Source organism: Gorilla gorilla, chromosome 9, assembly GCF_029281585.2.
Source record: "Gorilla gorilla gorilla isolate KB3781 chromosome 9, NHGRI_mGorGor1-v2.1_pri, whole genome shotgun sequence".
NCBI classification, from domain to species: Eukaryota; Metazoa; Chordata; class Mammalia; order Primates; family Hominidae; genus Gorilla; species Gorilla gorilla.
Genome location: NC_073233.2, coordinates 50,026,073 through 50,239,424, shown reverse-complemented (window position 1 = coordinate 50,239,424; position 213,352 = coordinate 50,026,073). Strand labels below are relative to the sequence as shown.

The 213,352-nt window shown below is 38.7% G+C and overlaps 2 protein-coding genes, 2 long non-coding RNA genes and 1 pseudogene across 5 annotated transcripts; 2 read left to right on the top strand and 3 right to left on the bottom strand.

Moving 5' to 3' along the window:
* Positions 1-17,781: 17,781 nt before the first annotated feature.
* Positions 17,782-190,653, bottom strand: HSD17B12 (hydroxysteroid 17-beta dehydrogenase 12). Of its 2 annotated transcripts, XM_063711083.1 has the most exons (12): positions 190,148-190,533; positions 120,566-120,612; positions 117,398-117,473; positions 111,503-111,610; positions 75,639-75,746; positions 58,566-58,630; positions 57,676-57,720; positions 43,413-43,447; positions 36,017-36,098; positions 34,351-34,416; positions 19,533-19,682; positions 17,782-19,253 (listed from the first exon to the last, which is right to left on the bottom strand). In XM_063711083.1, exons 1-12 carry the CDS (start codon positions 190,305-190,307, stop codon positions 19,149-19,151), a joined length of 1,047 nt encoding a protein of 348 aa, XP_063567153.1. In that variant the 5' UTR covers positions 190,308-190,533; the 3' UTR covers positions 17,782-19,148. The 2 variants fall into 2 exon arrangements, with proteins under 2 accessions (XP_063567153.1, XP_004051019.2); XM_004050971.3 differs by lacking the exon at positions 111,503-111,610 and having other exon boundaries at positions 190,148-190,653.
* On the top strand, positions 40,466-46,324 carry LOC109028886 (uncharacterized). The gene is made up of 3 exons (XR_002007881.4): positions 40,466-40,811; positions 40,995-41,072; positions 42,833-46,324. It is a non-coding gene; the product is annotated as an uncharacterized lncRNA (long non-coding RNA).
* Positions 120,621-142,559, bottom strand: LOC129525275 (prohibitin 1-like; annotated as a pseudogene).
* Positions 151,798-154,762, bottom strand: LOC129525277 (large ribosomal subunit protein uL23-like). The gene has a single exon (XM_063711084.1). The coding sequence runs from the start codon at positions 152,798-152,800 to the stop codon at positions 152,330-152,332; it is 471 nt and encodes a 156-aa protein (XP_063567154.1). The 5' UTR covers positions 152,801-154,762; the 3' UTR covers positions 151,798-152,329.
* Positions 190,654-201,316: 10,663 nt separating the features above from the next.
* On the top strand, positions 201,317-204,204 carry LOC129525279 (uncharacterized). The gene is made up of 3 exons (XR_008669448.1): positions 201,317-201,559; positions 202,594-202,692; positions 204,072-204,204. It is a non-coding gene; the product is annotated as an uncharacterized lncRNA (long non-coding RNA).
* Positions 204,205-213,352: the final 9,148 nt, after the last annotated feature.

Below are 213,352 nucleotides of genomic sequence, written 5' to 3'. Positions count from 1 at the left end.
GCAGAATGATGAATAACTTGGATTAAGAATGAAGATTTGTGTCGTACCGTCAGGTAAAGAAGTCAGTGAACTGAGGTTCTGGCTAAGGGCAAGGGAAATATGGAAGAAGCCACCTGTGATGTTATAACCAATAACAGAAACAAAGACTGTATGAGCTTTGTATGTTTTCTCTTTGCTAGCTATATGTATGTGTTTTGTACATGAAAATCATGTTCTTCTCTCTCCATTATTTTATATGCATGTAGTTGGAGGTTACATTTACAATTTAGTTTCTATGTAGCAGAACATTCAGTAGGATTATGATTGAATTTGAAGACTATTTAATATGGTCAGTAGTAGATATGGTGACTGTTAGAAGTTCATTTGGGGGGAAACAATGAGAATGCCTTCACTTCTATGAAGGATAGCTGTATCTTGGTAGGTGGAAACAGATGTTGTGTTGATCCTACAGAAGTTGAAATGTGTGTAGAAGGGTGGTGCATATGGAAACTGAGTAGCTGAAGGAGTGGACTCTGAATCATCAATCCTTATTAACTCTCAGCTCCAAATCCATCCTTTATTGCCTACTTGTTATACTGGAACATTTTTCCCTTGCTAGCTGATTCAGTAGTAAGCTTCATTAGTTGATAGTCCTGAAGAGACCCTGAAGGAGGAAGGGGCTCTTTAAAAAAATTTTTTGATTAGCCCTTATAAAAGAGGAAGAGGCTCTTTTTCTTCTAATCTCTCTCTCTCTCTCTCTTTCTGACAGTCTCGCTGTCACTCAGGCTGCAGTGCAGTGATGCAATTTCTGCTCACTGCAACCTCCACCTCTCGGGTTCAAGTGATTCTTCTGCCTCAGCCTCCCAAGTAGCTGGGACTACAGGCGTGCACCACCACACCTGGCTAATTTTTGTATTTTTAGTAGAGACGGGGTTTCACCATATTGGCCAGGCTGGTCTCAAACTCCTGACCAGAAGAGGCTCTTTTCCATGGTTCCCGTGTGTTCCTCTGTACTAGGTTGAATAATATCCACCCTCAAATTTATGTCCACTCAAAACCTGTGAACATGACCTTATTTGGAAGTAGGGTCTTTCCAGATGCAATCAAGTTAAGACGAGGGCAGAGTGAATTAGGGCAGGTCTGAATCCAATGACTGCTGTCCTTATAAGGAGAGGGAGATTTGGAGACAGAGGGACAGAGAAAGACAGGCAAGGACGCCATGGGAAGGTGGAAGCAGAGCTTGGAGGGATGTTGCCACAAGCCAAGGAGTGTCTGGAGCCACCAGAAGCTGGAAAAGGTGGGGAAGGATCCTCCCTCAGAGCCTGTAGAGTGCACATTCCTGCCAATACCTTGATTTGGGACTTCAGGTCTCCAGAACTTTGAGAGGATGAATTTTCGTTCCTTTAAGCCACCCCATTTGTGGTAATTTGTTATGGCAGGCCTAAGACATGAACACATCTTTTCAGCCAGCTCTGCCATGCACCATGGCCAGCAGAGCTTGGTGCCTCCCCTTGGCAACTTCCCAGTACCACAGTGAGTTCTCTTGGTGCAGCTTGCTAGCAAACTTCGCCGTCCAGCAAAACACCACCATGTCTCCTCCAGCGAGGTCTGGATCCTTAACCCTGGCAGATGGGAGCTGTTTCAGAGTTGTTTCTTCCTCGCTGTTCTGCCTCAAACTAGAGGTAGAGGCTGCTCCCTGCATCTGTTACACCCGTGTGAAAGGAAAATAAAATCTCGGGACCCTAATTCACTCTGCCAAAAGGAAAAATTAAGCTCAAAGCTGAGTCATGCAAGAAGCTGCCTTTCCTTTTGTTCCCCAACAGAGAGCTACCGATCAAGGTTAAATATCTCCATGGGTAGCTCCTCTATGTTCACCCTATCTAATGTAAAATGCCAATTTACTGGGTGTGAGATGAATACATAATTGACTATTCCCCTACCTGCTCCTTTTCTCTAGTATCGTGGATCACCAGACCCTCTCTCTTTCCCCTCCAGCACACTTTTCCCCTTTAATTATTAAAGCCCTCAAAATCATCTTTGGAGAAAGGCACAGACCACAGACTTTCTGTTATTCCATGTTCTTTTCTTCCAGATGTGTTCTTAACCTTGGCAAAAATAAACCTCTAAATTGATGGAGACCTGTTTCGGATACTTTTTGGCTTACACTTGTGTTCTTAGAGTTCTCTTTTTCCCTTTGTCAGTAACCCTCTATTATGGTTAATAATTCTTTCTTTCTTTTCTTCTTTTCTTTTCAACAGAGTCTCGCTCTTTTACCCAGGCTGGCAGGCTGGAGTGTGGCGGTGCAATCTCAGCTCACTGCAACCTCCATCACTTGGGTTCAAGTGATTCTCCTGCCTCAGCCCTCCGAGTAGCTGGGATTACAGATGTGCACCACAACGCCCAGCTAATTTTTTTTTAATTTTTAGTAGAGACAGGATTTTGCTATGTTGGCCAGGCTGGTCTTGAATTCCTGACCTCAAGTGATCCACCCGCCTCGGCCTCTCATGGTGCTAGGATTATAGGCATGAGCCACCACGCCCGACCTATTTCTTTCCTGTCCAAATGATTATGTAGCTTCGGTCTCCTGACTGAGTCCTGATGGTTGCAGTGGGAATGCGGCATCAGGAGTTGAAAGCAAAGGCTAACTGCCTGGGCCCCGGGTTGGCCTCTGTACATCACTGATTTGCCTCTGAGTTGGGTCCTTGCTCTCCTAGCCCATCACTTATGTATTGCTTGCTCCTTCTAGTTTGTCCTCATCCAAGACTGCCTTCCTAAAGTAGATGTTGCTGGTTGCTTTGCTACTTTGAAGCCAGCATTTCTCAGCATGTGGTTGGAAGGGTAACTGCATGAGAATCACTAGGGGATGCTGTAAAAATGCACATTCTGGGAGCCCATCAGGATTCTCAGTTAGTAGGTCTGGGGCACGGCCCAGCAATGTGCATTTTTTTTTTTTGAAACGTAGTCTCGCTTCGTCGCCCAGGCTGGAGTGCAGTGGCATGGTCTTGGCTCACTGCAACCTCCGCCTCCTGGGTTCAAGCAATTCTCCTGCCTCAGCCTCCTGGCTGCCACACCTGGCTAATTTTTTGTATTTTAGTAGAGACAGGGTTTCACTGTGTCTTGAACTCCTGACCTCAGGTGATCTGCCCGCCTCAGCCTCCCAAAATGTTAGGATTACAGGCGTGAGCCACCCGCACCTGGCAGTAATTTGCATTTTTAACAATGCTTTGTTCCATTTTGCAGGTACCTGCACCATATTCTGTATCCTTTCCCTATGTCTGTTTTCCAGAGGTGATCACTTCCCACTCAACAGTTATCTCATACCCTGGATGGCAAAGCTGATAGATGCTTTAAGTGCTGGTAGCTCTTAACAGTGATTCTGAGTGAGCTACACCCTGTAGCCTATTTTCAGTTGCCGATTTTCACACCAGTCTCTTGCCAAGCATTCCCTGTTTCAATCATGTGCAGCCTGTGGAGCACCTGCTGCTGTATTCCTGAGAAAATCCAACCCAAGGAAAATAATGGCACATCGTGCTAATAGCTCTCAGTGAAGGTGTTGCATAGAGAAATTCCCAGCCTATGTCTCACTGCCAAAGGTTTAGCAGCTCCCAGCTTGAGCGAGGAGGGTGGGAAGGGAATCTGCCAACCCTGCAGCATGTTTGCTATGAGGCTTTCAGCTCTCTGCCAACTTTCAACAACATTGAAGGGTAGAGGACATTTCCCCAGACTCCAGACAGGAACACCTTCTGTTCAATGCCCAGCACGATTGTAGATGCTGCAGGAGGTAAAATCTCCATCCAGTGAACCACAGGGTAAACTGTGTGAGATACAATTAAAAAACAGTGTAATTGGATGTGAAATTATGGAGGGCAGACAAAAATCTGGGGAACAAGAGATCACTAGAGGTTATACTCATTAGCAAAGTCATTATGGAGTATAGGGAATTATGTCAAGGTTTTAAATTATGTAGCATTCAGACAGCTTGAAGATATTCTGATAGTTACATTATCCCTAAAAAGAGTAGGCAACATTTACACATTCTTATTTCTAAATAATAGCAAATAATAACATTAGTTAACATTTCATGCGCACTTCTTACATGCCAAGTGCTGTTCCAATCACTTACATGCCTACACTGATCTAATTTTAAGAACGCAGTTACACAGGCATTATTATTATTAGACCCATTTTACAAAGAAGACTGAACCACAATGCCACATGATGTCACCGTGCCACATCTCTGCAAATACATGCCAGAATGAAAGCCAAATTAGGAAAGATAGGACTGTTCCTAAAATGACATGAACCATTTCTTGGGACCTCATTGCTGGTGTCTTTCAGTGACTTCAAAAAAGAAGCGTTGGTAGCAGTGTAATCCAGCAGCCCCTGAGTTATTAAGCATTCTTGATGGTTTTATCTAGATGGCTTAGCAGATTCCTCTGTAGAGCTACTGAGTCCTCAGAACCATGGGAATGGCATCATTTTGAGTCTGTGAACTATGATGTCAAACGAGACTTGGTTCAGATCTCAGCTTCACTACTCCATTGGTGGGTAACTTCAAACAAGTTACTTAGTTCTCATCTGTTGGACTCTATGAAGATTTACCCATACATTCATTCATTCATTTAATCTGCAAATACTGAGTACTGACTGCAGCTAGCAGTGTGCCGGATACTAGGGACAAAGCAGTGTTCAAGACAGACTTGGTTCCTGCCCTCATGGAGGTAATAGTCTAGCAGAGGAGATAGACATTTTTAAAATAAGCAAATATTACAGTTGCCATATTTCCTATGAGGCTGTATCATGGGGGACCTAACCTAGTGGAGTAATATCCCCAGTGTGTGCTGAGTCCTAGGCTGGCTGGGAGTTTTACTGATATAGGTCAGGCTCAGCTGGGAGGTCAGCAGCTAAGGGCTGGCTGGTCTAGACTAGCCTTGACTCCATGTGGTCCCTCAGCTTTGAACAAGCTCACCAGGCATGTTCTAATAGCAGTAGCAGAGAGAGAGAATGGGGTAGAGGAGGGGGTCACGAATGCAAGCACACAAGAACTTTTGAAGCCCAGGTGTGGAAGTTGTATGAAATCACTTCCACTTCATTTATTGGCCAAAGCAAGCCAGCTCAGGTTCAAGGAGTGGGGAAATTGACTTTATCTCTTGCTTGCAGTTGTTGCAACATCACATCACAGAGGGCACAAATACTGGGAAGAGCAGAGTAGAGTAGAGAGAGTCATTTTTGCAATCAATCTACCACAGTCAGTGAGAAACTGAAAGTGGGTTCTGTGGGAGTAGAGAGTGAGGAAATGAGTCATGAGATGGGGTAAAAAGAAGCGACATCATGCAGGCGTTAAGAGGCACTAAACAGTAAAAGTTAATTTAATTGCTTCTTGGCCTTTTGACTGAGACCAAGTGTAGTAAATGTTAATTCACATAGGGCAGGAAGCATATGGTAAACATTAAACACTCACTCTCCCCGCTCCCTCTTATTTTCCATCTCATAGAATGATGTCACTTGGACATCATTGTCAAGTTCATTTGTTTTAGGTGTGTACCTTAGGCAGGGATTGTACTTTCCAGTGCTCAGGATGCTTGTCAGCAAATATTCAATAAAAGCTTCTTACTGAATAAATAACAGAGTACCTGAAATTATTAAGTTAATGACTAGTAGACCATTGCCTCCTGTGTCTTAGGAGTAAATTATCCACTTTCTTGAAGCAAATTCATTATGTTGAGAAGCATGAAAACGAAACTGATGTGCCTAGGTTGTCTTTTGCACTGAAAGAACCAAAGACAGCATGGCTGTGAAATACAATATTCATCTGAGTTTCCATTTACAGCTTTTCCATAGGCTGTGTGGTGCTTGGCAGTAATGACCATTGGTTTGTCCAATTTTTTTTTTTTCTTTGAGACGGAGTTTTGCTCTTGTTGCCCAGGCTGGAGTGCAATGGTGCAATCTTGGCTCACCACACCCTCCATCTCCCAGGTTCAAGCAATTCTCCTGCCTCAGCCTCCTGAGTAGCTGGAATTACAGGCATGTGCCACCACGTCTGGCTAATTTTTTTGTATTTTTAGTAGAGATGGGGTTTCACCATGTTGGCCAGGATGGTCTCGAACTCATGACCTCATGATCTGCCTGCCTTGGCCTCCCAAAATGCTGGGATTACAATCGTGAGCCACCACGCCCAGACTGGTTTGTCCAATTGTTAAATGCAGCCAACATCTGCCCTAAGCGGGGGTGCGTGAATAAGAAACACAGTAAGCCCAAATTATTCCCATACACTCTGGATAAACTGAGCATTTTAAAAAGTGGCCTTGTAGCTTTCAGAAGATTTCTAGTACCATTAGCTGGGCAGAAACCACATTTATAAGATGTGAGTCTGAAAAAATTCTTCCAGATCTTGTACCATTGTCTTCCCAGGGACAGAACCATGGCTTTGCAATGATGAACTAGTCGGTAATACATTAGATTAAAAGGTAGGAGAATCTGAACTGATGTATTGAAGCACACAGAGCTTCTACTTCTAGAAATGAGGTAAGTTGGAGATCTTGAAGGTTGTCTTCTACAAAACACCTCCAGATGAAAGATAAAATACCCCTTTAAATGAATTAGCCTGTGCAAAAGATATTTCTTCTGATATCAGGACAATGTAGGAACATGAGCCCAGAGAGATGAATAAGCTGGGACGTGTACTGCTCCTCGGTGGCCTAATTGCTTGGATATTCCTGGGTATAGACAGAAGTAAATGGATTGGGACAGAACAGGAGACAAAGCCCATGAAGGGGAATCATAGCAGAGACCTTCTACATAAAGCTGGGACCCAGGAAGGGCTACACGTGCAAAGGATGAACCGAGGCAAAATTAAACAAACAGAAAACAAAACAAAGGAAAAGAAAAAGAAAGAAAAAACCCAGAGGCAAACAGAAAAAAACAAAACAAAACAAAAAACCCTTTTCTCTCTTGAGCTTAACTCACAGTGAGGGGAAAAAGTCTCCCCCAGGAATTCATGGTGACCCACATCTTTACGTAGGTGCAGGGACTGAACTAACTCCATTTGCCCAATGCTCTTCCCCATCCATCAAAATATAAATAAATAAACAAATATCCAACACACAACAAAAACCCAACAACTGTATAAGCTGAGAATTTTAATTTAAAGAAGATCAAAATCGGTAGTGTCCCCATGTCTGATGCAAACAAACACAAATTCTCCCATGAAGAATTTACATTTAGGGCCTTGAATAATTTGCATATAGTTGTAATGAGCATAAAGTCACACACATACATAAACATCATGAAAAATATAGGAGAATAAAGCACCATTAGCAAGAGTCAGCAGAAACAATAGAAATATTTATAAAGATTATTAGATTACTGGAACTATCAGATACAGAATATAAAGCTGTTTGATATGTTTACATAAATAAATGAAAAAAATTTTAAACATAATTATAATTCATAACCACCAAATGACAATGCATTTTTGAAAAACAACAAAATATAATAATTAAAATTGAAAACTTAATGGAGCTTTTGCTTTTTGGACATAGCAATAGCAAGCCATTACTCCACCATAACTTAGGAAGTAAGAACATTATATATATTTTTTTCTTTGAAGACACTGGAGACCGATGTAAGCAATGACTTCGATGTAAGCAATGACTTAGCTTAACTAAAATTCTTAAGAAGGAAAAACATTTCCTGAGTGAGCTGGCCTTATTCTTCTCTGAGGACATTTCTCAAACATGAGAGCTGAGGACTGGGCTTGCTAAAGGTACTGGCATCTCTACTAGAGGAAAGAGAATCCAACAGACATTTTGACAGCCATTGGGATGGCATGACGGATTGGAATCTAGAAAAACCCCCAAATGCATGGCCAGTTTGCCCTATGGGGCATTTGCTGAGTACTAGGGCAGCATGGAAGGGTGGAAGGTGGGGCTGGGAAGACGAGAAAGACAAGGTTAAACCTTTCATAGTCTTTTTTTTTTTTTCAAGACAGGGTCTCACTCTGTCACCCAGGCTGGAGTGCTGTGGTGCAATCACAACTCACTGCAGTCTCGACCTCCTGGGATTAAGTGATCCTCCAGGCTCAGCCTCCTAAGTAGCTGGGATCACAGGCATGCACCACTACGCCTGGTTAATTTTTGTATTTTTACAAGAGACAGGGTTTCACCATATTGCCCAGGCTGGCTTCTAACTTCTGGGCTCAAACGGTTGGTCCACCTCAGCCTCCCAAAGTGCTGAGGTTACAGGTGTGAGCCACAGAGTCTGGCCCCTTTCATAGTCTTGATATGCTTGGAAACAAAATTCTGAGAAAGACAAGTCCACAATAAACATATGGCAGGCCTCATTCTGTAGACATTTGAAACTACAGGGCACTGAATCTAATCAAGGTGGCTTCCTAGCCCTAGCCCAGTTCAATTCCTAATAAAGTGATGAGTTCTCACCCTACTCAGCAGGGAAAGGGCAAACTCTCTATGGAGGAAAATATGACCAACTTCAGTCTTTATGGTTCTTTAAAAATAGAATGTCTGCCATACACTTAAAAAAATTATGGAACATGCAAGGAAGCAGAAAAATGTAACTGATCAAGAGAAAAAAAAACACAGAAGCAGACCCCACAGATTATTCAAATGTAAAAGTAATCAGACAAGGATTTTAAAACAACTATCATGAAAATTTATGAAAGTAGAGGAAAAGAATAAAATGTGTGAAAAGGGAGAATTTTAATAGAGAATTGGAATTTACTCATCTGTTTTTGAGATGGAGTCTTGCTCTGTCGCCCAGGCTGGAGTGCAGTGGTGCCATCTCAGCTCACTGTGACTTCCGCCTCCTGGGTTCAAGTGAACCTCCTGCCTTAGCCTCATGAGTAGCTGGGGCTACAGGTGTGTACCACCACACCCAGATAATTTTTGTATTTTTAGTAGAGACGGTGTTTTGCCATGTTGGCCAGGCTGGTCTCGAACTCCTGACCTCAGATGATCCGCCTGCCTCAGCCTCCAAGAATTGGAAATTATGTAAAAGAAACAAATGAACATTCCAGACACAAAAAGTACAATACCTGAAATTAAGAGCTCATTTGATGGATTTAACAGCAGACTATACCCTAAATATAGTAGGATTTGTGAATTTGCAAGATACATAGTAGAAAATAAGGTAAACTAAGCTAAGCTAAACCGTTCTTACCATATGATCCAGTAATCATACTCCTTAGTCTTTACGCAAATGAGTTAAAAAAAACTTTTGTCCACAAAAATATGCACAAATGTTTATAGCTGCTTTGTTTATAATTGCCAAAACTGGAAGCAACTAAGATGTCCTTCCAAAACTGGAAGCAACCAAGATGTGAATGAACAAAGTGTGATACATCTGTACAATGGAGTATTATTTAGTGATAAAAGGAAATGAGCTATCAAACCTTAAAAAGACATGAATCTTAAATGCATACTGCTAAGTGAAAGCTGCTTGTCTGAAAAGGCTACATACTGTGTGATTCCAAGTATCTAAGACTCTGGAAAAAGCAAAGCAGTAGAGACAGTCAGAAGATCAGTGGCTGCCAGAGGATTGGGGATGGAGGAAAAGAGAGGGATGAATGGGTGGAGCACAGGGGAGTAAAACTATTCTGACATTAAAATGGCAGATATATAAATGCATTTGCTAAAACCCATAGAAAAGCATGGCACCTAATGTAAACTGTACTCAGTTGTTAACAGTGTAACCATATGAGTTCATCAGTGGTAACAAATACAAGATAATAGTGAAAACTCTACGGATAGGGAATTCTGTACTTGCTGCTCAATTTTTTCTGTAAACCTAAAACTGCTCTAAAATGCAGTAAAATTTATTAATTTGTTTTAAAAAACAGTTAATAGAAACTATCTAAACCAAAGCACAGAGAGGAAAAAAGAAAACCATGGAGGCTTCTGGCAATATAGCTAAAAAATCCTAGATTCCAGCTAAATTAGAATAAGTATGAAGAGCGGCCACAAATACCCTAGGTATGCTAGTGAGAAATTATCTGTATTTCTCCTCTGTCCTCTGTAGAAATTTAAATTTTCCCCATGCTGTTTTATCATCTACCTCATATCATACTGAATCCCTACCTAGAAAAATGTAAAACAAATAATTAGCTCAGGAGCCAAACTCCTGCATAATTAATCTGTTACCACCCTATACATTTTAATGCAAGGCTGAATTCACAAGATATAAATGAAATTCTCCAAGGACAAGAAATCAAAACAAAAGGGAAAAAACCCTGAAGTCAGAACTAGAGGCAGTGAGCAGTAAAAGAATAGGAAATCAGGGGTTGCCCCTTGGGGATAATGGCAAAACCCACTGAAATCACTAGAAGGTAAGAGAACCAAGCCTGAGATTCCTGCACTGGGGTTAGAGCAGTGCCAGCCTGGTAGCAGCTCCAGGTTGGTGAAAGCAACAAAAGAAAGTCAATATCTGAAGAAGAGCATCCCAGTTTAGCCCTCAGAATTAGCTTCCCCAGATTAAAATTAAACAAACAGGACTCCAAAATAAAAACGCCAGCCTGGTGCAGTGGCTCACACTTATAATCCCAGCACTTTGGGAGGCCAAGGCAGGCGGATTGCTTGAGCCCAGAAGCTCGAAACCAGCCATGGGCAACATAACAAGACCCCGTCTCAAAGGAAATACAAAAATTAGTCAGGCATGGTGACACCCACCTGTAGTCCCAGCTACTTAGGAGGCTGAGGTGGAAGGACTGCTTGAGCCCAAAAGGTCAAGGCTGCAGTGAGCCATGATTGTGCCACTGCACTCAGGCCTGGGCAACATAGCATGACCCTGTCTCAAAAAATAGAAATACCAAACAAAGAAGAAAAGTAAAGCACTTTGAGTGAGAAAGTGCCACCAGAAATACAAACAATGGGTTTAGACTCCTAAGAATTTAAGATATTGGTATTATCAGATATGGACCATAAAATACCAGTGTAGTACATAGTTACATAAACTTTTAGCACTGAATTTTAAAAATGAGCAAGTAATAAAAAACTATTAGGACTGACCAGGCAGGTTTAAATGAGAGCCAAACAGATTCTTTCCCCCGGGCTCCCAAAAGACAGGGTCTTGCTCTGTTGCCCAGGCTGGAATGCAGTGGTGCGATCATAGCTCACTGCAGCCTCAACCTCCTGGGTTCAAGTGATCCTCCTGCCTTAGCCTCCCAAGTAGCTATGACTATAGGTGAGCGCCACTATAGGTGGTCAATTTTTAAATTTTTTTGAAGAGATGGGGGTCTTACTTTGTTGCCCAGGCTGGTCTTGAACACCTAGCCCCAAGGAATCTTCCCACCTTGGCCTCTCAAAGAGCTGTGATTACAGGCATGAGCCATTGTGCCTGGCCCCAAATAGAACTTTTTAAAATGAAAAACATTTTAAATTAAAATTATAGTGAATGGTTTTAACAGCAGAAAAGACATGAAAAATTAGAGAAATGGAATATAGATGTGAAGAAATGATGCAGCATGCAGCTCAGGGAGACAAGGGTGGAAAGTATAAATGTGAGATTAAAAGGGAATGGGCCAGGCTCAGTGGCTGACGCCTGTAATCCCAGCATGATTTTGGAGGCCGAGGTGGGTGGATCATTTGAGGTCAGGAGTTTGAGACCAGCCTGGCCAACATGGTGAAACCCCACCTCTACTAAAAAAAAAATACAAAAATTAGCCAGGCATGGTGGCAGGCGCTTGTTGTCCCAGCACTTGGGAGGCTGAGGCAGGAGAATTGCTTGAACCCAGGAGGCGGAGGTTGCAGTGAGCCAAGATTGCGCCACTGCACTCCAGCCTGGGTGACAGAGTAAGACACTGTCTCAAAACAAACAAACAAACAGAAAAACAGAATGAAGACTTGGCACTTGTAACTTGAGTCTCAGATAGATACAATGAGATAATGCCTGATAAATTTTCAGAAATGACAAAAGGCATGAATTCATAGATACAGGAAGCATACTGTAAACCAGGTAGAATAAATAAAGAGTTCCACACTTAGACACCTTGGCATTAAACTGAGGAACACCAAGTCAAAAGGTATTGCCAAAGAGGCCAGAGATATATCACCTACAACAAAAGGCGCCACGCCGATTTCTGAAAAACAACAATGGAAGCCAGAAGTCAGTAATATGATCCAGTATTTCATTAACTTTAAGATGCCATCAATGCTAAATCACACCACTATTTTATACAGCACCAGCAAAGAAAAAAAGTAATGTCAAATTATGATATGCACCAGAATATCTCAAATGTAGGAAGTAAAGGTATACAAGGAACTTGATAAACAGGTGGTAATTTATTTTATACAAAAATGTGTGTATAAGATAATAAAAATGTCTAACTTATGGGGTTCTAAAAATCAGAGGTTAGGCCGGGCACGGTGGCTCACGCCTGTAATCCCAGCACTTGGGAGGCAGGATTACAGGCAGGTGAAGCGGGTGGATCACCTGAGGTCAGGAGTTTGAGACCAGCCTGGCCAACATGGCGAAACCCCGTCTCTACTAAAAGTACAACAAAGCCCGGCATGGTGGCACACATCTGTAATCCCAGCTACTCGGGAGGCTGAGGCAGCAGAATCGCTTGAACCCGGGAGGTGGAGGTTGCAGTGAGCCGAGATTGCGCCACTGCACTCCAGCCTCGGTGACAGAGTGAGACTCCATCTCAAAATAATAATAATAATAATAAAATCAGAGGTTAGAATATTGGCCTACAATAGCATGTAAGTAGGGAAGGGGTTGATCAGACTTATGATGTTCCAAAGTCCATTATAATTAAAGAACGGGTTATGATACCAGATAACTTTAGATTGTATTGAGTATGCATTGAAAAAGTTCAGGAGTAAACACAAGAAAAATATAAATAGAATGTAAAACTTTAAACCTAGTACAGAGGGAGAAATGGAATAATAACAATAATAAAACCAAACAGCCAATCAATAAGTAATGGAAAAAACGCATAAAAGAGAAACAAATAGTACAAAATAACATGATAGAAGTCTTCATGTTTTAAGAATTATAATAAATGTAAATGGAATAAAGTTGTCTACTAAAGGGTAGAGATGGCCAAACGAAAAGCCAAAATCCAGGTTTATTTAACTTACAAGAGACAAAACTAAACCATCAACACGTAGGAGGTAAAAGGATTTAAAGATATACACTAAATACCAACCAAAGCTATATTGAGATCACAGAAAACAGATTTTTATTTGCTAAGGCAAAAAGCATTAGCAATAAGGAAGTCACTACATAACAAGAAGAGTTCAACTCACCAGGACAACACAAGAATTCTACACTTTATTCACTCAATAGAATGTATAAAGTTAAAACTGATAAAAGAGGGGAAATTGTCAAATCTACCATTACATTAGGAGAATTCAAAATACCTTTATCAATTATTAATAGGTCAGACAAAAGTTAGTAAAGATATGAAAGATTTGAACAACACAATTAACAAGCAGTGCCACATATGTAGAAAACAATCAGAGGCCAGGTGCCTTGGCTTACGCCTGTAATCCCAACACTTCGGGAGGCCAAGGACAGAGGATCATTTAAGCCCAGGAGTTCCAGACCAGCTTGGGCAACATACCCAGCTACTCATGAGGCTGAGGTGGGAGGACTGCTTAAGCCCAGGATGTTGAGGCTGCAGTGAGCCAAGATCATGCCATCGTACATGCCTAGGGGACACAGTGAGACCAGTTTCCAAAAAAAAAAAAAAAAAGGAAAAATAATTAGGAAGCACATGTGAAACACTTAAAAAACTGGCCATACTGTGGCTGGGTGCAGTGGTTCACGCCTGTACTCCCAGCACTTTGGGAGGCCGAGGTGGGAGAATCACGAGGTCAGGAGTTTGAAACCAGCCTGGCCAACATGGTGAAACCCCATCTCTACTAAAAATATAAAAAATTAGCTGGGAGTAGTGGCGGACGCTTGTAATCCCAGCTACTCGGGAGGCTGAGGCAGGAGAATCGCTTGAACCCGGGAGGTGGAGGTTGCAGTGAGCTGAGATCGTGCCACTGCACTCCAGCCTGGCGACAGAGCAAGACCCTGTCTCAAAAAAAAAAAAAAAAAAAAAGGAAAAAAAAGTGGCTACACCTGGACGTAAAACAAGTCTCAAAAATTTTCTAGCTAGGTGTGATGACTCATGCCTAGAATCCTAGCTACTTGGGAGGCTGAGGCAGGATTGCAGGAGGCCAGGTGTTCAAGACCAGCCTGGGCAACATACTGAGACCCCCATCTTTAAAAATAAAAATTATAAAGCCAGTGCCTATAGTCCTAGCTATTCAGGAGGCTGAAGAGGGAGGATCACTTGCAAGAGCCCAGGAGTTTGAGGCTGCAGTGAGCCATGGTCACGCCACTGCACTCCAGTCTGGGCAACAGAGGGAGACCCTGACACTAAACAAACAAACAAAACCTCTAATAGGTAATACAATTTACATTTGTGTTTCCTAGGGCTGCTGGAACAAATTTATCACAAACTCAGTGGTTTAAAACAACAGAAATTTATTCTCACAGTTCCCTGGAGACCAGAAGTCCAAAATGAGTATTACTACACCAAAATCAAATTGTTGGTGGGATGCTTCATCCTCCAGAATTTCTAGGAGAGAATCTGTTCCTTGACTCTTGACTCTTCCTTTTTTTTTTTTTTTTTTTTTTGTGGCTACTGATATTCCTTGGTTTGTGGCTGCATCACTCCAGTCCCCACCTTCATGATCACACTGCCTTCTCCTCTTCTGTCTGCAATCTCCCTGCCTCTGATTAAAGACACTTGTGATTGCATTTAGGACCTACCTAGATAATCCAAGAAAATCTCCCCATCTCAAGATCTCCAATTTAATCACATCTGCAAAGACCTCATTTCCACCTAAGGTAACATAGGGTTCATGGATTAGGACCTGAAGTCTTGGGGGCCATTATTCAGCCTACTACAACGTATATTTATATACTTGTGCCTTGATGAGTTCTCAGTACTTTAAGTGTCTTAACTTCCTCTCAAACAATATATGACATAGGTGCTATTATTTCCATTTTTCAGATGGTAAAGCTGAGGCAGAGAAAGGCTATAAAAATTTGCCCAAGCTTTATCATACTCGCATGTTCTTTGACCACATGCAATTAGTTAGAACCAACAACAAAAGCTATTTTTAAACTTTCTATTCTGAAATGATTCCAGATTTACAGTAAATCTGCAAAACAGTACAAAGTATCCATATACCTCCACATAGATTTTCCAAAGGTTAACATCTTACCCCATTTACTCTACCATTTTCTCTCTATAATTTTTCCTAAACCTTTTGTGATTCAGTTGCATATCAATATTCTGTTAACCCTAAATGCTCCAGTGTCTATTTCCTAAAAAACAAGGACTTTTTCAAGGAACCATGACATTATTATCAAAATCAGGAAGTCACACTGATATAATGCTATTAATAATTTACAGACCTTACTCAAATTTTACCGAATGTCTCAAAAATGTCTGAAAGAACAAAAGTTTAAAAAATGCTTTCTTGACCAAGATCCAATCCAGAAACACGTGCTGCAGGTACTTGTCACGTCACTTTAGTCAACTTTAACTTGAAATTTTTGACAAGTATAGGCTGGTGACTTTGTAGGATATTCCTCATTTTATCTTTTTCTGATATTTCTCTCTACTATGTTCATGTTATGCATTTTTGGCAGGAATATCACATAATTAATGTTGTGTCTTCAGCACATTTTATCAGGATTCACAAAATATAAAATTGTCTTATTAATAGTGATATTAACATTACAAAATTTTTTTGAAAAGGAAATACATTTATAAAACTCTTAAGTCTGTGCATTTAAAAATACTGTAAAATAATTAACAGGTCAAATAAATCATAATGTAAAGATATAAATGGAAAAGCAATAACAATGTGTATATATACATGTTTGTATACATGCATACACTCAATCATGGGGTGAATCAAAGGAGGTAATTCAAATAAACTCAGAAACTTACTAAAAATAGAAAAAACCTTGAACATGAATGAGTTAAATGTCCAATTTATGAAATGAGAAAACAACAGAACAAACCATCAGAAAGCAGAACATAAAAGAGAAGGGCAGAGAGAATGAATAAAGCTAAGATTGGTTCTTTAAAAAAATAAAATAGACAAACTTCTGGTAAAACGGCCAAGGAAAAGAAAGTGAGAAGATACAAACAGTATCGGAAAAGGAAGTATGCATATCCAAGAGAGGTTTAGAAATAAGAAAATTCCTTAAGCTACTTTATGCTAGTAAATTGTAAAATGGGTAAATGCTTAGATTTTTTTTCAAAATTGACTCAAGAAAAAAATAGAATTCCTGAATAGTCTAATTATAGTAGTTAAAGTCTTCCCACCAATAAATACTAAGGCCAGACAGCTTTATAAACTTTTAACAAACAGATCATTCCAATCTTTTGCAAATTCTTATGGAGAACAGGAAAATAGGCAACACTTTCCAATTCATTTAATGGAGTTATAATCTTGACACCATAAACTGACCAAAAAAGTGTAAGAAAGACAGACTGCAGGCCAATTTCATGTAGATGCAAGAATCCCAGGTAAAATACTTGAAACAAACTGATTTCAGTAGTGTATGAAGATAAGGAAATATAACCAAGAATGGAGAAGTGATTCTTGTCTACTCTAGTCTTTCTGTGTTCAAACCTTTTTTTCTTTTCTTTTTTTTTTTTTCTTTTTGAGATGGTGTCTCACTCTGTCGCCTAGGTTGAAGTGCAGTGGCACAATCTCGGCTCACTGCAACCTCCACTTCCCAGATTCAAGGGATTCTCCCACCTCAGCCTCCTGAGTAGCTGGGACTACAGGCGTGCACCACTGCACCCAGCTAATTTTTGTATTTTTTTTAGAGGCAGGGTTTCACCATGTTGGCCAGGCTGGTCTTGAACTCCTGACCTCATGATCAGCCGGCCTCAGCCTCCCCAAAGTGCTGGGATTACAGGCATGAGCCACTGCGCCTGGCCCGTCTGTGTTCAAATCTTATCTAGTATGCATTAGAACATAAAATCAAGTCAACATGAAGTTAAGTCTGAAATTTTTACTTCACTATTTTGAAGGTTTAGAGTATACTGTTTTCTCTTTTAACATAATTTTTCTTTTCATGTGCCTAGAAAAATACATTTTTACGTCATCACCTTCACCCTGGAGTGTCAAATACAAGTGGATGCTTGCCAAGTTGAAGCAATCAAAGCCACAGCTCAGAAGTTTTGAAATTCTTAAGGGATTTTTTAGCCAGAATTACAACTGTTTTCTTTTTTTGAGACAGGGTCTTACTATGTCACTCAGACTGGAGTGCAGTAGTTCAATCATAGCTCACGGTAGCTTCTAATCCCTGGGCTCAGGCAATCCCCTGCCTCAGCCTTCCAAGTAGCTAGGACTACAGGTGCGTGCCACCACACCTGGCTAATTTTTTATTTTTTAATTTTTTTGTAGAGACAAGAGCTTGCTATGTTGCCCGGGCTGGGCTTGAACTCCCGGGCTCAAGCAATCCTCCTGTCTCAGCCTCCCAAAGCATTGAGTTTACAGGTGTAAGCCACTGTGCTTAGCCTACAACTATTTTCTAACTGGGATAAAAGAAAAAGAGAGTATTTTGTATACTTGCAAGAGAATCCCTCCTCTATCTACCACCACTACACCAAAACCAACTCACCAACCAACCAACCAACCAACCAACCAACCAACCAACCAACCAACCAATGTGTGAAAGCAGATAAAATATTGCCCAGGTCATTGTGGTGTCACCAGTTCTACAATGAAATGAGAGGAAAAAAGGGCAAACAATGTGTTTTTCATAAAGCTATATATTTATTCAACTTAAATGACAACCTTTATTCTGAGATTACATTCTTCCTAATTTTAGGGGCTAAAATATATTTTCTTTTACATAATGATGCTGATAGCAGATGGCTATTTGTTTTTGTTTGTTTATTTTTATTTTATGTCCTTAGCTGGCAAAATTAAAAGCCAGAAGCTAAGGCCCCATTTTTTTTTCTTTTAATACAAATCTACTGGTGCTTAAAACTCAGAGCTTAGGAAACACAGCCTAGGTAAAGACCAATCTTCTTGCTGCATATTTCACAGTATTGAATTCTTTCTTGGTGAGTTCCCCATACAAGTTATGAAGCAGGATAAAAGTCAGTCTTATATTAAGTCATTGTAAATACGGCCTTAATTTCAATCACCAAAGAAATGTATTTTTGTTGTATACCATGGTTGCAGCATGTTTTATTAAAACTAATTATATCAGTAGCTACCTGTAGAGTATCAACTTAAAAATTATAATGCCATTTCTATGAAGTCATTACTTTTATAGGACTAGCCTGTGTCATATGTGTGATCAATATTGGTTTAATGCAGAAACAAAGGCAGCTGGGTGTCCAAGCAAGCCACTTTTCTGGGTCAGGGTTTCAGTGGTACCATAGATGGCTGCCAGTCTCAATGTACACTTTGGCCCATTTATCTTTATAAATCATACCATATAGCTTTGATATTTACATACATTTAAACTGAGAAGAAATATGCATTATAAGAAAGCATAGTTTAGTGGGCTTCATGTGTCAGAAATAATTCCATATTTCACAATTATTTTCATGTCATTAGCTACCCTTGATAAACAACAATTCCATATAAATGTACAAACTGGAAGATAATTTTATAAAACCTTAAAGAGATCTTTGTAAATTGCAGTGTGTCTGCTTATAAACAAATCTAATCAATCTCCATTTCTTCAAGTGTCAAAAACAAAAGAGGAGCTGGACATTGGTTTTTATAATCCGTTTCAGAGAAAATACAGGAATAATGATCAATGGCATTTTGAAGCAGATAAAACTGCCAAGTTTTATGCTTGAGTCTATCATTCTGTGATTTGCTATAATAGTATTCCTTTCTATTAGCTGTTCCTGACAATATTAGTTCTATATTCATTTAATATGAGCATTTATATTAAACTTCAAAATTACCTCGGATAGTATCCAGAATATATGTCAGAAACCCCTAAAAGCAACTTCTATTTTCCTCTTAATTAAGATAATATTTAGTCATGTTAATAACTATTGAAATGACAATGTCAGATTTTCAAAACCAGTAGGGTGCTTTGCAGTGAACGTGCATATGCTGGAGCATCTGGCCAAGTTACAATGCAGTTATCAATGCTTAGTTCTTCTTGGTTTTCTTCAGATAGTGAGCCCGTGTAGACTTGTTCATATTCATGACTATTTTCAAATAAATCCAAGAAGGCAGGTTTGAGATTATCGAGCCCTAGGGAAACAGAATGCGAGAGATATGTAATTATAGCCTACAATTTGGGCTAAATTGAAGCATATGATTTAATGTTTTATTATAGTGTTGTTTTTATTTATAGGTAGATTTTAAAGTTCTTGGGTATATGACCATTATAATCATAACAAGATATAGATGTCTTGTTACTATGGCTGGACAATGTATATGTGCTAATCTATTACATACTATCCTGTAACTCAATGGGAAAGAAAGCCCAAGCCAGAAAGTACTGATTTGCGATTCAAAAAATCTACCTACCATAAGAGCATGGATCAGGTATCCATTGGTTCGGGATTGCAGGCCGACTGTTTTAATTGCAGACTTCACAAACATCTCCGGAGAGGGCTTATCCAAAGTTGGCTTCCGGATTTTAGCCAGTTTTGTAGCTACGAAGTATGGCAGGACACTCTAGAAAGGTAACACCCACCCCAGAAAACATGCCATTGATTAGTAAGGCCACAAACTCAGAACGTACAGTGGTGCTTGACTGCTCTTAGTGGTAGAAACATCTGTATCTTTACAGAGAGAGAAGAAAAGAGAAGTGGCTATCTAGAGCCAACTTGATAGAACACATGATACCATAAAACAAATTGTAACAAATCAATCTCTCAATAAAACAGAGTTTGAGACCAGAGAAAGTATTTAAAAATAAGCAGAAATCTACCTTTTTGAACCTTTAAAAAGGAAAGCATTAAATAATCCAGAGAGCACAGATTCAGGATAGGATATTTTTCACACTTAGTAAACTCAACATTGAGACAGAACCACCAAGTAGGAGATCTCTGATACTTTATTCTTCTAATGGGATAATGCCAACTTTCTCCATAATTTATGGCTGATTAAGCTTGTTCTATCAGCTTTGATCCTTCTAAAATAGACATTTTATTTCTCAGACTTGCATTACTACTTTTCTTCCCTAGTTTCTCACCATTCTACTTCTGAGTTTTATAAACAATTTTATTGATAAGATAGAACCACCTCCCTTTTTTTCTTTTTTAGAGGGAACACAGTCTAACAATATGGAAACTGGGTAACTAAAAGACACCTGACTGGATGGGTGTAGGGTGACAAATCTGGACGTGACCTTTAGAGGAACTTCAATAATGTTAGGTTTTTTATTGCTTAAGCTTGCTGCATTTTGGATGTGATTCAACACAGAGTATAAGGAAACCCTATTGTAACAAGTCCTGAGTCATGATACAAGAGGTCCTTCTGTAGTTTGAAATAACCTGGGCATGGTAGTTCAACAAAGAGTGAATGTATTGTTTATCTCACATGTGTGAAGTATCACTGCAATGATACTTCTTTTTTTCTTTTTCTTCTTTTTTTTTTTGAGGCAGGGTTTTGCTTGTTGCTTAGGCTGGAGTGCGGTGGCACGATCATAGCTCACTGCAGCCTTGAGCTCTTGGGCTCAAGTGATCCTCCTGTCTCAGCCTTCTGAGTAGTTGGAACCACAGGCGTGCACCACCATGCCCAGCTAATTTAAAATTTTTTTTGTAGAGACAAGGGTTCAACATGCTGCCCAGGCTGGTCTCAAACTTATGGGCTCATGTGATCCTCCCACTTCAGCCTCCCCAAGTGTCGGGATGACAGGTGTGAGCTACCACGCTTGGCCCAATGACATTTCCATTAAAGAAAAGGAATGGTTCTAACACATGGTGGTCAAAATCTTAAAATTTCAATCAAATTGAGATCTGTTCCATTCTATGGATTTCCTTCCTGCTGAGACCTAGAAGGAGTGGTCCCATGTCTCTGGGGTTTTTTTTTTTTTTTTTTTTTTGAGACAGAGTCTCAGCGAGACTCCCCAAGCTGGAGTGCAGTGGCGTGATCTCTGCTCACCGCAAGTTCCGCCTCCTGGGTTCACGCCATTCTCCTGCCTCAGCCTCCCCAGTAGCTGGGACTACAGGTGCCCGCCACCACACCTGGCTAATTTTTTGTATTTTTAGTAGAGACGGGGTTTCACCATGTTAGCCAGGATGGTCTCGATCTCCTGACCTTGTGATGCACCCACCTCGGCCTCCAAAGTGCTGGGATTACAGGCGTGAGCCACCGCGCCCGGCCGTCTCTGGGTTTTTATGTACGTGTGTGCTTTGCATTTTTCCCACTCCGAAGTCTAAGTCAAGGAATGCAACCCACTCTCCTTGACAGGTTAGATGAAACCTCAGCCTCTTCATTAGAACCAAGAACCCCAGATGGAGTGCTGTCACTCTCCATCTTCCTCTTTCCTTGTTGCTGCAGCCACAAACTCATACTAAGTATGAAGTACTTCAATATTTGAGCCAACTTTGATTAGGTAACTTTTGATTTCTGAGAATTTGTTTATTGGGATTTATCCCTCACTTAGAAAAAAATTTTTTTTGTCACATCTTTTAAGAACCATTTTGCCACAAGGATATAGTCTATGAGAGCACACACTAGGGTGAGATCTCAGACTCAGACTGAGTAGGAAATGCAGAGTTCAGTGAGGCTCTCACAATGGGTCAGTAAAGAAAAGGTTATTTCCCAGAGCAAAGTTGAGCAGTAAGGAAAGAAAGAGTATATGTAAATACTCTGATCTCACATAATGAAGGAACATAAGCAAACCATTTCTCATTTCTATGCATTAGGTTTAAAGGTCACAAAATAGTGAAGATTAAAAAAAAAACCCAAATATAGATCACAAGCCTGGTAAAGGTATTGTAAGATTTTGAGCTTCTAGAGGTAGAGATCGTCTAATCATTATACCTCTCAACTGCATTATAATTTTTTGTTCCTTTCGTCCATCCTTTTTGCCATCTTCTTCCCTCCCTTCGTATGTAACATGGTATAAATTGGACTACTTTGATCTTGTAGGAGAATTAAGTTGCACTGCCTGACTGAACCACTTGGTGGTGCCACAAGTTAACTCTTCATGCAGCTAAACCATAGAGCTAGTCTAGAGAACCCCCAGATCAAGGGGTGGGGACAAGAGATGCATACTCAGGAATTCCAAGTTGGGTTATGTTTTTCCAGCTAAGAAATGTAAATTCTTTTCTAGAAAGTATATTTATTTCCACGATGGTTTAAAATCAAGGCAGTTAACATGGCCTAGTGGAGGGTTCAAAGACGAAACAGCGTTTGAGCTGTCTTAAATGAAGTGCAAGAATTTCCCTAATTGTAAACAAATAAGGGAACAGCAGGAGCCAAGAAAAGGAGCCACAGAAGAGCATGATGTTTTTCAGGGAACTGCATAGCTCAGGATGGTTCAAATGTTGGAAATGTGTGAAGAGTGGCAGGAGGGAGGCAAAACGGTACAGAAAACTGAATCCAATCACTGGGCGATATCCATTTCTAGAACACAAGCTCCATGAAGACTTGGTCATATTCATATATTTTAATGCTTTAGAACAGTACTTGGTACATAGCAGGGGTACAATTAATATCTATTGAATGAATTGGTGAAAGACACTTCATTACGGACAGCACTGAAGAAGAGTACTGGGGTCTCTTTCCACTGCTATGATCCAGAAAATTAATTACACCAAGAAGTTGATAATATGAATGTTTAAGCCAAAATTTTAGAAATTCTGAAACATATATAAGACCACCTATCTAAACAGGCATACTTATAGCTACTTGCCAATGATTTAAAAATAAATATTCCAAGTTATGTGAAAGTAAAGAAATATCTTAGATATCAAAAAGCCATCTAGGTACACCCTTCAACTGTTAAATAAAAACCCAACAAGGGATAATTAGTTGATTTCTCCTGCTTACTCAGGAAAACATTATGGGAAACAGGTCAAGAAGATACTCATACTTTTATAGGAAATTGTGGGCAGAACAGATTTTTCAAGTTGCTCAAGCTCAACAAGTTCCCATTACAAATATTGCCAGCTCAGAAACAACCTGACCTTGAGAGCTGCAGATGTGGGCAAGTATCCTGGTCTTCAAATTTAGAATTCCCACATGGCAAATAATTAATTAGGCCATAAAGCAAAGCCGTTGGTGCTTCCTTGCTCAGCCTATTTTAAAACAGTAAAAATATAAAAAATAAAATCACTGGAGACAACTTGGTATCTTGAGATGGAGCCTCGCTCTGTCACCCAGCCTGGAGTGCAGTGGTGCCATCTCGGCTCACTGCAACCTCCACCTCCCTGGTTCAAGCAATTCCCCTGCCTCAGCCTCCTGAGTAGCTGCGATTACAGGCGCCTGCCACCACGCCCGGCTAATTTTGTATTTTTAGTAGAGACGGAGTTTCTCCATGTTGGCCAGGCTGGTCTTGAACTCCCGACCTCAGGTGATCCGCCTGCCTCAGCCTCCCAAGTGCTGGGATTATAGGCATGAACCACCGCACTAGGCCCGACAACTTGGTATCTTTTTTCTCACCCACTGGAGCAGCTTGCTTAGATAACTGGACTTCACAGTACAATTCAGGGGGCTTGATTCAGAAGAGGAAGGCTTATGGCCATGGAGTAGTGGAAAGAAAGTTGCCTGAAACTGCATGGCAGATATTCAAGAATCAGGGATTGAACCTTGGAACTTAACATGGTAGGGCATCTTTCAGGTGTCATCATCTGTGTACTAAACATGCTTTTCAATTGAAAAATGACCAGAACATCAGATGACAATGACCTGGGAAAATGAAGACCCAGAAGACACTAGGGTCTAGTGTATTTGCACAGTATGAGATTTCAGACATGGTGTCACATCTGCCTTTACCGAGCATTAAATTCAACTGTGTAGCCAGCACACACTCTTAAGGCAGAAGCTGGGGCTCCTATGAAGAATATTAGGAAAACTCCATTTCCTGAAATCCGTGTATTCATCTAAGATTTCAGGATCTGGTATACAAAAACTTAAATAATTATACACCTATATTATAGTTTTGGAGTGTGTATTACTTTACTTGCAGACCACGAAATTAGTTTTCCATATAAAGGCCCTTGATTATCTACTTGGCAGAAACCCTTAGACTTTCTAGAAATTTTAGGAAAAAGGAGTTGTTCTGATGGTGCAGAGATCCCTGGTTATATAGCAATGAAAAAAGGCCCTGTAATAACAATACATATAAATCTTAGCATCTAAATCCAAAATGAAGGAGTTCAAAATATTGTGCTCTACACAAAGATCCTTGATAAATGTTGGCTGATAATCTTGTAAATAACCTACCTCCAAAGAGGTAGGTTATTACCACATATGTTATATGTGGAATTTGTATGTTAACATTCAAGGAACAAAAAGAAAAATAGTGTAATCTCACAAAAGACATTCACTTAACACTAAACTATTTCCTGAGCACCTACTAGAACAATGTTTTAGGCATGGGAACTTAATGAATAAAATTCATTGTGAATAAAAACACAGTCCCTAATCTTACACAGCTTACATTTCAGTAGGAGGATATAGACCACAAACAAATAATAATTAAAACAAAGGTGTACAGTATTGGCAGGCAATGATAAAAAAGGAAGATGAAAAAAATACCTAGGTAAAAGAGCTGATAGAGGCTGAGCCTGCAGGTGAGTTCTCAAGAAAGGCCCCTTTGATGTGGTGACTTATAACCAAAGATCTGAACAAAGAGACGGAGTTGGCCAAAAGAATATCTGGGTGAAGAGCCTTTGAGACTGAAGGAACAAGTGCAAAGGCCCTGAGGTGAAGGCATCCTCAAAGTGTTTCCAGAATTGGAAGGAGGCCACAGAAGTAGGAAGGTGGGGAGGGGACATGATAACGTGGAAATTTGAAATCAGAACATTGAGGGTCATAAAAACTCATGGTTTCATTGTGAAAGAGATGAGAAGCCAAGGAAGAATTTTTAGCATAGCAGTGAAGTAACTGGATTTTTTTGTTTTGTTTTGTTTTGTTTGAGATAGTCTCGCTCTGTCACCCAGGCTGGAGTGCAGTGGTGCGATCTCAGCTCACTGCAACCTCCACCTCCCGGGCTCAAGCCATCCTCCCACCTCAGCCTCCCAAGTATCAAGGACCACAGGTGCACACCACCATGCCTGGCTAATTTTTTAATTTTTTTGTAGACAGGGTTTCACCATGTTGCCCAGACTGGTCTTGAACTCAATGAGCCCAAGCAATCCATACATCTCAGCCTCCCAAAGTGTTGGGATTACATGTGTGAATCACTGTGCCCAGCTGGATTTTATTTTAAAGAGATCATTCTGTCTGCTATGAGTAGGCTATAGGGGCTGTTAAACCACGATGGGTGTAGGAAGGCCAGATAGTAAGATACTGCAAAATGTCCAGGACAAACTATGATGGTGGCTCAGATAGAGTGGTAGTAGTGGAGGTCATGAGAAGTAGTCAAATAGTGGGTATGCTGCAAGGATTTCCTAAAGGATTAAGTTTGGGATGTGAAAATAGAGGTGGTAGGGTAACAGGAAAAAAAAACCAGCACTGGTTATAATCAGACCAACTTGGATTCAAATTCCAGCTTGACCACTTACTAGTTGTGTGATCTTGAGCAAAACACTCAATGACTGAGCCTTAGTTTCTTCCTCTGTAATTTGAGGCTATAGAATCTTCCTTATTATACTATCATGAGAATTAAATAAAACATTATCAGTTAAAGAGTGTGGGATTTGAAACTTTAGTATGTATTAGCAACTATTTTCTAAGTTTTCCAAAATCTATATTTTTAGAATGAATTTGGAAAGAAGAACTTGGCTGACTTTTTATATCCAATAAGACACGTAAGAATGCCATTTTCCATGGAGAATATCTGACTGTTGAGGTAACCAACTGAATATCTTAGTTCTCCTGGACACACATGTAATGGTTTGGAGGGACCTCTTAAGCTTGTAGGTCTTGTGGTACAACACTGTTGTAAATGGCCAAGAAAAAAGGACATCACTGAAAAAATCGAGATTCAGCTGGTTGGAAGGGATCTGAGTCCAATGAGCCCAAAAGGACTAATTTTACTATTCTTAAGCCATTTTTCAAAATTGGTATAGTTGGCCATACATGAACATTTCCAGTGAGAATCTTTATATTGCTTTATAACTCTCCCTATTTAGACTCCATATGCACAAAAGACACACTCTATTAACTTCTTTCATAGTCACTGGCAATTAACAGGAAGAAAGGATGGAGACTTATATTTGTAATCCCGGTAGCCGTTTCTCAATATTTAGCTTTCTAGTTCTTTGAAGCCCAATAGAACTATATGAATACCCTAAGCAATAAAATACTGTAACAAAAATACAAAGAAGGAATATCTTCTTTCATTAAAAAATTCTTAAATTGTGTTTTCTCTCATCTCAATTTGTCCTATTTGTTTTCTAAATTTCATGGATTAACCCAAATCAAGTCTATTCTGATTAAAAACTACACTTTTACCTGAACTAACAAAACCACCAACTCTCATCACTAAGACAAAGGCACTGGAAAGTAGTAACAAGGGAGGGAATGGAGCCCAGAGGATTTCTCTCTCTTTTTTTTTTTTTTTGTGAGGCAGAGTCTTGCTCTGCCACCCATCACCGAGGCTGGAGTGCAGTGACACCATCACAGCTCACTGCACCTTCAACCTCCTGGGCTCAAGTGATTCTCCTGTCTCAGCTTCCTGAGTGGCTGGGACAACAGGCATGCACCACCACGCCCAGCTAATTTTTTTCTATTTTTTGTAGAGACAGCGTCTCACTATGTTACCCAGGCTGGTGTTAAACTCCTGAGCTCAAGCGACCCTCCTGCCTTGGCCTCCCAAAATGCTGGGATTACAGGCATGAGCCACCGTGCATGGTGCCCAGAGGATTTCTTCAGGACAATAAGTTCAAATGTAAATGGAGTATTCTTTTGTAATCTCCTACTAAGAATGAAAAAGTCCACTTCATTTTCAGGGCAGCTGAAAGTTCTCTGGGTTTAGATGGCCTCTATCTGCATCCCCACCTTTCTTCTGGTAAAGAAAACCTCAGGGGATGGTGTCCCTTGGCAGATGATCTCCTTGTTAAGAGCATTTCCAGACACCCGGCCTCCCAGGTCAAAGGAAGGAAACTGCGTGACGGAGAGCAACACCTCTTTGAGAAACAGGATGGCACTGCAGACGGAGTTACTCACACCAAGATCGGTATCTTCTCTACACTTCCCTATGTTCTTGAACATATCACTCTTTTTTAGTTTCTTCTCGAGAACGTATCACTCTATACAATTGTCTTATTCGTGGATTTGTTTAATGTCTGTCTCCCTCCCAATAAATGTAAATTCAACCACAGCAGAGGCTCTGTGTGCCTTTTGCCAGACTATTAGGTGCTTTCTAAATATTTCTTGACTGAAGACATGTGGAACATGATATATACCTCCAGTTTTGGACTTACTGTGGGTGTAATGTGTTTAAATATTTGTCTTTTCTGTGTGTGTGCCTTCAGGACAGGGACTGGGTCTTATTTACCTTTGTTTCCTAGATGTCTAGCCAAGGGTCTGATAAATAGCAGGCAGGAGCTGTTTGATAAACTAAATTGACTTTAAGCAAGTTTCAGGACTCCTCTTTATTTTTATTTTTTTGAGACAAAGTCTTGTTCTGTTGCCCAGGCTAGTGTGCAGGGGTGTGATCTCGGCTCACAGCAACCTCTGCCTCCCAGGTTAAAACCATTTTCATGCCTCAGACCCCTACAGTAGCTGGGTTTATAGGCATGCACCACCACACCTGGCTAATTTTTGTATTTTTAGGAGAGATGGGATTTCGCCATGTTGGCCAGGCTGGCCTTGAACTCCTGACCTCAAGTGATCTGCCTGCCTCAGCCTCCCAAAGTGCTGGGATTACAGGTGTGAGCCACCGTGCCCAGCACAGGGCTCCTGTTGATCCTGTTTCCTATTTGTAAAATGGGACTAGGTTAATATCTATGTAAAATGAGTTGACAAAGGAGGTGAAAACTTGGGCATAATGTAGATATCCAATGAATATAAGTCTCTTTCCTCTCTTCTTCACCCTTATATATCATTTCCCAGCTTGGAGTATTTTTATCTCACATCACTTATCCCACTTGCCAGAAGGGGAGACTAAGGCGTAAAGTAATGAAGCAACTTTCTGTAGGTCAGATGATCACCGGATGTTGAAGGCAGAACTCAAACCTTGGTCTGCTGACTCCAAGCTCAGTGTCCTTTCCTCTCTGCCTCAAGGCACACCGATGACCAATGCAGTCTTCATAAAACCACAGCCTGGACTGAGGACACTGTGACCATGCTTTAGCTGTGACTTTTCATTTTGAAATGACAAAATATCCAGGCAGGGCTTCAGGAATTCTTTAGCATCAAAAATCTCTTTATGAGGCAGGTTTGTGAAGAAACATCACTGATGCTACATCTAGGGGAAATTTTGATAAGGGCCAAAATATTTGCACAGTTTTAGGGTCTCCCCACAGTTGCTTGTTAGTGCAAGGGAAATTATAGTAATTATACGGCAGAGAAGTTGGGTAACACCTAGAGTGGGGGATCAGAAACATCGCCACCAACAAAGAGCAGATGGATCTTCTGTGTCTCCCCACGTGAGGCCCTGACGACACAACATCACATACGTATGTGATATTTTGGCCCGGAAAGCATAATCCGAATCTCACTTTTGGGTTTCTCTAAGGAAGCATCAAAGAAACCCCAAATGAGGAATGTATAATTAAAAAGGAGGAATACTGTACTCTTAAAAAATGTCACTGTCATGAAACACAAAGGTTTTGATATATCCCAGGTTAAAGGAAATAAAAGAGACAGGACAACTAAATATGACACCTGATCCTAGATTGCATTCTTTAGTGGAGGAAGAGGAGAGGATAAAGAATATTGTAAGATCAAAAATTGGGCACAAATAATACATTAGATAAAATTATTGTATCACTGTTAAATCTGAGTTGATACGGGTATTGTGGTTACATACGAGAATATCCTTATTCTGGTTGGGTGTGGTGGCTCACGCCTGTAATCTCAGCACTTTGGGAAGCCAACGCAGGAGAATTACTTGAGCTCAGGAGTTTGAGACCAGCCTAGGTGACAAAGTGAGACCCTGTCTCAACAAAAAATGCTAGGCTTGGTGGCATGTGCCTGCGGTCCTAGCCACACAGGAGGCTGAGGTGGGAGGATCACTTGAGCCTGGGAGGTCAAGGCTCTAGTGAGCCATGATAGCTCCACTACACTCCAGCCTGGGTGACAGAGTGAGAACCTATCTTCAAACAACAAACAAACAAACAAACAACCCCTTATTTTTCAGAAGTACACACTCAAGAATTTAGAATTGAAGGACCATAATGTTTGCACTTACTCTCCAATGATAAGACAAATGTGGTAAAATGTTAACAGTAAGAAATCTAAGCAAAGGGTATCAGAGTATTGTCTGCACTATTTTTATTCTTGTAACTTTTCTGTAGACTTGAAATTATTTCCAAATAATTTTTTTAAAAACCAGAAGGCTTATGAAAATTTTGCAGAATAAGAGTTCAAGAGGTATAGTTTTAGGATTTAGTCTTAGTCTTAGCTACTTCCTGCTTGCTCAGTATTAACTGCTAGTCAGTACAGGGTAGACAGAAGGAGCCCAGGGCTAGGGCCCACTACCTAGCCAGTCAAATTACTTATAATAATTTTGCCTTTTGAAAGACACAAGTGTCTTTTTTTTTTTTGACTGGACTTTAATTATAAGGTAATGAGAACAAACAGTCCTCATCAACAGACTACACTTATGATAAGGTTTCCTTGAGAATGTGCTTCTCATCCTCTGTTCAAAATCAAATAGTCTCTCAGGCCCATCATTCACCTCCAGGGCATTTACATCACTTGTTGTTGTTACTGTGTTTTTGCATTTCCAGGAAATGATTATATAATGGCAAATCTGAATTCTTGAAGGCAATTTTAAATGATCTTATAAAATTATAGGAAAGAAGTTAAGAAGTTGAGGGAAAGATGGGGAGAGAAATGCAAAAGAAAAATATTAAGAAGTAATCTGAAACAATCTAGAATTTGAACAATATACCCTCTTCCTTCCCCAAAAGAGCAATCTGATGTACATTCACACAGAGGTAGACCTAAAAAGATAGCATTCTTTGCAAGGCTTAGAAAAAAATGGAAACATGGCCACATAGCATTAGTCTAGAAGCCATTCAGATAAAGAGGCTGAAAATTCAAGGCCAGGAGCATATGGGAGCAATAGAAGAAGCTCAAAAAGCCATCAAAACAGATGCCTGTGTACCACAAAGCTTGACCATGCACAACCAGAGTTTTCTGTGATGCCATGAAAAGGTGGGTCTCCCGTTTACCACAAACAACAAGTGCCGCCAGCAACACAGAGACAAATAAGATAAAAAGCCCTGTTCTCGAGAATACATGGAAGTGGGGAGACAGGGAAGGGCCAGACAGTAGCAGGCAGAGGTATACAAGGAGCTCCAATGAGAGCCCAAAGAAAGGCCTAACCAAATGTGCCAAGGAGCTGAGATAAGGCTTTCCAGGGCAGGGGAACTGTGGCCCAAGCCTTGAGAGAGGGACAGCAGCCATAGGGTTCAGGTGCAAATAGGGCTGGGAGGAGATACGGTGAGAAGAACTGGAGAGGAGTTGGGGAAAGGATGCCAACAGAGGAGCCAGTCATGGGCACTTCAGAGGGCAGAGCATGTACTAGACACTGCGATGTCCACTCTGGCCTGAACGTCAGGGAGGACAATGGAATGGCAAGAAAGGAGATGGCCTTGTGGAGTTCGAATTTAATCCTAAACCTTATGGGCAGCCACTTGAGGACTAGGAAGGAAAGCAACATTATCTGATTTGTATTTTAATAAGATCACCCAGGAAACATGTGTGGGCTGGAGTACGAGGCAGAATCAGCTGATAAATACTCCTAGTGCAAAAAATTTGCGGGCATAAACACCGCCAAAGAAAAACCAATCATTTTTAACTCTGAGCTTCATTTAGACTACATTTTTTTTGCCCCTTTGATCAGAATTAATAAGAGGTTCTCTTTCTATTCTACTTCAACATTCTGATGTATTCACACAGAATGACGACTGTGCTTTCCCTCACAAACATTTGAGTCTTTATTTTTTCATCAAATTCATTCAAAGTTTAAACCTTGAATGAATTCATATGACAAAACACAATGACGGATGAAATTACAGTTTATACTTCATTATTAGGGAAAAACAAAAGTTTATCGAAATAAAATATTTCAGAAGACAAATGCTAATGTGTTTTTACAGTAGCTTCTAGTCACACCAGATTACTAGGTGGAAAATCTGGAGAAAAGATCTTTGAGGGAAACAAGTTGTGAGAATGAGAGAGGAGACAGTCTTGCTTATTAACGGAATTTTAGAAATTGATTGTCTGCGTTCACAAGGCCTAATGCTACCTTCTGTCACTGAGACACTTACAGCTTCTGGTCACTCTGCTTATAGTCAATCACCAATGGACCTTTTTAGGATTCCTGCCTAGTCGCAATAGGTGTTTACAAACTATTCAGTTAATAGTGTGATTACAATTAGATTCATCAGAAAGAAAATGGTATACCATTGCCTGGCATGTGATACCTTCCCACGAATACCTTCTCATGGAATGTAATAGCTTCTCAAGAACATCTTACTGGTGTCCTTGTTACTAAAATACAACATATTCTACCTAGAACATTTGCATTACTAACATTAAAATGACTGGCATCAAGGAAAGGGGAAAAAAAGAGTACAGTAATTTAGTATAAAATCCAGGATTCTAGAACACACGTCCTTCCGAATGAAACCTATACATATGGGAAGCTGCAAGTCAGAAATAACACCAAGTGGCTATGACATCTAAGCTTCCCTTGGATGAAAGCTCAGGTCGGGGTTTAGAGGAAGCAGGCTCTTAGATGATCCTGGAAGATGAGGAAACAGTCATCCCCACTTCCTTTCATTACCATTCTATCTCACAGTAGGTGACTTAGCTCCCACCAGTATCTACTCAATAAAAAGGTTTAGAAGCTACATCTACATGACATTTACGCCCATCTTGATGCTCTACAGGCATAAAGGAGGAAATGGAACTAACCAACCACCTTCTGGTTCCATCACTCCCTGAGCACAGACAGATCCAGTAAGTGTTCAATGTTGACTTACAGGCCTGGAGCAAGTAGCCTAGTGGTTAAGAACAAAGGCTTTAGTGCCAAACAGACCCAGATTTGAGTCCCAGTTCAACATGGGCAAGTGGCTTACCCTCTCTAAGCCCCAATTTCTGCAATTAAAAACAATAATCGTCATCATCCCACCATTGTATGAGATTGTTATGAGATGCAGTGAAATGATACATATTAAAGTGTTTAGCACTGTACCTGAAAAGTATCCACTCAAATATTCACTATTATTATTTTGGTCGATCATTTGTGGCTTCAGGATACAAAAAGTGAAATACTTGCCTCACAGGAATGAAAGCCACAGTGAACACCAGACGTGCACAGAGGTGGGGTAGCTGATAGGCAGGAGCAGGAAAGAGGTACAAATTGCAACTTCTCCCAAGACATTTTTTAAAAGTGCCTGAGCATGGAAATACTATTTCTTTCAATTGAAGAATGGTTAATTTGAAATTGCCAACCATCAAAACTCCTATATTTGCTTTCTCTCATATTTTGTGTTTTCACAGCATTATATCTGCTAGCTACATAATAAACTCAAAGGTATATAAAAGTTAACTCAAAATGAATCAAAGAGCTAGAACTAGAAAACTCTTACAGGAAAACAGGGGAAAAGCTTCATGACACTGGATTTGGCAAGCGTTTCTTGGATTTGACACCAAAAGCACCAGCAACAAAATAAAAAATAGATAAACTGGACTACATCAAAATTAAAAACTTTTGTGAATAAAAAGATATTATGCAGACTAAAGACAGAATAAAATGGCAACTCATGAAGTGGGAGAAAATCTTTGCAAATCATGTATCTAAAATGGGACAACATCCAGAATATATAGATCATTCCTACAACCCAATGACAAGAAAACAAACAACACGACTTTATTAAACATACGCAAAGGACTGGAATAGACATTTCTTCAAAGGTGATATGCAAATGACCAAATAAACTCATGAAAAAATGCTCAATATCACTAATCATCAGGGAAAAGCAAATCAAAACCATAATGAGACACCACTTCATACCCGTTATGATGGCTATTATAAAAAACAAACAAAATAGAAAATAACAAGTGTTGGTGAAGATGTGGAGAAACTGGAACTCTGCACACTGCCAGTGGAAGTGTAAATTGGTGTAGCTGACATGGAAAATAGCTAAGTTCTTCAAAAAATTTAAAACAGAATTACCATATGACCCAGCAATTCCACTTCTGTATACATATACAAAAGAATTGAAAACAGAGTTTGCAAGAGATATTTGTACACTCGTACACTCATGCTCATATTAGCATTATTTACAATACCCAACAGGTGGAAACAACCCAGATGCCCGCTGACATGTAAATGGATAAGCAAAATGTGGTCTATATACAATGGCATTTTATTCAGCCTTGAAAAGGAAGAAAATTCCGACACATACTTCAACATGGATAAACTCTGAAGACATGCTAAGTGAAATAATCCAGTCACAAAAGATCAAATACTGTATGATTCCACCCATATGAAGTACTAAGAGTAGTCAAATTCATAGAGATAGAAAATCAACTAGTGGTTGCCAGGGGCTGGAGGGAAGGGGAAATGGGGAGTTCATGTTTGATGGGTACAGAGTTTCAGTTTTGGAAGATGAAACAAGTTCTGGAGATGGATGGTGACAATGGTTGCATGATATGTGAATGTACTTAATGCCATTGAACTGCATATTAAAAATGATGAAAATGGTAAATTTTATGTTTATTTTACCACAATTAAAAAAGAGGGAGATGCCGATAGTCTCGGTCTCTCAAAATAAAACCCTAAGAACTTAAAAAGTATGCTTCAGCTATTTACACTGCATTTAGTTCCACTTTAGGTATCCCTACTTGAAAATTCTAGGGGATAATTTTTTAAAAATCTAGACAAGTGCATTAAGGAAAAAGAAACCATGTTTTTAATGGTGTGCTAATGTCACGTTCACTTACTTAGGAATATGATTTTTTTGTTGTTGCCAAGACAGCAACAGTTGCTCTGGAAACCACACAAAAACAGGGATACTTAAGTGAAACAAACTCCACTCACCTGCACAAAGACGCCCTTGCTCCTATACTCCTCATGGAGGCACCGAGAGAAGAAATCTACAAAAGTCTGGGAGGGGAGTGGGAGTGAGAAGAAAACACACACATTACATCAATTTGCCTGATTTGTAGCCATGGAAACAAAATAATAAACTAATCATTTAATGCTATAATTTCTCATCATTTTTTTCATTTCAAACGCAGAAGAGAACTTAGAAAAACACCTGAAAACCTCAAGCTTTTTTTATCTGCTACTAAATGAAGTATTATATTACCAAATATAATATCCAGATCAAAGTTTGATTTAACTGGAAAAGGCTTTTCTTATCTTTTTCTCCCCTCAGAAAATTACTTTCCAAGAAAAAATATTTTTCTCTCATATAACAAAGGACTCATTTCATCTCTCCACTTGCCACTCAAATAGAAACACAACATGAAGTCCATTCAACTCTGTTCTATGGGGATTTTGTTGTTGCTAAAAAGAACAGAACAAGCATCCTCTTGGTGCTTTGGGATGACAAGATCCAAGAAGTATAGAGGTGAATGTGACAGCCCATCTTCTTCTGATAATACAACCTTAAATCTATTTGTAAAATACAATGTGCCATTTTTCAAATGTGGACGCAACCTCAGACTAGAAATGCAAAGAATCAAGTGACTTTTCAAGGGTCCTAATTAGTCATAGTTTTGTAGCCATGGAGTAGAACAGATAAGTTGAAGTTCACGAATCCCTTCAAGAAACATGGCATTCATTTTAAATTTGCCTACAGTATGTTCCCAGATACAGAAAGTAGATTGCAGGGGTTGGGAGGTGGTACCAAGCTTTTCAAAAGACAGTAGTGACTGTTTTTTCACATGAAAAAGAAGTCGGAGTTTTGCTCTTTTCCTTCCCTGAAATGTTTCAAGTTCTTACTGCACATATTTTTGTTTATTTTTCCCTAAAAGCCTGCTTAATTTCAACATCTAAGTGATCATTTTCCCTTCAGAGACGTATTCGATGCCTCAACAATGTATCTGAAGATGACGCCATTGACTTGCAGGCAGTAGGAGACGTATTCTAAATTACTTTCCTAGCAGTAATGTGAAGAGGTTAATGGTGATATTGTATGAAATTATGACATTGTCCAGAGAGTTCTGGAAAATTCTTGTCTCACCCCAAAAGTGACAAAGAATATCTATGAATCCTGGACAACATGGCAAAATACACTCTCGCCCAGTCTATCTTGTGCCTGCTATGTACATTTACACGTTGACTAGATGCATTTCTTCTATGCTGTGTGAAGTGGACTCATTCATGTATCAAATCTCTAATCTTAGACTCATTAACATCATGTTCTAATTAACTAAGCTATCTGCCTAGGTCACCTGTCTATGGAAGGCACAAGTATCACTTTCAAAATCAGTAGAGTGCGGGGGTGAGAAAAACAGCATCTGTGAATCTGATATCCTGGTGTCCCATTTGTAAGTTTACATTAAGTTTATTGTAAGTATATAGTATGTCTCCAACTCTGGTTCTTTTGAAACTCAAGTAGGGTATTTTCCTTTTCTTCTCAGTCTATTGGAAAACTGCCAAGAACAGAACTTCAGGAAAGTTAAATCTACGTTAATTTCTCAGACTAAAAATTACCCCTTATTACTATATTGACATGATTTAAGAAAATATTGTTTACCTTGGTTGCAGAATAGATGGTCAACAGTGGGACAGGGAGCATGCCACTGCCAGATGAAATGTTCAGAATAGCCCCTTTGGATCTAAAAAGGAAAATGTACCATGTAAAAGGAGTGAAGCCACAGTATGCAGTTGTTTGTGAATTACAGATTGAGATATATAATTATTTGAAACAGAATAATGTAGCTGTTTTTCTAACACATATCTCTCCCTGCCTTTCATCAGTATGTGCTATGCTTGGTCAGTAAATGAGACATAATTCAATCAACTAAAAATAGCTCTTCTTCATGATTAGCTCATTTCCCAGTCTTAGTAACCCAGGGCATAACCAGATCAGAGCTCCAGTCTCCTCGAGTTGATCTCTACCCTCTGAGGTCTTCTCTAGCCACAGTGCTGAGAATTTTTACTTACAGATCTTTTATATTCCCTGCATACACCTTTATTTTAGCATATCGTCACATACTACTTTACTGTAGGATTTAATCATTCTATGTATATAAACATTCTCTCCTCCCCCCAACAAAACCATAAGCTTCTGGATATAATAGCCCACTTTCCCTCAAAATATTCCACACAGTACTGAGCACATAACCAACAGGTACTTAATAAAACTTTCTGGCAATGAGTGAATGGCTATGTCCTTTCCTTGGGTTGTAGATTCTACTTCTACTTTCTACTTCTACTTTCCCTGGGTTGTAGATACTTGGGCACCAACAAAGAGTTGACTCTAAAATTATGTGACTCTAGTTCATCAAACTGTGTCTTTTGCCAAAAGGCAAAGCTCAATTGTTACTGTAACTTTTAGAGACTACTGAAAGTTAAAAATCAAAGTTACCAGGAATTTCTAATTCTACAAAAAAGTGAAAATTAGCTTGAGAAAAGCAATGCTATAAAGATACCAGTTGTTAAAACGTATGTATAGGTTAGGTAAAGTGTAGAATTATGGTTTAGGAGTGTCACAGCTACCATATCTTCCCCTCAAATCCATTCTTCTCAGAGGATTCCCCTTTTTCAGCCACTGCAACCTGATCCCACGCACCTCCTATCTCCCATACTAGGTTCCTTTCCTTAACCGACTTTCTCATTGTTCTTTGTCTGAATTTACTTCCCAACACCTATTTTTTTTAGCTTAAAAAAGGGACTATAAAGACCCCCTTTATGCAAAATAATAAAGGATACATGATTAAATGGCATTTAAGTTATTTTAGGCATAAATCTGAAATGAAATAATCCCCAAAAGTCACCCGCTCCATCTGCCAGCCTCTAGGCAAGATGCCACTTCAACCATCAAAGGGAAGTGGGAGTCCTCAGCTTAGTCTGTGTCACTGGAAAGAAGTTGTTGTTGTTGTTTAACAGAAGTCCTTATTAGTATTATGTGCCTTCCTAAACTGTGAAATCCATTAAGATTTTGATGATAAAAATTACATTTCAAATTTAAAAATATTAGGAGGGTTTTGAATAAAGTTGGAACTAAGTAGTCAATGGGTTAATTATATCATTCTGGTATTTTTTGTCTGTGTCTTCCTCAGAAGCAGAAAAGTCTTTTCTTTTTGAATTTTAAGGTAAGAATTTGTATCAGGAGTTAGAACCCAACAATTCGAACATAAAAACTGGTAAATTAGCAATGAATATCTAGTCCTTTCATTTTATCTATATTTCTGAGAAATTCCTTTGATGAAAATAGAAAAACCACTTTTGTCACAGGAGATTTTTAATTTAGTATTAATTTGTAATATTTAAAATATCTTTGTCTTTTTTGGGGTATTGATAATGTTCAAAAATTAGACTGTGGTGATAGTTGCACAGCTCTGTGAATACCCTAAAAACCATTAAAGTGTACACTTTAATGGGTAGATTGTTCGGTATGTGAAATTTATCTCAACAAATCTGTGAAAAGAGAGAGAAAAATATTTATGACATATTGGAATGTATCACTTTTAAACTGGGAGCAGATCCCAATCAAGTGAAAACTAAGAGAGCTATTGTATCGTATGCAACACAATATGCTTTCTAAGAAGTAACCCTCAATCTTGACAAGTCAACCCTTCTCCTGCATCCTAAGCATCCTTGTAGGTATGGGTAGTGTTTTATTTTAACCTTTTCTCACATAACTGGGAACAGCTATGTCCAAACTCATTCACAGCAAGTGAAGACACAACTAGTTTGAAGTAGATGCAGAAAAATGAGGCTTTCCACTGAAGCTGCAGCCTATCACTGCTTGGCCTAACAGCTGGATTAAATGCTCCATTATACTCAAGTTAGCTGGGGTTGTTATATGTGCCCTTGAACAGAAACCTTACATTTTAAATTTCATTTCTCGCTAACAAAATGCAATTTAAAAATCTGTAAAAGGTAAAATTTGACATTATCAAGTGCACTTTAAAAATTAAATCTTGACCTGATCAAAACAGACCCTTAAAACTTCACTCACCAAAGCAATGATCTAAGTACAGGAAAAGTCATTTAAAGATAATAAAAGTTCCTTTCCCATATCGAAATACAATACAGATCAATTATCCAATGTCACATTCATGCAGTCATGCTCCCTTACTTGTTTGCTCCTTAAGGCAACTAAGATTTTGTTTCTCAAGTATTCTAATCCTATTGAAAACTTCTAGGAGGTGGAGTTGCTTTGAATTAGTTAAAAGTCAGAGTTTGAGGGTACTTCATACAAAATACAGTATTTGCATGCTAAAACACATGAAAACAAATCTAAGACTAATAAATGATAAAGCAAGAATGCACTCCACCTAAGTAAATAAAAGAGTAGCATTTAAAATTGTACCAAAGTGACAGTAGAGAAAATAGCCCTTCTACAAATCTCTGTCCTACCATTAAGCTCACATATTTGTCTAACAAAAACCTTCCTCCCACACCCACACACACAACAGTGTAAAACTCTCTAGCTCTTTCTTTCCAAAGGCAATAATATTCAACTTAGTCCTGTCTGAATCACAGCTAATATACTGGTATAGCCTGCCTTAATCTTTGTACTGTATACAGTATCTGTTCTCTATGTAGAAACGGGGCTGAGCATTTGGGACTGCAAGGCACAAAAGACTCGCCCTTAAAATCAACCGTGTTGTCTAGCTCTAATCCTCCATCTAAGCAGAATTAGTGACGTCAAACCAGTTTCCATGGCACAGCCAGACTCATGACAACTCTGTTATATCAAGCAGAAGGACAAAATGGGCTGTGCTTAATTGCACACAGAAACAAACATGAAACTAAACCCTGGTTAATCTCTCATTTTCTGGGGACTCGGGAACAATTCTAAGATTGGAAGGTACATTAAGAATTTTTGCTGAAGTTCTGCAATGAAGACTCATGTTGCTCATACTTCAGCGCATTTTCTAGTTTGTTATGACAAATATCCAAATAAACAAGTCAAGCAATGTTTTCTGTAATGCAACATTCTTAATTCATTATACTGCTTACTTGCTAACAGCCACACAATGCTGTCTCAGTGGTACAAATTACTGAGGATCTACTAGAACTAAAATGTTGCGAAAAAACCCAAAGCAGAAAACACCAATTGCTGACAGGAAAGTACCTTTTCATATAAACATATTCTCTTTAATTACTAGTCCTCCCACAAGCCAGACATCAAATTCGCCCAACTCTATAAAACTCAGTCCCTCGCACTTATAGCTTCCTATAGATATGCTCTCTCATGGAATTCCCTCAGACCTGGGAAATTCCCAATAAGACTCCCTTAATTGTCACCTGGATTTAAAAAAAAATTGCCAAGCCTTTATTTTATAAGTGCTTTAATATTCTATCAGACTGACTGTTGTGGTATCCTTGTCCACACCTCTATAAAAATACTACTGTCATAGAGGACGTAATAGGTCTCCTTTGAAGTAAGTCACTGTTTTCTACCTTCCTTAGAAACCTCATCACTGTCCCACAGTGCAGGTGGAAAGAGAGACCTGCTGCTATGAGGAACCGGAACTGCAGGGTTAATCCTAGTGGGGACTGCTAACTGCATACAGAATTTGACTGTAGCCAAGGAAGAATGTACAAAAAAAAAAATTCCATCCCAATTCTTCACATTTCCACTTCATATCAAGGAGTACAAAAGCAGGCTCTTGAGGGGGAGGGTTGTCATTATATATATATATTTTAAAGCTTAAATATAATACTGAAACTGGCACAGACAGTTCTGTAACAGACGCTCATGAAGACTGAGAAACCTATAAAAATAGAGATCTATGTCAAAAAGAATCTTGGAACACAGGGGTCAGGTGTATAATTAGAACCAGCAATCCAAATACTTACATTGTACAAATATTGCTTTGTGGAAGAAAGTTTGCAAACATTCAGCACATGAAAGAGAATTACCTGCCCTAAAACAACATAACATGTCATAATTCCACCTTAAGCAATACAGTTATGAAAGGGGCTATTTTTAGCTTTCCCATGGTTGTTATGGCAACCACCTCCTGGCTCCAGCTGTACACAATGTTTATAATTCCAGGGAAGTGAAAAGAGCAACTTTCCTCTATAATGTAATTATGTACTTTCTACATCTATGGTAACAATACCTTAGTTTGATTATAGGTACTTGTTTAGTGATAGTCAGTTGGCCCTAGGCTATAGTTCTAGAGGGTTTGGAAAATCTCATACATCAGAGATGGAAGCAGTGGAAGGAAAACAACAACAAAGGATCATGATAAAGGACTCTGCTGTTACTCAATGGAGATACTAATGCTATGGAAACCAGCCATAGGAAATAAGCCATTTGGGGATGGTGTAAAGAGCAGGCTATAATGAAACCACTTATAATATGTAAGGTAAGAATGCTTTCAATATGATCTGCTAACTTGGAATTTTTCTCTCCTCTTTGGGCATACAGTAATATTTCTGGCCTTCTGTGAAGTAGTTGTAGCCTGTGACTGAGTTCTGCACAATGAAATGTGGGCAGAAGTGAAACTTCCCTTAAAACCATCTTTACTCTCTTGTCTTTCATCTGTCAGCTGGATGCAGAGAACTCCAAGACCCTAGAAAATGATGATGCCCCTAGATGGAAGGAGCCTCAGATCCCTGAATGACAGGTAGAGAGGGGAGGGAAAAGTAAACCTTTATGTGTTAAGCCACTGAGATTTGGGAGTGCCATGTTTCAGCAGGTAGCTTACCTTGACTGACATATCTAGTAACTAAGTTCTTTAATTCAAGTAGACATAGACGTTCCTTTTCCTAACCAAAAGTATTAATTCATAAAATCCACATATATTTCTCACTAGTTCTTACCCTTAAGAAGTATCAAAATGGTAATGTGGTGTCAGGTTCAGTCATAGCTTCTGAAAACTTCCCACCATTTCTCAACCTCAGTTTAAAATCAACTTCATCTTTCCTTTTTTTTTTTTTTTTTTTTGAGACAGGGTCTCGCTCTGTTGCCCAGGCTGGAGTGCAGTGGCACTATCTTGGCTCACTGCGACCAATGCCTCCCAGGGTTCAAGTGATTCTTGTGCCTAAGCCACCTGAGTAGCTGGGATTATAGCTGTGTGCCATCACATCCAGCTAATGTTTTTGTACTTTTAGTAGAGATGAGGTCTTGCCACGTTGACCAGGCTGGTCTTGAATTCCTGGCCTCAAGTGATTCACCCACCTCAGCCTCCCAAAGTGCTGGGATTATAGGCATGAACCACTGCACCCAGCTTCAACTTGATTTCTTAAAAGGCAAGGATCCAACTCATCCATGATATGCTTGACTCAATGAATGCCTATTGAATGGATGGACTCTCCTTTTTTGCATTGCCTTTATGTAATGCTCCAGCTGTGATCATGGCTGTCAGGTCTACAGAGATAGCAGTGAAGTTCCCAGCTTCTTGGTTTTGTATTATTTACTAACTGTGTAGTTTCATAGCACTCCATCTCTTTGGGCCTCTTTTTTCATCTGTCAAAGGAGGGAGGTTACTGTCAATTAATTTAATGCACTGGATTTCTGTGACTCTTTGACTCTAAGACTTTATGCTGTAAAATGATTCTGCAACCATTATCTCTTTTGATATGGTTTTCACCAACATAATTAAAAATTCCTTTTACAATACCTCTGTGGTTTATAAGTGTTTCTTTTTTAATGGATAGATTTACTATTCTGAACTAATACCATGTTACCTGCAGATGTCAAAACTAGGATTAAGGTGATGGCCCAAATTTAATCCCTCCTGGGTTCTACTTTGCCCCAACTCTACCATCTTCTAGGGTTCTGGTCTGGTCTAACCACTGCCATTTATATATCTGACCATCAGGGGTCCACTCCCACTGGCACCTAACAATAGGCAGTTTGAAGATTTTAAAGGGAAGTGTTACTAAAATAAAACAATTAAAATACACAAAATAGTGTATATAAAATGGGATTACAAGGAGCTTTGCTGAGAAACCGTTTCTTAACTAGTCCCTGTAGATGCTCAACAAATGGATTCCTAACCTCAGTTTCCTCATCTGTACAATGGTGGGAGGCTATCAAAGTTAAATGAGTTAACACTTACTAAGTTCCTGGCACTTACTACATACTCAATAAACGTAAGCTGTAATCCCTGCCTGGAGTAGGTCATAGAGGTTTCCTAACAGAAGTAGGGTCCTTGGGTCTTCCCTTTTCAAAGCTGTGATTCCTCTGGGTCTCTTCCAAACTCATAGTTATTTTGCAGAAAAAAAGATGACTACGATGCCCTAAATTCAGCAAATGATCGAGCTAGCTCAGGATGCAAGCCCAAATCTTTTTAGCAGCTTTTCTTTGAAGGCCTAGACATCATTCAGATTTTTCCAAGGAAGAAACAGCTTAATTACAATTTTACGCTTCATGCTATTTCAGATAACAGAAATCTACAACATATTTCTCAATCAAAATGAAGACATTCGGCATGTACTAGCAGAACCAATTCAAACTGGAACAAAGATGGGGCGAGTGGACATTGCCTTTTCCTCCAAGGATTGGTTTGACATCTTATAATCACTTTATATAACAGCCATTCTCCCAGTAAAAAGTGAAAAACCAGAGGAAGAGGTCTTGCTTCATCCAACTCCACTGATTTTGGCTTTGAGAGAATATAGCTTTAAGAAGGTATTCCCGGGAATATCCCAGGAACTCTATCCACCCCCTCAGAATAGTAGGCAATTGAGTTAGTGATGGTGACTCAGGCAGGCTTTTTCATCCTGATCTAAAGGAACCACTACAACCCTAGAGAGAGAAATAAAAAGGGAATCGAGTGGAAAAGGCCTCCACCACCGATGACTCATGCTCTACTGTGACTCGCCTGGCACATCACTCTGTGGCTAAGACATGGAGGCTTGGTTCATTAGTCACTTCAGTGATTTTTTCAAAGCAAGGATTCTCCCTCTAAATAATCATGAGCTCTGCTTCCACAGTGTTTGTATGTGAGCTTGTGACTCACCTTTCCACCATGCCAGGCAGTACCAATTGTGTCATCTGCAAGAGAGAAAGCAAAACATTCATGATGGCCGAGGATGCAGGCAACAGAAAAAGAGTGAAGAAAACTCACCCACACTAAAAAGAAGGGAATCATGAAACCATTCACCACTTCTACAGACAGCAGGTTATTTTCTGTACACTGTAGAATGTGACTGTGTCAAGAGGGCATAAAAAGGAACCAGCTGAAATTACTGGAGAGAACACAGGGAATACTTTAATGAACTTGGCTAAAATTAGTCTTGCCTGAAATGTAATACTGGCACAGAGTTCTTCAAACAATGAAGGATTTACAGTGAAAATCTACATTTCCCAAAATGCATTCTCAGAAAAGAATATATGTTATCAGAAGAAATATCCTGCCTACCAAGATGACTTAAGCTTTCTAACCTCAAGAGCTCACATAAACTTTTCCAGCCAAAAAAAGTCTTTAAAAGAATACCATAAAGTGGTAGGTTGGCAAAGAGTAAGTGTAACTTCACATTCATTTCTCTTGTTGGTCTAGTTAGCTGTAAGTAAAACTCATCCTTAAAGAGAGTTAAGATGTGATCTCTAGTAACTAACATGAAAAGGTGACATCTGCATTTTTTAAGGACTCCATAATTGTTGACTAAATACATATAATGAGAGGGCTATTTTTAAACTGTTTTGATATATTATTAACCAAGAAAAGTTCAGAAGTCCAATGGTTTAGTCAAAATCACCTCACAGTTAAATACTGAGGCTGTAACGTGAATTTCTGACTCCTGGATATCATCAATTCTCTGAGAAACAGATGCTGTTTTGTAATAATAAGGTTTCAATGCATGCTAAGCATAGAAATTTCATTGTTTCTATCTTGAATAATACTTCATATTAATTAAAGTAGACAGCATTCTGATGAGAAGGGAATTTTGTTTTCCTAGAAATATTCTGAAGAAATAAAATGCCAGCCAGATTTAACAAGGTAAATTCTGCTATGTGGACATCCAATCCAGATGTATCATGAACAGCTTTGTATGGTAGTACAGATGTACATCAGGCATATTAACAGTGGTGGGTATTTTATTGTAAAGGATAGATTATACAAAACCCTAACAGTATTTGAAAACTTTTTTTTTTTATTTAGCACATTTCATCAGGGACCATAATGCTTAGCTAAAGTATTATAAAGAGTTCCCCCAGCATTTTGTGAAGGGAAGCTATAATTCAGTTCTCCAAAGTCCTGAGATCACCAGAAACAGAATAAGGAAGGAGACTGGTAATAAAAATGTCTTTACCCAGGTGTGTGTGTGTCTGTGTGTGTGTCTGTGTGTGTGCGTGCGCATTTGTATTAAGGAAATGAGATCTGTTAACTATAAAGCAGCTAAGTGGAGTCCAGAAGAGGTAGCCACTGCCTGTTTGGCTCTCTTAAACAGTCCCTCTTCTATTTCCAGTTGGAATATTGGGGGCAGGGAGATGGGGGAATATCAGGAGCTATTTTTTCCCTTATACCATATGCATGTCACGTATATATTAAATGTCTGCTTTCTGAATGGCAAAAATTATCTAGAAAATCATGAGACAAAACAAAACCCCATAACATAAAACCATACTTACAAAATTATATCATGGCATGCTAAACATTAAATGTTCCCTTCATCAAGAGGCCTTTTATGTAGGGACATGTTCAAAATATATTTTTTATATATATGAATTAAAACTCAAGAAGTTTTAATAACTTGACATAAACACTGATTTCAATGCCTGGCTATTAAAGGCCAGAAATATTTGCTGAATGCTCAGTGACTAGAGGATTCATCAGCAAAGACACAAGTTCTTCCCTGCAAAAGTTAATTTGTTTCTCATAGCTCATGAGCTCCTCCTTTTACATTCTGACTCTAAATTCTCTGTCCTTGTCATAAAATGTAACATCTTTTTTTAATCTGTCAAATAATAACAATGAAAAGCCTGAGAAAACTTAACCTGAAATCTGCATGCTTTTATCAAATTGATTAATGCCTTCATCTATAATGAAATTATCTTTCCTTCTAATCAGATTATAAGTCACAATAAATTCAATTTCAAGCCTTCTTTATATGAGTATGTATATACAAATTGTTAATATTCCACGCATTAGTTAAGAGGCTTCGTTATATTCAGATCAAATTAAATTTTCTTTAACACCAAATTTTTATAGGATTTTTAGCTAAGTTATTAGTAGAGTTATCTGTAAGCATCAGCTGGTATCTTGATATTTGGTTATTTATACGAATATACCAGGCATTTCTGTGAATTCTCACTATCTATCTGAACTCCATTTCAGAGCTCACAGGCTGTTTCTGGAGTTAACTCAATGCTAATTTTAGGCCATCTGCAGGTGATAATTGCTGTACCAGAAAAATTTTTGTTCCTCTTAACACACTTCTAAAAAAAGGTTACCATAACTTGCAAGTTCAGTGGTTAAGAATATTAGACAAGTAGTAGTAAACATGATTTCCAGACCCATTTTCTTCCCCATTGGGACTGTTTCCAAAAGTGTATAGCGAACAATTTTAATTCTTTCCTAAGAAGTAGACAAAAGTTTCTACAATTGTGCTTCTACAACAGTGAGAGTGTGAAATCCTTGTCCTTGCAGGGAAAGTGTTTCCTCTTTATATACATATATATTTTCAGTGACAGTATCATTAATCCTCACCACAAGAAAATCCTAGATGCCTAGAATCTAAAGGGGATAGTTTAATATATATGTTATATCACACTTAAGGTATTGTTATCACTTTATATGCAAGCTAGCCAAAAAGTATACAAATATATGAGGAAAAATGAATGTCTTGATGACAGCTAAATTTAGAATTTGATTCAATGTCAAGAGTAAAATATTTACTAGTATTTACTGGTATAGCAATGTATATTCTGGCTGGGAAATAAATAAGAGGCTTATTTAGCTTATACAAAATCAAAATCAATGCTATTAGATTAAGATTATTTAGATGATTAGATTATTCAGCAAAAATGCATTGGCTGGCCTAGAAAATCCTTGAAAATGTTATATTAAAATGTAACCATCTGCAGTTATGACTAAAAGTGACTTAATTTCTTCTTAGTGTTTGTATATATTTCTCATACTTTTGGCAACAATCTTGCATTGTTTTTACAATTAGAAAAGCCTCCACAATCTTATTTCCAAAAGAAACCTAATATGAATAAAACTTTTTCTGTTTTACTCCTGTAGTGTCAGTAATCAACAGTTTGTAGAAGGAACTTTATTTTATACCCAGGAGCCAATGTAGATTTTCCCACTCATTAATTTAGTATGAAAAATGATACAATATAAGCAAATTATTCTCATATCATGTAATCTTTGGCATTTGGTCATTTTTTAGAGAGAACAGTACAAAGAAAACATGATTGCATAATGTTCAAAAAGACAATCAAAAGCTCAAATTAAAAGATTACATTAAAATTCAAGATGCTTTAATCACCTGTATTATCATAATACACATGTAAAGAATAAAGTATAACAACTCACCCTAGAATCCAGGCAAAGCCCCTGGAATCCAGGATATTCATACCCAGAATTAGGATACCACAAATAGCCACTTTGTCCACATCTGCCCTCCCTCTACTCCAAAGAAACCTGCTTACCATAAATAGGATCTGAATCCAAGTAACTAAAAACGTACCCACACAATTTGTAAGTAAACAATTTCTTACATGCAAATACCTTAAACAAGTTTTCAACTGTAATCATTAACAATAATTTTTCAAAATCACAGTATAACAGTGAAAATAATTACAGAAAGTGACAACAGTGTTACACAATGCCTGGTTTGGAGAAATTAGATGGTAACTCCATTGAAAATCATGCTACAATGACACAGCACACATTTCCTTTGGCAAACTGTGTAATTTGAGCACCGCGGTAAAAAAGAACACAACTTAATTAGAAATTCTTAGAATCTCACCTGTATAGCTAACAGAATATTTATTGCACAGTGGGTGGAAAGCTTAATTAGACAACGTTTCTAAGAGTGCTTTGAGATCTCGAAGTATTATTTGATTTCCCTTTTTATTAATGTTAAGTTTTTGTGAAAGTTAAGAGCCCCGCCTTGCCATTTTCCCAGCTCCATATTACTTAACCTTAAATTCAATCCCATATCATTCAAAATAAAATTTTTCCTTTTGTAATAAATTTGGTTTGATCTACATTAATTTATCAAAAGAAAAAGAACTTTTCAGAACAAAGAGCTCCATGCCAATTAATAATGATTCCAAAGCCATAATTCATAAACTCTAAACAAAATTTTAAAAAAGAATGCATATACCAGCCGGGCACAGTGGCTCATGCCTGTAATCCCAGCTCTTTGGGAGGTCGAGGCGGGCAGATCACGAGGTCAGGAGATCGAGACCATCCTGGCTAACACGGTGAAACCCCGTCTCTACTAAAAATACAAAAAAATTAGCCGGGCGTGGTGGTGGGCGCCTGTAGTCCCAGCTACTCGGGAGGCTGAGGCAGGAGAATGGCGTGAACCCGGGAGGCGGAGCTTGCAGTGAGCGGAGATCACGCCACTGCACTCCAGCCTTCGCGACAGAGTGAGACTCCGTCTCAAAAAAAAAGAAAAAGAAAAAAAAAGACTGCATATACAATCATACACAGTTTTTTAAGTTTCACATACTATAGTATGCTAAGAGTTTCCAATACCTAAATTTTTCCAGAATAAGCTAACTTCTCAAAAGTGACAGGTTTGGGGAGGAGAAAATAATTTCTAAAGTTCTCAGAGATTTTTCATTTTCACTCGTATATAAGGCATTTATCCTATAACCTAGCTTCATCTGGAGGTGAAAAGAACATCAGTACCAATCTATAACTACTCTCTCATTTTTGGAAGACGAAAACAATGCAGAGTGGTTATCATGCCGTTTGGCAAAACCATCATTTTGTAGTTATGCCTGAAGCAGGCCATTACTATGACACTCTAAGGACTAAATGTATCCAATAATTTGGAATTTTTTAGGAGCATAATGATAACTAATTTCAAAATGAATTAAAAGACTAGCTATTAACTTGGAATGCCTTCATCTAGAAAAGCCATGGATGGGGATCAGTGGTAAGGGTTTTACTCTCCTTCCCATAATTTATCATATTCCTAATGCTGTTAAATTCTTGAAGCAGGGTGCCGGGATGCATTCTTAACATAATTCCTAAATTAAATACAATTAGACTGCTGAACGGAGACTGTTCTCATGGATTTTCAAATTAATAGAGGGCTCCCCCTACTGGCATTGTGTCACATGCCAGAGGCAAATCCAGGTGAGAAAAACAAATGTTTCTGTGCTTTTCACCCATCTGTCCATTCATCTAAACTTTTATCATCTACTCCATGGGCAGGGCATCGCATAAGGCACTTCTGGCTAAGTGACACACAATGAATACACTGTGGTATAAAAAGGAAAAAATAGATTTTCAAAAAGCATGCAAAGGGCCTCATACTCTGATTTCAGAGAATCATGGGGTGGAAGACGCCATAGTCTAAATGTTTGTGTCCCCCAACTCCAAATTTTTTTTTTTTTTTGAGACAGGGTCTCACTCTGCCAGCCAGGCTGGAGTCCAGTGGCACGATCTTGGCCCACTGCAACCTCTGCCTCCTGGGTTCAAGCAATCCTCCTGCCTCAGCCTCCTGAGCAGCTGGGACCACAGGTGTGAGCCACCATGCCTGGCTAATTTTTTTATTTTTGATAGAGACGGGGTCTCGCCATGTTGGCCAGGCTGGTCTCAAACTCCTGGGTTCAAGTGATCCTCCTGCCTCAGCCTCCTGAGTAGCTGGGATTACAGGCGCGTGCCACCATGCCCAGCTAATTTTTGTATTTTTGGTAGAGATGGGGTTTCACTATGTTGGCCAGGCTGGTCTTGAACTCCTGGGCTCAAGTGATCCACCCATCTCAGCCTCCCAAAATGCTGGGATTACAGGCGTGAGCTGCTGCGCCCAACCTCCACCCCTCCAAAACTTGTATGTTCAAACCTAATCCCCAATATGGTGACATTAAGAGGAGGGTGGGGCCTTTGAGAAACGATTACATCATGAGGGTTCCACCCTCACACGTGGTATTGGTGCCCTTATAAAAGAGGCCTGAGGGAGCTTGTTTGCCTCTTCTGCCACATGAGGACATGGCAAGAAGGCTCCATCTATGAAGAATGGGGTCCTCACTCGACACCAAATCAGGTGGGGCACTGATCTTAGACTTCCCAGCCTCCAGAACTCTGAGAAGTTTATGCTCTTTATAAACTACCCAATCTAAGGTATTTTGTTAGAGCAGCCCAGAGGGACTAAGACAGAAGAGATTAATTTAGTCGATGTCATTCTAGTCCTTCAATTTCTCCAAGCAGTTATTCTGTTTGAGTAGATTGAACACTTGGAGTCACCTGGAACAGAAGAACCCAAACTCAAGTGCCTGAAAGGTCAGAGAGGTAATGTAAATGAGTGAGAGAAGTCAAACAATAGGGACTGGTGGGGACTGTGGCAATCTAGAGAGCTGCAGGCCTAACTTACTGCATATATCCGGAAGCTACTCAGCTCTAGTCACTTGCTGCCATGTAGTAATTCAGGTCTGTGTTACCCAATTTTCAGATTTTTCCCAAGAGAAGTTAGAAATCTCGGTGTAAAATTTCCTAATTTTGAAAACTGAGCCAATCAAAATGTGTTCGTCAGCCACCTCTGGCCCACAGACCAACAGTTTACAATCTCTGACCCAGGATACTCACCTTCCGCCTCTTCCACTTCTGGCAGATTCAAAGATTATGAAATTCTCACAATTTACTTCAGTATAAATAGCGATTGATTCAAGTTCAACCTTCTAGGGCCACATACAATCAGTGTGACCCTTATTCCCAAAGAACTTGAACTAAAATTTCAGTTCAGTTTTTTCAGTTCAGAATTTCCTATTTTAAAAAAATCATTCATTTATTATTATTTCTTAGAATAAAAAAAAATGTGTTGTGCACCTTACGTATGCGAGGCCCAGGTAGGATTCAGCAGGAAAGGAAAAGGACATGATACCAACCCTCATGATGCTTACAATCTGTAGAGAGGCTCTAAACTGAAAGAGAGACTCAATCTAAGAAAAACTCTAGTCCAGACATGGTGACTCACACTGGTAATCCCAGCACTTAGGGACGCTGAGGCAGGAGGATCGCTTGAGGCCAGGAATTCCAGTCCAGCCTGAGCAACATAGCAACACTCCATCTCTATAAAAAATTTAAAAATTAGCTAGGCATGGTGGTGCATGCCTGTAGTCCTAGCTACTCAGGAGGCTAAGGCAGGAGGATCGCTTGAGCCCAGTAGTTCGACGTTGCAGTGAGCTATGATAGTGTCACTGCACTCCATCCTGGGTGACAGAGTGACACCCTGTCTCAAAAAAAGAAAAACACACACAAAAGAAAGAAAGAAAGAGTCTAAAAATGAAATGCTCAGTGAAGGGAAGACATGCAGTGGGCGCGTGACACTCTGGAGGGTTCAGAAAGGTGCCCTACCCACACCCACCCCTAATAAGAAATGGTTTCAAGCCCCCACCTTGGTTGAATGTCTGATGAAGGAAGAACTAAATTATAAGCCCCTGCTTTAAGTCTTATACTGACCCCCCCCCAAAAAAGTAAAAAATTAAATTAATATAAAAATATTAAATTTCAAATTGACTTAAAAAGAGTAAAAAGAAATTAATATATAATCCCCTGCTTGAGATGCTCTTCCACACTGTTGGTGGGACTGTAAACTAGTTCAACCATTGTGGAAGTCAGTGTGGTGATTTCCCAGAGATATAGAACTAGAAATACCATTTGACCCAACCATCTCATTACTGGGTATGTACCCAAAGGAGTATAAATCATGCTGCTATAAAGACACATGCACACGTATGTTTATTGTGGCACTATTCACAATAGCAAAGACTTGGAACCAACCCAAATGTCCAACAATGATAGACTGGATTAAGAAAATGTGGCACATATATGCCATGGAATACTATGCAGCCATAAAAAGGATGAGTTCATATCCTTTGTAGGGACATGGATGAAGGTGGAAACCATCATTCTCAGCAAACTATCGCAAGGCCAAAAAACCAAACACCGCATGTTCTCACTCACAGGTGGGAATTGAACAATGAGAACACTTGGACACAGGGAAGGGAACATCACACCCCAGGGCCTGTTGTGGGGTGGGGAAAGGGGGGAGGGATAGCATTAGGAGATATACCTAATGTAAATGACGAGTTAATGGGTGCAGCACACCAACATGGCACATGTATACATATGTAACAAACCTGCAAGTTGTGCACATGTACCCTAAAACTTAAAGTATAATAAAAAAATATATTAAATCTCAAATTGACTTAAAAAAAGTAAAAAGAAATTACTATATAACCCCCTGCTTGAGATGCTCTTCCCCATTCCCAAATAAAGCAAACAACAAAACAGAACAGTATTTTGCAATATGTGGAGGCTGATAATATATTTCACTTTGGGCCGCACACCCATCCATTTCCTTCTCTGCTCTAAGAAAAAGGTAATAAAGAAGGTCAGAACATCCTGTCTACTTGTCAGAATGGTGGCCTGGACATTTCCTAAGAGATTCAGCTGTAGGCAGGGCCATTGTCTAGCTTCCACCTCATTCACTAAGTGCAGCAGCAGTTTTAGGATTCAGTATCACCTGAAGGAATGGTTTTCCCACCTTTCCATAGGCACCACAGGCAGTTCAGGTAATACTGTTTGGGCAGTGCTTATCTGGAAAGGAGTGAAGAGTCTAGGGTCTCTTGAAGTCTGAAAATTGTGAATAAAAAAGAATAATCTGGCCCAGAAAAGCAAGGCAACCCCAAATTTGGTAGCTGTTAAAACAAGTGCTCTCAAATCAGAAACAAACGGCACAGCAATATTTGTTTTAGAATCTGTCTTTGGACTGATGTGAACCTCAGTGTACACCCTGTTTGAAATGAAATCTACATTTGTCTGCCTCTGGAGACGCGGCACTTCTCCCATTCTCCACGATTTCTCTAATAGCAATCAATAGCAGTTCAATAATTTCATTTGCAAACTCTCTCAGTATTCTGGGATGGAAATCCCTCCAGGTATAAAACTAGAACTATTTTTAGAGAAGTGTGGTTCAATGTCTTGAGGTTCAATTGTCTCTAAACTCCACTGTTTCTGGGATAAAGGTCATTGTTCTTGATGAGAAATAAGATGTATCTTAGATTTTAGTCACAGAGCATCTGCAATCAGAAGAAAGCTCTGTCTGGTAAGACTTCTCTTACAGTTTGAGACTGATCTAACTGCCATATTGGTTACCTACATATAGAGTTTCTACATCACTTAACTGTATGCAGGCAGGGAACAGGAGCAAGACTAAATTTATTCCTGAAGGATTTAAGAGTAAAACTGGAAAAGCAGGCAACAAGGCTTTGAAACATCCCTTGTAAAGGGAGAGCCCATTGAAGTGAGCCACTGAGAGGGAAGAAAGGAATAAACTCAAAATGCTGGATAAGATTAAAAAGTAAAACCATCGGATGAAACTGGAGAACTAAGTGGCCTGGAAGAACTGCTTATGATTAAACATCATGGGTCTATAGCCAAAACTTTCTGATTAATATTTCTTCCCCAATATTTTTCTGGCCACATCACTACCATTTTATCTGGTGGTGACCTACAATTTCTTTGGTCTCAGGATATTTGACTTCTGTCATTCCTTTATTGAAACATGGAACTTATGTGATTTTTACAATCATCTGACTTACTGATCCAGAACATAAATAGGTGGATCTAAAGGAATGTAAAGCCAGGTCATTCAATGTTCATGGCACAGTACAGGCCTTACAATAAGATGCTGGGGTCCTTCTCAGCAAACATCTCCAAAGTAGGGGGCACAAGCCCAAAGTCACAAGGCCAAGCTGATTTTACCAATCTCTCCTGGAACACTTCTCAGCCAGTTATTCCCTGTCATGTAGTTTAGTGAGGAGATAAAACTTGGCCCAACATTGATGGTGAGAAGAGGTTGTTCTCTTCCTTATACAGGCCTTTTCTGAGAAATTCATTGTGGCATTAGGCTGCAGACATCCATGCCCCAGTTCCCCTGATGTCCAGCCACAATAAAACCTTTGGAGATTCTGTAGCTGCACCAATTTTCATCTTCTTTTAAGTTACCCCAGGGCTCCAAACAGCCATTGCTACTGAAAATGTGGCCCTGGCCCTGGCAACGTAACACAGTCAACTAAAGAACAATAGGTGCAATTCATCCAAATATATTATAGGGCAAATCACAGCAGCACCAAAGAGTCCTAAACCTGGGAGCGTCACACAAATTTCGTCAAGGTGAATGCCTTTCTCTCATTATAAGTAAGAAAAACACATGCATCATAAAATACGTATTACCATGTCACTCTGCCAATAGAACTGCCTTTCTAAAACATAGGTCAGATCACACCTTACATCTACTTGAAGGCTTTCTGTAGCTCTCTAGCCTGTTGAGCACAGCACTCAAGGTCTTGCCCAGTCATGCTCTAACTTCCTCTTCTTACCGGCTGGTTAGCCACTGCACATCACTCACCTCCCACTGCTCCAGTCAAGCCATTTTCTATCTGAATGGTCACTAGTCAACTGTGATCAGAAGCAATGTTAACTACATTGCTTCTGCATGTAGTACAACAAAAACTAATTGGCTAAGCCTCCAGATGGTATTAATTCCATGATCCATTGATTCCATATGTTGAGAGTTTTGATTTGTTTTTCTATTAGAAGTACACATCACAAAGGTACAGGAAAATTCAGATTCATATTAAAGATAAATGAAGGAATGCTTATTTGGCTCCATGAAGAAGTGCTTTAAATAGCAAACTCCCTTAGTGCTTTTTAAATGGGATTAGGTTTGCAAAAGAAAGCTTATGTATAAAAATTGTAAGTTGATATCCAGTTCTGCCAATGACACTTACCATCAATATGGCATGCAAGTGTTTAATAAATTAGCATTTGTCTCCACTAACTCATTTCACGGGAACAAGTATATATGCCAATGTCAATGAAGAATGAGGAAGAGGAAGGATGAAGAGGTGGGAGAAGCATTTTATAATTTGTCAAGATATTAAAAATGATATCTCATTTTTATTTCATCATTATATTTAAAACACTGAAAGTTACTTCATGGTGCTCTTCGATTTGTGCTGTTTTATCCATACTTTCCCCCATTTGGTCTTTAAGCAGAGACTCACCGTAATGACCACTGAATATGCTGATCTGTGCTCAGATCCTGCATGAAGGATAAAGTCTGTGACCATGAAGCACAGCAGGATGGCTAATTCTCACAGATTAAGGCCAGGACCTTGGCTTTCTATCATTAGTTTTCTGCAGACTGCAAGCCAAGGGATGGCATGTTCATGGAGACAGAAGAGGCCAGGGTTTTACACCATAAGAGTATACAAACATGTAAGTGTAGACAAGCAGGAGGTTATAAGAGAAAATACTAATGGATCTAAAGTAAATGGCTTACACAGTTTATCTGAGAGAGGAGTTAAAATTATCAGAAGACTAATCTGAAATTAGTATTAACAATTCTAGAAAATAAAATTAAAACAAACATATTTTATCATTAACTCAGCACAAGATATTATGAAACACATGTACATTGTTTTTAACACCTATTATTTTCAAGCACTTGGCCAAATGTACCAGAAAAGGTATATCAAAATAATAGTACACATTGGTCATTTCAAAAGGCAAAAATAAAATATATACGTTGTAGACTAAAAGTGATATTTTTGATCAAAAACCTTTGCTTGCTAAAAAATAAAGTCATAGTTCTACATATTATTAAAATCTGTATCAGCTCTGAGTTTAAGAACAACAATAACATTTTGAGAGCCCTTATAATGATCTTGGGACTATTAGATATATTCCTATTAGCCATGTTTTAAATGCATCAATTTTGTGCATGAGAGTCTTGCTCCAGACTCACTCACAGGTCCACTTGTAATTAGTTTACCTCACTTAAACTGAATCTTATATGAGAAAAAACTTGGCTAATAACAACAAAGTTAAACATTGAGTTAAACATGCTTTGAATTTCCTTAAACTAGTATATATGAGTTACTGAAAATGGATTTGGCTTTCTATGAGTATGTTCAAATTTCAAGTATCTGACACTGCCCATGAGAATTCTGCCTCAGGCAATTATTTTTCACTGCTCTGGTATGTATAATCAAAGTACAGTACATTTTTGTAGTTACTAATACAATATAAGAAAAAGTGGTGTTGAGATGCTCATACTTGCTAAGTATTCCTTCTTTTGGCAGGTATTGGCTTGTTGTCTTTTGTTGGCACATACATGTGACATGACTATAACACATGCTTAGCAACTAGCAACCAGACTAGTTATTATGAGTGACTACTAAAAATCACACCCATTGCTTTATACTTCCATATTCCCCATACAATGCTTTATCACAACATTTAAGTTCCTCAACTGAAAAGAATCATGGGGAAGACAAAATGGAAACAATTTATCAGTGACAAATAGCGTGTGGATGAAATCTTTGTAAAAATAAGTCTCCAGCCTAAGTTTTTGTAGTCCCAGTACCTACCACAGTGCTTGCATATAGAAGGCATTTAATAAACAAAAAGCATTAATAAACTAAAAAACACTGCTGAAAGGAATCATAGATGACATAAACAAATGGAAATACATCCCATGATCATGGATGGGTAGAATCAATATTGTGAAAATGACCATACTGCCAAAAGCAATCTACAAATTCAATGCAATTCCCATCAAAATACCACTGCCATTCTTCACAGAACTAGAAAAAACAATCCTAAAATTCATATGGAACCAAAAGAAAGTCCACATAGCCAAAAAAAAGACTAAGCAAAAAGAACAAATCTGGAGGCATCACAGTACCTGATTTCAAACTACACTATAACGCCATAGTCACCAAACAGCATGGGACTGGTATAAAAATAGGCACGTAGACCAACTGAACAGAATAGAGAACCCAGAAATAAAGCCAAACACAGCCCACTGATCTTCAATAAAACAAACAAAAACATAAAGTGGAGAAAGGACACCCTATTCAACAAATGGTGCTGGGATAATTGGCAAGCCACATGTAGCAGAATGAAACTGGATCCCCATCTATCACCTTATACAAAAATCAACTCAAGATGGATCAAGGACTTAAATTTAGGACCTGAAACTATAAAAATTCTAAAAGATATCATTGGAAAAACCCTTCTAGACATTGGTTTAGGCAAGGATTTCATGACCAACAACCCAAAAGCGAATGCAATAAAAACAAAGATAAAAAGCTAGGACTCATTCATTAAACTAAAGAACTTCTGCACGGCTAAAGGAACATCAGCAGAGTAAACAGACAACCCACAGAGTGGGAGAAAATCTTCACAATCTATGCATCTGACAAAGGACTAATATCCAGAATGTACAATGAACTCAAACAAATTAGCAAGAAAAAAACAAATAATCCCATGAAAAAGTGGGCTAAGGACATGAATAGACAATTCTCAAAAGACAATATGCAAATGGCCAACAAACATATGAAAAAATGCTCAGCATCACTAATGATTAGGGAAATGCAAACCAAAACCACGAGATATATATATATATATATATATATATATCTCGTGGTTATATATGATGGAATACTACTCAGTCATAAAAAGGAATTAATTAATGGTATTTGTAGCAACCTGGATGAGACTGGAGACTATTATTCTAAGTGACGTAACTCAGGAATGGAAAACCAACATCCTGTGTTCTCACTCATAAGTGGGAACTAAGCTACGAGGATGCAAAGGCATAAGAATGATACAATGGACTTCGGGGACTCGGGAAAAGGGTGGAAGGGGGTAAGGGATAAAAGACTACAAATTGTGTGCAGAGTATACTGCTTGAGTGATGGGTGCACCAAAATCTCACAAATCACAACTAAAGAACTTACTCATGTAACCAAACACCACCTGTTCCCCAATAACCTACGGAAATAAAAAATTAAATAATAAAATAAAATAAAAATAAATGAAAAGTCAAATAATACAGGCACCTGCCTGGTCTTCAGTTCTTTATATTTTCTGAAGAAATAAGTTAATAGACCACTTGTATCTGGAATACATGTATCTGCATCTAAACAAGAGTAGACTCAGGTGAACAAGCTGATTATGTCAGTGTTTTTAAACAGAAAGAACCAAAAAAGGATGACATCTTTATAATAAGGATGCTTACCTTACAAACAGAAAGAATATTAATATTTATCATTTTCTTGATCACCTGCAAAAAAATATTGAGAATTTTATATACACTTGATCATGAAAGTGACCCTATTAGATATCTACTTAGGTAATCTAGAGAAGCATTGAACATTTCCCCAGATATTGCAGAGATTTTGGAAAAATGACAAGAGTTGGGGTAGAGAGGCAGATTTCATTTTACTCTCAGTGTTATATTTTCCTAACTAAGGTGATAATTGATGCTAACATGCAGAATCCAAAGTGTATGTGCAAGTAAAATCTGGAAGTAAAAAGACACATTAAATCTAAAATAAATAGAATACTTTGCAATTTCCTTTCTGCTAGTATGGAGCATAGAAATTACTGAACCTAGGATTTTCAATAATTTTAAAAATTTTACATAGTCCTTCAATGATATGCTTTTCTCATTTTCAGTAAAGGATTATGCATGCATCAAGGATGTCACTTTCATTTTGGTAGAGCTGGTTTACCTGAATCAACCATGTTGCTGTATATTAACATACTTACAATTTTTAAGTTGATGTTTAGAATCATAAAACTTACAACAGAGCTATTTTGATATAACACAAACAAAAATAAGAGTAATAACAAAACCAGAGCTATTATTGAATCTGGCACTATATAAGTGGGGTTATAAATATTTTCTCATTCTATCTTTCTCATACCCCTATGAAGCTGCCCATTTTATGAGCAAGGAAACTGAGACTAAGTATGGCTAGGCCCATAACCAGGGAACTCAGGTAGTAAACAGAAGAGCCAGCGTGTGAACCACAGGCAGCTGGACTCCAGTGTCATAGTGTGAATCGTTATACCAATACCTGCATGCATTATTTTTGTTACCATAATACACAAAGAAAGACTTACATTGTCCAAGTCAGGAACATCCAAAAAGTATTCAGGATACTCATACGACATTCCCACGTTGTTCACTGAAATAGAACAAGATCATTAGCTGAGTAACATATGCATATTTTAAAGATTTGTTAAAATAATGACATTAAAGATATCAAGACTAATATGATATATATAATTATATAAAATACTGTTTATGGCTAGCGTAACCTTTTCCACATCTTTCTGTCCAAAATCCATCCTTAAAAGTTCAACTTAAATGTCTCTTCCTTCATTAAACCTTCCTGTACCTACCATCCAGCAACTGACAGAACTTATACTTGCCTCTCACTTTCCATAGCCCTTTGGGATATGTATATTCTGCCTCTATCATACTGTTATTTGCAGATATTACTTAACTCTTCTCTAGACCTTAAATTTTCATAGTGTAGTAGAAAGAGTGGAGAGTACCGTGGTCCAGGATACTGGAAACTTGAGTTCTAGTTATAACAGTTTTCAGAAAACATGTGATTTGGGATAAGTCATGTACAATATGCATCGCATTTTGTTCCGCTCCAGAATGAGAGCTCATTTAATAACTCAAAAAATATGTGCCATACCCTTTTGAGTAAGACATGTGCTAGGAACTTTAAAAAGTGGGGAAAAAATGTTGGTATCACGGAGCATACAATCTAGTAGGAAAAGAAAGAAACAAACAATTATTTCATGACAGAACAGAGTGCCATGGGAGCCTTTCCTGCAGAGCCTGACTTCAACTGGAAAGTGAGGGAAGGCTTCTTTCTGGTGGCCAAGGGAGTGGGTGAGACTAAATGTCTCCAATAAACCATCTATCAAAAGTTGAGGTCATGTCTTAATTTTCCTTATACCACACCCCCTTACCTTCCCAATCACCTAACTTAAAGTTGGGGCTACAAGACAATTGACAAGATATGAATAAACCTATATATATTTAGATATAAGATTTTAATACTCAAATATCCTATGGTTTTCCCCAGCCCTGGAAAGACAAAGACAATCCCAGAACAAAGAACATTTGCAGGAATCAATCAATGAATAAAATATCTTAGAATTTATTTTAACTAAATAAATAACTCATGAGATAGATGATCTATCTATCTGCCTATCTACACTTAATCATCACAACAACCCTATTAGGTAGTTCCTATTATTATTTTCCTCTTACATATTAGGAAACTGAAGTTCACAGCAGTTAAATAAATTGCCCGGTGATAGAGCAAAGTATGCCAGGATTCAAACTCATGAAATTTGACTTCAGAGACTAGGCTTTTAACCACTATGTTAAAACCTTCATACACCTTTATCCAGTATTCAACTCAGAAAAAAAAAATCATAATAACTGAATAATAAACATCTCATAACAATGTTTAATAAAATTATGAAGTATTTAAAAAAGAGAAGTTTCAGTTGCAAGAAGATGATGACATTATGATCAGTCTGCTACAGCTTATAAGGAATTATGCCAGATAAACCTGATATTAGTAATAATAACTTTTCAATAGTCTAACAAAATTAATAGTTCAAAGGAACTCAGTAAGGGTTTTATATTTAATTATAAGCCAATCACTTGAGGCTGTAAGTCGCAAGATTTTACAACAATACCACTGAAACCTGTCAGAAGAAATGTAAGCAAAAGACAATGACAAAGCAAACTTTATTTAATTAGGATTCATACTCATCTGAATAGGGATAGTATCTAAACATAATTAATAACAGCAGGTCCAAATCCATTTTTATTTTATTCAATAGGTTCTCCACCCACCAGGCATCCCAAGAGTCAAGTCTATAAAAGATCTGTAAACAATTAGGCCAAAACTAGTTGAAGGTAAGGCTTTATGTTCACTTGACTTTGCTTTAACCACCTACAGAATTACAAAGGATGAATAATTTAGAATATGACTAAAAGAAACAGCAAAACCCAAAATATCTGTTAAAATATTGCACATAAACAAAATATTCTTTATATCAGTTTAAGATAACAGAATCTTCCAGGAAAGCCTTTGCCAAGTTGTAATATTCATCAGAATTAAAAAAAATTTCATGAAGTACAGTGAACTATCTCCCTTCACTCTTCATATCAAGAAAACTTTCTTCAGATTTCCCTCTAGCCTATGGGAATATTAATGCTATATTTCAAAATGCAAAGGAAAATTGAACAGTGTAATTGTAAATCTTTTAAAATCCAGATTTCATTTTTTTAAAAAAATATCTGGGAACTTTGCAAGCAGCACAGTTGACTTTGTAATCTTTACATGTACTATAAGTACAAAGTTAAGCAAAGGAAGTCCCTGAATAACTAAGCAAGCAGAGAAGTGTTATTCTGGTTATGACTGTATTAACAATAGAGAGTTGCCAGGCGTGGTGGCTCACGCCTGTAATCCCAGCACTTTGGGAGACTGAGGCGGGCGGATCACGAGGTCAGGAGATCTAGACCATCCTGGCTAACACGGTGAAACCCCATCTCTACTAAAAATACAAAAAATTAGCCAGGCACGATGGCACGTGCCTGTAGTCCCAGCTACTCCGGAGGCTGAGGCAGGAGAATTGCTTGAACCCAGGAGGCGAAGGTTGCAGTGAGCCGAGATCACGCCACTGCACTCCAGCACGGGTGACAGAGGGAGACTCTGTCTCAAACAAAAACAAAAACAAAAACAAACAATAGAGAGTCTTCAGCTGTGTCTCTGATAATTGAGCAAAGGAAAGCTATCAAAGCTATTTATTCACACAATGAAAATGTGAACATCTATTTAACATAGCTCTATAAGAAAACATATTCAACCAAAAAGCATCTGCACAGCAAAGGAAATAATCAACAGAGTGAAGAGACTACCTGTTGAATGGAAGAATATATTTGCAAACTATCCATCTGACAAGGGACTAATATCTAGAATATACAAAGAACTCAAACAACTGAATAGTTTAAAAAACAAGAAAACTTATTAAAAAGTGGGCTGAGGATATGGATAGATATTTCTCAAAAGAAGACATACAAATGGCCAGCAGATAAAAGAAAAAATGCTCATCACCAATCATCACAGAAATCTGAATCAAAATGACAATGAGATATCATCTTACCCCAGTTAGAGTAGCTGTTATTAAAAAGCCAAAAAATAACAGATGCTGGCAAGGATGCAGAGAAAGCAGAATTCTTATCCACTGTTGGTGGGAATGTAAATTAGTATAGCCACTGTGGAAAACAGTATGGAGGTTTCTCAAAATATTAAAAATAGAACTATCACATGATCCAACAATCCCACTACTAGTATTTATCCGAAGGAAAATAAATCAGTATATCAAATAGATACCTGCACCCCCGTGTTTATTGCAGCACCATTCACAATAGCAAAGATAAGGAATTGACTTAAGTGTCCATCAACAAATAAATAGATAAAGAAAAATTTAGTATATATACACAATAAAATACTATTTGGCCATGAAAAGAATAAAATCCTGTAATTTATAGCAACATGGATGGAACTGGAGGTCACTGTGTTAAGTGAGATAAGCCAGACACAGAAAGACAAATATTGCATGTTCTCATTCATATGTGGGAGCTAAAAAAAGTTGGTCTCACGGAGGTAGAGAGTAGAATAATAGATACCAGAAGGTAGGGCAGGTGTGTGTGGGTGGGTGAGGGATGAAGAGAGGATGGTTAGTGGGTACATATAGTTAGATAGAAGGAATAAGTTCCAACGTTCAATAGCAGAGTAGGGTGACTATAGTTAACAACAATGTATTGTATATTTCAAAATGGCTAGAAGAGAGGTCTTTTAATGTTCCCAACACATAGAAATGATACTCAAAGTGAAAGATACTTCAGCCGCCCTGACATGATCATTACACATCCTATGCATGTAATAAAATATCACATGTATCCTATAAATATGTAGAAATATTATGTATCAGTTAAAAAAAAGAGAGAAAACCTGTTCAACACTGAGAACTTTAGTCCAAAAAAGTAAATAGTATCATGGAGAAGGGCTATGTTTTCATAAATAAAAGTACACACAATAAAACAATGTTAAAGCTGGAATAAGGCTGTTAAGAGCACTGAGTCCAATTTTATGAGGTGAAGTACACACCAAGGTCACAATGGCGATTTGTCCTATTCTAGGGATTAGGACTCCTACATTCCCTCCTGTACTATTAGTTCCACCTTTTGCTTGTGGAATGAATGATACCCATAATCTCCCCACCATAAGTAATCACTTCAGAATGCTCTTATTTAGGAGTATAGAGAAAAAACTGTTGCTCTCAAATAGTTATTTCCATAAAATGCAGAATAGTGCGAATCTTTTGGAAAAGCAAACCCACGGCAATTTTATTTTGAGACGTCAGGTGGCAGCAATAACCTAACAGCAGGCAGAAAGCTTTCAGGGAATTGCAAAAGGAAGAGAAAGAACAGGCTTTGAGTAGGAGTGAAGGATGGAAATACTCCCATTATAATTTAATCTCATTAAGAATGGGTGCACGCAATGCCATCTTTACATATTACAGGATTCATTATAGGATTCGCCAAACCAAACAATGGCACATGTTGCTCCAACATTATTCAGATAGTTGAAGATCCCTTCTAAATGGTCGCATCTTAAATTAGCATTAAACATGTTTATTAGTGAGTTTTCTTGAATTCTTGAAGTGAGGCACTAGAGACAGATTTAAACATTTTTTTCAGTGAAAAACCTTTTTATTGTGTAACAACACATGATGTCTCTCAGGAAACAACAGATATCTATGTCATGATGGAATTCCCACCACCATCCCAGTCACTGTAGGGCGCTGGACAGTAACAAAATCTTTCCCATTGGTTTCTGACTAGAGGTCTAAGACTGGGAAGCGCTCAATAAAAGAGATGAGGCAGGCAGAGAACAGAGGTGAAAACAGACCAAGAATAATGCCAAAGGAAGTGGAAAGAAAAGGTGGTGGAGGGCAGAGGAGCCACCCTCTTAAGAGCTGATCCTTGCAGAGAAGAACTGACATAGGCCATGCTTAGCTACGCTCTCCTCGGCCCCCATCCAGAACCTCAGAAAACACTAATATCATTATGTGTTGCATTTTAAAGACACAGAAAATCCACGGAATAATTCTGAATTATATATATATATATATAATTTCTAAATTATACTGCTTTAAAATCATTTCCAAATTTTATGTTCTTAAAAAAAAGAATATTTACAAGATTTCTGTTTCTTCTAAGTTCGTTTGCTGCTGATCTCACTGAACTTAGAATCCTCTCTCAAAGCCAGCTGCTATAGAGATATAATGATGTCATCAGAAAATTAGATTTTTGGTATCTGGGTTAGGCGTGAGAGAGGAGCAAACAACAATAAATTATTAGAAATTAAAAATCCATTTGAACAAACAATTCTAACAGATACGGGTAACCCCCTACAGATCACCTTCAACCTGCTTCTTTTTCCAGATTAATCAGAGATATAGGAAATTAAGGTGGTTTAAAAATATGTTGCCTAATGGCCGGGCTTCCCGACATACATCAAATAATGCAAAGTATCCCCTCCTGTTTCCTTCTCATTGTATCAAAGGAGAAAAAGTTTATATTTCACTAACATTTGTGGTTATATATAAATGGTAATCCAGTTCCAGCACTTAGAGTTAATAAAAAGACATCTTATTTATTTATTTACTTATTTATTTACTTATTTTGAGACAGAGTTTCGCTCTTGTTGCCCAGGCTGGAGTGCAATGGCTCGATCTCAGCTCACTGCAATCCATCTCCCAGGTTCAAGCGATTCTCCTGCCTCAGCCTACTGAGTACCTGGGATTACAGGCATGTGCCACCACGACCGGCTAATTTTTTGTAGTTTTAGTAGAGACGGGGTTTCTCCATGTTGGTCAGGCTGGTCTTGAACTCCTGACCTCAGGTGATCCGCCTGCCTTGGCCTCCCAAAGTGCTGGGATTACAGGTGTGAGCCACCACGCCTGGCCAATAAAAAGAGATTTAAAAAAATGCTGCTACCTCACTATATTTCAAAATAAACTGAATTTTTAAAATGTACACTTTAGTAACAGTGTATATACCAAAAGTGGGGGAAACTTCCTGTCTTAAATTTTTGAGCTAAAAGAGTACAGACCCCAGAGTCCTAACAGAACCAGGTTTCAGTCCCAGCTCCACTACTACCAGCTCCTAACAAGGAACTAGTGATTGCCTCATTGTCCTTAGACATAAAATGGGGATAGTAATTTAAGAATTAAATGAGATCATACACATAAAATCTTTAACCCGATGCCTGGGACGTAGTAATATGTTAATAAATGGAAGAGGAAGAGTTGTTATTGTTGTATGGTCATTTATTCAACAAAAATTTATCAAACTCCTGTTTTGTGCCTAAGCCCAAAGTACCCTACTTTTATTATGTATGACCAGAATCAAAGTGGAGAGATCCTTCTGAGAGAGTGGACTCTGGGCATCCGTTAACCAGAGCTGCTGCTATTTATACTGATTAAATTTCTCCTAATTGCTCCTCTACCCTCTTTATTTCATTCAATTAGATCCACTCTTACAGCCTATAGAGAGAGTCTGGAAAGTGATGTAAAGTAAATTCCATCTTTGCCTTATTTAACATATTGCTTTAGCTAGCACATGTTCATACTCTGACAGATGATATTTGGAACACCATGTAAAACATTTTGCAAACTTTACAGTTTTCATACATTTGTGAGTAGCAATTTCCAAATAAAAGAGAGTTTACAAGACTTTAAATTTGCAGTGCTTTAATCAGAAATTGAAAAATTAAGACTGAATCAGAAGCAACACAACAGAACATTTCACTTCCACTGTTTAATTATAAATTGCTATGTGATCTTCATTACAAAACTAGGTAAGATTTGCTATACATAAAATTGGAAGAGGGAATGAAGAAAGATGACATGAGGTTGGTAGTTAAATGTTAGCTGGTAGGAAGAACATTCATCAATTTCATGACTTACAGTTCTATTTACATTTCTGAAATAACAGAGCTAATTACCCAGTTTTAAGTAAAAGGTTCTGCTTTAATTAATACCATTAGTGAGTGGTTTTCAAGTAAATGGAAATAAACATGAATTCTAGAAGTCCTATGCTCACTTTACAAATCCAATCTCAGCCAACATACCTAATGGAACTACAAGGCACTATACTTAGTCTGATAATGTTCCTGATGAGTCTCCTAGTACATTAAAAAAAAAAAAATCCATGCACCTATTCTGTTTGCCATGATTGTCTATACCAGGCTTCTTCAACATTTAACACAAAGAAGGTTCCCTTCTAGCAAGGAAGGGCATGTGTGCCCAGCGACCCAACTACTTGAATTCCTACGTGGCTTTCTCACCACCCTCTTAAGCTTAATATATCCCAAAGTGAAATCATCATTTTTCTCAACAGACTTTGCTCCTGATCCAGGGTTTCTTGTCTTGGGGAAATGGTACCCTGTTGCTCATGTCAGAACCTGGAAGTTGCTAACTGCTAGTCGTCTAATTCTGGATGATGTCTAACTCTGTAACTGTTTCTTGTCTGTAAAATGGGCATAGAAATATCAATATCTACCTTATAGGGTGTAGAGGATTAAATGAAATTCATTAGCATGGTGGCTGGCATGAAAGAGTGCTCAATGCATGTTGGCAATAATGACCTAAAAAACACAAAACCATTCTTCTTCTTCTTTACTCAAGACCTCCGATGAGGACCCTCATCAGAAATTGGTCCTATTTCTATTTCCTAAACACCTCTCTTTGTCAGTTCACTTCTGCTATCCTCCTAATGTAAACATTCATCATCTTATGTCTCACTTCTGAAATAGTCTTACTGGCCTCCTCCTATCAATTCTTGTCTTACTCTATGTGGGAGTCAGAAAGATCTCTCTAAAATTCTAATATGTTGTCAAGTCACGCTTACAATTCTAAAATGGTTTCCCATTGTACTTCCAATGAAGTCTAAACTTATTGTCTTGGTTTTCTCAGACTTTCATGATCTGGGTCTGCTTAATCTCCAGAATCATCTTTTGCTACTGTCCCCTTTGAAACCCTTGCTCCAGATTCACAGGGCTTTTGAAAGTTCTACCGACACACTAAGAACATTCACTTCAGGCCTTTTGTACATGCCGTTTCCTCCACCTGGAAACCCTTCCCATGTCTATTCTCCCAGTATTATTCAGCCTTCAGGTTTCCACTTAAATGACTTTCTCAGGGATACTATCTGTGACACCCTTAGCTTTCCCAGTAACATATTCCTTCATTACATGCAACACGTTCCCACTACTTGTTCGATGGCTATCTTCCAGAAAAGCAGAAACAGTGTCTGTTTTGTCTACTGTTATAGCTCTGGAATTTTACTTGTTTAATGAATTAGTATATGGTTGATTGAATGAATCAATCAACAAAAAGGAAAGAAAAGGTACTGTACAGTTAACATTTTGTCTGATCTTTGTTAATAGGATGGAGGTTCTAAACCACTGGAATTTCCTGATAACAGTGATAACAGTGTCTTTCTTATTTATGGCAGGCCCTTGGATCACATCTGTGTTTTTATTTTTAAAACTGATACATATTAAATGTACAAGTTTTCAGGGTACACGTGATAATTTGGTACATTCATATAATCAAATCAGGGTAACTGGGATACTTATAACCTTAAATCTTTATCTTTTCTTTCGCTAGGAACATTTGAATTATTCTCTTCTAGCTATTTTGAAATATACAATTGATTATAGTCATCCAAATGATCTAACCCAGCTCTTATTTCTTCCATCTAATTATACATTTGTACCCATTAATAAACCTCTCTTTATTCCCATCCCACCATTCCTAGCCTTTGGTAACCACCAATCTACTCTCTATCTTCATGAGATCTACTTTTTAAGCTCACACATATGAGTGAGAACATGTGATATTTGCCTTTCTGGGCTTGGCTTATTTCAGTTAACATAATAACCTCCAGTTCCATCCATGTTGCTGCAAATGACAAGATTTCCAGGTTTTTTTTTTAATGGCTGAATAATATTCTATTGTGTACCTATACTATATTTTCTTTATCCATTCATCTGCTGATAGACTGTTAGGCTGATTCCATATTTTGGCTACTGTGAATAGTGCTGCAATAAACATAGAGTGCAGATATCTCTTCAATATATTGAGTTTCTTCGTTTTTGATATATACTCAGTAGTGGAATCAAGATGACCCAGGATGGGGGTTGGACACCAGAAAGACCAACTCTGTGACTAGAGGGCTGGGGCTTTAAGCCAGCCCAACCTAAAGAAAAGAGAGGAGGATTGGAGATCAAGTTAAACCACATGGCCAACGATTCCATCAATCATGCCTACTTGGGTAATGAAACCCCCAATAAAAACTCTGAAAACTGAAGCCCGGTAGAGCTTCCTTGTGGATGAACACAAGGATGCGCCTGGAAGGTAAGGTGTCCTGACTCCACCAGGACAGGGCTTAGAACCTCTGTGTTGGGGACCCCCCGCAGACCTTGCCCTATGGTGTCTCTTCATTTGACTAATCCTGACTTTTATCCATCATAATAAACTACAAGATCATGAGTATAGTGCTTTTCTGAGTTCCATGAATCGCTCTAGCTAATTATTGAACCCGAGGGTGTCATATGAACCCATGAATTTGTAGCCAGTTAGTCAAAAGTGTAGATGGTCTGAAGATCTCCAAACTTGCAGCTAGCATGTGAACTGAGGGCAGTTTTGTTGGGGGCTGTGTTCCTGAACCTGTGGAGTCTGCAGTAACTCTGGGTGGTTAGCAACAAAATGTGATTGCAGTATTACAAAAGGGAAGTTTTGGAAGTGTTTTATACCCTTAGCACAAAAGTTATATCCTGCCCTTTCCCCAAACAATCATCCCATGATCCTCTTATAACCCTTTCCTATATACCTAGAATAATAGCCTCTGCTCTTTCTTAAGCCTGATCCTCATATACTGGGCTACAGAGAAAAAGCGGGGATAGGGGATAATAATTCTAACTACATTAAGTTTACCTTTGGTGCTCTCTCAACATAATTTTATTTTGTCCTTCTGCGTGTCTGCATCTCTGCACCCCACTGATTATCAACCTACCACATAGTTTCCTTTTTTAAGACTATTGTTCTCTATTTTAAAATGACTTTTCCATGTCTTTCACTAACTAAAATAGCCAACTGACCCAGCAAGAAGTAGACAAGGAATAAACTGAATATACTAGTTCCAATAAGAATTAAATAACAGGTGCCATTAGCCCTTTAGAGGTATTTACACTTCAAATGAGAGCAACTTAAAACTATTTATAACATTGAGAACAGCAAGAAGAGAATCTGTAGCATTATGTATTTCTAAAGCCTCTGAAGAAATAAGACTCTTTTATTTGTGACTTCCTTAATCAACAGGGACCAGGAAGCTGCATAAACTCCTAGTATGCTCCATTTTCCTTCCTTCCAAGCAATCCTAGAAAAGTTTTCCTCAGCACTGTTCCTGTAGTGCCTTGGTTTTCTCTCCTAGGCCTACATCTATTGCTCTTCCTTTGCTTCTCTGGGGACTGAATTATAAGGAAGCCATCTCTGGATCCCAAACCAATTAACTAGGAGTTTGCCATTTGGAAGCTAACTAGTCCTTTCCCCAAGTAGCTAATAATACTCTTGGGTCTTTTGTTAAGAAACTTTGAAAATGTAAGTATACACAGAGACAGAGTTACTCTGATCTTAACTCTGATGGGTATCTTTGCTCAAACTATCTTTTAGTTTAGTAAATAAAATATTTATATTCAACTATTCTCTATCCTAGAACCTTCTGGGAAACACTAGGTTTTCGGGAGAAAAATGCAACACAATTGCTTCCCCAAATCCATAAGGTTTAATGAGGAAAGTGGTTGCACAGGCAAGGATAACAAAGAGTTTGCATTCAGCTGAAAAAGGAAGGACACCAATTAAAAAATAATTCACCAAGAACATTAGTGGAGCAAGTGCTCACTTACAAAGGGCACAGGAAGAAAAGAGAATAATAAGTTCCATTCCAGCTTTGGCAATCAGTGATTCTTTGCAATCAACTGACCTCTATTATCTACACATTTTGTTGTTGTTAAAATGAGGCTTCTTAAAATTATTAGCAATGCGTATGGAAAGAATAAAAAAAGTCGATGGATGACAAAAGTCCTGAATGCACTAAGCCAGTAGGGCAACACAGGTCACCTTGTACCAGCTGAGGATGCTACAACTTGTATACGCCATCAACACTATGGACAGAGAAGGCCTTGAGAGCATCTGGCATGGGGAAATTCTTGTCTAGAATGCAATAAAAGCTTAAATAAAGCTTTTATTTAAGCTATGGTTGATTTTTTAAATGAATCACAAACTAAGTATATTTTTCCAAGAGGACCTTTCTTTCTCCTTCTGTAATACAGAATCTCACAAAGTTAAAAAAGTCATAGTAGTAGAATTTGAAAAAAGTATTGTCTGTGGCATACTTAAAAGCCAAGCCTACTCTTTTGGCCTTGGTAAATTACGCCTCCCTGAGATGTATTGTGCAAAGTCCTCCAAACCAATCTGGAGCACACATGAGAGTCTCTCCTAAGGAATCAAGTAAGCATTACAGTAAGCACACTTTGTTAACCAATTGTTTGCTTATTCAAAGCAGTAAGGATGTCATTTTCTCTAAATAGCCAAAGTTTTATAAGCTTTCTGAAATCTGTATTTCTTGGCATTTGCCTGAAAGAAGACAGTAGATGCTTAGTTTTTTTTACATAATGGAGTTAAGAATCCAACTTCTCAACCTTAAGCATTTATAGTCTCATCAAGTTATGGTGACCTTTCAGGATAAATTCTCACAATTCATGGCTGTTTCCTTTCCACTTATCTTACTGAAAACTTAATGTTTCTTTCATGACTAAGGGCTTTAGCATTTTCCTTTGTAATTCTGAAAATATTAATTTTCTTTATTAAGCACTGACTGTTTGGTGCTTAACACTTCAAACAAATGGGGTGTACCCTGGTGATTTATTTTTCTTATTATCCTTACTAGTTTCATTAAAACTTGGTAGAAAAAAATTCCTTCGTATGACTTAATATGGATTCCTAGGTCTTACTAGAAATCAATCTATACATAGAATATTTTAGAGAATGTTATAAAAGTGAGAATTGCATAAGCAGAGGAAGGAGACTAAATTATTTTGCCCTCACTAGACAGAGGTGAGAGTATGTGGGATCTGGATGGGGATGCGGGAGAGAAGAAAGTTGATGGAGCTATAAATTCAGGTAATCATAAGAGAAAGAAAACATATACACATCAGACTTCCCCACAACAAGTTCTAGAGGGTTATACCCATACTAGTGAAGGAACCACAAGAATGGAGTTGAAATATGACCTAGTAATAAAATTTAACTCACAGAAGTATTTTAATAGTTCCATCGAAAATCTTGAGAAATTAAAATTACAATCCAAGTGTAAAATATGTGCTAATAAATGTCAATAATAATTACATAAATCTTACGATTAAGGAGACATTTGTGGTAGAGTAGGAAGAAAACTAAACTTACAGCTCAGCTAATGAGATAATGTATGCAAAAGTTCAGCTATACACTTTAAAGGATTATGTAAACATTAGCTATAATGATTTTTATTATTGATTTGCAACCAACTAGAAATCAAAATCAAAGCTGTGTATCTGAACTGTTTAAGGACAGTATAATTTTAAAGCAGGGTTTATCAACCTCAGCACTACTGACATTTTGGACGGATCATTCTTTGCTGTGGAAGGCTGTCCTATACACATTATAGGATGTTTAGTAGCATCCTTGAGCTTTACCCACTAGGGGACAGTAGAACTACCCTCCCCTAGCCAAGAAGGACAATCAGAAATGTTTCAGAACATTGCCATACACTGCAAAATTGTCCTTGGTTGAGAACTACTGCTTAAAAGCTAAGACAAATCAATAAATTATACTCATAATTCCCTCATACAAACTGAGGTTGAGAGATGGCCAAGGTGAACTAGAGTTGAGATGTCAAATACAGTAACCACTGGCCACATGTAGCTACTAAGCACTGAAAGTGTGGCTAGTCTGAATTGAGATATGCTATTAAGTGGAAAATATATACTAGATTTCAAAGACTTAGTATTAAAAAAGAATGCAAAATATTTTAAAATTTTTTTGTGTTGATTATATATTGAAATATTAATAATATTTTAGATATACTAGGCTAAAATAAAATACATTAAAATTAACTTCATCTGGGCTGGGCGTGGTGGCTCACTCCTGTAATCCCAGCACTTTGGGAGGCCGAGGCAGGCAGATCATGAGGTCAGGAGATCGAGACCATCCTGGCTAACACGGTGAAACCCCATCTCTACTAAAAAATACAAAAAATTAGCCAGGCATGGTGGCAGCCGCCTGTAGTCCCAGCTACTCAGGAGGCTGAGGCAGGAGAATGGTGTGAACCCAGGAGATGGAGCTTGCAGTGAGCAGAGATCGCGCCACTGCACTCCAGCCTGGGCGACAGAGTGAGACTCCGTCTCAAAAAAAAAAAAAAAAAAAAAAAAATTAACTTCATCTGTTTCTTTTTACTTTAAAAAAATGTGGCTATTAGAAAAGCTAAAATTACTGTGGCTTGTGTTACACTTCTATTGAACAGTACTGAGTTCATGCAGAAAACTATCCCCCACTTCATGCTATCTATTCCAGGCAGCCTTTGACAAGAAGGAAGGGAACTCAAAAGAGCTCTTTCTTCAGTTTTCTCTTTACATTCTCTCCATTCTCCTTGGATGATCTCCAGGCCCACTGCTTCAATGCAATTACTACTCATAGATGACTAATCTCCAAACTATATCTGTAGGACAGAGCTCTACTGAAATCTAGATATATATACACATATACATACATATATATATATATATATATATATATATATATATATATATATATCTCCAACTATCAACTAAACAAGCCAACTTAGACATCTTAGACGAGCCCCAGATTTCTAGTTTTAAATGATCTTCACTCCCCAAAAGGCTCCTCCTCAAGGATTCTCCATTTCGGCAAATGCAGTGTTAATGCAGATGTTCAAGCCAGAACCTGAAAGTCATCCATAAATTCTCTCTTCTCTGTCTTCCCACTTGGAATCTCTCACAAAGTCTTGCTTCGTCTACCTCCTTTATAAATGTTTCTGGAATCCTCCTTTTTCCTACCCCACTGGCTAGGACAAGTTACCATTATTTCTCCCTGTATCAACTCCCCTGTCCCCCACATACTCTGATTACACCCTGTCCTTCCCTACTCAAAACACTTATCCCATAGATAATTATTTTGTTTCATGTTATATTTCCTATTAGAACATTATACTACATAAATAATGCAGTATAGCTCTTTTTTTTTTTCTTTTTGAGACAGAGTCTCACTTCGTCACCCAGGCTGGAGTGTAATGGTGCAATCTCGGCTCACTGCAACCTCTGTCTCCCAGGTTCAAGCGATTCTCCTGCCTCAGCCTCCTGAGTAGCTGGGACTACAGGTGTGTGCCACCCTGCCCAGCTAATTTTTGTATTTTTAGTAGAGATGGGGTTTCGTCATGTTAGCCAGGCTGGTCTCAAACTCCTGACCTCAGGTGATCCTCTCACCTTGGCCTCCCAAAGTGCTCAGATTACAGGTGTGAGTCACCACGCCCAGCCCAGTACAGCTTTCTTGTTCATTGTTGTATCTCTAGTTCACTGATTGATGAATGAATGAATGAATGAATGAGGAGGGGCACAAATTGTTAACTCACAGCAACTTACTAAGGAACTAGGCTATCAAAACAATGGTTCATTAGTGTATAAGGCCTGGGAAAATATCAGTCCTTATGTCTAAATATCAGTATTTATGTATTGATACAAGTGCTAGGATTCTAGAAATGGGGAAAAAGTATTTAGAGAACATGTGTCCTGTATGCTTATCCTTAACAGATCTGTCACGCCTAAACTCATATTGAAGCCTTTCCATATAGGGGGCAGGAAAGAACAGCTGAAGAGTGCTTTGTACAATCCTCCAGCCCTGCAGCAACATGATGCCCAACATTTTCCAATGCCAATGCCATAGTCCCAGAGCATCTATAGTTTCCATGAAAAGCAACTAAAGTTTATGCAAAACTAAACACAACTGTGATGAATTTAACAATTTCTGAAAGTAAGTCATTCTCTAAGAGCACAAGCTCTAGAGAAGCAGTAAGATTTTCTCCCTCAGTCTTTTTTCATTAGGGATTCTCAATCTCCCTTCCAGCCTAAGCTAGCCTTTATCCCCTAGTCCATCTCTAGTTTGAAAGGAGGTTAAGATGAACCATGACAGCTTCCATACTAACTGTAAGTTATGATTGCTGATTTGGATTTTTACAGATGTCAGTGGTGACTTATGTATTCCAGATCTAGGTGAAGGAAGTCAAGATTTTTTTATAGATGTCAGTGGTGCTTTATGTATTTCAGATCTAGGCTAAGGAAGAGGAAACTGTGAAGGACTCCCAGCAATACATATATTTAAGAACATGCAAACACAAAGGCAAAAACCAGACCTGTGTTTGCATTCATTTTTACCTATTGGTCTTCCTATAAGTGAGGGAGTAGTGGTGTCGGTATATGGGGCATGGTGATGTGTGATATGGACCAGGCAGGAGCTGGGAAAGGATAGCATGTGAAAGCCAGGTGCAACAGTACTATGCAGGGCTATACTTGTTTAATTGATTTTTAACAACTGTCTTATCTATTATGGAAATCATGTAAAAGACCATTCTTTTATAGGATGAGAAAGAGAAGTGGGGTCTTTACAACTAAAGAAATGTTAGAAAATGTTTTTAAAAATTATCTTAATTTATCCAACTTTTATAGCCCAACTAAACAAACAATGGCAAGTAGTTGGTTCCCACCAATTTTGGCAGTGGGATAAACAGATTTAATGAGGAAGTTTAGTTTTTTTTGGAACTAGATGCCCTGTTTCTTTCTAGAAATGACCTCAAAGAGCGGTGGGAAAGTTAACAAAGCCAATTTTTTTTTTTCCTATACAATTTTCTGAATTGTTTCCATAACAAAGTTCAATATTCTGATTATCCAAATAAAAGTATCTGTTTCTGGTAATAAGAGCAAGGTAGCTGAGATGTAACAAAAGGGGTATAAGACTTAGAAAAAAAATACAAGACTGAACCCCAGCTGAATCACTCAATCTTTATGTGCCCTTCTAAACAATCCATTTTCAACTGGGGCAGAGCTCCACAGAGTAGATGAAATTTGGTCAGGGTGGGGTGGGAATCTTATTTGTATTCTTTTTTTATAAAGCAGAGATATACATATAGTACATAATCGGATCTATACAGTGTATTTGTGGTATTAAAATTTCATGAGAGTTAGATTAGGAAAAATCTCTAAAGTCTTCTCAGGGGGGTAATGGTGAACAAAAGGCTGAATAAATTATTCTAAGCCTTCATTTCCTCAACTGTATGTAAATGAGTCAGCACCATCCACCTTAAAGGATTATTACAATATAACTATCATCAGTCCTATTATCTGTGAGCTCCACATTCATGGATTCAACCAATGGCGGGTCAAAAATATTGGGGAGAAAAGAGATGAATCAAAAATATTGGGGGGATAAATTCCACAAAGTTCCAAAAACCAAAACTTGAGTTTACCAGTGTGTCTACACATTAAATCTGCACAAATGAAGTGATGTGTAGGCATTGTTTTAGGTAATATAAGTAATCTAGAGATGATTTAAAGTATACAGAAGGATGCGCATAAGCTATACACAAATACTAAGGCATTTTATATAAGGAACTTGAGCATATGCAGAGGTCCTGGAACCTATACCCATAGATACCCAGGGACAACTGTATATCTAAATATACACAGAGAATAAGAGAAATAACAAGGAAAATAACCAAAATTGTATGTTGTTAATATAGAACTAAAAACACAGATTCAAACGTATATATTAATGTCACCTAGTGATATTATTCACTGATAATGTCTTACACAATCATAAGACAATTTTCTCACTAGTCATTTTACCACTTAACATCCAAAGTCATAAAGTCAAATAATAAATACAAGAAGAACCTATAAATGTGGCAAAAATACAAACCTAAGATGCCGATTTCAAGATCAGCCAAGCCTGTTTTAATTTTATCATAAATATCTTCTGATGCAAAGTCAACAGCAATGGTTCTTGTCTCCACTTTGAATTTTTCTTCTAGGGAAAAAGAAAACACAAACGGGGAGAGATAGGGAAAATTAGTACATGGCAGTGAAGATTAAGGCATTTGATAGCATTATCCTTTCAGACGTTTCTCCCCACCCAATTTGATACAAAATTTACACCAGGATAATTTTAAGCAATCATGAGACCATCTAAGAGATGATACAGAGTCAACACATTAGTTCTGCAATAAAAATTCTAATGTCGTCACAGAGAGCTGGCTGAATGTTCCTTAATCAGTTCTTCTTTTGTAAATCAATAATGAAAACTACTTTTAGACCCTTAGGTACAAATAATAAAACATGATTCATATCATAAAGTTATATACTCTTTAAATATCACTGGCTTTGTGATTTTAATTGTAAATTGGTGCTTTGTAACTTCAGGAAGAAGTCTTCATGTTGTAAAATATTTTAAAGTGTGATACATTAAAACAAAAAGTCTGTCTTATCACAATGGAAATAAAATGAATGGGATCTTATAATTTGGGAGCTTGGTTAATAGTTAATAATCACTACATTTTAAAATCCACACAAAATGCACAGTAATAAAGGAATAAAGTAACACAAGAAACAACTCAGTATTCTACTTTACACAAGTCTATTAAGGTCCAAACAGTGCTGATGAAAATAATAGCTTCAGAAATGAGACCCTGGAGGAACAAAACTCATCTGAGTTAATGTACAGTATTTACTTTTGCCTTCAATAGACAGCGCCTGTGAAGAGATAGCACAGGCTCTGAGGTCACACAGACATGAGCACCAATTTCATTTCCACATATATTTGCAAAATGACTTTAAGCAAGTCACACATCCTCTTTGAGCCTCACCATCCTTTGGTGAAAATGAAGATAATTCTACCCAAATGATGATGTGAGGCTCACATGATACCTATGGTACGCAGAAGGCAGTCCATAAAGGCTAGATTCTCTTTCTCTCCTCAACCATCTCCACTCAGCTTACTTAGTCAAGTCCAGTGAGCTAGGAATGCTTATTCTTTAGAACTTGCTGAGAATTCAAAGAATTAATTTTAAAATCCTGCTTCCAAAAATAAATCTTTCTTCAGTCAAAGTCAATGTCAGCTCATCACAGAGCATGCAGGATTAATCCTTGTAGGAGGTATATATTCTTGACCTAAAAGGATTTCTGTCTAAAACTAAAGAGTTGGTTCATGAGAGATCTGATTCTTAGTTAGACTTAATGAAAAGTACTGACCCTAGGTAGAAATCCATGAATAAACTGAAAAGAAGAATTGACCTAGAAAATACCTTATTTGGTGTTAAAGGTATACTTACTGTGCTAATATAAATGAGTTATAGGTGTGCTCATGTAATGGGAAGTTAGAGACAGAGCTGTAATTTCACAATAGCTGGTCCAACATGTCTACTTTAACATTTCACAGAATTTATCACCAGTAAATAAAGAATGCTGACTTTATTATAGCCACAGATCCACAAGGGAAAAAAAAAAGCCCCAAAACAAAAGCTTAAAAATACCTTTGATTAAATGAAAAACTTCATTCAAGAATAACATAAGGTAAATTTATCTATTTATTTTGAAAAGCAAATTATTTTTCCATACTAGTATTAGGTATTGACATTCAGGAAATTTTCTATCAATAAAAGCCAACTCATAACCCCTGAACCAAATTCACTCTTCTGCATCTCACAGGATTTGCTGAATGTACATACTTACATTGTAGAGTTTTGTATAGATATGTTGCTAAAAAGATTCAATGACACTTTCACGAAGAATGTTATTTAGTAATGAACCAAAGCAAGCTCTTTGTATTTATATTAGGATAAGCAAATGGCTTCTGGTACAAGTTTTTCAGGTTAATTAAAATTTCTGAACTCATACCTAGATTTCCCAGAATCATGTTCTAATACAGTGACCACTGCCTTTTTTAAAAAACAACTTTTCTTCACTGCCTCTATTGTGAGCCTTTCCATTTTTTTTCTCTTTTAAGAGATGGAGTCTCAAGCCTGGGCTCAAGCCTCCTTAGTAGCTGGGACTATAGGCACACACCATCGTTCCCGGCTTTTCCTATTTAACGTAGGTCAGACCATGATACCCACCTCTTCACAAACCTACAGAGATTTCCCTCTCACTCAGAGTAAGAGCCAAAAGGCTTTGGCAACAGCCTAATAAACGGCGTGAGTTTATTGGCTGAACTCACCTCCAACTACTCTCCCCATTGCTCCTTAGTTCTAGCCATAGGGGATCCTAGCAGTTGTTTAGATACAGAATGTTGTCCACGTACACTCAGGACTTAAACTTACCATTCCCTATGTTTGGAATGCTCTTCCACATCCCTTGTCTCTGTTGGGTCCTTGAGCAAATGTTACCTTCTCAGAGAAGCCTGCCTTGCCCACCCTTTAATAAATGCAACCATCCCCCCCAGCACTCCTCATGCCCTTCCCTGCTTTATTTTATCCCATTGTACTTACCACCTTCTAATACACTAGGTAGTGTATTTTAATAATGTACATGCTTGTCTATATGTCTTGACTCAAATTAAGCTTCAAGAAGACAAGGACTTGGTTCTGTTTTGTTCAGTTGCTCAACAATGGCACAAATGATCTGGGATCTTCCCACCCTCCTCTCTTTTCCCTTAGGCTGGCTCCTTTCCTGGAGGGCCATTGGCATTCCATGCATCGCATGCAGACAACAATGTTCGGAGGCAGAGATCATATGTCTCTGTGATATGTCCCTTTTATAGAGAGAAAATTTCCCCAGAAGAATCCAGCAGACTCCCACCACGTTTCCTTTCCAAGGATTATGGTACATGCATGCTATTGACCAGGGACATGGGTCGGTGGACTTTCAGAATTCCATCAACTGCCTCCACCTCCACCATTGAGTTCTGTGAATCAAAAATAGATGTGCATATATAAGAATAGGACAGGAACTGTCTCTTTCTGGGCCAAGGCAATTGAATAAGAATTATAATGGGGTGTTCTAGAAGGCTAAGGTGGGAGCTAGCTGGCCTATGTTAAAAAAGAAAAGTCGAGAACGATGGTGTGTGCCTGTAGTCTCAGTTACTCAGGAGGCTTGAACTTGGGGCTTGGAGACCAGCCTAGAAGTAAATCTAGGCATCTTCCCCCTTCCCATAGCCTATTACCCTGCATGTGACCCTGCCAACAGAAGACAAGACAAATGGACAAGAATCCTCTAACTTTAAACATCAGTATGAGGGTGAATTAAGCACCTGGAACAGAAGTAGATACCAGATATACATAACACAGCCCTCATTTCCACCTTCACACCTCCCCAACCTGTTTTTTTCATAAAACCACCAGTCTACAACTCAGCAACAGCCTACTGCTAGGGAAGAATAAGCACTTTACCAAAGTTTTTGGAGTAGTACTTTTTCTGGGACTCTGATCCTTGCCTCATTACAAAGGTCTAAGAAATGACACAGCCTCTCTCTTTTTTCCAGAGTAAGAGTTGAAATAAATTAAAATCAATATCCTACAAGTGTATAGGATAAAGATGCACAAACAATTGGATTTGGAGGTTGCAATGAATATGAGATGAGCCACACAATTACCCCTTCAGTGAAACTCATGTTGCCCTAATTGTGGGAGTACCACCAGCAGACAGCTTTTGGGTGTCAGCCTCAGCTGCAGAGTTGCCTTGTCCAAGATCACGCCCTTTCCGTAGCATCCTCATCCAATGGCTGATCCCAGTGAATGTTTAAAGTGATTGGACAGCTTGTACCTACAAGATTCTGATTCCAGAAGTATAGTCTGTTTGTTATCTTATTTTTCTGTTCTTTCACAATGCCCTAGTTTTAGTTATGTTACATCTAAAATGGGTTTTAACGTTTCTAGTAGTGCAAGTCTACTTTGTTCTACTTTTTTAAAAACCTATTGCTTATCCTCACCTGTTTAGTCTCAGTTTTGATTGGGAATGCATTAAACATTTCAATTAAAGAATGACAATGTGGCATTCCCTCCGGGCTCTCCATTTATTCAAATGTTTCGTTTAAATATCTCACAGTAAAATCTTGTGGTTGTAAATTATTAAAGACTTAAAGAATTCCATGATATATACAGATACGCAATACTATTGATGCCTATTGACAAATCAGTCGGTATTTGAAATTGTATGAGCTAGCATCCCACTACTTACAGTTGTGGTTACATATAGTCATGGCCCATCCCAACTTTATTTTCAGATGAAAATAATCATCAGATGGTCTTGGCCAACTGCCTCTCAACCTAGTGGCTAAGACCAAACACCAAGAAGAAAAAAACTGGTATGAACTGCTCGAGGCAGTCAACTAACTAGAAATGGAGGCAGAAATGCAACTCTGGCATAAAAAGTGGGGAATGAAGCTAAGCTACACTGATACTATTCACTCCCTTTCTATCTACTGCTCCATTGAAAACCAGATAACTACAATTGTGGAAAAGCAGAAAGCAAATATTATTTATAACGATAGTGCTATAGAATAATGAATATCCTCATTGGCCTCAAGCCATTCCATCACCTGCAAGAGCACATGCCCCACTCCTACAGTGACACTGCTGTTTATGACACAGAGTATTCAGAATTCATTCAAGGTCAAGTCTGGAATTGACAGAAAACGAACTGAACCCTCAAATAGTCTCAAGATGCTGCTGAAACACCTCTCAATATTAAAACTCACACATTTTTAGGTGCAAGCCAAGAAAGGTGATAAATATATTCAGAATGGCTTTATGTTTACCATACTTCCAGCTCTGGCCATCATCATTTTCATTTTGCTCAACAAATTGGCATTTCCTTTTAAATTTCTCTTTCTATAAAAATAATTTTATAGATTTTAGAAGGACTTTCCTCAAGTTTTTCCCCTAGGTGGCTGGGGATATTAAGTCTGAGAATGTTACAAAAGAAGTCTAATTTACATAAACTTGTGTGTTATTAGTGTTTTTTCTATTAATAAAACCAAAATATATATGTTGACTCTCCTTTGTCCCCACATCTGCTCCAAATAAACAGCCTGCCTTCCCCTGTAAGTTTTAGGTACTATCCATTATGAAATTTCTGTCATATCACCCTTCCTCACTTTTTCCATATTATAACATTATTATAACATTCTTTCAGATTCAAGTCATGTTACTACATCCGTGGACATATTTTTCACTATTCCTATTTCCTCCAAGGTAAAGCTACTTCCACTCTCTGCTGTGCTCCTAGAGACCTTCTATATAACCCTACGAGGCACTTAATATATTAAGCAAAGCGTCTGTTTCTTAAACAGGGAGCATTATTTGTCATATTTGTATTCCCTACAGCTAGCACCATGTCTGGCATAAAGCAGAGGTCATTCTGCTCAATGTTTGTTAAATGAGTAAATAAAGCTAGGCCAACACAGCTGATTTATTAAAATCATCTTCTCAATACTTCTTGAATTCCTCCCTATAGAAATTACATTTCTTACATGCTGGTAAGAAATGTATGTATAAGACAGAACATTAGGCATATTAAAATATAAGCTAGAGTGGGGTGTGGTGGTGCACACCTGTAGTACCACCTACTCTGGAGGCTGAAGCAAGAGGATCACTTGAGCCCTGCAGTTTGAGACCAGCCAGGACAACATAGCAAGACTCCAGCTCTCAAAAAAAAAAAAAAAAAAGGTTACATTGAGAGACAATTCAGTTCCTCCATCTGTCATACACGGGTCTGGACTATCATTCTCATATAAATTCAAACATTTTAGAGTTATAAGAAACCTTAGAAACCATCCCATCTCATGAATAAAGTACTCTAAGCTTGGCTCAGGGGCACACATATGAAGGTTGAGGATATTTTAGTCATGTACCAATCTCCCTTATTCCAATCTTGGAAAAGATAATGAGTTGGGGAGAGGAGACTCTTAGAGAAACAGCACTATATTCAATGCGTACCAATTTTAGCATCTTAAAAATAAATTCATAAAATTCAGTTTGTAACCATAAAAATGTCTCGCACGTTTTTTAAAAAACCTCTCCATTTTCACTAAAATTATGTTTTACAGTATTTAGAGATTTAAAAGATGCAAGACAAGTCTTTTGTACTTTCTCTAATTTTAAGGGGAAAAGAAAAACAAAGTCCCCTAACCAATTTCTCTCCACTTCCCTTCTTTTCCTGTCTTCTTTCCCCCCCAACTCCTAGGCCTTACCGTATCCTTACATCCCTACTATCCCTTGGGGTGAGACATCCCCCAACAAAGAAAGCCTGCCTTACATGACTTTGGAAAAGGTGATTGTGTACTAGAAGGGAATAATTGATCTGACTCCATTTCTAAAGGCCCATTTAATTACAATGCGCAGAGATGCTACACAAATAATGGTCTATTTCCTTTTTTATGTTGCCCTTGGAAAAATATTCATGACAATTTTAATCTCATATGAAGAGACCCATTTTCAGTCAAGCCAAAAAATTAATCATAGCTCATCAGGATTCTACCTCAAACCAAGTATTTCTTTATTTTAAGCCAAGGTTATTATATTTTTTTCATTATAGGCTCTTTAACTAGAACAACCACTTGCAATAAATAAAAACCTTATGCTGCGTGAATCTGTTCTATTGATAGGACGTGAATAGGCTCCATCCTTTTGAAAGTTCTGGGTTCTACAGTTGGTCCAGGAATTGTAGACTCTTGTACAAACCACTCTTGAAGAAATTTTCATATAACAATGTTGATTTTTCTGCACTTGGTAAACAAAAGGTCAACAGAAGTACCTGAATTTTGTTTTTTGAGGGGAGAAAAAGGCAAAATATTCTTCTTCTTTTTTTTTTTTTTTTTTGAGACAGAGTCTCACTCTGTCACCCAGACTGGAGTGCAGTAGCGTGATCTCGGCTCACTGCAACCTCTGCCTGCCAGGTTCAAGCGATTCTCTTGCCTCAGCTTCCCAAGTAGCTGGGATTACAGGCACCCACCACCACGCCCAGCTAAGTTTTGTATTTTTAGTAGAGACAGGGTTTTGCCATGTTGGCCAGGCTGGTCTCGAACTCCTGACCTCAGGTGATCCGCCTGCCTTGACCTCCCAAAGTGCTAGGATTACAGGCATGAGCCACTGCTCCCGGCCCAAAACATCATTCTTAAGATTACTACACTTAAGATTCCAAGATGCTACTGCTAGCAGTATGAAAGCAGGGTTCACTGGAAGAGCCTGGGATGCAGTTAGAAGCCCTGCACTTGAGTGCCAACTCAACTGGTTGCTGGCCTAAGGCCCTTCACTCAAGCCTTTGAACTTTCAAGAATACCATTTCTTAGCCTAGAAAACCACAAAAAATAATACCCACCCTACACAGTTTTTTTTATTTTGTTTTTTGTTTTTTTGAGATGGAGTTCCGCTTTTGTTGCCCAGGCTGGAATGCAATGGTGCGATCTTGGCTCACTGCAACCTCCACCTCCTGGGTTCAAGCGATTCTCCTGCCTCAGCCTTCCGAATAGCTGGGATTACAGGCACCCACTACCATGCCCTGTTAATTTTTGTATTTTTTTATTAGAGATGGGGTTTCACCATGTTGGCCAGGCTGGTCTCAAACTCCTGACCTCAGGTGATCTGCCTGCCTCAGCCTCCCAAAGTGCTGGGATTACAGGAGTAAGCCACTGTGCCTGGCCCATAATAATTCATAAGTTTTAAATTGCACGCCATTCTAATTAGCATGATGAAATCTTGCACTGTCCCGCTCTCAGTGTGAATCATACCTTTGTCCAGCATATCCATGCTGTACACACCACCCACTCTTGAGTCACTTAGTATCTCTCTTGGTTATCACATCAGGAAAAGAGCACATATAGGTATATAGGGTTCAGCACTATCCACAGTTTCAAGTATTCACTGGGGATCTTGTGGCATATCCCCTGCAGACAAGGGGGGACTCCTCTATCTGCCAATATCTACAAAGATGGCTGCTTGACAAATAGTTGTTTTTTCCTTAATAGCATAGGCTGCTGTAGGTATAATCTGTATTGTTAACTCTTGCATCAGCTCCTCCTTGCATCAGCTGCATATTTTTTCAAGCTGACATGAACATCTGACTCTGCTTTAAAAAGTGATTCATTACCATATCATCCGTGGAATCAATGGTCATGATGTACTATTTTTAGCCTTGCCTTTAGCATCCAAGTATTTCCTTGACTCAATTTGCTTGTAATTAACCTTTAAATTATTGTATGTTATCTATTCCAAGGTGTACATTTTAATTCACTTTTCATCTCTGAAATTAAGGTGTTTTATAATTGATGGCAAGTCAGTTTAATTGGTGAATTTTCTTTCTTAGTGGTTATAAGCTGTATTGTTGCTTCATGATCAATGGTATCTCAGATTTGATGAAAGAAGCCTGGGAACCCTGCTGACAGTCACGCTTCTCTCTCTTTTTTTGGGGGGGAGGCAGTGGGCAGTGGGACAGGGTCTCACTCTGTCACCCAGGCTGGAGTGCAGTGGTGCAATCTTAGCTCACTGCAACCTCCACCTCCCAGGTTCAAGCAATTCTCCTGCCTCAGCCTCCCAAGAAGCTGGGATTACAGGCGCCTGCCACAATGCCTGGCTAATTTTTGTATTTTTAGTAGAGATGGAGTTTCACAACGTTGGCCAGGCTGGTCTTGAACTCCTGACCTCAGGTGATCTACCCGCTTCGGCCTCCCACAGTGTTGGGATTATAGGTGTCAGCCACCGTGCCCGGCCAAGTATTTACTTCATTGCCATTTATGCTTAGATCAAGATAGTTCAACAATATTTTGTCAAGAGTAGAATGATCTTTCTGTTCAACACAGAAAACAGCCTCTCTTCATTTACCAACAGAGCATAGTTTTTACATATTAATACAAAATAAAAGCAAAGGCAGTTGATACACAATCTGTTCTGCAATACTTTCAGAACAAAGAATAAGAATTTAAAGGCCAGGCAAGGTGGCTCACACCTGTTATCCCAGCACTTTGGGAGGTGGAGGCGGGTGGATCACCTGAGGTCAGTAGCTTGCGATCAGCCTGGCCAACATGCTGAAACCCAGTGTCTACTAAAAATACAAAAATTAGCCTGACATGGTGGTACATGCCTGTAATCCCAGCTATTCTGGAGGTTGAGGCATGAGAATCACTTGAACCCAGGAGGAGGAGGTTGAAGTGAGCCAAGATCACCACTGCCCTCCAGCCTGGGCAACAGAGCAAGACTCTGTCTCAAAAGCAAACAAACAAAGAACAAAGTCATTTTGACCCTAGGATTCCCTAAAGGTACCATATAAAATGTATAGAGATATAATTAATATTCTACCAACAAGACAGGAGTAATAATACAGTTATCAATTTCTGAGCATTGACTATACTCCAAGAATGCTACTAAATAACATTAAGTTATCCAATCTGTACAAGAACTTACTGGTATATTGCTGAAGTTTAAAATAATTATTCTCACAAATATCAGTTTTCAACATTTGAAAGGTCATGTTGTTTTTTAAATTTTGAAATAATCTCAAACCAGGAAAGCTGTATATATTCTACAAGTAACTTTTTTCCCCTGAATCATTTTAGATTAAATTGCTGACATGATGCCCAGCACCCAAAAATGCTTTGATGTAGTAGTTCTCAAAATGTGGTCCATGATCCCTGAGAGTCAAAAATACTGACATTCTCTGCCCTCTTCACTATATTGAGAAAAGCAATGGTGGGTAAAACTGCTAGAACCTAAACAAGAATCAAAGCAGTGGCACCTGGCTGTATTGGAAGTCATTGTATTCTTCACATACTTGTAGTAAAAAAGAAAAAAGTCAGTTTCATTTAAAAATATCCCTTGATGAAGCAGTGAAAATCATTAATTTTGTTAAATCTCTATTTGAGTACAAATCTTTTTAATGTTCTGTGTGACAAAATGGAAGGTATGCATGAAGCACTTTTTCTGTGTTCCTAATACAATGGCTGTCTTGAGGAAAAGCATTTGTGCAATTGAGTCGTGAGTTGAATTAGCCCCTTTTTTCACGCAACCCACTTTATATGAAAGAACAACTGACAGAAAAACGATGCTTATTTGAATTTGGCAGGCATATTATCAAAAATGAATGAGGTTAGTTTGTCACTTCAAGAAAAACAAGCAACAGTATTTGTTGTCCATGATAACATTTGAGTTTTCAAATGAAAATAAGGGTTTTGGAAAACTTGTATCCACCCCCATCAGCTTAAGAGAAAAAACTTTTCTGATAAGATTGGGGGTAATATTAACAATTGTGATTATCTTTGATACTGTGTCAACATTTGGAAGAGCTGCAAAATTCAGGAATGAATATTTTCCAAGATATCAATGCATAAAGTTACAAAGTCATGATGGATAAAAGACCTATTCAGACTATGAGGTAGAACAATGAACTTTAATATTTTAATGTCACTCAGTGTAAAAAATTGATATAATTTCAGATTCCATATTGCAACTAACTTTTAAGAAGCTTTCACTTAGAATGTTTTGATGGACCAAAAGAATATCCACAATCATCCAAAGAAGCTATTAAAATAGCTTTCTCTTCTCCAACTACGCATCCATGTAAAGCCAGATTTCCTTCTACTTCAACCAAAATAACAAATTGCAGCAGACTGAATGCAGAAGTAGATATGCAAATCTAACTATGTTTTAGACTAAACTGTTTGGACTAGAGCAAGCTCTGCTCTAGTCACATCCTGGAAGCTGACTAGTCTATGCACAGCCAAAGCTTGAGGACTCATCAAGCAAGTAAATGTAGTTAAAAATCTTAAGACTAATAGTTTTCATGAAATATTAACGGTTTTCCTATTGTTCTGTCACTGTATTCAACCTTTTTCCCAGGTAAGGACCTCTTTTGTCCTTGCTAGATATGAATATGCTGTATATTGTTTTGTTGTTGTTATCCCCCTTAACCATGCTAGAAGAAACACCTATAGAAAGGTGTCCCCACTGTACACACACTACTTGGTCAAGTAACCCGAACCTGTCTGGCCCAGCAACAATTCTGAGTCTTTAAGTCATTCTTTAAGCATATAAACCAGAAGTTACCAGAGCCTCCTCATTTAGCAAAAAAAAAAACCTGTTTACTTAGCTGGCTGAAAACACTGTCAGCAGCCTAAGCATTTCCTCATGTTATGTTTATAGAAAAGCTAACATGAGAGACCAATAGCCTTAAGAAGCAAAAAAGTTAATGCCTCAAGATAACTTTACTTTAACTGACTCTTTCCCCAAACAGATGCTCACAAGTTCCAGTGTCTGGCTCTTAAAAAGTTCTGTTATTAAGAAATACTATGCTGCTCACTAAATAAAGGCTTTTAAGACCCAGTAAAAGAACAAACCTGCTTAGAACATGATAAAGTTGGCACATGTGCCTGTACAGGTTTAGCACAGGTTTAATCCTAAGTCTTTATTTAGAAAAATAGTTTCCAGCTATGAGAAGATTTAAAACCCTCATTGTAAGTATACTGCTAGTAATAAGAACTTGCTTGCTGCTCCCCTGCGTATTACCCTTGCTCCTTCAAATGATAAAAGGTTTTGTTGCCACCTGGGTTCATCAGAAAACTTCAGCACAAGTGTATTACATGAATCACTATCACTCTGTCTCACAAAGAGACTCAGAAAGTAACAATAAAAGTGAGAACTTCAACTAATAAGTGAAATTCTCCAAGGGGGGAATAAGGAAGGAGACCACCATTTCTCCTGCTGCCCCCCACCCCCACCTGCCCTTGTCTAGTTTATAAGACAGGAGGAAAAGAAAAAAGCAAAAAGTTAAAAAGAAGATAAATACCAAGATTGCCTGGTGTCACCATCTGGCCCTGGCAGTTATAATAATAATAATACTAATAATAATAATATCAATCCCTGACCTAAACTACTTGTGTTATCTGTAAATTCCAGACATTGTATGAAAAAGCATTGCAAAACTTTCTGTTCTGTTAGCTTACGCATGTAGCCCCCAGTAACGTTTCCCATGCTTACTCGATCTATCATGACTCTTTCATGTGGACCCCTTAGGAGTCGTAAGCCCTTAAAAGGGCCAAGAATTTCTTTTTGAGGGAGCTCAGCTCTTAAGACGCAAGTCTGCTGATGCTCCTGGCCGAATAAATCCTCTTCCTTCTTTAATCCGGTGTCTGAGGAGTTTTGTCTGTGGCTCATCCTGCTACAATGCCAGATATTAAAGAGATTTTGTAAATGTAAAACGATGTGGTTGTTCTCACTATATTTTGTTTTGTTTCAGAATATATAGTTATTTTCCCTCAAAATGTGTAGTGTTAACATGTAAAGGGTTTACTGTTATTATTTTTAAGTGAGTTAAATAATTATTTTTTAAGTTTCTCAGTTTCAATTTATAATGTGATAAACATTGATAGTGGTATCCTATGTAAACAAATGCTCTTTGGGGATGTGTTCATGTCCTTTGCAGGGACATGGATGATGCTGGAAACCATCGTTCTCAGCAAACTAACACAAGAACAGAAAACCAAACACCGCATGCTCTCACTCATAAGTGGGAGTTGAACAATGAGAATGAGAACACATGGACACAGGGAAGGGCGCATCACACACCAGGGCCTGTTCAGGGTGTGGGTGGCAAGCAGAGGGATAGCGTTAGGAGAAATACCTAATGTAGATTACGAGTTGATGGGTGGAACAAACCACCATGGCACGTGTATACCTATGTAACAAACTTGCATGTTCTGCACGTGTATCCCAGAACTTAAAGTATAATTAAAAAAAAAATGTAAAAAAAAAAAAAGCTCTTTGGAGTCCTCAATAATATTTAAGAGTAAAAAGGGCTCTGAGACTAAAAAGTTTGAGAATGCTGCCTTAGTATGTACTTACTGCAGTCTCCTAAATGATGTAACCATCGAAATCAAGAAATTAACATTGAGGAATAATTACTATTGATGAATAATTACTATCTTCTAATCCTCAGAGCCTGTCAATTTTTACTAGTTGTCCCAACAATATCCTTTACTGCAAAAGGATCCAAGTCAGAATCACCCAACGCATTTAGCTACCATTCTGGTTAGCCTCCTTCAATCTGGAACAGTCTTTCTGCCTGTCCTTGACCTTCATATCCTTGATACATTGATTATTACAGGCCAATTACTTTGTAGAATGTCCCTCAACTTAGGTTTGTATGCTTCCTCATGATTAGATTCAGGATATGCACTTTTGGCCAGAATATCACAGAAGTGATGCTGTGTTTCTCACTGCATCCCATCAGGTGGCACATCATTTTGATTTGTCCCAGTACTGATGACAATAACTTTCGTCTCTTATTAAGGTAGTGTCTGCCAGTTTCCTCCACTATAAAAGTTACTATTATTTCCTTTTTAATTTGCAAGTTTTTGTATTCTGTAGGAAGATACTTTAAGACTACATTAAATCCCATTCCTTGTAAAAATTTCATTTCATTCATTTACTTATCATAATTACAATGGGCTCATGCTTTCCTATTTTTTTTTTTTTTTGAGATGGAGTCTCTCTCTGCCACCCAGGTTGGAGTGCAGTGGCACAATCTTGGCTCACTGCAACCTTTGCCTCCCGGTTCAAGCAATTCTCCTGCCTCAGCCTCACAAGTAGCTGGGACTACAGGCTCGTGCCACACCCAGCTAACTTTTGTAGTTTTAGTAAACGGGGTTACACTATGTTGACCAGGCTCATCTTGAACTCCTGACCTCAGGTAATCCTCCTGCCTTGGGCTCTCAAAGTGTTGGGATTACAGGAGTGAGCCACCGTACCCGGCCATGGTTTTCTATTTTAATTAACAGATTATAATTTGTTTCCATCCTTTTAATTTTAATGCTCAATTTATCCAGGTTTGGTTAGATAGCATCCCTTCAAGCTGGTTAGTGGAAATCCCTTCAAGTATCTTTGACATATATGCTGCATAATACAGGCTGATTAAATGCTGTAATTTAAGCCTTGATTTGAGAAGAGATAGCTTTATTTGCGACCTTCACTTGGTGGATAAAGGGTCTAAATAAATATGTGAGCTTTGTAGGGGCAAAACGAGTTCTCAGTTATTAATACTTACTAAGTTTCATGCTAATGATATATAAGCAACTCCACGCTTTGCCTAAAGCATTCCCAGAAAGTGTATCAAATGCATATTGAAAAGTAGATCATATGTGCCCACAGAAACAATTTTATAATTGGAATTTGTTATTAAATCAATCAGAGTTAAACCTAATAACCGTAACATACACACATATAATACCATTAGTCTCTGGAATAATTTTAAATAGTAAAATTATGTTTCCAAATACTGATTGTCTGAAGGATCCAATAACTATAAAGTACATATACAGCTTATAAATATGTGACTAACAGAACACAAATTTGGCCTTAAAAAGCATTAGTTAATTACACTTAATATACAATAAAATTTCATTTTTAAAATTCAGGGGAATGATTTGGACAGTAAGGAAACTTCCTAAATTCCCTAAAATTGTTGGCAAAATATTCTGTGTGTGTATATATATATATATGTATATATATATATTTTTGTAGGAATAAACGTTTTACCATTTGAATTCACAAGAAGGTCCATGACACTCAAATAATAAGCATTTTTGGTTTTCTTACTGCCCAGAGATAGCCACAGTGAAAGGTCTGGGCTGTTATCTTGCAGATCTTTTCTGATGTGTATCTACATGTTATCTACAAACAGAATTGGTTCATGAGTTTGGCATTTGTGTGAATGTGGTGTATTCTTTTTTTAAAACAAAAGACAGACCAGACTTTCTCTAAAAATGCTATTCTGCAACTTGCTTTTTTTTCACTAAAGATGACCTTCCACGTCAGCATATACAGACAAACATTTCTAATGATTTCATAGCATCCTTGCATAATATTACATAGAACAGCTATGCCATAATTTCTTTAATCAGGCATCAAAAACATAGCGTTAAGGGCACAAATCAAAGGAAGAATTCATTGTATTGGAGAAGGAGATTGTATCACGGAAAGTTAAGAGCAACAGAATAGGTGAAGCTGGTGAATTCAGAGGAAATTTTATAGGTCACCAAGACCTTATGAGGAGGCCTTGGGGGGAAGACAAGATAAGAACAGGGAAACTGCAGAATGCTTATATTTGTTACCACCAAAGCCAAAAACACAGTTTGAGGAGAAGGAGTTATAGGTGCGACTAGTCTGCATGCACCTATGCCCCAGATTCTGGGATTCCTTCTCATGCCAAAGATATGGCATTTTTATTATAAAATATACATATCTGTTATAATATATATAAAAAATAAAGTATGTAAAACAAATCATAATCCAAGGCAAGGCCACATATATTCTAGTTAAGGTCACCTTGGGGAAAGGTGCAGGAAGAATTTGACAAAAGATGTACCACAGGCAACAGCCAAAGGCACGAAGTCATAAAGAAAAGAATGTGAGTAATGCATTAAAGAACCATGCTGAGCCAGAGCATTCTGGAGTATTTGTGAACCCTGGTCACCTATTTTATCCCAGTGGCAATGGTAAAGACAGGTGATAACTCACATTCTAATAATCTTTATCTAGCTTCTAAACATTTTCCTTAGAAAGACTAAAAACAATACATATGAGATGATATCCTGAGCAGCCTAATTGATGTATGCTTATGTAACATATGTATGGTATGCACATATATTACATATGTAACATATGTATGATAAGAATATGATACACATAGGCCAGGGGCAGTGGCTCACACCTGTAATCCCAGCACTTTGGGAGGCTGAGGTGGGTGGATCACCTGAGGTCAGGAGTTTGAGATCAGCCTGGTCAACATGGTGAAACCCCGTCTGTACTAAAAATACAAAAAAAATTAGCCTGGCATGGTGGTGGGTGCCTGTAATCCCAGCTACTTGGGAGGCTGAGGCAGGAGAATCGCTTGAACTCAAGAGGCGGAGGTTGCAGTAAGCTGAGAACACGCCATTGCACTCTAGCCTGGGTGACAAGAGTGAAATTCTGTCTCAAAAAATAAAAGAATACCATACACATGAGATGATATCCTGAGCAGCAGGGAGTGTGTAAGGCAATATGATATGCAGCAACAGGGAGTGGAGAGGGCACTGGGGGATGAGAGGGAGCAGATCATCTGCATCCTGCTACCAATACTTCCCATGAAATCTCAGAGACTATCTCAAATATACAGGTCAGCAAAATTATTTTGCAAATGTCACTGGATTACCAATAATTCTGCAGCCAATTAGGATAAAAAATGAAAAAAGAAACCAAGTTTCCTTTATCAGTAGGTACTAGATACCAGGATGATAAACAGCAGTAAGATGAACGAAATTCAGTAACTCTCCTTGAACATCCTACCCAATGTGAAAGCGGTAATGCATCATGTGGAAGATATTTTGCCTACTGTTCAAGGCAGGTGGCAGTTTTATTTCTCATTTTGGCCCATTAAAGCAATGAACATATTATACCAGCAAAGGCAAAGACTGAAAGTTAAACTCGCCTTACATTCAAAATGTTCTCCAATACATTCTCATTTGATCCTTAAAACAATCTTCTCACTTATCTGGAACACAGAGTCTTCAATCACAGATGTCAATTCAGTCACACCTGTTTTACACAAAGTACAATAGACAGCCAGGTATCTCGGGCCACAAAGATTCACAGAGGAAGACAGATGAATCTGGGTCTCCTAATGACTAATCCATGGTCACAGCATCATGGTCCAGAAACAGCTCTTGGTATTTTAAAGAGCATGTTGCATAAAACCAACGTTGTAAGTTTATTTCCCATTCCAAAATAGAACACTGTTTTTAAGCCTGGATTTCACGCAATTTCAGAATCTTAGTAATCCTTAATAATTAGTAACTAGGATCAGTCAAATTAATGCCTATAAGAAGAATTGATAAATGCCTATTATGTTTTCCTTAGAATTTTTATTGCCCACTTGGTAGATTATACTCCACACCATGTCCTCTCCACTAATTTAAGCAGGTCTCATTTCACATCCACATATTTGAAACTAGATGAAGACAAAGTGAAAAAAGATAAATTCTATCTCATGATTTTGAAATGTAAGGCAAGCCATAAATTTTGAAGGTCAAAATATTTGAGATGAACCTCATTAATTAAACTGCCAAATTCTAAAATATTATATCATCTTTAAAAAATTTGAATCAAAGAAAATAAACTTTCTACAATACCACAAAAAGCTTTCAGTAAATACATATTCTAAAATGCTCAGTGTTTAACATTTTATTCCTAAGAGATTGTAAATATTAAAATTAGTTCACAATACAGAAGATATATTACTTTTTAATAAACTAATTTTTCATGGTATGTATACTTGTAAAGAGAAAAACTTGAAGAAATAAATTTGAGTTTATTGAGAGTTTTTAGCATGAAGGGTTGTTGAATTTTGTCAAAGGCCTTTTCTGCATCTATTGAGATAATCATGTGGTTTTTCTCTTTGGTTCTGTTTATATGCTGGATTACATTTATTGATTTGCATATATTGAACCAGCCTTGCATCCCAGGGATGAAGCCCACTTGATCATGGTGGATAAGCTTTTTGATGTGCTGCTGGATTTGGTTTGCCAGTATTTTATTGAGGATTTTTGCATCAATGTTCATCAAGGATATTGGTCTAAAATTCTCTTTTTTGGTTGTGTCTCTGCCCGGCTTTGGTATCAGGATGATGCTGGCCTCATAAAATGAGTTAGGGAGGATTCCCTCTTTTTCTATTGATTGGAATAGTTTCAGAAGGAATGGTACCAGTTCCTCCTTATACCTCTGGTAGAATTCGGCTGTGAATCCATCTGGTCCTGGACTCCTTTTGGTTGGTAAGCTATTGATTATTGCCACAATTTCAGATCCTGTTATTGGTCTGTTCAGAGATTCAACTTCTTCCTGGTTTAGTCTTGGGAGAGTGTATGTGTCGAGGAATTTATCCATTTCTTCTAGATTGTCTAGTTTATTTGCATAGAGGTGTTTGTAGTATTCTCTGATGATAGTTTGTATTTCTGTGAGATCGGTGATGATATCCCCTTTATCATTTTTTATTGTGTCTATTTGATTCTTCTCTCTTTTTTTCTTTATTAGTCTTGCCAGCGGTTTATCAATTTTGTTGATCCTTTCAAAAAACCAGCTCCTGGATTCATTAATTTTTTGAAGGGTTTTTCGTGTCTCTATTTCCTTCAGTTCTGCTCTGATTTTAATTATTTCTTACCTTCTGCTAGCTTTTGAATGTGTTTGCTCTTGCTTTTCTAGTTCTTTTAATTGTGATGTTAGGGTGTCAATTTTGGATCTTTCCTGCTTTCTCTTGTGGGCATTTAGTGCTATAAATTTCCCTCTACACAGTGCTTTGAATGTGTCCCAGAGATTCTGGTATGTTGTGTCTTTGTTCTCGTTGTGGGACGTATTTCAAAATAATAAGAGCTATCTATGACAAACCCACAGCCAATATCATACTGAATGGGCAAAAACTGGAAGCATTCCCTTTGAAAACTGGCACAAGACAGGGATGCCCTCTCTCACCACTCCTATTCAACATAGTGTTGGAAGTTCTGGCCAGGGCAATTAGGCAGGAGAAGGAAATAAAGGGTATTCAATTAGGAAAACAGGAAGTCAAATTGTACCTGTTTGCAGACAACATGATTGTATATCTAGAAAACCCCATTGTCTCAGCTCAAAATCTCCTTAAGCTGATAAGCAACTTCAGCAAAGTCTCAGGATACAAAATCAATGTACAAAAATCACAAGCATCCTTATACATCAACAACAGTCAAACAGAGAGCCAAATCATGAGTGAACTCCCATTCACAATTGCTTCAAAGAGAATAAAATACCTAGGAATCCAACTTACAAGGGATGTGAAGGACCTCTTCAAGGAGAACTACAAACCACTGCTCAACGAAATAAAAGAGGATACAAACAAATGGAAGAACATTCCATGCTCTTGGGTGGGAAGAATCAATATCGTGAAAATGGCCATACTGCCCAAGGCAATTTACAGATTCAATGCCATCCCCATCAAGCTACCAATGACTTTCTTCACAGAATTGGAAAAAACTACTTTAAAGTTCATATGGAACCAAAAAAGAGCCCACATTGCCAAGTCAATCCTAGGCCAAAAGAACAAAGCTGGAGGCATCACACTACCTCACTTCAAACTATACTAGAAGGCTACAGTAACCAAAACAGCATGGTACTGGTACCAAAACAGAGATATAGATCAACGGAACAGAACAGAGCCCTCAGAAATAATGCCGCATATCTACAACTATCTGATCGTTGACAAACCTGAGAAAAACAAGCATTGGGGAAAGGATTCCCTATTTAATAAATGGTGCTGGGAAAACTGGCTAGCCATATGTAGAAAGCTGAAACTGGATCCCTTCCTTACACCTTATACAAAAATCAATTCAAGATGGATTAAAGACTTAAACGTTAGACCTAAAACCGTAAAAACCATAGAAGAAAACCTAGGCATTACCATTCAGGACATAGACATGGGCAAGGACTTCATGTCTAAAACACCAAAAGCAATGGCAATAAAAGCCAAAATCAACAAATAGGATCTAATTAAACTAAAGAGCTTCTGCACAGCAAAAGAAACTACCATCAGAGTGAACAGGCAACCTACAAAACGGGAGAAAATTTTCGCAACATACTCATCTGACAAAGGGCTAATATCCAGAATCTACAATGAACTCAAACAAATTTACAAGAAAAAAACAAACAACCCCATCAAAAAGTGGGTGAAGGACATGAACAGACACTTCTCAAAAGAAGACATTTATGCAGCCAAAACACACATGAAAAAATGCTCACCATCACTGGCCATCAGAGAAATGCAAATCAAAACCACAATGAGATACCATCTCACACCAGTTAGAATGGCAATCATTAAAAAGTCAGGAAACAACAGGTGCTGGAGAGGATGTGGAGAAACAGGAACACTTTACACTGTTGGTGGAACTGTAAACTAGTTCAACCACTGTGGAAGTCAGTGTGGCGATTCCTCAGGGATCTAGAACTAGAAATACCATTTGACCCAGCCATCCCATTACTGTGTATATACCCAAAGGACTATAAATCATGCTGCTATAAAGACGCATGCACACGTATGTTTATTGCGTCATTATTCACAATGGCAAAGACTTGGAACCAACCCAAATGTCCAACAATAGACTGGATTAAGAAAATGTGGTACATATACACCATGGAATACTATGTAGGCATAAAAAATGATGAGTTCATGTCCTTCGTAGGGACATGGGTGAAATTGGAAATCATCATTCTCAGTAAACTATCACAAGAACAAAAAACCAAACACCGCATATTCTCACTCATAGGTGGGAATTGAACAATGAGAACATATGGACACAGGAAGGGGAACATCACACTCTGGGGACCGTTGTGGGATGCGGGGAGAGGGGAGGGATAGCATTGGGAGATATACCTAATGCTAGATGACGAGTTAGTGGGTGCAGCACACCAGCATGGCACATGTATACATATGTAACTAACTTGCACATTGTGCACATGTACCCTAAAACTTAAAGTATAATAATAATAAATAAATAAATAAATAAATAAAAAAGAAATAAATTTGAGTTGCAAATAAAAGTGGATTTAGAAAGCAGAACTTCATAGAATGGAATATAAACTTTGTGTTCACAAAAGAGTTGAAACTTAAAAAAAAAATTCTTAAAATTATTTGTTCAAAGAGTTCTCTGGATCAGGAGCCACCAAATGATCCCCGACAGCACGTTCTGTAGTTGGGCACCTGGATCCAAAACCTGCATCTGTCGCTCATCAGCAATGTGATCCTAGGAGTATGTATTACTTTTCCACTGCTGCATCACAATTACCACAGAACTTGGCTGTTTAGAACAATATATATGTATTATCTCTCAGTTTCTGTAATGTAATTGACTCCTCTGTTCATGATCTCATCAGGCTAGGATTTCATCTAAGGCTCAGGCGCCACTTTCAAGCTCACTGGTTGTTCACAACTCAGTTTCTTGCAGTTATAAGACTGGGGCCCTCTGCTCCTAGAGACCACCTGCCATTCCCCGTCACATAACCCTCCCCACAGGACGGCAGTTTACTTCTTCAAGGTCAAAAGATGAGGATTTCTTCTGCTTCAAGTCTCCACTTGGGCCCTCTTTTAGAGTGCTCACCTGATTGGGTGAGGCCCACCAGAGATAACCTCCTTCTTGGCTAACTCAAAGTCAACTGATTAGGGACCTTAATAATATCTATAAACTCCCATTGCCTTTGCCATATAATGTAACCAATCACAAGAATGGCATCCATGATGCTCACAGGTCCCACCTAAACTTAAGGGAAGGGAATCATATGGGGTGTATATACCTGAAGGTGAGTATCTTGGGGAACATCTTAGAATTCCACCTACCTTGGAATTCTTATCCCTCTGTATCTTACTTGGATCATGTCTCAAATGAGAATAATATAAGTACCAATCTCAAAGGGGTTTTCAAGGATTCAACGAGTTGATTTCTATAAACCTCTTCGAAGAGTCTCTAGCACATTTAATTGTTATAGAAATAATGACTTGATAAAGATAAATAAATGAAAATAGTGGTCCATGGGTTGTTGGACCCTCAGTTTTCTTTCATTCCAATTAGGGCTGATGTAAAATTACAAAGTCTTGGCCAGGCGCGGTGGCTCATGCCTGTAGTCCCAGCTCTTTGGAAGGCCGAGGTGGGCAGATCATGAGGTCAAGAGATCGAGACCATCCTGGCCAACATGGTAAAACCCTGCCTCTACTAAAAACACAAAAAATTAGCTGGGCGTGATGGCATGTGCCTGTAATCCCAGCTACTTGGGAGGCTGAGGCAGGAGTGTCGCTTGAACCTGGGAGGCAGAGGTTGCAGTGAACCGAGATTGTGCCACTGCACTCCAGCTGGGTGACAGAGCGAGACTCCATCTCAAAAAAAAAAAAAAATTACAAAGTCTTACATAAAACATCTTGGTTTTCTTTAAAAATTCTTTAAAAATAATTGGAAAATGTGGCACCCCTGAGCTTGCCCTATAGCGTAGTAACAGCTAGAGCTGACACCTTTACATGGGGCATGTGTTCAGTCTTGCCTCACCCCAGCCCACTTAGATCATTCCTATCACCTGCCTGGTTTCTATAAGCATACACATATGTGACCTAGGATCTACCTGGATCCCTTTCAGGCTATACCCGATGTACAACAGAAACAGAAAACAGAGGCATAGAGTAAAATATATTTTCCAAAGACATTCAATGTTAAACTTAAAAACATAAAAGGGCAAAAAGCAAAAAATATACTTTCTATTCCATTTTCAAAAAGTCAAAAGAGAAATAAGCTAAGGAATCAAAATGCAGACATCTAGGAAAAACATTTTGTAGGTGGTATATACAACAAAACTTGAGATTTAAATGTATTCCTTCCAAGGCCATGAAAACTTTACACTGCACTATGAACTTTAGGTGATAACGATGTGTCAGTATAGGTTCTAATCTAACACTCTGATGTGGGAATTTTATAGTCGGGGAGGCTGCATACATATGGGGACACGGAGTATTTGGGAAGTCTCTTTACCTTCTGTTCAATTTGCTGTGAACTCAAACTATTCTAAGAAACAAAGTCGATTTTAGGCCAGGTACAGTGGCTCACTCCTGTAATTCCAGCATATTGCGAGGCCAAGGTGGGAGGATCACTGAGGTCAGGAGTTTGAGAGCAGCCTGAGCAACAGAGCAAGATTCCAACTCTGTGAAAAATTTAAAGATTAGCTAGCATAGTGGTGTGCACCAGTAGTGCTAACTACTTGGGTGGCTGAGGCAGACCTGCTTGCGCCCAGGAGTTTAAAGTTACAGTGAGCTATGATCACACCACTACACTCCACCCTGGGTGACAAAGCAAGACCTTACCTCTGAAAAAAATTTTTTTAAATTCTATTTTAAAAATGAATAAATAAACCACAAAATATTTTTCAAATCTAGTAAGATAAAATGTTCTTAATAAAATATTCTTCAAGAAATTTCTGAACATTTTCAAAATGGCTTGAAAGTTTGTGGAGTTTTTTGTTTTGAGACAGGGTCTCACTGTTGCCCAGGATGGAGTGCAGTAGCGCGATCTCTGCTCACTGTAACCTCCGCCTCTCACGTTCAAGGGGTCCTCCTGCCTCAGCCTCCCAAGTAGCTGAAACTATAAGCACGTGCCACCACACCCAGCTATTTTTTTGTATTTTTGTAGAGATGGGGTCTCACTATATTGCCCAGGCTGGTCTCAAACTCCTGGGCTCAAGCGATCTACCTACCTCGGCCTCCCAAGGTGCTGAGACTACAGGCGTGAGCCACCATGACTGGCCGAAAGCTTTTTCTTTTCCCCCCAAATCAGATGAAAATCTGTTAATCTAAAGAAGACTCATTCACAAAAAAAGATTAGAAATAGCTCACATTCCCATGATACTCTGTTCTATTCAAGAAAAAGTAACCATTCCCATGGACTTATTTTCCATTCATACTGGATCACAAGCTAGTACATCGGCATTTTACTTGCTTTTTAAATATATTAATACTCCTAAAAGTCTGTGCAGCAGTACTTGATTTCTTTCATCTACCAAAGCAGTTGCATTGTATAAAAGTCCCAGAGGCAATGTTGCTATGTAAAATGATGATTTAAATAACATTAAGCCCTCCTTGCAAAAGTTATCTTGTAATTGTGCCAAGAGAAAATTCAATTAATAATGTTTTAGCACTGTGCATGAAGGGGTGATGGAAAGAAGGCAATGCCAAAAAAAAACCCAAAAATTTTTAACTCATCATTTGCTGAGATAGTACACACCAACTTAAATGAGCACACCTATTTGTTCTATGACATTTTCAAGAATGAACTTTTAAGAGAAAACAGGAGTAGAGGGATTTTATGATGGCTTATTTTCCAATTAATGCAGTAAGCTGCAGCATATTTACTCTCCATCAACAGGATCTTTAAAATGTACTTTATGTCTCCTCACTATTAACGACTCAACACTTGGAACCATGCTAAATGAAGGTAAACTTCCACATGAACCAACAGATAAAATTTTGTACATTGAAAACTTTAAAAAGCAGTTAAATAAAAAGGTTAGATGTTCAGCTTTCAAGAGAGAGAGAGAGATATATATGCAATTACTTGTAAAACTTATAAAAACTACCAAAATAAATGAAAATAGTTAGATTTGCAGGTCTCATTAAATGTTTTTGGTTTTGTCTTGTTTTGTTTTTAAGGTGACAGTTTATAGAAGAAACAAAGGTGCAAATTCTGAGTCTGCTACCATATTTGTAATATGATCTTGAGAAACGTACTCGGTATCTCAGTACCAAAGATCCTGAAAGAAACAGCAATGCCTTATACATGAGAAAGAGACTATCAAGAATGTGAGGCCAGGCGCAGTGGCTCACACCTGTAATCCCAGCACTTTGGGAGGCTGAGGTGGGTCGATCACTTGAGGTCAGGAGTCCTAGGCCAGTGTGGCCAACATGGTGAAGCCCTATCTCTACTAAAAATTACCAGGGCATAGTAGTGTGTGTCTTTAATCCCAGTTACTGGGGAGGTTGAGGCAGGAGAATCACTTGAGCCCGGGAGGTGGAGGTTGCAGTGAGCTGAGATTGCCCCACTGCACTCCAGCCTGGGTGACAGAGCGATAGTCTGTCTCAAAAAGAGAAAAAAGAATATGAGTCCACTCCTACATATATATCCAACAGAAATGAATGTATATAATGTATATATGTGCTCCAAAAGACATGTACAGTCTTGTTCATAGTCACGTTATTGATAATAGCCAGAAACTGGAAGCAACCCAAAAGTCCATCAACAATTGGATATACAACTAAATTGTAATACATTCATAAAGCGATTAAAAGGAGTGAATTATAGCTACATGTAAAAATATGGATGAATGTCACAAACATTAATGCTGAGCTGAAGAAGCCAAAACTCAAAAGAAACTATACTGTATCATACAATTTCTATAAAGTCCAAGAAGTCAAAATTAAGTGATAATGTTAGAAATTAAGATAGTGGCTCCCTCTGGGGAGAGAAAAAAAAAAAGTAGTAGGCAGCATGTGATTCTCTCCCTCTCTAATCACTCACTAACCTGTACATGCGTATTTTTGTGATTTTCCTATGTCCGAAGTTTACATTGTTTTAGTATTCATATTTATAGATATTTCTGTTATGTGACAAAAGCAAAATTAGTGGAGAATACTTATAAGTATACCATAATAGAAGAAATAAATTTCACTGAAAATAAGGCAAATCCTATTACTAAAATGTTCTACGTGTCTTACAAATATTCTGAAATGGCTTGCAAACAAAATAGAATTTCTCTTTAGATGTCCTGCAAGGCTAAGAGGCCTTAAAGGATAATAAAGACTGCAAACTTGTTTTTCTTTTTCTTTTGAGACAGGGTCTCACTCTGTTACCCAGGCTGGAGCGCAGTGACGAGACAGTGGCTCATTGCAGCCTCAACCTCCGAGGTTTAAGCAATCCTCCACCTCAGCCTCCCCAGTGGCTGGGACCACAGGTGCACACCACCAAGCCTGGCTGATTTTTGTATTTTTTATATTTGTAGAGACAGGGTCTCCCTATGTTGCCCAGGTTGGTCTTTTGAACTTCTGGGCTCAAGCCATCCTCCCACTTTGGCCTTCTCAAGCGCTGGAATTACAAGTGTGAACCACTGTGCCCGGCAGAGAGTTAAATGTCATCAGTGCCAAGTCCATTACTTAAGCAAGTGAAGAGGTCCTAATAAAAGCAAGCAGGTGCTGCACTGTATGAGTGGGCTGGGCTAACTTGACAGGAACATTCCCATCTAAAGGACAACTGGTTCACAGCTCCAGTGGATTGCTGCCCTGCAAGAATGCTGGGCCCAGGGTTAACAGATCCTTTAAATTTTCAGAAGAAAATATAAATTCAGATTTGAGTAAGTGAAATGTACTGATTTTTAAAACAAACAATCGGCTCAACAAAATTTGTCTATAGTGTAACTGTTTGAGACATATCAGATGGAGAAGAATGCTATGGGAACAAGTCCTAAGGAACCAGGAAGACACTGGGGATCAAGATACCAGGGAAAAGTTAGCTTTTAGAGAAGATGGCATTTCTTTCTCTGAGGATAGAAGGCGAGGCACGTAAAGACACATTTTGAGTAATCTAAGTCCTTTGTTGGAAGGAAGCAATAAGGATTGGTAGAGAAAATGTGGAGAATTTTCTGAGCAATGATTTTCACTTTATTGCAATAGGCCCTTCTATCGAAAGAATACAAAACGGAATTTACAAAACTGATCAAAGCAAAATAGCCAAACTGAAGCAGGAGGAAAGCTAGAGACTCACACATGAGGGTGGCCCCCACATTGCTGGTCTAACATCCAGGCACATAAACCACTAGTAAAAGGCACACAAAGACTGAATAAAGGCTTTCTAGAAATGGGTAGTGACAGCAGCATCCTCCATTCTATTTCTTCACTTCAGAAAATAGAAGCCAAAAACACTGATTTTAAGTGATTCATAATTGAAAAACAATGTCATACATTCAAAAGGCCTTGAGATTCTAGATTAATACCATAAAGGAAAACTGGAAGGGGGTGAACAGTTAGAAATATCAACATCACAATCTAGAAGTGGAATGAGAACTAGACCTGCAATTAGATGATGGGCAATTGAAGCTCAGCTTTACTGTGCACTGGGTGACCTTGCCAGGTCTCAGTGTCCTCATAATTGTTCTAAGAATCAACTATGGATGCTTATTTCATTACATTTTCAGGAAACATTTAAAATATTACTGTAAGACTATTTGTTTTTAATCAAAGCTTGTTTTAGAATATAAAAACAGTTTAGCTTTCTTTAGTTACTAATTGTACTGATTTAAAGCCATGCTTAAATACACAGTAGGGGCCAGCATATTTAAGGCAGTGAGGCAGTGGCTCACGCCTATAATGTCAGCACTTTGGGAGGCTGAGGCAGGCGGATCACTTGAGGTCAGGAGTTCAAGGCCAGCCTGGCCAATATGGTGAAACCCTGTGTCTCCTAAAAATACAAAAATCAGCCAGGAGTGGTGCAGGACCCTGTAATCCCAGCTTCTTGGGAGGCTGAGGCACCAGAATCACTTGAACCTGGTCAGAGGTGAAGCCAGCTGAGCTTCTGAGTCTGGTGGGGACTTGGTGAACTTTTCTGTCTAGCTAGAGGATTGTAAATGTATCAGTCAGCAGTCTGTGTCTAGCTAGAGGATTGTAAATGCACCAATCAGCATTCTGTAAAAATGGACCAATCAGCACTCTGTAAAATGGACCAATCAGCACTCTGTAAAATGGACCAATCAGCAGGACATGGGCGGGGCCAAATAAGGGAATAAAAACTGGCCACCAGAGCCAGCAGCGGCAACCCACTCTGGTCTCCTTCTGTGTTGTGGAATGTTTGTTCTTTCACTCTTCACAGTAAATCTTGCTGCTGCTCACTCTTTGGGTCCACACCACCTCTAAGAGCTGTAACACTCGAGGTGAGGTCTGTGGCTTCAATCTTGAAGTCAGCAAGACCATGAACCCACCAGAAGGAAGAAACTCTGGACCCATCTGAAGGAACAAATTCTGGACACACCATCTTTAAGCTCTATATAACACTCACGGGGAACGTCTGTGGCTTCATTCTTGAAGTCAGTGAGACCAAGAACCCACCAGAAGGAACCAACTGTGGACACACCAGGAGGCAGAGGCTGCAGTGAACCAAGATTGTGCTACTGTGCTGTAGCCTGGGGTACAGAGTGAGACTCTGTCTCTAAATAAATGAATACAGCATAAGGCATGGCTATGTCTTAAAAAGGAAAAATTATTGTACATATCAATTAAATGATACAATAATAATAACTCCAATAGGCAACTGCATTCAAACATAGTCATGCTGCAAATTTAATTTAGTTTGTGTTTTATCTGTTGATGTGACGTAATTCTGACATTATGTTTTGGGGATGCACCTTCCAAAAGTTATTCAGTTACCCACCTACAATACTTAAAGTACACTTAAGAGCATGGAGTCACGGAGAACACAGCACAAGAAGTCAAAGATTAGAACTCAGTTAGTTGTGCCATTCACTGGATGTGAGTTGGTCTCTCCCCAGACTTCGTTTTCATATTTATAAAATAAGAGTATTGATCCATCAGCAGTTCCTAAACAGAGATGCCTTTTAAATCATGTGAGGAGTATGTTTTCCAAACATGCCTGAACATGATTAAGTGTTCCACAAAAGTTAAATATATTTACATCTGTGATTTAATACTTTCATCAGGTATTGCAGAATGATTGCGTCTTAGATTTTGTACATCTCTACAGCATTAAACAGAATGAAAGCACATTAAAAGTTGATTCCATATCATTTTTTCTATTAGTGGCCTGGTGTCATTAAATATTAATTCTATTGGCTTTTAATAGCAAAGAAATGAAATAATTCAAATATGTGAAAATTCCTATTGGTGTTAATGAATTCCTCTTCTCTTTGATTCTAGTATTAGACATAACGCTAGGTCATTTAAATTACCTAATTGGTTTGTAGTTATTTTAAAAATTAGCATGTAACAAAAATATGCATTTAATAAATAATGGCAAAATAAGATGATCAAAACAACTGGTAACTGACAAGAAAATATTTAACTTCACTTGATGGAAAAATCAAGTTAAAGTGAATCTTTTCAATAAAAGTTTCAAAGTACTTTCTTTTCATGATAAGAAAGGAAGCAATCACCACATAAAACTACTAAATTTTATAAATGTTTCCAAGAATATGCCATTCTACAAATTCTTTTATAGCTGAAGGTTGTACCTCAAATTCCAATTATCCACTTAGAACAACAACCAAATTTTAAAAGTGGGAGGAGAAACATTCTCTACTTAAATGGTACTCATTTAATAACACCTTGGTCCCACATTTCTCAACCAAAAAAAGTGTTTTTTTTTTACACAAAAGTCACTGAACCATCAATAATCCAATTGGAAAGACCCCTTACTGTTTTAAAGAAACCATACAAACATAGGCAAATATGTTAATTGAGAGGTACAGCTAGTGTCTGGCCACGGTGGAGTACACTCCCACATCCCTAATGCCAGCTGTAGAACAGCAACATTCAAGCAGCTGCCTTAATTGGAGATGCAGACCAACACATGCTAATTTAGCTGGGCCAACTAATTGGTGGGTATGCTACATTTTTAACAAAATATCCACCCATATTACAGATGTTTTTCTCTATCAGAGTAAACGACTGGTAACAAACAGTAATGAAGTTGAAATAAGCTACACTTGGAGAAAACGTTTAGTTAGACAGTTTTACAACATGGTCTCATATTGGCTTAAAAAACCGTGTGTGCCAAAATTGGACCATAAGCTAAGTTTCAAAATATCTTTCTGTGCAAGAGTAAGAATATGAGGAAGTTTCACAGTAGTTCTTCAGTCACCAAAACAATACTTACTAAGCGCCCACACCCATTAAACCATGCTAGGCCTGGTACAACCAAATAGAAAAGAATTGTGTCCTTGTCTCTCTTTAAAAGTGTGATGTAGACCAAACATTTATGGACACATGCAATGATGGTAATATTTACCAGGAAATCTATGATGGTTAACAAAGGAGGGGAGAGGGACTTCTGCTTCTGGCCATGATGGTGTAACAGAGACTAGATTTATTCCTTGGCCTTAAACTAAAAAACTGGACATCACTTGACCAGCCTGAACAAAAATGGACAAAATATATGGAGCAATGGTTTCCAGACATTGGACAATAAAGAATGCATGACAGAAGTCCCTAAGAGAAAGAAAACAAATGAGGTGAGCCCTATGACCCTAGCTTATAGTCTGGAGAGATTTTCTAGGCCATTATGAGGAGAAGAGGAATTCAGATAGAGCGCAGAAGTCAAGTCTGTCTACCAATTAGCAGTCTACTAATTGAGGAACTCGTAGACAAAACACTAAACACATTAAAATAATTATGACAGATATATTCTATATGTTCAAGAAACTAGAGAGTGAGCATGTTAAGAAAAGGCGAGGCCAGGCGCGGTGGCTCACGCCTGTAATCCCAGCATTTTGGGAGGCCGAGGCGGGCAGATCACAAGGTCAGGAGATCGAGACCATCTTGGCTAACATGGTGAAACCCCGTCTCTACTAAAAATACAAAAATTAGCTGGGCGCAGTGGCCGGTGCCTGTAGTCCCAGCTACTCGGGAGGCTGAGGCAGGAGAATGGCGTGAACCCGGGAGGCAGAGCTTGCAGTGAGCTGAGATAGCGCCACTGCAGTCCGGTCTGGGCAAAAGAGCGAGACTCCGTCTCAAAAAAAGAAAAGGTGTAGAAGATATAAAATTGGCAGAAATTTTAATACAGAGAGAAAAAGGACAATGTCTGGATTAAAAATGCACTAACAGAATTAACAGCAGATTAGACACTGCAGAAAAAAACGTTGGTGAATGTGAAGGCATATAAATAAACACTGTCCAAAAATGAAACACAGAGAGAAAAGAAACTCAAATAAAAACTAAAGACAGCATCAGTGGGTTAAGACAACTTAATATATATGTAACTAAAGTCCCAGAAAAAGAGTGTGAGATGAAGAAACTATCCGAAAACTATGAACACTTAAATTTAAGCTTAACAAACTCCAAGTAGGGAAACTACAACAAGAGGCAAAATAATAATAATAATAATAAAAAGCTTAAGTGATAAAGAGAAAAATCTTAGAAGTAACCAGAAAAGAGAAAAACCTCACATTATGCATGGTGATAAAAAGGTAAGAATAACAGCTGACTTCTTATCAGAAACAATGCAAGCCAGAAGACAGTGAAGCAAAGTAGTTTAAGTACCAGAAAACAAAAAGAAACCATCTATCTATAATTTTATACCCAGAGAAAATACCTTTCAAATTTAAAGGGTTTTTTTCTCAGATATACAAAAAGAATGAATCATCAGCAGACCAGACTACAAGAAATGTTAAAGGAAGTCCTTCAGACAGGGGAAAAGGGAAATAAAAGATTCCTGATTGAAATCATTTACATAAAAGAATGAAGAGCATCAGAAATGTTAATATGTATGTAAATATAAGACTTTTAAAAGAAAGAAAAAAAAGATATACGGTCAGCAAACCGAGGATAGAAATAAAATTAGAATTATAAAAAGCATGCAATTAATCCAAAAGCAGGCAGAAAAAATGAAAAAGGGAACAAAGAACAGACAGAATAAATAGCAAACAAAAAGCAATTGGTAGGTTTTAGCTCAATCAATAATGACACTGAATGTAGATGGTCTGGGGACCCCAATTAAAAGGCAGAAACCATCAATTTAGATAAAAAAGTGAGATCAACTCTATGCTGTCCATAAGAAACCCATTTAAAATATAAAGCACTTATAGATTAAAGGAAAAAGAAATGCCACGCTAACACTAATCAAAAGAAAGCTAGACAAAGTAAATTTCCGTCAAAGTAGATTTCAGAGCAAAGATTATTACCAAGAATAAAGAGGGTCATTCCATAATGATAAAGAGTGAATTCATCAAGAGGACATACGACTCTAAATGTTAATACACCTAATAACAGATAAATAGAAAAATTGTGAAGGACAAATCCATAATTATAGTGGGTGATTTCATTTCCCCTCTCAAAATAATTGGAGAAAGTGGAAAGGAAACCAATAAGGATACAGAAGACGTGAACAATACTGCCCATCAATTATCTCTTACAAATTTGGAAAAGCCCCTGTTTTGGATAGCTTATAGAGACTTAATAAGTGCTTATTTAAATCTAAGAAGAAAAAAACTCAAAAATTATTAGACAAGGACAAAAATTCTGAGGCTTTAAATGTGCTGGCAATCTCAGACAAATCATTCCCCACAGAAATGGCCAGCTCAAACAGTGATAGTTTTTAAAATTCAGATCTTTGGCTAACAACTAGTCATTATTTTAAAATGTACTAACATAAACTTTTGAAACTTTTCTAATATTGGTAAATAAATGCAGAGTTATATAAGAATCCAAGTTTCACATTACACTCCTAATTAAGGTAAATCCCTAACCAAATTAAAACTGGTTTGATAACTTTAATTTTAAAAATAGCTATATATCTTCTGATATTATCACAGCATGAAATATAATGCCAAGGCTTGACACTTGTGAACTTCAGACATTCCCCAAATCATTTAAACTAAGTAACTCTTCACGCTGTCTGTGGAAAACTTTCAAATGTCACCTCTTGGACAAACGTGGTATCAGCAATGATCATGTTGCTCTGCAATGTCAACTTAAATATAATATCTATAATTCTTAACTGACCTTGAAATACTATACAAATATCACAGCGAGTGAAATAAAGAGAATCTTTGGTTGCCCTGGACAATTTCTAAAGATTAAAATTCATACAGAAAACTCCAGTTAGGATGGAGAACTCAATGTGGTATGTGCAACAACTTGAAGAATAATCACAGAATGTAAAGTTAACATATTTTAAGCTAGTTGAAAGTATTAACTTGTCATCTCTCTCTCTATATATATATATCTTATATATAGATAAGATATATATATAAGATAACCTTATATATATATATAAGGGTATAAAATATATTGAAATCAACAAAGAAAGCTTATGAGTTAAACTGTCTGGAACCAGTTGTGGAGAAGAAAATTGATCTTTGAGAATATAGTCTTCTCTTAATGATAAAGCTATCAAAATTACTATGTGCCTCAGTATCCAGCCTGGCTAGCAAAGGTTCCTTATCTCCTTCGAATACTCTCACTTCCTAAGAGCCTGTTAACTTTTTGAGCTTTTGTGTTGACTTTTGTCATGCTGTTGAATGATTTTCAAACAAAAGTTTCTTGTTTCTGTATATGCTAGATTTGCTAATAACTATTATTTCTTGTAGCTATGCTTTAATTGCTGTCATGCCAAATTAAGACTATAATCATTTCTTGTCTTGGGTACCTAAGACTTATGCTTATATGTCAGTATAACGATTAGTCTCTTCACAAATTTGGGCCTCAGATGAAGAAAAATAAAACTGTTAAGATATACTTTACACCCAAACTATCTTCAGTGCTTCTTGATTAACCGCTACACAGCACTATTGAGCAAGGAGGACATTAGGTGTAACTAGATACATAGCATATTCCACATCTTTAATTAGTTCAGCTCTCTTATGAGACCTGCTTTGTTTATCAAGCCCATGATATGGGAAGAACTATTAAATCAATAAGAGAAGCTCAACACCCTGATCAATTATGTGTAGGCAAGGTGTAACTAATAATAAATATGGCTCAACATGTACTACTTTTCAGGATGAATAGAAACATATTCCTGATTCTATGCAAAGACTGGCACAACTATGAACAAATTGATTGCTAAGATTACGTTATCAACAAGTACAAAATACTCTTAATAGTTGGCAATTTAAAAACACACATTATGAAAGTCTCTGGAGGTATCAATTCCTTTAATGTCCATGATAAGGCTCATACCCTCAGGATAATCACTGACTAAATCATATTAATTAGTTCCATATTATATCCCACTAGGGGATTCCATTCTGACAGTGGTAATTATTATAATAAATTAACCATCAGTCTTATTAACAGGTGGTTGCTACATTTCCTTCAAGCTTGTCTAAGGGCCCCAGCCATAAACTGAATGTCAGAAAATAGAGTCTTTAGGAAGATCATCAAAAGACTAATTAGCCTCAGCAAGGGCTGTTATCTGGACTCTTGGCTATTACTGATGCTGCAGAAAATCAACTCATTCTCAGTGTAAGTCAGGCTTCCTGCTCAGTGTAACCCAACATTGCCACAAAAGCAGACAATCTGACAAATTGTACCAGGAAATTGAGTTAGTATTTATAGGACTCTATATTCCAAAATTAAACATTTTATAAAAGCATGCTGCTGACCAATGGAACAAAAATTAATTTTGCAAGACTAAATAGAAGCAGAAAAAACTTAATATTTTGAGAAAACGTCTTTTTTTTCTTCTTAATTTTTCACTAACCCTCATGGTAGTTAGCCATACTTGGGCAAATTGCAATGAACGCTCTTGGAATTCTATGTTTTTCCTACTGATCCCACAGAATTCAGGAAAAATATTCCCTGGGAAACTTTAATATAGCTTGTAAACTGGCAGATTGTATTTTCCAAATCCAGATCGTATTTTCCAACAATATCTTCTATCCCATATGTTCTTTGCCAAAGTTACCATGCCACTCCCTTATCAAATGGTAGAGTCTATTCCTCTCCCCTTAAATCTGGGCAGATTCATGACTGCTTTGACCAACAGAGTATGGCAGTAATAATGCTACATGAATTCTGAGACCAGGCAACAAAGACATAAGCCTCTGCCTGGTTCTCTTGGAATGTTCACTCTGGGGGAATATAGTTACCATGTGAGAAGTCCAGTTACCCTGAGATGGCTATGCTAGAGAGGCTACATGTAGGTGTTCTAGTCAACAGTCCCAGCTAAGTCCAGCCTCTGGCCATCGCCTGCCAAGTCACTAGACCTGTTAAGAGAAGCCATCTTAGATCTTCCAGAGCAGACCATCTGTCAGCAAAATATCACTAAGTGACCTCAGTAATGCCATGAGGAGCAAAAGGATTGTCTAAGTCCTGACAAAATTCCTGACCAGAAAAACTTGTGAGCATCTAAAATGGTTGTTTCTTTACCACAATAAGTTTGGGGTGGTTTGTTACGCTGCAACAGTAGCTGGAATATAAACTGGTAAATCATTAGATAAATTTAAAGATGTTAATTATATAGAAAATACAACACATATTGATTGGCCTTGTCTGTAAAACTAATCAAAGCAATGGCCAAATATTCTACAACATGCCTTTATTGAGTTCTTTTATTTTACATGACAATGTAATTATTTGCATTGTCTCAGTAAGAATCTATCCTTCTCCCTATCAGGATATAATTAGATAAAACAATTTTGTAACCATGACCATGCCAGAAATGTTTCATTTAATGGTAAATTTCATTTAATTAAGCATGACAAGCCCACTAGTAAGGAACAAGGATTCTCTTATGTGGAAACAATGCTTCAAAGACCTTTCAGGAAACTATCCTGGGACTAGCTCACTGCCTTGTGGAGTCTGTCTTACAGGCAGTACAGAACGTCACTTTCTGGAAGGCCAGGAACATTGACAAAATTGTAGAATATCTCTACAGTTACAGGTACTATGGGCAAAACCAGTAGAGGCAAAATGGATGGGTTTTATTCCTGGCCCTGTAACATATAAACTCTATGAGCAACAAAGATATTTCTAGCATTAAAGAAGCAGTTTTAAAAACATGACTCATGGGGCTATATGAGATTAACTCTCTAACCCTAACATCATGTGGTTTTAGTTTTATTAGACATAAAACGAAAAGGTCTACAGGTGTTTACTAATGCCTCCTGTTGTACTTATGAAAACGAAACAAGCTAAATATAACAAGGCATCGTATTAATGGTATTATTACTGCATCAGAAAATTGCGGAACAAACTTATTTGGTCAAATTCATATCTTAACTATACAAATTTGATTCCAAGTAAGGCCTGAAAAAGTGAAATGGACATTTCTTACCTTATCCTACTCTTCTGTTCACTATAGACCAGTAAGATTTACATTTCTAAAAAAGCATTGCATTTCAAGAGATAAAGCCATGGAGTTACAGGACCATCCAAAAGCTTTACACCCTGAGATAAGTTACAAAAAAGAGAAATCTCATGGTTTGATTTTTTTAAATCCAAGAAAGAAATATGCAGTTTTAAAAATCAAAGTTTATTAAACTGCATCCAATCAGAAATACTGACCGTGGGCTGGGCGCAGTGGCTTACATGTATAAGCCCAGGACTTTGGGGGGCCAAGGTGGGAGCTCAGGAGCTGGAGACCAGCCTGGGTAACATGGCGAAACCCTGTTTCTGCGAAAAATACAAGAAAAAACAAACAAACAAAAAAATTAGGCTGGGAGCAGTGACTCAGGCCTGTAATCCCAGCACTTTGGCAGGCCGGGGTGGGTGGATCACATGAAGCCAGGAGTTCAAGACCAGCCTAGCCAATATGGTGAAACCCCCATCTCTACTAAAAATACAAAAATTAGCCAGGCATGGTGGCACATGCCTCTTATTCCCAGTTACTCAGGAGGCTGAGGCACAAGAATTGCTTGAACCTGGGAGGCGTAGGTTGCAGTGAGCCAAGATTGCGCCATTGAACTCCAGGCTGAATGACAGAGTGAGACCTTGTCTCAATTAAAAAAAAAAAAAAAAAAATCAGCCAAGTGTGGTGGTACAAGCCTGTAGTCCCAGCTACTTGGGAGGCTGAAGTGGGAGAACTGCTCGGGCCTGGGAGGTTGAGGCCACAATGAGCCATATTTGGGCCACTGCATTCCAGCCTGCGTGACAAAGTAAGACTCTGTCTCAAAAAAGAAAAAAAGAAAAGAAACGAAATGAAAAGAGAAGGAAGAAAGGACTGTAAAATAATAATATGAATTATAAATATCACCATCTCTACAGTCTGTGAACCAACAGGTTGTTCTGAAAGCTAGTCTCCTTTTTATTATGCTTTATTGCAAATAAAAACTCAGCTCAGTGTTAAAAAAATTTCTAGTTTTTTTCTTTGATGAATCAAAATTGGCAAAAATATTTAATATATGAATAATCCTGGCTAAGAATGATAATAAAATAAGCTTATTACATGTGTGATGGCTTTCAGCTTGTCTTAATTAAAAGGGTGACAGGTATCCTTACAAAGAACTGTAATTTCATCAAAGCAGTCAATCCTGACAAAGCACTTATCCATTGTTGGTGAAACATTTAGTGTCCTACTAACTACATATAATCCATTCAAAATTTTTCTTAAAAATTTTGACACTGATGAGCAGGCTACCCTCCACATTCATAAGGAATTACTTCTTGATATAAAGTGCCCAAGTTTATATGATGACAGATTTCGAAGGTGAGAGCAGCCAAAAAAAAAGTCCTTGATTTTTTTCACTTGTCAAGTAATTTCCTCATCAATCCCCCATTTCCTCTTTTTGTCTTTCAGTCACACAGGGAAGTAAGAACGATGAGTTCAACCCATTGGAGTGAGTTTAAATGTTGGACTAGAAGAGACAAGTTATCCTGGTTAAACTAAATTGTGTGACTTCTGTTTCCTGACTGGGCTCTGCCTGATCCAGGAATTAGTTTCAGGAGTAGGATCACAAGACAAACTTCAAAGGACTTTTGCACTGGTTTGATTGTGTCCTTGGGCTTAGACATAGTGTTAAGCCCCTTCCCAATGGGAAATGGGATACTAGCAATCCATTATGCAGTAAGTGGTATGACAGTTCATCAAATTAACCCTGGCTGTTAATTGTAATGAAGTACCCATTGGAGAAGTGCCTTGAGGGACCAAATGGTGGCTACATTTGAGTTTGGCAGAAATGATGAGTACAAAGACTGTGCTAAGCTGTGGCTCCTTCTGAATATACTGGAGCACTTATAGAATAAAAACGGCAAGTTCAGTTCACTAAACTGTCAGCTCACATTTACCATGAGAGAACCAGAGAACTTCCGTGGTAGCCCCAGTAAAAAATTTTATGTTTTATAGCCATGGAGTTCACCTTGCTAACATCAGATTTAAATGTGCCAGTTGCAGAATTACAACTTAAGTTGAATTCCACAGACACCTAGTCTCATTTGAAAGCACTGAATGAGAAAAAGTGTGACCCTGAGATTTGGGATGGGGATATTTGGTCAGACTCAACTGAAACTGAGAATCTTGGACTCCCAAGCTACTCTGAACCTCCCTTTCCAGTGGAAATAGTACTAGTCTGTTCTCCTGCCTGTGTCTGCCAAGATTGGTGTTCTCTGGCTTGAAGATTCTCTAATAACCCCACCACAACAGTAAGGGCAGTTTCCTAGCAAAAGAATTCCTCTTCTCCTCAAGACTTAACTCAAATATCCCTCACTGACACCCACAACAGAAAACAATATAATACCAGATTGGGCCAAATATTTTTATGATTCACTTACCAGAGATTTAGGATTTAATGTTTAGTTCATATAGTTGGTTGACTTGGTTGGCTGACTGAAACTTGGAACTTGGACTCCATAATAGGCTACAGTTTAATGAGACTGGGAGGCCATAAATTCCCTTGCATAACAAGGCTTAAGAAAATAGAAACGTTAGTGCATGTATCCTATGCAACTTGCACATACACAATCCCTCCACCATTATACCCCTAAATGGGCCCAGAGGATAGGTCTTTCAGTAAGGCTCCAGTTTCATTACTGGAGTCCTGTTATATGGGCAACAGGCCGTTATTCTAGCCCTTTTATCACCTTGCGAATCGCAAAACTCACAATGCTGCAACAAAGTAAGAACTTCTCTATTGTTATCTCTCTAGCCCTTTGTTTCCTTTGTGGCATTCAATATAGGCTGCAATTATTTATTTGTCTGTTTTTTTGTGTGCTTTTTTTGGTTTGGTTTATTTGTTTGTTTTTTACCTATTTGTTTTTACTGTCTCCTGCACTTAAGTTCTTTGAGAACAGGGACTGCATGCCACCTTGTTCACCATGGTATCTTCACTGCCTAGCACAGTACCTGGTACACAGGCATTCAATAAAGATGTGTTAAAGGTATAATCAAAGAAATGCAGAGTTAGTCTGTCTTTGACAATATTAAATGCTGGTCCTTCTTTCTCCTGGAATAAATATGTTCATGCAAACATTATCCTCCCAAAGAGGTGATTTACATCTCAGTTAAAAATCTATCTTAACTTATAAATCTCCTCTGTGTATTTTTTCAGCTTAGAACAGAAGACATAGTCTGCTGATATCACCTCTCCTATTAAATTCATATTATGCCCAGAAAAACATTTTTCAAAAATTTTAACAAGGATAAAAACCCATGCCTTTTAATAAAGGTCAATTCAGTGTCTTTACCATCTGTTCCTTCATGAAAATGTTTGAACAGAATCCTCTCTTTCTCCAGAATCACATTTCTGCCAACAGTCACGTGCCACCTCATATCATGAGTTAACCAAATTCTCAAATATCATTAAAGCATATCTTCTGAGTCACTGAGCAATTTTTGTACAGGCTGCAGTACTTGCTGAAAGTGTCATGAGGTAGCTTTTCTTGTTTCTGTATCGAGTAGAAGGTAGATTCATTCATATCATAGCATTTCAAAATGCAACATTCCATTTAGTCAAAAGCATCTACTTTCTGCCTATGAACCTTTATTTCTAGCAACTAGTAGATGCATTCATTGAGAGGCAATTTCTAGACACACCCACAAACACAACATTTTTTAAATCACTTTAAGAGTTATTATATACAAGACTACAAGAAGCTAAGAATGAAACAGTGCTAAGATCCAGGCAGTATGTTAAATTCACCTACTATCTCAGTAACTACCTCAGGCTCATTAGTGTCATGGCTTAATTCAGATTCAGACTTCAGCAAAACTGTAAAATACTGTATATCTTGGCCCTTTGGGGTTGCATTTACATAGCTGAAATCTTGAATGTTAAAAGCTTCAAATGCCAAAGATACATTGTATATCTATATACCACATGCTCAGCTTTGTAAAGATCTGTACTCTCAGCAAGGTTAAAATAATTTAAAAAAAAAAAGATGTAACATATTTAATATTGAGAATCCCCAATAAGGCGCTGTGAATGGTTTGGCTGTGTCCCCATCCAAATCTCATCTTTAATTGCATCTCCCATAATTCCCATGTGTTATGAGAGGGATCTGGTAAGAGACAATTGAACCATGGGGGCGGTTCCCCTCATACTGTTCTCATGGTAGTGAATAAGTCTCATGAGAGCTGATGGTTTTATAGGGGAAACCCCTTTCACTTGGTTCTCATTTTCTCTCTTGCCTGCCACCATGTAAGACGTGCCTTTCACCTTCCGCCATGATTGTGAGGCCTCCTCAGCCATGTGTATCTATTAAACTTCTTTTTCTTTACAAATTACCCAGTCTCAGGTATATCTTTATCAGCAGCATGAAAAACAGACGAATACACTCTGTTTTTTATCTAAAGATGAAGTGAAGCTGTCCAATAGGACCAGCTATGGTCTGGAAAGAAATAGTAACAAAATATACCTCATAAGTATGTTGGAAGAATCAAAGGAGACAATACATGTGAGAGAATGAATAAATAATAAAGCACTATATAAATGTTAGCAGTAGGTGGTAATGTTAGTAACAAAATATAGAAGAAATCCTCTCTCATCAATTCTCATTGAAAGAATTTGGACAATCTGTTAGCTGAGAAGTTAGTTTAAACAAGGACTCATAGAGATAAATACACATGGTAATCATTTTATTTTCACTTAAACCATGTATAAATGTAATTCATTCACCAATCCTCTGTGTAGGGCCAAGACCTTGTCTTTGAGATTGGATCTGCGGACTTGAATTCCAGTCTTTCTTGCATGCATCACACCCATATTCTATCATTTATGATTACAATTTCAGTTCTAGTAAAGTACAGCGCAAACTTCAACACATATGAAACAATCAGGAGAGCAGATTTCTTTTTTGTAAGTTCTTCCAATATTTTACATTTGTCTTTGTTCAACACTAAATTGACGGCCAATTTTTCAAAGAAGTAATTTTACTCACTTTTTTTAGAGCATTCAACTTAGTTTTTATAGAACTAACTCTAGCTTTTACACTAATAGTTCATCATTTTACAGAATATTTAATAAAAAATATACCCAACATAAGTCTGGAAACAAACACAATTGACTCTTAATAAGTAAACAATTTGATTTGTGAGGATAAAAGTATATAAGCATTATACACAGAAGCTTCCTGGCCACAAATGGTCAGCAAACTGGGGACATCAGTTAGTATGTTTTACCAAACAAATGAACAGCATTTGTTTATCCATCTGGTTGATTAAGTAGAAGTTAGTTAAGAGTCTTTGCCATATTGTAATTCAGGTCTCAAGTATAATTGCCTAAGAAGAAAGTTCAAAAGATTTTCCCTGTCACATGGGTATTGCTACCTTTTCTATTTTTCCTAACACATATGTGTTATACATTTAGAAACACTGAGATAAAAAGAGTAAAAAACATTCAGGAATACTGAAATGAAGTCACAGCAAACAAGTTTAGACATTTCAGCAGAATACGATAAAATAATCAGATAATTTGACTACTGACAAGACAAAAATAAATTAGTAAAAGACATTTTAAGCAAATTACAATCACCCTAAAACAATTTTTTAAAAACTTTTTTTGTTTGTTTGTTTTCTGAGATGGAGTCTCACTCTGTCACCCAGGCTGGAGTGCAGTGGGACTATCTTGGCTCACTGCAACTTCCACCACCCAGGTTCAAGAGATTCTCCTGCCTCAGCCTCCCGAGTAGCTGGGATTACAGGTGCCCGCCACCATACCCAGCTAATTTTTTTTTAATTTTTAGTAGAGACGGGGTTTCACCATGTTGGTCAGGCCAGTCTCAAACTCCTGACCTCAGGTAATCCACCTGCCTCAGCCTCCCAAAGTGCTGGGATTACAGGCGTGAGCCACCGCACCCAGCCTAAAATTGATGATCCATTTTTAAAGCATCCTGTGCTTTTTAATGCTCTTTCATGATATCTCTCCTTGAAAAAGAAGTTTCCTGAACCAGAAATAACTGTCAGTACCGGATAACTGCTTGAAAACATTAATTAGCTATGTATTCCTTTTGTTTGATGTGAGAACTTACTTATTTCACTGGAAACCTGGTCAAGTTTATCCTTTGATCTGCTGATAAGGACAACCTTCATTCCATGCTTTGCTAACTGAAACAGTAAAGGAGATTTGAATCACACCTGTGCATGTCACTGAAAAACATTAATGAGCTATAACCCCCATTTTAAGAAAACCTGTCCAGATGATAGTTCAAAACATAAACCCAAGTGTAATGAAGACACAATCCAAAATAGAGATTTTACCAAAAAAATGCCCCCAAAAGTTATCTTTCTAAGCCAAGCTAGTATTTAAATGTGAAAGGGTTTTAGAAGGAGGGAGACTTTTACTTTTTCATTTTATATCATCTATACTATTTGGGTTTTTTAAACCTTTAAGTGTCTACTACTTCTATAATTTAAAAATTAGCTTTAAAAAGTTTTTGTGCCAAGCACAGTGGTTCATGCCTGTAATCCCAGCAATTCAGAAGGCCGAAGTGGGAGAACTGCTTAAGCCCAGGAGTCCAAAACCATCCTGGGCAACATAGTAAAATCCCATCTCTACAAAAAATTTAAAAAAAAAATTTTTTTTTTTTTTTTTAATTATCTGAGTGTGGTGGCACATGCCTGTAGTTCCAGCTACTCAGGAGGCTGAGGTGGGAGGATCACCTGAGCCCAGGAAGTCTAGACTGCAGTGAGCTGTGATTGCACCCACCACTACACTCCAGCCTGGGCAACAGAGCAAGACTCCATCTCAAAAAAAAAAAAAAAAAAAAAGTTTTTGCTGCAGAATGGATATATAAAACAAACATCAGAGGACTGGCAAAGGAAACTACTACTAAAATTTTAAAAATTCCTAAAAACAATTATTTTTAAAATTTTAAGTTGAGCATTATACTTAATGGACCATGGCAAACTAAAGAAGTTAATTGAATAAATTAATAAAAAATTTCCTGAGGAACACCTTCTGTGTACATACCCAGCATATGTAAGTGTTGTACATAATGAAAAAGATTTACACAAATGTGGTTACTATCCCAGGACACATAAATATAGTAGTAGAGGAAAAAAAGCACTAATCTGCACAAAACTATTTAGTGAAATATTCTAGACAGAATATAAATGAGCAATAAATTAGGTGCTATGAACTAAAAGTGATTTAGCAAACTAATATTCCAGTCTTAAATCCTAAAGTCAGGGTTTATTAAGTAGTGAGTGATATTGCAAATGAAGCTATGGAAGAACATTTTTTATAAAAATAAAAAGGTTGGTGATGATTTGCAAAATTAATCTGTTATAACACCACTAAAAAAACCATTAGCCCATACTGATACTTTCTTTTAAAAAATTAATAGGGCAAGAAGGATAAGGAAAAGTTTTTATAGAAAAACACCATCTTAATAAATGTAGGAGATATAGCATTAGAAACAAATCACTTATTTTTTTTTTTGAGACGGAGTCTTGCTCTGTCACCCAGGCTGGAGTGCCACGGTGTGATCTCGGCTCACTGCAACCTCCACCTCCTGGGTTCAAGCGATTCTCCTGCCTCAGCCTCCTGAGTAGCTGGGATTACAAGCACCCACCACCATGTCCAGCTAATTTTTGTATTTTTAGTAGAGATAGGGTTTCACCATGTTGGCCAGGCTGGTCTTGAACTCCTGACCTCAGGTGATCCACCAACCTCGGCCTCCCAAAGTGCTGGGATTAAAGGTGTGAGCCACTGTACCTGGCCAAAAATCACCATTTTTTAACCACCATGGTAATAACCAATCTAGGCAAAAACTATCAATGAATCCTAACACCACTGGATAAAAGATTCTTGGGAAATAATATATTTATACAGCCTCAAAGTGTCATTCCACATATTCCTTATTAATTACGTTTATAATCAATAATGGGACAAATGAGACTTCTTTTGCCTCCTAATAAGATGAACTCAGAAGGATAAACCTGTGTAGCCTTCCTGATGAAAAAATGCTTTTCCTGAATCTAATGAGACAAAAATGAGACAAATCCAAGTTTGTCTGCAAAACAACTAAACTGGATTTTTCAAAAATGGCATTCTTATAAAAGAAAAATAAGGCTAACTTACTCTTTTAGATTAATGGAGACTAAGAGACATGACACCAAATGCAATGCGTAATCCTTACCTGGATCTTGAAAAAACAACGATTAAAAAAGAGCTTAAAAGGATGTATTGGGGCAACTGGAAACCTGCATAAGGGCTGTATGTTATGCAACAGTATTGTGTCACGTTAAACTTCCTATTGTGACCAATGTATCAAGGTTGTAAGGGTGAATGTTTTAGCTCTTAGAAGATTCATCCTGAAATATTTAGGGGTGAACTGTTATGTCTATAACTAACTTACAAATGGTCCAGCGAAATAATTAATAATAATAATAAAGTAAATTAAATGTGCCAAATATTAACAATTAGTGAATCCAGGTGAAGAGTATACAGGTGTTTGCTATATTCTTGCAACTTTTCTGTAGTTTTGATATTCTTCCAAATAAAAAGCTGGAAAAATTAAAATTAACAAAAAGACCTTTTGAGAATGATAAATGGAAGATCCAGTGAATCTGCTGGCATCTTTATTAGAATCACCCCACTGTTCCAGATCACTTCATCATAGGCTGTAGGTGCCTTCACAGGGACCAGAAGGCAGGGAGACTTGCCTAAAGAATACTGCCCCGGCTCCTGCTTTGTCCAATGGTCTTCAAACTATGATGCTCTCCTGTTCTTTAATTTCATTGCAGAGAATCTGAACCCTTTGCCTGTGTCTATCAATACCTTTCTGTTAATCACAGTCCTTCTTGTGAAAATGATGTCATGGACTAGCCTAGAAATGTAACCACCTATAATATTTTCATTTTTTGGAAAATAGTTCAAAATAATTGACTTTCAAATCTGAAGATTGTACACACTTACATGACATAAAATAAAATTACACTAAATTGTTCCCAGTTCCAACTACCCAGTACAACCAGAAAGTTTTATACTTATTTTACATGAAATTTGTTTCAAAAAATTGTGTCTGTTTAGGCAAATATGGTATTTCCAACAAGGTAGAAACAAAAAGCATCTATTGTACCATGCAACATTATATTTGTGTTTTTTACTTCAAAAATCAAAACTACTCTAAGAAATCGTCCCATATTTATTCTTATTTTTTATATTAAAAGGAAAGATCTTGAAAATCACCTACCTCTTCTGCATATGATTTTCCAATTCCATCAGTACTACCTGTGACAACTGGGAAAGGGAGAAAAGCAATAGTTTAGTTTAAGAATTACAATGAGGAATTGGTCATAGTTAGGACCCACCAATTACATGCAAGAGGACCAGTGTGATACTTTGATGTAAAAGACAGAACAATACCAGCGGTTCAAATCTAAGGTTGAATACACACCGCAATAGCTAAAATTTTAAAAAGACTTCAAAACCAAGTGTTAAAAAGAATGTGGAGCAACTAGACTCTCACACATTGCTGGTGGCACTGTAAATTGGTACAATTATTTTGGAAAATACTATTTGCCAATATGTCCAGAACTAAAAATATGCCTACCTTAACCCACCAATTCTCAAGAGACAGAAATGCATTAATGTCTACCCCAAAGAATGTTCACGGTAGCTTAGTTGATGCATAGTAGGTAAATACAACTAAATATTAATCGACAGAAGAATAAGTAAATTGAGATATAGACAAACAATGGAATACTAAACAGCAATAAAAGAGAAAACAAAAGAAGCAAAACTAAACAGCAATAAAAAAGAAAATAAAAAAAGAACTACTGATATATGCAAAACATGAATGAATCTCTAAGACATTACAAAAAGTCTGACATAAAAATGTAAGTTTAAGAAAAGGTAAAACTAATCTATGGTGACAGAAGTCAGAATACTGGTTATCTCTGGATAGTGGAGTAGATAACGGGGAAAGGCAATACGGGAATCTTCCAGGATATAGGAAATATTCTGTATCTTTTCAGGGTGGCAGTTACTACTGTGTGTGTGTAGACTCACTGAGCTGTACACTTAAGTACATACTTACTGTATATATCTTCATAAGCTACTTTTTAAAACAAAGGGTAGTAAAAGTAAATAGAAAATGGTCTTAATTATTCTATGAGAAACCATATTTACCTTATAACCTCAAAAACTTTATGTAGCAGAAACATTGAAATTTATATAGGGCAGGCTATACCATGATATCTTATCTCTGGAATACTAGAATCATGTTACAAGTTCAAAGCACAGATGTCTGCTTCAAAAAGGGATGCCTCCCCAAATTCTCTAAATACGAGTTTTTCCAAAACATTTACAGACTTTGAGAAACAAGTTATGGTGTAAAGTAGGATTTTCTTGTATTCACTTCTTTCCAATTATACAAGATGGTCCCTAATTTTACTATTCAGAAATATGGTAAACACATTCATAGTCTCCCTAGCCATATCTCTCATAATCTTGTAGACTTTCATCATGTTCTTGCTTAGCTGATATCTTTCCAGAATTAAAAAAAAAAAAAGAAAAAAAAGTTGAAATATCCAGAGAACAGTATAACAAACCCCTAGGTACCCATAACTCAGCTTCACCAATCAACAACTTGAGGTTAACCTTGCTTCATCTAATATTCCCTCCTGCTTCCTCTCACACTGGATTATTTTGAAGTAAAAACATTATTTCACTTCATTCATAACTATTACAGTATGTTTCTGCTATTAAAAATAGCCACAATACCATTATCTCATTCCTAAAATTATAAATAACAATTCCTTGACATCCAATATGTAATCACTATAAATTCTGCCAAATGTTTCAGAAGACTTTTAACAATTGTTCCAATCAGGATTCAAAAGGTTCCATAATAAAATTTGTTAATATGTCAATTAACCATGTCTATAACCCCTCTCCCCTTTCTTCCCTTCACCCTCTCAATTTATTGGTTTAAGATATTAGGTCATAGGTTTGTGCTTTCTCAGCCTGTCCTTGATACCATTTAACATGTTCCTCTGTCCCATGGTGGATGGATATAGATATTGATCAAATTCAGGTTTGATTTTTTTGGTAGGAGTACTTCATAAGGGATAATGCATTTTTACATCAGGAAGCATATGTCTGGTTATCTTTTGTTTTGTTATATTAGCAGCCACTGCTGGTCACCACTGAGATCCATTATTTCATTAGGGGTTGCGAAATGGTCATATTAGAGTTCAATCATTCATCTTCATCTATTAGCTGGAATATTTCCAGAGACAAATTATTCCTCATTAGTTAGTTACCATGATATATAGATTGCATAAGAACACAAGATAAATGTTTGAATTTTTTTTTTGCCTTTATTTATCAATTTTCAAAATAAATTGGTACTCTGGCATCTTCCAAAGGTAACCCATGTGTTTTTGTCACTATTGTCCTGTTTATAGGAAACATTAGTAACTAACAGATTTAAATGTTTGTGGGAGAACCTAACTACAGAAAACTGAGCATCTTATAAAATCTCCTCCAACCTCATGATCAATTCATAACTTTTGTTTTTTTTTTTTAATTTCAACTTTTATTTTAGATATAGAGGGTACATGTGGAGGTTTGTTACATGGGAATATTGCTTGATGCTGAGGTTTTGGGTATATATCCCACCACACAGGTAGTGAGGATAGTACCTGATAGGTAGTTTTTCAACTCACCCCCTTTCCCTCCACCCTCTAGTAGACCACAGTGTCTACTGTTTGCATATTTATTTCCACGTGTGCTCAATGTTTAGCTCCCACTTATAAGTAAGAACATGCAGTATTTGGTCTTCTGTTCCTGTGTTAATTTGCTTAAGATTATGGCCTCTAATTTCATCTATGTTGCTGCAAAGGACATGATTTTATTCTTTTTCATGGCTGTGTAGTATTCCATGGTGTATATGCACCACATTTTCTTTACCCAATCTACCATTGATGGGCACCTGGACTAATTCCATGTCTTTGGTATTGTGACTAGAGTAGCAATGAACATAATTTTCTGTAACTTTTCATCTCCCGACTGTTTTTAGAGGCACAGGAATCCAAATTTTATACTGTATTCTTGTTATTGATTCACTAACATTTCATAAGTGATGGATACACATATTCTAATTGTTTCCACTTTTCTCCTCTTCCTTTTCTCTGTGATAAACTTTTCTCCCCTCTCCAAGACCCCAGAACTGTTGGGGACCAGCCTCAACACCACCCGCAGGGTACTCAAAATCCAGTGGCAATGAAGGAATGAGACAGGTTAAGAATGCATAAAGAGTGGGGGCCAGAGAGCCAACTGCAAAATGGAGGCTGCAAAAGGCTCAGAGCTCTGGTCTCCACACTTTTTATTGAGTACAGTCATTTAGATCTAAGAAGCAGACGTTCAGGGCAAAATGGTGAACGCAGTGCGTCATACACGTAATCTATAGCAGTGGCGGTTTAAGTGAATCTCCTTTGTGTTCAAACAGCATATCTTTAACTTATCGAAGAGTAGCTGGTGGGAGTAGGCTTAACTAGGAGCCTGCATATCTGTCCACATTCCAATGCTTCAAAGGAGTGTCTTTCTCCTTGAACACAGTGTTTACAGATAAGAGAGCAGGTCTCACTCTGAGCATGGGAACATGATGGCAATTAGGAGGCTTTCCTCCTCAGAGGCCTCTTGTGGCTTTCCAAAACTTATTGTCCCCTATTTTTATGGGCAGTTTATGCAGGCACCCCACAAGCCCTGTTTCCAACACAGAACCTCCCCTCCTACCCTCTTCCATCAAAGCCTTATTGAAGATCCACCAACTTCACTGTTCTAGATCACTTTACGCGAAAGAAAACTTCCTCTTTCTAAACTCCCACAACACTTGGCACATCTTTACGTCTATGGCACTTTACCACTCTATTTTGAATTGTATTTCCTTACATCTACATGTCTTAATTCTTCTGTAAGATTCTAGTCTCCTTGCTAGGCAACATGCACAAGGTAGGTGTTCAGTAGACATTTGGTAAGTGTTTAAATGATGATCGGCATTTAGTTGGTCTAAAAAGTTGCAAAACACGCAAGACTTGGACACTTTTCCTGACAACCTGGTTTCTCAAAAGTCTTTATTTACAAGTATAGTATCTTACACTTTCCTACACTAACACCTATTAGCCACTGACCTATTTACAAATCATGTTGGTAACAGATTATTCTGCATTAAGCCTACAACTGTGGAGCAAGCAAACCACATACAGTCAGCAGCTGCATAACAATGTTTTGGTCAACAAAGGACCACATATACAGCTCCGGTCCCCTAAGATTACAATGGAGCTGAAAAATTCCTATCATCTAGTGACACTGTAGCTGTCATAACGTCATAACGTAATGCATTAATCACGTGTTTGTGGTCATGCTGGTGTAACAAACCTACAACTATGCCAGTAATAGAAAAGTAGAACACATACAATTATATATAACATATAGCGCTCGATAATGATAATCAACAACTATGCTACTGAGTTATGTATTTACTATAATACTATACTTTTTCACATTAGAGTATACTCATTCTGCTTTACAGAAAAAAAGTTAACTGTAAAACAGCCTCAGGCAGGTCCTTCAGGAGATACTCCAGAAGAAAGCACTGTTATCATAGGAGATGGCAGCTCTATGTGTGTGATTGTGTCTGAAGACCTTCCAATGGGACAAAATGTGGAGGTAAAAGACACTGATATTAAGGATCCTGACCTGGTGTAGGCCCAGGCCAGTGTGTATGTTTTATATCTTTGTTTTTAACAAAAAAAGCTTAAAAAGTAAAAAATAAAATTTCAAAACTTAAAAATGGAATAAGGATATAAAGAAGATATTTTTGTACAGTATACAATGTGTTTCTTTTTTAAGCTAAGTGTTATTACAGAAGTCCAAAAGATAAGCAAGATAAGTTTATAAAGTAAAAGGGTTACAGTAAGCTAGTTATTAAAGAAAAAAATTTTAAATAAATTCAGTATAGCCCAAGTATTAAATGTTTATAAAGTCTACAGTAATATCCTAGGCCTTCACATTCACTCACCACACACTCACTCACTTACCCAGAGAAACTCCAGTCCTGCAGGTTCCATTCACAGTAAGCGTCCTAGACAGATGTGCCATTTTTAATCTTTTGTTTGTTTATTTTTAAGAGTCAGGGTCTTGCTCTGTCACCCAGGCTAGAGTGCAATGGTGTGATCATAGCTCACTACAGCCTCTCACTCTTGGGCTCAAGTGATCCTCTTGTCTTAGCCCCCCGTGTAGCTACAGGCACATGCTACCATACCTGACCAACCTTTTTTTTTCCTGTAGAGACCAGGTCTTGCTATGTTGAACTCATAACCTCAAGCAATGCTCCCACCTCGGCCTTCCAAAAGCTGGGATTACAGGCATGAGACACCATCCTTGGCCCTTTTTAATCTTTTGTACCATATTTTTACTGTACTTTTTCTATGTTTGGATATATTTAGATACACAAATACCACTGTGTTACAACTGCCTATAGTATTCAGTATAGTAACATGCTATCATATATAGGTTTGTAGCCTAGGAGCTTTAGGCCATACCATATAACCTAGGTATGAACAGTAGGTTAAACCATCTAGATTTGTAGAAGTACAGGCTGTTGATGTTTGTACAACAACAAATGTGTTGTCTAGCAACACATTTCTCAGAATGTATCCCCACCATTAAGTGACATATGACTATGAATTGATGGCAGTATCACTAGATTTCTCAGATTAAGGGCTCAGAAATCTCTTAATGAAAATATGCTGAAGAATGAAACTACGTAAAGTCACTCAGTACTGTGCATCTAAACAGTTGACTGGAATCTCTTTCAAAAGAATACAGATAACTGTTGCATGTGTGTATCCATGTTTAAAATTGCCAACTTTGGGCTGATCTAAAAACCAGCATACCATAAAACTAAAAACAGTCTTAGAAAGGCCAGAATATGCCAGGTCTAGAGATTCTGAAATCTGCCTCATGTATATTGTTTTCCTTTTCCTGATTCTCCAGTTGTTGGAGTTTGTAACGGATACTGTTAGTGCACCAGCCAGATCCTCCCTTCCGGCAAAGTGGTACTCAATCAATCCTTTCTTGCCAGGAGTGTTACCTGCTGCCAGCTCAGGACTGAGTCTCTCCCAGTAACTGCTCTCAGCCAAAGGGGGGCTGCCTTGCTCCCCTGGGCAGTACATGTCTAACGGCGAGGCCACACTCAGGGACAAAGGTTGGGCTCCCTTACCTCATTTAGGCATCTCTCTAGAGCCATCCTATGTTCAGGGCCAATGGTATCAGCTACAACCTTTGCTATACCTGCATCACAGTTCAATTTCTCCCTCTGCTCAATTCTGCTTCTTTTGCTTCCTCACAGGTGTTATTCCTGAGAACATTCCTGAATGCACCTCACATACACATGAACCAATACTGATACGATTAATGAAAGTCCATATCTTATTCAGATTTCCTTACTTGTTACTGAATGTCCTTTTTCTGATCTAGGATCCCATCCAGGATATCCAGGATATACCACATTTAGTCATCATGTCTCCTTATATGACAGTTTAAAAGACAACATTTTTTAAATTGTGTATATCTTTTTGTAAAAAGTCTATTTTCTAACCACACATATAATAGCTTAACTGGGTATAGAATTCTAAGCAGGAAATCATTTTTAACAAAAAAATTTTAGACAACTCTCCGTTGTCTTCTAACGCAAGTATCATTTTAAAATGTTTCACCATTCTTAATTCCCACCATTTCTATGTAAACTGCTTTTTTTTTTTTTTTATCATTGGGGCTTTTACAATTATCACTTAGTCTGTAGAACTCCATCATGAAAATGCACCCAAATGAGTGGGTGTTTTTCCACTCACTGGTGCTAGGCATTTGTGGGTCTTAAAATTCATGATCTTCAGTTCGGAAAAGTTTCTTATGTTAATTGTTTAATAATATCTGCCTCACATTTTTCTCTTCCTAGAATCCCTATAAATTGGAATTTGGACTTAATAGTTTCTCTATTAATCTTACTTTTCTTTTTGCTCTACTTTCCTATAAATTTCTTCAACTTTATCTTCCAAATCATCTATGTACTTTTTAAATGTAGGTTGTCAATTTTTCTACTTTGAAGAATCTTCCGTATTCCGACTGCCCTTTCGCACACTCTCACTCTCCTTCTCGCTTTTAACAGCATCTTGTTCTTATTATAGATCCATTATCTAATCTCTGAGGATATTAATTATAGTTTGTTTACACATTTACATTTTCTTCTACTCTTTATATTTTGTTCCTCTAAGTTCCTTCTTGATTGTTTTGGTCACTCTCATCTTGGCTGCATTAAAATATCGATTAGAGTTCATAGGTGAGGTGATTACACTGTGGCCCTCAATACAATGCAATCAACGGGCCAATCAGCTTTGTCATTGGGCAATCCACAAAAGTCAGTATCTGTCTCTTCTCTGGGGCCCTTCAGTGTCTCTTAAAAAGCATTCCCTAATTTCCAGTCTTCTGGCTGCTGGGCAGTTATTAGTTTGCAGGTGTTTTACTCATCCTCTGTTCTCAGTCAGGTGTCTCATCTTAGGGCTTCTGCTGCTTAATTTCCCTGAGTCTCAAGCACATCTGCCCCACCCCTGTCTTTTGAGATACCTGATACTTCCAATTCCTGTGCTGTTCTGGGATCCAAGGGACAAAACTTGCTTGTTTCCCAATGGTGGCCCCACTATGAGGACTCAGGTGTCTGCTCTGGAAGTCAGTTACCACTCCACCACCTTCAATAGCTGTGACTGGGGATGAGGGATGACAGAAGTTCCCTAGCTGCATCAAAATGGAGCTTTCCATTTCTTATTCTTCCAACCTTTAGAAAACATTTCCAAGAGATGAAAGGCCAAAAGTATTGCTACTTCATCATTTTAAAACTAGAAGCACCCAAGGTTCCTCTTAAGCATATTATACCAAAGTACACTAACTTTAGTTGAGAATGATACTAAACATACTTAGAAAGATATATGCCCAGCAAGAACATTTTTTCCTATCTCCTGCTAGCAACTATCAAATTTAAGTGAAACTAACAGTCTTCAGAAACTATTATGTGTATGACTATCGAGAATACAATGGTCCACATTCGATATTAGATATTCTATAAATTACCCATTTCATGGTTAGGACTTTAAATATAAGCAGAAACAATATGACTTTACATTGTACAAATATTAAAAATTTAACCTCTGATATTTCAGGTAAAAATATCATTTTTCCATTTTCTCATACTTCTCAAAACCAAATCCAACACTGCCCAGTTACATGTAAGTCAAATATTACCTCACAAGTAAATATTTTTTCTGAGAAAACAGAGAAGTGCAAAAATTATTTACGGGCACACACACACACAAAAAAAACTGGAAATCCTGGGCCTCTCTTAGCCATCTCTATAGCACCACTGTAGTTCTACAACAATTAGTGTTATATACAGTGGTCAGGCAATGGGAGACCAAGTATCATTTCCCCAGCAAAGGAAATGACAAAGCCTTTAGATCTACAAGTTCTAAAGGGTAATGTATTATATTTGCAATAACATACAAACATACCCAAGTTTAAGTCAATTATGAAAGAAAAAGTCCTACTCAACAAACATGGAAAAAATTCAGATTTGTTTATTTAAGACAGTGGGAATAAGGGTTGTCCTGCTTTTGGTTTTAAAGGTATTTTCATGGGGCACAGTGGCTCATCCCAATACTTTGGGAGGCTGAGGTGGGAAGAACGCTTGAGCTCAGGAGTTCAAGACCAGCCTGGGCAACATAGCGAGACCCCAATCCTACAAAAAAAAACTCAAGAAAATTAGCCAATGTGGTAGCACACACCTATAGTCCCAGCTACTCGGGAAGCTGAGGCAGGAGGATCCTCTGAGCTCAGGAAGTTGAGGATGAAGTGAGTTATGATTGCGGCACTGTACTCCAACCTGGGTGACAGAGTGAGATCCTGTCTCAATTTAAAAAAAAAAAAAAATATATATATATATTTCCTTTGCCTTAAAGCTATATGTCTTCCAACAGTAGTAGCAGAGATAGCAGCTGTAGTTGGATAGAAAATCCCTCAGTTGCCGGGCGCGGTGGCTCACACCTGTAATCCCAGCACTTTGGGAGGCTGAGGCGGGTGGATCATGAGGTCAGGAGATCGAGACCATCCTGGCTAATGTGGTGAAACCCTGTCTCTACTAAAAACACAAAAAATTAGCCAGGCGTGGTGGCAGGCACATGTAGTCCCAGCTGCTTGGGAGGCTGAGGCAGGAGGATGGAGTGAACCCAGGAGGCGGAGGTTGCAGTGAGCCGAGGTCGTGCCACTGCATTCCAGCCTGGGCGACAAAGCGAGACTCTGTCTCAAAAAAAAAAAAAAAAAAAAGAAAAAGAAAAAGAAAATCCCTCAGTTAAGTTCAATAATTTTTTATTTTTATAAAATAATAGTGTGATTTTCACTATTTTAAAATTAAACTATATTGTCTGGGGAGTCAATTCTTCATCATAAATTTTAGAAAGGTAAACCAAAGTATAACATCTCAAATCAAAAGTCTATTGATAGTTGCTTCTGGGGGATTAGGGGAAGATGGGAAAGAGATTACTTTTTATCATTATTTTAACTCTTTGCATTTTTTAACCATGTGCATGTACTGCATTTTTTTTTTAAAGTCCTTTGCTACTATGAATAGAAAAATGGTGTAAACTGAGCCAGCAAACTCATCTACTCCAATTTCCCAAAATCAGGGTAGTCTTGTTTAAATCAGTGTTTCTCAAGGTCACTTAAGTTTTCTTAAAACTGAAATTTTTTCTTAACTAAAATTTAATAGAAAACTTGATTACTTGATTATTGTTTAATTGCTTCTTATAAAGGACCATCAGTTTCAATTAACATAGACTATTAGTGTAAAAAACATATGAATGTCAAAATTTAAAAATATTAATCAATGTGGTACCTAAGATAATCTCTTGGTTGATCTTTGGAAAACACTGATCTAAACACTCCCACCCTTATAATACCAATTTTCAATGAAAACCAAATAAAACAAAGACCAGCTTCCAAGTCATCCAATTCAGAAGTACTGCTTGTTTTTTGTGGTTTCTTAAAATGAAAAAACGAAGCATTCACAGCAACACTGAAATGATAAGATACAATGTGCAAAAACTACCCTGGGGATGCCATCCTTCATGTGTTAAATGCACATCTGGGCCAGAGCCTGCTGGTTGCCTTCCTTAATACCCATTCTTCCCTTCTTCCTTTGCAGGAGAATACTGATTTTTAACCCAGCATATTGTGGCCTGGAATAAGGACTTATATTCCAACCTCCCTACCAGCTAGCAGTGGCCATATGATTAATTTCAGGGAACAACATGAAGCAAGGTTGTGAAGGACTTTGAAAAAGGCTGCTTAATGGAAGCTGACTTGGCAGAGACAGGCCCCTTTTGCCCTTCATCTAGTCAATTCTAAAGTGATGGCTGTAGCTGCAGTAGTCTCTTGAACCATGAAGAAATCTTAGGGTTGAAGCCATGGGCTAAGATAATGGAACAGTATCATAGGAATCAAGGTCCCTCATAACACCACTGAATTACCACGCCATTTTAAAATCCCAATCATTTCTTCTTTTACTGTTTATCATAAGGAATCAAACATATACAAAAGTTCTAGTCTTTAAAGTGGGTGAAAAATAAACTTGTCTTATTAAAGCAACTATGATAGGCCCAGAAAAGTAAGCGTAAACGGTCAATAAAATAAATTATGAAGACAAAATAATATTCACATCATTATAAGAATATTTGCTCAAGGTATGTCACTGATATCATCCAGGTAATTCTCACAACTACTACCACAATCTACGCTATCATCCCAAACACAAGGACTTGTACGAGGAATCTTTCATCCCTCCTCACTCAATTCATGCTATACACAGTTAAAAATTATCTTTCTCAAACACCATTTTTTCTCTGCCAAGAAGTTACATTTCCCTTTTGCCAACTATATAAAAACTGAAACACAAATTCATTCACTTCTTCCCATTGCTACCACCTAGAGCTACCATCATTCATCTCCCACAAGAACTACTGTTAACAGCCTTCTAACGCAGTCGCCTGGTCCCGTTCTTACTCCTCTCCAATTCAATCTCTACATTGTAGCCAAAACAATCACTCCAAAGTGCAAATCTGAACTTCACTTCCCTGCCTAAAACCTGTCACTGGCTTCTCACTCCCCTTATTCTTTACAAGGTCTTCCATGAGCTGAACTTACTCCTACCACTTTCCTCCTTCCACTCAAGCATGCCCCAGTTGTGCTGAAATTTTTACAGTTCCTCCAAGGTAACATGCTTTCTCTTCAAAAATGTTCCCTACACCTCCAACGTACACTCTGCTATGGTTTTAATGTGTCCCTTCCAAGAGTCAGGTGTTGAAACTTAATGGCCAATGTGACAGTAGTAAGAAGTGGAGACATTAAGAGGTGATTAGGCCATGAAGTCTCCTCCCTCATGAGTGGAATTAAGGCCCTTATAAAAGAATCTTCATGAAGTGTTCCTTCAGCCAACTTTCTGCCTTCTGCTCTGTGAGGACACAGCATTCGAAGGATGCAGCAACAGGGTGCCATCCTGGAAACACACAGTATCCCTTTCCAGACAACTGAACCTACCAGCACCTTGGTCTTGGACTTCCTGGCATGCAAAACTGTGAGAAAATACATTTCTGTTCTTTATGTATTTTATTATAGCAGCACAAATGAACTAAGACACACTTCTAGCTGTGTTTCCCTCCCATCCTTGAGGTTTTTCAGTTAAACCGTCTCATCTCCCATTAAGCCTTCCTTGACCTGTAGACTAACTTAGAACCTCATACAGAATTCTCTGCCCCATAGTACTCCGTACTCCCCCTTTGTGAAAGCTGATCATGCCAGTTGGGTCACTCTTGTCACACCCGACTGAAACAGAGACAAGAAGCCGGGGGGAAAAGCCCTTAGGGTACAAAACATTGCTCCAAGAATGTAATTCTCTGCAAGCTTGACTGCTGAACCTGCTCGTTGTAACCTGACACCAGTTTTCTCTATGCTTGCTGCAACTCTGGAACTAATTTTGTCCACAGCAGTTGCTCACCAATCAGGACTTGCCAGTTCCCCAAACCCTTACCCAAAGCCAGTGAACTTTCTCAAAGAGCAATAGGTAACATTTCTTCTTTTTATAAAACCTCTAGTTTTTTTCTTTTTGTTTTGGAGAGTGCTTTCGGTTCATGCTGGAGACTCTCTGTTTTGCAAACTGATATTGCCAATAAAACTCTCTTTCCTACTATCTAGCCATCCTGGTCGTCCTTTGGACAATATCATCGTGACACTCATCACACAGGATTCTGTAAGAGCAGGGTCTGTCTGGATCATCACAGTCTAACTGCTAGCACAGAACCTGGCAAAAAGCAGGTGATTAATGAGGTTTTACTGTATGAATGGATGAGTGAATGAATGGAGATTATAAAAGGAAAACTAACCTTTTATGACCCTACCCACTGGTTTTTCCACACCTTATTTAGAAATAATTACACAACCCCTACACTCTTCAGCCTCCTCTCAACGTCAACAATCATCTAAAAGTGAGATTTTCAAGAACTTTAACAGAGAGAAGTTTAACTTTATGATAAACCTGTAGATTTGCACTTTCAAAGAATTCTGAGGCTGTCCTTGAAAGGTGATGATTTTCGGGGAACAACACACACTGGGACCTGTTGGAGGGGGTGGGGGTTGGGGGAGGGAGAGTATCAGGAAGAATAGCTAAGGGACTCTGGGCTTAATACCTAGGTGATGAGATGACCTGTGCAGCAAACCACCATAGCACATGTTTACCTCTGTAACAAACCTGCACATCCTGCACATGGACCCCTGAACTTAAAAGTCAAAGAAAAAAAAGAGACAAGTGATGATTTTCAGTGCTAGAGAGAACTACTTCACTCATAATGTGCCAGTGAAACATGCTAAAACATGTTTTACTAAAACATGCTTTACTAAACATGCTAAATTACCAAAGTAGTGAGAGTTCACTATTTTTTTTTTTTTTTTTTTTGGGGGGACAGAGTCTGGCTCTGTCGCCCAGGCAATCTCTGCTCACTGCAAGCTCCGTCTGCTGGGTTCACATCATTCTCCTGCCTCAGCCTCCCGAGTAGCTGGGACTACAGGCGCCCGCCACCACGCCTGGCTAATTTTTTGTATTTTTAGTAGAGATGGGGCTTCACCGTGTTAGCCAGGATGGTCTCCATCTCCTGACCTTGTGATCCACCTGCCTCGGCCTCCCAAAGTGCTGGGATTACAGGCGTGAGCCACTGCACCTGGCCGGACAGTTCACTATTCTTGTCTCTAAGATTTGCTTCTTCATTTAACACTGGTGTCCTCAGATTCCACTTTGCTATGAAATACGTGGATAAGTTAGGGTAGCTTTTAACAATACACAGAAAAAAGCTATATGGTATCACCCAGAACCCTGTGGGTTGGGACAGTACAGATGATGGTCACGGGTGGCACTATAAGGTAGAGGAAGAAAAGAAGGAAAGTGGAAAAAGGAAGATTTTTTAAAAAGGCTTATGTCTTCATACACAAATATAACACCAGAACCCAAATTTACAAGCCTTTGAGAAGATGGAAACCGACAACTATAAAGAATAGCCCAACTTGGCATCCAGAAGTGTCTAGCTTGCTACAGATTATATAAAATACTGGCAACTGACCAGGGCTCCACTTCCAGATTTTATACAGTCAACAAAAATACTTTAGTTTGTGTAGGTTAAAAATATTCTACTCTTTTTGTCCTCAACTTGCTAGGAACAGATATTTTTAGTAAGAACCCAATCAACCTTATCAAAATCAAACATCAAAAATAGACTAGAGCAACACTGGAAGCAAACTCACTATTTTTAGCTCTTCTGTCTATTCCCTGCCACTACCCACAAAATTCTGACTGTAAAGTCCATGCCTAAGAGCTTAGTTATTCCAAACAGGTTCCTTCTTGTGACCCTTTTTTCCCCCCGAACACCTGAATGCAGAAAACACTCGATTGATTAAAGATTAATACTGCCGCAAACCACGACAGCTGCCTTTCCTCTGAGGGCTTTGGGAGGAGGGTGGTAGGAATAGAAAATGATAGAGAGCTTGCATCAGTATTCCTCTTGGGAATCTATTACATGGAAAGAAAATTGCTATTTCAATTCCCTTTTGTTGCTAAAAATAGCAGTCTCAACTGATTCAGGCAAACAGTGTAGGAGCTTAGCAGTGCTGAATTTAGAAACCACAGAAGTCCCTGAGAGCAAATGCTAACGTAGTCTTAACACACGCCAGCTCATATTTAACAAAGAACAAAGAAGAGAAGCATGCAGGGTGCAAGTTAATAAAACAGCAGCAACTTCCTCCATTTTTATTAAAGACAAACAGTGAAAGTGATGCAATATAAGACCACTCTAACTTGTTCTCCTAATCATATTATAAAAATAATTTTACAGAAAAATATTAGTTTATGCATACACCCAGATATTGTGGGCATTTTCCACAATCCCATGGTATGAGGAAGCACACATCTTTCTTCAAGAACAGTAGATTATTATAGAAAGAAAATGCCCAGTTTACAAATGTCCTGTCTCAATACAGAGTCCCCTTTTTCCCACTCAGTCCTTTCAGGTTCCCCACTGAGCAGCCCTCTCTTCGACTCTTTACTCCCCTTCTTTTGACCCAACCAGAGACTGGAGACTGTTCTACTTGCCACTTAAAAAACTGGCAAACCCAAACAACAACAATAACAAAAATTCAAAGCATCTATAGGTCCAGAACAGAAAAACAAAAACAAAAACAAAAAACTGTGAAAAGCAGATTTGCTTAAAGGCAGTTACTCCCCTGGGCCGACTTCCAGGCAAGGCCCTGCGATTCCTTCTGGTGGCACCATAACCCAAAAATGCCTTCTGCCTGATTGTTTCACTTTATTTGGTTAACTAAAAACCCTTCCGAATAATGATTCATTTTGGTTAATGCCGCATCCTCTTTAAAAATGCAAACCCATGTATAAGAATTAAAAGGCTATCAATCTTTATGCCTCAGTGTGATCTGATTCAAACTACTTTGTGGCTTCCTTTGGGAATACCCAAAATGTGGGAGTAACACGGAAGGGGCCTCATGAGAATAGGAATTCTCATGCTGTTCTCGTGACAGTGAGTGGGTTATCAGGAGGTCTGATGGTTTAAAAGCGTGTGGCAGATCCCCCCCTCGATCTCTCTCTGCTGCCACCAGGTAAGATATGCCTTGCTTCCCCTTCACCTTCCACCATGATTATAAGTTTCCTGAGGCCTCCCCAGCCATGCAGAACTGTGAGTCAATTAAACCTCTTTTCTTTATAAATGACACAGTCTCAGGTAGTTCTTTACAGCAGTGTGAAAACATACTAATACAACAACCCACACATAGAATGAGAGAAAACATTTGCAAATCATCTATATAATAAAGGTTTAGTATCTAGAATATATAAAGAATTTGTACAACTCAGTAACAAAATGATGATCCAATTTTAAAATTGGGCAAAGGACTTGAATAGACATTTATCCAAAGAGGATATACAAATGGCCAACAGGCATAAGAAAAAAGCTCAACATTATTAGAGAAATGAAAATCAAAACTACAGTGACACACTAGGTTGACCGTAATTTTTTAAAATGTAAATTAAGTGTTGGTGAGGATGTGGGGAAATTAAAGCCCTTGTACATTGCTAGTAGAAATATAAAATGGTGCAGCCACTGAGGGAAACAGGTTGGGAGTTCCTCAAAAAGATCAACAGAAATACCACATGACCTGGCAATTCCACTCCTAGGTATATAGCCCCCAAAACTGAAAACCTACAGAAACTTGTATATGAATGTTCCTAACAGCACCACTGCCACTAGCCAAAAGGTAGAAACAACTCAAATGTCCAACAAATGATGGCTGAATAAACAAAGTGTAGTATATACATACAATGGAATATTATTCAGCCACAAAAAGGGATTAAGTACTGATACATGCTACAATGTGGATGAACCTTATATATGAACATCATGCTTAACGAAAGAAGCCAGACACAAAAGGTCATCACCGTATTCTATTTACACGAAACATCCAGAATAAATAGGTTAAGTCCATAGAGGAAGAAAGTAGATTAGTGGTTGCCAGGGACTGTGGAAGGGAGGATAGAGAGGGACTGCTTAGTGGATATGGTGTTTCCTTTTGGGGTGACAGAAATACCTTGAAACTAGATAGAGGTGAAAGTTGCACAACAGTGTGAATGTACTAAAGCCCCCTGAATCGTACACTGTGAATTCGTTAATGGTTAATTTTATGTAATGAGAATTTTACTTGAATTTCTTTTAACCCTGCCCCCCCATTTTTTGGGGGGATGGGGTTTCTGAAGTGATTTTACCTTTATTTCCTTCACTTTTTAAGCCAATCATGAAATTTCACAGTGATTTCTGGGGTGCGGGCAGAAGGAAGGCGGTGTTAAGAATCATCGGGGCTGTGGCCCAGTTGGCCCGTGAAGATGCAGGCAGGGTGGGCCCTCACTGGGGCAGCTGGAGGGGCACGGACTGCCCTGCTGGCAGGTAGGTGATGTTCCGAGAGCGAGAGTTGGTATGCAATGTCCTCCACGACTTCCAGCTTACACAGCTCGATCAGGCTGTCCCCTGCGGTGGCCAGTGAGTTGGTGATCAGCTCGGCTGCCTTAGAGTCACCCTCAGCAGAGATGATGGCCGCCTTTTTCCTCTGCTCAGCCTTTTCCACCACAAATCTGGCCCTCTCTGCTTCCTGCTGAGCCACCTTTTTGGCTTCCACGGCTTCTGTGAACTCCTTCCTGAAAGTCAGATGTGTCAAGGACACGTAGTCCAGGATGAACCCAAAGGTGGCTGCTCGCTCCGTAAGGTCGTCGCTCACCTGCCTGGAGACCAGCTCTCTCTGGGTGATTAGTTCTCCAGCATCAAAGCGTGCCACCACTGACTTGATTTGGTAGTGATGGACGGCAGCACACGCTCATCATAGTCCTCTCCGATGCTGGTGAAGATGTGAGGAAGTTGGCTAGCGATAGGCCGGAAGAGGATCCGCCGTGTGATATTGACAATCTATAAATCTTTGCTACCAGTGATGACTGGCGCATTACGTGGTCGAGAACAGCAAAGATAATTGGTTTCTGTACCCATGGGATGAGAAAGTGAGTCCCTTCGCCTACTACAATGTCCTGTACTCCATGGAACTGGTCAAAGATGGCAGTTCTGTGCCCAGCATCCACATTATATAAGGCAGAGTTTACCATACCTCCTGCAACGGCTAAGACCAGGGCAAACTTGCCAATGGACTCAAACACTTTGGCAGCCATGTTTTCTTCTGCTGGGCCCTCTCACACCTTCTTCCACTCTGACCTCCACATGAATTCCCCCTAAACCCCTTTTTTTAAAAGTTACTAAAGATTAGCTTTTTACCAAGGGCTAGATCAGGAAAGGGACAGAAATTGCTATTTTTCTTGGTGTATCATTCCTTGAATTTGGGAAGTAAAACTAATCAATATATCACTCAGTTTACACTACAGAACACAGAGAATCCTAAGTTCGGACTGCTCCTATGGGTGGAACAGCCTTTTAAAATTTAAATCTAAATGTATCAAGTGCCTAACATGTGCCAAACACAGTAGCAGATACTTTACAGACAATGTCTGTTTTAACAGATCCCAACACTCTATAAGGTACAATCAGTAGTTCCCCAAACAACCCTAGGAGGGTGGTAGATAATAAGACCTGATTAAAGCATCTAATTTAACAGATGAAGTGACAATCTCAGAGAGGTTAAATGACTTGTCACTCATCACATCATAATCTGATCGCCACAACATAAACCCAACGATACAATACAATATTGCTTTATAAACTAGGAACTACCTATAACAGACGCATTCAGCAATAATGCACTGTGCATACACAAATACTCCAAAGAGTGGATTCCTCATTAATCTGATAATGCTGAATCCAACTTTATTTTTCATTACCTTTAACCAACGTTTTAACTTCAAACAGTCCACCTGGTATTTCCCAAATACAACATGCCAGGGAATCAGTTTCATATTGTGCCCAAGTCACTCTTCACCACTGAGAATGACATTTTTCTTTATTCCTCATTCCCATCAGCCACTTTTTAAACAACCTGAGGCTAGGCATTGTGGCTCACATCTGTAATTCCAGCACTTTGAGAAGCCAAGGCAAGACGATTGCCTGAGCCAGGAGGTTGAGGTTGCAGTGAACCATGATCATGTTATTGCACTCCAGCCTGGGCAACAGAGACTGTCAATTAATTAATTAGTTAATTAATAACGTGAACTTCAACTGGGCACAGTGGCTCACATCTATAATCCCAAGCACTTTGAGAGGCCAACGCAGAAGGATCACTTGAGACCAGGAGTTCGAGACCAGCCTGGGCAACAGCAAGACCCTGTCTCTACAAAAAATAAAAAAGGTTAGCCAAGCATGCTGGCACCTGCCTGTAGTCCCAGCTACTCGAGAGGCTGAGGAAGGAGGATTCCTCGGGCCTAAGAGTTAAGAGGCAGCAGTGAGTTATGATTGGGCCACAGCACTTCATCCTAGATGACAGAGGCCCTGTCTCTAAAAAAAAAAAAGATCCACCACTGACTGCAACCAATAGCCTGACTGCTGCCCCTTCCTTTTGCAGTTTCAACAAAACAACTAACCAGCAGCATTTCTTCCTGATAACAGACCAACCATGGAGTGTGTATAGTCCACTCTCACGCTGCTGATAAAGACATACCCAAGACTGGGTAATTTATAAAGGAAAGAGATTTCATTGACTCATAGTTCAGCATGGCTGGGGAGGCCTCAGGAAACTTACAATCATGGCAGAAAGGGAAGCAAACACATCCTTCTTCACATGGTGGCAGCAAGGAGAAGTACAGAGTGAGGGCAGAGGAGAGCCCCTTATAAAACCATCAGATCTCATGAGAACTCACTATCAGGAGAACAGCATGGAGGTAACCACCCCAAGATTCAATTACCTCCCACCAGGTCCCTCCTACCACATTAAGGAGATTATGGGAACTACAATTCAAGATGAGACTTAGGTCGGGGGGGACACAGCCAAACCATATAGAGTGGTTCTGGCCAGTCTACAGAGGAAGCACAGTAAAGGTTTTTGTGTGCTCTGCTTCATCTTTTGATGTCAGAAGATCGAAAACTCCACCCCGAGATCATGCTAATGCTGCCATTTTTTGGACACGGGTTCCATGCCATGGAAAGGTCTGAAGCTCAATTGCACATGTGTACATTTTCTCCTTCCATGAATATTCATGATGCCTCCTAGAGCTTACTGAACATATATATTTGGCCACCCTGCCCAGCATAAATTCCTGTTCCCTTTGCCCCTCCCTGGAAGTATCTGTTTCCAACTTCTGGTGGGAGGCTTTGCTACCCAGCTTGTCAGGATGACCAACCTGCAGGCTGCAACCCTTTATGAGAAATAAAGCTCTCCTTTCCAAATTTATGACCCTTTTCGTTCTTCAGTCAACATGATTACATTAAACATCTCCTTAGTTATAAACAGTATGCAAACACACCAGTAGGACAATCGTGTCTACTACACAAGTGCCCTTGAAATACTGTATATAACTCAGGTCTAATAAAAGTGAAAGAGGTGTAATGAGATCTACCTGGTATAATTCCACTAGCTAACTTATCTTCAGTGGTCCACATTTATATCCACCAAGATAAACATAAGGGAAGGTCTAGTGTAGATTATTTGACTTATTTCAACCTAATTCATCCAGTTTATGATTTTAGGCTGGGCGCAGTGGCTCATGCCTGTAATCCCAGCACTTTGGGAGGCCGAGGCGGGCAGATCACCTGAGGTCAGGAGTTCAAGACCAGCCTGGTCAACATGGCGAAACCCCGTCTCAACTAAAAATACAAATATCAGCTGGGCAGGGTTGTGTGCACCTGTAATCTCAGCTACTTGGGAGGCTGAGGCAGGAGAATCACTTGAACCCGGGAGGCGGAGGTTGCAGTGAACCAAGATCGCGCCACTGTACCCCAGCCTGGGTGACAGAGTGAAACTCTGTCTCGAGAAAAAAAAAATTAATAATATTCTTCATATAAGAAGTGGGTAAATTCTCCAAAAACAGAGACCCTGGATTTTATTCACTCTGTCTCACCTCACTAAGAGATTTAGAAATGAGATTTAGAAAGCTATTCTCCTTTTAAGCCACCATGCTTATCACACTAACACTACAATAAAGTCCTATGTTTGGGCCAGAGTCTCCTGGTGAATAACTACCTTTTCTTTAAGGATTAAATATATCTTAAAGGCGTGTGTTTAAGCATACTGATGCTGAGGCCCAGCACACCCCTAGGTACTTTACACCTAGGAGAAATCAAGTAAATCTACTTGTCATGCCTGACTCACTCAGGCCTAGTCAAGAACTTCAAAACTGCCTCACCAAAAGATAGTTTAATAAACAGTTTATATATCTTGAAGACTGAAATAAATAATGGTAGTATCAACAACAAATGTGAGAAAAGAAAGGGAGAATGCTCATTTATTCTCAACTAATTTTTTTTTCTCATCCCTGAGAAGTCAAAACCATGGAAGCTCAACACAATTCCTTCTTGTTATACAACATCCTGCTGGATCCTCTTTCTACTTTTTGGTAAACCCCCAGACTGCCAATAAAATTATGTTAAACAACTTAACAACTAACAGACTTTTCAAAATGAACACTCAGTGAAATTCACTTCCAGATAAATCTTTTTAAAGGGGCTTCATATAATCCAGCACAATATTTCTCAGTTACAGGGATTATATTCTACATACAATAGTGGTGGATTGACCAATAGTCAGAAAAACTATTTTCTGGTCCTGGTTCTGCTAGCTAAATCAACCTGGACCAGTGGTTAATATTTCTGAGCCTTAGTTACAGCATCTTTACAATGTAGTTGCAAACTAAATGAACACCCAAGACCCTATGAGTCCATGACTATGATGAATATAAAATCAAAGTAATGACTTCTCTCATCTTTATCAAAAAAAAAAAAAAGCCACACATCCACAAGTTTTAAAAACAGTATGTCAAGTCAGAGCTGTGATTTAAAATAATAAACCTACAGCTAGCTCATCTTCAACAATTTAAAGTAGAAAGAACATGAATAACTGAATTAAAAGAAAAACGTTTTGATTATTTTTACCTTCTCTCCCACAGACCTTTAACAAGAAAAGAAGAAAACTTGAGGCTAGTCTCTATGACTTTTATTTCTTCTGTGAACCCTTAGGTGGAAGTGTTAAAGACTGATGAAATAACTTTCTGTTTATCATTTGAAGTTTGTTTTATTCAACTTCTTAGATAAGCTACCCTTTCAGATGCAGCAGATGGGCAGCAGGTACAGCATGACTGTGAGCTTCATGGAATCAAAGAAAGCATACTTTCCTCCCTTCAAGAAGCTACCTCTCACAAATAGAACTTTTAATACAAGTCTGATTTAAGCATCCTCTTATGTACTTTTCAGTGATTTCATTTATTTACTTACATGGCTTTTTATTCTACAAACGTACCATAGAAATTTCCTGGTCTCCAGCAAAAGTTTCAAATGTAAATTACTTAACGAAGTTTACTGTCTGGACTACAGCTCAAAGAGAGAAAAAACAACTTCTCTGATGCCTGAAGTTATAGTTGTGCTGTTACAGACCTACTCACCTACTTTGCAATTAATTAATTTAAAAATTAATACTATCTGCTATTTAACATTTTGAAAACACCTTCAATCCCTTCACAAGATTAGGACACTACTAAACATATAAACTTGGTATTTTATTAAATTCTATTAGAGGTACAATAGTCCTCGTTTTACTTAAATTGTCATTGATCCTTAAGATGCAAGGACATCTGAAACAATTCTTTAAATGTCATAACTTTCTATGCCATTTGCTGGCCGTTACTAAGTTACTACTCTATTGCCTTTCCCTTTTAGTTTGTCAGAATGAACAAGACCTTTAAGATGCTGGTATGTGGCAGCACTGTTTACAATACCAACATTGAAACCATAAGGGGCCACTAAATACATTATAATATGTAATTATAGAGCATGTATAGCACACATAATAGCATATAGATATAGTATATAATTATGGTGCATACTAATCTTTTATACCCATATTTATATCTATATTATATGTAGCATATCTATATTACACATTATAGCATATCAGTACAATAGAACACAATACAGTTATCAAAAATTATGGCACCAAAGAATGGTGACTGGCAGTGAAAACCTGTCTATGATACACAGCCAAGTGGAGAAAAAATGGATTATTTTTTAATTAACAAAAATTAACTATTTTTGTTTTAACAATGTTTATTTCTCCAGAAGATCTTTAATTGAAATTTCTAAGGATCATCACCTAATGATGAGTCAAAAGAAGTTTACCAATAATCTAGCTCATAAATAATCTGATTCCCAGATACAGTGGGAGGAGTAACAAGTACAGTAGCCATTTTTTGTTTTGGGAAAAAAATCTAAAGAATCTAAAAGAGCCACAGACCAAAAAGTTGATGGTAGTTACCTCTAGGTAGAGGAATATAAATAATTTTTCTTCTTTTTTTTTTTTACTTAGCTGGATTTTCTAATTTTTCTATAAGTAAATATATTTCTTGTGTAATGTTTTTATAGTTTAAAATTCAAATAAAATTATATTCTGTATATTAGTTAAACAGAATTGGGCCAGGTGCAATGGCTCATGCCTATAATCCCAGCACTTTGGGAGGCCAAGGCGGGCAGATCACCTGAGGTCAGGAGTTCAAGACCAGCCCGGCCAACATGGTGAAACCCCATCTCTACTAAAAATACAAAAATTAGCTGGGCGTGGTTGCAGGCACCTGTAATCCCAGCTACTTGGGAGGCTGAGGCAGGAGAATCGCTTGAACCCAGGAGGCGGAGGTTGCAGTGAGTGGAGATTGTGCCACTGCACTCCAGCCTGAGTGACAGAGCAAGATTCGGTCTCAAAAAACAAAAAAACAAAAAACAAACAAAAAAAAACAGAATCACACTATGCAAGCCCCCATGTGGTTACTGCCACAATTGAGATGTCTGCTTAATTCAGTTTGTATTTAAAGCCTCAGACAGAAAAACACATAAACTCAAGTTTTCCAGAAATGAAACAAACAAAAAAGCACCAAACCTACTCTACCACCTCTGGAGAGAGGGGAGTCCACTGCCCACTATACATTACTGCCATAGTTCATCTCTCCCAACCTGAGATCAAGAAGCACACTGGCAAAGTGGAGGAAAAAAGGTGTGATTAAAAACAAAAATGGATTAAAGGGTAGAAAGAGGGTGAATTGTTGTGTTTTTTTCCTACTGTTTTACCATAACACCAAATACTTGGAGAAGGAGTTGTAAAACTCAGCATTAAGAGATGGTGGTTTGTCCTATGACGGGAATTTATATCAACAAAATGCCTTATAAGCCAGGTAGGGTGGTGTGTGCCTGTAATCCCAGCTACTCAGGAGGCTGAGGCAGGAAAATCAGTTGAGACTAGGAATTCAAGACCAGCCTGGGCAATATAGCAAGACTCCCTATCAAAAAAAAAAAGTCTTATATTCATGAGTTATTTCTCTAGCATGATCAAGATTCAAACAGAATCAAAGTTCACACAAAGTTCCCTCTAAACTGGGACTCCCCTGAAACCTTCTAAACTCAAGATTTTATTTAAATAGAACACAGCCACCTTCGGTTAGTTAGCTGATCCCAATAATGTAAGAGTAGCTTGGGAAACACCTACTGAAAATCACAAGGACTGCTGTAATATTTTACATTGAACATTTTCTGATGGAATCTACCATTTCTTCTGACAAGGGCTACTCAGTCTAACAGCACCAGCAAGACCACATTCAGCTTCAGGGGGCCTCTTGGCCTGTGATGCCTCAGTCTTTTCTACCATATGCTATCTGAGTACACAATTGTCTTGTTCACTGAAAATGAGCATGGCATTGTACCATGACTGAATCCTTAATATAAAGTATATTTAAGTAAGTTCACCCTTTATGTAATAACTGTGGTCTCACATTTATACTACATAAATAAAATCTATTCTTTGAATTATTACGTAAAGCAAACTTTCCCAATTAATGGAAGCCTTAAAAATTTTTTTAGAATGCAAGTACTCTCCATGGCCCCCCACCCCCCAATTTTAACTATTTTTATACATTTATATTTTCTTACATCAGGTTTTAACAGTGGACCATACTTGTATTTTGACAAGGCTGGCAGCTTCTAATTAGAGATAGAATGTGTACATGAATACAGACAGAAATTTTAACAGGCAGCACATACCATAATATTTGTTCTATAAGAACTATTTAGACACAACCTAAATATGCTTGAGAATTTGGTCCATTTGAAAGCTCATGTTGAAATTGGAAAATTCTTCTTTCATTTAAGAGATAACCAAGTGAAGAAACAAACAACAAAAGACACTCTCCCTATGAGAAAAGGATTCTAATGGTCCCTGCTGGGTAAGGTATATGTGTCATGCTTTGCATTGGAAAGCCTCTCTCTGAAATATGATAAAGCTCTGGACCTAATCTCGTCTAATGGTAAATTTCTGCCAGAATTGTGGAAATTGTGGGTAACTGTTTAGATGAGCCATCTCAAGCCCTACTAATGCCCTCAATTTCTCCTTTCTTCCTTTGCTCGGGCTTTAGGGGTTAAACCTACTTATATTCCCTGAACATTTCCTCACCCACTCTACCCCCTGGATTATGGAATGAGAGGCTATCTCTCCAGTTACCTCTTTTCTTATCGCCCCTAGAGACAAATAAACCTGGGCCAAGTTACCAAACTACCTAACTTTACTTATCTGTAAAATGGGAATAGTATTAGTACTTAACACAGAGATTAGGATATCAATACCAAATCCTTAGACTAGTGTGATACCTAATTAGCATTATGTAAGTGTCAGCCATATGCTTTTATTATCATTAGTATTAAGTAGAACAACATTTGATTTATAAGCACTACATATTACTATCACTATTATTATTTGATTGTTAACTGTTATATAAAGTGAAAATAACAACATGAAATCTTTTACTTTAGAAATCTGAGAAAAATCTTGCGTTCATGGCTCCTGATTACTTGATGATTAACAAAGCACTGTTGCCAAAACTTCCATTTTGAGGTGGCTCAAAATGGCTCCTCCATTTTTCTCATATCTGTTCCTCTGTTGTGTCTTTCTCTCACCTAGCCTCATTTATTCAAACTCTGTTGTTCCCTTACGGCCTAACTTAAATGGGCCCTCCTTCACAAAGCTTTCTATGAAGCCCACCTTCTAACACAGTAATAACTTACCATTTTTATATTACATTGTTTTGTTTATTTTTGTCTCTCTCCCCAATTAGAATGTAAGCTTCATGAGGACAGGAATAACTGCATTTTGTTAATGGATGAATCCTTGTGCCTAGAATAGTAGCTGGCATATAGATTATTGATAAAAATTGTTGAATAATTAATATTCAATCTGGCCTATGTCAGACTTGTTAGATTCATAAATCCTTATTTGTTTAAGCCACCATAGTTGTGTATTCTGTTACTTACAGCTGAAGATATTCCTGATGTTAAAGCATTATAGAATATGCATAGAATATTTGTTGTTATCCCCATCATTGTTATTACTGTTATTATGAATTAACCAGCATTTATTATGTGCTTACTATGTGCTAGGCATGATGATCAGTATTTTTAGCACATTGCTAAATAAGCATCATCTTTTTTAACCTTTGCAATAATTTCTGAAGTACATACCAATTTTAGAGATGAAGAAACTGAGGCTCAGAAAAGCTGAACAGTTTGCTCAAGGTAACAAAACTAGGAAATGACTGGCACAAACTATAAATGCAAATTTCTGGCTCCAGTGCCTATACTCTTACCTAGTATGCTGTACTGCCATGTCTGTGAAATATACATAGAAGTATTTTCCTCTTAAAATAACTATAAGCTCCACAAGTCAGAAATCCTGTTCTCCAAGCCATGGTAGCCACTAAAGCAATTAATATATTGGGCCCTCAAGTAGCTACTCAGTAAATATTTGTTACAGAGATAAGTGAATACCAATCCTGCTCTGGGAATCTGAGTTTTTATAAAAATGAGACATGAATATACACTGTTAAAAAATTACTATATTCTCAAGTATGTGCCCCTAGTTTCTCTTGATTGCAGGAATTTTTCCTTCTGTTTTGGTTATATTTGTCACTCAGGCATCTGGAATCAAAACATCATCTCTGTTACGGTCTGAATGTTTGTGTTCCCCCAAAATTCATAGTCGAAACCCTAACCCGCAAGGTGATGGTACTAGCAGGGGGCATTTGTGGATGGTTGGATCACGAGGACAGAGCCCTCATGAATGGGATCAGTCCTCTTTTGGAGGTCTGAGAGAGCTCATTTGCCCCCTCTGCCATGAGAGGACACAGTGAGAAAGTACCATCTGTGAACCAGGAAACAGTCCCTCACCATATACCAAATCTTCCAGGACCTTGATCTTGGACTTCACAGTCTTCAAAACTGTGAGAAATAAATTTCTGTTGTTCATAAGCCACCTGGTTTATGGTATTTTGTTTTAGCAGCCCAAACAGGTTAAAACAGTCTCCTAACAAATTAAATAATTGGTGCTCTATGTATTTAAAGATAATGATGGATTTATTTTCAATACATGGCTTTCTGCCACATATGGTAACCCCTAGGCCCTTAGGCAGCTATTTTTTTATGCAAAATATTTTATGCCAGTCCCTTGTTGGGTAAGACAAGTAAATAAATGAAAACACACACACACACACACAGCATACACATAAATATATAAAAACATATATGGAGAAGGCAGTCAAAAACTGACTGGACCCATGAAGAGAATCCCCAATGCATGCAATTCTCTTTTCCTTGCCTTCAGCTTAGTGATCTATAACAGCTTCTCGTATCAGACAATAAGTAGAGATGTGTAAGCAGATGCAGATAGATGAATGAACTGGGTGATCTGAAAATCTGTTAGATCTTAGAATTGAAGCATCTAATACATGAATTGAAATTAAAAAAAAAAAATTCTCCTCCTCCAAACAGTTGTATGAACAAATCAAAAGGAAAAGAAGAGTTGGAGGGAAAATGAGACAAAGAACAAAATCTGGTCTATGTGACACATTTATGAAACTGATGGCCTGTCAGCAAGACACTGATGAATATTTTTGCAGGATAAAAATGGCAACGCAGGTCTAAAAATAAACTACTGCGTTGCAGACCTGTCTGGTTCAGCTACACCACTGGAATATAAACATCCTCACTAGTACATTTTGACTCAAGGTTTCACAAAGAAGGAAAAACTGAACGTTTTGTTAGTAAGACAAGATATTTTACATGGTTATAAATCAGTTATGTTCTCTATATAATATACATTGAATTTAAGTGTAATGATTTTCATTTTCTAAAAAAGGTAAAATAAATGCTAATGGCAATATGCCACTAACTAACCTTTTACAAAAGACTATTTCCTCCCAACCCAATTATAATAAAATTAGAGTGGTATTATCATTATCTCATGATAATATGGTAATATCCTAAAATAGGAATTTAAAAATAAAATTATAAATTATTTCTAAGCTGAATTGAATGACAGATCTAGTCAAAATGCTATCTCCAAATGGCTCTTGAAAAGGGGTAAAAACGCTATTATCTCATTTTGCATCCAAATTTACAATAAAAGCTACTATCTAAAATGCAAAAGTGAATTTACTATCCTTTACAAGTAGCACTTTAATTCATCAAATCCATTCACCTTATTCAATCTTGCCTTATGTTACGATTCTGGTCTTAGCTAAATAGTGATTTCAATTCTAAGAGTTACAAACCTCTGGAAGGTTCTCCTAGAACATTCTGATTACTAACATGCCACTTTTTTTTTAATAGTAAAAATGAATTAATTCTCCATAACAATAAAATGTGAGTAATAAATTACACTTGATCGTTTATGACCACACTGAATTGGAATAAATAGAAAATTTTAAATGACCATTCTGCTTCCACCCGTGGCCACTAGTCTATTCACGGCACAGCAACCAGGGGCATCTTTGCAAAAAGTAAATGACATCACATCACTACCCCTGTTCAATTCCTTCAGTGACTTCCCATTACTCAAAATAGCACACCACCATGGCAGGCGAATTCTTAATTTTTTTTTTCTTGTTGCCCAGGCTGGAGTGCAATGGTGTGGTCTCGGCTCACTGCAACCTCTGCCTCCTGGGTTCAAGCAATTCTCCTGCCTCAGCCTCCCAAGTAGCTGGGATTACAGGCACCTGACACCACTCCCAGCTAGTACTTTTGTATTTTTAGTAGAGATGGGGTTTCACCATGTTGGTTGGCCAGGCTGGTCTCTAACTCCTGGCCTCAAGTGATCCACCCATCTCGGCCTCCCAAAGTGCTGGGATTACAGGTGTGAGCCACCACACCTGGCCAATTCTTAAATTTTTTGTAGAGACAAGAGCTCACTATATTGGCCAGGCTGGTCTTGAATCCCTGGCCTAAAGCAATCCTTCCGCTTCAGCCTCCCAATGTGCTGGGATTACAGGTGTGAGCCAGAGTGACTAGTCTCCTTGCCTAATTCTTGACAGCAGATAGCTACACATTAAAATATAAATACATCCTCCAATATACATCTGTATACTTCCTCCATTGCAGCTGGTATGCCATCCAAGTAATGGCAAAGTCTTCTAATGAAGAGGAAAAGAAGAAAAAAACACATATAAAGAGCTGTAAGATAAAAACAATTTCACTTTAGGAGTTTTCATTTTCAACCTTATTTTTGCAGTAGGGTCACAAAGTTAATAATAGTCAAGAGAAAACTCTCAATTCCCACTTTGAGCTTGCTCCTCTGTCAGAACTCCCCATGGGACCACCCATTTATTCAGTTGCTCAAGCCAACAGCCTCAAAGTTGGCTTTAATTCCTCCCATTCCCATATCCCATATTCAATCATCCATAAGACCTGTCTAATACATACCACGTATGACCACTTCTCACTCCTAAAAGTACCATGCCCTGGTTCAAGGCCCCATCATTTATACCTCCCCTAGATGACTGCAAGCCTCCTTTACAACATCCTACTTCCACCCTTTGCCACTAGTCTATTTACCACACAGCAGCTACAGACATCTTTGCAAAAAGTAAATGACATCACAACCTTAGCCCTGTTCAATTCCTTCAATGACTTCCTATTACTCAGAATAAGAGCTCAAGGTTTTTTATGTCCTACAGGATATTTCACGACCTCGTTCATGCCCCTCTTCTACTACCATTTTCTCCTCTTATACTCTCGGCTTTGCCTTTCCTCAAACACCCCAAGCCCAGGCCCACCCATGGGTCATTTCACTTGCTTTTTCCTCTGCCTGGAACGTTCTTTTTCTTTTTTGAGATGGAGTCTCACTCTGTCACCCAGGCTGGAGTGCAGTGGTGCGATCTTAGCTCACTGCAACCTCTGCCTCCCAGGTTCAAGCGATTCTCCTGGCTTAGCCTCCCGAGTAGCTGGGACTACAGGCACGTGCTACCATGCCCAGCTAATGTTTTTGTATTTTTAGTAGAGATGGGGTTTCACCATGTTAGCCAGGATGGTCTCGATCTCCTGACCTGGTGATCTGCCCACCTCAGCCTCCAAATGTGCTGAGATTACAGGCGTCAGCCACAAGGCTCAGCCTGCCTGGAACACTCTTACCCCATGTTTGGCTCCTTCTCACACTAAGGCCACTCAACGTCATGTCTTCAGAGAGGGCTTCCTGACCACCCTATCTAAAATATCCCCACCCCAACTACCTATTTACTAGTTACTTTCTATCCCAGATTCTTGCTTTATTCCACTTCCATGTGCAATTACATTATTTATCTAGTATTATTGTCCATCTTCCCATACTTGAATGTAAGCTCTATGACTGTCTTGCTCATCACCATATTCCCTTAAAAAAAACTAACATATAAATTAGTAATCTGCAGCAGCAAAAACTGCAAAATCAAATACCTATAGGAGCCAAGAGGTCATGAAAGGGAGTAAATCAGGCAATTTCCAGCTAATATGGAAATGAAGGCCCAACACAAAAACAGCTTACTATTTTTCAAGAGAGACCTGATATACAACCTTCTAGATAAAATCTTCCAATTGTTTGATGATAAATTATGTTGGTTTTTTTTCATTAAAACTCTATCCAAGCCAAATATACCATATCTGTGAGACAGATACATACACAGGCTACCACTTGTTAACTTCTCACCTATAGTAAATCTTCCAAGTTTAAACTTACTAGGTGCAATAGATTATTCTATAGATGACTATAAGTCATCCCATTCCACATGCTCTTTTGCAATGTGAATTTGCCATTCCTCCCATCAAGAGATGGAATCTATCTTCCCTTCCTTGGATATGTGACTTGCTTTGATTGACTTGCTTAAGGGAAGTGTCAAACAGCCTAAAATATGCAGCATTGGTTTTGGGACCTGATGGCAGGCAGAGGCTGAAAAAGTGGAAAGTCAGTTGTTAGCGAAGGCCAGAAGAGCCATGAGAAAATTGCTATTAGATGCAGGAGAGAGAGTGCCTCATGTTACACAGTGGTGGAATGTTTGGCAAGACTGTTGTCTGCAATAATATTTACCTAATTTAACAATTACATAAGATAGAATATTTACCTAATTAACTTATCGACTGGCTAAAGATATTTCCAGGTAGAACACTGAAAGTAGTACCAATTGGCTTCTTTCAGCTGCATATGATAAAGTATGGGGAAGAGAGAAATTAACTAAAGAAGGACCTGTTTAATTTTTAAGCAGAATTTAGAGGAAGTAAAGAGGGCCCAAAACAGTCTCTAAAACTGGCGAAAGATCTGAAATTTAAAAATGGTCTCTGGGGAGATATCAAATCAGAGGTTTGTCCATAAGATCTTCTGTTGAGACCTTGAAAATATAGACCCTTCTCATCTATACAAAGGGACTTCTAAGAATCTTAATGACCTTTTCTTCAATAGGCAGACCCAAAGTAAAGACAGTTCTGTCCTGGAAAGGGATTATAAATGTGACTTTTGGGACACAGAATCAATCCCTAATAACATTCATAGAAAACTCTCAAAGTTTTAAAGAAAACTATAGTACTAAAAGTACCACCAGTTTGGACTAAAAGAGAAAGAAACAGTTCAAAATGTGAGAAATAAAATATCTGTGGGTTCCCAACTTCACAAAGGTAAGAAGTAGGTTGAAAAGCTACTCAGCTACAAATATGACCTATTTCTTATGAAAAAGAAAAAAGAAGGAGAAAGCCAAGAACCCAAAGGGTAGAGCTAATAGTCTTACAAAACAATGTACTAGGGAACAACTCTCAAAGAGCAGAACTGGGCACTATTCAAGGTATATATATATATATATATTTTTTTTTTTTTGAAGTCCTTGTTCTTTATTGCACAAGGAGTGAGGGAAGCAGACAGACCAGTTGGACCATAGTAGATGGGTGTATGAGGACAAAATGCTACATGAAAGCCAGCCAACCCACACTCGCCTGAAATGGATGCTAATACCCTTCAAACTCTGGGCATTGGTTTCACACACAGCCTCTTCCAGGGATAAAAGGGGTTCTTCTAAAGCTTCTTGTTACCCTCAACCATGGAGGCAAGTTCTGAGTTCTGGTTTTCCTATGATGCTAACTCTAGTCACATAGATCTCTGGAGTGATCAAACATGGTGGAGTGGCAGGGTGAGTATTCCAAAAGCATAAGTAAAACAAGAGTCTTGACCAAGCCCTGTTACAATGTCAATGCCTGTATATGGCCTCCCAGCCCAACCAGAAATTGACAGAGGCATGTATATGGTGAAAAGATATACATATATTTAGAATTAGCCATCTGGACTCAGTTTAGATGATCCCAATTTTGTTGGCAACATCCAAAGCATTGTAATCAGGAGCCAGTTGAACATATGCTTTCTTCTCTCCATCAGGCTGAATCAGGGTGTTGACCTTGGCCACATCAATGTCATAGAGCTTCTTCACAGCCTTTTTGATCTGGTGCTTGTTGGCTTTAACATCCACAATGAACACAAGTGTGTTGTTGTCTTCTGTCTTCTTCATGGCAGACTCAGTGGTCAATGGAAACTTGATGACAGCATAGTGGTCAAGCTTGTTTCTCCTGGGGGTGCTTTTCCGAGGATATTTGGGCTGCTTCCGGAGTCGTGGTGTCTTGGGCCACCAGAAGGCAGGTGACGTGCGGGTCTTCTTTTTTTTGTGGCGGTGAACGCCTTTCAACACTGCCTTCTTGGCCTTTAAAGCCTTTGCTTTGGCTTCAGCTTTAGGAGGGGCAGGAGCTTCCTTCTTTGCTTTCGGCGCCATCTTGTGAAAAGGCTATTCAAGGTATATTTTTGATACATGGGGTAAGAGACTTAGTAACATGTGCCCAGATGAATTTCAAAATTGCTATGGAACAGTGCTTCCAATCCTTCCTCTTTTTAAATGAGAGCATCTACTACAGTTTTCTTGCCCCTGTCTCACCACTGTATGTTGGATGGGGGATGGGAGACAGAGGCAGGTAACTTATATTTTCATTCACAGATTTCTAGATCTAAAGAAGCTGTACTGGAGCAGCTGTGCCTAAGAAATCTCATATGCATCTGGACTTTAGTTGGATGAAAAGATACGGGACTCCAGGTTGATGCCACAATGGGATAAGACTTCTAAGAGAGGAGTAAGTATATTCTGCACGTGGAAGAAATGTGAATTGTTATGTTCAGAGGGCAGACTGTAGCACACTATTTCCAAAGATAGCTGCAACAATACCTTCCATCTCATGCCACTTTGCTATAGGAACTTGACATTCTCCAATCAAAAAGTAGAATCTTTTCCCTTCCACTTAAATCTGAGCTGGTCCTGTGACTTGCTTTGACCAACATAATTTGGTAGAACTGGCCAGGTGCAGTGGCTCATGCCTGTAATCCCAACACTTCGGGAGGCCAAGGCGGGTGGATTGCTTGAGGCCAGGAGTTTGAGACCAGCCTGAGCAACATGGCGAAATTCCATCTCTACTAAAAATACAAAAATGAGCTGGGTATGGTGGCACATGCCTGTAATCCCAGCTTCTTGGGAGGCTGAGGTATGAGAATTGCTTAAACCCAGGATGTGGAGGTTGCAACGAGCCAAGATGGTGCCACTGCACTCCAGCCTGGGCGACAGAGCCAGACTCTGTCTCAAAAAAAAAAAAAAGAAGAAGAAGAAGAATGTGGCATAACTGACAGTGTATAACTTTCAGATCAAGGCCTTAAGATATCTTACAACTTCTGTTTTCACCTTGGAACAATCTCAGTACCATGTAAGGAAGCTCAACCTAGTCTAGTAAATAATGAGAGACCACATGGAAGAAAACTGAGGCTTCCTTGGTAACAGCTAGTATCAAGGCCCCAGACATGGAGGTGAGGCCATCGTGAACCCTCTACCCCCAGCCAATACCATGTGGAATAGAAAAAAGTTGTCTCCAATAAGCCCTGCCCAAACTCCAGATCCACAAAATCATAAGCAATAATTTTTTTTAATCACTAAGTTTTAGGATAGTTTGTTATATAGCAATAGGTATCTCAGACACTGGAGAAAAGGCTAGTCTGAATAACGGAAATGAATGAATTCTTGAATTTTTAAAAAATACATTTCTAATATGGTTTAAGCATTCACAGTGACTTTTAGCATAATAGCCTAGGATTCATTCCTTTATATACCAAATATTTACTGAGCTTCTAATATATGTCAGGTACTGTTCTAGGCCCTGAGAAAACAGTGAATTAAAGTCCTCATGGAATTGATATTCCAGTAAGAGGAACAAAAACAGGCCTCTAAGGATCTGCTTTAATAAGTAAGATGATTTCTTATTAGCACATCAATATTGTAAGTTAGTGTTTGCCAAATAACTAAATCTAGTCTTAACTTTCTCCTTGAAATCGTTACTTGGATGCTTTATCACTGTACCAGGAGCTATTTTTAGCCCAGCTTTTCTTCAGACTGAGCTAGAAAAAAAGCAAGGTCAAAATGATATAAGACTGCTAGTAAATTTTGTGCATGTGAATATTCAGGTACCTTCTATTTACTAAATTTATTCTGATTTAGAACACTAGCACCTTCACACCTTTACTCCTGACATATCCTCTTCTGGGGCACCTTTCCCCTGCCTCCTTCACCTGGGAAACTCCTGACTCCCTCAGGTCTCACCACCATGCCAGATGTTTCTCATTCTTCTTCCACTGCATCCTATGCACATATATATTATATATATAATATATAATACAATATATATATCTCATCCTGTTGAGTACAGTATAATTTATTGTTTCTTTGTTTAATTGTCCCAACTAGATTGTTAATTCCTCCAGGAGAGGAACTATTCTTTCATTCCTAACATAGAAATCTACATGAATAGCAAGGTGATCAATAGTAAGTGATCAATAAGTGTTTGCGAAATGAATGAGAACCTTGATTAAATCATGGTTCTCTTTTCGGTAGAATGGGGTTAATATTCCAAGGAGAAGATGAAATTGCAACTGCCTGGCAAATTATAAAGTATTACTCAAGTATTTTATCATTATTTACCAGACGTAAGCACAAATTGCCTCTTTATAATACCCAAGTTTACCCTCAGAGTAGGAAGACTTGTTATACTTAAGGACATTCAGAAAAGCACACCAACTTTCAAACAAAATTCCTACACAGTAGATACAAGTTCTGGTTTGTGGTTGCTTTTGTTTTGTTTTCATCAGTCCCTCCATTTTGCAGTCACCTGTTATATGCTATCTGCATTTTAACTCAAAAGCACAGAACAAAACCTTCAGGGTTTGAGACACATCCAAAGGGCAAATGCAATTTAATCTATGCGTTTGTTAAAAAGTCAGAGGATTTTTAAAATTAAGTTAAGTTTCAGGCTTAACCTAAACTTAACTTAGTTTTCAGAACACAATTCCTCTTCTTTTCACATAAATGTGGCTATTTGAAAACAAGATGCTTGCATGTTATAGTACCTCAGGCAGGATTATAAAAGTTCAAAGGACTAAACAGATACACATATGCACCATCAGAGTCATAATTCAATCCCAGATACACCTATCACCTAGCAGGAGGACTTAAAATCAATGCAGTCCAACAGGGTAGCCACTAGATACACATTGCTATTAATTTAATTTTTAATTAAAATGAAACAAAATAAAAAATTCAGTTCATCAGTCACACTGGCCACATTCCAAGCTCTCAATAGCTGGTGACTAGACGGATTCACAGCCAAATTCTACGAGAGGTACAAGGAGAAGCTGGTACCATTCCTTCTGAAACTATTCCAATCAATAGAAAAAGAGGGAATCCTCCCTAACTCATTTTATGAGGCCAGCATCATCCTGATACCAAAGCCTGCCAGAGACACAACAAAAAAAGAGAATTTTAGACCAATATCCCTGATGAACATTGATGCAAAAATCCTCAATAAAATACTGGCAAACCAAATCCAGCAGCACATCAAAAAGCTTATCCACCATGATCAAGTGGGCTTCATCCCTGGGATGCAAGGCTGATTCAACATACCCAAATCAATAAATGTAATCCAGCATATAAACAGAACCAAAGACAAAAACCACATGATTATCTCAATAGATGCAGAAAAGGCCTTTGACAAAATTCAACAGCCCTTAATGCTAAAAAACTCTCAATAAATTAGGTATTGATGGGACGTATCTCAAAATAATAAGAGCTATTTATGACAAACCCACAGCCAATATCATACTGAATGGGCAAAAACTGGAAGCATTCCCTTTGAAAACTGGCACAAGACAGGGATGCCCTCTCTCACCACTCCTATTCAACATAGTGTTGGAAGTTCTGGTGAGGCCAATCAAGCAGGAGAAAGAAATAAAGAGTATTCAATTAGGAAAAGAGGAAGTCAAATTGTCCCTGTTTGCAGATGACATGATTGTGTATCTAGAAAACCCCATCGTCTCAGCCCAAAATCTCCTTAAGCTGATAAGCAACTTCAGCAAAGTCTCAGGATACAAAATCAATGTGCAAAAATCACAAGCATTCTTATACACCAATAACAGACAAACAGACAGCCAAATCATGAGTGAACTCCCATTCACAATTGCTTCAAAGAGAATAAAATACCTAGGAATCCAACTTACAAGGGATGTGAAGGACCTCTTCAAGGAGAACTACAAACCACTGCTCAACGAAATAAAAGAGGATACAAACAAATGGAAGAACATTCCATGCTCATGGATAGGAAGAATCAATATCGTGAAAATGGCCATACAGCCAAGGTAATGTATAGATTAAATGCCATCCCCATCAAGCTACCAATGACTTTCTTCACAGAATTGGAAAAAACTACTTTAAATTTCATATGGAACCAAAAAAGAGCCCGCATTGCCAAGTGAATCCTAAGCCAAAAGAACAAAGCTGGAGGCATCACGCTACCTGACTTCAAACTATATTACAAGGCTACAGTAACCAAAACAGCATGATACTGGTACCAAAACAGAGATATAGACCAATGGAACAGAACAGAACCCTCAGAAATAATACCACACATCTACAACTATCTGATCTTTGACAAACCTGACAAAATCAAGAAATGGGGAAAGGATTTCCTATTTAATAAATGGTGCTGGGAAAACTGGCTAGCCATATGTAGAAAGCTGAAACTGGATCCCTTCCTTACACCTTATACAAAAATTAATTCAAGATGGATTAAGACTTACATGTTAGACCTAAAACTATAAAAACCCTAGAGGAAAACCTAGGCAATACCATTCAGGACATAGGCATGGGCAAGGACTTCATGTCTAAAACACCAAAAGCAATGGCAACAAAAGCCAAAATTGACAAATGGGATCTAATTAAACCAAAGAGCTTCTGCACAGCAAAAGAAACTACCATCAGAGTGAACAGGCAACCTACAGAATGGGAGAAAATTTTTGCAATCTACTCATCTGACAAAGGGCTAATGTCCAGAATCTACAAAGAACTCTAACAAATATAAAAGAAAAAAGCAACCCCATCAACAAGTGGGCGAAGGATATGAACAGACACTTCTCAAAAGAAGACATTTATGCAGCCAACAGGCACATGAAAAAATGCTCATCATCACAAGCCATCAGAGAAATGCAAATCAAAACCACAATGAGATACCATCTCACACCAGTTAGAATGGCGATCATTAAAAAGTCAGGAAACAACAGGTGCTGGAGAGGATGTGGAGAAATAGGAACACTTTTACACTGTTGGTGGGACTGTAAACTAGTTCAACCATTGTGGAAGACAGTGTGGCAATTCCTCAGGAATCTAGAACTAGAAATACCATTTGACCCAGCCATCCCATAACTGGATATACCCAAAGGATTACAAATCATGCTGCTATAAAGACACATGCACACGTATGTTTACTGCGGCACTATTCACAATAGCAAAGACTTGGAACCAACCCAAATGTCCAACAATGATAGACTGGATTAAGAAAATGTGGCACATATACACCATGGAATACTATGCAGCCATAAAAGAGGATGAGTTCATGTCCTTTGTAGGGACATGGATGAAGCTGGAAACCATCATTCTCAGCAAACTATCACAAGGACAAAAAACCAAACACCACATGTTCTCACTCATAGGTAGGAATTGAACAATGAGAACACTTGGACACAGGAAGGGGAACATCACACACTGGGGCCTGTTGTAGGGTGGGGGGAGGGGGAGGGATAGCATTAGGAGATATACCTAATGTAAATAACGAGTTAATGGGTGTAGCACACCAACATGGCACAGGTATACATATGCAACAAACCTGCACATTGTGCACATGTACCCTAGAACTTAAAGTATAACAAAAAAATTTTAAAAAGCTGGCGACTACCAAATTGTACAGTGTAGATACAGAATATTTCCATTATCATAAAAAGTTCTGTTGGATAACAGTGCCTTCAATGAGTAAAACATAGGTTTCACATCAAATTACTGAATTTTTCTAATATGATTCCCTGCCTGCAGTAATGAAAACAGTGTGATATTTCTGAAGAAATGTTAAACAAACGGGTAGTATGGAAACACATCACTTTTTCATAGGTTGACATCATGTAAAAGTTTACATTAACATTCATTCTTTGCAATGACTAATACTCCAATTAAGGATAACTCATTTTGTTTAGCAAAGTTTTCTCACTATAACACAGACCTTTTGTAAACGTTGTGAACTCAAAATCTGAGAGAGGTCTCAGTCAGTTTAGAAAGTTAATTTTGCCAACATTAAGGACGCACCTGTGACACAGCCTCAGAAGCTGTACCCCAAGATAGTTGGGGTACAGCTTGCTTTTATACATCTTAGGGAAGATATATACACCAATCAATACACGTAAGATTTACATTGGTTAGATCTGGAAGGGCAGGAAAACTCAGTGCAGGGGAGGGGCTTCTAGGTCATAGGTAGATTTAAACATATTCTGATTGGCAATTGGTTGAAAGTGTTATTATCAGTAGAAAAAAAAATCTCTGGGTTAAGATAAGGGGTTGTGGAGACCAAGCTTTTTGGTTGTTTCTTCATTTTTTGAGACAGAGTCTCACTCTGTCGCCAGGCTGGAGTGCAGTGGCAACATCTCAGCTCACTACAACCTCCGCCTCCCTGGTTCAAGCAATTCTCCTGCCTCAGCCTCCTGAGTAGCTGGGACTACAGGCACACGCCACCACGCCCAGCTAATTTTTGTATTTTTAGTAGAGACGGGGTTTCACCATGTTGGCCAGGATGGTCTTGATCTCCTGACCTCGTGATCTGCCCGCCTCCGCCTCCCAAAGTGCTGGGATTAGAGGCATGAGCCACTGCACCAGGCTGAGACCAAGGTTTTATCATACAGACAAAGCCTCCAAGTAGCAGGCTTCAGAGAAAATAGATTGTAAATGTTTCTTATCAGACTTAAGGTCTGTGTTGATGTTAATGCTGGAGGGGTATAATGAGGCATGTCCAACCCCTACTTCATGGCCTGAGTCAGTCTTTCAGGTTAAATTTTACGGTGCCCTTGCTGATGAGGGAGTCCATTCAGATGGCTGCAGGGGGCTGGGGGGCCCTTCAAATTTTATTTTTGCTTTACAATGTATATCTTTATCATCACCATCTTTGAAGTTTGGGTTAAGACAGAAATTTTCTAAAAGCTTTCCCATCTGAAAAGTCTGAAAATTTTCTTCAAATTAATACATCACACTGTAGGCCGGGTGTGGTGGCTCATGCCTGTAATCCTAGCACTTTGGGAGGCCAAGGTGTACAAATCAACTGGGCCCAGGAGTTTGAGACCAACCTGGGCAACAAGGCAAAAACCTGTCTCTACTCAAAATATAAAAATTAGTCAGGTGTGGTAGTACACATGTGTAGCTGCAGCTACTTGGGAGGCTGAGGTGGGAGGATCACTTAAGCCCGGGAGGCTGATTCTACAGTAAGCCGTGATTGTACCACTGCACTCTAGCCTGGGCAACAGAGCAAGACCCTGTCTCAAAAAAAAAAAAAAAACCAACCAACCAAGCAAACAAAAAAACACACTATAGTTTTAAAAGTACTCTACCTGCTAAAAATATAAGAAGCATACATTACTCTAAAACCTAAATGTTAGTTCTGTAAAATCTAACTTTAGAATGTGCTTTTTGAATAGCTTCTTTCTAAAGATAAAATAAATATCTGTGCAAACAACGAAATTTATAAAATGATACACTAATCCAGTACTAAGATTTATATTTTATATGCATGAAGTAGGTTCTTTTCTTTTGAAATATTAAACAAGCTTTCAAAAGCATGATTCAAAGGTAGTTTATAGAAATCCCACAATTCAATGGAATTTTCAGAGTTTCTAAGAACAATGTTAAATTATTTACCTACTTTAAAAAGAATGACAGCTAGGCCAGGTACGGTGGCTCACGCCTGTAATCCCAGCACTTTGGGAGGCTAAGGTGGGTGGATCACTTGAGGTCAGGAGTTCGAGACCAGCCTGGCCAACATAGTGAAACCCTGTCTCTACTAAAAATACAAAAATTAGCCAGGCGTGGTGGCGCATGCACCTGTTGTCCCACCTATTCAGGAGGCTGAGGCAGGAGAATCACTTGAACCCAGGAGGTGGAGGTTGCAGTGAGCTGAGATCGTGCCACTGTACTCCAGTCTGGGCAACAGAGCAAGACTCCGTCTCAAAAAAAAAAAAAAAAAATACTGACAACTAAGTATTTTTGCTCTAGGCTCTCTTGGGAGGGCAAAATATGGTTTATTTTCAAATACTGGATTAAAACCCCAAATAAACTTCATTTTAATAAAAATCATCTTCAATATAAATCTTTAGGAAGTCTTCAGTGCTCATTAAGCACCTTCTAGAGTCAGTTATAGTTCAGAATGAATCAGATCTTAAAATATAATTCATTATTTAAAATAATAATAAAATAAAGATAAATTATTTTTAAGGAACTTAAATCACATATCATTTCCCCTCAAGAATTTCAAAATTTATCACTAAAAGTTTACATATCCTGCTTTTTCTAAAAGTGAGTTCACTCTGGCAGTGTCTCTGAGATATTTATGTTACTTTGCAAAAGATGGTTCAAGTAAAAGATACTATCATTTTGAAAGTCTACCATGCAAGGATCCCTGCTTTAAAATCTGTAAGTCAAGTCTTTTTATGTCTAATTGTCCTGTATGTGCCTAAATTTTAAGAATCACTCTAACTGTAAAAAGGTTTGCAGAAGATACGCTCCATTAAAATAAGATAAAGAAGGAAACATATTTCTTGAGTATGTAGAAAACTTCAAATGACAACTCATTTTAAGGATAGTTGGCTCAGGGTTTTGTAAGAGTTAAGAAAAAGAAAGCCTCTGTTTACTGTTTCTCAACTATTACCCACTATATTCTTTTAGGGAAACGTATCTCCCAATTTCCACCAACACAAAACCATCAAGCCTCCTTTAACATTTCAGCTTCAACTTAGTTACCTAGTTCTCCCTCCCTGGAAGGGCAGAAACACAGGCAGTCTAGCATCCCCTAAACCTGGCTCCATTCCCCAGCCCAGAGTTGCACACGTACCAGCCCATGTTCTGAACACATGCCTCTGTAACCCTCACAGGTGCTCAGTCACACATAGTCACCATTCACACTGATGAAGCCCAGTGTTCACCAAGAGATCAAGTTCAGGCCAAGCCACAGAGGTCAGGTCAACTCTCTCCCTTTTCTATTCAAAAAAGGGGGAGTCATAGTCAATTCATAGTTTTCTGAATGCTTTGAATATACAAGTAGCAGCAAAATGTTTCTTGTTTATATCTACTTAATTTAAGGTTTTCTTTCGTCTGTTCAAAAAATTTAAAAAATTAAAAGTTATCATTTGAGTTCATTCTAGGGGAGAAAAAAATCCAATTACTCACCTCCTGTTACACTTGCCTAATGTTTCAAAAACTGAATACATCCTACCAGAGAGGACAAAAGGCTGAAAAGCATTGCATCAAAGACATTAAGTCAGAGAAATGATAATATATCCTTCTTTGATTCATCAACAAATTCATCAAGAGGAGGACTTATGCATAATAGTCTTGCTTATGGGCCAGGTGCAGTGGCTCACGCCTGTAATCCCAACACTTTGGGAGGCTGAGGCAGGCGGATCACCTGAGGTCAGGAGTTTGCAGCCAGCCTGGCCAACATGGCAAAACCCTGTCTCTACTAAAATTACAAAACTTAGCCAGGTGTGGTGGTGCGCGCCTGTAATCCCCGCTACTCGGGAGGCTGAGGCAGGAGAATCACTTGAACCTGGGAGGCAGAGGTTGCAGTGAGCCAAGATCATGCCACTGCACTCCAGCCTGGGCGACAGAGCAAGGCTCTGTCTCAAAAAAAGAAAAAAAAAAAAGTCTTGCTTATGAGGGGTGAAAACAATTTCTTTCTTTTATGTAGAAAACAGCTACGCAGCTTGAACTTTACCTGGCTGTGTTATATCCTCTCCTCTCTGCTGCTTCTTACCTGAGCTATTTCACTGCCCTGTGTTTTCTCCACTGGAGGGCACAGTTAGCTTAAAAACAAAAAAAAGGTGAAATCTCATTTGGTCTGTTCTATAGTTCCAGAAAAAGCATGGGCGAGAAGAAGGTTATAGTTGCTATTGGGAATGATGTTTCAGTAATATTTTGGAATTTAATTTATCTCTGTTATCCTTGAAAACCATTATAAAAGATAATCACTAATTGGCTAATAGCCAAATATGCTCCAAATATCATGATCTATGAAGTATAAATAAAAGATGAGGTAGAAAACAAGGAAGATAAAATACAATGGTAGAAATGATCCATTTTAGTTACAGAGTAACCTACATACAAATAGAAATTATCTTTTTCAACAATAGTACACCCAACTACCACGGTCCCAGTAAGACATCTCCATGAGAATGTGGTGTTGAACTATTCAGTTCTTTTGCAATGATAAAATTTATATGTTCAGCAAAAATGGGGTTATTCTTATTTTTTGCATAATTATTTTAGAGTTGATCCAATGGGGGATGCAATTCAGCATTTCATTCACAGCTGCCTTTTCTTTATAAACCTAATCAGTCCTAAGGGTGTACTGCAAAATATTTTCAGTATGTTTAGGAGAAAGATTAATAAAGAGATACATAGTTACTGCCCTTCTAGATAAAGTCAATAAATGTATAGTTTTCAGAGAGATGTGTAAAACAATAGCCTATTGTTGTTTTAAAAATTGCTTTAGAATAAAACTGTTATTCCTCTTCAGCTTACCAAAAAGCTTTCCAAGCTTTTATTTGTGTTAAAAGTAATGTGATTACCTCTATGCTGTTACCCAGGATACCATGTTTTATCAGGTCAACTGACAAAATATTATAACTTATGCTCTGGGACTGAATGTTTGCATCCCCCCAAATTCATATGTTGAAGCTTAAATCCCCAATGTGATGGTATCTGTGGGTGGGGCCTTTGGGAGGTAATTATTAATGGGATTAATGCCCTTACAAAAAAAGACACAAGCATGTGAAGATACAATGAAAGACAGCCATCTGCAAACCAGGAAAAATCCCTCACCTGACATCAGAAGCCTTGATCTTGGACTTCCCAGCCTCCAGAACTTTTAGAAATAAATTTGTTTTGTTTCAGCCATCTAGTCTATAGTATTCTGTTACAGCAGCCCAAACTGACCAAGACAACTTAGTTTTTTGTTAGATAGTCCACTTTAATTTTTGTAAAGTAACAAGTGGGGTAAAAATAACAGGTGAGATTAAGTCTTCAAAAAAATTATCCTAAACATCATGTATATTTAAACAAATTATGCATGTTATTTTAGAAGTGATTCACTAAAGAAACCATAATTCTACACATAATTCTACACAATGGTGCCAGACCCATCCTCTGCACTTCTAAGAGAAGAGGGAATTCCATCTGCCTGGTAACACAACTGATAACTCCCAATCCTTTTCCCTACTTATTTAAATTGTGACTATCTCTCAGAAGAGTATTCTAGGCAAAGGGATAAATTAGTACAAAGTTTGTGCTGTAAATACACAAGGAATGGCAAAGAGGCCAGTATGGTTGGAGTGGAGTAAAGAAATCCCATTCAGGTCTCAGTCTAAATGTCAACGTATCGAGAAAATCTTCCCTAACCATCATCCTATGCAAAGAAGCAGGGATACAAACTTCCTCTCTATCCTCCTCTATTATTCTATCATCTACTTTATTTTTCTTCTTAGTACATTTCACCACCAAACTTACCAAATGTCTGCTTATTGTCCATCTTTCCTCATTAAAATGCAGGCTCCATGAGAGCAAAGACTTTGCCCATTTTGTTCACTGCTACGCCCCTAGGCATTGCAAAGTGTCTGACATACCAGTGGTGATCAATTAATTTATTGAATCAGTTAAATAAAAGAATAACTATGGGGTATGGAGAGAACCTAAGAATAGATGATATAACTTCTCTGATGTTATATCTTACTCTTGATGATATATCTATGGTATATGTCATATCCCTGATATGAGGCATCAGTACCAAATAAGGGGCAGAAACGACAGTAATATAAAAATATAACAAAAAATAGAAAAAGAGGCATAAAATTTTCAAAATTAAACCCTGTAATAATAGCTTTCCTATTCATCTTGTACTTGCCTTTGGCCCATTATCAAAGAATTAAGATTATTTTACTAGTCAGCATAATACTGTACCTTAAAGATAGGAAGCGTCGTCTTTCCAAGTCCCAATGAGTATTTCTCCTATAAAACTAGAAGGCAGGAAAAGAATGCACACCCATCCGCGACAACACACACACACACACACACACACACACACACCTTCATTCACAGAGCAAAGCTTGACTAAGTTACTGAATCTCTTTTATCAGAAAGGATACCCCCAACCAAAAAGGCAGCTTCCCTTGAACCCCAAGCAATAGTGTATGACCAAAGTCTTCACAGACTGAGGTCTTTTTTCTGTTTTGATACAGAGTCTCACTCTGTTGCCCAGGCTGGAGTGCAGTGATGTGATCTTGGCTCACTGCAGCCTCCACCTTCCAGGTTCAAGCAATGCTTCTACCTCAGCCTCCCAAGTAGCTGGGATTAAAAGCGTGCATCCTCATGATGGCTAATTTTTGTATTTTTAATAGAGACGGGGTTTCACTATCTTGGCCAGGCTGGTCTCGAACTCCTGACCTCAAGTGATCTGCCCACCTCGGCCTCCCAAAGTGCTGAGATTAGAGGCATAAGCCATCATGCCAGCCTGAGGATTCATTTCTTATTATCCTAGAGTCCTTTTAGACTTCGGCCTTATATTACTGCTATTAAAGATAAACAATCTCTGTCTTGTTTTTTAAAGCCATATTTATACACACACATCAGGCTCTCCTGGTTCTTAAAGTCTACATCAGTAAGGACACACCCCCACCCCACCAGGGATGCAAAGTAGAGTCCATGTCCCTGAGTTCCATACATCTTTGCTCCAGCTTTTCAGTGACCCGGATGGTACATTTCCCCACCATTTCTATTTTAAAAATAAAGAAATCTTCCAGCCTAGGCAATATAGCGAAACCCTGTCTCTACAAAAAATACAAAAATTAACCAGGAGAGATGAAATACACCTGCAGTTCCAGCTACTAGAGAGGCTGAGGTGGGAAGGATTATTTGAGCCGGGGAGGTCAAGACTGCAGTGAGCATGCCACTGCATTCCAGCCTGGGTGACAGAGCAAGACCCTATCTCAAAAAAAAAAAAAGAGGAGAGAGGAAAAAAAGAAATTTAAATGCCATTGAATCTGTAACCTTATACTTCCCAAACCAGGAGCATCTGAAATGGATTTCACAACCTTTATACTTAATACATTAATATGGAAAAATGGCAGAGTTAAGATGATACCCCCAGGATGATGAATACAACTGACTTCTTATTGGATTTGGAACGTAATTAGAGAGAAATATGCACAAAGGACAGTAACGTATCCACATATAGATGTACCCACTCAGCCTCAGTTCATAGCCAGTCCTGATCCTTTTCAAATTCAGTTGAACTACTTTGGGCCACAGTCTCCCAGATTACCAGGTACTTGCTAAAAATATTTAGAGTAACTAAAAGCAGATCATCCCAAGAAACTTACTTCAAGTTAATTGAAAATCCAATATTCCTGAATCATTTGTTAATAGTTCTCAAAGAATAATGGTAATAAGACAATTCCCACATACCTCTACTCTTTGGTTTTAAAAACTATAAACCTGGGCACTAAAATAATTTAACTACCTGATATGGACAAGAACTCAATAACCAGCATAATCAGGAATGAGACTTTATTTATTCAGTAAGACTTGCAACCATATCCCATACAAAAGTCTTTTCCTTTCATCCATGTCTGTATTCAAATGAATAGCAATAAATTAAGTTCACCCAAAACCCATTGGACTTTAAATCAATTATAAAATTTCATTTGAAACAAGAAAATTTCCCTCCTTTTCTACTGAATCTGTAGCTTAGGATGCTTTCAGCTGAAACTGACAGAAATATCCTTAAAAAATGGAATTTTTATCTCAAAATAACAGGAAACATTCAGGTACTTCCAGAGTGGGCAAACTGAGTGGGTCAGGGATAGCATCAAGGTCCCAGAAGCTTTCCATCTTTCTTCTCTGTGATCCTCAGTGTGTTGGTTCTTTCCCCAGTTTATTCTGTCTGGTCTTCAAGGTGGCCACAGGTATCCATCCCATCCTCACATAATAACACCCTTTCTTCTACCTCTTCTTAAGGCTCGGAAAGCCTTCTCAGAATCTCTCCCTCCAGCAAATCTCCTCTCATATCTCATTGTCCAGAACTGCGATATGCATGCTCCTAAACCAACCACTAGCAAGAGGAAAGAAATCAAAATAAGCTTAAGCTAATCAAGATTGGTCAACTTTTCCTGAAGCATATGATTATACAGTACCTATACAAATGTGGGATTCTGTCAACAAGCAACTAACTGTGTCTGCCACATCTTCCCCAAGTGTTGCAGTCACCCTGTACTGAGGAGACCATGTGGAAATCATCTCCCATTCAGTAGATCAGAATTAAACTATAAACAAGAGATTAATTCATATTTTATCACAAACACAAACCTACAAGGTTCGTTCAGTATTTAGTCAGCAGTCATTTTCATTTACTGAAAATACCTAAAACAGGCTAATCCATCAACTACCCTGAGAGGTTGCAGAAACTTTACTCACAAAGAAAGTATACATCAACTACATCAACTTATGCCTCTAATCTACTATATTTTTAAAATTATCTCCTGGCATTAAGTCCTTTTCTACCTTTTCGTCAGGCTTACTTTGTTGCTTTGCTTAAAGAAAATGAAATCTAATGCAAATATTGTGATGGGAATTACAGCTAAGCTAGTGGTGCCTTGCCCATATCTCCTCTGACCATACCACTGGGGAGCACATTCCAAATGCATCTCTTTGCCCAAGGACTTTGTGCCAACATCAAAAATGAGGAAAAACTTCAAATAAACTATCTAACAATGCATCTTAAAGAACTAGAAAAGCAAGAGCAAACCAAACCCAAAATTAGTAGAAGAAAATAAATAATAAGGATCAGAGCAGAAATAAATGAAATGGAAATGGAAAAAAAATACAAAAGATCAATGAAACAAAAAGTTGTTATTTTTTTAAAGTTAAAACTGATAAACCTTTAGCCAGACTAATTAAGAAAAAAAAGAAAGATACAAATAAATAAAAAATGATAAAAGAAACATTACAAACGATACTGCAGAAATTCTAAGAATCATAAGTGGCTACTATGAGTAACTATATGCCAATAAATTGGAAGATCTAGAAGAAATGGACAAATTCCTAGACACATACAACCTACCAAGATAGAACCAGAAAGAAATCCAAAACCTAAACAGACCAATAACAAGAAATGACACAGAAGCTGTAATAAAAAGTCTCCCACTAAAGAAAAGCCCAGGATTGGATGGGTTCACTACTGAATTCTACTATTAGAATATTTAAAGAAGTTTAATTCTCATTCTACTATTAGAAATATTTAAAAATGACCTAGTACCAATCCTTCTCAAACTATTCTGAAAAATAGAGGAGGAGGGAATACTTCCAAACACTTTCTATGAGGCCAGTATTACTTTGATACCAAAACTAGACAGAGGCACATCAAACAAAAAAAAACAACAACAACAAAAAAAGAAAACTACAGGCCAATATCTCTGATGAATACTGATGCAAAAATTCTCTACAAAACACTAGCAGACAGAATTCAATGATACATTAGAACAGAGGTGTCCAATCTTTTGGCTTCCCTGGGCCAAACTGGAAAGAGAATTATCTTGGGCCACACATAAAATACACTAACATTAACAATAGCTGATGAGCTAAAAAAAAAAAAAGAAAAAAAAAGAAAAAAATTGCAAAAAAAATCTCATGTTTTAGAAAGTTCACAAATTTGTGTTGGGCCACAATTCAAAGCCATCCTGGGCCACATGTGGCCCATTGGCCGCAGATTGGACAAACTTGCATTAGAAAGATCATCCACTGTGACCAAGTGGGATTTATCCCTAGGATGCAAGGATGGTTCAACATACACAAATCAATGAATGCGATACATCATATCAACAGAATAAAGGATAAAAACCACATATTCATTTAATGAATTAAATGAATTAATGCTGAAAAAGCATTTGATAAAATTAAATATCCCTTCATGATAAAAACCTTCAAAAAACTGGGTATAGCAGGAACATACCTCAACAGCCCCTCAGCCAGCATCATACAGAATGGGGAAAAACTGAAAACCTTTCCTCTAAGATCTGGAACGTGATAAAGATGCTGACTTTCACCACTGTTATTCAACATAGTACTGGAAGTCCTATCTAGAGCAGTTGGATTAGAGAAAGATATAATGGGCATCCAAATTGGAAAGGAAGAAGTCAAATTATCCTTGTTTGGAGATGATGTAATCTTATATTTGGAAAAAGCAAAGGACTCCATGAGAAAACTATTAATATTAGAACTGATAGACAAATTCAGTAAAGTTGCAGACACAAAATCAAAATACGAAAATAAGTAGCATTTCTATATGCCAACAGTGAACAATGTGAAAAAGAAATTAAAAAGTAATCCCCTTTATAATAGCCACCCATGAAATTAAATGCCTAGGAATTAACCAAAGAAGTAAAAGATCTCTATAATAAAAACTATAAAACACTGATGAAAGAAATTAAAGAGGACACCAAAAAATTGGAAGATATTCCATGTTCATGGATTGGAAGAATTGATATTGTTAAAATGTCCATACTACCCAAAGCAATCTACAAATTCAATGTAATCCCTATCAAAATACCAATAATGTTCTACACAGAAATAGAAAAAACAATCCTAAAATTTATACAGAACCACAAAAGACCCAGAAAAGTCAAAGCTATCCTAAGCAAAAAGGACAAAACTGGAAGAATCACATTACCTGACATCAAATTATACTACAGAGGTATAATAACTAAAACACCATGGTATGGGCATAAAAGCAGACACACTGACCAATGCAACACAATAGAGAATCCAGAAACAAATCTGCAAACCTACAGTGAACTCATTTTCAACAAAGGTGCCAAGAATATACTGAAGACAGTCTCTTGAATAAATGGTGCTAGGAAAACTAGATAGTTATATGTAGAAAAATGAAACTAGACCCCCTATCTCTCGCCATATACAAAAATCAAATCAAAATGTATTAAAGACTTAAGTCTAAGACCTCAAACTATGAAACTACCACAAGAAAACATTAGAGAAAATCTCAAGGACATTAGTCTGGGCAAAAAGTTCTTAAGCAATACCCTACAAGCACAGGCAACTAAAGCAAAAATGGACAAATGGGATCACATCAACTTAAAAAGCTTCTGCACAGCAAAGGATACAATCAAAGTGAAGAGACAACCCACAGAATGGAAGAAAATATCTGCAAACTACCCATCTGATAAGGGATTAATAACCAGAATATATAAGGAGCCTAAACAACTCTACAGGAAAAAATCTAATAATCTGATCAAAAAATGGGCAGAATATGTGTATAGACATTTCTCAAAAGAAGACATACAAATGTCAAACAGGCATATGAAAAGGTGCTCAACATCACTGATCATCAGAGAAATGCAAATCAAAACTACAATGAGATATTATCTCATCCCAGTTAAAATGGCATATATCCCAAAAGACAGGCAATAACAAATGCTGGCAAAGATGTGGAGAAAAGGGAACCCCTGTACACCGTTGGTGGGAATGTAAATTAGTACAACCACTATGGAGAACAGTTTGGAGCTTTCTCAGAAAACTAAAAATTGAGCTACCATTTGATCCAGCAATCCCACTGCTGGGTATATACTCAAAATAAAGGAAATCAATATATCTAAGAGATATCTGCACTCTTATGTTTGCTGCAGCACTCTTTACAATAGCTAAGATTTGGAAGCAACCTAAGTGTCTGTCGACAGACGAATGGATAAAGAAAATGTGGTACATATACACAATGGAGTTCTATTCAGCCATAAAAAAGAATGAGATCCAGTCATTTACAACAACATGGATGGAACTGGAGATCATGTATCAAGTGAAATAAGTCAGGCATAGAAGACAAACATTGTGTGTTCTCTTACTTATGGGCTCTAAAACTCAAAACAATTGAACTCATGGACAGACAGTAGAAGGATGGTTACTAGAAGCTAGGAAGGGTAGTGGGGGGCTGGGAGGGAGGTGCGGATGGTTAATGGGTTAAAAAAAATAGAATGATTAAGACCTACCATTTGATAGCAGCACAATGTGGTGACTGTAGTCAATAATAACTTAATTGTATATTTTTGTTTGTAATTCAAAAGATAAAAGGTTGAGGGGATGAACACCCCATTCTTCATGATGTGATTATTTCGCATTGCATGCCTGTATCAAAATATCTCATGTACCCCAAAAATATATATACCTACTGTGTACCCACAAAAATTACAAATTAAAAATATATATATAAATAAATAAATTAGGACTTTTTCTGGTGGCTGAAGCCAGCAATGCCAAGTACACGGTAGACTAGAAGTCCTAGGGAATTCATGCTCCTCCCCATCAACAGCCCTCATCCAGTGACTAAGGCCACTGGTGTATAAATACCCAAACTTCCCAGCCCCTCAGATAAGATAACCCTGAAACTTGAGTTCTGCTCTAGCTCCAGAGTTATTGTGTGGGCTAAAGCTCCAGTGGGCCACAGTGCTTGATAATGTCCTGTGGATATAAGCCGTAACTGGGTAAGATGATATCTCACTGTGGTTTTGACTTGCATTTCTCTGATGATCAGTGATGTTGAGCACCTTTTTCATATGCCTGTTTGTCATTTGTATGTCCTGAGAAATGTCTATTCAAATCTTCTGCCCATTTTTTTATCGGATTATTAGATTTCTGGCCAAATTGGCTGAATTCCCTTCTCTATCTCCTCCCTACTGGTGTTTCTTGGGATCACCTTTCAAATAAACTGAACTTGAATCTGTGTCTCAACATCTGCTTTCGGGAGAACCCAAACTAAAATAGGAACACAAGAGAAGAGAAAAATAAATGTCTCCATTTGCAGTAACATTAACAAACAATTTGAAAAAAACAAAAAGTAATTCACAATTTTCAAATATACATATTTTGGAGCTAAAATTACTAGAAGATTTGGATATATACTCCTTAGTATTTTTTAAAAATTGATTCAAAGTATATTCTGGAAAATATTTCCTCATTTCAAAGATGATACTTTTGCTACAGATATCTAAAAGGTACTATTATCTCATTAACATCATAATTCATCAGAATCTAGCTTAAATAAAAATGAGAACATTCCTTTCTCACTTCCCCAGATGAAAAAATGAAAAAAGAGAATAATAAAAAGCCTTAAGCTAAAGAAAAAGAACTCTAAATATCTTTTAGCATGAGATGGGAACAGTGGGGTATTGAGTGAGAAATGACAGGAACTTATAATAATCTCTTATAATAATGCTTATAATAAAATAATGAGACTTTAAACAGTTATGTCAAGCTATGAAAGTCTTCCAATTATACCATCGTTGAAATGATACTTCACTAGCAATAATTTAACTATATCTTTAATCCACTGTAGTAACTAACCATACATACCTTTTGTATATGTTAAAAATAAAGTTGAAGCTTAAGGCACCTCTTTAAAATACAATTAGTGGTTACATTAGTTTAACTTTTAATTTAGAAACAAGCTTACATTAACAAAAATTGCTTTAAAAAATCTGTTTTAGGTATGTTCTAAAATTGATATATATTAGATAATCACATCAAGAGACTCAGGTGTTGATCACAACAAAGTTGCAACAGACCCCAAAATAAATCTTGAAGCAATGTGAACCTCACACAAGCTGATCAACTCACAGGGCAATTCTATTTCTAGGTTTCTAATTGAAAGGTGAAGAGGGGAAAAGGCCCAGTGCCTTGTATGTGCATAATGCTTTGTACTTTCTACCACGCTTCCAAAGACTCTTAATATCTTAGACAAAGTGGGGATTTTTGAACACATTTGATAGATGGAAAAAAACAGAATAGCTGATCAAAGATTCCACACTAATAAGTGCCAAAGGTGGGAAGATGAGATATGAACTCAGGTCCTGTGATAATCCTGTACCCGTTCTTTCCACTATACTTTCTGCCCAAAGAGAAAATAGCAAACGGATTGACCCAACTATAGCACAATGTGCTACATGGAATACACTCAACTTATTAAAAAATAACATTTTCCTTTTCCTAAACTATTACATTGCTGAGGCATCACACTTTTCTGTAGACTATAAAATATAGCATATAATTTAGAACAACTTAAATGATTGCTAGACCAAAGGACTTAGGCTCAGCTTGGTGCAAATCTACAGTAAGACTGCCTGATATCCACATAGAACCTGTCAGAAATCAACCTCATTATTTTCTTCCCAAAGCCTGATCTCTCTTAGTGTTTTATGTCAGTGCCCAGAGCTCAGACACCTCACAGTCCTTTTGGACTCTGCTGTCTCCCTCAGCCCCACAACCATAAGTTTATGACAAGGGCCCATAACTTTACCTCCTATCTCTTTCTTGTCTGACTCCCTCTCCCAGTCCCTGTCTCAGTTTCCTTAATCCAAGCCACTACCACCCAATGCCTGGTTTACCATCACCAGTCTCCTGCTGGTCTCCCAACCTCCTGAGTTGCTACCTCCACATCCATTCTCCAAAATGCCAGAGTAAACTGTCCTAAGTACAAACTTGATCATGACACTCTACTGCTTAAAATCTTTCAACGACTTCCCACTGTCCTTAGGATAAACAAACTCTTACTGCAGACTCAAGGGCCTGTAGGATCTGGCCCCCTGCCTACATTTCTCTAGTCTTATCTATTGCCTCTCTCCTCTCAGGATTCTCAGCCCCAGCTCTCCCAACCTTCTTTTAGAAAAACTTCCTGAAATGTTCTCAGTTTCCTCAAGGTCTTCACCCAAGGTGTTCTCACTGCTTGAAATAGTCCCCTGTCCTCCAACACCCCTCACCTGCCCATCTCTAATTTATCAATGCCGTTTAGCATAGTGGCTAAGAGAAGAAATTGAGGAGACAGACTTCAGTTCAAAGCCCAGGTGCTCCTCCACTTACTATGTGACTTTGGGAAAACTGCTTGACCTCTCTATATTTTAGCTCTCTTTTACTAAAACAGGGATATTAATAGGATCTACCTTATTACATTATGTGCAGATTAAATGAGTCAATTAAGATATTTAGAAAAGTACCTGGCACATGGTAAGCTTTTTAATAAACATTACATCTTATTACCATTATGAACATCATCATCTTCTACTTTTCTTCCACATCTTGGATTAAATGTTGCTTCTTCCAGAAAACCTCCCTTAAGCCCCTGAACCAGGTTAGTGCCCCCATAGCCAGCTCCTGTAACACTTTTTGGATCTGCTTATATAATGTCTGTGTCTTCTGCCAGACCAGCAGAGATAGAGACCATGGCTTTCTTTTTGTTTGTTTGTTTTATTTCAATTTCTGGGATATGTGTGCAGAATGTGAAAGTTTCTTACATAAGTATACATGTGCCATGGTAGTTTGCTGTACCTATCAACCCATCATCTAGGTTTTAAGCCACATATGCATTAGCTATTTGTCCTAATGCTTCCCCTCCCCCTTGCCTCCCACCCCCCCAACAAGTCCTGGCATGTGTTGTTCCCCTCTCTGTGTCCATGTGTTCTCATTGTTCAACTCTCACTTATGGGTGAGAACATGTGGTGTTTGGTCCTCTGTTCCTGTTAGTTTGCTGAGGATGATGACTTCCAGTTTCATCCATGTCCCTGTAAAGGACATGATCTCATTCCTTTTTTGGTTGCATAGTATTCCATGGTGTATATGTACCACATTTTCTTTATCCAGTCTGTCATTGATGGGCATTTGAGTTGGTTCCATGTCTTTGCTATTGTAAATAGTGCTGCATTCAACATATGTGTCCATGTGTCTTTATAGTAGAATGATTTATATTCCTTTGGGTATATACCTAGTAATGGGATTGCTCACATGGTATTTCTGGTTCTAGATCCTTGAGGAACTGCCACACTGTCTTCCACAATGGTTGAACTAATTTAGAGTCCCACTAACAGTGTAAAAGTGTTCCTATTTCTCCACAGCCTCACCAGCATCTATCATTTCTTGACTTTTTAATAATCGCCATTCTGGCTGGCATGAGATGATATTCCACTGTGGTTTTGATTTGCATTTCTCTAAAGATCAGTGATGTTGCGCTTTTTTCATATGTTTCTTGGCCACATAAATGTCTTTTTGAGAAATGTCTGTTCATATCCTTTGCCCACTTTTTGATGATTTTTTTTTCTTATAAATTTATTTAACTTGCTTGTAGATTCCGGATATCAGAACTTTGAGACCATGGCTTTCTTGCTCATCACTATATTCTCATACCCAGCACAGGGCCTAGCATATAATCACCACACGATGAATATTTATCTGCTCCATAAAAAAGAACAAGATCATGTCCTTTGCAGGAACATGGATGGAACTAGAGGCCATTATCTTTAACAAACTAATACAGGAGCAGAAAACCAAATACCACATGTTCTCACTTATAAGTGGGAACTATAATAGATGATGAGAACATGGACACATAGAGGGAAACAACATACACATGGGCCTTTCGGAGGGTGGAAGGTAGGAGGAGGGAGAGGATCAGGAAAAATAATGGGTACTAGGCTTAATACCTCGGTGATGAAATAATATGTAAAACAAAATTCCGTGACACAAATTTACCTATGTAACAAACGTTCACTTGCACCCCTGAACTTAAAATAAAAGTTAGAAATATATGTATTTATTTATTTATCTGCTGAAGGAATGACCCAATCTGACTGTTTAATTACTACAAAGGTCATCCAGATGGCCAACTAAAATCTAAATTTCTTCTGGTAGAACCTAAACCCATTTTCCTCCTTCCTCATCATTTAAAGGGCTTAAAAAAAAGAAGAAGAAGAAGACTAATTAGAACATCCTCTTCAGTCTATTGCCTCTTTAAGAATCATCATTAAAAGATATGATTTATATTAACTTCATAATAAAGATTTTTTTTTTTGAGACGAAGTTTTGCTCTTGTTGCCCAGGCGAGAGTGCAATGGTGCAATCTCAATTCATTGCAAACTCTGCCTCCCAGGTTCAAGTGATTCTCCTGCCTCATCCTCCCAAGTAGCTGGGATTACAGGCGTGCACCACCACGCCCAGCTAATTTTGTATTTTTAGTAGAGACCGGTTTTCACCGTGTTGGTCAGGCTGGTCTCAAACTCCTGACCTCAAGTGATCCACCTGCCTCGGCCTCCGAAAATGCTGGGATTACATGTACGAGCCACCACGCCCAGCCAATAAAGATAATTTTTAAAAATCCATCTGGGCCGGACACGGTGGCTCACTATTATAAACCAAGCCCTGGTATTCAGAAGATATTTGGTTAAAAATCCTGCATGGATAATCCACTGTTTTTTTCTAGGGCTAGTCCAGTGTTTCCCAAAATGCATGATCTTTTGAGAGAGAGTCTCACTCTGTCTCCCAGGCTCAAGCGATTCTCCTGCCTCGGCCTCCCAAATGGCTGGGATTACAGACATATGCCACCACTTGGGGCTAATTTTTGTATTTTCAGTAGAGATGGGGTTTCACCATCTCTACTAGACCAGGCCAGGCTGGTCTAGAGCTTCTTGACCTCAAGTGATCTGCCCACCTCAGCCACCCAAAGTGCTAAAGTTACAGGTGTCAGCCACCGTGCCTGGCCCCCAAAATGCATGACCTTAAGAATCATCTTATTTGTTAAAAATACATGGTCCCATGCTCTTTTCTTACAGATTTTTTTTCTGTAGGTCTGTAGTAAAGCCCTAGAATGTAACGTTAATGAGCACACTGGACTGATTCATATGATCCAGATGAATTTGAATACTGCCATGTTATAAACAGACCTTTAACTTTTGTTTCTTTTTTGAGACAGGGTCATGCTCTGTTACCCAGGCTGAAGTGCAGTGGTGCAATCATGGCTCACTGCACCCTCAATCTCCGGGGCTCAAACAATCCTCCCACCTCAGCCATCTGAGTAACTGGGACTACAGACATGTACCACCATGCCTGGCTCATTTTTTTTCTTTTTTCTTTTTTTTTGCCCTGGCTGATCTGGAACTCCTGGGCTCAAGCAATCCTCCCACCTCAGCTTCCCAACGTACTGGGATTACAGGCATGAGCCACCACACCTGGCCAACCTTTCACTTTCAAGCAACATTTGAGAAATTCTCCAACTTGTAAGCTCATGTGCAAGTATTCCAAATGGCCTTAAAATCACCCTTATTCAGCAGCTTTGGCAGTAAATTAGAAAGAACATGGAGCCTAGAGTCAGAAAACCTAGATTCAATTTCTTCTGCTACTTACTATCTGTGTAACCCTTATACCAGTCACTGCATCTCCATCTGGTCTTGGTATATTACATGGAAATAACAAAACCAACCCTAACCTGCCTCATAGGGTTGTTACAGAAATAATTCAAGAATACTTGAAAAGGGCTCTGTAAATTAAAATGTCACCATTACAGTAACATTTTATTAAATCAGCCTGATCTAATTCAGAATGTGTGAATGTTGTTGTCTAGCCCAATGTGGCTTTTGTTTTCACGTTATCTGTAAGGAGATCATCGCCTCCTTACACATGACAGACAGTGATAGGCATTGGAACACACAGATAAGCAGTAGCTTCCTGTTTCACGGCAAAATTATAAGATTGGATGTGCAAGATCAGGGGAACCTGTCTACTGTATGAGTACTGCTTCTACAGGACTAGAGTCTCAGCTATCAGTAAAGCAAAGCTGGCAATATTCCTACTGGAAGTTAGCTTGGTTATGAGCAGTTAATGCCAGTCATTACAGTAAAATCAATCTGAAGAAGTTTTCTCCAGACTAGGAATATTAAAGGATTTTTTTACACTGGTATTTAAATTTCTAAAAAATACTATTTCTTTTTTGGCTACCTTGAAGAACATATACACTAAATGCAGTATTTCCTTGCGAATTAAGTGTCATCAACATGATCAGTAGTGTGGGATATAAGCACAGCTGAGACTCTGGGTAGGAGATATTGGATCAACTAACTTAGCTTGCACCACTATATACAATGAACAAGTGCCTCCTGGTCTTAACATCTATGTAGGGTATACCAAGAGCATGGCATAATGGCATCCTTAAGGGCTAAAAAGGTACATATCATTTCTTTAAGAGTTTAGGCTCTTGTAGAGCTCTTGCCTCATACCAGTTTCAGGAATGTGTGATGATGTCCAGTTCTGCCAGCATCCTCATCACTATCACTAAATCACCTCTGCTTTTCCTCCTCACCACTTTCCTCTAATTCAACCCAGACAAATCTCTTCCACTTTGCTGTCAGAGCCTGCTGCTCATCGCTCCTATCGTTGCTTTTAATCAATCTACCACAGATGCATCCACCACTTCTGCCCTTTGCCACTGAACTGTCTGGCCTGGCCATTCTCTAACTGGAAGCATAATCTTGGGCAAGTCATTACCTTTTCCAGCATGTATTTCCCTAATAATTGAAGTGAAGAGGTTGCTAACATCCCTTCCAGTTCTGCTATTCTATCATGATTCTCTTCTGCCTCCTGATTTTTTTCATTTTCTCAAGTTTTTTCACAAAATGGCTGACTAAACTTGTGTGAAAATTGTTTCCATGAAGCAAATAAACTATACACTCAATGCTCTATGGTTAACTTTATAGCAGTTTCTGGTTCTATACGCTTACTATTCAATGTATTTACTATCAAAGAGATTTTCCAGGGAATTTGGTCCAGAGTCTTCAACAATTCAAAAAGAATGGTAGTTCCAGAAGGTATGGACTTATTTTATCACACTTTCAAAATTAAAAACTACATTTTGGTCAACACACCCTAGAATTTAATTTTTCATGAATTAGTCTTACCAATAAGCCTTACCAATTAGCAAGGTGTTACTAAAACTTTAATTGGAGAAATCTTTCTTACTAAAGGAAAATCTACTCACAACAATTTTGTAAAGATTTGGGAATGAATAATAAATATACTACCAAATTTATATTTAATGTTTATTAAATATGGCAGAGTGTTCAGTTCCCTGTAACTCCCTGTAATTTCCTGATACCACAGATGAAGAAAGGTTAGCCTGTTACCAATACTATTCAAGGACATCTTTTTTATCTCAGTGCACTATACATTTTCAAAACTAGTATGACAGCCCTGCTATCATAATTCTGTAACCAGCTTTGTCTAACCAGCCTTGGTTTATTTTCAATCTAGCATTTTTAGATGTATAGCACTTGAGGTTTCAGAAGAAAGAGAAAAAACAGTTTACAAATTATTTTGCAAAGTAGAACAAAAAATAGAAAACTAAAGCAAAACATCTGACCCCCAACTGAAATACACCAGAACCTCAAGGAAAAAAGTATTCACTCATGAAATATTATAGTGCAAATACACTTTTGAGCAAATGAAGTGATACATGCACACATATACATACACATGACTAATAAGGTAAACTGTGAAAAAGCCCACCAGAATGAATACAAGAAATACTATTAGAGTTCCAAAAGTGCACAATCACTATCATCTAGAAAGCTCTCAATGCAAAAAGTCACAATTGACACTCTGGAACATGAGTAGAATTTCACAAACAGGAAGAGTGAGGAAGAGTGTGGAATATGAGAAAGAGCACCTCAGGCAGAGTGAGGCCAACATGCAACAACCACCAAAACCTACTAAATGCCTCTGCACAAGCAAGGCCCTGGAGGCTGCAAGAAGCAGGAAAGCACAGGCATGTCTGGGACACAGGACGTCATCCAGGATGCATCCAAGGAAGGGTGCAAAGGAGGTGACATCAGAAACAGACACAAGGCCAAGATCAAAAGGGCCAAGGAGCCTGATGTTTGCATAGACATTATGAAACTTCTGACCTGTATGTGTAAGGTATAAGGAAGGGGTAACTTGATTAGAGGCTTCACTGGTAGATTAAACTTGCGCCAGATTGAGCGTAAGATTTGGTAGGGAGGCAATATATTAGGAGAACATAGAGGAAGGTATGGATTCGAGAGAGACTGTAGTGGTAGATTCAGCAAGATTTGGCAATTTCCTGTCTAGATGTGCAAAGGAAAGCATGATTCTAAGACTTAGAGATGAGGGAGCAAACTGGCTACTTGATGCATCTAGCCACTGACATAATTTATTTGGTCCACAGAGTAAACCTGAGAAATCTGCATCAACTCTAAACAATTAAGAAACTTTCTATATGAAAATCTAGATTTGGGCTGCTGGTGAAAATCTGAGAGGACTGTGCCAGTGTTGCTGAAGGCTGCTACTAGAGACCATGCCTGGTTACCTGGACAGTGTCTTGACATGCATTACACCTGGTCCACTTCACTCATTTTACTTGACCTGCCTGAGGCATCAGAATTTGCCATCTCTGATTTGGAGCTGCATGACTAGCAAGACGATGACATAATTAGCAAAAATAAGGAAGTCCAGAACATGCTGGGAAGAGTAGAAAAGCTAAATTTTAGACATACTAAAATTGACGACTTTGATAATCATCTAGAAGGGAATATGCAGTGTCTTTAGAAATTTGAGGGAAAGTCGGGAAAAGATGCATGTGGATAAAATCAGAATCATCCCATCAGATAATATCTGCTATCATTTCTATAGTATTTAACATTGAAATGTCAGGTAGTGTTCTCAGTAGTCTAAGTATTCCACACACATTAAATCAGTTAGCCCCATTTAATCAGTATTTCCAATCTATAATTATCCCAATTTTACAGATGAGGAAACTGAGGCACACAGATGTTAAGGTGATAACACTGTAACTAGCTGAGCTGGGATTCAAAAGTAGGTAATCTAGTTCCAGAGTCTGTATTAGGAGAACTTCGTCCTGAGGTTACTCTATATTTTTAGATTAAATAATTTCATTTTTGGAGGCTGGGAAACCGCTAATATTTGTTAGATTTGTAGCTGATAAGAGAATGTAAAAAAGAGAAGATAATTCACAAAAATCATTATCCCTTAATATTAAAAAGACTGGAAGCCAGACACAGCTGGGACACTTGCCTATAGTCCCAGCAACTCAGGAGGCTGAGGCAGGAGGATTGCTTGAGCCCAGGAGTTTGAGGCCAGCCTGGGCAATATAGTAAGACCCTGTCTCAGAAAAAAAAAAATAAATATATATATACATATATATATAATATATATGTATATATGTATGAATACCTTACTTAACAGATATTTCCATTAATTCAACAAATGTACATTGGCACTTACTGTGTACAGACATTGTTCTAGGTGCTTGAGATTCAAAAAAGACAAAGATCCTTGCCTTACAGTGCTCACATTCTAACAGAAACATCATAAATGAGCAAAGTATACAGTAGGGGAGATGGTGACAAGTGCTATGACAAAAAGGAAAAGTGGGGCAGGGTAATGGATAGGAGTGGGGGTGAGGGAGAAAGGACTGTGAGTTTATAGGTAGGAGGGGTGGTTCCATTGAAAAGGTGATATTTCTGCAAAGACTTGAAGGAGAGTAAGAAGGGTCAGTCACATGGATATCTGGGGGAAGAGCATTCCGTGAAGAGGAAAAAGCAAAGGCCCCAAAGCAACAATGCCAAGGTTGTTCAAGGAACAGCAAGAGGTGTATGTGGGTGGAACAGAGTAAGAGTAGTGGAGATGAGGTCAGAGGTCAATGGAAGCAGGAAGCAGGTGGTTTAAAGCCTTGTTCAGGCCAGGTGCGGTGGCTTACACCTGTAATCCCAGCACTTTGGGAGGCTGAGGCAGGTGGATCACCTGAGGTCAGGAGTTCAAAACCAGTCTGGTCAGTATGGTGAAACCCCGTCTCTAATAAAAATACAAAAATATTATCAGGGTGTGGTGGCACTCGCCTGTAGTCCCAGCTACTTGGGGGGCTGAGGCAGGAGAATCACTTGAACCTGAGAGGCAGAGGCTGCAGTGAGCTGAGATCACACCACAGTCCTCCAGCCTGGGCGACAGAGCAGGACCCAGCTTCAAAAAATAAAAATAAACATAAATATAAAATAGAATAAAATAAAATAAAGCCTTGTTCAAAGCCACGAGACAAATACTGAGTTTTAATCTGAGTGGGTGAGAAACCACTAGAGAGATCTAGGCAGAGCATCACATAATCTGACCAAAGCTTGTCAAGGATCACTGTGGCTGCTGTGTGAGAATCAACTGCAGGAGAGCCAAGGTGGAAGCAGAGAGATAAGAAACTTGTTATTAGAGAGACAAGAGTCTGTGGTGGCTTAGAACTCACTAGATTCTGGATATTTTGAAGTTCAGAGTCAACGGGATTTCCTAAAAGGCTGCATGTGGTGAAGACTTAAAGATAACTCTAAGGTTTTTACAAATGTAATTGAAAAATTATAAATAACCAAATTTTTTGAAGTCCTTCCTATCTTAGATTTACTCACTAAGGGGATCTATATATAAAGGAACTGCTTAGTAAATCTTTTACCCAAGCAAGGAATTCTTCTGCAGTAGCACTAGTCATCTCCTAATTGGTCTGTTCATAATTTTAGATTTTCAACTGTATGCCTGCTGAGTGAACTACAATTATTTCTTAGTTTCAACAATCCCTTTTCATCCAATAAGAGTAATCTATACAAACAAATGATGCTCTTAAATATATGTTACTTAATATTCATAAAAATACAGTAAGGACTATGCTAGAACCTCATTTACATCTCATTTAATTGTCATAATAATCCTGAAAAGTATCATCCCCCTAAAAAATGAAAGAAGTTATGCTCAGAGGTTAACTATTTTTGCCTAAGGTCAACCAGCTTAGTAACAGCACAGCTTGCCCACTGACTCCAAAGCCAATCTGTTTGTTAGCTATACTGTTTCCCAACGTAATACTCTTGAGAGGCACCAATTGTTCAAGTTCTTAAACTGTCTAGCCCTTCCTCTCTTCCACAATGACTAGGTTATTTAAATGGAAATAACTTCACTAAATGGTGGCAAAGATAACTTTCCAGAAACTGGATAGTTTTCCTGGAATTGCCAGTTAGAGATAGGGCAAATGCATTGTTTTGTAGACAAAAATCGACAAATAAAACAAAGCGTTCTTTCTGATACAGATTTGTGGCAAGCTTCTCAACTACCACACCATGGTATTATGGAGTTACCATGACAAAGCAATAACCTAGTTTCAGTGTTTCAATAACCCCATCACTCAGTCCCTGTAAGAGAAGAACTTCCCATACCACAGTGATCAGACATTTCCCCCAGACAGAAATGGTCTCTGAGAGATGATAACTAAGAAGTGCACAAAAGTAGCATCCCTTACAAAAAGCATAAATTCTCATTTTATTGTATTCATTAATTTTTTTTTTTTTTTTTGAGACAGAGTGTTGCTCAGTTGCCCACTCTGGAGTGCAGTGGTGCAATCTCGGCTCACTGCAACCTCCGCCTCCTGGGTTCAAGCTATTCTGGTGCCTCAGCCTCCCGAGTAGCGGGGACTACAGGTGCACACCACCACACTTGGCTAATTTTTGTATTTTTAGTAGAGATGTGGTTTTGCCATGTTGGCCAGGCTGGTCTGAAACTCCTGGCCTCAAGTGATCCGCCCACTTCAGCCTCCCAAAGTGTTGGAATTACAGGCATAAGCCACTGCGCCCAGCCAATTGACATTTTTAAAAAGGCAATTTTAACTGAGGTTATCTGAATACCTACACTGATCTATCTCTGTGTAACAATGTTTTCCCAAAGAGGGCTGGCAATAACTCTAGGGAAGTCATAGAAACAAGAAATTCTGCTTACAGTTGCAAACACAACAGTGTTACCCTTCTGCTTAAAATCACCTCAGCTGCTTTCCACTGCTCCAGGATAAAGACTGAAGGCCCTGCTCATTGCCCTTCTTACCTCTCCAGTTCCATGGCACTCATATCTGAGCTTTCCTGGCTCGTCACTCAGCCCTCGTTTCATGAGGGCCCTGTCCTTTCCTGCCCTAGGAATTTAGCAACTGCTATTCCTTCTGCCAAGAACATTCTTCCCTATGCCCTTCCTGTCACTCCAGCTTGCTCACTTACCGTCAGATCTCAGCTGAGGCATTGCTTCCCCAGGGCAGCTCTAGAACTTTCCCTCACAAATTCTCATAGGACCAAGTACCTCCTGTTCTCACCACTTACCATAGCACAGTTTATTCATTTTGTTACTGTTTGTCATCCCATTGGACTATTATAAGGTCTATAGTTAGCACTCAACAGTATTTGTGGTGGAGAAATGGGCAAATGAATAGTGTTATGTCATACTCTCCACCAAGCCCAGTGAGGGCTTTGCTCACCCTGCCTCCCTAACCTTAATCTCAATCCATCCCAGATGACATGCATATGAATTGCTACATGTTGTTTTGCTAAGAGTGACAAGAAGGGAAATGAAATAAAGGATGCACTATTTTTAAAATATACATTTAACTTATCCTTATCTACAAATAGCTTTTAATGGCACTGAAACTGATCTATTCAAATCCATTTACCCATGCATTCTAAACTTATAAATTTTGTTATGTAAATCTTCTGACAAATTTTTCTGAAACTGAAAGAAATAAATTATCCTCAATTCAACCAACCAAAACCAACAACAACAAAAAATTAGTTTTAAAGCTCAACACTCTCAGTTGCAAGTAGCAATGGTAATCTCAGTTATCTGACAATGTAGTCACCCAGATATCAACTCTTTCTTCTAAACCTTACCCTGGCAATTAGCTCAGGTAATCAGAGCACAGTGCTAAGGCTAATAATACTATAATAATAACAAGTTATCAAGCACTTATGTACTATCTGTTTTACAGAGAATAAGTATTCTCATTTACCCTTCACAATAAGCCTATGAAATCTGTAGGGAAGCTAGAATTCAAGTCTAGGTTTGGGTCTCCAAGTTCAAGTTTGACCTCTAAATAGGAAAGTTAGTGTTGCACAGAAAGAAAGAACAGGAAAAAAAAAAAAAAAACAGGGTGGGAGCAATGGGGGCTAGTCGGGAGCGGAGTGAGGGAAGAAGATATTCAGGGAATGTAGACTCAGGATCTGTAATCCCAGGAAACCTCCCTCTTTGGTTTTTCCACCAAATCAGATAAAGGTAGGCTTTTAGGTCCAATCTTCAGTTGCATCTGTTTCCTCTTATGTAGACTCCAGCACTAGTACTTGAAAGTTGCCCTGCCAACTTTAATCTGCAGAACTTTTTCCATTTAGGCACACGTACTCCCTTTCAGGAGCCAAAGGGCAGAATAAACAAATATTCAAAAACATTTATGACTAAGTTTGTTTCTCTGTCTTCCCTCACTTTCCCTGCCTCTGCGAAAAATATAACCCATGTAATGACTACTGCGATCAACATTGGCTCGCCAGTAAGAACAGGTATCTATACCCCAATACTAGAATGTCAACAGCAAGCATATGACATTTACCAAGCTGGACCTCCAGGGAGTCACTAAATCCATTCAAGAATGCCAGAGCGATAAACAGAAAATAGCATTCGAAGTCAAATCCCACCATTCTGATGACTGTCAAACCCTTTGCTTTGTTAAGTACCTTAGTAACTTTCAGTATTTTCTCATACAACAAGATTTATGGTTGCAAATCTGAAGAAAATCCCAAGCTACTTGATCCCAAAATGTGCCAACTATTCTGCAATCCTTCCAGAAAAATCATGAATGTGCAAATTTGAAACTGTGCCTTTTTTTGGTCTGAGATTGTTCTTAAAAATAAAACAAAAATTTAAATTTTAAAAAGTGAAAGTGTGTCTTCAATCAAAAAGCTTTTAATAAAGTTTGTAGGTATAAAGAAATCTACTCCCGAGTACTCATCCAGTCTGTAGGCCCATCACCAACATACAGTGTACGAATGTTGCAGAACGGATGACTTGGTTTCAAATCCTGACTCTGCAATTTAATAGCTATGAAACCATAGATAATGAAAGCAATTTACTAAACCCTCTGATTCTTCCTCTGTCCACTGGGGACAACGGAGCACAGCTCAAAGAGGTTAAAAATAATCTCAAGTTCCTGGCACATTTCAAGCACCCATTCAATAAATGATAGTTATTAATATTTCTTCTGCGTTGTCAATTTAAATAACTAACATTTCATATATAATTCTTCAAAACATGTGATATCACAAACTCTTGTTAAAGAAAGACACCTACTATTAATAAGCTCCAGTTACACAAGTATTCTTCAGTCATTTGAGGTTAACCCTGTGCAGTTAACCAATGTGAAAACAGAAATTGTGATTATACCTGTGATTTTGAGAATCCTTTGATTCTTGAGCATGGCTAAGCAAAGCATGTTTTCATGAATGGTTTTTCCAGAGGAGAACCACACCATTCCATGCCATTTTTAAGTCCTCACTATCTACTGAATTAGGAGAACCTTGGAATACTGCAAAGCCAAACGAGTTCCACCAGCAACCAGAAGCTACATCTTAGAGATTTGCTAATGTAAACATCCAGAGGGTAGAACAAAGGGTTGAAGACTTTTTTTGTGAAATCTGACCTCACTCCACAAAACAGAATATTATTCAGCAATACAAACAAAATGAAGTACAGATTTCATAGATGAAACTTGAAAACATTATGCAAAAATCAAAGAGCCACTAACAAAAAAGAACACCAATTGTATGATTCCATTTATATGAAATATCCAGAACAGGCAAACCTACGTAGACAGAAAGTAGATTGGTAGTTGACTAGGGCTGGAGCGGGTGGGGGTCAGGGAGTGAAGGGCCTAATGGGTACAGCATTTCTTTTAAGGAAGATGAAAATGTTCTGAAATTAGATTTGATGATGGTTGCACAACCCTGTGAACATAAGTAAAAACCTTGAATTGTACACTTTAAATGGGCAAATTGTATGGTATATTAATTATATCCCACTAAAGTTGTTTTAAAAAATCTAACTCACTAACTGATTAGTGGATCATTTATTCTTCACTGCGTGTAACAATATCCTCTTCATTAAAAACTAAAAATAAGTGCTCAGAGTGCTTATGTTTAAAGTTATAAAATATCTTGACATTGGAAGTCTACTTACCTTGCCTTTGCATCTGTCATCTCCACTTTATTTCAATAGCAATCATTTTAGATGAACTCCAGTAATGGAAACTACTCAAATACATGCAAAAAGTATTTATGGTCAAACCACATTCTACAGATTACATTTTTTATTGCTCTATAGCAGTGACTGTTCTTTCCTTTATTTAATACAAACTGACCACCTTTGTTATCAATCTTTTTTTGATTACTTGCTACACTGACGTTCAAACACCTGAAACTCCACATTCACAGGATCTCCTTTTGTTCTCCTAAGAAATACAGGAAGTATTCGGGTAACAATGACAGACAAAGAAGTCTTACTTACTAAATTGGCTAAACCCACCTTCTAGGGGTATAGGGAACACAGGGGATTCACCTGAGTGGGAATGTTACTGGTGAGAACTAGGAGAAAGAGATGGCCCAGCTCTTGACCAGGAGATGGAGATAAATTAGAGTGCGGGCCGGCCAAGTAATGGACAGTCTTGAAAGCCTAACAACACTAAGGAATCTGTTATCTAGAATATTTTACTGATTGTGAAGCATACCTGTATTTCAAGTTTTTCAAAGTTTTTGTTCTTAAATTTAGAAGAGCCAATTTGTGAGAAAAGACAAAAAGTGAGAATCCACACTTTCTGCCCCTCAGATCCTAAAATCTGAGGCAGACAGATTAAACATACTCACATGAAGATACTCACATGAAGAGACTAAGAGTAACAAGAATAAAAATATAGTATCAATTCAACATATACTAATAAAATACTTAAAATATATAATTGGTTATAAAGAGGAAAATATTAAATATTAGTACTAGAAAGTAGATTCAAAGGCTGCATAAGAACAGAGACTCTTGAGATTAAGATAGTAATTTCATAGGGAAAAAACTTACTAGTACTATTTACATACAACAATTCTAAAATCATAACTTTGGTGGAACAATATTTTTAATCACAACTCTAATTATTCAAGTGTCATCTCTGCTAGTTTGTTTTTCAAATTATTTCAGTTCACCCCTCCAACTCATGTGAAGAACCTGTTTAAGATGAGCTGCTCTTAATTTTGTTTTTGAAGAGTCCCAGAATTTGAAGATAAAGGGAGTATTTTCTTATAAGATCACTTCTTCTGCTTAAGCATTTAAAAAAAAAAATTCCAACAACCCAGGGTAAATTGAACCTGTCAGCATTTCACTTCAATTATGATACTATGATCCTCTGCTGTTCCAGTGTTCCAGTTCAAATTTCATATCTAAATCTTACACAAATACTTCCCTTAATTTATCAATTATCCTTCCTCTGGGGCCAAATCTTTTCAACACAAATGTTACTTATGGTGTTACATCACTTGCCTTTTACTATACACTCATATGTAGATGACTTGGACTTATCATTTGAATAATCAACCAATATGGTCAATTTTAAAGAGAAAAAAAAAAAAAAACAAAAAAACACATCCAGGCATGGTGGCTCACACATGTAATCCCAGCACTTTGGGAGGCTGAAGCAGGAGGATTGCTTGATCTCAGGTCTTCCAGACCAGCCTCTGAAACAGAGTGAGGCCTTGTCTCTACTAAAAACCAAAAAAATTAGCTGGTGTGGTGATGCACACCTGTAGTCCCAGCTACTCAGGAGGCTCACATGGGAGGATCACTTGAACCCAAGAGTTCGAGGCTGCAGTTGGCTATGATCACACCACCACACCACTGCCCTCCAGCCTGGGTGACAAAGTGAGACCCTGTCTCAAAAAAAAAAGAAAAGAAAAGAAAAGAAAACAACAAGTTATTAACACTAGTCTTTGCTTACCAATTACAAATTTTATCTTGATAAAATTCCCTAATTTTTATCTTGTATAAAAATCTTGTAGTCTTTTGTAGTCAAAAGTCTTCAAACAGGTTTTCCAAAACTAACAATGAAGAATGTGGGCAAGTCAATTGGGAAATCATAATCTTAATTATAACCAAGTTGAATACTTCACTTTCTTTTTTTTTTTTTTGAGATGAGTCTCGCTCTGTCACCCAGGCTGGAGTGCAGTGGCATGATCTCGGCTCACTGCAAACTCCGCCTCCTGGGTTCAAGCGATTCTCTTGCCTCAGCCTCCTGAGTAGCTGGGACTACAGGGGCGCGCCACCACGCCCAGCTAATTTTTGTATTTTTAGTACAGACGGGGTTTCACCGTGTTGGTCAGGCTGGTGTCAAACTCCTGACCTCGTGATCCACTCGCCTCGGCCTCCCAAAATGCTGGGATTACAGGCGTGAGCCATCACACCCAGCTGAACATTTCACTTCCTTTTTCAGAGAAACAGGTGATTGTGAAACAGTATTATAATGTTGCTCCACATCGTCCAAAGATTTCACATACATATCCACTGCTAAGATGTTTTCTCTTAATGTTAACATAAACCCAAAAGGTTAACATATGTCTTTCCTACTAGGTTGTTTAAATGTTTCTAAATAAACAAAGAACATGGAGTAACATTATTAGTGTATCTTACCTGAGCCCAGTCTGCAGGCAATGCCTAACCACCCCAAAATTCAATAAAATGCTTAGGAAGTGCACATTCGATTATAAAACATCAAAATAAATAATCATCTCAGGGTAGGACCACAAGCATATCATAAGTAATCACTTGGTTTAAAGGGAAAAAAGGCCAAGAGACGAAAAATAAAGCAAAGAAGGAAACAAAATAGGTTGAAAAAGAAAAAAAAGGGGGGGGGGGGCAAAACTTCCCTGCAGATAATTTTCCCTATTTCCTCAACCTGACCTTCGTCCTCCATTTTAAAAATCCTCCGACTACAAGTTCCATGTGTTTGGTTCACTCTTTACGGGTATACTTTTTCCTACAAACGTCCTTGTGCAAAAAAAAAAAAAAAAAAAAGTCTGATTTTAACATGATGAGTTATCATTTTACAGAAGCAATAGTTCTTGCTACTCGTTAGGACTCCAGAACAGTTTAGCGAGAATTCCTTTTAAAGGGGCTTTGTAATTGTATGAAATAGGCCAAATCCAGATACGATTACTATCTTAATCGTAACTGGGGAGGTACGATTCCGCAGTGCAAAAAGCCTTCTGAAATTCTGTGTCCCTTTCCATCCTCTGCCCAAACATGTTAACAGAATGCTCTGCATCCTTAGCACAGGGCCAATATTCAAACCAAGCGAAAAACTTTATTTTAAAAACACTTACAAGGGGCGAACCAAGGAGGACAGCGTGTGACTGAGGAGGCAGCAGGGCGACTGACTGGCTCCATGAACACGGAATGGCTTAAAGGGCACAAGCCCCAGAGACTTAAGGCAGTTTTCTCCTACACCCTAAGCTGAGTTTAGATTCCCAGGATTGAGCGAGCAGTGTATTTCGTACCTTAAAACTCTGCAAGTAGTCTAAGCAAGCAGAAGACAGCCAAGGGAGCCAGGAGGGGCCCGCGGGGCGCAGGAGCCTGAGAAAGAGGAGAGCTGGGGAGGGGAAGGCCAGGAGCAGAGCCCAGAACTACTCATCACGGGCCAGGCCTGGTCCGGGCCGCCGCGGGAGCGAGGACGCGGCGCTGCATCCGACTCACCTGCCCATTCTCCGAGCCCCGGGCCGACCCCCGCCTCATTTCCCACTCCCCAGACCCGGAGGGCCGTGAAGAGCGAGTACGAAATACGCAGGGCTAGGTAGGCCACGGTGCCCGCGCCGACCCAGTACAGGAAGCCGGCGGCGGGGAGAGCGCTCTCCATGGCTTTCCACTAGGCCTCACTACCTTCGTGAATGAAAAGAGCGAGTGAATGAATCCAGGAGGAGGCGCCGGCCGTGACGGTGAGGATGACACTAATAGGCGCTGCTCCGACACCACTTTGGGCCTAAACCCCGCCCGCGGGGCCATATCCGTGTCGCTATTGGTGACCCGTCTTTCCCTCTGCGCGTAGTGCGTCAGCCATTAGCTGACTCCAGTTCCACTGCCCCTCCCACACTCCTCCCGTCACCGCGTCCCCCGGGGTTCCGCCAGTGAGCGCCCTGTCTCACCCCACCGAGGCGCCCCGGTCTCTCATTGGCTGCAGCCGTACTCGCGACTGCGGAAGACTGCGCTCGGATTGGCCGGTCAGACCCAGGCTGGTTTGAGCTCAGGTTCGAAGAGGAAATGGGATCAGAGAAGCCGCTAGTGAATGGAAAGATTGTAGTAAGAAGTGGGCGTAGGCAGGGCGCGGTGGCTAACACCTGTAATCCCAGCACTTTGGGAGGCCGAGGCGGGCGAATCGCTTGAGCTTAGGAGTCCGACACCAGCCTGGCCAACATCCGAACCCCGTCTCTACTAAAAATACAAAAATTAGCCGGGCGTGGTGGCGTGCGCCTGTAATCCCAGCTACTTGAGAGGCTGAGGCAGGAGAATCACTTGAACCCGGGAGGCACAGGTTGCAGTGAGCCGAGATCGCGCCACTGCATTCCAGCCTGAGCAACAGAGTGAGACTCCATCTCAAAACAAAAACAAAAAAAAAAAAGAAAAGAAATAGGTGTGGAGCCACAGTTTTATTTTCAACTCTTTATTAAATAAATATATATTTTACATATATGATATAATTATATAATAAATATATCATTGTTAAGCGTGCTGTCATTGTTGCCATAAACTTTTCCAGATAAAGGCTTGCAGTCTTCTGTGTCTATGCCTTCCTCGCTGCAGGCATTCGCCCGGGTTACACTCACTCATAGAGAGCCCTTAAATGCCAGACCTCCCTCCCAGCTGAGCACTAAACATCACTTAGTTCCCAACGATTTGGGGTTCAAGGCAAGTAACCTGATGGAGTCTAATAACTGTTAGACGATGGCATCAGAGCTGTACGGCAAATGAAAAATATAGGAACACAGCTTGCTGAACAATTAGTTTTGGAAGGAGACTATATCTTTTAATTTGTCTTCAAAGGGGGACAGAAAATTTTACTTTCTTTTTTAAATTTCCCTTTTTTGGTTGGGGAGTGGGGGAGTGGTATTTCCAGGGGGCACGGAAGTGTGAAGTCCAGATAGAGGCATGGGAACTACGTTAGCAAAGTTGCAGAGGAGAAAGACCACAAGGTAAGTTTAAAAAAGTATGTAAAACTTAAGGAGATTTTGGGCTGAGACCATGGGGTTTTCTAAATATACAATTATGTCATCTGCAAACAGGGACAATTTGACTTCCTCTTTTCCTAACTGAATACTCTTTATTTCTTTCTCCTGCCTGATTGCCCTGGCCAGAACTTCCAACACTATGTTGAATAGGAGTGGTGAGAGAGGGCATCCCTGTCTTGTAACTCAATGTGCAAAAATCACAGGCATTCTTATACACCAATAACAAACAGAGAGCCAAATCATGACTGAACTCCCCTTCACAATTGCTTCAAAGAAAATAAAATACCTAGGAATCCAACTTACAAGGGATGTGAAGGACCTCTTCAAGGAGAACTACAAACCACTGCTCAAGGAAATAAAAGAGGATACAAACAAATGGAAGAACGTTCCATGCTCATGGATAAGAAGAATCAATATCGTGAAAATGGCCATACAGCCCAAGGTAATGTATAGATTCAATGCCATCCCCATCAAGCTACCAATGACTTTCTTCACAGAATTGGAAACAACTACTTTAAAGTTCATATGGAACCAAAAAAGAGCCCACATTGCCAAGTCAATCCTAAGCCAAAAGAACAAAGCTGGAGGCATCACACTACCTGACTTCAAACTATACTACAAGGCTACAGTAATCAAAACAGCATGGTACTGGCACCAAAACAGAGATATAAACCAATGGAACAGAACAGAGCCCTCAGAAATAACACCATCTGATCTTTGATGAACCTGGCAAAAACAAGAAATGGGGAAAGGATTCCCTATTTAATAAATGGTGCTGGGAAAACTAGCTAGCCATATGTAGAAAGCTGAAACTGGATCCCTTCCTTACATCTTATACAAAAATTAATTCAAGATGGATTAAAGACTTACATATTAGACCTAAAACTATAGAAACCCTAGAAGAAAACCTAGGCAATACCAGTCAGGACATAGGCATGGGCAAGGACTTCATGTCTAAAACACCAAAAGCAATGGCAACAAAAGCCAAAATTGACAAATGGGATCTAATTAAACTAAAGAGCTTCTGCACAGCAAAAGAAACTACCATCAGAGAGAACAGGCAACCTACAGAATGGGAGAAAATTTTTGCAATCTACTCATCTTACGAAGGGCTAATATCCAGAATCTACAAAGAACTCAAACAAATTTACAAGAAAAAAACAAACAACCCCATCAACAAGTGGGCAAAAGATATGAACAGACACTTCTCAAAAGAAGACATTTATGCAGGCAACAGACACATGAAAAAATGCTCATCATCACTGGCCATCAGAGAAATGCAAATCAAAACCACAATGAGATACCATCTCATCAGTTAGAATGGCGATCATTAAAAAGTCAGGAAACAACAGGTGCTGGAGAGGATGTAGAGAAATAGGAACACTTTTACACTGTTGGTGGGACTGTAAACTAGTTCAACCATTGTGAAAGACAGTGTGGCGATTCCTCAAGGATCTAGAACCAGAAATACCATTTGACCCAACCATCCCATTACTGGGTATATACCCAAAGGATTATAAATCATGCTGCTATAAAGACACATGCACACGTATGTTTATTGCAGCACTATTCACATTTGGAACCAACCCAAATGTCCAACAATGATAGACTGGATTAACAAAAAGTGGCACATATACACCATGGAATACTATACAGCCATATAAAAGGATGAGTTCATGTCCTTTGTAGGGACATGGATGAAGCTGGAAACTATCATTCTCAGCAAACTATCACAAGGACAAAAAACCAAACACCGCACGTTCTCACTCATAGGTGGGAATTGAACAATGAGAACACTTGGACACAGGAAGGGGAACATCTCACACTGGTGCCTGTCATGGGGTGGGGGGAGTGGGGAGGAATAGCATTAGGAGATAAACCTAATGTAAATGACGAGTTAGTGGGTACAGCACACCAACATGGCACATGTATACATATGTAACAAACCTGCACATTGTGGACATGTACCCTAGAACTTAAAGTATAATTTTAAAAAATTGTGTAAAACAATAAAGTGCTTCACACTTACTCTCTACCTTCCTTCAAGAGTTTTTGTTTCCTTCTCTGGCATGGATTTGGGCTCAGAAAGGTACCTAAAATTTGTTCTTAGCCAGTAGGGGCTGTTGATTCAAGACTTGAGTGTTTTTTGTAAAGCAGGAACTTAAGGATAATAATTCTAAGGGTAACAGTTCAACATATCTTGCAGCTAACTTCATAGTTTGATAAGATTCAATTTGAGCCTTATTTCTTGCTGCCCAAACCCCCCCTTCTCCATTCTCTTATCAGATTAATTAGGTCTAACCCTAAGGCTGTAAATGTAAACCATCAATTACCCTGCAGAATTCAGCCATGTGAGTTGAGCTGACATCATATTTTATTTTAATTGAATTTGGTACCTTTGGCTGGGGCTGCCTCTTCAGTTCAACTAAAGGCCCACCACTCTTCGTCCTCAACTTCTCCCTCTTCCCCAAATCTTTGCCTACGGTATAGCTATATCCCCAAATTTATATATCCCAGCTCATCATTGCTCACCAACAAGGCACCCTCTAGATATTCAGTCCCATTCTCCCTAGAATAGGGTGGAAGGGGGAGAAGACAGTTATTATAAACTAACAATACATATTTTTTGTTGCATATGTCTGTCTGTCTGTGGCCCCCACTAGAATCTATGATTATAGGGAACACTATGCTGTGAATCCATAGGACCTAAAACAGTGCCTGGTACCTAGGGGACCCCAACAAATATCTAAGAAATAAACAGAAGTGAAGATTCATTCATTCAACAAATATTATTGTGTTCTAATTATGTGCCAGTCCACTGAGCTAGGTACTAGGTATAAAAGAGTGAGCAAATGGGCAATTCTCAGTCCTAACCCTACTCTACCATTCAACAGGGAGTGGCCACTGCTTTCCTCTGAGTGTCCTTTGCTGGCCCCTTCTCTTACTGGCCTCTAAATTACACAATGCCCTCAGGCTCAGACCCCAGCTCTCTTTACGTCTCTAATATATGATTTTATCCAGTCCCTTGGTTTTAAATATCAACTGTAAGCTGATTATTTCCAAATGTCTCTGTCCAGGCTCAACTTCTGCTTAGAGGTCCAGACTTCTATACGGTATATGTATCCACCTGCCTATTCGCATCTCTACTCAGATATAAAATAAACATTTCAAACTTAACATGTTTAGAATAGAACTCTACGCTCAACACATGCGCGCGCACACACACACACACACACACACACACACACACCCTCTTCCTCTTTTCGTTCCTATTTCTGTTAATGATACCATCATTTACCCCCTTTGTAAGGCCCAAGACTTAGGGATGAATGTTAACTCTTTTCTTTTTTTTCCCGCTCTTACCGCCCAGGCTGGAGTGCAATGGCGCAATAGGTTCAAGTGATTCTCCTTCCTCAGCCTCCCAATTAGCTGGGGTTACAGGTGCCCGCCATTATGCCCAGCTAATTTTTGTATTTTTAGTAGAGACAGGGTTTCACCATGTTGGCCAGGCTGGTCTCAAACTCCTTACCTCAAATTATCCGCCTGCCTGGGCCTCCCAAAGTGCTAGGATTACAGGCATGAGCCAACATGCGAGGCCTGAACCTTGATTCTTTTATTTCCATTACATTCCATATCCAATTCTTTAGCAGGTCTTATTCACTCTACTTTCAAAATATATCTTGACTGGCCACTACTAACCTAATTCAAATCACAAGCATTTTTAGCCTGGAATATGGCAATAGCCTCCTAACTGGTCTCCCTAAAGCCTGTCTTGGAGTTTGTTGTCCATGTAGCAACTAGAGGGTTTTTTTTTTTAAGTAAATTAGATATCATTTCTTCTACTCAAATCCCTTCAAGGACTTTATATCACATTAAGAACAAAATCCTCCAAGTTGAGTTTGTCTGCCCTGACCTCTCCGGCAACACGGACCACCCTCTCCTGTGCTCACTTGATTCCAGCCACACTAACTCCTTGCAGTTCCTCAAATAAGTCAATTTCATTCTGGTTTCAGAGTCGTTCTATTACACTTCCACTTCCCTCTGCCTGGAACCTCTTACTATCTTCCCAAGGCTCACTCCTTTGTATTATTTAGGCTTTTGTTCACATGTCATCCCCCTTAGAATGGTATTCCCTGACCTCCCTTCATAACTTTCCCAAATAGCTTTATCCTCTGCTCTAGCAATCCTTATCCTTTTATCTTACTTTGTTTTCCTTACAGAACATAATGCTTTCAAATTGTTTGATTACTAGGTCTTTGTCCATCTACCTAATAGAATGAATGTAAGTTCATTAGTACAGTGAACTTTTCTTGCTCACCACTGTATCTTTAGCTAAGATGTGCACCCAAGAGTACCTGACACTTGGTATGCAATAAATACCTGTTGAATGGGTGATGAAGGAATAAATGAAAATAGATTGTCTAGTGGGAGAGACAGACATTCAGCAAACTTCCAACTAATTATATGATAAAAATTGTAATACGTACAAAGAAGAGAATAATAGGACATAAGGAAAGAGGTTAACAAGAGGACCTAATTTAGGTGGGGGAAAAGAAACAGCCTTGAAACGCCTTTCTAAGGAACCCATATTTGAACTGGGATCTGAGAAAATGCAGAAATTGAGTGAGGGTGGGGTAGAGGAGAAAGCAATCAACACCGGAATGAAGGCTTTGATGTGGTTTTGAAGAATACACATCTGTGCCTCTTGCAACTATCACAGCATATGGCATAAAATTAAATAGGCAATAATTGTTGGTGTAGGGCTATTTAAAATAAACACATGTACTTTGGAAATGGAATTTCCATTGCTGTTGGAATTTAGTTATTTTAATGAAAAGGAATGTTAAAGACCGAAACCATCTCATTTTGGTATGCATTCCTCTTCTAAAATGCCTAGGCACTACCCATGCAATTAATAGAATAATCGTTATTTAAAATGTACACATTTATTCTGATCACCTCAGCCTCTTTTTAGGAATTAGGAATACTAATTGTTTTATCTACTAAGGGAAAAAACGGCGACTTCCACAAAGTGAAGCAGTACATGCCAGATAGCCCTTTGGAGTTCAGGTGGTCACACACTTTTGGAATTCAACAATCCTTTGCTGCTGAATAAATTTTACGAACCACAGTAAACTCTAATGCATACAGGACCCTATAATGATGACCCACTCCTATTCAGCAGTATTCTGTGCTGAAATTTAACATCTAATGAAGGGTTAGTAGAGCCATACTAACCAAACATGTGACTAATAGCTATCCAAAGAAGAGGCAATACGATAAAACTCTGGCCTTTAGTGTCAGGTAAATCTGGAACCAGATCCTGATTCTGCCTCTTATTAGCTGTATGATCTTGTATAGATTTAATTATTATGCATTCAAATTCCACATCTGTAAAATGAGAACAATACTACTTAAGCATTTAGCAGTGATTGGCAGATAGATATTAAGTGTTCAGTGAGGTAGGTAACTACTCTTAACCCCATTTTACAAATGAGGAAACAGAGGCTTAAAGCTAGTAAGTGGAAGAATTGGAATTTGAACCAAAAAGGCGTGACTATGAAATCATATCTCCAGAACTAGCTCAGAGAAAGCAGCATCTAAAAAATGGCTAAAGGCTGGGTGCCGTGGCTCATGCCTATAATCCCAGCACTTTGGGTGGATCCCTTGAGCTCAGGAGTTCGAAATCAGCCTGGGCAATATAGTGAAACCCTGTCTCTACAAAAAATACAAACAAACAAACAAACAAACAAAACTAGCTGGGCTTGGTGGTGCATGCCTGTAGTCCTAGCTACTTGGGAGGCTAGGCAGGATAACTGCTTGAGCCTGGGAGGCGGAGGATGCAGTGAGCTGAGATTGCGCCATTGAACTCCAGCCTGGATAACAAAGTGAGACCCTGTCTCAAAAAAAAAAAAAAAGAAAAAGAAAAAAAAAAAAAGAAAAGAAAAGAAAAGAAAAAGACTAAAGGAGAGTAGAAGAGTTTCTAGAAATATTTTGTTGTTACACAAATAAAATACTCAGATGCAATCACATCAGATTTCTGCTTCATTTATTAACAAATTTAGAGTTTAGAATAGTATTTAATATGAAAAAAATGAATCAACAATATTGTATCATATTAGTATACAAATATTCCCATTTAGTTGAAAACTCATTTTTAATATTTCTGTAAATTGAGTTTCAGATCAGAGTTTCCTGATGAAATCAGGAGTGGTTCTATAGAATGAAAGTACACTTCATAATCAGGGAGTTTCATAGAAGCGAGGAATTATTAAGCATACCATCTTGTTTAATCCTTTGGGACATAGCTGAATCCTTCACTTGGCTGTAAAATAAAACCTTTTAACAGTGCTGTCTTCTCGCTCATCTTGATTTAAACATTGTTCAAAATATTGAACTTTAACTTGCCTTTAAATTCAGTTGTCCAATCCTGGGTTAAAAAGAAAAAGTGTTGTGATGAACAAACCAATTTAAAAGAAACTGAGTCTTAAGCATTAGAAATTGGGAGGTTTCCCAAAGTTAATATTTAATTTATTTAACAAGAAATATTACCATAAGAAAGGAAGATTAACATTTATTGGCCAGGGTGCGGTGACTCACGCCTGTAATCCTAGCACTTTGGGAGGCCGAGGCAGGCGGATCACCTGAGGTCAGGAGTTTGTGACCAGTCTGGCCAACATGGTGAAACCCCATCTCTACTAAAAACACAAAAATGAGCCGGGTGTGGTGGCAGGCGCCTGTAATCCCAGCTACTCAGGAGACTGAGGCTCTCTTGAACCCAGGAGGTGGAGGTTGCAGTGAGCCAAGATCGCACCACTGCACTCTAACCTGGGCAACAGAGTGAGACTATATCTTAAAAACAAACAAACAAAAACACCTATTATGCTTTAATATTGCAATATCAACTTCAAAGTCACTTCACATACATTACCCCATTCAAACATCACAATAACACCCCCATTTTTCCAACAGGGAAATTAACTCTTTAAGTTAACCTTCTTGCATACGGACTACTTTAGTGCAGCAGGCCTGTTTCTAGAACCAAGATGTCTTCACTAAAAATGAAGGGCTAGGCCGGGAGCGGTGGCTCACGCCTGTAATCCCAGCACTTTGGGAGGCCGAGGCAGGCGGATCACGAGGTCAGGAGATTGACACCAACCTGGCTAACACGGTGAAACCCCGCCTCTACTAAAAACACAAAAAAATTAGCCGGGCGTGGTGGCGGGCGCCTGTAGTCCCAGCTACTTGGGAGGCTGAGGCAGGAGAATGGCGTGAACCCGGGAGGCAGAGCTTTCAGTGAGCCGAGATCATGCCACTGCACTCCAGCCTGGGCGACAGAGCGAGACTTGGTCTCTAAAAAAAATAAAAAATAAAAAATAAGAAGGGCTGTTTCTACTCTGCCACCTATTTTATAACAGAACTTAGACTCACATTCATAGTCTTCTGTAAACATATTTCCCAAATAAAGCTGAAATCAGTCATTTTGAAACAAGTGATTAGAAAATACAGTTTTAACATTTTACTTATTTTTTAGTTTCAAAAGCACACAGAATTATATGAAATGAAAAAGCATCCCACCCCATTTTCTATTCCCACTAACAGTTGGCAATTTGTACTGTATTCTTCCATTTCTTTTTCTTTTCACTGCCATTTCTAAGTATGAAGCTATATAATATACACAACATATACATATATACTTTTTTAGAAGTAAAAGCTGTGATTATGCAAAAATAATTCAACAACTTTCTTTCTCCACTCAATAATATATGATTAAAAATATCTTAGTGAAATCTTGACATATCAATATTGCACATTAACTGGTTTTCTTTATTGCATCAGCAGATCTAATAATCGTTCCATCAATCTTACTCAGAATACTTTCGCTTAAAGAAAGGAATTAGTGCCATGGTAAACAAACCAGTTTAAAACCGTGTGAAAGGGGCCAGGTGCGATGGCTCATGCCTATAATCCCAACACTCTGGGAGGCCAAAATTGGCGGATTACCTGAGGTCAGGAGTTTGAGGCCAGTCTGGCCAACATGGTGAAACCCTGTCTCTACTAAAAAATACAAAAATTAGCTGGGTGTGGTGGCACAAGCCTGTAATCCCAGCTACTTGGGAGGCTGAGGCTGGAGAATCACTTGAACCTGGGAGGCAGAGGCTGGAGAATTGCTTGAACCCAGGAGCCAAGATGGTGCCACTGCACTCCAGCCTGGGCAACAGAGTGAGACTCCATCTCAAAAAAATAAATAAATAAAATAAAACCATGTGAAAGGGAAAGTAAACCATAATATCTTACCTACATCATATTTCCAGCATAACTGTAGGACAGTTATGCAAGCAAACTTAAGGCAAATAATATAGTGGAATTTGAGGAGGTTTTCTTTACCTGAATCCTTAATTTGGCAATAGGTCCAAGGATTTGTTATCTTTACCCACACTTTTTTTTTCTAAAAATTCTAGCTACTTTAGTTTATATTATTTTTGCCTAGTTCTTTCCTTTATTCCCCTTATAATCTTTTTTAAAAATTTGTATAAAGACAGAGTCTTGCTCTGTCACCCAGGCTGGAGTGCAGTGGTATGACCATAGCTCACTGCAGCCTTGAACTCCCGGACTCAAGCAATCCTCCTGCCTCAGCCTCCCAAGTAGCTAGGACTACAGGCACACAGCACCACACCCAGCTAATATTTTCTGTAAAGACAAGGTCTTGCTATGTTGCCTAGGCTGGTCTCCAACTCCTGGGCTCAAGCAATCCTCCTGTCTTGGCCTCCCAAAGCGCTGGGATTACAGGCATGAACTACTGCGCCAGACTCCCTTGCTATCTTTTAAAATATATTTGATGTATACAAAAGATTAGATGAAATATATGTTAGTTATATAAAGCATAATATAACAAAAAACTGTAAACTCACCACCTAACTCAAGAACCAAAAAACCAAAAACCTACCCTAGTCCATTCTCCAAAGGTAAGCACAGCCCTAAATGTTGTATATCATTCTATTGCTTTTAAATATATATGCTTAGATCACAAATATATATGAAATAATAACATGGTGTTTCATTTTGCTTATTTTTGAGCTCTATTTAAAAAGCATGATATGCTGGGTGCTGGGGAAGGCATCCCAGATCTTCCCTCCAGGACCAAGACCTTCATTCCCACGTTTGCTGACAGTCCTGGTCTATGTCCCTCTATGGGACCTGTCCTAGGCTAAAGGGAGCTGCTTTGCCCCTCTCCAATGGCAGCCTACATCCAATGACTGGATGATGCAGGAGTACAAAATCCTGGACCACCTATCTTAATTATGAACATCTCTGAAAAGCCTTCCCAGCTTCAGAGCTCCCAGTGGAATTTCCTGAAGCTTCCATTATACTGCAGTGCAGTTCAACTTCTCTTTCAGCTTAATCCAGCTTCCCTCCCTCCCTTAAGGATGTTGTTCCCCAGTGTATTCCATTACAAATCCCCTGCAAGCAAATCTCAATCTCAGAGTCTGTTTCCTGGGTAACATGACTGTTGCAGGCTGCAATGTATCTCCCTAAAAGATATGTTAAAGTCCTAACCCCACAACCTGTGACCTTGGCCTTATTTGGAAATAAGGTCTTTGCAGATGTAATCAGGTTAAGATGAGGTCATAAAGGATTAGGGTGGGCCCTAAACCCAATGTCTGTTTCCTTATAAAAAGAGAGAGATTTAGAGAAACACAAAGAGACAGACGGAGAGACAATGGAAGCAGAGATTTTAGTAATACAGTTTCCAGCCAAGGAACGTTCAAAATGGCCGACAACCACCAGAAGTTAGGAAGAGGCAAGGAAGGATGCTTCTGGAGAGCCTGCAGAGAGGGCATGGCCCTTCCCAACACCTTGATTTTGGACTTCCAGCCTCAAAATTGTGAGAAAATAAATTGCTATTCTTTTTTTTTTTTGAAACAGAGTCTAACTTTGTTGCCCAGGCTGGAATGCAGTGGCACCATCTTGGCTCACTGCAACCTCCACCTCCCAGGTCCAAGTGATTCTCCTGCCTCAACCTCCCAAGTAGCTGGGATTACAGGTGCCTGCCACCACGCCCAGCTAATTTTTGTATTTTTAGTAGAGACGGGGTTTCAGCATGTTGGTCAGGCTGGTCTCGAACTCCTGACCTCAAGTGATTCACCCACCTCAGCCTCCCAAAATTCTGGGATTACAGACGTGAGCCACCGTGCCTGGCCAATAAATTGCTATTCTTTAAAGCCACCTAGTTTGCAGGTGCACCTTGTTGCAGCAGCCCTAAGGAAAGTCAGGTAGACCTAAGACACACACTTGGATAGTTTTCTGGAATTTGCTTTTTTTTTTTTTTTTTTTTTTTAACTCAGCATCATGTTTCTGAGAATTATTCCTGTCGTTGACTCTGGTTGTGGTTCTCTATTTATTTTCTTCAATATCAGTGGCAATATCTCATCAGAGATATATTAGCAATATACACAGCCAGGTGCAGTGGCTCATGCCTGTAATTCTAACACTTTGGGAAGCCAAGGCATAGAGGATTGCTTGAGCCCAGGAGTTCGTGGTCAGCCTGGGCAACATAGCTAGATTCCATCTCTAAAAAAAAATTTTTTTGTAATTAGCTGGACATGGTGGCACACACTGGTCGTCCCAGTGTGGGAGGATCATCTGAGCCAGGAGTTTGATGCTGCAGTGAGCTATAATCATGTCACTGCATTCCAGCCTGAGTGACAGAGCAAGACCCTGTCTCAAAAATATATATAATAATAACATATTATTGAAAAACCTTTAATTCTATTCATTCTAAAATGATTATGCCTCTGTTTTGGGATACTCTCTTACAGTATTTATGTTTCTTTATTTTATTTCAAATGTTTGAGAAAAGTTTCTATATAAATTTTAAAATTAATTACATATTTATCTTTACACATATGTGTTTGGCAGAATAATGACCTTCTAAAGATATCCATGTCTACATATCTGTGAATGTTACCTTGTGTGGGAACATATTATAAGGATGTGATTAAATTAAGGACCTTTGAGGTGAGTGGTTACCCAGGTGAGCCTAATCTAATCAATCACAGGGGAGGTCCTTAAAATTGGAGAATCTTTCCCATCTTTGGTCAAAGAGAGAGAGATGTGACTGTGGGAGAATGATTAGAGATGCAACATTGCTGGTCTGAAGATGGAGGACGGGTCCAGGAGACCAGAAATGTGCACAGCCTCTAGAAGCTGAAAAAGGCAAGGAAATGAACTTCCTCCTGTTATCTCCAGAAAATAATGTAGTGACTTTAGCCCAGTGAGATCCATGTTGGCATTCTAACCTATAGAATTGTAAGATAATTGTTTTAAGCCACTAATCTGCAGTAATTTGTAACAGCAACAATTGAAAACTAATTGTATGTGTGCGTGTATGTTCCTTAAGGAAGTGTATCATGCTCTGGTCCCTCGCCTCCTACCTTGCTCACCACGCTCAAGCATTAAGGGCCTTCTCTACAGCCCTCAAAAGCACCAAGGTCCATCCTACATGGGGTTTTTTACACATACTGGTCCCAACCATACTTTAAGTTTCATAAAGACCTGTTTGTCTTATTCACCATTTTGCCCTCATATACATTTAATAAATACAGGTTGAGCATCCCTAATCCAAAAATCCAAAATCTGAAATACTCCAAAATCCAAAACTTCAGAGCACCAACATGATGCCTTAAGTGGAAAATTCCACATATTAGTACTTAACGCAAACTTTGTTTTATGCAGAAAATTATTTAAAATATTATATGAAATTAACCTCAGGCTATGGTATAAGGTGTATATGAAACATGAATGAATTTCATGTTTAGATTTGGGTCACATCCCCAATATATCTCATTATGTATATGCAAATATTCCAAAATCTGAAACACTTCTGGTCCCAAGCATTTTGGATAAAGGATACCCAATCCGTATGCATTAGATGAATGAATGGATTATTATGGCAGAAGGAAAAGGGTAAAGTTAGTTGCAAGGAGCAATAACTTCTAGTTAAAAAATAAACTCAGGCTAGGCGCGGTGTAGTTCATCCCAGCATTTTGGGAGGCTGAGGTGGGCGGATCACTTGAGGTCAGGAGTTCAAGACCAGCCTGGTCAACATGGCAAAACCCTGTCTCTACTAAAAATACAAAAATTAGCCAGCCGTGGTGGCACACGCGTGTAATCCCAGTTACTTAGGAGGCTGAGGCAGGAGAATCGCTTAAACCTGGGAGGCAGAGGTTGCCATGAGCCAAGATTACACCACTGCACTCCAGCCTGGGCCATAGAGTGATACTCTGTCTCAAAAAAATAAAAAATAAATAAACTCAGTCAGAATTTTAAAACTATATAGTGTATCAGTTATCTCTACTTTTCTCTTAATTTATTACTTATGAATTGTTCATTTGTAGAAACAAGAATTGAAATGGTGTGACTATGGAAAGAAGCTGTGGCTTTGTTGCCTCACCTATCCCAAATCAGTTGGTTTGCTATCTGCAGGGAATAAAGAGCAAGTTATTAAAAGCAGTAAAAGTAAACATGCAATTATTGAATAGTTGGTTATTCATCCTCATTTCATTTGGGCTGTCTGGCAGATGTACCGACTTCATTCTCAACTCTTCAGAGTGATCTTAGGAAAATTGTCTCATGTTGCCCTGTTTACATGGAACATTTTAATAATCAGAATACCAGAAAATGTCATGTGAAGTATAGTGAATGACACTCACATTATCTACACAGGGTATCTAAACATATTTTCCTGTCTCTAGCCTCCTTCTATTAATTTTCCTTATTTTGTATTATGAGAATGTTAATGAGTCCCCTCAAAATCTTCTTTCAAACTAGGCAAAGAATGAAAAATAGGCCAGCACTTTGGGAGGCCCAGGCAGGTGGATCACTTGAGTTCAGTAGTTTGAGACCAGCCTAGGCAACATGGTGAGATGCTGTCTCTACAAAACAAACAAACAAAAAATGGCCAGGTGTGGTGGTGTGCGCCTGTAGTCCCAGCACTTTGGGAAGCTGAGGCAGGAGGATTGCTTGAGTCCAGGAGTTTAAGACCAGCCTGGGCAGTATGGCAAAACTCTGTCTTTGCCAAAAAAATAAAAGTTACCTGGGCGGGGTGGTGTGTGCCTAAGGTCCCAGCTGCTAGGGGAGCTGAGGTTGGGAGGATCTATTGAGGCCGGGAGGTTGAGGCTGCAGTAAGCCATGACTGCACCACTGCACTCCAGCCTGGGTGATAGAGTAAGACCCTGCCTCAAAAAAATAAAAATAAATATTTCCCCTTTCCTAGCACCCAGGTATTGAGAAAATTGAGGGACTAGCATGCCTAAGGGCTCTAAAGTGGAAAAAGTGCAGGAAGGAAGAAAGAGTAGCATGACTGGAGTGGAAAGGAAAGGAGGGTGGGAACGGGAATGATGGAAAGCTAATTTAAAAGTGAGCCAGGTGTGGTAAGATGCACCTGAGTCTGTGGTTAACCACATACAACCATAAAATATCCTTGGCGTACAATAAACTCCATCTACTTCTCATTCCCAACTTGTCTACTCTGTAGGTTGACAAGAATTTGGCCAATATAGGCTGACATCAGCAGGCTTTGCTCCAGGCCAAGGGTTGGATTTATCTTTGCTCAGTTTCTCTCAATTAGCCGGGATCACCCAGATCAGAAGATAATTTTAGACAAGGCATGCTTGTGTGTGTGTGTGTGCACGCGCGTGTGTGCGTGTGTAGAGCAAAGCATATCAGGAATAGAATCTTCTTTTTCTTTTTCAGAATGAGCCCTCAGTTGTGTGACCTTGGCCATTCTGGTATTTAGTTAGCTTACCTGTAAAATGGGGATGCAAGTAATGTCTACCTTTCAGGGAGGATGACACCAAGAAACCTGAAGGACCTACTAGATTTACACTTCCACAAGTGGTCAATGGATTGTTTGCCTCATCTCATTCTCATCAATAGTAGTTATCACCAGGCATGGTGGCTCACTCCTGTAACCCCATCACTTTAGGAGGCTGAGACGGGAAGATCACTTGAGGTCAGGAGTTCGAGATCAGTCTGGGCAACATAGTGGGATCCTGTCTCTACAAAAAATTTAAAAATTAGCTGGGCATCGTGGCGCATGCCTGCAGTCCCAGCTACTCAGGAGGCTGAGGCACAAGAATCGTTTCGACCTGGGAGATGGAGGTTGCAGTGAGCCCAGATCGCACCACCGCACTCCAGCCTAGGCGACTAGATAAATAAATAAAACTTTAAAACCAGAGTTTTAGTTAGGGAAAAACAACCTTTGTCAAGACATGAGTAATTCCAGGGCTTTGTTTTCTGCTTCCAATCTATGCACTGTGTCAGACATTTCTCCTTCAGAATTGCCTTATTTACAACTATTAATATATTCTGTATTACATTATCATGTATATTATGTGTTTAAGAAGGATATGAATGAACATTTTTTCTATAAAGACTTTAACATGGGTCTCTTTCTGATCCGGATTTGCAGGAAGACCAAAAGGCTTCATAGGATCCTCATAAATAAGCTCTTCATTCATCATTTCATGAACAAGACATTTTAATCTTTTAAATGCAAATGTTAGAAAGACTTGCTTTCCAAAAACCAAGAATATTCCTTATTCATGCAAGATGTTTAGTAAACTGGGCTTAACATTAAAAACTCCGTTAATAGAAATCCTATTAATTGCAAATTTATGGAGAAACAACAAGAAATAATTTGTGTATGAGACAGAGCAGCGACCCCTCTTAGGGACTTGTGGGCCCCCCCAAGCATGAAAATAAAGGAACATCTTAAATTCCTTCAAGGGAAGTTCCAGGCTCCTAGCTAGTCTTGAGAAGTAAATGAGCAACTTCATAAGCAAGAAGGTAGGAGTAGCCTAGAACAATAGCCATGGAAGTTAGAGTGATGTTTGGTTCCCTATGTAAAAAAACTAAAGATAACATCTTAACACATATCCCTGTGTTATTTTTCAGAAACATAGACCCCCACCAAATGGATCGGCTGGCACATAGGCCTCAGATAAGAGGGAACTGAGGAATGAACTCTGAGGCCTGCTGTTTTTTGTTCTAAATTTCTTCTTGAGGGGCCTGGAGGAAGTCACGCCCATGAGCCAGTACAAATATTCTTTTCTGCTGACCCCAAATTTTTAAACAGAGCTTCTCTCCCTTACTCAAACTGCAAATCAGAACATCTTTGAATCTACATATGATCTGTAAGCCTCTGCTTCAAGATATCCCACCCTTTTAGGCCAAACCAATGTATAACCTCCATATACTGATTTATGACTTAGCCTGTAACCTCTGCCTCCCTGCCTTAGAAACCCTTACCTGGGCCGGGCATAGTGGCTCAAGCCTGTAATCCCAGCACTTTGGGAGGCTGAGGCAGGCAGATCACGACATCAGGAGTACTGAGACCAGCCTGACCAATATGATGAAACCCTGTCTCTACTAAAAATACAGAAATTAGCCAGGCATGGTGGCGCATGCCTGTCATCCCAGCTACTCAGGAGAATCGCTTGAACCCAGGAGGCAGAGGTTGCAGTGAGCTGAGATCACGCCACTGCACTCCAGCCTGGGCAACAGGGCGAGACTCCATCTCAAAAAAAATAATAATAAACATAAAAAATAAAAAAATAAAAATAAAAACCCTTACCTGTAAGCCACTGGAGGGGTTGAATCTTAAGCGTGCACTGCCTGATACTCCTTGCTTGGCACCCTGTACATAAACATGCTTCTTTCTCCCACTGCAAACCTTGGTGTAGGTGTTGCCAGGCTAAGGAACTCCAGTTCAGTTTGTAACATGGACAAGATTATAATTTTTGACTACAGGTTTCCAAGTATACAGAAAACATGGTTTAAAATGTTTGAAGGCTACCACTAACAAAATTTGTCTACCTTACTTTCAAAAAATTGATGATATTCAAAAATATATCCAATTGGCTGGGCATGGTAGCTCATGTCTGTAATCCTGGCACTTTCGGAGGCTAATGCAAGAAGGACTGCTTGAGGCTAGGAGTTTGAGACCTGCCTGGGCAACACGGTGAGACTATCTCTATAAAAAATAAAAAATAGGCCAGGCATGGTGGCTCACGCCAGTAATCTCAATACTCTGGGAGACTGAGGCAGGCAGATCACTTGAGGTCAGGAGTTTGAGACCAGCCTGGCCAACATGGTGAAACCCTGTCTCTACTAAAAATACAAAAATTAGCTGGGCGTGGTGGCACATGCCTGCAATCCCAGCTACTTGCGAGTTCTGAGGCAAGAGAATCACTTGAATCCGGAAACGGGAGGTTGCAGGGAGGCGGAGGTTGCAGTGAGCTGAGATCACGCCACTGCACTCTAACCTGGGCAGGCAGATCGAGACTCTGTCTCAAAAAAATAAAAATAAAACAACAAGGCAAGACCCTGTCTCTTAAAAATTTTTTTTTTAAATCTAATTACTTTAATAGTCCTTTTTCCTGTTTAGCTACTTCCTTGCTGTTCTAGTATCTGTTAAAGTTAAGATGAATCCTATCTCTGAATTAATCTATTCTTTCTGTTTAATCATGAGATGAAAATTTCAGGACACTCTGGTGAAGACTAGTCAAATAATTTCACAGGACCTTTACTACATATTGAATGCATGTTCAAACCCTATTTAGATAAACTTCTTTGCTTTCCCTACCCCCAAGGTAGGAATAGTCAATAGTCTAAGTAGTCCTGAATTCCTGCTCTGAAGCTGTCCAACCAGTAGATTGGAAATTCTACCTGCAGGCTATAGATGGAATGACATATTCTGACCCTTTCCATGATATTCCTCTGGGAATGTATTATGAATCCATGCTTAAATTTAAATCCATGTTACAATTACAACTTTGCCCTTGTTTTAAGTCTCATTTCAGCTTTGCTCTGATTTGAGATATAACAGGTGTCCTCTTAATCTAATGAGGAAGATTTTTCTTTTTCTTTTTTTTTTTTTTTTGAGATGTGGCCAACTTTGGGGGGCTGAGGTGGGTGGATCATTTGAGGTCAGGAGTTCGAGACCAGCCTGGCCAACATGGTGAAACCCTGCCTCTACTAAAAATACACACACACACACACACACACACACAAATAAAATAAAATTAGCAGGGAGTTGTGGCAGATGCCTGTAGTCCCAGTTACTGGGGAGGCTAAGACAGGAGAACTGTCTGAACCCGGGAAGCGGAGGTTGCAGTGAGCTAAGATTGCACCACTGCACTCCAGCCTAGGTGACAGATTGAAAATCCGTCCTAAAAAAAAAAAAAAAAGAGACATGGGCTCACTCTGTCACTCAGGCTAGGGTGCAGTGGTGCGATCACAGCACACTGCAGTCTGGAACTCCTGGTCTCAGGTGATCCTTCCACCTTGGCCTCCCAAACTGCTAAGATTACAGGTGTGCACCACCATGCCCAGCCTAAAATTTTAATTTCATCCATTTCCCACAAGAAGGAAAGTATAAATGGAGGTACCGGATATTCAGATCTTATTTATATGTCACAAAAATCCCACTTAACCCTCATTTATCAATAAGATAGTGAATTATTTTTGTTCTTTCAACTGCCAATTTAAAAACAAAATCTAGAGTGTATATTATATTCTACCTATTTAAAGTAGTAAACATTTTTCCAAATTACAATTTCAATATAACTTTTAATGGCCTGATATACTTTGTGCATGAATATATCATAGATTTAAATAATGTCCTTTTTCTGGGCATTTGGGTTAAGTATTTAGCTATTATAAATAATGCTGAAATGAACATCCTTGTATGTAAGTTTTATACACATCTCTGATTCCTTTTTCCTCCTTTTTTGTGGAGAATGGGGTCTCACTATGTTGTCTAGGCAGATCCTGAACTCCTGACCTCAAGCTATCCTCCCACCTCTGCCTCCCTAAGTGTTGGGATTACAGGAGTGAACCACTATGCCCGGCTCACATCTCTAATTCTTTTTATTCAGTTATTAGACATGCACTTACTGGGTTAAATTGCACGAACACTTTTTTCATAGTCCACTTATCAAGGACTTTCTTAGTCCACTTTATTGTATTTATGTACAATCTACAAATTTTATGTGTAGTCACCACAATCAAGATATACAACATTTCCATAATCTCCAAGAGTTTCTTCATGCCTCCTTATGGCCAATGCCCTTTTTGACCCCCAACCCATCATAACCACTGATTCTGCTGTCATTCTAGTTTTGCCTTTCTAGAAATGCATATAAGTAGAATCATGCAGCATGTGGTTTTTTGTGTCTGGCTTCTCTCGCTTAGCATACTACCATTGAGATTAAGCTGTGGTGTGTATTGGCAGTCTGTTCCTTTTTATTATTATTATTATTATTTTTTGAGATGGAGTTTTGCTCTGTTGCCCAGGCTGGAGTGCAGTGGCAAGATCTTAGCTCACTGCAACCTCTGCCACCCAGGTTCAAGCAATTCTCCTCCCTCAGCCTCCGGGGTAGCCAGGATTACAGGAATGCACCACCACACCCAGCTAATTTTTTTATTTTTAGTAGAGACGGGGTTTCGCCATGTTGGTCAGGCTGGTCTTGAACCCCTGACCTCAGGTAATCCACCTGCCTCAGCCTCCCAAAGTGTTGGGATTACAGGCATAAGCCAGAGAACCTGGCCAGTCTGTTCCTTTTTATTGCTGAGTAGTATTTCGTTTTGTTAGCCACTCTTCAGCTGATGAATGTTTAAGTTGTTCCCAATTTTTGCCTGTTATAGATAAAGCAGCTATGAACATTCATATACAAGTCTGTGTAGAACATGAGCTTCAATTTCCTTTGGGTAAACAATAGTGAGCAGCAAACTAATAGGTTATATGGTAAATATTTAATTCTAGAAGAAACTGCCAAACTGTTTTCCAAAGTGGCTGTACCAGTTTGCTCTAGTTCCTGTGCATCTTCAACACCACTTAGTATTGTCTTTTTAATCTCATTGATATGTAGTGGTGTCTCAATGTGACTTTAATTAGTGTTAGTTAATTCAATCATATTAATCTTCAATTAATAACTTACAGCATGATCTTTGCTGTAAAGATAATGAGCATCTTTTCATGTTTAAACGTTTCAATGTCTTATTGGACATTTGTTTATCTTAGTTTGTGAAGTATCTGTTCAAATCAAGTGGAGGGTTTGAGGGACTTGGGGGCTGATCAAAGAAAAAGATATGAAGCAGTAATAACACATGGCAAGCTTTATTGAATGGTTCTTGGACAACCATGCATGAGAGAGGAAGTCCTTCACAGCATGAGACTTTCTGGATGCTAACAATGAGGGGCCTACCCTCCAGGAGAGGGAGGGTATGGGAACTCCTTGGGAGAAGAGGAAAATCAGAGAGGGAGTTTACATGCCCAGGTGATAACACTCCACTAGCACGGCAAGGGAGTCTCTGGATCAGAGAACATTGAAGGACAGCAGCAGCAGTGATTTGGGTCCTGGAGCTTATCCTACATTTGGCTAGCAGGCGTGGAGTGATTTCATGGGTTATACCAAGCAGGCAGGTTCTAAAGTGCTGAAAATCTAGTTTGGGCTTAAAAAAAAAATTAGATTTGTAAAAAAAATGACTTTGGCACTGGTAGACTTTCGAACTAATAAGTCTCAGCCTGCAGTGCTGAAATAAACAACCTAGAAGCCAAAACATCCAGGCCATCTTTGGCTCACTTATATAAGAAAGGTTTTGCTCATATTTTTAATTAGTTTGTCTGTTTTATTACTGAGTTGTAAGAGTTCTTTATATATCCTGGAGATGAATCCTTCATCAGATGTCTTGCAAATATTTTCTTCCTTTTGTGTAGCTTGCTTTTCATTTTCTTAACTGTATTTTGATAAGGAAAAGTTTTTAATTTTGATGAAGTCTAATTTATCAATTTTTTTCTTTTGTGCTTCCTACTTTTTATGTCTTATCTAAGAAATTTTTGCATCAACTGGGGGGTGGAGCCAAGATGGCCAAATAGGATCAGCTCCAGTCTACAGCTCCCAGCGTGAGCGATGCAGAAGACAGGTGATTTCTGCATTTCCAACTGAGGTACTGGTTTCATCTCACTGGGGAGTGCCAGACAGTGGGTGCAGGACAGTAGGTGCAACGCACCGTGCGTGAGCTGAAGCAGGGCAAGGCATCGCCTCACCTGGGAAGCACAAGGGGTCAGGGAATTCCCTTTCCTAGTCAAAGAAAGGGGTGACAGACGGCACCTGGAAAATCGGGTCACTCCCACCCTAATACTGCACTCTTCCAATGGGCTTAACAAACGGCACACCAGGAGATTATATCCCGCACATCGCTCGGAGGGTCCTACGCCCATGGAGCCTTGCTCATTGCTAGCACAGGAGTCTGAGATCAAACTGCAAGGCGGCAGCGAGGCTGGGGAAGGGGCGCCCACCATTGCCCAGGCTTGAGCAGGTAAACAAAGCAGCTGGGAAGCTCGAACTGGGTGGAGCCCACCACAGCTCAATGAGGCCTGCCTGCCTCTTTAGGCTCCACCTCTAGGGGCAGGGCACAGACAAACAAAAGACAGCAGTAACCTCTGCAGACTTAAATGTCCGTGTCTGACAGCTTTGAAGAGAGTAGTGGTTCTCCCAGCACGCAGCTTGAGATCTAAGAATGGGCAGACTGCCTCCTCAAGTGGGTCCCTAACCACCGAGTAGCCTAACTGGGAGGCACCCCCCAGTAGAGGTGGACTGACACCTCACACAGCCGGGTACTCATCTGAGACAAAACTTCCAGAGGAACGATCAGGCAGCAGCATTTGTGATTCACCAATATCCGCTGTTCTGCAGCCACCGCTGCTGATACCCAGGAAAACAGGGTCTGGAGTGGACCTCCAGTAAACTCCAACAGACCTGCAGCTGAGGGTCCTGACTGTTAGAAGGAAAACTAACAAACAGAAAGGACATCCACACCAAAAACCCATCTGTATGTCACCATCATCAAAGACCACAGGTAGATAAAACCACAAAGATGGGGAAAAAACAGAGCAGAAAAACTGGAAACTCTAAAAATCAGAGTGCCTCTCCTCCTCCAAAGAAACGCAGCTCCTCACTGGCAAACGGAACAAAGATGGATGGAGAATGACTTTCACGAGTTGAGGGAAGAAGGCTTCAGAAGATCGAACTACTCCGACCTAAAGGAGGAAGTTCGAACCAATGGCAAAGTTAAAAACTTTGAAAAAAAACTAGATGAATGCATAACTAGAATAACCAATGCAGAGAAGTCCTAAAAGGACCTGAGCTGAAAACCATGGCATGAGAACTACATGACGAATGCACACGCCTCAGTAACTGCTGTGATCAACTGGAAGAAAGGGTATCAGTGGTGGAAGATGAAATGAATGAAATGAAGCGTGAAGAGAAGTTTAGAGAAAAAAGAATAAAAAGAAACGAACAAAGTCTCCAAGAAATATGGGACTATGTGAAAAGACCAAATCTACGTCTAATTGGTGTACCTGAAAGTGACAAGGAGAATGGAACCAAGTTGGAAAACACTCTGCAGGATATTATCCAGGAGAACTTCCCCAATCTGGCAAGGCAGGCCAACATTCAGGAAATACAGAGAACACCACAAAGATACTCCTCAAGAAGAGCAACTCCAAGACACATAATTGTCAGATTCACTGAAGTTGAAATGAAGGAAAAAATGCTAAGGGTAGCCAGAGAGAAAGGTCGGGTTATCCACAAAGGGAAGCACATCAGACTAA

What these genes read in the sequence shown, in the direction of transcription:
- HSD17B12 (XM_063711083.1), bottom strand. Translation starts at nt 190,307, where the DNA reads ATGGAGAGCGCTCTCCCCGCCGCCGGCTTCCTGTACTGGGTCGGCGCG. An exon ending in GCCACTGCGCCCAGCCCACG is followed by an intron (nt 75,747 to 111,502) that starts GTCAGTATTTCT and finishes CTTTTTCCCTAG; the next exon opens with AAGAAAAATTCAAAGTGGAG. An exon ending in TCTTGAAATCGGCATCTTAG is followed by an intron (nt 58,631 to 75,638) that starts GTTTGTATTTTT and finishes GTTCTATTTCAG; the next exon opens with TGAACAACGTGGGAATGTCG.
- LOC129525277 (XM_063711084.1), bottom strand. Translation starts at nt 152,800, where the DNA reads ATGGCGCCGAAAGCAAAGAAGGAAGCTCCTGCCCCTCCTAAAGCTGAA.